General features: G+C 32.9%; 1 protein-coding gene and 2 non-coding genes across 4 annotated transcripts; 1 reads left to right on the plus strand and 2 right to left on the minus strand.

The window, feature by feature from the left end:
- Nucleotides 1–30209: 30209 nt before the first annotated feature.
- Nucleotides 30210–30281, minus strand: TRNAQ-CUG (transfer RNA glutamine (anticodon CUG)). Its single transcript has one exon. It is a non-coding gene; the product is annotated as a tRNA-Gln (tRNA).
- A 4-nt stretch (nt 30282–30285) lies between these two features.
- On the minus strand, nt 30286–30357 carry TRNAE-UUC (transfer RNA glutamic acid (anticodon UUC)). The gene has a single exon. It is a non-coding gene; the product is annotated as a tRNA-Glu (tRNA).
- A 20558-nt stretch (nt 30358–50915) lies between these two features.
- Nucleotides 50916–192385, plus strand: LOC118179772 (uncharacterized). Of its 2 annotated transcripts, XM_085821746.1 has the most exons (6): nt 50916–51231; nt 118643–119411; nt 160060–160324; nt 168380–168504; nt 178450–178517; nt 180383–192385. In XM_085821746.1, the coding sequence occupies exons 1-6, from the start codon at nt 50927–50929 to the stop codon at nt 180528–180530; spliced, it is 1680 nt and encodes a 559-aa protein (XP_085677872.1). In that variant the 5' UTR covers nt 50916–50926; the 3' UTR covers nt 180531–192385. The 2 variants fall into 2 exon arrangements, with proteins under 2 accessions (XP_085677872.1, XP_085677873.1); XM_085821747.1 differs by lacking the exons at nt 168380–168504; nt 178450–178517; nt 180383–192385 and adding an exon at nt 165109–165351.
- Nucleotides 192386–209057: the final 16672 nt, after the last annotated feature.

A 209057-nucleotide genomic window follows, 5' to 3' on the forward strand; every position in this document is an offset into this window, starting at 1 on the left:
GAAAAATGTGATACACTGACATGTCCGTAACATTCCTCCTGATATGCTAAGAGCTGCTGTTGAGAATGCAGTAACAGGATTTGATTTGCTTTCGGAAAATGCTGGACGCTACATTGAAAATGCTTTGTAACACGTTTCGGAAAATATTAAACATATTTTAAACAGATGTTTTCGTGTCTTATTTCATTTAAGTGTATTGTATACAGCGCCAGTTTTTCCCTGGTGGTGAGTTTTTGAACTCTTTTTTTTTTTTCGCGGAAAATAAATTCTCGTAACCTCCTTTACACGATTCCCAAGTTTGATAACATTTGGTCCGGTAGTTTTCCTTTTATGACCATTTCAAATTGAAACTTTAATTATAACCACCATGTAAATTAAACTTTAAAAGTTTGACAGTTTGGTTCAAGTCCCAGCTTTAAAAATATATATATATATATAATCTTTTATATTAATCCTCTTAGAAAGAAGGTTTTAAGAAGCTAAGTTTTTTCTCGCGTTATAGATTGTATAAAAAAACATGATCTTTAATATGATTTAGATTGTTTCAGCCGATATAAGAATCGGGTTACTCGGTGGTACAGAATAAACCCTGCTGGACTGTTTTTTTTCTTTGTCATTTAGCAAAAATATTTTCATTAAAATATTTATCCTTTGGACTTCGCTTTAAACTTTATTTATAGTTAAGATGACTAGAAAATGAAAAGCTGTCTTCAGCTGAAACGCAATTCATGTAATTGATATTTTAAAAAATTGACAAGAATGCAAAATTTATGGAAGTCTAGCAATCGAAAAATCTTAATTTTCTTGTGTGAGCACTGAAAATAACTGTAGAAGGAAAAAAGAAAATTAGGGAGAAAAGTAAGCAAACATTTGCAGGGAAATTTGGCTGTCAGAAATACCAAGATGTTTCAAAAAGTTGGACGCTTTTGAATATACTTTCAGGGTACTTCAAAGATTTTAGGCGTTCAAAGAGAAAACACTTGGACGTGTACACCAGCAAATACCATCAACTGAGCTTGTGTTAGCAGAAAAGAGAAAAATGATATCATTGCAGATTAAAGTGAAGAGCGGCCGGTTTTAAACTATATGGTTGTATAAATTTAAATTACGTTATAGAACATCATATCGTATCATAAATGGAGAATCCCATGATTTTCTCAGTCGAATTATTAGAAGATTAAGGAGTTTATACAGTATTGTATGTGGATGTCACCTAAAGGCGTTTTTTTTCCCTCCTGATGAAACAGCGGCCGAGCGGTAAAGTCGCTGAACACTGGTAGTTCGGTCCGAGGTTCGAATCCCGCAAACGGGCTGGCTGCATGGGATTTTTCGTGGTTTTCTCCATGTGTAACGTGTATGCGAGACAGTTTCCCTTAGAAAGTCCTCCACGAAGGCATCCCTCCCCTTAGGCAGATAGCCCTAGTGTGCTTTTTCAAAATTAAATAAAGCAAAACCTCTTGATGAAACCATTCTTTCCTTTCATCTCATACCTTCAAAATGTTTAGCCTCTAAAGACTGATAAAGGCTCTGACGAAATACTTCGTGAAGACTTTCTAAGGGAAACCAGCTGTCATACACGGTACACATGAGAAAATCCACGAAAACGCCCATGCAACCAGCCCATTTACCGGGATTCGAACCCCGGAGTGAACTACCAGTGTTCAGCGATGGTGAGCGCTCGGCCGTTTGTGGGTCCTTATGAAATGGAACGCGATAACTTTATTTAAAATGATTGTTAGAAATATCAAGATTATATATTTACTTTTTAATATACTTGCAGAATGCCTAAAGAAAAAGAGCAAGAATAAAGTAGAATGCCTGAAGAAAAAGAGAAGAAAAAATAAATTTTGGCGTAAAATTTAGTATTAGCATTTTTTTTACTTTAAAACCTTTTAATCTTATGATATTGGATTCTTGCGATTTCATAAATAAAATATTTGACTAAAATATGAATAACATTTTAAGAAACCAAATGTAGGATAAAATTGTGTAAAGCAATGGGCACAATGATAAAACTGTTTAAAGCAGTGTATGCAAGTCATCCTAAGTTAAAATGTCGGTTATACATCTCTCTTATTTATATATATCTTTTCTGACAGGAACATTGAAAGGCGTGTTAACTGTGCTATACTGTATTTTCTCTTTTAATATATGCAGTTTTCAAATGCATCGTAGTCTGGGTTACGACTACGATGCATTTGAAAACTGCATATATTAATCAGAAATTATGATTTAATAAATTATTTTAATCAGAAAGAAACGCAATTCAAATAAATAAAAGCAAATTCTGGAAAATTTATATTAATGAATATATTTAAAATGCTCAGTTCGAAGAAAGAAAATTTTAAAACAATTATCTAAAGAGACAATGCAACACAAACAATTAAAATAAAAGTATAAAAATTTAAAAATTACCTAAAATGACAAAAAATATATATAAAGGAAACTATTTGAAAAAAAATTTAATCGCTGCACCTTTATTTACGAAGTTCGAATAGATAAATAGAAATTTTTAAAACAGCTTTCGAAAAAAAAAATGCAACTTAAACAATTAAAATGAAATTCGAAAAAGAAAAAAATACTATATTATAGTTATAATAATTATAGTTATAATTAAAAATATAATATAAAGAATATTATTTGGAAAAAAAGGAACGATGGTGACTTTTTTTCCTCTCACGGGAAAGGAAACTAGGTTGCCATATATTAAGAAATTCGCCAAGTGAACTATTCTTGGCGCAAACTGACAAAAAAGGGCCAACATAAATTTGTGAATTTCTCCGTAAATTTCGCTCAAAATTTTACAAAATTTCATATTTAGGCGTCATTTGAGTCGTAGAATCGAAATATGTAAAAAAATTGGTATGTTATTTCAGAAAAAGTCCGATTTTGTGTCAAAATACCTATGTTAGAATAGTGCTATATATAAATCTAATATATATCCTAAGTAGCGCTTTCGAGACATGAAGAACGCAATTTGAATTTTGTCAATCGGCCCAGAAAATCGAGAAATATAGGACTGTCCTTTTTTTTTTTTTTTTTTTTTTTTTTTTTTGAGCATATAAAATGGATACTAATAAGCTCACATTACAATAAATTTTGCTCTTACAGTCCAGTAACTATTCTACGGGGCGATCTATTTTTCTAACGTTTATTTTCAGTTGTTTAGTACTAGGTAGGGCGTTACATGACTCAGTTTTCTGGTACCTTAGCTGTTTTGTTTAGAATAGTTGCAATTGCTATTATAGTAGTAGCACCTAAAAAGGAAGCATCTTTGTTACTATTCAATTACTTGCATATTACCGTAAGAGATAACTACACTAATCTGCTGCTCCGTTATCTGCGAGTTGTCAGTTCAAACACAGTTGGGCAAAGATACGTCTTTAAATTTCTGCGTGAGACGAAAGAAATGTGAATTCGAGACTTTTGAACCGTGATCTTTCGTACAGTTGGTGTTTTTTTTTTTTTTTTTTTTTTTTTTTTTTTTTTTTTTTCCTGTTTATTTATGATTTCAAATATAAAATAACAGTTCAATTTAAGAGAAAAGTATTGTTTTCGTTTCCATGTTCAAAGAAGGTTTTCTGAAGGTATCGTGAAATGTTTTCTGAAAAATCCAGCACTAAGTAAGCTCTAAAATAACAAAAAAAAAATGCATTAGAAAAGAAATTGTTTTTCTTTGTTTTGAAGATAATAAATAATTTTCGAAAATCCTACATTTTTAACTTTTCAAAGAATAAAAAATGTTGAAAGATGTCATAAAATGGGGGGAGAATGCAGTTATAGGGAAATCATTTGATTTTTTTTTTTTTTTTTTAAATCTAGGTATTACCCAGTATCGAATTCAGAAGAGCATACAAACGTGCACATTTAAAATTCAGTGTGTTAGTCTCGCTCGTTAAGTATAACCTAAATCAAATGATCTTAGTCTTTTTCTTGCATCCACCCCTTTTGAGAGGATGCTTTTCTTCATCGACCCCCTTACCTTTTTCTCTGTACATATAAAGCACACAACAAAATCATCATACAAACAATTGAGCATAGATAACAATTAGATTAAGAATATGAATAACAGCTTTGAAAGTAAGGGTATATTGGAGGAATCTTTTATTGTTATTTTACTTTAACTTGTTTATATTTAAAAAATATAAACAAGTTTTCAGAAACAAAATTAACATATTCTAATTGCACATTCAATTTTAATTAATGTGGTGGCTGCGCTTGATATACTGTAGCAATTTGTTTAATAGTTGGCATAAAACAGCTTAACATAATTCTCAAATTCAACCTCCTTGAATTTTAAATATAGTTTTCTGCTATATTTAAAATTCAATGTACATTAGCATATTCATTGCATGATAAATAACATTAGTAGGAAATAATGTTATTGAATTAAAAATGGAAAATTTTTGTAGCGACCCATTTTCCTCAGCAAGTTCCTAAGCACCTTTTTTGTGATGCTTTTCTCCTTCTAATCACATGCAAAGGTTAATGCGGCTGTAGAAAAACCTAGAAAACCAACTATTCAGCCAGCTCCTTCATCTGGAATCGAACCTGTGCCACGCTCCCAATATTTAGCGATCTTAACAACTCGGCCTCTGGTAAATTACTCGATAACAAAAATATACTTCAAAATATTTTAGAAGAAAAATCTCCGATTTCTGCCTTTCTATCAGAAGCTAAGCACAAAAGAAAAATTTTAGTGTAAAGCTAGATAAATGGTTATTGGCAGAACTTGAGAACTAACTCTTATTTTGGGTATATTCCACTAAAAGATAACAGAGTGAAAAGAATGACGGATCTCACCCAATACAGGATTCCCAGGAGGCTGTAAATAAAGAATACATAAGAGGCCTGTAGGACCCATCGGAAGTTCACTCCTGTGAATGTAAATATAAAAATTAATAATCAACCCCTAGCAATTGTTTCAAGTACCAAGTATCTAGCAGTGGTCTTCGACTCACAGCTATTATTCAAAGAACGCACGGAATATGCCTTGCGCAAATCCACCTCTGCCAAAATGTCTCTTTACCCTTTAATAAGAAGAAATAATAAATTAAATATCAGTTTCAAGAAGAAGATCTATACCAGCTTAATAAGACTCACCCTACTTTATGCAGTGCCTATCTGGGACACTGTGTACAAAACTTATAGACATAAACTACAGGTCTTTCAGAACAAAATACTCAGGCAAATTGTTGACTGCCCATGGTTCGTACGTAACCTGCAGATACACAAAGAACTAAAAATAAGACCCATAGCTCATCAAATTCTCACCACGAGCCATAATTTCTATGCTAAAATAGAACTTTCTCAATACGAACATATCCGTGATCTGATAAATTATGATGCTACAATAGAAAATGCAGCAAAGCGCCCAAGAGGCATCTTCCATAACAGCAAATGGTGAAATGTGTATATATTGTACATAGTACATAGTACATCTTTATTTAATCTTCATTGTGTCATTTTACCAGTGTCTTTGAAACTTTATAGACTTATGGACATGATCCGTGTACCTGGATCTTCAAAGCACTGATCTTATATTTGTCATTTTCGTATTTATCAGTTTCAATCTTCTTATTGTTATATCAGAGACTTTGTAATATTGTGGACTTATGAACATGATCCGTGTACCTGGATCTTCAAAGCTGTGGTTATTTATTGATATCTTAGTGTAAAGTGTTCTTCACCATTTGCTACTCCGCTCAAATACCCGCCGTCCCTATATGTACATAGCGTATAGTTTCAGTAACTCATGTGCCTCAGTGTTGTACAAGAACTTTAGTGTTTTTAATTTCTCAGACCAAGACTTCACTGAATTGTGATATCTACTATTTCAAGATGCATTGGCTGTGAACAGTTTACGGGAGGGTGACCCCCCACGTGACTACCGCTGTCCAATCTGTGTTTTACAGCAAGGATGAATTTGAATATTTTGTTTAGCTAATCTGTTGCAACCCCTCAGTTGTGCCATTTGTCTTCATTTAGATCGCAATATTAGTTTAATTATTCCAATCTGGATAACCTGTTTCAAAACTTGATAAATATTAATCTATCCAATATTTCTCATTGCAGGCGTTAGCTGCTTTGCTCGGAGTCTGAACTTGGGTGGGTGACCACCCACGTAACAGGCTCCTGCTAAAGATCTGCTCGTGTATACGAGCCAGTTCCCTTAGAAAGTCCTCCACGAAGGCATCCCTCCCCTTAGGCAGATAGCCCTAGTGTGCTTTGCCATAATTAAATACACCAACACCAACTAATGATCTGCCTCCGCTTAGCGAATACTGTCACAGCTCGAACGGCAATTCCAGATGCTACTCCACGTACATTTCACAAAAATTGACAAGTTTCGCCTAGTTGGCGCGGCGTAAATCGCCTTAATTAAAAACTTAAATACCAACGCCTTGGGGCAATTTACCAACAGAGACGGTTAAAGTAGCGGTTGGCTACTAATTGCCGCCTAGCCATTGACTCGATTTCAATTTCGATTTCCTGTAGGACCATCTAGAACAGTGGCTCTTAACCTCTGTTACCCCATGCACCTTTTTCACTAGTGCTGCAGAACATCCACCCTTTACCGAAATTCGATTTTTTTTTTTAATGGACAGGCGCTTTATTTAATAGCCTTGCGCCTCTACAAAGGACGAAAGTGGTGGCCATTTCATTATGAAAGCACCTAATAGGTGGTCACTGTTGCCTCCTATGAACGGACGGACAACTACAACCATGCCTTCTCCGGAATTCGAACCCGGGCCCATCGCTAACCAGGATCTCTAACCTCTATACCGGCTGAGTGGCTCAAATTCGAAAAAATACAGGTACACTGCTCAAAAAAAAAAAAATGGGACAGTGCTATATCTCCCGTTCTACTGGGCCGATTGACAAAATTCAAACTACGTTTTTCATGTCTCGAAAGCGCGACTTAGGATATATATTAGATTTATATATAGCACTATTCTAACATAGGTATTTTGACACAAAATCGGACTTTTTCTGAAATAACATACCAAATTTTTTCCATATTTCGATTTTACGGCTCAAATTATGCCAGAATACCAAGTTTTGTAAAAATCGTACGAGTAGTTTTTAAAATATTAGCTCTCAAAATTTTAGCTCCTCAATGTTAATTGAATTTGGAAAATATTTATTAATATCTCTTTTTTTACTAAACTTTTTTTATTTTTTCTCTCACATTTCGAAATTTAGGTTCATTCCAAATAAAATTTACCCATTTTATGTGTTTTATTTTTTAAATTTCTATTTTTAAATAATTTTTATAAATTTTTCGGAAACAATTTTGAATTATAACCTATAAAAATTTTACCATCATCATAAAGTAGGTGTATTTTTAAGCATATCTGCAAAAAATTAGACTTTTTTATTCAAAATTTTCTAAGATATACACGAATTTACATATTTTCGCGTTTTGAAATTTGGCATCTTTTTTTTGAGCGATAATAACGCCAAATGTGGAGTTTTGTTTGAATTGCCACAGCTATTTTTAACCTTAAATTTCAAGTAAAATTTTACGAAGAATTAATTATATGAAATTTTTTCCCACAATAAGGCGTAATAAATATTTATTAATACTATATGAAAATCTATTTTTTAAATTATAGATGATATTATTCAAATTTTTAACAATTTTTTTAAATTTCTCTCTTTCTTCCTTTTTTTAAAAAAATAAGAGTACGTTTTTCTAAGAGTAAATTTTTATCTTCGGCGTTTTATCGTCTGCTACTTTACTTCGTTTAAATCGAATTGTCTAAAACTGAGAATTTTCGTTTAAAGTTTATTTGAATTAATTGAAAATATTTTATGACATTAACTGCATAATTTATTTCTAAACAAACTGTTGCTTTTGAAGTGGCTGAAAGAGTGGCAGATACTATCATCCATATTTTTAAAGCATAGTATATTTTTATAGAAATATAAGATTTTGAATAATCATTTTTATAAAAGTCAAATTATGATATAAACATACAACCCTGTAGAGACTGAATTAATGGAAGTTCAATGGTTATGTAGAAATGATCTGCAGCTACTTAATGGCTGGATAAGTCAGCAGATTCTGTGGACAAGCAAGAATAATTATATAAACGACACCCAACATTCTGTATTTTTGCATTTAATGTCAATTTAATCTGTAAAAATGTATTTTTGTGCGTAGCTTATTTTCATTATATCCTTAAAATTCTAATTTAGAATGTAATTGTCAAGAACTGAATCCTAATCATCAGTAATATAATAAGTAATTATTACGGTTATTAATAAATCCTTCTTATAAAGTAATTGCAAATATTTCAAAAAACTTTCTGTCTGAATGCAAATATTTTTCTATGCAAGAATTTTAATTTATATTAATCAAGATTGCACACGATATTATTTATTTGCACTTAAGTTTTTACCGTTAACTCTAGTAGAAGTTACAAATCAATTATATTTAATTAAGGATTCGATTGGATTATTTAATTATGGCAAAGCACACGAGGGCTATCTGCCTTCGTGGAGGACTTTCTAAGGTAAACTGGCTCGTATACACGTTACACATGGGGAAAATCACTAAAACGCCCATGCAGCCAGCCCGTTCGCGGGATTCGAACTTCCGACCGAACTACCAGTGCTCAGCGTCTTTACCGCTCGGCCGCTAGTAGGCTATTTAATTAAGGAATGACCATCTAAATTTAGAAACAGCGTACCGTAACAGCAATTCAATTATTGGCGCCGTATCTTTCATGTTACTCCTGATTGGCAAGCTACATGATTTCTAATGTGTATTCGGGTTTTGCTAGTAACTTCATTTGGAAATCGCGCTTAAACTAGGTTAGTTGTTATTTGAACATAGAAAGAATATGGGAGCTATTTGGTTAAGATGCTTTCATAGAGAACCTTTGTAAAGAGAACCTAGAAAACTACGAAAACCAACCATGCAAAACCCTGGGTTAGACTTCGCAACAAACAGTTAGTATTTAACAATCTTCAAATGCTAGGCAACTGGTGAGGCTCCAATTAAATCTCCAATTTAATATTTTATTTGTAAATATTTAAAATATTGTTGTATACTTAGACACAAAAAGCAGAACTACCAAGCCGTAGTGCAAATGAATATTCATTTTCTTTTGCAATAATTGTATTCACTTAATATTCTTGGAATATGAGCTAAAGATGGAACGTTCTCGGGAGATTAAAGAAGTGTTTAAATCCAGTGATATAAGGTTTGTCTTAGAAGCTCAGGATCAAAACGATTCTGCAATTGCCCCATTAGTTGACTTGTAAATGGTTGTGAATTAAGCAGATGACTTTTAATCTTACGTTTTCAGTCAGACAACGTATTCCAAATGTTTTGTATTGCATGATAATGCATCTCTTCATTATTCAATAACCAGTCTGAGAACCGCTTGTGTTCCGAAAATAAGTATGTGTACTCAATCGTCCTGCATGTTTTTCAAATTTGTCTTCTTGTGATTTTTTTTTCTTTCCCAAAACTAAAGTTGCCTCTCAAAGGAAAGTTTTTTACCATTGAAGAGACGAAAGGAGTATGACATCTACTTTCAGAGGCATGTCAAAAACAGATCTCTACAAGCCTTCTCTTCCATTACATGTTGTGCAGTCAGACAAAAAGTTGCATCAGCGTAAATTCTATAATCTATTTTTATTACACTCTGATTACTTTACTAACATACAGTGAATATATATTAAATCTTTTACATCAGCTAAAGTAATTCGGAATTTTTGACTGAATTGTTGTCCTAACTAGGACTTAGAAGATAGGTCATATTGAATATTTCGATAATCCAATAAATTCAAGGTCGAAGCTTCAATATTTTATTTTCGGAGGGAGGGGAATTTTTTTCAGTTTTGTTCCATTATCCTAAGTATATTTGCTTCGATTCTTTATTTTTTCTATAAAAGCGGAAATCTTACGCATGGTATACATATAACGCATAGCTTCAATTAAAATTTAATAATATACAGGGTGTTTATAATTAAAGTTCCACATTGAAACGGTCATAAAACAAAAACTACTGGATCAAATGTTATCAAACCTGGTAATCGTGTAAAAGAGATCATAGGAATTTATTTTCCGCGAAAAACGGAAGTTCCAAACCTCACCACAAGGGGGAAAATGGCGCTGTATGCAATATTTTTAAACGAAATATGGGTCGGAATCTAACTTAACCTTTTGTTACACGGGTTTAATATGTTGCATACCCTTAAGGAATTTTGAAGTAAGAAAATTACCATTTAAAGGCGTTAAATTCGATAAACGTCGAGTGCGCCATCCGTGTAAGTGAGAAATTCGTCCGTGAAAACCACGAATTAGCGATTAGAAAATGTGAGATCGCAAATCACTCGCACAAGTGCGTACAATCTGGAAATCGTTTTCTTACAGATCGCTAATTTGTAATTTTTGAAGCCTGAATTCGGCCCTAAAACATGAAGATACTGATTCAAAACGCTTTTAATCGATTTGGGCCAAAAAAAATCCCTCATGTTATCTATCTAGTTCCATTGCATTCTCCTACTGCATTCGATTGCATAGCAGTCACTCCACACCGTTTGGTGTGGAATGACAGCTAGTTTTATAACTGAACCATTTTTCTATGAAGAACAGTCGACAGCTGGACTACTGTGATTGCAGCTCATTTAGAGTCAATGTTAAAATGTTTCGTGATACATGAACTGCAGTAACGTGGCATTTTAGATACTACGATTTTTATGCACGGCTGGGCCCCACCTCACGTGTGTCGCACAGTTACTTAGGCAACATTTCACGAATGAACGTCTTATACACCAACACTTCCCCTCTTCCCACCAGACCTCAACCTCTGTGACTTTTAGCTATGGGGTTTCCTCAAAAGCACTATTTATGGTGATAATCTAAACAATTTGGCAGAAATGAAAAATGTTAAACACTGACATGTCCGTAACATTCCTCTCGATATGCTAAGAGCTGCTGTTGAGAATGCAGTAACAGGATTTAACTTGCTTTCGGAAAATGCTAGCCGCTACATTAAACATGCTTTGTAACACATTTCGGAAAATATTAAACACATTTTAAGCAGATGTTTTCGTGTCTTATTTCATTTAAGAATCTTGTATACAGCGTCATTTTCCCCCTGCTGATGAGGTTTTTTAACTATTTTTTCCTCGCTGAAAATAAATTCTCATAACCTCCTTTACAGGATTCCCAAGTTTGATAACATTTGGTACGTTAGTTTTCCTTTTATGACCATTTCAAATTGGAACTTTAATTATAACCACCATGTAAATTAAACTTTAAAAATATTACAGTTTGGTTCAAATCCCAGCTTTAAAAAAATATATATAAATATAATCTTTTATATTAATCCTCTTAGAAAGAATGTTTTAAGAAGCTAATTTTTCTCTCGTGTTATAGACTGTATAAAAAAACATGATCTTTAATATGATTTAGATTGTTTCAGCCGATATAAGAATCGGGTCACTCAGTGGTACAGAATTAACCCTGCTGGACTGTTTTATTTATTTGTCATTTAGCAAAATTCTTTTAATTAAAATATTCATCCTTTGGACTTCGCTTTCTTTTATTTATAGTTAAAATGACTAGAAAATGAAAAGCTGTCTTCAGCTGAAACGCAATTCATGTAATTGATATTTTAAAAAATTGACAAGAAAGCAAAATTTATGGAAGTCTAGCAATCGAAAAATCTTAATTTTCTTGTGTGTGCACTGAAAATAACTGTAGAAGGAAAGAAGAAAATTAGGGAGAAAAGTAAGCAAAAATTTGCTGGAAATTTGGCTGTCAGACATACCAAGATGTTTCAAAAAGTTGGACGCTTTTGAAGATACTTTCAGGATACTTCAATGAATTTAGGTGTTCAAAGAAAAAACACTTGGACGTGTACACCAGCAAATACCATTAATTGAGCTTGTGGTTAACAGAAAAGACAATATGGTTTAGACTATATGGTTGTATAAATTTAAATTACGTTATAGAACATCATATCGTATCATAAATGGAGAATCCCATGATTTTCTCATTCGAATTATTTGAAGATTCAGGAGTTTATCCAGTGATGTATGTGGATGTCACCTAAAGATGTTTTTTTTTTCCTCCTGGTGAAACAGCGGCCAAGCGATAAAGTCACTGAACGCTGGTAGTTCTGTTCGAGGTCCGAATCCCGCGAATGGGCTGGCTGCTTGGGCATTTTCGTGGTTTTCCCCATGTGCAACGTGTATGCCAGCCAGTTCCCCTTAGAAAGTCCTCCACGAAGGCATCCCTCCCCTTAGGCAGATAGCCCTAGTGTGCTTTGTCATAATTAAATAAACCAAAACCTCTTGATGAAACCAGTCTTTCCTTTCATCTCATACCTTCAAAATGTTTAGCCTCTAAAGACTGATAAAGGCTCTGACCAAATATTGATGAAATGGATTGAATTGAATTATTAAGTTACGTCAAAGCAGGGCTATCTGCCTAAAAGGAAGGATGCCTTTGTGAAGAACTTTCTAAGGGAAATCAGCTGGCATGCACGGTACACATGAGAAAATCCACGAAAACGCCCATGCAACCAGCCGGTTTACCGGGATTCGAACCCCGGAGTGAACTATCAGTGTTCAGCGACTTTACCGCTCGGCCGTTTGTGGGCCTTTATGAAATGGAAGGCGATAACTTTATTTAAAATGATCGTCAGAAATATCAAGATATTTCGAAAATTTGGATACTTTTTAATATACTTGCGGAATGCCTAAAGAAAATGAGCAAGAATAAAGTAGAATTAAGAAAAAGAGCAAGAATAAAGTAGAATGCCTGAAGAAAAAGAGAAGAAAAAATACATTTTACGGTAAAATTTAGTATTTGTATCTTTTCTTAAATTTAAAACTTTTTAATCTTATGATATTTGATTTTTACGATTTCAAAAATAAAATATTTGACTAAAATATGAATAACATTTAAGAAGCCAAATGTAGGATAAAATTGTGTAAAGCAATGGGCACAATGATAAAACTGTTTCAAGCAGTGTATGCAAGTCATCCTAAGTTAAAATGTCGCAATCCTAAGTTAAATGTCTCTTTTATTTATATATATCTTTTCTGAACGGAACATTGAAAGGCGTGTTAACTGTGCTTTACTGTATTTTCTCTTTTAATATATGCAGTTTTCAAACGCATCGTAGTCTGGGTTACAAAGTATTCCTCCGAAAGAAACGCAATTTAAATAAATAAAATCAAATTCTGGAAAATTTACATTAATAAATATATTTAAAATGCTCAATTCGAAGGAATAAATAGAAAATTTTAAAACAATTATCTGAAGAGACAATGCAACACAAACAATTAAAATAAAAGTTAAGAATTTAAAAATTACCTAAAATAATAACTATGACAAAAAATATATATAAAGAAAACTATTTGAAAAAAAAAATAAATGCTGCACCTTTATTTACGCAGTTCGAATGGGTAAGTAGAAATTTTTAAAACAGTTATTCGAAAAAAAAACCATGCAACTTAAACAATTAAAATGAAATTCGAAAAAGAAAAAATTACTTAAAATAATAAGTTATAATTAAAAATATAATATAAAGAATATTATTTGGAAAAAAGGAACGATGGTGACTTTTTTTCCGCTCACGGGAAAGGAAACTAGGTTGCCATATATTAAGAAGTTCGCCAAGTGAACTATTCTTGGCGCAAATTGACAAAAATGTGCCAACATAAATTTGTGAATTTCTCCGTAAATTTCGCTCCAAATTTTACAAAATTTCATATTTAGGCGTAATTTGAGTCGTAGAATCGAAATATGTAAAAAAATTGGTATGTTATTTCAGAAAAAGTCCGATTTTGTGTCAAAATACTTATGTTAGAATAGTGCTATATATAAATCTAATATATATCCTAAGTCGCGCTTTCGAGACATGAAGAACGCAATTTGAATTTTGTCAATCGGCCCAGTAGATCTGGAGATATAGGACTGTCCCTTTTTTTTTTTTTTTTTTTTTTTTTTTTTTTTTTGAGCAGTGTACATTTAATTTAGAAATCAAACAACAAAAATCACAGTTATATTTTCAAATTTTCCCAGGACTAGTTCATTATGGAAGTTACATGTACATTTATTTAAATTCAGATTAATTTTTATTGTTTTTTAAATTAAATAAGAAATGTACAGGAAATGTTGCTAAATACCAAAACTTGAATGAAAGATATTTTTTTAATATATATTCATAAATTAAAACTAGATACTAAAAGCTAAATAAAAGGCCAACCGTATACCACTTCTGAAACTATGAAATCACCTCCCCCCTCCCAGCTGAGACCATTGATCTAGAAAAGAACAGAAGCCTGCTACCATTCGTTTTAATTGCTACTACAGATTCACTAAATGAAGACAACGTACTATATATCATATACACCACTCTAGTGTCTATGTCATTATACATATTCGCGATACTGGAAAAGAAATAATTCACTTCGTTGATTATTTTACTAAGTGGAATTATTTCTTATTCACTTTCCTTTATTCTTCAATCACATATTCATTCAAAGTAACAACTTTTGCGTTTAACAAAATGAAGTTACAAGAATGCATGAGTCTGCACGCGAACACTAGCTGAACTACACTACTGCAACTTACAGTGTCTCACAAAAGTGATGGGACACTTGTGCTTTACAAAAGGAAACTGTAGTAAAATAAATTAAAAAAACATGTAAACATTTTTTGTGGGTGTGTTTCATACTTAAATTTAGTAACAATTATTACATAACATACATTTTCTCAAAATATTAAAATATTAATTTAATAAAAACACAATTGTTTAGAACGGAGCAAAAAATGGCTCACATAAGTGATGGGACATTATTAGATACTACTACGTATTACAATAAAAATATTTTTGGGTTTTTTTATTTTTACTCAAAAGCAATTGGCAATAATTTATAAAATCGTCTGCAGTATTTCTCTCCAGTTTGTTTTGGAATTTTTGTGCTTTTTAGCTCTGTGCAGCCATGAATGCTAAACGAAAAGAAACTCTGCCTGAAGTTCGAAAATTAGTTATTAATTTGCATATTGAACGTGGAAAATGTATAAAAAAAAACTGCTGAAACAGTTAACTTGAGTCATTCAACAGTTTTCAAGATCATTAAACGATATAAAAAGAATCATATGATTCAGGATAAAAGAAGACCTGGCCGACCATCAAAGCTATCCAATGGAATAAAGCGAATTATCGTTCGAAATATTAAAAAAAAACTAAGAATGAATGCTCCTAAAGTTGCTGCTGATTTACAAGCATTATATAGAGTAATTGTTAATCCTGAGACTGTTAGAAGAGTAATTCGATCTGCTGGATATCACGGTAGAGCAGCCGGGAAAAAATTCTTCGTAAGTGAAAAGAATAGAAAACTCAGACTGGCTTTCGCAAAATCCAACATAAATAAGAATTCTGATTACTGGAATGAAGTTATATTTGGTGATGAGAGTAAATTTAATATATTTGGTTCTGACGGTAGAATCTTGGTGTGGAGAAAACCCAGGGAAGAATTTCGTAAACAGAACTTGGTGTCAACAGTAAAACATGGTGGAGGAGGAGTTATTGTATGGGAGTGTATGTCATCCGTTGGAGTTGGTAATCTTGTTTTTATTGACAGTATAATGAATCGGTACAAGTATACTGACATTTTAAATCAAAATTTGAAATCTTCAGCACGAAAATTGAACCTTTTTAAATTCTACCAGGACAATGAGCCCAAGCACATTGCTTTGAACGTTACACTCTGGCTGCTGTATAACTATCCTGAAATAATAAAAACACCACCACAACTCCAGACTTAAATCCCATAGAGAATATTTGGCAAGAATTGGAATCAAGAATTCGCAAACACACCATTTCTTCAAAACAACAATTAAAATCGATGCTTCAAGAAGAATGGGGTAAAATCATTCCAGAAATCAAAAAAAAAAAAAAAAAAAAAAAAAAATAGTCGAATCCATTCCAAGAAGATTAAATCATGTTTTAAAAGCAAAAGGAAATCCAACAAAATATTAAAACCTTTTAAAAAGTAAAATTTTTGGATAAATAATTGATGGAAAAGTAAGTGTCCCATCACTTATGTGAGCAATTTTTTGCTCTGTTCTAAACAATTATATTTTTATTAAATTAATAGTTTAATATTTTGAGAAAATGTATGTCATGTAAAAATTGTTACTAAATTTAAGTATGAAACATACCCACAAAAAATTTTTACATGTTTTCTTAATTCATTTTACTACAGTTTTCTTTTGTAAAGCACAAGTGTCCCATCACTTTTGTGAGACACTGTATATACAGCTACGGTTTTTCATACTACTACTAACTGATATACAGCTACGGTTACATATACACTATTAACTGATTTACAGCTACGGTTTCAGTTACACGTATACAGTTTCTTTGCAGTTAAAGTTACAGTCTTAGGTATATGAAGTAATGCAATTAAATAAACAATTAGAAAGTAAATAAGAGTTCAAAAATCCAGTTACGTTTAAACCACCGCAACAACTATCTTTTTTACCGTAGATGAATTGAATCATATTCTGGTCATTTCTCTAAAAGGAAAGAACTCCAGATATGAATAAGCTTATACTGAACTTTATCATAAGATTTGGAAGTAGCGAAATGATAAATTCTTTTTAAACATATAAAAACATACTCGGAAATGGGCTATTTCCCCAGTATTTGGAATGACGCCAGTTTCATTCTGATACGTAAAGAGGAAATCTGATGTGTACACCACATAACTTCCTTGTACGGAATATTAAATTATACGCATTTTTTCTTGCATTTCATTTAACTTATTAGATTGAATTAAACCTACTTCGCCGACAGCGCATAAACCACAATAGAATAAATGCATTCTTTAAAATTCACTTTGTTTATCATAGCGACACTCTGGCGCTAGGTTTACTCAACAGTATTAGATTTCGTTCATATTATAACTCAGAATGCACAAAATTCAATATCATTTAAAGAATTATCTAATCGTTGCCACATGTTCCATTCAAATACTATAACAAAGCTAGAACGATGTATAAAAGAAATTAAGCAAACAAAACGAAAAAGAAACAGTTTTTCACAGACGATTGAGTATTTCTCATTCAATTAATTCAGTTTTCACTTTGCGACAAGGCAAAAATACATAAAAACTCAAAATATCTGTACCAAAAATTACGAAGTAAATCTTAAATACTTATTTCCTCGAAAAAATTCCAGAAAGGATTAAGCATGATTTAATTCGCAATAATAAATGAAGGCGTTATTTTTGTGTTGCGAAGCTTAGTCTCTCTAGATTGGCAATCTACAATTCTGCTGTTTCAAATGTAAACAAATATGTCCGCCATGTTATTTAAAACTTAACCGCACTTAAACAGCTTTTAAATTGTTGATAATTGTACAAATATTGCTTCCAGAATTACGAAAGGCATAAAAACTTTAACCGGAAGATGAAAACAACATAATTCAATCATTTTTAAAGCAAAAAAATGTACAATTTACAAACATATAAGAGTAAAGAAACTGAGATCACTGAGCCGGGTAACAGAGTGGATATATTTATAAATATATTTATATACGTTTGGTGCGGCCGATTGCAACCAAATACGAGGTGCACATCTAACATGTTATAGCAGTCCTATATACAAAATTTCAAAGTTCTGAGGCTACTCGTTTTTGAGTTATGCGAGAAAAGAAGTTTTTTTGGAGGAAAAGAGTCTTTTATTCTGTCCTTACGTATAGCTATCACGCAAAAACATCGTTAAATTGCATTCGAAAGCAGTCAAAGTGGATACTTTCGTTGAAATATGCTGCCTGAAGCTTTTCGCGATTACAATACTTCCTTTTTTACTTCGTACAAGGAAGTAAAAAGGAGAAAGATCCGGAGACAAATCGCTCTTTTCGTCTTTCGTTTGCACGAAGCAAAATACTGAATAAACTCATTGCACGCAGATTCATGTTCTTCCTGCTTAGCGATAATGTTCTACAAGCACCGCATTACGAAAGAAAGGGGCCATAAATGCGATGGAATAACTTGATCGATATAATAAACGGAAACAAAAGAAAACGAAAATACACGCGCATGAATTAACTTGAAGCAGTTTCGACATTTAATAATTTAGTGGCTGGCCGTTCTGAAGCTTAGATGACTGAACTGTTTAATGAAAAGCTACATACAAGACAGAAAAGTAACAAATGCTTAACATTATTAAAGATTATTACAAAAAAAATAAATAAATAAATAAAAAACATCAGGAATCGCGTGTGGAGCCTATTTTTACTTCCTTATACGAAGTAAACGAAGTATTGTAAGCGCGAAAAATGTCGTATGTAATTTTTCAACGAAAACATACATTTTAACCGCTTCCAATCCACTTTAAAAAAAAAATTATTTTTTTAAAAATTTTTGCGTACCACCTTTACATATGGACAGAATAAAGGACTTTTTTCCGAAAACGGATTGAAAAATGGATTTGAAATGGTTTAGAAAAGATTTTTTTTCGTGGCCTCTGTACGTATGTATATGTCTCGCATAACACAAAAACGAGTAGCCTCAGAACATTGAAATTTTGAATATGGGACTGTTATAACGTTGTTGTGCCCGTTCCTTTTTGGTTGCAAGCGGCCTCAAAAAAAGTATATAAATATATACAGGGTGTACCATAAATGTTGGAACAAACTTCTAGGGCAGGTAGCGCACATCATGAGGATTAAGACTTGCATAGGAATCCATGTCCAGAAATGTCAGGGTAAGTGGTAGCAGGTGTAGAAAATGGGAAAAGAAACAAAAGCGATTAATATGAAACATTTATTGAACATGAATACATATGGGGTATGACAGCTTGAATCTTACAACAGATGCTCGAAGTTTGCCCCATCAGACGCCAAACATGCCTGACACTGACGGACCATCTATTGCCGACTTGTTCAAACACACTGGGAGTTTCTTTGTAGCAGCTGCGGGGGCGAGTCTTGCCACGAGATCCATTTTAGACACAACAGGATCGTGAAACACGATACTTTTGATGGCTCCCAACAAGAAGAAATCAAGGCTCGATAAATCCGGTGAGCGTGGGGCCAGGGAACGGATCCATTACGCCCAATCCATTGATGCGAGAAGGATCTGTTCAAATGGCTACGATTATCTAGTCCAAAATGAGCAGGGGCTCAATCATGTTGGAATCACATGTTGCGCCTCACATCTAGTGAAACATCGTCAAGCAAATCGGGAAGAACCTGCTCCAGGAAGATCAAATTAAAAAATATTACACAAATAAAGAAAAATATTATACAAACCTCGTTCCGTCAGTGCAAAAAAAGTTTCAGTAAGGAGTTAATGATTGTCACAGGATTATCTTATAGTAAGAAACTAAAAATAACAAGAGGAGGGGGAAATTTTAAAATCATCTCAATGTACTATCAAGAGAAAGTTTTACGTCCGATATTTGCAAACGAAATTTCAATTCATTATCCTAGTGACTTTCAAAAAGTGAAGATGTAATAACTTCGTCAAGATATAATAACAAGTCATACTTCGAAAAGTACCACTGCATTCCTTGAAACAATGAAAACTGGTACAGGTACTGCATATATACCTTTTCAACGTATTCCTGTGAAGTAGCCTGACGTTTCACCACGGACAAAATATGTCTTTGGTCTCTTGAAAAGAGCTCTTCCTAAGTGGAAATCCACCACGACTGGTGGATTCTGGAAAGTAGTAGAAAAAGAATGGAAATCAATGCCCTTGGAAATTTTTACGAAAAGTCATTCTGTCACGGAAATCACAACGCAGACTTCCAAAGAAAAGACTATATCGGATCAAACATTAAAAAATACTCTTTACATTTTAAGCATTAATTAAAGGGCTCCGAAATCATTCTAAAAATGCGTAAACATGCATTGTATCTCTTAACTTCAGTTTCATTCAACAGTAAAGATTTGATTTTTTATTTCCCTTTTGGTGATAGCCGATGTTACGATGTTATTTTTTATTTAAACGGAAATGGGAAATATTTGTGTACTTGGCTGTATTGGACTATAATCTGAAACTTTAGTATTTCAAATTTTTATTATTGTTAACCCAAAGGGGCGTTAGCCCAGAAGGTCTATTAGTCTTGAAACGACATTTTGCATCGAATCACTATAAACAGCTGTATCACTTTTCAAATTGTTGCCACCAAATACTATTGCCCTGTGTTTTAATATAAAGGAATTAAATAATGAAGAATCTGCATCAATGTATGTATGTTTCTCGCATTGTGAAAAATTAACGACAGCTAGAGTGATCAAATTTTGAATAAAATAGTCCTCCGCCTGAACATGGCTACCTGGAAACCCGAATCTTGAATTTCGAATTTGTTTTATAATCTATTTCATATCTTTTTAAACGTTATCGAATTTTTTATCAAGAAACCCAACGACTTCAAAGCGAGCACTGGCAACACACTGTACAGAATCAAATATTTTTAATCTCCCAATCTCAAGACTGTCTATTAGAAATTCTAAAGATATGCGTTTTTTAAATATTTTTTATTCCAAAAGGGGGTTAGCGCAAATGCTTTCGAAACATGTATGTAAGTGCAAATGAAAAAAAAAAAAAAAAACCCTTTGGGCATAATATAAAAATCTGAAAGCTTTCAGTTTTTCTTATGATGCTATTATACCAATTATTTTGCATTTAAAACAATATAACTTCTCTTGTTGAAGACCGGAAGCCTAATATCAGGTTCTGTGGAAGTACATTAGCATTTCTCGCAAATTAATTCCGAACTAAGGTTGAATTTTCTCTAATTTTACAGATGAACTTGCTATAACAAGTTAATAAAAATCTCCCAATATGATCACCAATAACGTTACTGCATTTATGTTCCTTCATACCTGATCCCTGTATAACAAAGAACACAAGGAAATGAAATATTTCTTTCAAGGACGCAAAAAGTTAAAAGTCGTTAGAAAGAAAAATAAATTCCATCCCCTTTTTCATTGGCCACAAACCGTCCAAATCAGAATGCACTGAACGAATGCTGTTAACCCCACGTCCCCAACAAAGTGCTTCGAGCACGCTCGACCCCAATTTTGGGGGCTTATTTTGAAGAGTTGACTGACCGCGGGAGGGTTCTTTTTATTCTGCTGCCTCCTCCCCTTAATAGTGGGGAGAGTGTCACGTGGCTGTAGGTCCTTGCAGTACGTGTTCTATAGGCGGAGGTGTTGGCATTTGTGAGTGAAACAAACTGAGCAATATAAATTTTCTTAAGTATGGGTAAAATGACAAAAAAATATGGATTAGAAATTGCGCATTGAATTAATACAATATATAAAGGAATTTTTATTCCTGAATTAAGGTAATATATAGCATTATATGATAAATATGATTAACGGTAATAATACAGAATGTTAGATAATTTAAAATAAAAATTGACTGCTTTCATTATTTCCTTAACGTAAAATATCTTTCGGAGTGATGGGAGGATGATGTAATTAATATTAACACAGTTCTTCAGTTTCATAACTCACAAAATAGAGCAGAATTATAAACATATTGTACTAAAATTGAGAAGCTTCTCAATTTAAAAGTCTGAAATATTAAGGCGAAGAGGAAAAAAATGTACGTGCCGGGACGCACTCAGCTGATCAAAGTTTACGTTTAGAGACTGTTAAGTGTTGCCCTATTTTTCTTTTATATTCGCTATACTATTTATATTTGGAATGCAAACTGATTAAAATATCCGAAAGATTTGTGCTAAACGTCTTCATCTGCAAAAGTTATTACTGCCTGGAATTGTAAAAAGGGTTCAAAACATTTTGTTCCCATTTTTGCTCTTCTGGCAGGTTTCACTAACTTGGAAAGACTTCCGAAAGATTTTCCGCCGTTAAGATTTTGCTTGCCTTTGACCACACAGCATCGGCGGAGTCGTCTGGAGTGGTGTCGCAACCGATCATCATGGCTGCCATCAGACTGACATCGTATAGTGTTCAGCGATAAATGCCGTTTCACTGAAGCAGATGACCACCGTGTTAGCGTCGCGAGAGGACGGAGCCAGCGGTCCCAATCAGCCTTGGCTTTACAAAGGAATACAGCCATAACACCTGGTGTGATGGTGTCGGGCGTTATTTCTTATGACAGCAGGTCATTTTTAGCCATCCTCCGTACATTTTTAAAAGCTCAACGATATTTTGATACCATTCTGCGGTCAGTTGCATTATCCTTCATGGAAAGTCATCCTGTGGCCATTTTCCAGCAAGATAATGCCAGGCTACATACCGCTCGCATATCTTTGGACTGCCTTCCTACGATTAATACTCTTCAAGTTCACCAGACCTTTCACCAGCAAGTTCACCAGACCTTTCACCAATCGAGCATGTCTGGGGCATGGTAGACCGCCAGATTGGGGTACCCCCAAAATTTCGCAGATCTGGAGCGACAACTGATGAATGTCTGGCAGAATGTGTTGCAGGATGACATTAGCAACCTCTATCACTCCTTGCCTCGACGAATTCAAGCATGCATTGCCGCCAGGGGCGTTGAATACTCAATGGGTGATTGTGAGCCATGAACAGGTACTATGACCTTGATTTTTTAATTATTTTATTATGTGTGTATGAGCTATACACATATTCAAATTCATCAAAAACAACCACTTCCTTCATGGTGCTTCGATTGTTTTGCAAAATAGTGTATATAAAACTAAAAAATTTCGTGTTCTTCGATCAACAAAACTGAACAAATCAAAAATAACAAACAAAACAGAAAAGTAGGAAAACACAATACGTATATTAAACAATATATAAATATAGTATGTCATGTGCCTGAAAAAAAAATTTCGCATTTTTCAAGTTCTCGCTTTACTAAATCTTAAAATTGCTCATTGAAAATAAAAATTAAGGTTCATTTTTTTAAAAAAAAGTTAATAATTTCCTTCTAATGCGAAATAATCGTTCCGCAACGTGCCGTTGCCATCGAAACGGCATTTCTGTAGCAATGCTTTAAGAACTCTCACTTTACGAATAACTCTTATTAACGAACTAGTTCATTATTGGGAAAAAAAAAAAGAAAAAGAAAGAAAAAGATAGTCTTCTGTACTCAAATCAAAACCGCATCATGTTATATATCTTACACATGTACGTGTGTTTCACTAAATCATTTTTAAAAAGCTCGAAACTGTTAGATTTGTTTAGTTTATGCTTTTTTTCCCTTATAAAATTTACATATGGTCTCTAATAATGGAAAATTTATGTAAAATTTATTATTTATGACAACATTAACATATTATTTCGACACTACATTATTTCAAAAAATAATCTTAATTTAACTATTTTATAAAAGTTCAAAATTCATTATGCCCAGTAAAATGCTTTGTTTTTAGGAAACAGAAAATACTTTTACATACTTACAACAGCTAAGTGTTCTGATTTAAGAATGAAGCTAATGTTTAGCATATGTTCCCCATAACTTATTCTCAGTACTATACTCTGTTGATGAAATTAGTAATCATTTTTCACATATTTGCTTATCAAGATGACTAATAACACATTCAATTTCGTCTTTAAGTTATTTTATGTTTACTTATTTTTATTTTTATTTGTTACTATTTCTTTTGCTTTAAAGTACTTTTATTTCTTTATGTTCAGAATCATAGGGACTTGCCACAACACTGTTATGCACAATAGCAATGTTTTTAACAAACCGATTGGATCGACAGTATGGTATTTTAATGTCTGCTGTCGAACCTGCGTCCTCAGATTTCTTTATCAATCTGCGATTTCTTATTTCATTAGGGGGCACTCTCACGTCATAAGATTGCACAAAGCTTCCTAATAGTTTGTGTATGACATTTGAATGAGGTTTTACAATCAAAATTCATTGCTTCTTTGTGTAGTGCTCCAAGTTGACTAAGCTACAATGAAGCTGAGATATGAACTGAAAGTGATAAAATGCCTGTCTTTCAGATTAAACCAACTTAAAGTCCTTAAACCGGAACATTTGCCGGTGGTAATATATAAAATTATTTTCCATTTTCTGAAAATAAAGTACTTTTGTGGGCATATTAAATCCTGCGCGTTTTGAACACCCTATACTTTTAGGAAGTTGCAAAATCGCTAAACAGTTTGCAAAATCGCTTCAACCCATGCTCAAATTCTGGCAAAGGGCTGCTGCATGACACTTTTAACGGTTTTCCTTACGCGTAATGTAAATACGAGCCAGTTTTCAAAGTCCTCTCGAAGGCCATGCCTCACCATATGTAGTTGCTTTGCCTTATCAATTAACCTTACTTAAACTAATCCCATGTATAAGGGGAATAAGAGCTAATTTCTGTTAGAAAGATCTCCACGAAAGCATTTATCTCTTAAGTATATAGCCCTAATGTGCATTGCGATAATCAAATAATTTAGTAGAACACAGAATGCTAATCGGCTACTGTCTAACCAGTAACAGAAAATTTGCCTCACCAAGAGAAAATTCGTTTTCAGGAACTTCATTTCAAAATTCTGCTAGTGCCTTTTACTTTTCTTTTCTTTCTTTCTTTTTTTTTTTTTTTTTTTTTTTTTTTTTAAATTTATCGGCAGGAAGTTGATAGTAATTTTTTGGGAGGAAGATGGTAGTAATTTATTGGTAGGAAATTTTTCTTGAAAGGAAAGTCTGTACAAAGAAGCAATAGATCCGATTTCGAAAAAGACTTGACTGCAACGGGTAAGGTGCAATCAAATCTTTTCCGAAATCGGATCTATTGCTTCTTTGTACAGTTGCACCGGGCGAAGAGTTTCGATCAGATAAACGAATTTTTATCGCCCCTTCGCACAATTTGCGAGTCGTCTAGTGTCTGAATGGGAAGAAAAGTGAAGCATTCATTAAGCAAACACTTAAGTTTCCATAGGCTCACCAGCGACCAAGCGGTAAAGTCGCTGAACACTGGTAGTTCGGTCTGAGGTTCGAATCCCACGAATGGGCTGGCTGCATGGGTGTTTTCGTGGTTTTCCCCATGTGTATACGAGCCAGTTTCCCTTAGAAAGTCCTCCACGAAGGCATCCCTCCCCTTAGGCAGATAGCCCTAGTGTGCTTTGCCATAATTAAATACACCAATACACCTTAAGTTTCCATAGTTTTTAATGTAGTTTATTAATGTCTGTTTCCTAAAATGAAATCTTAACATTTGCAGTTTTAATATAATTTCAGATATTTGGAAAAAGGTAATTAAAGAATGGTACGGATTTCCAATATTTGCTTTCTACAGAAGCAACTTAACTGTTTTCTGACAATTCGTACGCTTTTTTGCATGTTTCGTTATTTTAGGGACAACATACCATTCTTAACTTGGACGGAATGTAAATTTGTTACAGCGTTGCACTTAGTCTTTCATATTTGTTATCAGTAATTTGAAGCACATACGGAATGATAATTTTTTTAAATATAATAATACAAAAATGAAAAGGGAACACGGGTTCATTTATCGAGAGCCTCAAATAATCCTTCAAAGAGCCGCATGTGGCTCGCAAGCCGCAGGTTGGCCACCCCTACTACAAGGCCCACCAGCGGCCGAGCGATAAAGCCGCTGAACACTGGTAATTCGGTCCGAGGCTCGAATCCCGCAAACAGGCTGGCTACATGGGCGTGTTCGTGGTTTTCCCCAAGTGTGACGCGTATACGAGCGACTTTCCCTTAGAAAGTCCACCACGAAGGCATCGATCCCCTTAGGCAGATAGCCCTGGAGGTTTTGCAGTAATCTCATACCCCCCCCAAAAAAAGAAAAAACAACATTAACATGGAGATCATGTACTGGCCACATTACAGTTTTTAACTTCCAGTAAACAATTTCAATGCTGAACGAAAAATAATCGTTCAGCATTGAAATTGTTTACTCGCGCTGACAAGAAACTATGTGCGACATTGCATAGCACGAAAAATGAGGACAACTTTAGCAATAACTGAATACAGACCAATGTTGCTACCGAGAATACGAGAAATCTTTCGAGATGCCAGCGTCAGTGTCGCAACTTTTTCGTTTGTTATGGAAGATTTAAAAAATTATGAAACATTGATTATAGCTGTAGGATTCTTACAGCCCCAAACAATAAGTGCATAGGAAGAAAGAATTTTAAGGACATTCCAGAAAATAAAACGCGGGAAAAAAATGAAACACTAAAGGAAAACATATAAAACTAGTCATCTTAACACCATCGTCATTAGCTTGACGTAAATTCATAATTGTTGGATCTAATTCTGCTGCACTGCATAAAAACAAACAATTTTTATATTCCTTCACACGGACTACTTCATACCGATGCTCCGTCGTAAAGATGCTGAGTCTTTCAGGCAAATTCGCGACAGTTTACCAAAGCAGAGAACTTTATAACTTGACAAAAGCTGTTTTCTTCACGTTATAAATTGAACTTTATACGTACATCCCCATTCACATGTATAATAGTGTCAACAATCCTTTCCTGCCGTATGTGATATGACCAACTTAAATAAAGGTGCCGGCACCCTTGTGATGGGGTAACATTATGCATTCGCCGTTCGCCACCAACATCTGAACTGATGTGTTAGACAAGGCATTTAATTCAAAGGAGATTGAATGAAGTTCAAATATGGAGCATGTACTACTGGCCACCCAGAACGCAACATTGTAAATTAGCATTCAATAGGCTTTTAGTTTGTACGTGTACAGACTTTTCTCAATATGAGAGAGCGTTGATTTATTTAAATCCCTGATTTGGTAGCATCAGGGAGGTTTAGAAATTTCGACCTGAACTGGGTGCGTGATTCTGTGAAAGAAAATATTCGACATTTGATTTAGATAATTATATTCGATATTATGACAGTACGCCGTTAATTCGGACACCCATAATCCGTAATGATCTATAATCCGGACCTCAAAGCTGCAAACTTTCTGCGCATGCATCGCGTTGGCGCATGCGCATAGGCGTTTACCTGTGCGCGTAAGACCTTTACGGCTGCGAATATGCGTGTGCGCGTGCGCATAACACGTTTACGCATAACACGTTTACGTTTAATGTATAACGGACGGTATAAGCTAAGCTAAAATTATCTAAATCAGTTAATGTTGCAGATTGCGTTGTTCCTTAATCTTCTAATTGGATCCGGCTTATTATTTTTGGTGCTACTTTGGTAGACGGTTGCACGGATTTTTGGCGATTTACGTTGGCGCAATTGTTGGAGCGATTTTTACAAACGTCAGCCATCTTGAAAACGCTGTTTTTACGCATAGTAAAGTATTTGAAACTTTAAAAAAAATAAATAAATAAATATCGTTAAAAGTAATGGATTAATTTTTTGTTGAAAATGTCTTTTTTTAAGATGGCAGGCAAGTGTAAATAAATGCATTTACTATAAGTATAAAATACTATAGTAAAGTTATTATTACTTTCATATAGCAAAGAAGAGAATAAAAACACCGCTATAAAAACATTGTGCCAATGTTTAATTAGATTAAAATATTTCTGAAATTGAATATCGAATTAAAAACCATCATACCAACATTTAAAAGAATTAGAATATTATTAAATTCAAATACTTTAAAATACGTTATATAGAATATAATTAACATTAAAACATATGGACAATAATTATCTCAGCAATTTTTGAAAATAGTGTATTAATTTTTTTAACAAAAATTGAAGTATACAATTATAAAATAAAAGAAAAATATGTACTTAAATTTTTTGAGTCATTTAGCATGTTGCTTATTGATAAGTACCACAAAAAAATCGAAATCGTAATTTAGATAGCATCTTTGAAGGAATTCGAAGATATGAATTAAATTTTAAAACGGCGCGGAAATACACAAATTGTCAGTAACCAATCAGGGAGCTGATTACAGCTCGTTAATGCACAAATATTCTATAACCAATCAGAGAGCTTATTACATCACGCCTAGAATTAAAATTATTTAAAAATTCATACAATAAAATCTTTTTTTTTTTAAAAATGCAAAATTAAATTGTATTTTAATATTTAACAGCCATAAATAATGTTTAAAACATTAGATTAAATTCATACATATTAAAACCAATTACTTTTAAAGTAAGGTGACTCATTGATTACATCATCCACAACATAAAATTTCAAAAAATATTATAACAATAAAATTTTTATTTCAAATAAAAAGGCAAAATTAAATTGATTTTTAATATTTAGAAGCCATAAATAATATTTTAAACACGGAATTTATGCACAATAAAACGTATTTTTTTTTTTTTTTAAATAAAATGACAACAGAGTATCGGTTACCATAAATAACTTATCCAGCAATGGGTTTACCATAAGTTGTATTATTCGCCAAAAGAAAATCGCCAAAAAATAGCCAAAATCCGTGCAACCGTCTACCAAAGTAGCACCTTATTTTATTTGCAGACTGTTAGAGCAATTTTATAAAAGTAAGCTTGAACTTTCCATTATATCAAATAGAATTTCCGATATATATTTGCTAATATGTAAAGGATCTAAAGCGAAAGTATGTTTCGAAATCCGAAATCTCTTTATGAATTTCACACTGCACGGCGGGGGGAACGCCGCGTCGTGCAATGAATTGGAAGTTGATCTGTCAGCACTATCCTTATCTTCAGGGCAGATGTTTTTATTTTATTTGGCTTATAATTCCTTACTAAATGTAGTATTTCATCTCGATGTACTCCGTCTTTGATATGATTTAAAACAAGTTCCTCGTCATTATAATTCGCTTCCGATAGCGAAGAAAGTGACAGAGGTTATTGAAAACGAAAAAATTTCGATTGACAAATTAGTCGGTATTCTCGACACAGCAATTATAGGACTTGAACAGCGGAACTTTATAACTAAACAAGAAATTATCTCTGTTTAATAGAGTTAAAGAGAAAGTATTATCACATGAAACGAAGCAACTTAAACAACTTACATTAAAAGAAATGTTTAATAAAGTAAACAAATAAATATTAAGCTTTTTCTTTTTGTAAATTTTGATACACTTTAGATCATAATTGTTCTTTATTTCATAAATTACGGTTCATATTTTTAATTTTGTAATTTCTGCATGCCATCTTACCAGATTTAAACTGATGATCTATAATCCGGAATCGCCGAAGTCCCGACAAGTCCGGATTAATGACTTTTGACTGTATTTGTCGATAGTAATATACTGTTATTTATGTAATTATATGTGTGTCTGGTTCATTGAAAAGAAGTTTATGTCCAGTGTGTCTTTTCCTATCGAATTAGAACTAGGAAATTTAAAACTTACACTGAACAAGTATTTACATAATGTTTTCGAGAATTAGCATGTTCAATTTGCGATAGCACTATTATATTGAACCAGATAGAACCTACAGTTTTAGACTTTCAGCATCACAGCTCATAATGCAAATCAAGTGCTCCAGTAACGCTACCTAGAAACACTATAACAAAGAAGAAAGTTATTTTAAGTACTGGGATTGCGTAATTTTTCTCTCATTTCTTTATATAGGAGGCTTTGAGCAAAGTTTCTGAGTTTTAGAGAGAAAGAATTGTGGTTTATACAGACTGCAGATTATTCTTTCGAGAAATCGATGCGCATATTGAGCCAAATCAAATCAGCGGATTTTGAAATCTGTGGATGCAAGGAAAAGGAACCGACTGACAGAGAACTACAGACAAGCTTCATCACACTACCGAAAGCCATATTATGCACTTGACAGTGACGAGTCGTAGAACAACATCAAGAATCCTAGATAAAAAATTAGAGGCACACAATTAATCCTGTGTGAGCACGTACCATTCGAAGTTGTCTGTAAAGATGAGAAATCTCTGCCACGGCGTCCATTTACTGTTGATCCTACATCATATGCATATGTGACTACAACGGTTTCCGTGCGTTGAACGCCGAAATTGTGCAGTCGAATTGCTCATCATCTTTTCTAACGAATCTTGTTTCTACCTACAATATTAATATCATATTTGATCTTAATATTGTCATATTGATCTTAATATTGTCCCAATAGTTGGGATAGTGGTTTGGAATCCAATCAGAACAATTGGATTAGCGCGCTGTTACCAGCTCACTAAAGTCAGCCCAGTGGGCACCTGAGTTTCAAAGTGTCTGGGCAGATAAGGTGGGAGGTCCGAGGTGAGAGAAGAGGGAGTGACCATAAGTCACAAGGTCCGAGGAGGAGCTAAAGTAAAACAAATAGCGAACGGGGCGGAGCCTAGGAGCAGTTTGCTTTGGAGGGGAAAGGTATAGATTACACCGAGATTTGAACTCGGATCGCTGGATTCAGAGTCCAGAGTGATAACCGTTACACCATGGAACCTCCTTTCCCATGTCGGGAATCGAACACGGGCCACGTGGGTGAAAGCCACGTATCCTGACCACTAGACCACATGGGACTTAGGTTTGGAATGTCATTGTATTTAATATATATTGATGGTGCATTCAACAGCCACGACGTATCTCTGAGGTTTTGGAGTCTATTGTCCCTCTTATCTTCGAGGCTTGCTTGCAATAGAATTTCAACAAAGGGCACCACCCCATGTAGCACGTCACGTTCAACAATTCTTCATTACTCTCCAAACTGCAATATATTGCTTTGTCCCGCCCGTTCTTCTGATACGTGACTCATCGAACAAGATTGGTCGCAAAACAGGGGAAAATCTGTGGAATTCAGCACTTAGGAAACATTAAGAACTTTTTTTTTTTTTTTTTTTTCCCCCAATGTGACAATTTGCCCTGAAGGACTATTAATTTCGTTTTGGCCTTTTGCGTCTAAAACAAAGGTTGTTTCACTTTTCAAATTGTTGCCACCATATATTATCAACCTGTCTTATATTTAAAGAAATTAAATAATGAAGAATCTGCATAAATATACGTATGTTTCTCGCATTGTGATTAAACAACAGTATTTAGAACCATCAAAATTTGAATATTGTAATCTTCCACAGAATATGGGCATGTGAAAGCCTTAATTTGAATTTTGTTTTATTATCGATTTCATATTTTGTAACATTTAAACGAATTTTTGATTAAACAACTAAACGATTTCAAAGAGAGCAATCACCTTACTGTACAAAAAAAAAAAAAAAAAAAAAAAAAAAAAACACCTCCAGCGCCCGAAACTCTACTGGAAATTCTAAAGATATGCTCATTTTAAAATTAATTTGCGATATTGCTGTTGAACTGAATTTTATAGTTTGAGTACATACAACACGATATTTAACAAATAAAGGTAACAAACAAAACTTTAAAAAAACGCCCTTTAGGACGTAATTGAAAATCTGAAACCTTTATTTATTTATTTATTTATTTATTTTGTAGGGATCTGTTTTATCTCCATGATCATTGATTACTCTTGAAAGGAACATATGATGGACATTGGAATAAATTTGTATTGGAAGTCAGCTTCTACTACTCATAATAATGAATGAATTACAAGATACGGCTTGCTTTTGCAAAAGCTACGGAAATCTTTCTACAGAAATGTGTCATTTACATTATGGAAATTTCAATAGCTGATTTTTGTCTTTTTTTGAATTAAGTGTGTCCATTTTTTCCTTAAAAGCCTGTTAAAAAATGATTTATTATACTTCTTCGATTCTAAGAATCTCCAATTAATTTCGGTCTCATTAGCAGTGAAAAAGATTTTATTTCTTTATTGTTTTTTACTTTAGTATCTTTTCCGAAATGCTGTTTGAAGACTTTAATATTGCCTTAAAACAAAATCGAGATGCTTTCCTACTTCATCCCTTACTTGGCAATATAACTTTGCCATTTAGAGATTCTTTGCTCTATTTCGACGTTATCGGCCGATTTTATTTTTTAATTGGCGACATTATTTTAGTTTAAAAAATAAAAAAAATCTTTAAAAAATCTGTAATACTTTGATAACATCAACCGCACTCTTGAGTTGATTGCAATAAGCACTGTGTTTTCCATGTTTTTATATGGAAATGGGCCAGGCTTTGACAATTCGATATAATAGATCCGAATGATAGATAACATTTACCGCGATTACATTAAGTGGCGCCTGCTAGTAGTCAGGGTTGTTGTTATTGAATGAATAATAATAAATTAAATGAAAAAATAACGTCTGAATTTGGTCTACATTCTGCTTACAGTTATTATAAATGTCAAAATGATGACATCTTGTTTCCTGTTCTAATTACTATTTCGTAATTTTCTAATAATATTAATTTTCTTAAATAGGAGTACTTTCTCAGATATGGAAAATCAAATGGAGGAATCCAAACGAACATTTAAAAAAAATATCTGTTTTGCTTGTGTTATCTAAATAAATCATATCAAAAAAAGAACTAGATTCTTTTTCCCATTCAAACGCTATACAGTAGACATCGTTTTATGTGATGACACTTAATATAGTCACCGCTTAATGTGATCGTTGTTAATGTAATCATTCTGATTTTGTTATCGAATTACTGAAATCGCCCTCGTTTATATACGGAAACATGGAAAATACATCACTTATTGTGATCAACCATTCAGTTGATATTATCAACATATTAAAGAATAAGATTTTTGAAACGAAATTAAAGTCCCCAAGTAAGTTCAAAATTAATTATAAAAAAAGAAAAAAAAAGTTTAGCGTATATTTTCAGTAACCCTATCGATTTTGATGGCGATCAGACACAGATACCTCTACTTCAGGAGCACAAAAGTTTTTGCATACCTTTTCTTCTCCCTGAAAACAAAAATTCTCTTAAAAACATCTCCGCGAAACTAAGGTTGCTTTTTTACCTAATTTTAAATTTCACATTAATAAGTTCTCTTCCAATTGGCGACATTTTGGTCCGATCCTTATGTAATTGTAACTGTCCGCAATTTTGAGAAATCAAAATTATTGGAAATATCTCGACAGACGTGAGAAAAATACGTGAATTCGGAGAGAGCGTGAGTTTAGTTAGTTATGCGTTTGCAGGAACACCTACGCGATGTGTTATAATAGCATAATATTATTGAGCGGACACGTCCAGCTCTGAGCGATAGTCTCGGCGATGTTTGAATAGATAGATAGAAGTGAGTTTAGTCAGTTCAGAGTACCAAGATTTCAGAGTTCTGATCATTGATAGATCACCGTACTAGATTATGCAATTGAAGCTTTCTGCTTTGCTTTGTGTTCAACGTTCTGAGTAGTTTGAACTGGTTACTACTGATTTTGTTCTGTCATATTATGAAGAGTTATACGAGTACTTTTATGTGAAAAGTTCTAGAACTGTAAATTTTGGAAAAAATAAATTTCATCAAGCTATCATCGGCTTTGTGCATTCAATTTATTGCAAAGCCGTCATTACGCTATAACGTTGCGCGCCTCCAACTTTCACGCAACCAAGAGGTGACTGTGAAAGCTGTATAAAACACAGAGTCTTGTAAAGGGTTTAAGTCCCTTTTTATTCAACGTAATAAATTACAATTGCGTCCTCTTGACGCTTACAGACGGTGCCAACTCGGCAGTCAAATAAAAATAATAACCTGAAAAGAAACTAAAGACAAGATTCTAACTACGAGGCTCTCTAAAATAACTGACTCACCGCGTTTTACAATACCGCTGCTAATTCAGCAGACTTGAAGCTCACTGGAACGATTACCACTACTTCCCGCCAAGCACATAGGCCGCAACGCGGGATTCTTCAAACCTCGCTAACTACCTCCGCGCTCGTGCAGTAAGAACATCACACCGAACTCGTTTCCTTCTATTTAAATCATAATACTTCCGCTGATAATTTGAATCCTTGCGCGTTCTACTAAAATTTACATATTCTGGCATTGGCAGTTCCAGGGGAAAGTAAGGCTTGACAGGAAAGATAGTTTAAACTTAAAATAAATGTTAGTTAAAATAAATATAAACCCTACATTTGCCGCTGCCAGAATTTGGAAAACTTGGAAGCAGGTCCTACAAACGACCTGTTGTAAGTTTCTCTAATTCTGAACTAACTGGCGAGAACCTCGTTTACACAAAAAAAAAAATCTTATGTAACAAATTATATACTAAAATTCTGTTGATCGTTATAAAGCTCTCTTCTTACAGCAACTTTTCCTGGACTTCATTAATCAATCTTGGTCTTTCCTTCCAGCATCTGGAAGGAATAAGTATCAGTATCTTTCTACATACATTATAATTTACACTTTCTTGACACAATAAATTTTTGTTTTTAAACGATTCGTTTTTCTTATTTATTGCTTACTTCACATTCATTCAATTTTTCAAGCATTAATTTAACTTTACCCTGGCTCTCCACCGTGTGTGGTGTCAAACGGGAATATTCGTGTTTTAGTCTTACAACACTTCCCCTAACCACCATGATTTGTTAGAATTCAACGACCAAATAGACACACCTTACTCGACATTCTACAACTCAATGAGCTACTTTAATATTCTTAAAATTCAAATGTAGGTGGAGAACCCTACAAAACAGATTCATTCTAACTTCCCCCTCATTCATCTTTAAACATGTAGGCTTTCGCTCTACAGCATGACTTTATCTACAATTTAATACTTAAATTTTGACTTCATTGCTTTTAAGCATTCACTTTTAGCATCTACAATTTTATGCTTCTAGACTAAATTCTACTTTTACATAACATTCAAGTATTTACATACATTTACAAAATTTTAATACATATGTTTTTTACAATTTACCATAAAATGAATAAGAGAAAATAAATTTTTACTTTACTCATTCTTCGCCAAGCTGGCGGCACTGAAAGTAAAATTCTTATTAATACAAGAATACGAAGTTATTTTTATCTTCGGCCAAATTTTGGCTTTAACATAACAGAATTAGTCTTTCGACCAACAGAAAATGCTTGTTTTTAGGTTTTACACTTAAAGGAAATAATACTTTTGCCTTAGCTAAATAAAGTAAAACAAAACTAAGTCTCAACCGAGACATATTGACTTTCGTCAAAACATAGAACTTCGTACTTATGAATAACATTTCGGAACAAAAGAGAAAAAAAAAAATTATAGAAGGTTTTAACTTATCTTTGAGTTTTCGATGCTTGAAACTCCGTCATTCGTTTTTGGCAGAATTGATCCCAAGTTAGAGGTTTCATGGATGTTAATCTTCTCCTTACTGCCCTCCGAGTGTCGTCCACCTGACTTTTTCTTTTGCGTCCTCTACATGCTGGCCTCTTGACGGAGTAATCGTCTGGTTGTTGGCCTTTCCGTTTCTCCCTGGGACGGCTGGTCTTGACGTCCTCCGGTCTGGAGTCCTTCTTGAATTTCTTCTGTTCCTCGTATTTTTGTGCCTCCTGTTGGCGTTTCAGTTTCCGGAACGGCGGCCTTGCTGGCACCTGACTCTGTGGCCGTGTGCGCGTTCTCCTTGATGTGTAATTTCTCCTGCTATCCTTTGTAGGTGGTTTTTTTCTCTTTACCACGGTTTCTTTACCCGGTGCATCTGTATTTTTGTTTTTCTTAAACGCTGGAGTTTGAAAATTATTTTTTCTTTTTGATACCGACGTCCGGGTTGTAGAAGTGCTAGGTCTCTCTTCAATTCTCTGTTTCTTGGGTGGTGGAATAGTTGTTGTAGTCTCTGGACCTTCTATTTCGTTTAGACTTGAGTCCTGCAAGAAACTTTTAAGGATTTCAAAATCATTTGGATTATAGTATTTTTTCACCTGGTCGGGACTTGCTTTACAGATTTCCCCTCTCTCGTTCTTAAGATATAAGACTACTCCTTTGATTTCCTGAATTACATAGGGGCCTTCAAACTTTGGAGCTAGCTTTGCCATAAAATTGTCTGGGGCACTTGATAAAGAAAATTTCCGCTTCAATACTTTATCCCCAACTTTAAAATCTGCTTCACGGCGTTTTCTATCGTAATATAGTTTCTGCCTATTTCTTGCCGTATCCGAGCTTTTAAGTGTCTGATCAATTAGCTTTTGCACATCTTTTTGTTTAAACTCCTGCTCTCTTTGTTGCACAAAGAATAATTTATCTAAAGGCGTAATTAATTTTCGGCCTAAGAATAATTCTGCTGGAGTCTTTCCCGTAGTATCATGATGTGCCGTTCTTAAAGCATAAGTTAATTCATTTATGTAGCCATCCCAGCGCTTGTGATGTGTGCTCACGTAACTGCGAATTATTTTTACTATGTTTTTATTAACTCTTTCTGCTATGTTAGCTTGTGGTCTATACGGAACCATTTTGATATGGCGTATGCCAAGTCCATTGCATATGTTTTCAAATATTTGACTAATGAATTGTTTTCCGTTATCGCTAATGACTTTTATCGGTGCACCGTATTTTAAAATGTATCTGTGTAAGAATGCATCTGCGACTGTTTTGGCTGACGCGCGTTTAAGTGGAACAATTTCTATCCATTTTGAAAAATGATCTACTATTACTAAAAGAAAACGATTTTTAATTAACTCGCTCTGGGGGAAGGGACCAAGGAGATCTATGCCTAAAATTTCATTCGGAAATGTAGCGCGAATGCTATTTAAGTACCCGGCCGGGCTATAATTAATATCATTTATTAACTGACATTGATTGCAGGACCTGACATACGCCGTTACTATTTTGTATAATTGCGGGAAATATACCGCCTCGCGTACCCTTTTTATAGTCTTTCTGACCCCGAGGTGGGCCGCTGTTTTTTCTTCGTGCAACTCCTTCAAAATGCTTAATCGAAGCGAGGCTGGGATGACTGGCTTATACTCAAGATTTTCGTTTGTTGTTTTCGTATAGAATAATAAATTATCTATTATTTCATAGTTTTTTGCTCTATTTCTTATCGCATCGATATCTGTATGCTCGAAGCTTTCGGGGTCCTTCAAATACGCATAGATATTTCCAAATTCAGGATCAGCTTTCAGTTCAGTAATAACCGTATCTCTAGAATCTAAAATTTTTGAAGTCAACACAGCGCATTTAAGTTCATTTCCTTCATCGTCCAGTTTTATACGAGAAAGTGCGTCAGCTACATTGTTTTCCTTACCCGGTTTATATTTTATTGTGATATTATATTCTTGGAGTTTTAAAGCCCATCTTATTAACCTGGGCGTTAGGTTTTTTCCCGAGTAAAGTCTACCAACAGCCGCATGATCCGAAAAGACTGTTACTGGCGATTTGCCGAAATAAACTCGAAATTTGTGTACAGCCATTAATACGGCTAATGTTTCTCTTTCTGTAGCTGTATAATTCCTTTGTGTCTGATTCAATGTTTTACTAAAAAATGCCAGCGGATGGTTATTTTGCATAAGAACCGCACCCACCGCATAGTCTGACGCATCTGCTGCAATTTCCAGGTTTTCGTCCCCCTCAGGGAATTTTAAAACAGGGGCATTAATAAGCGCTTCTTTTAATCTTTCAAAAGCTGTGTTAGCTTCCGCTGTCCACGTAAATTTAGCCCTTTTTCTTTTGATTACTAAGAGTGGGTCAACAATATTAGCGAAATCTTTTATGAAAGATCGATAGTAAGAACATAATCCAAGGAAAGAAGAAAGTTTCTTGGCGGTGCTGGGCGGTGGGAAATTCTTAATAGCTTTTATTTTTGAATCTTGCATTTCTATACCCTTTTGCGAAATTTTATAACCGAGATATTTAAGTTCTTTAGTTGCGAACTTGCATTTTGAGGCGTTAATTGTAAGACCGGCCTCTTTTAATAATTTAAAGACTTGTTCGAGGTCATTAATGTGTTGTTCCAACGTACTACTCGTTATAATTATATCATCTAGATAAATTAAAGTATATTTTCCTAGGACAGGTTTTAGAACAATGTCCATAGCTCTCTGGAATGTTGATGGGGCCCCACACAACCCAAAGGGCATGCGTAAAAATGCATAAGTGCCCGATTTTGTTATAAACGCGGTTTTATGTATATCTTCGGGTCTCATAGCTATTTGATAGCAGCCAGACGTTAAGTCCAAAGTAGACATATATCTTGTCGATTTGATCTGTCTAATGATCTCGTCTATAACCGGCAAAGGGTAAACTGGAAATTTGGTAATACTATTTAGTTTTCTGTAATCAATAGCAAACCTCCAAGCCCTTTTATCCGAAGGAGGAAACTCGTTCTTTTTCCTACATAGTACGACTGGACTCGCGTACTCACTATTTATGGGCGTTATTATTTTATTCTTTAACATCTCCTGAATATGTTCTTCGATGATTAGGTCTTTTTGTTTATCATAACGATACGGTTTAGTCCTACAAGGTTTTTCGGCATTTAATTGAATCTTGTGAGTTACTATCTGGCAGTTTCCTGGTTTTTCTGAAAACAAATGAGAAAAATTACTCACCACTTGCTGTATTGCTTTACTTTCATGGTCATTCAGATGGCTAAGGTCCAATTGCGGTGTCTCCACAGGTTCCACCACCCTCTGGTCCATCTCCAACACCACGGAACTATCTTGAAAATTTAATTTGGCCCTCGCGGCCCTTAAAAAGTCCATACCTAAAATAAGAGAGTGTTGTAGATCTTTCACCACAAAAATTAATACTTTGAGACTTTCCTCTTTTACCTGTAAGTTTAATGATACTTTCCCGATGCAGTGACATGTTTTTCCTTGCGCCGCTATAATTTCCGTATTTTTGGTTTTAAACAATCGTATCCTATAAAAATTCTTTTTGAAGAAATTTTCACTCATAAAATTTCCTTCTGCTCCTGTATCGATGAGGGCTTCTACTGGTACATCGCCAACCAGGAATTGTATAATTGGTAGCTGTGAGTTTTTTACGATGACCGTGTTTAAATGTCTATTTGAGGGTTTTTTTAAAACTTCCGGGGTCTGGACCCTCCCTTTCACAGGCCCCTCTACTCGTTTAAAGCTTTCCTTTCAATCTGTGTCTTCTGGGTACGCGGATGTTTATTTTCAAATTTTCTTTTTGGGCCTTGACCTTCGAGTTTCGATGCGTTAGCTTGATAGTTCTTTCCGCCATAAGAGCGATTTCCATTTCTGGTTTCCTCCTTCCTTCGGGTACTTTGAGAATATGTTTTCCCTCTCGCTTTTTCCGCTATTCTGCGATTTTGAAACTTCACCGCCAATTCGAAAAGTTCCTGCAATGTGGTTGGGTTTCTAATTTCAAAGTAGTCTTGAACAGCGGGTAACAATCTTGGTAATATTATTTCAATGATCTCCGCATCGGGTTTCTTTCCATACAGCATATCCGTTAGCTTGATTTTTCGTAAAATAAAGTCCGTCAATTGTGCTGTATCCCGTTGATAGAAACTATATAGTTCGGCTTCCAGCCGTGCGCGGTCTTTCACTATGGGGAAGGCCTTTACTAACGATTTTTTGAAATTTTCAAATATATATGTCGGGCTTCCAAATTCCCCTAATAAAAATTTGCCTATGTTTTTCCACCATAGCGCGGCCTGTCCTCTTAGTGCTGATGTGGCGATGGCAACTTTTTGTCTTTCAGGCACAGGGTAGAGCTGAAAGTGGTTTTCTAGACCTTCGAGAAATACCGCCACCGAATTTTTTCCGTCGAAATAGACGTTTGGCTTGATTGATGCTCTCAAAGTCTGGACCAGGTATCCAAATCCTTCTAACTGAGTTGTCATTTCTTGGTGTTGTCCAGCGGCTTCCATCCAATTTTCGGCCATTTCAGTTCGATAATTGTTCGGGCGCCAATATAACGTTGCGCGCCTCCAACTTGCACGCAACCAAGAGGTGACTGTGAAAGCTGTATAAAACACAGAGTCTTGTAAAGGGTTTAAGTCCCTTTTTATTCAACGTAATAAATTACAATTGCGTCCTCTTGACGCTTACAGACGGTGCCAACTCGGCAGTCAAATAAAAATAATAACCTGAAAAGAAACTAAAGACAAGATTCTAACTACGAGGCTCTCTAAAATAACTGACTCACCGCGTTTTACAATACCGCTGCTAATTCAGCAGACTTGAAGCTCACTGGAACGATTACCACTACTTCCCGCCAAGCACATAGGCCGCAACGCGGGGTTCTTCAATCCTCGCTAACTACCTCCGCGCTCGTGCAGTAAGAATATCACACCGAACTCGTTTCCTTCTATTTAAATCATAATACTTCCGCTGATAATTTGAATCCTTGCGCGTTCTACTAAAATTTACATATTCTGGCATTGGCAGTTCCAGGGGAAAGTAAGGCTTGAGAGGAAAGATAGTTTAAACTTAAAATAAATGTTAGTTAAAATAAATATAAACCCTACAACGCACATAACAATATTTATAACAAATAAATTAAAATCCATTGCTATTTTGAAGGATATTTTTTCTCATCGTTTAATGTTGTCATTCGGTTAAAGTTATCAACACAGCCATAGACAAATGTGATCAAAAGCTGCACCTACTGCAAAACGAAATACTTTTTTGGAGGGGAATGCAAACGTAGAATAATATGCACATGTAGTTATTGTGAATATTACGCATCACGAGCAAAGCAGTTTTTACATAAGAAATATAAACTGCAGTTTTTACATACATTTTTAAAATACTGTAGTGTTTTACATAAGAAATATAACATATAATATAACAAAATTCTTATGTAAAAACTACAGTCGATGTCCGTTACAACAATCAATCATTATACAGACCATTTCCATTATAACGACAGAAGAAAGTCCCTGCTTGATTAAGAATACATGAACTCCACTTTTTTTTTGTAACGGCCATTGCTCTTTTTCTTTTTTAGAATGCTAGCTCGTTATAACGAGTGCCACCTATATTTACTGTTTTACCCATAATGAGCGGCTGTGTTCTGGTTGCGTTTCAACTTAGACTAGACCAGTAGCCGCCAAACTTGTGAAGTTTCTAAGCTACCGTATCATTTTAAAAGCCTACCGTGAGCTACCTAGCAAAAGAACTGAACTTGTTTCTGAAATCTTAAAAACGTTTGTTGAATTCAATTCTCAAATCTTAAGTAATTTTAACTATATTATTTGCTATTGGAAAAAGGCATTGAAGACCCTTGCTTGACAATGTTTTGTTTCAAACAGGCAAAGAGTTTGTATTCAGCTTAAATGATATTTTTCCCCACAGTTCCAGCCTTTTTTTTTTTTTTTTTTTTAGGATGAAGCAACATCTGAAATTGTTCGGCCAATCTTTGAAGCTGCCTGTAACGATATTTAACTTTTCGGTGATGTCTGCGAGAAAATCAAAATCCTACAGCCAAACTGGATCTTCTAGTTCAAGGAAGCATTCTCCTCGTACTTTCAAAAATCCTACGAAGGCAGAGAGTAACGCTTGAAAACATTGTAAAAACTCTGCCTCTACTTGAACTAACGAGCTTCCGTATGAAGCACTAGATCACCAAACGAGCAGTTCATCAGCCAGTGCTCTGAACAAACGTCTCTGAGTAGCATAAGCTCTAATTTTGTTCACTATTTTTATGACTGTTTTCACTACATTGTTTATACATAAAAACTTTCCACACAGTGACGTCTTGTGTATTACACAATGGTAGGACAGAAATTTTGGAAAAACCGTTGTTTTTAAGACACAAAGTTATAAATCCCTTCTCTCTGTCTATCATTGCAGGAGCTCCATTAGTTGTTAAGTCTAACACCTTATTTATAGGAATATTTTCAGAGCTGATAAGATCGTTAACTGCTAAAACTATGTCCTGTCCTGCAGTGCTTGCTGATAAGGACCACAACCTGCTAAGGACCGTATTATCAGCTCCTCTCTTATACCAAAATTACCAAAAGTCATTCTTGAGAAAATGGCCAATTGTGCGGTATCAACTCTATCAGTAGATTCGTCAAGTTGCAAAGAGAAATAACTGCAGCGATGAAGACCATCTTAGTTTTATTTTTGAAACTATCAAGTAATGCACCTGCAGCATTTAAATTTCAGTTTTGATTATTTCACCATTTTCGTATGGTTTCTTATTCTGCGAAATACTATTTGAAACTCGAAATGACGCCTCAGCTGTTGCGTTACTCTTGTTTAATGATTTTAAAAGAGTTTATTTTTGAGCATTAAGTTTAGATTTTAGCTGCCTTACCTTTTCTTTCCTAACAGCAGAATTCAGTGGGAAATCCTTTTTAATTCCTGCGTGGATGATTTTGAAGTGACGTTCTACGTTCTTTTCTTCTCAACTAATACATTTGCATAGCACAGTAAACACACGCATTTGTTCTGTACCTGGGTAAAGAAGTAATCGGTTTCCTATTAAGAATGGAAGTGATAAGTATTTTGCTTTTTACTTGAGCAAAACATCATTAGAACACACCTAGCTTAGTACTATAAGGTATTTTTCCCGCCTTCCTAGCATGCCTTCGTGGTGTGGTGGTCTGCACGCTGGGCGCTTATTCCAGAGGTCCGCGGTTCGATTCCCGGCGAAGGCATTGCTAATTTTTCAAGTCTCCTGCTTCCTAAAAATAACCTAATAGCTCTACAGTACCACTGCGTAAATCAAACTATTCAAGTTAGCAACTAATATAAACTAGAAAAACATAATGTGCACAACCTCCAATCATGCGTATCTTTACCACCACCAATCATGCGTATGCAATGAACTGTGAGATGAGGCTGACAATGGCAGTTGCCCGGGGAAACAAGCAGTTGTTGTCGGCAGTGCCCCCTGTCATCAGCGTCAAATCAGAGGAGGAATCAAGATTAACCAACCGGAGGGTTAATGCGATCTACCGAAAATGTCCCTGCGAGCTACTAGTAATTCGCAATCGACGGTTTAGCGATCACTGGACGAGATTATATTTGAGAGTTATCACAAGTACAGAAACAGAGAATATGGAAATTAGAAAAATGAATCACAGTGGAAAAAAATAATATTTATTAAAAGAAAGCTTGAAATTATTATATTTAAAACAGGATAGCTAGTTACAACACATAAAAGTTGATATCTTTAGAACACAGAATAATGAGTACCAAAATGTAAAAGGAAGTGTTTGAAATGCCGTAATGTAAAAAAATGCAATGCAAGATCTACTTTTGTATTATACAGTTATTTCAACGTCATTAAAATTTATTTCTTTAATAATAATCGTTTGTATTGCTAATAGAAATTATTCAGTTTTATACAACAACTTCATTATAAACCGAAACACAAAGTTTCAATTATAAATTCAAAACGCTCTAAGAAAAAAGTACAGATGAAGTACTTTCTTTCGACTGCAGCAGCGCAGGAAAGTGAGAGGAGACGAATGTTGCCAAGTAAGAATAAAACTCTGTTTCGCTCATAAACCAGACAGTAAAAAAAGAAATAAATATTGTAACCGAATCGTTTTATTGAAAGAAAAATGGCGTAACTCTTTCTTCTATAGAAAGAATATATTGAGTGAATAAATTATTATCTCCTAGGTCTCATGACAATAAAATATTTTCTCTGTTGGGTTATTTTAACGCGAATTTAATAAGGATTTGGGATATATTGTTATGGTGGTGAAGATGTTAAAATTTGTAATAAATTCGGCATTCTAAATTAATTACTAGAATTTCGTACATAAAACACATCGGTAAATTTGTTAACCTCTGATATCAGAAGCTATAATTTACACTAAACAAATTAATTAATTAAAATTCTTGATCTAACAGACTAAGAAGCTGTCAGTTGTCAACGAGATCATCTTTTTATTTGCTTTCCATCTTTACTATTTAATGAAGAATTTGTATATATGTAAGTTTGTATATGTTTCTCGCATTGTGGAAAAGCGACAGTACCTTTAGAATCACCAAAATTTAAATACGCGTAGTCCTCTACCAGAATATATGAATCTCGAAATCCGAATTCTGAATTCCGAATTTGCTGAATTTTTGATTAATAAACTCAGCAGTTTGAAAGCTAATATAGTCAAAAATCGTTAATTCGGACACCCATAATCCGGAATGATCTATAATCCGGATCTCAAAGCTAAAAACTTTCTGCGCATGCTCCGCGTTGACGCATGCGCACAGGCGTTTACGCGTGCGCGTAAGACCTTTACGACTGCGCATATGCGTGTGCACAAGCGCAGAATACGTTTTCGCGTGCGCGTTCAATGTATAACGGACGGTATAAGCTAAAATTATCTAATTATCTATTTCAGTTAATGTTGCAGATTGCGTTGTTCCTTAATCTTCGAATTGGATCCGGCTTATTATTTTTTGCAGACTGTAAGAGCAATTTTATAAAAGTAAGTTTGAACTTTCGATTATGTCAAAGAGCATTTCCGATGCTGGAGCTCCCAAAGGATCTACAAATCGAAAGTATGTTTCGATGTCCATCAAACAAAAAGTGGAATTGCTCCAAAAAATGGATAAAGGCATATCCTTTGTTTATCTAACCGTTCCGAAATTTGTTTATCAATTTCACGCTGCTCTGCGCGGGGGGAAGGGGGAACGTCGCGGCGCGCAATGAACTGGAAGTTGATCTGTCAGCACTATCGTTATCTTCAGGGCAGATGTTTTTATTTTATTCGGCTTATAATTCCTTATTAAATGTAGTATTTCATCTCGATGTACTCCGTCTTTGATATGATTTAAATCAAATTCCTCGTCATTATAAATATCACGAATACAAATCAAATAGTTTTCTGGTTGCAATTTTTCTAATTTCGGCTATGCATAATGTATGCTTTACGCATGCACGCGTTGAAAGAAATGTTTAATAAAGTAAACAAATAAATATTAAGCTCTTTTTTTTTTTTTTTTTTTTTTTTTTTTGTAAATTTTGATACTCTTTAGATCATAATTGCTCATTATTTTATAAATTACGGTTTCATATTTTTTATTTTATAATTTCTGCATGCCATCTTACCAGATTTAAACTGATGATCTATAATCCGGAAAATTCGATAATCCGGAATCACCGAAGTCCCGACGAGTCCGGATTAAAGACTTTTGACTGTAGTGGCAATGTTATTCAAAATAAAACGTTTTTATCTCCAGTGAGATGGCCATTGCCATTTGGCAAAATGTAAGACATTTATGCTTCAATTTCAATCAGCACATCTTCCATTTAAAAGCAATGTTTTGCCGCTGCCTGAAATAAAACACTTTTATCTTCCATGCGCCAGCGTGCTGTCATTCAGCAAAGCGTAGGCTATTTTACTTTTAGTTTTAATTTGTTTGTTATTGAGAAACCAACCATGCGATATTAATGCGATATTAAAGCAATAAATGTAGTCCTGAAGAATATTTTTTCTGCTTTTCAATCTCATTGATTTAAATAAAAGCGCATGTAAATCATTAGATACTTAAGCAGAAAGATTAAGTATTTTTGTGAACTTACCTCATTAAAATCATTACATATTTTTATGTTTGGTAATAATTATATCAAACTGCTGCCTGAGAAAGCGGCTACTTCATATAATTTTAAGATATTTTTAATGCCACATAACACGTTTGCTTAATTTATTAAAACAAACCACAGGAAAGCTATTTGCCTAAGGGTAAAGTTGCTTTCATCGAGGACCTTTCTAAGGAAAATTTCTCTTATTTATGTTGAAAAAAAAAAAAAGAAAAGAAAAAAAAGAAAAAAGAAAAAAAAGAAAAGAAAAAATTAAACGCAGACGCAGTTGTCTTGTACAATGATATACGAACTCAGTCTAACTACCAGTATGCAGCGCTGTCCACTCGGCCACTAGCAATTCCCCATGTGCGATGGAACCCTGACTTATCGTTATCAGTGAGATATGCTATAAGAACGAAAAAAATGAATGAGATCATTAAGCTTAAAAGCTATTATATTTTGTAATAAATACATTATGTTAAAAATTATTTTTTACAAAAAAGTGTGGCATGCGCGATGCTTATTATTATTATTATTGTTGATAAATTTATTTCATTCGCAAAGTTGAGACTTTTCCAGGTTCAAAATGTATTCATATTTCGCGTCGCTGCTCTTTCGAGAACCAAGAAACAGTTTTGTAAAAGTTTCTGTGAAGCTCGGCACTATTTTTTGTTCCATTTTTACTTCCTTGTACGAAATAAAAGAAATATTGTTATAACGAAAAATTTCGGGTATCATATTTCGACGAAAATATTCATTTTGACCGCTACCGAATGCAATTTAACGATGTTTTTGCGTGACATCTGTACGTACACAATAAAGGACTCTTTTTTTTTTTTTTCCCAAACGAATTTTAAAACTGATTTAAAATGGATTCAGAAGAGATTTTCATGTGACGTCTGTACTTACGTACGTATGTATGTATGTATGTATCTCGCATAAAAACGAGTAGCCAGACCGTTGAAATTTTGTGTATAGGACTGCTATAACATGTATTTGTGCACCTCTCTTTTTGGTTGCAATCGGCCGCTCCAAAAGTATATAAATATAAATATATATATATATACCTAATCTGTTACTCGGCTCCGTGAGCTCATTGTTTTTAATCTTATATATTGGTAAATTGTGCATTTTTTACTTTAAAAATGATCAAAATTATGTTGTGCTTATCTCTAATGAAATTATGCCTTTAGTTAACCTGCATGTTATAGTTGTAGAATTATCAAAAATTTAAGAGTTGTTTAAGTGCGGCTAAGCCTAACTTTTTTTAACCATAGCAGCCATATTTGTTTACATTTGAAGCTTAGCAGAACAGTGGACTTGTCACCAATCTAGAGAAAGTAAGTTTCGCAACAACAAAGTAACGTCTTCTTTTATTATTGTGAATTAAATCATTCTTAATCTATTCTGGAATTATCATTTAAGTTATTAAATTATCTCATATATTCACTCAGCATAGCGTCCACAACACGTCAGTTTCTACGCCTTCAGTGTCTTTTTGCCTAGTAAGAACAAAAGTAAACTTTTAGTTCTGTGCACCGAAATATCTGCCGTCTTGCCCACTGCCCGAATTGCTTGTTTTTGCGTAGAAACTCTAATTTTAATTGTAAAAACGGTTGTTTTTTTAAATTGTTTTAACTGTATTTGGTGTTTTATGTTTTTCTATATCTTTCAATTTTTAATACAGATATTCTGAGTTTTATGTATTTTTGCCTTGTCGCGAAGTGAGATCTGAATTATTTGAATGAGAAATATATCTCTAATGAAATTCGAGGGTATAAGTTTAAATGAAATGCAGGGAAAAATGCGTATAAATTAATATTCCGCACAATGAAGTCATGTGGTCTACACATAACTTCCTTGTGCGAAATTTTTTTCTTAAACTTCTTCCTCCATACTCAAACTTTAAACTAATCCTAAAACTACTAAAAACTAACAGAAATAGCGTAATTCCTCGGGTATTTTCCCCCCAGCTTTTTAACCCTAGGTTCTGAAAATTTCAAAAAATATTAGCATAATTTACCCCGTTTTTTATTGTACACAAAATCTTTTATTTTACTTTCTGTTTAATTATATTACTTCCTAAGTTTTCGCTCTGAAGGCTAGTTTATTGGTAAATTGTATCCCCTTGATTTTTTTAAAAAATTTTATTGGGTACATTCAATTTGTATTTGCACTTTTGCATTAGCATTTCATCCATCATATTTCTCTTGCATTTGCTATTTGAAACTTATTTTGTGCAGATTCCTGGGTAAGCTATCTGGAAGTCGCGGGTGTTCTCACACTTAAGAAACTTTTCAAAGATATGATTATCTTATTTCTGTTATTTATATAAAGTTCATTGTAGTCTTATCATCTACTGCTGATATGTTCATTCTTTCGAAATCCTGATCTTTTGTTCGCCTGTTCCTCTTTCGTTTCTAGGATCTTCCTCTTGGTTCCCCAAGAAGTGCGGTCAAGACTCATTCATGAGGTGCCCTTGGGGGGCTTTACAAGATAACTGAGCACGACATATCCGGCTCAATTACCGTCATATATCCTTCAGATTTCGGCTCAGTAGCCATCAGATATTATACTGTTAATATTAGTATGTAATCTTATTAGAATATAAGTTTATTTTGAAGAATTAAAATTGTGACAATTATCAATAGTTTATCCATTAATACTTTGTATTTGCAGTGCTCTTACTGTAACCGCGTTCTTCAGAAATTAAATTTATCCCATATTTTTTCCTTCTCAATTTTCAGACGATAAAATTAATTAAAGAAGGGCGAAAATACACGAAGGAATGCAGCAAAACTTCTGCAACTTGAAATACAATAAAATTCGGAAATGGTTAAAGCTTTAGAGACCAGTAGACGTATTTCTGAATTAGTGTATTGCCTTGTATTTACAATCCAAAGAGAAGGTGAAGTCAATACTAAATATGCACTCGAAATATATTTTTTTTTTGAAAGAACTACACCAAAAAGGCTGTCACATGAACACTATTTACAAACGGTTAGTGTGAAAACTATATTTTATGTAATAATGAATGCGGAAATGTCAATGGCATAGAATTTATTATGGAAGCAAAAATGGCGAACGATCGTTGGGGAAACCACAGTTGGAGGTTCTACTGTAATAATATCTTATAAGGTATTTCCCCCCCTTTTCTGCATGCCTTCATAGTGTAATTGGAAGCATGCTCTATGTGTATTTGAGAGGTCCAGGGTTCAAGATCCAGCGAGAGCACTGCACGTTTTTGACGTCTCCTACTTTAAAGACTACAAGTGGCCCCCGAAGTAAAAGATGGCGGACGATAATTCATCACGACCAAGATTTGGCGATCGGATCCCCTCATCCTCAGTCGCCTTTAAAAGTGTTTTCAAATGATTTAGCTGTAATGTTATTTATAGCAGAACATAGCATTCAACGAAAAGCGATTAAAAGTTAACAAAGGAATCCAAATTCCACCAAACTGTTTTTTCAAAAAGGAATAAAACATGATTGAAAGATTATGTTACTACTAATATCTATCCCTTTAAAAATAATTTTCTGTCACCTGTTATATTAATTTAAAATATATACTTTAAAATTCTCACGACACCTTCTCATTTTAACTTATGCCGTTTTCATATAAAATCTGCCTGTTATTTATTAAACCTCTAGACTGGATAAGTGCATCACGAAATGAAACATAAAAGAAAAAATTCAACATAAAGCTAACGGTTTTTAAAACGTAAATAAAATGTCACTAATCTTCTTGAAAAACATGTTCAAGTATTATAAGTGTAAAATATTGAATGCTATTTGATAAATTTTACAAAATTGATGTTATTGTCAGATTTGTTTTACAATTAATTTATTAAATTATGTTTAATATAATGCATCCAATTTACGGATCTGTTTTATTCTTAGGGTGGTATTACAAACGTGAAGATCAGGCATAGATAATATCTTTAATTGAATTAATTCAGTTCCATTTGCTGATAGGTCCTGAATTTTATTCATTAATGGTCCTTAAAAGTACTTAATTTCCATGTGCAAAAATGTGTACGAACCCTGTGTAATAAACTTTCTGAAGAACATATAGACGAAATCACAAAATCTCTGTAAATGCTGACATAAGGAACACCCTCTGAGTATTAAAATTAAGGATTAAAGTCATATCATACAACATCGGTCAAATACATCCGAGAAACATTAGACGATGTTCAGAAATAAGGTTTAGCATAAAACTATCAGACAACCCACCAATTATGACTTTTTTTTCCTAGTTGAAATGTGTAAAAATATGTATTTATATGTAATTAAATGCTGTGAAAATAACCATGGTCAAACGTAATCACACTAAGGGCCGCCTTATGTAGTAACCGAATTGTTGATCACAATAATCAATGTCTTTTCCGCGTTTTCGTACACAAACAGGAGGGACTTCCACAGTTCGATAATAATCTCTGAATAGCATTAACCACCGTCACATTAAGCAACGTCTGTTATACATTGTAATTATATATAACGTCTAACTCCTTAGCAGAGAAATGAAGAAGGGGGGACGTAATTGTATGTCTCACGAAAGCGTTTTTTTTTTTTTTTTTTTAATAAACACGTTAACTTATTCTTACATTTACAATATCTTTTCCAGGAATAAAGTATTCAGCTCGAAAATTGTATTTTGTTTTTAGCAGAGCTTAGAACTAAAGTGAAGTTACACTACTGAGCTTGCGAACAAATTAATTATAGTAAATTCAGTATACACTTTATGACATTTTTTTGCATCAAAATGCATTAGGTGGTAATTACTCTCTTTGAATTTTTCAATATAATTTGTGCAGAATTTATGTCGGTTTTACATTTATTGTTGTGGCTTCTTCAAGGAAGTATATTTTCTAAATTTTCAAATAGAAAAACGGAAAACTATTAGATAATTCCACGAAATGATAAATTTTAAGAATTCACCAGTTTCTGACAAGAGGAAATAAAGCAAAACAGAAATCAGAATGAAAGAAGTCTTCCAAGATTATTTAAAATTTCCAGTGCAATGCAATACAATATTGTCTAAAATACCCTCCCCCTCCATAATTTGATAGAACCGCTTTTGTAACATGACTTTCCCGTCCCTAAGAGAAACTATTAATTATAAAAGTTATTAAACATAAATAAATGTTTATAAGAATGAATTATTATTAAATATTAATAAATATAAATATTTTATTTTTTGAAAAATATTTAGTATTATTAGGAAACTAGGTAAATTTATACCTCAAATAAAACCACATTTTTTCTTTTACATAATTTTCAGAGATTATAAATGCCCTTTTATTTATTTAAGATACTAGTTCGAATAATAACAAAGCCATCACAGACAGTCAGAAAGTGGAGCTTTGTTTAGTATTTAAATATATAATAATAATTAAACCTTCCGTGTTAAAAATTTCTTAGTTCTTGTCTTAACTTTCTATGCTTCTGATTAAACGGAAAATGTTAAAATTTCGTTGTTTACTAATAAACGATATCACTAAAATAATGAAAAGAAATTTTTTCGCAAAAGACCACAAAAACTAAAATAAAAATTGTTTATGTAAAAAAAATTGTGCTTCAAGCAGAAACCTACGATTGAAAAAAAAAAAATTTTGCCGGACCCCTTATATTTCCTTTCAACTGCAGCTTCGCCCCATCACCAACCGGCTGGGTAGCAACGGCTTTCCCTCCGTAAAGGGAAAACCGTCCCTTTTCCGGGATGCATAGGGGGAAAAAAAGAAAGACTTCTCCGTTCGGATCGGAGTTGAGGGAGAAGCAGGATCAAGATGGCGGCTAGCGGCTTGGCTCAGCTAGTCGAAGCCGCTGCGGTTGAAATGGCTATGGATCGGAAAAACAACAATTGCGTGCGTTTACTTCAGGTGAATGCAATCTTTTCACCTTCCTTCGACAAAAATGGAATGCATAATGATTCGGATATTGTATCGAAATGCTTAGAACGTCTTAATGGCACTCTTCCATCTGCGACCATCGAACCTTTTCTAAAATCATCACTGTCGCAGAAATTTAATGGATTCAATTTTGAAAGAGAAACATTTGCTGCGCGGATTGGAAGATCACCTAGCACAGACAGGTAAGTACCGGACGCTTTCATTGTATGATTGTTTTAATAAAGCACCCCTTCTCTTGTTTATATATACCTTCCCCCTCCAATGGAGGCATTGGAATGGTCCGATACTTTGATGTATCCTATGCTATGCCCCAAGTGCAGAATATGTATATTAGGTAAATACCATGTGGAAGAAGAGCTTCATTTATGTATTACCGCTTTACCGTGACCACAAAGAGACACCGTAACTCTCCATTCATTTGTAAACAAATGAATAAATTTGATCAATGTTTTCTTAAAATGTTGCTTATTGCAGTGTTTAAAATACATTTATAAGTAATATTTTTGCTCATTGAAAATTTGTTCGTATTTCTTGCACCAAGTACTTTACATATTTTTTCTTCCCTGTATTAAAGAATATTTATTGGCTTATAATTGCAGTCCCCTCTCTTCTGATGATCTGTACTTCATATTATGTTAGTGCTGTAACTGTTAGGTAATTGCAAATATGTTTATATATATAAAACTTTAAAATACTCAGTTTGCAATTGTTTGCTTTTGTTGAAGATGATCATAACTAACAGAAAATATTCTCATTAATTTATTTAAATAAAAATGTTGACAACTCCTTAGTATAATGTTTGTGTGGTATTTGTATTATGTGAATTAATCGTTTTTACAACTTTAATAGCTAATTTTTTCTGCAAGATTAAGCTTTATTAATGGTTAAATTATGCTAAGTAAATTTGAAACTCATTTTAAAAATATGCTTTAATATCTGCCTCCCCCAATTAAATGTGGAATATCTGCAATGATTTCATATTTTTAATATTTAATTAAATTTTGTTTTAATATGTAACTGATTTGGTTACATATTAAAAGAAAAATAAATGGTTGATCTTTACATTATGGTAACTTGGCGTTTTTTTTGGCGACCAACTCTCCTACAGCAACCCTCTATTTTTTTTTCCCGCCGCCATTTTGTCTTCATGAAGTAAAGACATGTTTCTTTTCTTTTTATCTACTGAACACTTCTTCCAACAATCTACTAGCCGAATTACACTTATGCTAGAAATTTTATCTAACAAAACTGCTTAATCATGACAAATATTCACTGCAAAATTGGGAAAAAGTGCACAATACCATACTCCTTACGCGTTTTTCAAAATAACACATACACATAAACCATGTACACGCCGACTAATTTTTACTTAAAAAAACATTCCAGAATTGCACAAAAATGGCATTGCTCACACTCTTCACTATATCCATGTACACTGCTTTTTTCTCATAAATTAGAAAAATTTCACGAAAATACATGACAATTTTCTCAATCTTTAAACCCGGTAAAAAGAACATATATGAAATTACCTGATCGCGAAAAAGTATTTACCCTTTCCAAATATGAACATTTCCACATATAAAATAAATAAAATATCCAAAAACCTCTAAATCATCTATTACATTATACACGTCACCAACGAATTCATACCGCAAGCATTACAAATACTTAGTATCAAAAATTTAAATTATTTCCATGCACGTTTACTTCAACTAAAACGTATACCAAATTCCTACAAACATAAAATTCACAAAATAACTATCATTTAATTAAAATATAATTAAATTCAAAAACACTACTTAAAATATAAATGAGCACATACATTAAATTAATACATACATAAATACCCATTTCGAATTCACTTTAGTTACGGCCATGGGATCCAAAAATTCACGAACACTGTTTCACACAACACAGAATAAAGCCAAATACAAAACTTCCAGATTTTTTCCCGATTTCCCCCCTTTTCCGATTAAAGAACCGTAATTCGTCCATTAATATCACATGACATATCCCATGATCTCTCATTTCCCTCACACAAAATAATGCGTAATCGGAACTGAGTACTGCTAACATTATTACTAAAGTCCCAGGTAGTAACCTTTATCACCTCCAAAATGTCGCCAAACTACCAGTTACCATATTGTAAAGATCAACCAAATAAATATTTAAAATAAATAAATTAAGTAAAACAAACCAATAAAGTTATTGGTTTGTTTAAATTACATTCCACAATGTCCTAAATTCACAAAATACCATGAAATTTTAAAATGTGATAGTCTTCTTTAATATTATTTATAAATCTGTTATTTCTAATAAATTGATAAAATAAAATCAGTAAGTACGTACATAAAAGTTCTATCATTAAAAATTACTTTTTAGTTGAAAACCTTTTTCTTGTGTGCCATTTTCTATATTTTCAAATTTTGTAGAAGCCTTAAAAGAGCTCTTTTTTTTTTTTTTTTTTTACTTCTTTTAATGGTGTTCCTAGTTTTATACATGTGATGCATGTAAAATATAGATTGGAAATTGAGTGAAAAAGTGAAGGAAATAAAATTGCTATGAAATTTCTTAGGGTAGGGGAGATAGCTTCGAAACTGCCGAAACCACTGCCGAAATATCCGATTCATATTCACTTAAAGACCAAATGCAAAAAAATACTTATATTGTAAAAATGTAATATATTAAAACATTATTTACTTCACATAAAAACTATTTACTTCATATAATGAGACATTAGAAGAGGAAAGTAAAGAACTTGATAATGTTGCAAGTCTACTGTTACTTGATTGATGAAGACGTTATATTTTTAACCATAATAATTTATTTATTTGTTAGTTTGAGTGTTATATGTATCATGAAAATTTTCAACATTATAGATTTATTTATAGATTAAATGTAATAGTTTAATTTTAAAAGAAAATCATTTAAAAAAGTATAAAAAATCATCTTTTCTCATTTTGATATGTTCCAGTTTCTGTGTACACTGTTACAACTGCTTGAAAATGCCTATCATATAGTTCTTAAAAATTGAGTATTTGAGGTTTACTAATGACCTTAGAAGAAATGAAAGAATACAGTTGAATTTGATATGAAAAGAAACAAATATCCCAGATAATCTTTGAAAAGCAATGCTACACTTTCTAAAGTTATGAATGATTTTAGAAGCCAAGACCCATTAGTGCAGGGCTTCTGAAACTATACTGCTAATATGATACATTATTTTGTTTTAGGTGCCACCATTTTTACACAAGAAATTTAAATTAATGTAAAATGGTGACTCTTTGTATATGATTCTACATTTATTTTTGTTTTATTTATATGACATAAAATTTTAAAAGTTTGAGAATATCTACACTACAGACTGTGCGGTTGAAACTTGAAACACTAGTAATCTATCTTGGGCTCATTTTTCCATGTGTTGTATAAACTAACTGCATGGGATTTTTATAACTTTAAGCAATGTAAATGTAATCCAGATTCTTGTAGATAATCATCTAAATAACCACTTGTATGTTTAAGCAAGTAGTGCTTGGAATTTTTGCCATAACTAACTAACCAAAGAGACTGAATTATTTGTAAACATAAACTTTGGAACAGCTATCTGATATTCTGTTAAGAAAAATAATGCCTGTAAAAATAATAAACAAGCTTCCTTAGAGGCTACAAGATCTGTTAATTTGATTTTGAAATCTTATGAAGCTTTGAAAGCTTCTTTGAAATGTGCAAGATCACATTTCAAAGAAAAAAGGAGATATCATTATTACTATTATTAATGGGTTATCTGCATCTGACCAATGCTTTCCCTTTCTTTAAAAAATTAAATAGCTGTTTATTATCTGTGCTATAGTTTCTCCTATGTGTATAATTTCTTATTTTAAACCTTCAAGTTTACATTTAAATCATTATGTAACTCATGGATTATTAGTTTTAATTTAAAGAGAGAAATATAGGATGGGTAGCTTCCATTCTTTATGCAAACTGTAATTTATAAATTATTACTCCTGATGTAGGAGGGGAAATGCTCTTATAATACTATGTAATATTTTGCTGCAATGTGTGGGGAGGCTGCTCCAACTGAAAGGGGTTAAGTAATGCTTAATGAACTTAACAATATATATAGAAAAATCTTAACAGTGTTTGTAGGAAAATGCAGACCATGAAATTGACCCCTAATTTTTTTTTAATGTATAAAATAATGTACTATAATGAATGGAAATATCACACATGTACTAGTAACATTAATTATATTGTTTTCTGATACCCTGTGGAACGAAAATAGAAATAAATCTTAATTTTTTTAAAAATGCATTAAATTTTTAGATAAAATATTAATTTTTTCCCCTTACAAAGTAATAAAATCTATGAGTGACTACAAATTTAACTACAAATGATAAAATTACTATACTGCCAAATTTCAGAAACTTCAAAATATATATGTAGGCAGGGTATTATCTAATGGAATTCTTATGAAAATATGTATTAATATTACTGTTTGTTATAAGTGTTCTTCATATTCTTAATAGACATCACCTTTTTCCCTTGCAAATAGTATAGAAGTTTTCTCGCTGCTAATAAAGCCTTATTTTGTTAACAGAGCAGTATGTGAGACTTTATACACTTTAAAAAGACAGCAAATTATTACTGCTTACATTCTTAGAGCATCTGTGCTTATTACCTCCAGATTAGTAGTTTTAACCTTTTTTTGCCCCATACACCAGGTTCATCATGGCTAGATGATATCTGCCTCTGCTATCAAAAATTCAGAAAATGCACATACATTTATTTAAATTTAAATAATTTTTTAAAATGTTGTATAAGTTACGCAAGACAAAGTATAAAAAATGTTACTAAGTACAAAATTTAAAGTAGTTCTTAATGTCTATAAAACTAAATACCTAACAGGTAAATAAAAAGCTAATCACATCTCCCCCTACACTCCTGAAACTTGTTTGAGTTCCTGAAATTATTGTTTGAGTTTAACTCCTGAAACTATCCCCCCAGTTGAGAATCCGTACTACAGTATATTAGGTTTTCTTGAGCTATAATACTGAAATTTATGACAGCATACTGTTTATGGTAAAAATCTTCTATCAAACATATGAATAGGCAAAAGGAAAACCGAGTGAAAGAGCTTGGCAGGTATTAAAGCAAATTATGGCTTCAAATAAATAAAATAAAAGGAAAGCTTGAGACAAAATAACAACAGAACCCAAGCTACATATGCTGCTTTCAGTATTAACTGTTACAGTTAGAAAAGATTTCCATAAAAAAATTTATATTAAGTATCTATTTCTAAGCTATACAGTATAAAGTCTTTAATCCGGACGTCCATAATCTGGACCTCAAAGCTACAAACTTTCTACTATGCGTTTGCATAATACCTTTACGCATGCGCGTTTAATGTATAACGGACGGTATAAGCTAAGCTAAAATTGTCTAATTATCTATTTCAGTTAATGTTACAGATTGGGTTGTTCCTTAATCTTCTAATTGGATCTGGCTTATTATTTTTTGCAGACTGTTAGAGCGATTTTATAAAAAGTAAGCTTGAACTTTCGATTATGTCAAAAAGAGTTTCCAATTCTGGAGCTGCTAAAGGATTTACAAAGCGAAAGCATGTTTCGATGTCCATTAAAAAAAAGTGGAATTGCTGCAAAAAATGGATAAAGGCATGAAGAAAGTGAGAGAGAGGTGATTTGTTTCTCTTACCGTTCCGAAATCTATTTATAAATTTCACGCTGCTCTGCGGGGGTAGGGAAGCGTCGCGCCCCGCAATGAACTGGAAGTTGATCTGTCAGCACTATCCTCATCTTCAGGGCAGATGTTTTTATTTTATTCCGCTTATAATTCCTTACTAATCTCGATGTACTCCGATATGATTTAAATCAATTTCCTCGTCATTATAAGTCTCACGAATGCACATCAAATAGTTTTCTGGTTGCAATTTTCTAATTTCGACTATGCGTAATGTATGCTTTACGCATGCGCGCGTTGAAAGAAATGTTTAATAAAGTAAACAAATAAATATTAAGCTTTTTTTGTTATATATTTTTAATTTTATAATTTCTGCATGCCATCTTACCAGATTTAAATTGATGATCTGTAAACCGGAAAAACCCCTAATCCAGAATCACCGAAGTCCCAAAGAGTCTGGATTGAAGACTTTGTACTGTATATAACAGATATTGAAACAAAGCATCATCTACAGTGATGCCATGATTATAAATCCTGGTCATCTGATATGTGAAAAAATATCATTTGGTTAGATGAATTAGCTTTACATTGTTCCTCATAAACAAGGCATTTGAACATTTTTAACACTGTTAAAGATGCATGTTATATAGATTGTCTCGACTATTGGACATAGAAACCAATCTGTTTTGATTTTCTACAAGTCCTTACATAACTCCAAAAGAAAGAATGATTGCCAAGCATTATGTCAAAATTATAGTCAACCAAGTCGTTTATTCTCCCATCAATAAAATTCCGAGTTCCATACCCAAGGACCCCATTCTGGATATGAATTTCTGGGGTCTTTATAGGATTCCTTGCCAATGTGGTTTTACATTGGCCAAACTAAGAGAGCCTTAAAATTTCGCGTCAAGGAACATGAGGCATATGTTAAAAAAAAGGAAACACAGAAGTCTTCTGTTGCCCAACATTGTTGGTCCAAAAATCACACTTTCAATTTTTCTGCTGCCAAAATTATTCAAAAAACATCTTTCATTAGAGAACTGGATTTTCTAGAGGCATTTCACATTCAAAAAAATTTTTCTGTTCTAGTTAACGATCCTAATTGCAATCCATCTTTGCCTTCAGCTTTTAAAGAAATTATGTTTTAGTTCTGGTTTCATTAACAGATGACGCCACTAGCTTATTTTATGTGCAGGCTTTCTTATCTTATCTAATCATTGTCCCCTATCTTGTTCATTTTCGCTTTTGCAGCTGAGGATGGTGGTAAAAAGTTTCGGTAAAAAATTTAAAATATAATGCTGATTTTTGTTGTTTGACTTCTGAATTAGTAACCAAGTCTGTGTTGCAATGCAAGTAATATTTCTTGCAGGAAATTTCATTTGCCAGAATAATGGATGATCTTATCTGTATAATTAGATCTGACCATTAATGGTATGAGAAGCATGATACAGCTTTCTTAACCTCCAGATTACCCAGACCTCAATGACATTGAATTGCTTTGATCTGTCCTAGAGAAAAAAGGGATAATGTTAAAAATTTATATTATAATCAGCAGCTCGAGCAGTATTACCATGAAGAAACTTGCAATAATCAGTATTAATTTATATTACTATATACCTAGCTAAGTTCAGGCAGTACTACAAGCTAAAAACGATCTATGTGATATTAATAAATGATTTCGTCTTAATATTTGGTGTTTACATACTTTTTTTATAAAGATATATTTTTACATACTTTGATTTACTTGTATGTAATGGGTATTTTTTTTGGGGGGAAGGGGGAGAGATACATTGTATTGAACAAAAAGCAAGTATCCGATTATAAAAAGTAATATTATTGTTCTATTCTTATAGGGTTGTATTAAGTTAATTGAGGACTGAGAAGTTTTTAACAAATTATTTTTAAGAGTGTAAGTAATATACATGAAAAATTAAATATTGTACAAGCATGATATTATAAAGTATTTTATTTGTTAAGTGTGTGTGTGATTATGGCAGAGCCTCCAGAGCTATCTGCCTAACTGCCTAAGGGAAGGAATGCCTTCAGTCTTTCTAAGGGAAACTGGCTCGTATAAACGTTACACATGGGGAAAACCACGAAAGTGCCCATGTAGCCAGTCCGTTCGTGGGATTCGAACCTTGGACCAAACTACCAGTGTTCAGCGACTTTATGCTTGGCCACTGGTGGGCCCATTTTATTTGTTATAGTAGTTGAATATGTTTGTTCACTTTATTATTACAGAGAAACTGATTAACTGTTCTTAATAATTAGATTACATTGCAGAAATATATTCTCAATTAGAATAAACTGTTAACATATTAAAACTGCTCAAAACATATGGAAATTAATTCACAATATCTGTAGCATCATTACAAATTTCCAGGGATTTAAATCCTAGTCTAAAGGCCAACCAAAAATTTTCTTAAGATTGATGCTGTTTTTGAATCAGAGGTCAGACAGAATGTTACAAATTATGTAATCACCAGTATTTTGTGTGCTATACCTGAGCTGATATTATAAAGTGGCCTGATTATTAAAATTAAGAATCAAACTTGTAGCAGGAAGAAATTCACTTGTAGCAGATTGTTTGAAGTTACAAAGATCCAGTTTTATCTTAGGTTTGATTTCAGCAAGGAAGAGGCTGGCAGCTTAAGTGTTCGTGTGATTTTTGCTTTCCTATAATGCTAATTCATACCATTGGATTATTTGTGATACTGACCATAGCTTAAAGATTTTGTAAATAAAGACATATTAAGCTGTTCTCTTTTAAACTCTACCAGCAGCTAAGTGGATCATCATTTTATCCTGGAGCCAGCTTGCAATGGCTAAACCACTCTTAGAGAAGTTCATGATTGTTTTTCTATTTATATTGTGAATATGAGTCAATATCCCTTAGAAGCCTTGTATTAAGGTATCCTTCTTAAGGCACAGATATTGAATGCTTTGCACCAATGAATAACCTCCAAGAGCAAAAAGAAGAGTGTTCTTTAAATGATTTAATTATGAATGTTTGTGTTAGATAATGGGACATTTTTTTCCCTTACTTTCATTACCTCTCTTTTTTTCAACGCAAATGAGTTTTCTGTGGTAAAATCCTCCATGAAAGCATCCCTGTCCTGTATTGTCAAGCCACTTAACCAGGGGTTCCCAGCAGGATTAGTATTGACACCCTGAGGATCAATAAAATTTTTAGGAGTCAGTTGCTGATCTGGGGGCCAATAGCCAAATATGCACTAGCAGTTGATCGGTATCATCCAGTTCCTGTTGATTAAAAAATTATTAATGAAATTGTTTTTTTATATAAAACTATATTATGTAGTGAGGAAGAAGTCATAAAAAATATGGGGGGAAATACACTTAAATTAAAGCGTTTTTATAAAAAGTAAGCTTGAACTTTCGATTATGTTAAAAAGAGTTTCCAATTCTGGAGCTGCTAAAGGATCTACAAATTATCGTTATTAAATTTATATATTTTTTAAAATTTAATTAAACCAAATTTTTATTAATTATTTTTAAAATAACATATTTTCAAATATATAATTTTTTTTTCACAGTAAGTGCTGTACAACAAAGTGAAACTTTTTTGTATTGTTGTTATGTTAATTTATTAAAGCGAGGTGTGCGTAGTTCGTAGATTCCTTCGCTGCCTCGATTGTGCAATTCGTAGATTTTTTTTAAAGTTAAAACATGTCGCTGTGTACATGGATTCTTGTCAAATATTTTTGGTTAGAAACTTACGTTTTTGCTGTCTAAATTGTTTGTTTTTGTTTCGGATTTTTAGCTTAAATTGTGTGTTCAAAACGTGTTTTTTGCATGTGCGAAAACCGTGTTTTGGAGACATTTTAGGCTTAGTTCGAAATGTAGACAAAAAAAATTTAGATAGTAACCGTGGAGTCTCTCGCTAAACATTTTTGGTGAGAAATTTGGTGACCTGAGGGCGCATATAGGAGTAGTCCCAAAAATTGTTGTCTGAAGAGAGATTAACCGCATGGTTGCTAGAGTTTGGCACATTCTGAAAATTTGGCGATTTATATAAAGGTGGTTGCGCTGGGATAGTACTTAAATACCCTGGCAAGTAACGAATAACTTCTTTAATAAAACGAAATATTGATAAGTTTATTTCCAGATGCAATAGCGTCTTACATACGTTTGCTATCCCAATTAGTTTATTATTATAAGATAACGGCTGACAGTTATGAAAGAATACTTCAGAAATCGATCAGCTGATTAGCAGTTTCTGAGCGCCTTAGTTAGGTCTCAGATTAAAAATAAAATAAAATAAAATAAAGGGATAAAATTGGCTTGCAATAACTCATTTTCTAGCACTTTTTTTTCCTTTATGGAAAAATGCTTCGTTGTATTTTTCGACTAGGATAGAAAACAGCGCTTGGAATGAATTTCATAGAAATCCAACTAACCTGGAATCAAGTTAATCTAAGGAAGTCGAATCAACCTTTCTGTTCTCATTTTTCATTTACTAATTCGAGCTGAGAATTTCTTTTGGACTTAAATACTTATATTGAAAGATAAATCACCGTTGAGAAACATCCAATAACGGGAACACGTTTACACAAATTTTATTATATATAAAGACAAGTAGATGCTGACATACATACGACTACGTTCGAGGCGCAAATGAAATGAAATAAAAAAGCAATCCTATATGTTGCTACAAGATTTTAGACTAAAGTTTGTAAACTAAATACAGACACAAGAAAGGTGTTACCAAATTTGAGGTATAACAGCATTATATCATAAAAAAAACATTCCTTTCAGAAATTATATTCGAAACATTCAACACTCGGTATGTTTATTTTTGTGTTATGTAAATAATAAAATTAAAATGCTTCACCCTCAGGAGAAACAAAAAAGTGCAAAGCTCACTTGACTTACTTTTAAAGCAAATCTGAATAAAGAGCATTACCAGAGCTAACTGGAAATTTTAAAATTTTAAGTAGTAAAACATTTACAAATATCTGTCTCCAGCACAACAAGCCGATAATAATTCGTCAAGAATTCTGTTTCGAGAACACTGGAGCTCGTCCGTGTTTGGGGATGAAGCTGTTGGTGTTTGAGCATACTTCACGCTGAATTGCCATTCATGGGTCGGTAAAAGTACTTATAATTAAATGCATTGATAAATCCTATTCTGTTGTATTTGATATTTTAATGTTGGACTACATTCTTAAATGAGTCTCAGGGACAAAAACATTTTAACTACCCAGAACATTTATCAGAGAACGCTTATATCTTAGTAACCCCAAAAGCTATAGTTTTCGTTTATGGCTTATTTGATAGTTAGGGGAAACCATTTACAAAACGCTTTTTTTTTTTTTTTTTAATTGGAATTGTGGTTGGGCAAAATACTCAATATTTCGATGATGTCACAAGTGCACGCGCACGAGTGAGGTTGTGACACCGTTCAGTTCTATGTTGAAGTTGATAGCAATCGGTTGTGGGAGCAGCCTACTCGATTTTGTTTGTAAAAAACTAAATATAAAATGCCGGAAAATAAAGATGAACTAAGAATACAGCGCAAGAGACAAGCAGAAAAATTAAAGAAAGGTTTATTGAAAGAAGGTGTAAAAGAACGTTCAACTGTAAAACGGAAAGAACGCAACAAGCGATATTTTGAAAATACGAAAATAAAATAGACTGAAGTTGTTAGTTTTTAATTAAATCGAGGTACTTCAACTTCAATATGTTTCCAATAATAAATTGTCAAATTTAGGTGTACTTTTACCAGATTATAGTGTAGAGATTCTTTAACGGGGTCTCAAATAAAAAAATTAATCAGTTGTGTACTAAATAATCAGTTTAGTACATTTTGTCCTAACATAATGAATTTGGACATGTTTGCAATGCTTGTGACAGATTGTGCTTCATGAAAACCATAACACCAGCCAGTAAAAATGAAAATTTTTTATCTTTGTTGCGACCGTCGACAAGGATTATTATGGAAGATTTTTAATATCGATGTAAAAAGAAATGAGAAAGCATTCAGTTTATGAAACAGCACTTTAATCTTATGGTACCAGCCAATTATCCAAGGAATTTAGGTAATCCATGTATAGATCTTATTTTTATGAGAAACATCAGTGCTGAAGTATTAAATTACGTTTGTTACTTTTCATGTCATCGACCAGTTTTATGTAACGTTTTAACTACTGCAATTGGTATTTAGGAATAATGTCAAGAAATAAATATTTAATACATTACTGTAAATTTCATTTATTTTTCTCCAAACTTCCGTTAATAATCATTCTTTAAAGTAACAAAATAACGTAAATTAAACAAAAGGAGCACTTAATGAATAAAATAAAAATTAAGAAACATTAAAAGTCTTAGAACTGTGCATCTAAACGTAATAGATTTTGAATAAACGTCTATAATTTGAATAAAGGTCGAATGCGTCCCCCCCCCCGAAGATCGCAAATTTTTATTAATTCGTTACAGTGGAAGGAATTTAGAGCAATCGAACTGAGCTGGAAAGCATATTCAAGTAACAGTAAAACATTGGGCAAAGTTGTGATAGGCTTGCATGTCAGGTGCAAGTGTCGTCAATTTTGAGTCAATTAATGACACACTGGCCAACATGGGTGTTTGAATATTCTTAATGTTATGGGCGTAAAGCACCTATTTATGCAGCAACTTCTACTTCCAGCAGGGCAATGATCCCAAACATACGGCATATATTGTCCATCTGAAGGTTGCTCTATCACACCCCTCACATTCTCAGTTATCGAGCTCAGTCCCCTGATTTAAATCCCATCGAACATTTATGGAAAGAACTTGACAACAGGGTAAAAAAAACATGATGTACTGAATGTGGGCCAATGCTTCTCCCTGAAGAATGGGGACTAAGTTACTTCTGAAATTACAAAAACATTGGTGAATTCTATTCCAAATAAGCTCAAGGCTGTTATCAAAAACAGAGGATTCACCACAGAGTTATTGACTACATTTTATTTTGATATTTTCATCACGGTGCTTTCAATTTTTTCTTTTTCTTTCTTTCTTTCTTTCTTTTTTTTAAATTAATAGCGGGCACTAGCCATTTTAGGCTTTCGCTACTAATGAAGACAGAAGCGGTGATTATTTTATTATAGAGACACCTAATAAGCAACCACCGTTACCTCCTATTAAGAGACACAATTTACATCCATGCCTTCTCCGGAAATCGAACCCGTGCCCTTCGTGACGACAGTTGGAGTCGCTAACAACTTTCCCGCTGGCCGGCTATCCTCCTGTCAGATGCTCTATTTATTTTTTGAGGTTTAGTCATTTGAATTTAACATTTTCTAGTTATCTTTATGATATTCCAAAGATTATATAAATGATATAAATTTTGATAAAGATAATCAATTTTTTTCGCATTTTCTGAGAAAATGCAAAGTGTGCTTTCACTTATGTCTAACACTGTATATACATAGTCTAACATTTAAAAATGGATAATTTTATCTCTTACTCGGCCTGTTAGTCTCGAAACATGGTTCACCTGAAAAAGTCGTCGTCTGTAAATGCGTTGTTTCACTTTTCCTTCGAGTCTGTTTCCGTTCGACACAGTATAAGATCTTTCGAATTGATTAACAAACTGATCTATTTAAAAGCAATAAATGCAGTTCTTAAGAATATTATTATTATACTTTTAAATCTGATTGATTTAAATAAAAATGCTTTTAATTCATGATATATGTAATTAAAAATATTTAATATTTTTACAGATTTACGTTATATATTTTTTTCTTTTTGTAAATGTACAGAAGGTACAGAACGTTCCCATATTGGTGTAAATGTATATTAATCTGTGCGTTTTGCTATTCCATGTGCGCCATCTCTTTTGATAACCTCTGCTGGAAAACCATTCAGTGGTGTAACAAGAGGGGAGAGGGGTGTTTCGCCTCGGACGGTACATCTTTAGGTGTGGCATTTTTCGTGAGAGACATTATTATATAGGGTTCGTCATGTGAACCATCGAAAGCGGTGAAGATTTTAAAAACTGTAAATCATTACGCGGAGTTAAATAGAGAAGAAAAATAATTTTGAGGGTGGATAAAGTACTGAAAGAAAATCGCCACAAAATTTGAGCAACTACATATTCTTGTTACACCTTTTTCATTTCTTCGAAAATTTGAATGAAAATTACGAATATCAACTAGTTAATGATCACGGTAGCATTAATATTTTTGCGTTTTTCATTACGTTAATGTTTCAAGGATTTGGAATGAATAACGACGACACTTGATGAAGTATCGAAACACAATTTATTAGCCAGTATTGCTCAGGACAGCTCCAAAATTACGTTTACAGTCGTCAAAGAACTACTATAAACACTCTGAAACATTCAGCGACACAGCCTTTTGGCTTTCTGGCTATAACGATGCAGACAGTTCACGGCAAAGCACCAGAGTACAGCTCCTGACTCGGTTCGGTCGTTTTCGGAGCTCAACACACTCTTAAGATAAAACTCGACGATACACTTAAACCCTTATCACATACGATATTTGTTGCCGGAGCAACAGTTCTGAGAAACGCCCTTTGGCGAAATAGGGTTACCATTTTCACTTGGTAAACAGGCTGAAAGCCAAACAAGAATCAGTTATCGCTCAAATTGGCGAAAGTGACGTTTCCTTTCAAGTGACATTCGCTTCTTCGTGTTGTTTTGTATCGCTCACACGCTTTTCGTTTTAAACTTTATTGTTAGTAATGGAAGATAATAGAAAGGTGATTGCTATCAAGTTAATCACTTTGATCTCCACTCTGGCACTTCAAGTAACAGATAAACGCACTTCTGGTTATAGTAATCAATTACATCAGTAATAGCCAAATTCTATATACACTAAAAATAGTTTAAAACGTGTACTGGATAAGTCTATTAATCAGACATTATCTATGTGTATTTTCTGTTGTCTGCACTGCAATGAAAATTTGATGGCTCACTGGAAAATTTGTGACCTGGTGACAACCTTCTGACCTTGACTAACTTTATGGCTCATAATTACTGTTCTGTCCGTTCAAACAAACAGGCAAAAAAAAAAAAAAAAAAAAAAAAAGACCTTTTATGACAAAAGTCTATATGGCTGATATTTACATCCTCACAGCCAGCAGATACTATTCAGCAAAATGAAGATCAAATAAAGCATATGAATACATGAGCAATCAAACATGTGCGAGTTGTTTACTGTCCCATAGAACATTCGGTAATACACCTAAAACAGATTAATTATACCAACTCTAGAAATTAGGTGGTGCACATCATGAGTTTGTTTTATGTGATTACGGCAAGGCCTCGAGGGATATCTGCCTAACAGGAGGATTCCTTTGTTAAAGATTTTTTAAAACTGGCTCGTATACCAGTTACAAATGGGGCAAACCAAGGAAACGTCATGTAGCCAGCCCGTTCACAGCATCCTAACCTGAGACAGAACTACCCGTGTTCAAGGACGCTTCGGCCACTAGTAGGCCCGTGCACTTAATTGGAAAGTGCAATTCATTATGTAAACAGACATGAAGGTGATAATCAGTTGTGCACTGTTTTAAGTAATCAAATGTTATAAATGCACAGCTGTTACATTTCTTATTATTTATTAGTCATGTTTTTATTACGTAGATCATACATACGATATAATTACGAATTAACCCAATAACAAAATGTGTACACTCTTTAGTACTGAAATACTCATCAATTATTTTTCAACTGATTATTACATACCCATAATAATTTGCAAAGAACTGATAACTATAGTTGCTGCCAATTACATAATCGTTATCTGAATTAAAAGCAACTTCAAATAAACTTCTTGGCAATGTTCATTTTTGTATTCATACATACATATATACACACATCTAATAAGTCATATATTTACATACAGATAGAGAGATGCGATGGTTTAGAAGTTGTTAATATATATTTATTAGTATTAATGTAATGAATAAGATTTATATTAATGAATGTATATACAAACGTTTTTCATCATGCATAATAATAAATCCATAAATTTCCAATGTTTCAATATGTAGCATTTACAATAAAAGTATAGTTTCTAATCTATTTATAATCCAAAAAGTATTTCATTAATAACATGAAAATAATAGACAAATTTAATGAGTATTCTCATTATTACATAAGCTATGCTTTTCTTTTGTATGCATCTTTTATACTGTTTAAAATGTGTCACTGATTATGCAATTAACAATTTAAAAGATAAGTAATTAGGAGAAAAGCCGCGCATATACAAACGGATTTTAAAAAATTATTCAACTTAAATTTAAGAAATAAAATTCTATTATATAACAGTGATAATACACGACCAGCACGAAATACGACAAATTTGGTGAACTTTTGGCGACGAACAATTTGTAAACAAATCCGAACTGCAAGAACGTCCTAAAATATTGTCAACTCTGACATTTCCACGATTATATATTTAATAAATATATACACATTTAAAAAATGACTCAGGCCGTTGTATCACACCAAAATAGCAATAATTAAATCGGCTTCTATTTCCACCGTCCATCACTTCACAGTGAGAGCCATCGCCATATTGAAAGTTACCCGTGATCCTTCAGAAGCAGAACTTTCGTCTGATTGGTTGAACGTTCGAGGAACACGTCTCCAGCCGGAACATTTTCGGACAAATTTTAAAATGTTGCTCGTAGCCGGGACAGGTTCCTCCTAGCTAGACGAAACATTTCTCGGTAGCCTGCCGCTTAAAGCCGTGCTACTAGAATTTCGTTTCTCGGAATTGTCCCGGGTAAGCGCTCGCGTCCATTGAAGTGATAGGGCCATTAGGCCCATAATCACACGGCGTTTGTTTCACACGAACAACTGTTTCGGACAATTTTTCTGCCTGGTTTACTATTGAAAGAAAGACGTGCGACTTTTTCCTTCCTCCCCCCCCCCAAAATTGCAAGTTGTTTGTTTTCAACCAATCAGCTATCAGCTTCGAATGCTATCAAGCTTGTTTGTAATGGAAAACAGTTTCCCCTTTGTTTATACCAAAGCGATCTATGGTGATTAGCTGTTGTAACAAGCAGAAAAATTGTTTCAAACAGTTGTTCTTTCGAAACAAACCGACGTGTGATAGCAGCCTAAGAGACTCTCGACGACCAGCACGGCACTAGACTATGAGACACATGCTCACTGTCTAACTGGGCACTCACTTTCCGCGTACCAGCAAAGTTTATATAGCTTTTGGCTTGCGTTCGAGAACATTTTGGACCAAACCTGTATCGCCAATTTTGTCAGCAAATGTCACCAAACGGGCGATTTCTCGCCACATATGGCAACCCTAAACCTGCTTTGCGGGGAGGCTATCTTACCTCGACTGGACATTTCGTAACAATATACAGTCAAAAGTCGTTAATCCGGACTCGTCGGGACTTCGGCGATTCCGGATTATAGATCATCTGTTTAAATCTGGTAAGATGGCATGCAGAAATTATAAAATTAAAAATATGAAACAGTAATTTATGAAATAAAGAACACTTATGATCTAAAGGGTATCAAAATTTACAAAAAGAAAAGCTTAATATTTATTTGTTTACTTTATTAAACATTTCTTTCAATGTAAGTTGCTACGTTTCATGTGATAATACTTTCTCTTTAATTCTATTAAACAGACATAATTTCTTGTTTAGTTACAAAGTTCCGCTGTTCAAGTCCTATAATTGCTGTGTTGAGAATACCGACTAATTTGTCAATCGAAATGTTTTCGTTTTCAATAACCTCTGGGTCACTTTCTTCACTATCGGAAGCGAATTATAATGTCGAGGAACTTGATTTAAATCATATCAAAGACGGAGTACATCGAGATGAAATACTACACTTAGTAAGGAATTATAAGCAAAATAAAATAAAAACATCTGCCCTGAAGATAAGGATAGTGCTGACAGATCAACTTCCAATCCGCGGCGTGAAATTGATAAACAGATTTCGGATTTCAAAACATACTTTCGCTTTGTAGATACAAATTACATATTAGTGAATATATATCGGAAATTCTATTTGACATAATCGAAAGTTGAAGCTTACTTTTATAAAATTGCTCTAACAGTCTGCAAAAAATAATAGCCGGATCCAATTCGAACATTAAGGAACAACGCAATCTGCAACATTAACTGAATTAGATAATTTTAGCTTAGCTTATACCGTCCATTATACATTAAACGCGCATGCGTAAACGTATTATGCGCATGCGCACACGTATATTCGCAGCCGTAACGGTCTTACGCGCACGCGTAAACGCCTATGCGCATGCGTCAAGGCGACGCATGCGCAGAATGTTTGTAGCTTTGAGGTCCCGATTATAGATCATTACGGATTATGGGTGTCCGAATTAACGACTTTGGACTGTAATAAAGAAGAATTCCTCGCTATGACAAAAGTATTTCAAGGTTCTGAAAATTTGAAAAGTATTCGTATCATTTTCTGGTTATTCCCTTTATGTAGTTTTCCATCTGAGGGCTAATTTACTGGTAAATTGTATTACTTGATTGTTTTTATTTAGTACATTCATTTTGTATTTGTACTTTTGTATTAACATTTTCATCCATTTTATATTCCCTTGCATTTATTATTTGAAACGCATTTTGTGTAGATTCTTCGTGAAGCTACCCGGCAGATGTTCTTACACGTAAGAAGCTTTCCAAACCTGTGATTTCATCTTAACTTTGTTACTTACGTGACTGACTGACTGATATGGTATGGCCGGAATACCACATCAAGGGCGGTTTCTCCGGCTCGATGAATGTTTGCCTTAATGGCGCATCACATGAATCAGTCTTCACATGGCATCCCAGAAGGAACGGAGGAGGTTAGGTAGAAGGGGGACCGAGACATCGCGCGGTTAACAATCAAGAGCGATCATGGACAGAAAAGTCGAGGTGAAAGTATTGTCCTAAATGTGAAAGTACAATGACAAGTGCAATAATTTATATAAATATTCAGTACAAGAGAATACCAAAATAAATATAATACAAATGCTTAAACAGATAAAAATACAAGTTAGATACAATATGTACAAAATATTGCACATTGTGGGAATCAAGAAGGGAAATTTGAGTCATTTGTGAGGTGGGCCGCTAGAGGTCTTTTGTCACTATCTTCATCCAAAATAATATAATTTAAAGTATTGAGATTTGAGAAGTGGGAGCATTTAACTGCTTTGTCAAAGAAGTTTTTATTTAAACTGTGCAGGTGCTCCTCCAAAGTGGTGATCCTTAAGTCTTATGCAGCGTTGCGTTATTAACGTAAAAATGTGCATTAGTTATCCTTAGGACCCTATTCTGTACAAGCTGCATCGTATGTAATTCGTTCTTTTTAGTAGTACACCATGCTGGTGAGGCATAGTTGATGACTGGTGTAATGTTCATTATGTACACAAGTCTTCTCCTCCTGAGGTGTTATTTACGTCGCAGCTCATTGTAGCCTTATCTGTTGCTGATATGTTAGATCTTTCGAAGAAGTCCAGATCTTTTGTTTGCTTCCTTCTCCTTTGTTCCTATGATGTTCCGTTTCGAAACGACTCATTCCTGTGAGGTGCCTCTAGAGCCTTACAAGTTAAGTGAGCCGGTCCGGTGTTAACTTTAATATTTCTGTGTATCGTTATTGGAATGTAGGGTTTTTTTTACAGAAATAATATTGCGATTAGTTACCAGTAATTTAGACTTGACTACTTTTCATTTTTACTGATCATAGCATCAAAGATAGTAGAATATTTTGCTCCCAGGTTTTTGTTTTGATATTTCAAGTACTTTTACCATCTGTAAAATGATGAATATTTAAATTTATAACAGAACTTTTTAATTTTTAGCGTCTTGTCCTGTTGTCTTCAAATGTAGAACTTTAATGTGTTTTGCTAAATAAGTAGTAATTTTTAAGTGCAGACGATAATTCTTGTGGTTTATTTTCATTTAAAAAAAAAATTATGACAAGAAAGTAGATATGCCAAAACATCTAAACTTTCGAGTGCCCGAATTATTATTTGAATTACTGATTAACATATTTTCTTTAAATTATTTTATTGCGAGAAATATTTTGACGACATTTAATTTGCAGCTATCAAGAAGAAAAATTCTGAAAATATTGATAGAAAATTTGTTTCCAAATTTAGTACAAGATTTATGCAAATAATTTTCAAGAATGAGTATCCGAAAACGAATGAGAGCCACTGCAAAAATCAAGGTCGTCAAAATAAAACATTTACATTTTCCAAGTGTTCATTTTCTAAATAAACTCTAACCAAAATAACTCTTTTGTGTCCTTCAAAAAAAAAAAAAAAAAAAAAAAAAATCGCCTTTGGAAGCAAATTGGTATTCTGAGTATGAAAAGATTGCTTATAAAGCATAAGAATGTACCATCATCGTTACTTTGAGCAATTGTGCATTGAAAAGAATAACATGGATGTTTATTTAATCTTGTCGGAGTATTATTTTATTTACTTTAGCTGCTAAGATTCTTTGTGTATAAATATAGCAGCATTAAGTCTATTTTCATGCGGTGCCTGATAACAACCCTGTGTATTGACTTTGATTTTCCTATCGATTGCTGGTCGGAACTCACAAACGGGAAAAAAATTGTTTTCCTTTGCATTTTCACCCTTCTGTTTGATAACGATATTGCCAGATTTTCTGGGTATTTTTTTCCTCCTTTCTTTATGCTTTTATATATTAAAATATATGGAATCACTCGAAATATATGCTAGATGTGTAAAAGGCTTGAGGTGTATTTCTGTGTTTTTAATATGAATGCTGTGTGTAAATTTGTATCAATTTCGAAAACATATAATTTTTAAAAAATGGTCAAAATGTATTGCCTGGTTCCAAATAGATAATTCTAGCACAAGCGGAAGGATGAACTTTGTCATAATTTTGAAATCATGATATATTACGTCTTTTTGCATTTTATTCTCCTCAATGGCCTTTTTAAAGCTTCTTAAAAGTTATTTAATTTCTTTTCAAGTTAGCCTCATCAGTAGTTAAAATAGTGCAGCATCGTCATCCATTGGTAATTATTAATAAATGGAATTTTTTTATTTTAAAATTTTTTTTTCTATTTATTTGTGAGAAATTTTAAAAGTATGTTCAGAATAAAAATTACGTTGAAAGGTTGCTTGTTGTATAGGTCGCATAGTTGTATTCTGGAAAGATAATTCTTCAGAAAGGGTTTTAAATTTTCTGTGTGTAGTATTCTGAATTGGTTTTAACCTCTGACTAAATAAAACAATGTTTGGTTACCTCACTCACGAAAATATCATCCAAAAAATTATGGGCCGAGAGGTAAAGTTGCTGAACATTCTTAGTTCGACCTAGGTTGGAATCTAGGAGCTAAGTTGCATGGGCATTTTCGTGGGTTTCGCCATGTGTAATGTGCATGCTTAAAAAGTCCTCCTTGAAGCAGGCAAATAGCCGTCAAAGAATCTCTAAGGAAAAGAATGAAAGCTTCCATAGACGCAATGTAAACCTGTTTCGCCTCTGCGCCGCTATATCGAGGAGACACGGCTATGCAGTGAAACAGCAGCGCAGGGTGGAATTTAAATAGCGCAGTCCGAGGAGATAGTAAATTTTTTTACTTTGAAATTTCTCAAAATGTTTTATTTTCATACATTTCAGATAAATTATGTAGCTGATCTTTTATCTTCTAATCTTTAATCGTCTAGATGTTTCGCATAGAAAATCCTAAAATTCAATTGCAAAATAAATGAAAAAAAGATGAATAAATAAATAAATTTTATTATTTTTCTATTCCTTATTTTTTCCCCTTAACCCTTCTTTCTGTAAACTCACATAATTGTTATTCTTTTGATATAATATCAAGCATTAATTTATAACTAACATCAGAATTAATAGAAAAACAAATTAACTACTGTCGTGTTGTTAGATTTCTAACAAATCTGCAGTTAATTACATAAATAACGCTACTTTTAAAAAATATGCAATTAATTACATAAATAACGCTATTTTTTAAAAATAATAGCGCAGTCCTATTTTTTAAAAATAGCGTTATTTATGTAATTAATTGCATCAAAATGTAAATCTTTTCATATTTTTATGAAAATGTAAATCTTTTCATATCAAGCATATTATTAAATATTAAAACAAAGAATAACACATTTGAGTTAAAAAAATGATTTTTATTGACATTTCTCAAGTTTCAGAATATACATATGCAAAATAATTTTAAGCATCTTCACAAATACCAAGAAATTTTTTAGACAATTATTTGGAATGACCATTATGAAAACAATGAGCAAATTTTGCAGCCAAGAACCAAAAGCATTTCACTTAAATTAAGAAATACAAAATTACACTTAAAAGGCCTTTTGAAGAATTTCACATAAATTATTAAAATAAGTGATTTCATTATTTTTTCATAAAATATTCAGTACTTAAAAAATAATACTTAAATAATAGGATCCTTAGGAAATCTGAAGAATTTCCTGTCTGGTGTTTTTCGAGACATTGTCCCACAAACACAACAGCGATACCAAGATTTGGGTTGTTTGCTAAGTAAAAGATAGAGTGAATTAAGTCTGTTATTCACCACACCACATCAAATATTGAAAGAAATCAAAATTATATTTTTATAATAATGAATATAAATTTTTCAAAAATAATCATAAAATACGAAAAATTGTATATAACTATCAATATACTAAATTAAAAATAATCTTCAGTGGCCACTAATATTAAATAAGTTTATAAATTTGCTCAGATAAACTATTTGGTAATCTATAGCATAAATTTAAAGCTGGAGCATAATACAATTTATTAATAAAATTAATTTATGCAATCATACATGCCATTAGCTGCCGCATTATTATAAATGGCAAATTTATTCCTGATCGCTCGTTTTGTCGTAATATTATTATTAGTTGACTTTAAAGCTTAAAACTCATTTAAAAAATTTGGAAAGAAATATCAATATGCCTGCACAAGCTATACGTATTTGTTTGCCATATGATTAATTATATAAATTGAGATTCATATGCTAAAATGCAAAGTTAATATATTAAGAATGAAAATCTAGCTGTTGTGTTATACAATGAGACAAAATATTTTTGGAGCTTGGAAATAAAAATTAATGTACTATATAAAATCAATTTTTAAAATCTATGATAGGTTTTCGAATTAAAAAAGCAAGCTTACCTCACAGAAAGAGAATCGGGTGAATTCCGGTGATCGTCTTGCGAAACATCCATCTGATGAACTGCTTAAATAGCTAGATAAAAGAACTGAAAAAAACTTTCACAAAGAACCTCTTCGAACAACGCGGTAAAAGAGTGCTAATATGGCTGACGATCTTGCCTGCTATTTCGCACATGCGCAGAAAGGTACGGAGGGTGGATGGATTGCCCCTTTAAAATAAGTTTCAGGGACATACACAGAGCGTCTCTTCAGTCTGAGGGAGCCACATTTGCTTCGGGAAACCTTTACTTCTTCTCCTTAGAGATTCTTTGTAGCCGTCGCGTGCTTTGCTAGAATCAAATAAACCAAAACAAAGTATTAGGGTGAGCGACCGGAGTTGGTGGAATAATGTGTTGCCTGTTCAGCCATAACTAACGTACTGAACTTTTCATTTTTGGCTTTAACCGGAAAGGCATGTTTAAATCTATTGTTGCTAATTTAAGCCATCTGTTTTTTCGGAGACGCTTATAGAGAGGCCATGAGTGTTGCCTCCTAACTGTTGTGGATTAATTGATAAAATAAAGGCACTTAAATTTTTAAGGCATTTTTAGTTTATTTGTTACGATTTGTTGATTTTTTTAATATTTGAGCCATTCTATCCGATATGAAAGTATCTGATTTCGATAGTTCTAAACCACCACAGCAATGGTTTTTATTAATTTATATCTTTCCCATTCGGATGCCCATAGCTTTTCTTGAATTTGAATTTTGAATGCTAAATTCGATTGGTGTGATATAACCTTAATGGTAATGAACGAGCTCAGCTCGCATTCCAATAGACACAAAGGAACTCAAATTTACAACTGACAGATATTATGCGTATTGGAGAAGAAAGAACTGTTTAATCTCGCAACCGCCGGAGGGTTAAAATATTGCTGTTCCATTCTTTTTAAAGTGATTTTGAATCACCCGCAAGTTCTATCGAAGTTCTGAAAATGCTTAACTTCATGTTTCAGTCACTTCTTCATGTTTTGTCTAATCCCCCACCCACCCCAAAAAAGCGTGGTTCTGACTTAAAATCAAATCATTGTAAATGATTATTAATATAAATATTTTCCTTTCAATTAGTGTATTTATATATCAAAAGGAGTTTTAAAATTAAAGAAATAGATGTGTCGAAAATGGTCCCTAACGTTTTTGCCGCTCTGTATATTTAAACATCCGAAATTTATGTATTGGAAATGTGTGTATTATATATAATTCCAAATACACCTATAAAATGTTTGTAATGCTTAAATATTTTAAAGTTTTAATTTATATTTTCAAATAATTGTTTATCAACCTTAACTGTTCACATTACCTATAAAAATGAAATATTAAATTGTTAGCCATTTTGAAAATAGGACCGAACTTACCCGAAATATGAGTGTAACGCAAGAAATCGCTAGATATACCGTGAAAAATAGCAGTAAATAGATTAATCGAATATAAGCGTATTTTTGAGTAGTTTTTATTTTTAATTTAATAATTCTGATTTTATTTTGTAATGTTCTTAGACATCTCTTCTCTACTATTAAATAATGACGAATCTGTATAATGTATGTTTGCATGTTAACCGCATAGCGGGAAAACTGCGGCATCTACAGCTATCAAATTCTGAACATACGTCCACTCGAACATGTGCATCTCGAAGCCAGAATTTTGAATCTCGAATATTTTACTTATTTCATATTTTGTACGAATTTAATGATATTTTGATTAACAAACTCGATGATTTAAAATCGAAATTAAACATTTTTAATCTGCAACGAACCAGACTGTTGCCATTCGACAAAATGTTGTCTATATCATTAACTAATGAAAAATTTGTATGTCGCTTTGTGGAAAAACGGCGGCACTTCCAGTCGCCAGATTTTTGAATACTCGTAGTCCGCCATTCGAACATGTGTACCTCGAAGCCAGAATTTCGAATTTGTTTTTGATTTGTTTTGCATTTTGTATGAATTTTTAATTAACAAACTCAGCAATTTAAAAGCGAGTAGTGGCAACAGTGTTCGAAATGAATCGTTTCCAGCTATTCGGTGACATGAAAGATATAAATCTTTCAATTTTAATCAGTTTCAGTAGAATGGTGTAGTACCACGATACCCGTGCATAACGCACTTACCCTATCGAAAATTTCAGATTTTAGAAATAAATTCTGGTAGTAATGAATATAATTTCAAAAGTACCTCAAGGGGGTGATAATTGGTGATCTGGAAGTTTTCTTTCCAAAATAATGCATAAGTTTTCAGTGTGAAGTTGTTTTCATCCTTAAATGAGTTTTTTTTCCCTCCTTCGCTGATCGTTTGTCGTTATTTCAACCCATTTTTGTCCTTAACCTTGTCCCTCTGAGCTATTTTCCTCCAACTTTAGGGAAAGGGGTATGATGCTACCTGCATCTGTTTCCCTAAAGCCTTTCGCTCCACATCTGCCCTTTCGATTCATTCGCTGTGTGGGGAGGCGATCAGGGAAAGGAAAAAAAAAATATTTTCAATATTATTTGCGGTTACAGTTTAGAGGAGGGGAATTCTAGCGGATTTTAAACTTTCTAGTGAAATTTACCCTTTATTGACCTTCTGTAAATACGCTGTTCTAGGTATTATTTAAATTTTCAGATTTATCAGTGCCCCATTTTTTTCAAAGATCTTCTGTCATAAATGATGATGTGACCGTGATTAGCTGATTAAATCAGTATTGATTAATAAAATGTTAAGCATAACGATAGGCCTGGAAATCGGAGAGGTTGTGTATCTCGAATCCGATGCGGTTTTTTTTTTTTTGCCTTTAAATGAATAACACATCTGGCTAGTAATCCGAAAATCTGGTCTTCGAATCCTGGCGAGGGCATCACACACTTTACATGTGAATTGTCTTGGGCTGTTCACGCGTTCTCTGAACATCTATGCTAGCCAAAAGAATATTATTTATTGTTTATACTATTGCATACAGGATTGGATTTCGTCTGGGTGCCCGAATGCATGCGGATGCGTCGCTTACGCCAAAATGATAAACGTCTCATCTTTTCGTAAAATTTTTAGTGGCAGATCTCAGTCGTAGTCATTAAATAGAAAAGCTATATGCATTTCGAAGTAAATATGAGATGAATTCGTTTTCTACAGTTAGTCAAATATTCTGCGCCATTTCGCTGGAAATTACTGTTTTAAATACGCGAAATAAACATAAACAGTGAGTTAAAATGAAACAGCATTATTTAAAAAAAAAAAACACTTTTCTTTTTATTTCGTTCATTAATTCGAACGATAACTCGATCATTATATCATTATCTTTACGCCAAAATCACATAATTTTAATATCTGTGATAGATATTAAAATTCTGTGGTTTTGGCACGAAGATAATATGATATGATATTTTGGCGTGAAGATAATAGTTTCGAAGAAAAGTACTTGAAGTGCATGGTTTTAAAAAAATTGAATTCCCTCATAATAGTGTTTATATATTTAAAAATGAAGATCGCCACCGGCCGAGCGATGAAGTCGATTAACATTGGTAATTAGCCCCTTGTTCAGATCTCGACGAACGTGAGGCTTTCATGGCCGATTTCTTGCTTTTTACTCTAGTCTAACGTGGATACGCTCCAGTTTCCCATAGAAAGGCCCTCCCTGAAGGCACCTCTGCCCTTAGGCAGATAGCGCTTTCGTGATTTCTCGTAATTAAACAAACCATGCCAATATTTCATAAAAATATGCATTTTTTTCCTTTCTGAAATGGTGTGAAAAGCATTAGAAAATATGCAAGCATTGGCGGGGAGCCGGAGATATAATTGGATTAAAATATTGCTCTTCAAATTAACTGAAATTGATTGCACAAAAATCGTTACATGTCACTGTAAACTGAAAGGTTCAGGGTTGAACGAAACTGAAGAAAAAATAGAGTAGGAAGAGGAATAGATTCTTGTAAGGGCTTAATGTCGTTTCGTCCCTTTCCGTTTCATCCGCTGCCATCCCTCACCAACAGTTGTGGTGGGTTTGCGCTTAGGAAGAGCCCAAAGGGAAGGGACAATAGTCCATAGGTCTAACTTCAAGAGCCTTTGCAGAAATACATTGAAAAGCTATACATATATGCAACACTTGTATCAGTCTGCGTTTATTCAAGAAATGCATTGGTATTTCTCGAAGTATGACTTGTGACTTCGTCTTCATGAAGCTTCATTTTTTGAAAGCCTTTGCGATAAAGAGAATGGAATTTCTCCTGTAAATAACGGACGTAAAACTTTCTCTTTAAAATTTTAACATTTTCTCCGTTCTTTTTATTTTTAGTTTCTGTTGTAAAAGAAGCCTACAACAATCATAAACCAATTACTGAAACTTTCCTTGCATTGACGGAGCTAAATTTATACATTTTTTTTTTTTTACCATGTACAAAGTAAAGGAAGTATTTTAATCGCGAAAAATTTCGGATATCATATTTCAACGAAAATATACATTTTGACCGCTCTTGAATCCATTTGGATGATTTTTTTGCATAACATCTGTACGAACAGAAATATACATCTATACACGTATGGACTCTTGTCCAAAACGGATTGTTAAATTTCCAGAATGGATTCAGAAGGTATATTTTTCGTGTTAATTTGATTACAGCACCATTCTCTTTATAAAAGTTCTATCTTCTTTAAGCTGTGCAGGACCAGCCCGTACGTTGTTGTAATTTTTTGACTAATAGCAGACCGCTATTTATTTTAATTTTGATTTTAATTTTACATTGCTCGGAGTTGCAATTTCATTCTTAACACCTTAATGTGTCTTTCAGCGGACGCGTCGAGAAAAAGGAACAGAGCAGTGAAGCTCCAAAAAAGATTTATTCGGGACTATTCATGTTTTTATAAAAAAAAATTTTTCGCATCAAACAAGAGCTTCAATGGTCTGTTTCGGCGAAACGCGTAATGGTATTTAGCCTAGTTCGACACTCAGTCATTTTACCATTGAAAAGCCTGGCAGAAGGTACGAGTGGGTTAATTTACCATTTTCCGCTTCGTAATTATTGTATTTTTGTATTTTTGCAATTTATGTTTTCATTATAATTTTTGCATTTTATGTTTTGATATATTTTTTCCGTCAATCTATTTTTTTATGTGTATTACCTTTCCATATATTTTTTCTGTCAATCTATTTTTTTTATGTGTATTAACTTTTCATATATTTTTTTCCGTCAATCTATCTATTTTTTATGTGTATTAACTTTTCACATATCACAACGGTCAGATATATTTTTTCGTGCATTCGCATGTCTTCCAACTTTAATTTTGACGGTTTTTTTCCGCGTGTTTACAGTTTTTATCCAAAAAAATTCTTCTTAGTTCATATTTTAGTAATACAGCGTTGAACTATTTCGTGGAGCTACAGCTCCTGGTAACTTTCTAGCAAGATCGCTGCAATGTTTCTACCTACTATTATATATATATATATATATATATGTATATATTAATTAGAAAAAGGTTAAAAACCTAGTTAGCGCCGTAAAGAACATTTGAACATCCTATCTAATTCCTGATATTACATGCAAAACATCTGAATCAAAGTTAAATAAAAAAAATGTACGTGAAAAAAAAACCTATCCAGTTAACATATAAAAGAAAATTTGTACAATCAAATCAAAAAAAAAAAAAAAAAAAAAAAAAAAAAAGGATGCGAAGAAAACCTATCCAATTTACATTAAATAGAAAAATTGTACATATAAAAAAAACATGGTTAATCTTCTCTGTTTAAAGCTTCAAACAGAACTTATCAAGGGAAAAGTGCTTAAACCACAAAACCCACAAAAACATACAAACGTTTCATCAGGTCTCACGTTTTTGTGATTTACTACTTTCTTACTTATATAAATTTGCTTTTTACGAACGGAGAATGTTTGTTAAATTATATATATATAAAGATATATATAAAGAAATATATAAATAGGCTAAAAATTCGTATAAAACTTTTTTTAAAACCCGTCCTGCGCTATAGCTGCAGGATTGAAGAATAATAAACGTAAAGCATCTAAATTGATTAGCAAATTGGAATAAAAGCATGCCTGGCAATTCCTCTGTAATATAATAATTGTAACCGTGTATAAGAGTTTATGACATAATATCAGAACTAATGGAATTGAAGAGGGAATTCATAGTAGAACAATCTTGAAAAATAAATATGCGAAAGGGAAAATATACAAAATTATACAAATAAAAAATTAATCTCCTTTTATTGAAACTTCAATTCAGAGCTCATAAGGAGAAAAAGAATTAAAGCTTCATAAAAGTCAATTAATATGTTTCGTTCTCCTTGTCCATTTGAGATTAAAAATCGTAAAAAGATTTCATCAAATTTTTATGAAAGACTTTAAAATTCATATAAAAACGAAATTTCGAATCTCAAATGCACCAGAATTTTCTCTACACATTTTCGAAACAATTGAAAAAAAAAAAAAGAGCATAAACATACATAGTGCCAAAATGACAGTTAAAAACCGTAGAACGTTACATTAAATTATGTACATTAAAATTCAACAAAACTCTAAAAAAAATTGGTCTAAACCAATATATGCTAATCCGAAATTAAAATTCAAGTATAAATAAAGAGCAAAACTAATAGTCATTTAAACAAACTAAAAATTGGGAGGTCCTCGATTATGCTAAACAAATTTTTGATTATTTTTTTATTTGATTATTTTCAAGAAAACGAAAAACTGTACTTAAAAATTGCTATAAATAAAAAAGTTAAAACTGAGCTTTAAACAGCTAAAAACTGAAAGCCTATTTGAAACATTAATTGAAAAATTTGAAAAGCTTAAATTTACTGAAATCTGAGTGAATGCTAAAGATGATCAAACGGTGTTCTTGCTAAAAAAAAGGTAAAATTCAAACTGCTTTGGGGAAGCCGAAATTTTGTATTTCTTGGAAAACGTATGCGACAAGTTCAAACTGTCCAATAGCAGTTTTTATTTATTTTTGTATTTAAAAACATTATGTTTCAAGTATTAACAACTCAATTCAGAGTTGTCGAATTATACGTACTTGTAATCAAAAAATAATTCAAATACCATTATAATTTGAAGATAAAAACACGGACGATAAATTTCTGTTTGTAAAACGAAATGGATTTATGTAACTATGACGGGTCTTTTTTACCAGTAATTTGCGAGTCGAATAAAAAATCTTCAAGCACTATAAAAAATTTCGAGAATTGATTTACGGAACAATTTTGCACGTTTGTTAAATGCTTCTACGAATCTAAAAAACTATGGAAAGTTTTATTTTATTGATAATGTTCCGAGCTATCTAATGTATTTTTCAGCTCGCATTCCAGCAGAATAGCTTTCTTGCCGCCGGACACAACTTCATTAACGTCATTGCAACCAATGTGTCAAGGCATAATTTCAAATTTTAAAGTTTTTGACTTGCGGCGGATATTCCGATAACTGACCAATAAAATCGATGGAGAAAATAAACAATCCATACGAGATTTTTGGAAAAACTCAAGGATACTGTAGACCAGCGGTTCTTAACCTTTTGACTAACGCGTACCACCTAAAAAAAAATTGAAAATCTTTAGTACCACCACTACAAAGTACTACTACCACCACCACTCTTGAACAAAGCTCAGATCGCATAAATTTACGAATGTTAGAGAAAAAATTCAATCAGGATGTTGGGATTTTAATTTTTGAATTTAATAGTTAAAAATACTTTGCTTCTTTTTGTGTACGACTTATTTTTCTCTTTCGTACTACCAGTGGTCCGTGTACCGCCGGTTGAAAACCCCTGTTGTAGACATCAGTCTTTCCTGTAATGAGATAACCGAGGAATGTTTGAAAAGTGTGTGGAAGAATGTGTGGCAGAAGTTAAGCAAGGATGTTGACGAAATTGACAAAATAGCTAATGAAAGAGGGTTGAGTAATATAGATGCGCAGGATGTTAAATAATAATAGTAAGTTACAAGTGGTGAAAGTCTTCCCACCGACGATCTTAAAGAATTAATCGAACAGCAAATGCATGGAGATGAGGAAATTAGCGTGTCTTATGAAGGCAAAAGGAACATTCAGCGGAAATTACGGATCAGGTTTTACAAAATGATTTGAAATTTGATAGAAGTTCAAAGGCGGTGAATTATCTTACTATCAACAACTGATTGCTGAACGAAACAGGAAAACGCAAACAACGTTAGATGACTTTTTAATTTTAGAGGGGGGGAACAAATGAAAACTTTCAGGTTTTATATTACGCCCAAAGAGACATTTTCTAACCCTTTATTAAATATTAGATATTATTAAATATATTAAATAATATTCTTCGAACTTAAACCATAAAATTCAGTTCAACAGCAGTATCACAGAATATTTTAAAAGAGCAAATCTCAAGACTTTCCGATGCGATGCACAGTCTCAGCTGCTGGAGATAAAAAAAAAAATGTCCCTTCCCCCGCCCAGTGTTCCCTTTGCTCGCTTTGAAATCGTTGAGTTTGTTAACCAAAAATTATTTAATGTTTGAAAAATATGAAACAGATAACAAATTCCAAATTTGGGCTTCCAGATGCCCATATTCGAATGGAAGACTACGTTATTCAAAATTTAGTGTCTCTAGGTACTGTTGTTTTTTCACAGTGCGAGAAACATACGTACATTTATGCAGATTCTTCATTATTTAATTTCTTTAAATATAATGCTCTAATATGTGGTGGCAACAATACCGAAAAGTGAACCGACATTTATACTGAATCAAGACAAAATACCAAAACGAAATTAATAGCCCTTCTGTGTAAATTGCCCCCTTTGAGGGGGAAAAAAAACTTTCCGCATAGCAAACATAACTTCTTTAATTAAACTAATTTAATTAAATTTCTTTGCTCGAATTTTTCTTGATTTTCATGAATATCTTATGAATAAAAAATCAATATTTAGCAACAGATAATTAATGTAATAAAAGAGTATTTCACAATAAATGTTACAAAATTTTAAAAACTGATAAATTTTCTTGTTCTTTTCTGTAATCAACGTTAAAAAAAAGAGTATTTAAGAATAAATGTTACCAAATTTAAAAAAAAAAAAAAAGAAAAGAAAATTTCCGTTTCACTTATTCCTTATTTCTGTTTCACTTATTATTTACGTGTTAAAATAACTTCGTTTAACGCTGCTTCGTTTAGCGCTGGGCCTTAAGGAACGTATTCCCCGCGTTAAGCTGGGTCTTGGTGTATTTGCGCATATTTTATATTACTTTTTATTTAAAAAAATAAATAATGATGTCTTCTTATTTGAAGTGTTAAGCTGCAATTTGAAGTTTTCAGATTGGACTTTCAACCAGTGGTAGTCGTTTAAGAAAGTGACTGTCGTTGGCTATCCACTTATGTCCTCTTAGGTTTGTTTGGTTATGTATAATCTTTCATAATCTTACATATAATATAAATTAAAACTCTGTTGAAAATCATTGATTGCGCAGAATTAAATCACAAATTTTAAGAAAAATGTTGTATAAATTTCAGTAGCACTTGTTTAAAAAAGCTTATTTAATAAAATATTTTTATGGCTATTATCTGCTCTCTGTTGATATGCTTTCGTCAGATATTAGTTTATTTTTACAATGGCTGTAAGTCAAAGATAGAATTTTGTTTTCAGTTGTATAAAAGCAAAATTTTATTTGTATTTTTATTTTAAAACAATTGGTTTTCTGAGAATCTCTTTTATATTTCTCTGACATCTTGATTTTTTGAAAATTAGAATTTGTTTAAGTATTTTTAGCGTCAAAGGAAATTAGTGCTAAGCTTCAAACGCAAATGCTGCAAAACTGTTCGTGTGATTTTTAAAAAACTTAGTCATAAGGGATAATTTGAGGCGTTAAATCGAAATATGGGGGGAAGTCGGTATACTTCTAGAATATTGCCGATCGTGTGTAAGAAAAATTTATGTTAATAGAATGCTAAACAAAATGCACATCTTAAGTCGCGCTGTAGAGACCTGAAAAATGACCTTAAATTCCGCCAATCCACATATTAAGGACTATGTCTAGAGAAGTTTACTTCAAGTAATTTATATTATTCAAAAAATTTTATTCCATTATTCAGCTTTGTAGATTTGCATCCAGATAATATTTTGTATGAAATAGTAGGAAAAGAAATGTTCTTAGTGTTATATGCATTTAATAAATCATGTTGTGAAAAAAAAAATGAATCGCAAGTTTGGCATTAGTTTGTTCCCAAACAGCTGCCAATTTAATACAATGCCACGCCTTCCCCTAACATAATATGTTCATTCCTCATTTTTAATTGCCACTCTTTGTAGTCATTATCCTGGTGATAATATTACAAAGGTCAAGCGGATAGCTTGGAATCACGAGGAACGGGATGGGAAATGAAAGGAACTTTTTTTAGCAGCATACATTCTTTTTCTTTTCTAATTGCTATTCATTACGATTTGGTGTATCTTTTCCTGCTGTTATTTCTATCTATACATAGAATTTCCTAAATATGTAACAAATAGTCCGAGGGAGAAATATTGAAATTTTAATGTAGTCTTTTCTTCTTCCATTTTGATGTAAATGACTGAGGCTTCAAATCCCTGCAAACAGATTGCCAACATGGAGTTTTCGTGGTTTTCTCTAAGTGTGACGTAAATACGTGACAGTTTTCTGCAGCCCTCTAGTTAGTGAGCGAGCTGCAAGACTGGTGTAAAAAAAAATAATAATAATAACTTGGGTCAAACTGTGATGTCGAACACTTGTAGTTCGACTCGGGTTCAAAACTCCGTGGAAGGATTGGTTACAATGGCACCTTTCTTCATTTTCCCCATATGTGATGTAAATACGAGCCAGTTTCACTTAAAACGTCTTCCACGAAGGTATTCTTCACTTTACGCATGTATCCCTTGCGTGTTTTGCCGTGTCTGCTGTTAAATAATGAAGAATCTGATTGTATATTCCTCGCATTTTGGAAAAATGACGGATTTAAATTTTGAACACATGCTGTCCTCCACCCGAACATGTGCACCTCGAAGCCCGAATATTGAATTTGTTATTGATTTATTTCATATTTTGTACGAATTTAATGACTTTTCGAGTAATATAATCAGCGATCTAAAAGCGAGCAGTGGCATCACTATTTGAAATAAAACATTATTTCCAATGCGTCAGACTATTGCCATTCGGCGAAGCAAAATTCACGAGCCTTTCTCTCTAGATTCCTGCAGACTCGAAATTCCGTATATTTTTCATTTTGCATGTTTTTCTGTTTTCTTCAAAGATTTGTTGTAATACTCTGATTTGGAAATTTATCCGTTTCCTTGTATGGTTTATATTTATTTTAACTAACATTTATTTTAAGTTTAAACTATCTTTCCTGTCAAGCCTTACTTTCCCCTGGAATTGCCAATGCCAGAGTATGTAAATTTTAGTAGAACGCGCAAAGTATTCAAATTGTCAGCGGAAGTAATCTGAGTTAAATAGAAGGGAAACGAGTTCGATAGTGTGTTTTCTTGCTTCACGAGCGTGGAGGTGGCTAGGTAGGAATTGAAGAACCACGCGTTTCGGCCTGTGTGCTTGCCTCGGCAGGTAGTTGAATCTTTCAACTTAATATTCAGAAAGTTTGCTGTAATATCAGCTGTATCTCAAAACGCGGTTAGGTTAGTTAGTTTAGAGAGCCTCGTAGGTAGTAACTTGTTATTATTCATTTTTAGTTTCTTATTTTTATTTTACCGCCGGGTCGGCGTAGTTTGTGAGCGTCAAGAGCACGCATCTGTAATTTCTAAAGTTGAATAAAAAGGGATTTAAACCCTTCTCAAGACTTTGTGTACTTTCCAGTTCATAGCAGTCACCACTATAGTTGCGTGCAACATTACATTGCAACATTACGTGGGGCCGCGCAACATTGCATTGGCGCCCGAACACTTGTCGAACTGAAATGGCCGAAAACTGGATGGAAGCTTCTGGACAACAACAAGAAATGGCAAGCCAATTGGAAGGATTTGGATACCTGGTCCAGACGATGAGAGCGTCAATCAAGCCAAACGTCAATTTCGACGGAAAAAATTCGGTGGCGATATTTCTAGGCGGCCTCGAAAATCATTTCCAGCTCTACCCTGTGCCGGAAAGATAAAACGTTGCCATTGCCACATCTGCACTAAGAGGCCTTTTTATTAGGGGAATTCGGAGGCCAAACATATACATTTGAAAATTTCAAAAAATCGTTATTAAAGGCCTTCCCCATAGTGAAAGACCGAGCAAGGCTAGAAGCCGAACTATATAGTTTTTATCAACGGAATATAGAAGAGTTGACAGAATTTATTCTTCGAAAAATTAAGCTGACGGATATGCTGTATGGGAAGAAACCCGACGCGGAGATTATTGAAATAATCTTACCAAGATTGCTACCTGCTGTTCAAGATTACTTCGAAATTAGAAACCCAAGCACATTGCAGGAGCTCTTCGAATTGGCGGCCAAGTTCCAAAATCGCAGAATAGCGGAAAAAGCTAGAGGGGCATCGTATTCTCAAGGTCTCCGAAGGCAATCTTCAAATGAGCAGACCAGAAACGCAAATCGCTCTTATGGTCGAAAGAGCTATCAAGCTAACTCATCGAAGCTCGAAGGTCAAGGCCCAGAAAGGAAATTTGAAAACAACCGTCCGCGTACCCAGAAGGCTGAAGTTGAAAGGAAAGCTTTAAACGAGTAGAGGGGCCTGTAAAAGCGAGGGTCCAGACCCCGGAAGTTTCGAAAAAACCCTCAAGAAGATACTTAAATACGGTCGTCGTAAAAACCCATGGAGGTAGGAAGTAAGAAGGAGTCGCCCTAAACAAGTTTCTCCGTACCCTGCTCTGAAGCACCGGCGATCCCTACGTGGTGACCAAAACATTGGGTCATTTACCATTGAGTTCTATGGGATTTGACGCGTTCGGGTGTAAATATTTTGTAATTACGTCGCAAATATACATATAAATGTATATGTTTTCTTTTTCTACAATACTTCAGAGTCCTAAGTATGTGAAAACAACATATTTTTAAACAACATTTCATTCTGAACGGAATTAAATGCTATACTTTTCACAGGACAGTTTTCTCAGAATGGTTTAATTTGAATGAAATATTTTCACAAGTTTTCGTTAATTACATTAGAAAAAAAAATTAAGGTAATTCGGTTTTATTCGGTTAAGGTACAAAAATTAAGATCAAAGTTTATTGTATTATTAGTATTAAAATTATGCATTATTTCTTTTTTATTTATAGAGCTTCTTCCTAAAATACTTTCTTAAATATGACATGATTTTTTGGCTTCTTTTAAATCGAAAAATGAGTAGAGGTCATCGAAAAGTCAATTTATAATTAATGCTCTATTCGGTTCATTTTAAATTAGAGAATTATTAGGTGTTGGTTGGTGTATTTAATTATGGCAAAGCACACTAGGGCTATCTGCCTAAGGGGAGGGATGCCTTTCGTGGAGGACTTTCTAAGGGAAACTGGCTCGTATACACGTTACACATATGGAAAACCACGAAAACACCCATGCAGCCAGCCCGTTCGCGGGATTCGAACCTCGGACCGAACTACCAGTGTTCAGCGACATTACCGCTCGGCCGCTGGTGGGCGGAGAATTATTAGGAAAATAGTATTTGACTTTCTCTGAACATTTCTGAAAGGGAATAAAATAAGTTTTTTTTTTTTTTTTTTTTTTTTTTTAAAGTATTATTTAAAACTTGTAACTGAGTTATTATAAAATGTAAAGGGAATAATTCTTTTAATTATACTTATCAGATTTTTTTTTTACCCTTCATTTCAACAATACATATTCCAAAACTCTTTATTACGTTCTTAAGTGCGCATCTCATAGCATTTGTTTTACAATACCTTTTAACAGATTGCTTTCCAATACGAACAATTCTTGCTTAAATAGTTTTATAACGTATTTGTGAACAGGATTTCAATTTATGTTTACAATTCAATATTAAGGTTATTATATATTTAGATAACATTTATAATCATTATAAATTAGATACATTTAATCATTAGATTTCTTCACAGTACTATCACAGTTGTTTATAAGTGAATAAATTCTTCATTTCAAATACATTTATAAATAATTTAATGAATATTTAAGTATTTTGTCAAAGGCAGATACATGCTTTTTGCAAGCACATGCATAAATACCCATACATATTTCCTATTTATCATTTCCGGCATGTGCAAATCTTTAATTTCTGTGCATTCACTATATTTTTCGTGTAAAGTAATTTACACTAATTTAGCATACACCCGAAAGTTTTACATAAAAAATATATATGAATATAATTTGAATGAAAATTATAAGTATTATTTTTAATACCCACTCAAAGGTCAGTTTTTCTTCAAAATTCCCCCACAATGGCATCTCTCTCTTTAGGCAGATAGCCCTTGCATGCGTTACTCTATTTAATAAAAACTTAATCTGACCTATGTGCCTAATTACAAATATTTTAACATACATAATTTTATATTTACATTTAGCCATCAAGTTTCAAACTTTTCAAATCTTCTAGAAAATAAATTTTGGCAGATCTCTTTTAGCAATTTTCTTAAAATCTATATTTTTGTAGTGCAACAGCTTAGAATTTTATAAAACAAATTCAGTAAACTATACAAATTGCTATTATCCATCACACTATGAATGTTTCTTTCATGCGAGAGTGTCCCTTTTTCGATTTCTATGGAACTGTCGTGTGTCGAAATACTATCAAATTTTGTCAAGCGAGCTTCTGAATGTAAACAAAAAACACCCCGTCTGGTGACCCAAGCTTCAAAGCAGTGCTTCACTTCTAGCGCGGAATGGCCCCTCCTCCCTTTCCTACCTCCATGTAAAAAACTCACAATTGCCGATTATACAAGCCCTGGTTGGCGATGTACCAGTAGAAGCCCTCATCGATACAGGAGCAGAAGTTAATTTTATGAGTGATATTTTTTTTAAGAAGAATTTTAATAGGTTACGATTATTTAAAAATAAAAACACAGAAACCATAGCAGCGCAAGGACAAACTTGTCAATGTATTGGAAAATTATCTTTAAAAATACAGGTTCAAAACGAAAGCCTTAAAGTATTAATTTTTGTAGTAAAAAACTTGCAAAGGCCACTTATTTTAGGTATGGAGTTTTTAAAAGCCGCGAAGGCCAAACTGAATTTTCAGGAAAGTTCTATTGTGTTGGAGATGGATCGGAGGGTGGTGGAGCCAGTGGAACAACCGCAAGTCGACCTTAGCCATTTGAATGACCATGAAAGCCAAGCCATCCAGCAAGTGGTGAGTACTTTTTCAAACTTGTTTTCAGAACGGCCTGGTAGTTGTCAAATTGTTATGCATGATATACAATTAACTACCGACAAACCCTGTAGGACTAAACCTTATCGCTATGATAAACAGAAAGAACAAATCATCGAAGAACACATTCAGGAAATGTTAAAGAACCAGATAATAACGCCCATAAATAGTGAGTACGCGAGTCCAGTCGTACTACGTAGGAAAAAGAACGAGTTTCCTCCTTCGGATAAAAGGGCTTAAAGGTTTGCTATCGATTACAGAAAACTTAATAGTGTTACTAAATTCCCAGTTTACCCTTTGCCGGTTATAGAGGAAATTATTAGAAAGATTAAGTCTACGAGATACTACGTTGGACTTAACGTCTGGCTACTATCAAATAGCTATGAGACCCGAAGACATACATAAAACCGCGTTTATAACAAAATCGGGCACTTATGCATTTTTACGCATGCTCTTTGGGTTGTGTGAAGCACCGTCAACATTCCAGAGAGCTATGGACATTGTTCTAAAGCCTGTCCTAGGAAAATCGACTTTAATCTATCTTGATATAATTATAACGAGTAGTACGTTGGAACAACATATTAAAGACATAGAAGAAGAGGCCGGTCTTACAATTAACGCCTCAAAATGCAAGTTCGCAACTAAAGAACTTAAATATCTCGGTTATAAAATTTCGCAAAAGGGTTTAGAAACTCAAGATTCAAAAATAAAAGCCATCAAGAATTTCCCACCTCCCAACACCGCCAATAAACTTTCTTCTTTCCTTGGGTTATATTCTTATTATCGGTCATTCATGAAAGATTTTGCTAATATTGTTGAACCCTTGTTAGTAATTAAAAGAAAGAAAAGTAAATTCACGTGGACAGCAGAAGCAAATACTGCTTTTGAAAGGTCAAAAGAAGCGCTCATCAATGCCCCTGTTTTGAATTTCCCGGAGGGGGACGAAAACCTGGAAATTGCAGCAGATGCGTCGGACTATGCTGTAGGTGCTGTTCTCATGCAAAATGGCCATCCTTTGGCATTTTTTAGTAAAACTTTGAACCCTACACAAAGGAATTATACAGCTACAGAGAGAGAAACATTAGCCGTATTAATGGCTGTACACAAATTTCGAGTTTATTTCGGCAAAGCGCCAGTAGCAGTCTTTTCGGGTCATGCGGCTGTTGTTAGACTTTACTCGGGGAAAAACCTAACGCCCAGGTTAATAAGATGGGCTTAAACTCCAAGAATATAATATCAGAATAAAATATAAACCGGGTAAGGAAAACAATGTAGCTGACGCACTTTCTCGTATAAAACTGGACGATGAAGGCAATGAACTCAAATGCGCTGTGTTGACTTCAAAAATTTTAGATTCTAGAGGAACAATTATTGCTGAATTGAAAGCTGATCCTGAATTTGGAAGTATCTATGCATATTTGAAAGACCCCGAAAGCTTTGAGCACACAGATATCGATGCGATAAGAAATAGAGTAGAAAACTATGAAATAATAGATAATTTATTATTTTATACGAAAACAATAAACGAAAATCTCGAGTACAAACCAGACATCCCAGCCTCACTTCGATTAAGCATTTTGAAGAAATTACACGACGCGAAAACAGCGGGTCATTTACGGGTCAGAAAGACTTTAAAAAGGGTACGCGAGGCGGTATATTTCCCGCAATTATACAAAATAGTAACTGCGTATGTCAGGTCCTGCAATCAATGTCAGTTAATAAATGATATTAATTACAGCCCGGCCGGGTACTTAAATAGCATTCGCGCTACATTTCCGAATGAAATTCTAGGCATAGATCTTCTTGGTCCTTTCCCCCAGAGTGAGTTAAATAAAAATCGTTTTCTTTTAGTAATTGTAGATCATTTTTCAAAATGGATAGAAATTGTTCCACTTAAACACGCGTCAGCCAAAACAGTCGCAGATTTATTCTTACACAGATACATTTTAAAATACGGTGCACCGATAAAAGTCATTAGCGATAACGGTAAACAATTCGTTAGCCAAATATTTGAAAACATTTGCAATGGACTTGGCATACGCCATATCAAAATGGTTCCGTATAGACCACAGGCAAACATCGCAGAAAGAGTTAATAAAAATATTGTAAAAATAATTCGAAGTTATGTTAGCACACATCACAAGCGCTGGGATGACTAAATAAATGAGTTAGCTTATGCTTTAAGAACAGCAAATCACGATACTACGGGAAAAACTCCAGCAGAATTATTTTTAGGACGGAAGTTAATTACGCCATTAGATAAATTATTCTTTGTGCAACAAAGAGAGCAAGAATTTAAACAAAAAGATGTGCAAAAACTCATTGACTAGGCGGTTAAAAGCTCGGATACGGCAAGAAATAGACAAAAATTGTACTATGATAGAAAACGCCGTGAAGCAGATTTTAAAGTTGGAGATAAAGTGTTGAAGCGGAAATTTTCTTTATCAAGTGCTCCAGACAATTTTACTGCGAAGTTAGCTCCAAAATTTGAAGGCCCCTATGTAATTCAGGAAATCAAGGGAGTCGTATTGTACCTTAAGAACGAGAGAGGGGAAATCTGTAAAGCAAGTCCCGATCAGGTGAAAAAATATTATAATCAAAATGATTTTGAAATCCTTAAAAGTTTCTTGCAGGACTCAAGTCTAAAAGAAGTAGAAGGTCCAGAAATAACGGCAACTGTTCCACCACCCAAGAAGCAGAGAACTGAAGAGAGACCTAGCCCTTCTACAACCCAGACGACGGTACCAAAAAGAAAAAATGAAAACTTTTAAACTCCAGCATTTAAGAAAAACAAGAAAGCAACGCCGCCGTGTAAAGAATCTTTGGTAAAGAGGAAAAGACCAGTTACAACGTATCTCAGTAGAAATTCTGCATCGAGGAAAACACTTCCAGGGCCAGATAGTCAGGAGGAAACAAGGCCGCCGTTCCCGAGAACGAAAAGACAGCAGGAGGAACGAAAAGACCACACCAACAGAAGAAATTCAAGCACGATTCCAGACCGGAGGACGCCAAGACCAGCCGTCCAGGGACAAAACGGAAAAGACAGCAACCCGACGACTACCACTCCAAAAGGCCGGCATTCAGAGGGCGAAAAAGAAAAATCAACATGGACGACACTCGAAGGAAACAAAGGAGACGACTGACTTCGATGAAATCTATAACGTGCGAACAGTTCTGCCAGAAGAGGATGTCGGAGTTCCAATCATCGAAAACTCAAAGATAAGTTAAAATCTTTTATAAATTTTTCTTTTGATCCGAAATGTTATGCGTAAATACGAAGTTCTATATTTTGACAGAAGTCAGTTTGTCTCGGTTGAGACTTAGTTTTGTTTTACTTTATTTAGCTAAGGCAAAAGTATTATTTTCTTTAAGTATAAAATCTAAGAACAAGCAGTTTCTGTTGGTCGAAAGACTAATTCTGTTATGTTAAAACCAAAATTTGGCCGAAGATAAAATAACTTCGTATTCTTGTATTAATGAGAAATTTAGTTTCAGTGCCGCCAGCTTGGCGAAGAATGCGTGAAGTAAAAATTTTATTTTTCTCTTATTCATTTTATGGTAAATTGTAAAAATCATATGTATTAGAATTTTGTAAATATACGTAAATACTTGAAAGTTATATAAAAGTAGAATTTAGTTTAGAAGCATAAAATTTTAGATGCTAAAAGTGAATACTCGAAAGAAATTAATTAAAGTTTAAGTATTAAACAGCAGATAAAATCATGCTTTAGAACGAAAACCTGCATGTCTAAAGATGAATGAGGGGGAATTTAGAATGAATGTGTTTTGTAGGGTTCTCCACCTACACTTGAATTTTAAAAATGTTTAAAATAGCTCATCGAGTTTTAGAATGTCGAGTAAGGTGTGTCTATTTGGTCGCTGAATTCTAACAAATCATTGTGGTTAGGGGAAGTGTTGCAATACTAAAACACGAATATTCCCGTTTGACACCACACATGGTGGAGAGCCAGGGTAAAGTTAAATTCATGTTTGAATACTTGAATGAATGTGAATTAAGCAGTAATTAAGGAAAATAAATCGATCAAAAACAAAAACTTTATTCAGTGTCAAGAAAGCGTAAATTATAATGTATTTAGAAAGATACTGATACTTATTCCTTCCAGATGCTGGAAGGAAGAGGACAGATTGATTGCTGAAGTCCAGGAAAGGTTGCTGTAAGAAGAGAGGGCAAAATAATTGTCTACAGAAATTTATTCTAACTTTTGTGAGAAAACAGTTTTTTTTATGTAAACGAATCTCTTAAATTTTAGTTCAGAATATGGAAACTCTTCAACAGGTGGTTTCTAGGACCTGCTTCCAAGTTTACCAAATTCTGGCAGCGGCAAATGTAGGGTTTATATTTATTTTAACTAACATTTATTTTAAGTTTAAACTATCTTTTCTGTCAAGCCTTACTTTCCCCTGGAATTGCCAATGCCAGAGTATGTAAATTTTAGTAGAACGCGCAAAGTATTCAAATTGTCAGCGGAAGTAATCTGAGTTAAATAGAAGGGAAACGAGTTCGATAGTGTGCTTTTTTGCTTCACGAGCGTGGAGGTGGCTAGGTAGAAATTGAAGAACCACGCGTTTCGGCCTGTGTGCTTGCCTCGGCAGATAGTTGAATCTTTCAACTTAATATTCAGAAAGTTTGCTGTAATATCAGCTGTATCTCAGAACGCGGTTAGGTTAGTTACGTTTAGAGAGCCTCGTAGGTAGTAACTTGTTATTATTCATTTTTAGTTTCTTACTTTTATTTTACCGCCGGGTCAGCGTAGTTTGTGAGCGTCAAGAGCACGCATCTGTAATTTCTAAAGTTGAATAAAAAGGGATTTAAACCCTTCTCAAGACTTTGTGTACTTTCCAGTTCATAGCAGTCACCACTATTGTTGCGTGCAGGTTGGGGCCGCGCAACATTACATTCTTTTGGAACACTTTTCCTCGGAACCTGTGTAATGGATACATCGCTGACACTGGGAATTCTGTCCGGGGTTCGAATCCCGCCGAACGGGCTGTTTGCAAGGACGTTTTCATGGTTATTCCCATATATATGAGCCACGAAGGCATCCCTCCCATTAGTCAGATAGCCCTCGAGTGATTTGCCATAATCAGATAAACCAAAAATCTCTCAGTAACAAAGTTACCAAAGAAAGTCAGGTAGCCACTGTCCTTTCACCTTGGTCATTAGTAGGCTTGCTTAAAGGTTTTTATGCCCGTACTTTATTATATGCGAAACTTTCAGTTCCTTTTAGGTTGAATTTCTCAGATTATATTCAGGCTTCCGAAAGCTGTGTGTGTTATCTGTGCAAGTGCCGCCCTGAGCGGTATGGTGGTTAGTGCTCCTGTCTGCTGTATCATTGAGCTTGGATTTGAATCCAGTAGAAGGTATGGATATTTTTAAACGTATATTGTCTGTGCGGCAAAAGAGCAGTCAAAATATACGGGAGTCGAGTGGTTTTTTGGTAGAAAAGGAATGATTGAAGACTCCCGCCGCCCTTCGTGGTGTTTTCCAGCGCAAGATTCCAATGTATTTCCTTCAAGGGTTTTGTATGCCGATGTAACTGAACAACATCTGTTTCAATTATATCACTTACCCTTCCGGCCTTTGGCGAAGTACACAGATAGTAGACTTTCTCCTCCAAAGGACGCGCAGTAACATCTTAAGCGCAATACAAGGCATGTTGTGCTCTTGGGTATGCAGAGGCAGAGGGATGTTCTCCATCAAAATTATGGCGTAGCTTAATAGCTGGTGCGGCGGGACTACACATTTACTGAATAACTGGTCTCCCGTCTCACTTATACAGTACATGTGCTTATACAAATATACATTAGAAATGGCAAAGTGGAAAATAAAGTAATAAAATTGCCATGGATTTAGGTGTTGAACGAAATATTATAAGTTATGAATTTCCGTAAAATTTGACATTTTAGGTAACTCATGACTCTCTCAGTCCACGGTAGGTCTAGTTTGTGAGAGACTGCTAAATTTCGCCTTAAAGGGGTTGGGCTGTTTTTACAATTTAAAGTTGCTGGATTCACGATCATAAGATCTACGATTCTTTACAAGAAATAAGCACTTCTATATAAGACACGTGGTCATACGTTTATTGCACAAAAATAAATCCTTGAAGTATTTACCTTAAAGGTGAAAGCTAAGCAAGTACGTAAAACAATACATAATATCACTACATTTCACAGAAACAATGCTATCAAAAGGATTAAAATATTTACAGAAATTTGTAACATCATTAAATGAACCGTAAATTTTATGTAAAGAAAAATTTTAATTCCTGTGTTTTACGTTAGCGTATCCTATTTAAAGCATATAATGATCCTTCTTACTGAATACTCTCTGTATAAAGCTCATATGTTGAAAATCTCATATAACTAAGTCTTTTCCCCACGTCAAACCGTTCAAAAAATCCAATATTGGCTTATAGTACGTCTCATATTCGGATAATTATGATAAATAAAAGTAAAATGCTTGAAAGTAAAGAATGTATTCGAGTATATTTTCAATCGCCCTGAAATTGGTTCGTTAAACCTCTCTATTTTAGAAGAGGCAGTCGTATCGATCGTCGAAAAGATTTATTGATCTCTCTGTTTTGCCCTTTTCAGTAAATGACCTTGAAATTTTGGTCTTAAAGGACACCGGATAGAAATGAGATCCTTTTTATTAGGGTACTTACTCTTAGACAACCTTCAAACATTTTGATATCTGTATCTTGGGATTCGTTGAGGGAATTATTCGATTTAGTTGCTGGTTATCGAAGGTGCTAAGGCAACAAGAATCAGCGTAATTTCGTTTAAGTGACATTTTCCGGGGAATGGCTGGGATTAAAACACCGTTCAGTTTTGAAGCCCTTTTCTCAACTATCAATAAAATTCATGGTTCGATTCTTAAAAATTCCATTTCTGACTTTAATTCTTGGGAATTTAAAACATGGCTTGTCATTGTTGTTTGATATATATCGGCCAAATTTAAAAAGTTCTAAACTTTCGCATCAGTTAATACGAATCTTATGTTCGAAAAGAAAAAATAAGCAACTCTTCGATAGCTAATCACAGCTGAAAATTTAATCACAAATTTGACTTTGGATCTGCAAAAATTATCCAAAAACCTTCTTCAGTTGGTGAACTGGATTTCCTTGAAGCTTTTCACATTCACTGAAATTTATCTTGTCTAGTTAGTAACTAAACATTATTTCTTTTAATTCCAATCTGGTCTTCCCTAGCGCTTTTGAATTTCTATAAATTAATTTTTCATTTGATTACTATTTCTATTGACAAATGGTCTAGCTTTTTGGTATAAGTACAGCTGTGGCTCCTCTTTTCATTACAGAATTTCTTTGCTTCTGATAAAGAGGGACCTGTACTTGTTCGCCTTCGAAATCGATCGAGTCTTGATAAAAATCTACGACAAACGCAAAATTGTTCTTTTACCTAATGGAACATATCTTCATTTTGATAGCGATATTTGATGAAAAAAATTCTTGCATTTGATTGAGTCGATTCTTCTGATATCACTTCTCGTTCGATTCATTTTGCACTTCGGTCCAGCCTCGCTAATAGATTCCGATCCCACTGCTAGTTCGATTATTTTCAGTGCACACTTCATCCTCAATAACCGCTTTTGATTCACCGCTCGTTTCGGATTTTTTTCTTCAAGGTTATTGCTAGTGAGCGGTGAGTCATCAAAAAGAACCAATTCATTTCAGTGAGCCAACTGAGCTGATCGAATCCCATAAAAGCTGTTTTGCCCATCTGTACTTCAGATCCCAGTGAACTGGCTGGCTGCACGACAGCCGTCGTGGTTTTTCACGTGTAACGTGAATATGAGTCAGTTTACCTTAAAAAGCCTTCTACGAAGACATTCCTTTCTTCATGAAGATAGCCCTAGAGTGCTTTTCCCTAATTTAAGTAATCCGATTTTGAAATTTTTATTTAATTATCTAATTGGGTGGCTGCTTACTCTTAGATTATAGAAAACGGCATTGCATCAGAGCAAAAGCAGATGTATTAATACCGTATTTCCCTCCTCTTACCTTTCTAGAGCCAGCTTCTGAACATTTTAAAAATAGTCGCTTAATTTTAAGGATTCGTCAATGTAGTAATTGTTTTCGTCTTACTAACAGAGATAAACGCTTTGGAACTTGCAGCGAAGGCCACGCCCAACATTTTCTTTCTAACTGTTGATTTTTATGAGAGACTCGTGCAAAAACCGACACAGCTAAGCCAGCACGAACTGGCGTTTGGTCTTCGATTTCGATGACTCAGCTACATATTCACCTTTTCGAATTATTCATGGATAATTTGAGGCCTAAAGAGTAGCAGGGACAACGGTAAGAAAAGGCAGGATTCGAATTACAGGGTAGAACAAATGAAAATATCTTATTTGATATTTTAATGTTAATATTACTATATAATCTTAGTGGAATGTTTCTTAAAATGAAATGATATCGTTATAGTTATCTATAGTTTATTCGGCCCACCAGCGGCTGAGCGGTAAAGACGCTGAACACTGGTAGTTCGGTCCGAGGGTCGAATCCTGCGAACGGGCTGGCTGCATGGGCGTTTTCGTGGTTTTCCCCATGTGTAACGTATATACGAGCTAGTTTCCCTTAGAAAGTCCTCCACGAAGGCATCCCTCCCTTTAGGCAGATAGCCCTTGTGTGCTTTGCCATAATTAAATAATCCAATCCAATCCATCTATAGTTTATTCATGAATATTTTTCATTTGCGATGTTCTTACTGTACCCTCGTTCTTAGGAAATTAAATTACTCGCATAATTTTCCTCTCTCGATTTTCGAACGATAAAATGAGTCAGGAAAAAGGGGAAAGTACGCGAGGATAGACGGCAAACCAAATCAAAATCTTTAATTAAATTTGAATGTAGCATTTGAAGCCTTTTTTTAAAAAAAAAATATTTTATTCGTTTATAAAAATATGTAAACATACATAAAATAAATTTTCTTTCATTATGAAAATATTTATACAAAATTATGCCATGTATTAGACGCTGATATCAATTAGATTTTATTCTTCATCATTTTTTGATTACTTCTATTGTTTCACCGTGTCATTTTATCATATTTTCCTCATTCATGTTAAGTTAAAGTTATTCTAAACCTCTTAAACCAGCTGTTTAAAGTAAACTTTTAATAAATATAATAATGAACTTTTCTTCATTGTAATAGAATAGAGAAAATATGCAACATGATTTTATCAAATGTCTAAATTTTTAAATGTGCACAAAAATTCTAAAAATTTTGTAGTAAAAATATTTTTAAGAATTAAATTTATTTTCAAACTTTTAAAAATGCATATTTGAACCGCTCTGGATCAAAATAAAATGAAAAAAAAGGGGTGGGAAATGCGGCACGTGTGTTACCGGGCGATGAAAGAATGCCTAGGCATTGTACATAATGCCGGACGATTTTAGGCAATTTATGAAATATGAGAATTATTACATACTTTCCCAAGGCATTGTATGTAATACCTAGGCATTCTGTAGAATGACAAATGCTGTTTAGGCAAAGCATGGAAAAAATGTTATGATAAGGCTGTTATTTAAAAGACGTTCATTCCTCAAAAGTACACATGAGTATTTTGAAAAATTATTATTATTTAAAATATTTTGAAAAATTAATGAAAGAGTGCCATTGAAAAACTGTTATTCGAAATATGTTTAAAAAAGATGATAGTGAGGTGATCTTGATACAACATAATAAATTTGTATTTTTTATCTGGCTGATACTGAGAAAGGGACGAGGAAAAGAAAATTCAGAAATACTCGTAAGTTACCCACAATGCCCTTTTTAATACCTTTTTGTTTTTTCTGACAAGGTTCACAAAGGTAGTTGTACGGTTCAATATCATTACGTATAACGTTTTTGTATTTGTATTTGGTTGAAAGTTCTTTCAACATTCTGTTACGTCATCTGTGTCCAGTACTCAAATGAATTTTCATGAAGTACGGGAAGTAGCTCAATGTCCGTGACATAATACTGTATAGTACTAACGCTTTCTTTAACAGGCTAAAATGAATGTAATTTTGTTTTTCATAAACATCACATCCTAGCAATTCAACAGCCAGCAGTCCCGTGGTTCCTTCTTAGTATAGTCATTTCGGCTTTTTTACATCATTTATTTCAACTTCTAGTAAGTAGTTTGCTTCTTCGAAACGAATCGGAAATGTATTTCATACTTTGCCGCTTCGTCTAGGAAATGTGTGAAATATCAATCATTTCATATATTGCCGGCTAGTTTTAGGCATTATATACAGTGCCGGATTTCAGACTTTGCCGGTAGCATAAGTATTAATATAAAGCTTCAATATATATATATATTTAAAAAAAAAAAAAATTACAGTATTCCAAAGGAGGCACGGGCTCTATTTGCCAATCCTCCTGCGATATGTGCACAGTATGTAATTTAGTGTAAAATTCAAGTTTGAATGAGATTAATTTATTTATTTATATGTATCAGTATTAAGGTGATAAATGCATATTATCACCTTATTAACATTTATTTTATATCGTTATTGACATTTGCATTATTCTGCTATTCGATAATTCAGAATGAAAATGTTACTGGGGGTATTAACAGATGCATGTTGTCATAGCAATGCCAGCTGTGTTTGCAAGGTCACTTCACCCTTTACCCCCAATTTTATCGTTCGCACCAGTTTTTGGCAGTGTTTTTGGTATAAACACAAAAACTCTATTCCTTCTTCCCTCTTTTTTATTTAAATCCTAGGTAAAGGAAAATGTTGGTTCGTTTTTTCATTAGTTGTATTTCAGGCATCCATATGAGCTGGAGGAAGTGGGGGGGGATGTATTTTTTGTTTCCTTCTTTTCTTTGCTTTATGCAGATGAGTAGAAATCGATTGAAAAATACATCCGTGAAATGAATGACTCTTTGTATAAATAAATACTGATTAAGATACGTGCTTATTTTACGATTTTGAGTTCTAAATCAAAAGCGTTATTTTTCCTTTTTTTTTTGAGGGCTCTCTACAAGTTCCTTTTTCACATTTTCCCGTTCATTTTAAGAACGAAACGTTGACAGTAACTCAGATCTCCATTCTTTGATACAATTTACATTATTTTTTACCTCATTTTAAAAAATTTCATAACTCTAAAATATTTTTTACATTAAGTAATTCTAGTTTCAATTTATGAAATTCAATAAGTTTGTGACAAAATGCGCGACTGCTACCGACCGTGTTTCCTTGCGTAATTTTCCCTCCAGCTTTAAGTTCCGAAATTTTTTTTAAATATTCGTCTAGTTTTCTCTTTCCTCAGTGCATTCAGAAAACGGTCTTCCCTTAAATTTTAAAATGGATTCCTCCATGTAGCGGTTGTTTTCTGCTTACTAACCAAGACAAATCCTCGCAAACTGTTTGCGAAGGTGACACCGAACCTTTCCGTTCTAATAGTTGAACTTTGTGCAAGCCTTATACAAAAACCGATTCATCACAGCAAAGCAAACTCAAGTTGACATCCAGTCTACGATTTCCCTGAGTCAACTGCACTTTCACCTCCTCTAATTATTTATGGATGGTTCGAGGCCTAAAGTCAACAATAAAAATGGACGAGATTCAAGTTACAGAGAAGTAGAAATGAAGAATCCTTATTAGAATATTGTAATCATAACTATGATTCTTATTGGAGTGACGGTTTCTTTTAAATAATTGATACTGAGGTTTCATTCGTTATGTTGTTACTGTAGCAGCATCCTTCGGAAATTAGATTATTCTCATAATTTCCCCCTCTCGATATTTGAAAAGTAAAATTAGTAATTTTTTTTTTTTTTTTTTTTGATAATCGAATAAGCCATAAACGAAAACTAGAGCTTAGCAGTCCTACGTTTAAAAAAAAAAAAAAGGTATATACATAGAATAAATGATTTTAGTGTAATTATATGAGACATTGCTGTATTTTTTCTGTATAATATAACATGAACATCTGAGAGAATTGATGCTGTGCCAGAAAAACGAATACGAAGGCAAGTCTATTTAATTTGGACAAAGGCTATCTCGCTAATTTGGCGACATATCGCCAAGCTAGCAACGTTTTTGGCGACTGGCGACATTTTGGTCCGATCCCTGTATCACCGTAATAGATATTATAATTGAATAACTGTAGTTAATTTCATATGTAACTAACTGTAATCGGTCCCCATATGCCTTCCAGTAATTTCAGAAACAGAAAGCACTAGAAATATGTCTTCTGGAAGACACTAGAAATAAGGAAAGCTGTCTTCCTAACCAGAGATATGCCGTCATTTTACATGTGGGAAACTACTAAAACTACCATCAATCGTGTATATATATAGATATGAGCTCAGTTTTTTAAACTGCAAAAAGAGAAAACTGCAAATTATTTTTATGCAACTAAAGTAAGTTGCTGACAAACAACAATTAGCTGAAATGAGTATCAATCACTGCTGTCTGTGCCTTTTCATTGTCTTTTAATTTAAAGAGAAGAATGCGTACTCTATACTTACACCTGGAAATACAAATTCATGAAATGTACGAACAAGAGATTACGTTATAAAGTGGTTGGACGGAGTACGCGAGAATATGGGTACGGAAAATATTTCGCTGTATGCGGAATTGGATGTTTCGATAAAAAAAATCTAGTCTGTACATGTGTTTGTTAAATAGTTGTGTCTAAGTTTTAGTTTTGTCAAAAGTTTAATTATACGATTTGTACAATTTTCAAAATGGCGACGACGAAAAGAGGATTGTAGGGCTTGCAGCAAGAAGGGATCAGCTCCACATTTTTAAATTTTCGGAAAATTAAAATAAATAAATAAATAAAAAATAAAAAAATTAGTTTTGAATTTATGTTCTAAACGTTTGTTCTCATTAAAAATGCTAGTGAAAATGACTGTTTACTGCTACTCCAGTGGCTTTTTACTCCAATGAAAAGAGCGATATTTTTTCAACAATAAAACCCCTTGAATACAAAATCGACCTTAGTAGAGCTGGGCCCTTCTTTCTGCAAGCCCTTCAATTTTTACCAAAATTATTCATTGCAAGTATGAGTGTTTGTTGTCGGAATAGCTAAAATTTAAAATTTAGTTATTTGAATAATGAGCACTTTAAAATTGCTCCGTGGGTATTGTCGATTCGCATTCTAGATCAGTGATCCCAAAGTGGCTGACCGAATGCGACGTCTAAAGTAATTTTGTGCCGCCTGTGGAAACTTTTCAATTATGTATTTGTTTCAAGTACGGTATTGCCAAGATTTTAAGATTTCAGTTATTTGAAGTCTGAGTTTAGAATATTTTTATTTCCATTCAGAACGAACACGAATAATGCATCATAATATATAAATGGAGCTAATTAATTTACAGTGCGATATAAAATTTACTCAAAGATTTGAAGATACAGATTTTATTAACTTTTACTTCTGTAAAAAATTTGTAGGTTCAGTTACGAATTTTTACGCTAGGGATAATGACATTGCTTAGAAACATATTTGGAAAATAAATTTGTTTGGAAACAGGAGGGGGGGGGAAATCTGACCCATCAACTGTTTTGAAATCATCATTCGGCCTGCATGCAATTTGAGACCACTGCTCTAGATCATACTCTTGAAAATGACTATATCTGATTGTAGTTCTTTTAAATCACTATTTTTTCCCCCGTCACTTAGAAGTAGCGCACCACTCCCATACCAGCGTCTTTTGTTATCCAAAATCCTGGACGTTTGCACTATTACTTAAAAGTGTTAACTATAATAAAAACGTTTCCCTCATATTAAAAAATTTATCAACTATTGAATTATAATGAATATTATATTATGATCGATAATAAATATTCGATTATATATGTGGACTTTAAGCATATTTTTGTGCGCCTCTATAGTTTCTGGCACATCTTTGTTGGGCTATGTAGTTCAGAAACTCTGAAAGGTTGAACATCTCTGCTTCGAAATCGAGTAGTGTGTGACCTTGGTGTTAGGGGTTCGCGGAGGAGAATGAATACCAGTAAGTAAAGCTGCGAATCCTTATTCCCAAAGTAATGTTGGAAAATGAGTAGTACGCTAATAAAAAACAGTTATTCTAAACAAGAAACAGTGTATGAAACATTCTTCTAAATTAATTAAAACGAAATTTCTGTTCGACAGCAGCTTATGGCATTGTTGCGAAAAATTTCTTCATAAGCAAGAAGTGCTAAATAATTCTAAAGAGCGTGAAAAAAAGTGGTCTAGTCGCGTGGCGGGGAGAAAATTAAAAATAAAAGCGGGAAGACCTCCTTGAACTCATGTGCTCTCCTGCTATACTAAAACAACATCAATGCCCCTTACGCGCGCCACGATTCGGAGCCGACGGTAAGCATTTTTTTAGCCATATCTCAATTGAAGGTGATCAATCATAATTAAATAAATCGCACCACTTGCTTAGAAAGGTAATTGCTTAACCTTTCTGTTTCGTTATTCCCAAGGTGTAATAGCTTGAAAGGAAACGTATTTTAGCTTTTTATTCTTAGAGAATTGATCACACAAAATCATATTGTCATGCTTTGACAGAACTTGTTTTTAAATGCTATGCACTGAGTTTGTTTTGCTGAAGATATCTTTTTTTTTTTAAAAAAAATCGTCAGAAACACTCTTGTTACAATTATGTTACGTTGTTATGTTACGATTTTATTTTAATTATTGACTTAAAGGAAAAGTGAGCAAGAAGAATGTTTATATTTTAAGCGAAGTTTATTATTCATTTCTACATATACTTTTTATAATTTGAAAGTTATATATTGGAAAGAAAAAAAAAATCTTTTATTGATAACTTAGTGACTGCCATTTAATGTCTTATTTGCAAGACTCATTTTAATTGCTTTACATTCTCCCCACCTTTGTAGAATACATCTTTTAAAGGCCGAATTCTTGTGCTTTTATTATTGTTATTATTAACGCTGTAAATTATACTGAGGAATTAATGTTATATATTTGAAACTGTCTGCATTTTTCGACTGCAGAAGAAAATTGTCATTCTATTAGTCCTTTATCATCCTTTGCGTAACTGAATATGGAATATGGCAAAAAAATAGCGTTAAAATTTTTAAATTCTGAATTTTCATGTTGTTTATGTTTTATATTGATAAAGCAGAATATTTACTTTTTAATAAAAATTCTTCAAAAAATCAATATTCTTTATAAATCGATTTTTTATATTTCATAATAATATCTTAATTAGGACACGTTAGAAGTGTCTTTCCATTCGTATATTTACACACACAAAAAAAAAAAAAAAAGTAGAGATAGGGAGAGAGAGAGAGGAGGAGGAAGGGTGTGCTAAATGAGAAATCTTAATGCAATTTTCTTAAAAGAAAGTCTGTTGAACACTTTCTTAAAAGAAACTCTAGATTCATCAGGGAAAAGTACAACTGAATTTGCTCATTCAGGAAGAATGGTATCAATAAAAATAGCTGCTAAATACCTGTAGATTAAGTGAAACGTTTTTGATCGCCTTCAGACAGAATTTGGTGATTAGTTTAATGTTTCCGGAAGTCACCAAAAACAGCGCTAAATTGCCGCTTACGGTTATATATACATGCGTAATCATAGGCAAAAGTGCCTGTCCATTTCAAGTTTCATGTTATTCAAGCTGTTTGTTTTGTAACCTAATTTATTTTTTAAATGAAGAAGTTTAATTATTTTAAATATGAACTATTAGTGTGTTAATTCCTGATAAAAATTAATTACAAAAGTTTTTTTCTTTAACAAATCAATAGAAAAATAATTTGCCTTCCACTTCATGTCAAGCTTGTTACCTCTGGATTATTTTACCCAAATCTGTGTAGGAAGGAGTATCAAAAGGAGGAGTATATATTCATTGACATAAACTAGTCAAGCTAAGTTTGATTACTTTGAATATGTACTGCCGCCCTTTAAGCAGATTTACAAACCAATTGGGGATAAAATAATCTCAAGGTAACGAACGCCATTGACATGAAGTGGAAGACAAATGATTTTTATTGATCTGCTAAATTTTTATCTAAAAACTTTCAATTGATTTTGTATATTTTAAATCGTAGAAATATATTTGTAGTTATTTTATGCAATGCACTGTTCAAATTAAACTTTAAATATTAATTTATCTTGAATTTTCTTTCTTTTTTTCTGGGATAGTAAATGTAAGCAAAATTTTAAAATGGGCCAAATAATATCACAGCTTTATCGAACTTGCTTCTTGAATGTTTAACATATTCTTCATGCACTGATCAGTTACCTTAGTCCTGTTTAAGCTCTGAATTATCAATGGGAATTACTGAAGAGTTTACGCTCGAAAATATTTAAAGTAGTGAATAATGCTTAAAATAAAATTTTAAAAAACTTATGCTTTAAATTTTGTGTAATAACTTCAAAAGCAGTTACTGCCTATAACAATATTCATCCAAAGAAAGTACATTTGATTTTAGCTTTCTGCTTCCCTTTCTAAAACAATTTGAGAGGTCTTAAGAAAATGATACATTTCAATATTTTCCAGATTATAATTTAAATGTTTTAACTTGTTTACAGAGTTTTTCCTTCAGCATTATTTTTTTTTTTTTTTTTTTTTTTAATCATCTTAGAAATAAAGATATCGGCAGGTATTTCAATAGTCACTGTTTTTCAAGTCACTTTTCAATAGGCTTTCTTATGCTAAACTAATACACCAGAAATTGAAATAAATTTAAAAAAGAGGGCGGGGATGTCTTTGGCGCTACTTGAACATTTATTTATATGTTAATAAATTAGAAATTTAGTCTGTAAAAAATATAATGAATCATTTAAAAAATGCTGTATATAATGTTAAAATCAACTCTGCATGATAAATTATAGTATTCTGAAAAACATACATATAATAATTGGAAATGTAGCATCTCGATTTGTTTAGAAGTTGATTTCTTTACATAAAATATTTTAGTTCGATTGTGAAATTAGGTATTTTGATAATCATTTTAATCTTATAAATATTGGTCTTTCAGATGTGATCACATTACGAAGATAGTTACAATTAAAAGGTTTCACTATATTTCAATTTTTATAAATAAAAAAGTAATTTATAAAATACTTTGCAGTTTTTGTGTGAATATAATAATATTGAAACCATTGTATTCGTTGCAGTTATTAAAACTTTTTGAAAGGTCCTCCACGAAGGCATCCCTCCCCTTAGGCAGATAGCCCTAGTGTGCTTTGCCATAATTAAATACACACCACTAAAACTTTTTGATAAAATACTTGTATCGATCACGAGGTAGTTAGTATGTTCGCTCATGTCGTGTAGCAACGCAGGAGTTTCGCTTGCCTTTGAAATGATAATGACCTTGGAATTCGATCCTGAGTCTGTTTCATGAGAGTAGAGTTCTCTGCCACTAGTGCAGAAGTCTCCTATGGGGCACTAGGTTCAAGAATTCCAACGCTTTAAAATTTGCGAGCGTTGAGTGGCTCTCAACATCGCTGCAGACTCATTTAGTGAAATATCACAAAATCTCTAAGCAAGAACTATCAGTTTAAAACAAAAATTAAAGCACAAAAAAATAAAATAAATAAATAAATAAAATTAGAATTAAATCGTGAATAACGTCCTTATGTTATGTTATTCAAGAGTTTTAAAATTAGAAATTCTTCAGCTGTTTTTAAGTACAGTACAAAGTCTTTAATCCGGACGTCCATAATCCGGAATGATCTATAATCCGGACCTCAAAGATGCGTTTACGCCTGCGCATAATACGTTTACGCATGCGCGTTTAATGTATAACGGACGGTATAAGCTAGGCTAAAATTATCTAATTATCTATTTCAGTTAATGTTGCAGATTGCGTTGTTCCTTAATCTTCTAATTGAATCCGGCTTATTATTTTTTGCAGACTGTTAGAGCAATTTTATAAAAAGTAAACTTGAACTTTCGATTATGTCAAAAAGAGTTTCCGATTCCGGAGCTGGCAAAGGATCTACAAAGCGAAAGCATGTTTCGATGCCTATCAAACAAAAAGTGGAATTGCTCCAAAAAATGGATAAAGGCATATCCTTTGTTTCTCTAACCATTCCGAAATCTGTTTATGAGTTTGACGCTGCTAGGGGGGGACGTCGGAACTGGAAGTTGATCTGTCAGCACTATCCTCATCTTCAGGGCAGATGTTTTTATTTTATTCGGCTTGTAATTCCTTACTAAATGTAGTATTTCATCTCGATGTACTTTACCCGTCTTTGATATGATTTAAATCAAATTCCATGTCATTATAAATATCACGAATACACATCAAATAGTTTTCTAGTTGCAATTTTCTAATTTCGACTATGCGTAATGTATGCTTTACGCATGCGCGCGTTGAAAGAAATGCTTAATAAAGTAAACAAATAAATATTAAGCTTTTTTTTTTTTTTTTTTTTTTTTGGTAAATTTTGATACCCTTTAGATCATAATTGCTCTTTATTTCATAAATTACGGTTTCATATTTTTAATTATATAATTTCTGCATGCCATCTTACCAGATTTAAATTGATGATCTATAATCCGGAAATCCCCTAATCCGGAATCGAGGAAGTCCCGACGAGTTCGGATTAAAGACTTTGTACTGTATTGCATAATAATGAATCATGTAAGCTCTGTGTAACCTGTAATGAGTGTATTTTTTTTTTAAATTTAAAGATAAAAATTAGTTTGCCAAAGAAAGTTAATTCATATTTTAAATTTTTGGTACTTTTCCGTTTTGCCGGCGCAAGCGATAAAGTCGCCAATAATGGTACAACTGATTCCAAACGGAATATTCTCGCTGGTAAACTTTTACGCCTCATTTTCAAAACAAGTCGCAGCTTTTTCTTATCAGATTGATTGTTTCTTTCAATAATGGCATATAATTACATAGAATTTTTATCAGATAGTTCAGTTTTATGTCTAAGGCCATTTTAGGTAATTAAGTCAATCAGGACGCAATACCCGAAGCCGAAAATATAGAAAAGGTAAAGTCAAGGGTTAAATTCATCAATTTTAATGAGAATGCATTAGCGAAGTAAAGCACTGCAGTTTTACATAATTTCTGAGTAAGCTATTCGTACGAATTGAAATATTTCTTGCATTTAAACTTGTGTTCCAAATTAAGATTTAACTTGAAATTAATGTAGATAATTACTGAGAGCATTAGACTTTTGTAGAGTAGTTTACTTGAGATGAGATCGCTTGGGGTCACGTGATATGAACCGGCAAATCAGGATGTTGAACCATGAAAGCATAGTAAATTCTTAAATTAATGTCTTTTTACAAATTTATTGCCTTAATTTATTGGCTTTTTATAAAATTTTGAGCAATATTAAAATGTTTATGCCTTTAAAAAAAGAACTCTTAGAACTAACATTTTTTAAAATATTTTTTATGTGTATACTGTATGTTGTCGCCAATAAAGTCTGCTTGGCGAGATTTGCGCCGGCCAAACGGAAAAGTACCAAATTTTTTTACTATCTTTAAAGAGAAAACAATTCTTATAAAATTTATTGAATAGAGGTTAAAATTCCATAATCGGGGTGAACGCCAAGCTTGGCGAGAGTTTTTTATTTGGCGCGATTTTAATTTGGTTTTGGTTTCCGGCTGTATGTTTTCTTGTGGCAAACCTAGAGCTTTATTTCGGTAACTGTAAGAGCGCGAATGTAGTGTAGTCAGATTTTTTTTTAAAATTTAATTTTGAAATACTGTGTTTGTTTTTAAAAGTTTTACTATTTAATATTATTCTTATATATATGTTTAATATTATATTTATATAAATATTTGCAGAAGGTTAAGCTTGTAACTTCTTGTGTAGTTTGTTGAATTTAATTACATCTGTACTTTAAAAGAAGACTCAACTAATGAGTATATCTCAAGAATTCAAAACTTTTATTATTACAATTTTTAAACAGTTCACATGACATTCAGCTAGCACAGTAACACGTGCATCACAACAACGGAATCGCATAGCATGAGCGCCATTAAAGTTAAAGTTATTTTAAATATACATCACATCCCTTCCTCCAGTTTATAAACAATAATAAAAATACCAAATAATATCAATACAAGTATATTTACAATATGACATACAATAACAAAAAAGTTACATAAAAATGATATATGCAATACGTTACATTATTTTATTCCATGACAAAGTCTCTATATCTTGAAGGTTGTCTAATCAACCGTCCACTTCTTGTTATTGTACTATTGGATAGATTATTCTGTTGATTTCCTATATTAACAGGCACAGAAACATTCTCAGGGCTTCCATTTGAATTTCCCTCTTTATCTAATGCTATATCATCATAATCTTTATTAACTTTGTAAGGTGATTTTGAAAATTTTATATGGCGTCTGTTTCTTCGCAATTTTCCCCATTTGAATTTCTTACAATATATGATTAGGAGCTTTATGTTTTGAAATTATTTCACCTTTATCCCATTGCCCAGTTCTAAAGTTGAACAAGGTTATACTATCTCCAGGTTTTAACTCAGGCAGTTTCTGTGCGGTTCTATCATAATAATATTTTTGCCTAGCTTGAAGTGCACGAAATTTAGAATAAGGTTTGTTTATTTTAGTATTTAACAATTTATTACTGATAGGTAATTTTGTCTTTAATCTTCTATTAAGTAACAGTTGTGCAGGAGACAAATTTATTCCACTAATTGGGGTATTTCGATATTCCATTAAGCCTACACTTATATCTTGCCCTTTTCTCATGATATTTTTCACTATTCCTACAGCTTTTTCAGCCAGCCCATTACTTTGTGGATATCTGGGGCTACTAAATTTAAGTTCGAAATCCCAATCTTCAGCAAATTTCTTAAATAAGTAGCTATTACAGGGATTATTGTCGCAAACGACTTCATTTGCAATACCATACCTGGCAAAAATGCACTTTTATCATAATTTCATTATTTGGTATTCCAACTTCATAAATGTTCTTGGGACACCTCGCGGCAAAATGGTTCTTTACATTGCATTTCGCACACGTCTTTCCGAAAGCTGGACAGTCGCGATATTTGTGCCTTCTTCCGTACTTCTTACAGTCATATTCTAGTGCTGATTGCTTCTGCTGCGACGATAATTTCGGTGACACTGACTGTTTTGAGTGATGGTGCTGTTTTCTATATTTCTTCACGCTGTTCACAGTCGCTGGATCATCTTTCATGTTCCGGAGTTGCTCTTTGCTTGTTTCAGCGGCACGGACTATTTCTATAACTTTTTCTAATCCTAGGTTAGATTCTCGAAGCAAACGTTCGGTCAGACTCCTATCCCGAATGCCTAGTACAATACGGTCGCGAATCAATCCATTTTGTTGTTCAGCAAACTCACAAGTTGACGCTAAAGTCTTTAACTGAGTGACATAACATTCAATTGTTTGTCCTTCTTGCTGGCTACACGAAAAGAATTTGTAACGTCATATACGACATTCTGCCGTGGTGAACAATAATCTTCAAAAGACTTCAAGACCTCTTCGTATTTCTCCTTATTCTCAGGTGGTTCAAATCGAAACGTGTTATAAATTTCGAGTCCTTCAGTACCGAGTAAATTCAAAAGGATTGCAATTTTAGTCTTATCTGGCTTGGCATCTTTTTCCGTTGCAAGTAAATAGTTTTCTAGCTCTTGCTTCCATTTTTTCCATTTTTCTTTAACATTTCCGACGGAGAATGTTAGCGGAGCAGGTGGTCTGAAATCCATTTTGCTCCTGACACCATGTAACTTCTTGTTAGTCCAAAGGGACTTGAGTCCCGAAGGACTATTACTTTCGTTTTGGCATTTTGCGTCGGACGGATAAATGTCGGTTCACTTTTCAAACTGTTGCCATAAAATGTTAGAGTCCTGCATTATATTTGAAGAAATTAAATAATGAAAATCTGCGTAAATGTATGTATATTTCTCACATTGTCATAAAATAACGGTACATAGAGTCATCGAATTTTGAATAACGTAATCCTCCAACGAATATGAGCATGTGGAAGACCAAATTTGAAATTTGTTTTATGATCGATTTCCTATTTTTTAAAACTTTGACGAATTTTTGATTAACAAACTCAAGGATTTCAAAGCGAGCAATGGCAACGTTGTGCAGAAAAAACATTTTTATCTCCAGCGCGTGAGTCTCTGTATCGGAAATTCTAAAGATATGCTCGTTTTAAAACTGTTTTGCGATATTGCTGTTGCACTGGATCTTATGGTTTAAGTGCGAGGAACATGATATTTAATAAAGAAAGGTAACACACAAAATGTTAAAAACGCCCCTTTGGACGTAATTTAAAATCTGAAACATTTCAGATTTTTTTTTTTTTTTTTTTTTTTTTTTTTTTAGTTTGTTGAATTTAATTACTTCTGTACTTTAAAAGAAGACTGAACGGTACTTTTCCGTTTTGCCGGCGCAAACGATAAAGTCGCCAATAATGGAACAGCTGACGCCAAACGGAATACCTTCGCTGGTAAACTTTTACGCCTCATTTTCAAAACAAGTCGTAGTCATTTCTTACCAGATTGTTTCCTTCAATACTGGCATATAATTACATAGAATATTTACAAAAATAATTAAATTGTATGCGTTGAGACCATTCGCGGTAATTAAGTCAATTAGGATGCAATCACGCCACTCGCCCGAAGGCGAAAATATAGAAAAAGCAAAACCAATGGTTAAATTCATCAGTTCTAATGAGAATGCACTAGCGAAGTAAAGCACTGCGGTTTGACATAATTTCTGAGTAAGCTATTCGTACGAATTGAAATAATTCTTGCATTTAAACTTGTATTTCAAATTAAGTTTTAACTTAAAATTAATGTAAATAATTACTGAGAGAATTAGATTTTTGTAGCATAGTTTACGGGAGATGAGATCTCTTGGGGTCACGTGATACGAACAGGCGAATTACCATGTTGAACCATGATAGCACAGGAAATTCTTAAATTAATGTCCTTTTTACAAGTTTATTGTCTTTATTTATTGGTTTTTTATACAATTTTAAACCATATTAAAATGTTTATGTCTTCAAAATGAAAAATTCTTAGAACTAACATTTGTTAACATTTTATTTATGTGTATACTGTATGTTGTAGCCAAAAAAGTCTGCTTAGCGAGATTTGCGCCGGCGAAACGGAAAAGTACCATTAATAGTTTAAATAAAATTATGATTTTACAAATAATATGCTATTAAAGTAATATTGTGGGGAATTCGGTTTGACCTTCTACAGGTCATTTAAATTGGGAATTCCTCGATGGCTTTGGACCGCCTGTGCCTGTTCCGAAAATTTATGTGAATGAATGTTTCTTGAGAGTTTCCGCCACTGTGTTTGCCCGTGGGGTTTTTAATTGTTTTTGGATTTTGAATGTTTCGTGCTGTGCTTCGTTGTTTGTTGTATGTCTCTTCCTTATTTTTAGTTCGTTAATTAACCTCCAATTATTTTTAGTTAATTAGCTTCTTTTTCTCTCTTCTTTCCGTTTGTGGTCTTGAGGGGGGTCGACCCTTTATGGTCATATGGTCCAGTGGGACTAGGAGGATTGGGTCTTCCCTGTATTATGACTATTATGACTCGGTATCCATGTGCACATCGACCTATTTTCACTTAAAAAAAATCCTAGAATTGCACAAAAATGGCACTGCGCACAAAAATGGCTATATCTATGGCTATACCCTTGACTATATCTATGTACACATCGACCTATTGTCACTTAAAAAGTAAAAGAAAATTGACACAATTCCAATTGTTTTTACCCTTGTAAAAAGCGGCAAAGAAATAAGCGGGCGATTCAGCACTTTACCGAAAATTTTTTCAAAGAAAAGGCATTTATTATAGAAAATTATGTTTGAACAACCAACGAGATGACATTATGCTTTAGCGATAACTCGGTAGCGAAATATTATATGAAATTAACCTTTAAATTAAAACATCAATATTTTAGATAGTTATTTACTATTATACTTCCTTTCTTGCGTTAGGGTTGCCGCAATTACTTTTAGCAGCACTGGCATCAACAATAGTTTGGCGATTTTTTACGGCGCCGAAACCGAATAGTACCATTTCTTGCATGTGGCATTGCAAGATGTGGAATATTTAAAGCTTTGAACGAAAGTTGTTTATTGTTAGTGTGTTGAATTCTACGGCGAGAGCAACTTGAATATTTTAGTTAGTTTTATGATGCTGAATAAGCATAATTTGCTATTCTGTTTACGTTTAAAACTGACTTCGCAGTGCTCTGATCTGTGATTTATTTACTCAATAATTATTTACAAGAATTGTTCATGCTACTATTTTATGATGAATTACATATAGGACTATGCTTTTACTTGCAAAGCTGTTGGACTTTGTTTTACTCATCTGGTATTTTATCGTCTCATTTTACTATTCTGTTTAGTTATCTTTGGATTATGGTAACTTGGCGATTTTATGGCGAAAATTTGGCGACCAACCCTGCTACAGCAACCTGCTAGTTTTTGTTTGGACGCCATTTTGTTTTCACAAACTAAAGGCATGTTTTTTTTTTCTTTCCCCCCTTCAAAATTTTTTCTCGACAATCTGCTAGCCGAATTACGCATATGCTCGAACTTTTATGGAACAAAAGTGCTTAATCATGATGAAGATTAGGTGCGAAATTGGGAGGAAGTGCAGAATCGCAAACTGCTTACCGCGTTTTTAAGAATTGCACATACATGGTAACCATGTACACGTCGACCTATTTTCACTTAAATAAAACATCCCAGAATTGCACAAAAATGGCATTACGCACACTCTTGACTTTATCCATGTACACTGCTAAAGTTCTAGCTAGTAACCTTTATCCCCTTACCATAATGTCGCCAAACTACCTGTTACCATATTCCAGAGATTAGCCTTCTGTTTACATAAAATAACGGCGTTTCACTACTGCAAAACCTAAAAGTTACTATTCTGTTTACGTTTAAAAATCACATTTCAATGCTTTCATTTAGTGCGCCTAAAAATTCGCCAAATTTTGAAGGCCAAAATAGTTTGGCGCCAACTTACCTCGCTTATGGAATTTTAGCCGAAATTTAAACTCAGAAAAGAAAAGTGAAAATAGGGTTTATTTATTAAAATATTCTAAATATGTGCTTCTAGTTCTAGGATTTCTAAAAAAAGATAGAGAATTTTATGAAAAGAGCTTGTGCACTGAGGATAGAACAGTTTTATAAATGCAGAACTTCTTTTGTATTTCCCATAAAGTAAAAAAAAAAAAAAAAAAGAAAATCTGAATGTTTTCAGATTTTATATTATACCCAAAGGGACCCTTTTTTTAACATTTTGTGTGTTGCCTTTATTTATTAAATATCATATTGGCATATCATCATCATATCATGTACTTAAACCATAAAATTTAATTCAACAGCAATATTGCAAAATAATTTTGAAATAAGCATGAATTTTCGATGCAGGTCGCCCTTGCTTGCTTTGAAATTGTTGATTTTCTTAATCAAAAATTCATTAAAGTGTTATAAAATATGAAATTGATAATAAAACAATTCAATTTCCAAATTAGGGCTTCCAGATGCCCATATTTGGTGCAAGATTACGTTATTCAAAATTTGATGGCTCTAGGTACCGTTGTTTTATCACAATGAGAGAAACATGTGTACATTTATGCAGATTCTTCATTATTTAATTTCTTTAAATATAACCAGGGTTGCCACGCTACCTGGAAAACCGGGAGAACCGGGAAAAGTCAGGGAATTCGAAAATTGACCAAAATATTCAGAGAAAAGTCAGGGAATTTAAGTATTTTTGTCAAAATCTGGAAAAGCCAGGGAAGTTCATACAACGATCCCGCCAAAAAAAAGCGATTTTTGCGCCGACGTCGGAAGAGGTAACTTTTTTGGCGAATTATGTATCACGTGAGTGTCATTCGGGTAGCTGGCATAGAGCCAATTTTCGCAGCTCCAATTTGATTGTCTTTTAGAAAGGCAAAGCAACTTTCCCGCAACTTTTGGTTTCCAATATTCTCGAGAATTGCATGTGCAGTGCATGAACTAAAGAAAGTACCTGTTCTCGTATAAAACAAAATGGGTTTAATCCTAGTATACGGTACCATGGAGGTTAGAATCAAAGAATATGTATTGTAAAGAAGGAAAACCTCTCTGCAACAGACGTGGCTGTGGCTCCGTTCCATCATAGAGGGAAAACAGCTGTGCATGTCTGATATATCTGTCGCCAAAGCTCGAAACTGGTGTCGAAGTTCGAGGGTCACGTTATCAAGAGTTCATAAAATGAATATCGTTTAAAATTTCTTTAACCACTTGAGCTAAAAAGACGTGCCACGCATGTCAAGATGCTTTTGTCTCAAACCGCGAGCGACGTGAACACCACGTCGATAAGCATTTATCGCAAAAATGAAAATAACGTGGTGCAAACGTCGCCTAACAACGAGATTGTTTATTTCTCGAGTTACAGCTCTGGATTGCACTCGCAGATGCGGAGCGGCGTAAATGAGACACTTTACGACGTGTTATATTGTAGCGCACGGCACCACAACTGTGAAGTTTAGTCTTAGCGCAAGTGGTTAAACTCTAAAGGAAAAGAAAATATTTTTTGGCGCAAGTAAATTAATTCATGGATTAGTTATTTTCAGGGGAAAAAAAAAAAAAAAAACTACGAAAATCCGTTTTTAAAATTATTGCGAAAAATCCAAGAAGAAACGTCCTTTGATAAAACGTTTCTTCTTGGATTTTTCGCATAGATTTCTTTCTTTCATTTAGCTGCAGAATGTCTGCAAAAAAAGCCTTATTTTATTCCAGATTGGGAAGATTCTAATCTCAATCTTCAGTGGAGAAAACAACAACTATTATAATTATATTTGTGTTTTCAAGTGTTAAGGTGCCTTTTAAGAACATACCTCACGCAAATTAAATTTACCTAAAATCTAACCTAACTATTTAGCGTTGTGATTTATAAGGACCGGATTAGCCTCATGTTGAACTGGTGATGATCATGAGTAATAATTAAATAAAACATACATTTGTTATCCAATATATATATCTTAAATTTTATTAAGTTTCTTAAGTGGAAAACTAAACAAAATTATCAAACAAAGTATACCAAGAATAATTAAGAATAAATGTCCTCTGGGACTTATTGAATATTAAGTGAATTTGCTACACAATACAAGTAATACCATAATTAATTTACCTCTTAGCACAGCCAATGTACATTACGCGGATAGACTGGAATTTTCTTGAAACACACCTGGAAAACCTGGAAAAGTCAGGGAATTTCATTCTTCTGTTTGAGTGGCAACCCTGTATAACACAGGGCGATAATATTTGGGGCAACAATTTGAAAAGTAAACCAACATGTATAGTGAATCAATGCAAAATGCCAAAACAAAATTAGTTCCCATTCTATACTAATGCCCTTTGGCCTAAAAAGACTTGCGTAAAATGTTCAGTATGTTTTCATAACTTAAATGATGAAATTCATGAAGATATTTCTAATTAATATATTCATGGTATTTATAACAAAGATGTTGCTAATATGGAATCGTTAATCATCAAAATACGTAGCTTTTGTCTTCTAATTTATTCCTAAGTTTGAAGTATGTAGAATATCTCAGTAATACATGTTGAAATGTGATTTGTGTCTATAAATACAGTCATCTGCAAATAATGCATTTAACTTATAAATGCATAGTAAACATTTTACTAACTAGACCTTATTTTTCTACTAGGACTACAAAAAAAGTTATGTTTGGTATTAAAAAAATTCTCCTGAAACTTATGAAGATATTGTTAGTTGAACTTTTTAAGGGGTTATACGAAAAATTACATTTTGCATTTAAAACTTCTTTTCTAGTGTCAAAATTGCTTTCTTAAAATTCTCTACTTTATTTTGAGAAACACAGCAATTAAATTTACATGTGTAGGATCAATGCTTAAGAAACTTGTTATAAAATTAACAGAATGATGGCTAATTGAATTTTGGACTGTATTAACAAAAAAGGTAAAGAGAACTTACGTACGTCTCTTTGTTTACATGACAATTTTTAGAATGATGAAAATAACAGTGATTCCAGATGCATAAAACATAGTAAAACAAAAAACAATGATGCCACTGAAACTGCACATAATATTATGCTCGATTCTCAACAGCCTCCTTCAAGCATGAAAATAGTCATTGTTCATATAGATTAACCTTTACTTATTTGACAGTTTTTACACCAATCAACTTCTGGAAATGAAACTGAGGTGCTGGAAGCGCCTTCGTCAAAATGTCTGCTCGTTGTTCATTACTTCTGATATAGCCTAATTGAAAACGTCCCTTCGAGAACTCATCTTGCACAAACTTGTACCTTTGCTCAATGTGCTTTGTGCATGCATGGAACATTGGATTTTTGATGTACTTGATAGTACTCTGATTATCAATTTGTAGGATAGGCAATGAGACATTATTAGCTATCTCGTTGAACAAGCTCTTCAACCATATCGGATCTTTCGTAGCATCAGCTGCTGCCATGAACTCTGCCTGTGTCGTCGAATTGGATATGGCCTCCTGTAGCTTGCTTTGCCATGTAATTGCACCTCCACCATAGAAAGAAATAACACCTGTTCGAGACCTGCGTGTTTTTGCACAGCTGTTGTTATCTGCATCACTAAACAACATCAAACTTCTATCATCTTCATTACTGTACACAATGCCATGTCCTATGGTATTGCAAAGGTACCTTAATGTTGTCTGTATGATTTCCCAATCAATCTCTGTAGGATTGTTCAGCTTTCGAGACATCAAACTCACTGCGTAAGCAATATCCAGTCGTGTCCCCATCGCCAAGTACAGCAAACTGCCAACTACTGATCGGTATGGAATTTCACTGCTGAGTGAATATTTTTCAGTTTGTTTCATTTCCCCCTTTTTAATTACAATAATATTTTACAATATATATTGCACATACTTTCTTAATTTAAACTATATACCTAAGTCGTTTTTTCCATAGAAGGTTAACTTTGTGAAATATTTTTTTGCCATATGCACAATGTGTTAATGACGTAACCCCCAGTGTCCAACAAATTTTACTGTAATGCTCTTGTTATATTTCAGTGAGAATTTTTTTTTAATATTATAACTTGATTTTAAATTTAAAAAATATTATTTTCCATTAAAAGCTTGACACTAGGTTATGTATTTATTGCCTGCAGTTACCTTAATTGTGGCAGGAAGTGCAGAACTAGCCAAACATATAAAATTTTAACATGCATAAATTCAAGATAGATTTCTGCTAAATACTAAATTACACTTCAATTAGATGTTCACATGCACTGAATTGCATATAAAAACCTTGAGAGTTGTCTAAAATCTTTTATTGATTCTTTTTAGAAACATAAATTATCTGATCTGTTTCTGACAAATCTCATGTTACTGTTAAGATTATAGAGTATTTATAATTGTTGTATGTGTCACTTTTTTTTTTACTATATGATATAAATTTCAGTAATATTTAAAAATGGTTCTTGTTTTTTTCAGCATTGGTGGAAGCAACTTCAGCAGTGATCAAGGAAGTGTAGACTCTTGTAATTACAGCAGCCATGGCAGTGACAGTAACAGTGGATCAGCACCTTGCTCGCCTGAGGAGCCCGACAGATTTTCCAGAGCTGGCACACCTCAGCCCATGCCGCCCATACCTCCATCTTTGCAGGACGATAGTCAAAGTGAGGAAGATCAACCTTGCCAGATTGGACATCATAAACTGGATGTTAAGGATAATATGTGCACAGAATCAAGGACAGCAGTTGACGACTTTTGTGGTGGAAATGAAAGAGTGCATTTCTCTCAGCAAAAGTGTTCTGATAAAACAAAAAACAGGACTGATCCTGTTACAAGTCCCAAAGAAATGAAACATTTCTACCTCGAACAAAGTAGTTGCTCAGTGCCAAATTCCAAATATGAGCCATTCCAAAGAGCTAAATCTCTGAGTTATGTTCCTTCTCATGAGCAAACCAGTGATGGATCTTCCTCCAATAGTTCAAATAAAACTCTTGGACACAACAAAATGAGTGTGCATTCCGAACTTGCGTTCCCTTTTGTTAAGCAAAATAGCAGACAGCTTAATTTTCCTTCATGCAATAGTGCAAACCAGTCAAATTGTTCCTCCACTGAAATTCAACAGTGTAACTGGGTGGACTGCAAAATATGTGTGGAGGGAAATGCAGAACTAGTCGAACATATAAGATCTCAGCATGTCCAGACTCAAATGAATAAAGAAAGTTTTGTATGCCTTTGGGCTGGATGCAAGGTAATTAATTGAACATCCTTCATTAATAATTTAAATGTTATGAAAATATTTTTTTCAAAAATTTTGGTAATAAGTATAAAACAAAGCCGATGATTATTTCCCATTTTGAGTGCCAGATATGCCCGTTTAATTGTTAATATTTTTACGAAGTGTTTGGTTGCTATTGAGAATGTACTTAGCAACTTTTTTGCATGTTATTTGAAATGTTGTAGTTGTTTATTAGCTGGGTGCAAAGTGATTTTGTGATGGTGTAATCAAGGAATGTGCTAAATCGTCAAATATAGTGGTTTTATTAAACTAAGAGAGAAAGCAGAATAACATATTTGATCAGTGAACATTATCTGCCCCTCCAGTAAACAGGATTTTGTTGACTAATTTAGAACTATCTTAATCCTCTGACCGGCAAGGCTATATATACACGGTCAAAAGTCGTTAATTCGGACACCCATAATCCGGACCTCAAAGCTACAAACTTTCTGCGCATGCGTCAAAGCATAATGCGTTCATGCAGGCACATAGGCGTTTACGCATGAGCATATGCGTGTGCACATATGTTTACGCATGAGCATATGCGTGTGCACATATGTTTACGCATGCGCATTTAATGTATGACGGACGGTATAAGCTAAGCTAAAATTATCTAATTATCTATTTCAGTCAATGTTGCAGATTGTGTTGTTCCTTAATCTTCTAATTAGATCCAGCTTATTATTTTTTGCAGACTGTTAGAGCAATTTTATAAATAAAAATAAGCTTGACCTTTCGATTATGTCAAAAAGAATTTCCGATTCTGGAGCAGCCAAAGGATGTACAAAGCGAAAGCATGTTTCGATGTCCATCAAACAAAAAGTGGAATTGCTGCAAAAAATGGATAAAGGCATATCCTTTGTTTCTCTAACCATTCCAAAATCTGTTTATCAATTTCACGCTGCTCTGCGACGGAGGGGGGGGACGCGGCGCGCAATGTACTGGAAGTTGATCTGTCAGCACTATCCTTATCTTCAGAGCGTTAACGCATGTGCAGAAAGTTTGTGATGCAAAAGCAAAGTTTAAAGTTTATAAAATTAAACATTTAGCAGCAGTAGCAATAGAAGCTCCCTAAGATTATATGTTGTGCAGACATTGAAGACAATAAAAGGTTTCAAACTTAACCAATTTATTAACAATATATATATAAAAAAAATAAAAACACAATGAATAAATTTAAACAATATCAGAAACTTAAAAATTATAATATAACCATCATTATCAAAATTTCATATATTAAATAATATTTTTACCTGATCTCCAAAATACTGGCATTCAATACGCGAAAAACGTATCCTAAACAGAAATTATGCGGTTTTAAATGAAATTATCTACACTGTCAATAGATCCACGATTAATGATCAAAAAGCACCTGAAAATTAAATTAAGTCCTTGAGGGCGCTTAAATCCGGCCTAACTCTGCTTACTGTAGTTGAACAAAAGGAATCATAGCCCAGTAAAACATCGCTGCTAACTTATGTTAAATGCCGCCTTCATGAAGAACATGGATGTCGCCCATGGCAGTCACTCATCTTGTAGACAGTAACCAAGGAACTTATTCCGGAAAAGTCAACTTGTAGATGTTTTTATTTTATTCGGCTTGTAATTCCTTACTAAATGTAGTATTTCATCTCGATGTACTCCGTCTTTGATATGATTTAAATCAAATTCCATGTCATTATAAATATCACGAATACACATCAAATAGTTTTCTAGTTGCAATTTTCTAATTTCGACTATGCGTAATGTATGCTTTACGCATGCGCACGTTGAAAGAAATGTTTAATAAAGTAAACAAATAAATATTAAGCTTTTTTGGTAAATTTTGATACCCTTTAGATCATAATTGCTCTTTATTGCATAAATTACGGTTTTATATTTTTAATTTTATAATTTCTGCATGCCATCTTACCGGATTTAAACTGATGATCTGTAATCCGGAATTGCCGAAGTCCCGACGAGTCCTGATTAACGACTTTTAACTGTTATGTTATATATGTTACAGTAAAAATGATAAATCGGTGATTATATAAAATTACCGATGATTGTACATAATCACCACTGAATATGATAAATTATTTCATATTTATCAAATTTACCGGTTAGTTTATAAAAGCCCCAACTCGTAATGGGAAAAGTAATAAATTCGAATTATTTTGTGGAAATAAACCAAACCCATATTCTATGGGGGGGAATCATTTATTTGCGTTTAATAGAGTGCTGTTTTTTTTTTTTTTTGGAGTAGTTACTATTTAGAAAGATATTTTTTGGTTGGACAATATGACGTAAGAGACCACAAATTACATTTTTTTTTTTTTTTTTTTTTACAGTTAAAAAGTCAATAAATGGTTATTTTAGGTCACATATATTTATTTAGCCTGAACGAAATTTGAATAAGGGCCTGACGGGTGTTGTGAAATGAAAAAAAATGCAATTTACATGAGCTTGTACAAAACAGTTGCAGATAAAAAAAAGAAAAAAAAACTAAGCACATATTCTAGAGGGGGAGGAAAACATTTTTTCAAATAATATTAAATGCTATTACTACGAATTACTAAATATTTTAAGTTTACTTATTTAAGCATATTAGACTATTATGACATTTAGAATTAAAAAGTTTGCCAGATTTTTTACGTTTGCACTTATCACACTCGCATTATTCCTTACAAACACATCGCTGATATCCCTGACCTCCTGATAGAGATGTCTTTCTAACGCATTCTAGAAGTGGTATTGCTCAATCTGTAACATCGTCAAACAAAATAATTTTTTCTTCACAAATTGTGAATTGATTTCTGGTATACAACTGTGAAAGTCTTCCTTGTGTCGTTCCTAACTGATAAAACTCTTCATTTTGAACTTCTAATATCACTGCTAATAAATATCGGGGATCACTTCTTCCTCTGTCAACGTTTGGTATTCGTAGTTTCACTGTGTCACCAACTTTACCAGCAGGAAATTTAAGATTTTAAACTTTCAACATTTTCTTTGCATGTAATTCTAAACCTTCTTTAGCACTCATTCTATGTTTTCTTACTTGCTCTTGCCTGCATAAAATATCTGTCTGGATTAGAGCGATTGCTACTTCATTCTCTTTCTGAGTCTTAAAATTAACTTCAGATGGAGAGTCATTTTAAGATAGATCGTTATTGTCCATCTTAGAAACATTTTCTATTTTGCTATTGGTGTTTTCAGAAGCATTATTAACTGTCTTGATTAATACCTGAAGCTCTTCTTCAGTTCCAAGATGTTCGATAGGGTCATTCAGGAATGAAAACGTTTTCAAGCCAAATTTTACAGACGTCCCAAACATTGCTTTATAAGGAGAACACTTGATGCCTTCATGAAATGCTCTATTTTTCATAAGTTGCACAAAACGTAACCCTTTGGACCATTTACTGATGTGATTGCTTTCCAAGCAAGAACTTAGCATATTTTCGATATCCTGCACAATTTTCAGATCCGGCCACATTGCACAAGCTTCTTCTACGATTTTGTTACTAAACTCACGACCATTTGTCACTTTGCAATATGCTAAGAGCTCCAAATATAGTAAAAATATCAATTAGATGACATGCAACCTCTTCTGCACATTTGCTTTTTAGGGCACGCAACTGTACGAACTTCGTCAAGTGGTCTTGATAGATAAATGTAAACTTAAAGTATTTATCTGGTTGCGACTGCATGTCAGTTAGGTCCACCTGGTATCTTGAGTTCATCTCTTGAAAGACCATTGGCCTAACAATAAGTCCTTTCTTAGGAACTCGTTTTTTTTTTTTTTTTTAACAACTTTCACACAAATTTAAGTAACTCATGACTTCTTCGGTAGTAATGTTTTTGTACTTTTTTTGAAGATCTTTTAACATCCTGTTCCTACCACCATGGCCTATTGATAAGTGTACCTCATGAATTATGGTAAAAATTTCTTCAAAGTACACATAAAATCTAACATTGGAGATTCACGGGAAAGATAAGTTTTTCAACATTTCCTACTTTCATTACATCATATCTTTTTAGTCTCTGATAATCGGGGTTTTTTCCCACTACTTTTGTTTTTACTATTATTCACGTTTTTTAACAAATCATCATATCTTTCTTTCGTCAGAAAACCACTGTTTGTTTCCTTAGTATCCATAATATTAATTTGGAATTAAAACGCTCAAGCATACTAGCCATTATTCAATGTTTTATTTTTTACGAGAGGGTAGTGAAAAAATGAGAAACATGCAACGAAATGAGAACTACTTCTGAAATCACATGTTGATAGAAGCCAAGCAGTTGCGCAAACTGAATGAATTTTCGTAAAGTTAGTTACTTTTATCACATTCCTCATTATGAGTTGGAGATTTTATAAACTAACCAGTAATTTTGATAAATATGAAATAGAATTTTCCTAAACTTAGGGACTTTTGTCACATTCTTTATTGTGAGTTGGGGATTTTATAAACTAACCGGTAAATTTGATAAATATGAAATAATTTATCATATTTACCAAATTTAGTGGTGATTATCTATAATCACCGGTAATTTTATATAATCACTGAATTTATTACTTTTACCATAACCTATATATATATATATATATATATATACACAGTCTAGAGCATGTTTCATGATGTTTGTAAGAATGTGTATATATGTGCATATATATACATCTTGAAATATGTCCAAGAAATTAAGGTCAGTATACACTGACAGAAAAACAAAAATCCCAACACCAAGAAAAAATTATTGTAGAGTAATGAAATTTTGGCAATACATCTGTCTAGATAATGTATTTAATTGATGAAATTTTCAATATCGCAGGTTAATGGAAGTGCGAGAAGAGGCCATTTTAAATGTACAATGCTGGTACATTAATATCTGGTGTAAATGCTAGGATTTTGAATCCATGCATTGTGTAGTACTGAATGTCAGTTTGTGGGAGGGAGTTCCTTGTCTCTTGCACTTGGTCAGTCAATACAAGGACATTTAATGCTGGAGTTATCATCCAGTGTTGTCCCACATGTGCTTGATTGGAGAAAGATCTGGTGATCTAGCAGGCCAAGGCAATATGTCGATATTCTGTTGAGCATGTTGGGTTACAACAGTGGTATGAGGGTGAGTGCTATTCTCTTTGAAAATAGTCACTTGAATGCTGTTAATGAATGCTAGCAGAACAGGTTGAATCACTAGACTGATGTACACTGCTCAATAAACAAAATGGAACTGTTTTATATCTCCTGTTCTACTAGGCCGATTCACGAAATTCAAATTGCGTTCTTTACGTCTCGAAAGAGCGCCTTAGGATATATATTAGATTTATACATAACACTATTCTAACATGGGTATTTTGACACAAAATCGAACTTTTACTGAAATAACATACCATTTTTTTACATATTTTGATTCTATGACTCAAATTATGCCTAGATACTAAATTTTGTAAAATTTGGTGCGAAATTTACACAGAAATTCAACAGTTTATGTTGCCACTTTTTTTTTTTTTTTCAGTTGCGCCAAGAATAGTTCATTTGGCGAACTTCTTAATATATGACAACCTATTTTCATTTTCCTTTCTACCTCCTGCGTGAAAGGGGAAAAGTCATGATCCTTCCTTTTTTTCAGATAATGGTCTTTATATTATATTTTTAATTATAATTGTTATTATTTTAAGTATTTTTTCTTTTTCAAATTTCATTTTAATTGTTTAAGTTGCATGGTTTCTTTTGAATAACTGTTTTAAAAATTTCTATTTACTCATGCGAACTGTGTAGTTTAAATCAAAGGTGCATCATTTATTTATTTTTTTTTTCAAACAGTTTTCTTTATACTATATTTTTAGTCATAGTTACTATTTTAAATAATATTTATTTTTAGGTAATTTTTAAATTTTTAGACTTTTATTTTAATTGTTAGTGTTGCATTGTCTCTTCAGATAATTATTTTAAAATTTTATATTTATTCATTCAAACTGATCATTTTAAATATATTTATTAATATAAATTTTCCAGAATTTGATTTTATTTATTTGAATTGCTTTTCTTTCGGAAGAATACTTTGTAACCCAGATTACGATGCATTTGAAAACTGCATATATTAAAAGAGAAAATACAGTAAAGCACACTTAACACGCCTTTCAATGTTCTGTTCAGAAAAGATATATATAAATAAGAGAGATGTATAACTGAAATTTTAACTTAGGATGACTTGCATACACTGCTTTAAACAGTTTTATCATTGTGCCCATTGCTTTACACAATTTTATCCTTCCTTTGGTTTCTTAAAATGTTATTCATGTTTTAGTTAAATATTTTATTTTTGAAATCACAGGAATCAAATATCATAAGATTAAAAAGTTTTAAATTAAAAAAAATACAAATACTAAATTTTATGCAAAAATTTATTTTTTCTTCTCTTTTTCTTCAGATATTCTGCTTTATTCTTGCTCTTTTTCTTTAGGCATTCTACAAGTATGTTAAAAAGCATCCAACTTTTCAAAACATCTTGGTATTTCTGACAATCATTTTAAATAAAGTTATCGCCTTCCATTTCATAAAGGCCCACAAACGGCCAAGCAGTAAAGTCACTGAACACTGGTAGTTCACTCCGGGGTTCAAATCCCAGTAACCGGGCTGGTCGCATGGGTGTTTTCGTAGATTTTCTCATGTGTAATGTGTATGCCAGCTGGTTTCCCTTAAAAAGTTCTTCACGAAGGCATCCTTCCTTTTAGGCAGATAGCCCTGCTTTGTCATAACTTAATAGTCCAATTCAATCCATTTCATCAGTATTTTGTCGGAGCCTTCATCAGTCTTTAGAGGCTAAGCATTTGATGGTATGAGATGAAAGGAAAGATTGGTTTCATCAAGAGGTTTTGGTTTATTTAACTATGACAAAGCACACTAGGGCTCTCTGCATAAGGGGAAGGATGCCTTCATGGAGGACTTTCTAAGGAAAACTGGCTCATATACATGTTACACATGGGAAAAACCATGAAAACGCCCATGCAGCCAGCCCGTTCGCGGGATTCAAACCTTGGACCGACTTACCAGTGTTCACCGACTTTACCGCTCGGCCGCTGTTTCATTAGGAGGGGGAAAAAAATGTCTTTAGCTGACATCCACTTATACCACTGGATATACTCCTGAATCTTCAAATAATTCGACTGAGAAATCATGGGATTCTCTGTTTATGATACAATATGATGTTCTATAGTGTAATTTAAATTTATACAACCATATAGTCTAAAACCAGTCACTCTTCACTTTAATCTGCAATAATATCATTTTTGACTTTTCTGTTAACCACAAGCTCAATTGATGGTATTTGCGGGTTTGCACATCCAAGTGTTTTCTCTTTGAACAAACACCTAAATTCTTTGAAGTATCCTGAAAGTATATTCAAAAGCGTCCAACTTTTTTAAAACATCTTGGTATGTCTGACAGCCCTAATTTTCTTCTCCCTAATTTTCTTCTTTCCTCCTACAGATATTTTCAGTGCTCATACAAGAAAATTTAAGATTTTTCGATTGCTAGACTTCCATAAATTTTGCATTCTTGTCAGTTTTTTTAAAATATCAATTACATGAATTGTGTTTCAGCTGAAGACATGTTTTCATTTTCTAGTCATTTTAACTACATATAAAGTTTAAAGCGAAGTCCAAAGGATAAATATTTTATTTAAAAGATTTTTTGCTAAATGGCAGAGAAATAAAACAGTCCAGCAGTGTTTATTCTGTACCAACCGAGTGACCCGATTTTTATATCAGCTAAAATAGTCTAAATCATATTAAAGATCATGTTTTTTTATACAATCTATAATGCAAAAAAAAATTAGCTTCGTAAAACATTCTTTCTAAGAAGATTAATGTAAAATTTTATATTTATAATATACTTTTAAAGCTGGGACTTGAACCAAACTGTCAAACTTTTAATGTTTACTTTACATGGTGGTTATAATTTAAGTTCCACTTTGAAATGGTCATAAAAGGAAAACTACCAGACCAAATGTTATCAAACTTGGGAATTGTGTAAAGGAGGTTATGGGAATTTATTTTCCGGGGGGGGGGGGAAGAGTTAAAAAACTCACCACCAGGGAAAAAATGGCGCTGTGTGCAGTATTGTTAAATGAAATGAGACAAGAAAACATCAGTTTAAAATGTGTTTAATCGTTTCCGAAACGTGTTACAAAGTATGTTCGATGTAGTGTCCAGCATTTTCCGAAAGCAAGTTAGATTCTGTTACTGCATTCTCAACAGCAGCTCTTAGCATATCGGGAGTAATGTTACGGACATGTCAGTGTATCACATTTTTCATTTTTGCCAAATTGTTTAGATTATTATCATAAACAGTGCTTTTGAGATAACCCCATAGCCAAAAGTCACAGAGGTTGAGGTCTGGTGGGAAAAGAGGAAGTGTCGGCCTGTAAGACGTTCATTCGTGAAATGTTGCCTAAGTAACTGTGCGACACATATGAGGTGGGGCCCAGCCCTGCATAAAAATCATAGTATCTAAAATGCCACGTTACTGCAGTTCATGTATCACGAAACATTTTAACATTGACTCTTAAGCGAGCTGCAATCACAGTGGTCCAGCTGTCGACTGCTCTTCAGAGAAAAATGCTTCAGTTATGACACTAGCTGTCATTCAACACTAAACGGTGTGGAATGACTGCTATGCAATCGAATGCAGTAGGAGAATGCAATGGAACTAGATAGATAACATGAGGGATTTCTTTGGCCCAAATCAATTAAAAGCATTTCGAATCAGTATCTTCATGTTTTAGGGCCGAATTCACGCTTCAAAAATTACAAATTAGCGATCTGTAAGAAAACTATTTCCAGACTATAAGCACTTGTGCAAGTGATTTGTGATCTCACATTTTCTAATCACTAATTCATGGTTTTCACGGATGAATTTCTCCCTTACACGTATTGCGCACTCGACTTTTATCGAATTTAACACCTTTAAATAATAATTTGCTTACTTCAAAGTTTCTTAAGGGTATACAACATATTAAACCCGTGTAACAAAAGGTTAAGTTAGATACCAACCCATATTTCGTTTAACAATATTGCATACAGTGCCATTTCCCCCTGGTGGTAAGGTTTCAAACTTTCTTTTTTTCGCGGAAAATAAATTCCCATTGCCTCCTTTACACGGTTACCAAGTTTGATAGCATTTGATCCAGTAGTTTTCCTTTTATGACTGTTTCAAAGTGGAACTTTAATTTTAACCACCCTGTGTATTATTAAATTTTAATTTGAAGCTATGTGTTATATGTATACCATGCGTAAGTTTTTGGCTTTTATGGAAAAAATAAAGAATCAAAGCAAATATACTTAGGATAATGGACCAAAACTGAAAAAATTTCACTTCCCTCCAAAAATAAAATATTGAAAATTCGACCTTGAATTTATTGGATTACTCGAAATATTCAATTTGACTTATCGGTTGATCTTTACATTATGGTAACTTGGCGTTTTTTTGGCGAAAATTTGGCGACCAACTCTCCTACAGCAATCCTCTATTTTTTTTCCCCGCCGCCATTTTGTCCTCACGAAGTAAAGACATGTTTCTTTTCTTTTTATCTACTGAATACTTCTTCCAACAATCTACTAGCTGAATTACACTTATACTAGAAATTTTCTCTAACAAAACTGCTTAATCATGACAAATATTCACTGCAAAATTGGGAAAAAGTGCACAATACCATACTCCTTACGCGTTTTTCAAAATAACACATACGCATAAACCATGTACACGCCGACTTATTTTTACTTAAAAAAACATCCCAGAATTACACAAAAATGGCATTGCGCACACTCTTCACTATATCCATGTACACTGCTTTTTTCTCATAAATTAGAAAAATTTCACGAAAATACATGACAATTTTCTGAATCTTTAAACCCGGTAAAAAGAACATAAATGAAATTACCTGATCGCGAAAAAGTATTTACCCTTTCCAAATATGAACATTTCCACATATAAAATAAATAAAATATCCAAAAACCTCTAAATCATCTATTACATTATACACGTCACCAACGAATTCATACCGCAAGCATTACAAATACTTAGTATCAAAAATTTAAATTATTTCCATGCACGTTTACTTCAACTAAAACGTATACCAAATTCCTACAAACATAAAATTCACAAAATAACTATCATTTAATTAAAATATCACTAAACCATGTACACGTCGACTTATTTTTACTTAAAAAAACATCCCAGCATTGCACAAAAATGGCATTGCGCACACTCTTCACTATATCCATGTACACTGCTTTTTTCTCATAAATTAGAAAAATTTCACGAAAATACATGACAATTTTCTCAATCTTTAAACCCGGTAAAAAGAACATATATGAAATTACCTGATCACGAAAAAGTTTATACCCTTTCCAAATATGAACATTTCCACATATAAAATAAATAAAATATCCAAAAACTTTTACCTCTAAATCATCTATTATATTATACACGTCACCAATGAATTCATACCGCAAGAATTACAAATACTTAGTGTCAAATATTTAAATTATTTCCATGCACGTTTACCCAAATTACTTTACTTCCACCTTACATTTAGAACAATGCATAAAAATAATATCCTCAAATAATTAAAAATACTAACTTACCTATTCTTCTTCATAATCTTGATTACGTGTCCGATAAACTTTTCTTATTTCTGTTTCAGGATATTTAAAATCATACTTATAGTTCACACCAAGGTACCAAGTAAAATAAATAACTTAATAAAACATCTTTACTTCTGTCTCGCACAACCTTAAAGAAACACTTATTACCCCTTTCAGTCCCACTAAATACCCATTTTGAATTCACTTTAGTTAGGGCCATGGGATCCAAAAATTAACGAACACTGTTTCACACAACACAGAATAAAGGCAAATACAAAATTTCCAGATTTTTTCCCGATTTCCCCCCTTTTCCGATTAAAGAACCGTAATTCGTCTATTAATATCACATGACATATCACATGATCTCTCATTTCCCTCACACAAAATAATGCGTAATCGGAACTGAGTACTGCTCACATTATTACTAAAGTCCCAGGTAGTAACTTTATCACCTCTAAAATGTTGCCAAAGTACCAGTTACCATATTGTAAAGATCAGCCGACTTATCTTCTAAGTCCTAGTTCCGATAACAATTCCGTCAAAAATTCCAAATTACTGAAGCTGAAGTAAAAGGTTTCATATATATTCACTGTATGTTAATAAAGTAATCAGAGTGTAATAAAAATAGATTATAGAAGTTACGCTGATGCAACTTTTTGTCTGAATGCACAACATGTAATGGAAGAGAAGGTTTGTAGAGATCTGTTTTTGACATACCTCTAAAAGTAGATGTCGTACTCCTTTCGTCTCTTCAATGTCAAAAATCTTTCCTTTGAGAGGCAACTTTAGTTTTGGGGAAAGAAAAAAATCACAAGAAGAATGTGAAGAACATGTAGGAAGATTGAGCACACATACTTATTTTCGAAACACAAGCGGTTCTCTGATTGGTTATTGAATAATGAAAAGATGCATTGTCATGCAATACAAAACATTTGGAATACGTTCTGCTTAATTCACAGCCATTTACAAGTCAACTACTCGGGCAATTGTAGAATAGTTTTGATCCTGAGCTTGTGAGACAAACCTAATATCACTGGATTTAAACACTTCTTTAATCTTCTGAGAACATTCCTTCTTTAGCTCATGTTCCAAGAATACTGAAGTGAAGACGATTATTGCAAAAGAAATTGAATATTCGTTTGCACTACGGCTTGGTAGTTTACTGACGAGTTAACAAAACTTAAATTCTGCTTTTTTTTGCCTAAAAATGCAACAATATTTTAAATATTTACAAATAAAATATTTAATTGGAGCCTCATCAGTTGCCTAGCATTTGAAGATTGTTAAATACTAATTGTTTGTTGCAAAGTCTAACCCAGGCTGCATGGTTGGTTTTCGTTGTTTTCTAGGTTCTCTTTACAAAGGTTTTTTATGAAAGCATCTTAACCAAATAGCTCCCATGTTCTTTCTATGTTCAAATAACCAACTAACCTAGTTTAAGTACGATTTCCAAGTGAAGTTACTAGGAAAACCCGAATACTTATTAAAAATCATGTAGCTTGCCAATCGGGAGTAACATGAAAGATACAGTGTCAATAATTGAATTGCTGTTACGGTACACTGTTTCTAAACTTAGATAGTCATTCCTTAATTAAATATAATTGATTTGTAACTTCTACTAGAGCTGATGGTAAGAATTGAAGGGCGAATAAATAATATCTTTTGCAAGCTTGGTTAATATAAAATTAGAAATATTTGCATTCAGACAGAAAGTTTTTTCAAATATTTGCAATTTCTTTATAAGAAGGATTTATTAATAACTGTAATAATTACTTATTACATTGCTGATGATTAGAATTCAGTTCTTGACAATTACATTCTAAATTAGAATTTTAAGAATGTAATGAAAATACTGTACACAGAAAAATACATTTTAGGATAAAAAAAATTAGTCGATTTTTTATGTTTAAAACTTCTTAAATTAATGTAATAAACATCGTACACTCGTTGTTAATTGAATCCAGAATGTTGGGTGTCATTTATATAATTATTCTTACTTGTCCACAGAACCTGCTGACTTATCCAGTCTTTAAGTAGCTGCAGGTCATTTCTACATAACCATTGAACTTTCATTAATTTGGTCTGTAGAGGGTTGTATGTTTATATCATAATTTGACTTTTATAAAAATTATTACAGTCAAAAGTCGTTAATCCGGACTCGTCAGGACTTCGGCGATTCCGGATTATTGATTTTTCCGGATTATAGATCATCAGTTTAAATCTGGTAAGATGGCATGCAGAAATTATAAAATTAAAAATATGAAACCGTAATTTATGAAATAAAAAAAAATTATTATCTAAAGGGTATCAAAATTTACAAAAAAAAAGCTTAATATTTATTTGTTTACTTTATTAAACATTTCTTTCAATGGAAGTTGTTTAGTTGCTTCGTTTTTTATGTGATAATACATTCTCTTTAATTCTATAAACAGACATAATTTCTTGTTCAGTTACAAAGTTCCGCTGTTCAAGTCCTATAATTGCTGTGTCTAGCGACTAATTTGTCAATCGAAATTTTTTCATTTTCAATAACTTCTGTCACTTTCTTCGCTATCAGAAGCGAATTATAATGACGAGGAATTTGATTTAAATCATATCAAAGACAGAGTACATAGAGATGAAATACTACATTTAGTAAGGAATTCTAAGCCAAATAAAATAAAAAGATCTGCTCTAAAGATAAGGTTAGTGCTGACAGATCAACTTCCAATTCATTGCGCGCTGCTGCGTTAAAAATAAACAAAGTTTAGATAAACAAATGTTAAAGTTTAGATAAACAAAGGATATGCCTTTATCCATTTTTTGTAGCAATTCCACTTTTTGTTTAATGAACTTCGAAACATACTTTCGCTTTGTAGATCCTTTACATATTAATAAATATATATCAGAAATTCTATTTGACATAATCGAAAGTTCAAGCTTACTTTTATAAAATTGCTCTAATAGTCTGCAAAAAATAATAAGCCGGATCCAATTCGAAGACTGAGGAACAACACAATCTGCAACATTAACTGAAATAGATAATTAGATAATTTTAGCTTAGCTTATACTGTCCGTTATACATTAAACGCGCACTCGTAAACGTATTTTGCGCACGCGCACAAGCATATTCGCAGCCAAGCTTTGAGGTCCGAATTAACGACTTTTGACTGTGATGCTAAAGCAAAGTTTAAAGTTTAAAGAAATTAAACATTTAGCAGTAGTAGCAATGAAAGCTCCCTGAGATATGTTGTGCAGACATTGAAGACAATAAAAGATTTTGAACTTAACCAATTTATTAACAATATAATAAAGAATAAAAACACAAAAATAAATGTCAACAATATTAGAGTATTAGGAAAAATATAATATAATCATCATTCATCAAATATTTTTACCTGGTCTCCAAAACACTGGCATTCTATACAAACAAAAAATGTCCTAAACAGTGACTATGCGGCCTAAAAATAAAGCTGGCTACCCATTCAATAAGTCCATAATCAATGGTCAAGAGAAACACCTGAAAATTTAAATGAAGTTCTTGAAAACACTTAAAACCGGCCTAACTCCGTTTGCACAAGGAATCGCCATTCACGTATTTTTAATTCCGCCTTCATTGAAGAACATGGATGCCACCCACGGCAGTCACTCGAATGGTAGCCTCTGAAACCAAAGAACTTTATTCTGGAACCATCATCTCGCAAACCGGAATCAAGGCATTTTTATTCACTGGACTGCATGCATCCTTTTGAAGGGGCTGGAAACCGCTCATTCACTTGCCAGGAAACCAGGAACTAGAAGGGTTGAGCCAGAGCGACGCGAGATACTTATAGCAGAAGTAGGAATGACGTCATCTCACGGCAACCAATCAGCTATCGGCACGAATCGGCTTTTCAGATGACGTAACATCATGTTTCGTTTTTGCATCTCAATTAGGTTGAAACAGTCCGTTCTCAATGCAAACAGTGGCAGCAAGAAAAAGAAGTAGAAGTAACTACTATATTACATTAAAATAAGGACTAAACTAAATAAGCATTTCAAGGAGGAGAGATGATGCAGTAAAAGGTTTAAAAATAAGCTATATTTTCCAACAAATGCCCCCCACATCATCATCTCCGACCTGAAATAAAACCGAATACCAGTATCTTTACAAAATTCAAAACAAGAATAAATAAATATCACAATTTCATTCAGAAATTTTTTAAGAAAATTTTTCTTTGGGAAAATCTTATCCCATTATTGAAAAACTTTACCGTAGCAAGAAAGTCCAACATGTTACAGAACAATACAAAGACATATATATGATCACACGCTCAATACATTTACCCAGGGCCCTGGTCACTCATACAACATTCTACACTATACAATTTTACATTTACCTAATATCCATCATAATATGACTTATAACATATTTTCAAATTAAACAAAACTCTTAATTTAAATACACACAAAAACAAATTTCATAAGAAAATTGTTCCACAAAATCTTATCAGATTATGCTTAGTCAGCGGTTTTGTCATGGGATCAGCCAGATTATCTTTACTTGGGACATATTTTAAATCAAAAATTTCCCTGTTCAATAGATCACGAATGAAAAATAGTTTCACATCTATATGTTTTGTCCTTGAGTTTTCAATGGGTGATTTTGTAAAACATATAGCAGCCATGTTATCAGCAAACAATATTGGCCTCGAAACATAGTTACTTGCAATCTTAAACTGAATGCATTCATCCAAAACGTTTTTAAACCAAACTAATTCTTTTGCTGATTCAGTCATGGAGATAAATTCAGCCTCCATAGTAGATAAACTCACTCCCCTTTCTTTAAATGTACGCCAAGATACAGGTGATTCTCCCAACAAAGCTATTTGTCCACCAATAGACACCATATCATCCCTACTTGAAGCAAAATCCGAATCTGAATATATATTGAGCTTCAGTTCCTTGCATACTAGTTTGAGTTTGTGCTGTCTGGTATTGGAAACGTACCCTAAAAGTTTAAGTAATCCTTCCCAGTGAAACTTACCAGGATTGCTTTGGAACTGAGAAAATATATTAACAGCATAAGCTATATCCGGACGAGTACGATTGCAAAGAAACGAGAGACATCCCAAAACATTTCTATAAGGATAATTCATCATTTCAGTCGTTTCTTCTTGTGTACTGGGACTTTGAGACTTTGAGTATTTCACACCTTTAACTATTGGAAGGGAAGTAATTTGTATTTTAAAAGACTTAAATCGATCAACTATGTCTTTTATATATAATTGCTGATGAATTAAAACACTATTGTTCTCATATTCAAACTCCACACCCAGAAGCTTTCTTGTTTTACCTAAAATTTTCAAATCAAAATGTGAACTCAGGACTTTTAATATCCTTTTGGCTTGAACTTCACTTTTCCCAAACACAACTATATCATCAACATAAACCAACAGAATGACAAAATCTTTAAAATGATAGACACAATTACACCACTCAAACTTGATAAACCCTAGGTTACATAGTGTTCTATCCAACTCGTAGTACCATAATCGCCCACTCTGATGCAAACCATACAAGGCTCTATCTAAACGACACATAAAAGTTTCTTTATCTTGCTCCACAAAACCCTGAGGTTGGGACATGTAAATTTCCTCTGATAAAGGAGCATAGAGATAGGCACTTTTCACGTCACATTGTATATTTGCCCATCCAAGCTGTGCAACTAAAAGGGAGAAAAAGAGCCTTTTTACTGAAAAGTTGACTACAGGAGAGTAGGTTTCATCATAGGTATCGTATTTAATTTGCCGATAACCCTGAGCCACTAAACGAGCTTTAAAACGAACGATGTTTCCGAATTCATCACGTTTAATGTTAAAAATCCACCTGCAACCTAGTGGAGTCTTGTCTTTAGGAAGTGGAACAAGATGCCATACCTTATGCTTTCGCATGTTGGCCATTTCCTCTTCCATTGCCTCTATCCATTTAAGCTTTTCTGCAGATTTCATTGCCTGGTTATAAGTGTTTGGAATTGAAACATCTAGTCAGCTATCTCGGGTATACGACGTTGAAGGAGTACCAGTTGGGTCGATTTCACCACTATAAGTATTGCTTCCCTTGAAATCAAACAAGGTAGGATCATACTGAATATTATGTTCAGTGCAATACCTTTCTACATCATTTGGTGATCGTAGTCTTTGATTAGACCCCTTCTGAAAATAATACACATCCGTACGAGTGCCGTCTGGCCTTGGAACAGGTTTACGAAGCCAAGTTACTTGTCTCAATGTAGATTGAGTGTCAGTGCCAATAATAGAAGAAGGTACATTGGTGTCGGTTCTTTCCTCTATTTCAGGAAAATAGCCAACTGGAGTGTCAGTAGATTGGAACTCTACCCTTTCTTCAGATTCCAAATCAGGAAGGGTGCCCAGTGCAGCTCCACTGCCACTTTTCTGCATTCCAATCGACTCTTTAAAAGTAGCATTTAGGGTTTCTACTACCTTTTGCTCATTTTCCAACCAAATCTTGTACCCTTTTGTTCGTACGCTGTACCCAATCAATCGGCCCTTTGTTGCCTTTGGATCAAGTTTAGAATTTCTTTTAGCCTTTGGAATTCCCATATAGGCAATCGTTCCAAATGCCTTAAGATGACGTACTGATGGTTTCCGCTTAGTGTATAATTCGAATGGGGTTCTGTCTTGGCCCTTATGACAGATTCTATTAAATGAATATGCAAAATACATTACTGACCAAAATTCGGAACTCATTCCACTATCGTGTAAGATTGCACATACATTATTTAGAGCTGTCTGATTAAATCTCTCACAAACTCCATTCTGTTCTGGAGTATAGACATCTGCAAATTCGTGCTTTACACCATTTTTATTACAATATGACCTGAATTGATCATTATCATATTCTCGCCCATTGTCAGTCCTAAAGTATTTCAATCTAAGGTTCAAAGATCTTTCCGCACATGCTATATGCCTTTCAAATACTTCAAACACCTGACTTTTCTCCACAAAGGGGTACACTACCACGTAACGAGAATATTCGTCAATAAAGGAAACGAAATAACGTTCACCATTCCTACCTGGAATGTTAATAGGTCCCCATACATCAGAGAAAACCCTTTCAAGTGGTCTCTTTACTTGAATACCTTCTAAAGGTCTATAGGAGATTCGTCTTTGCTTATTGATTTGGCAATGTTCACAAAACAAATTAGGTGAGTGCTTTAACACAGGAAGACCTCGAACTGAATGTCTCTTACTAGTCCTGACAATAGTGTCATAATTTATATGACCAAACCGACCATGCCATAATTCACTATTATTATGCTGAACTATGGATGCCTCAAATTTTACAGATTTGCGCCCTTTTTGATTATTTTCGGGAACACATGATAATTACTTCCTATCAACTTAGCTTTGTACAAAGTTGAATACTCATCATCAGTAACTTTAATTTGCCCATTTTTACCATAAAATCTTGCTCCGTTGATATCCACCCTAGGTCCAGATATTAAATTTCATCTCAGTTCAGGTGAATATAACACATCTTTAAGCAAAATAACCGTAACCCCAAATTTCATTTTAACAGTACCCTTCCCATGAATTGGAAAAGTTACCCCATCAATAGCTACTAGCATATTCTCATTTTTCACAGGAGAAAAAGTATCAAACAATTCTCGATTTTTACAAAAATGATGAGATGCAGCCGTATCAAAAATCCAACTACAGTCAAAAGTCGTTAATCCGGACTCGTCGGGACTTCGGCGATTCCGGATTATAGATCATCAGTTTAAATCTCGTAAGATGGCATGCAGAAATTCTAAAATTAAAAATATGAAACCGTAATTTATGAAATAAAGAACAATTATGATCTAAAGGGTATCAAAATTTACACAAAAAAAAAGCTTAATATTTATTTGTTTACTTTATTAAACATTTCTTTCAATGTAAGTTGTTTAAGTTGCTTCATTTTATGTGATAGTACTTTCTCTTTAATTCTATAAACAGACATAATTTCTTGTTCAGTTACAAAGTTCCGCTGTTCAAGTCCCGTTAATTGCTGTGACGAGAATACCGACTAACTTGTCAATCGAAATTTTTTCGTTTTCACTAACCTCTCTGTCACATTCTTCATGTCTTTATCCATTTTTTGCAGCAATTCCACTTTTTGTTTGTTGGACATCAAAGCATACTTTCGTTTTGTAGATCCTTTGAAAGTTCCAGCATCGGAAATTCTATTTCACATAATCGAAAGTTCAAGTTTACTTTTATAAAATTGCTCTTACAGTCTGCAAAAAATAATAAGCGGGATCCAATTCGAAGATTAAGGAACAACGCAATCATTAACATTAAGTGAAATAGATAATTAGATAATTTTAGCTTACACCGTCCGTTATACATTAAACGCGCAGGCTAAAACGTATTCTGCACTTGCGCACACGCATATGCGCAGTAGTCAAGGCCTTACGCGCACGCATAAAACGCCTGTGCGCATGTGCCAACGTGGCGCATGCGCAGGAAGTTTTTAGCTTTGAGGTCCGGATTATGGGTGTCCGAATTAACGACTTTTGACTGTATCATCATTTTCTTCCAAATTGTTAACATTGGCTTGAGCTATAAAATGGGACTGTGCATGGGAATTATTTTTACTGTTGGGTTTATTCTTACACTTAGAAGATGTTTTATTACTACTAGATACAGCTGAGGAAACAGAAGAAGCAGGTGAGGGTGATCTGGAAAAGTTACCTCTCATTCTACAGTATTTTTGAATATGACCTGGACGGCCACATTTATAACACTTGAGCCCTTTAATCTGCTTAAATTTGGGTTCACAGTGAGTACTTTGAACTTCTATAGTCTTATTGGAGTTTTCCCTATCTATCTCTCTTAAATTAAGACGCGTTTCCTCTGCTAGAATTTCAAGTTCAACATTTTTAAAAATGAACTTTTCATCTGGCCACCTCAAAATATTCTGAACTACTTGATCAAATTTATCTGGAAGGAACCTAAGAAACTTAAAACGTATATATATATATACGTCTCTTACAGCCTGATTAATATCAGCTAACTCTTCAGTTACGCGTTTTAATCTAGAAGAAAAGAAACATACTTTCATTTGGCTTAATTTTGCAATTTAAGAACTCTGAAAACAGGGACATATGTCTTGACCGATAATCTGGCTGGAAATATTTGGCAAGCGTGTTCCATGCCACTACCGGGTCATCAATTTCACATATCAAATTTCTATATTCAGGGCTTACATTCATATAAATTAACGATAATGCCAATTGACTTCTATTTTGATAGTCGGCAATAATTTCTTTTGTAATACCCTTAACATCATCTAAATCAGGACATTTTTCAATACCTTTGACCAAAAGCCATGCATTTTTTTCATTCAAGACAAACTTCATATCTTTGGACCATGTAAAATAATTACATGCATCAAGTTTAGCAATATTGTGCATGACACTAACAGTAGCCATATTTGAATTTTAACAAAAATCGCCCCCCAATCTCTTAAGTCCTAAATTAACTTTAAACCTCAAAAGTCTGCACTAAAAATAACTCAGGAGCTGGTGGCCCATAACCAAAATGATGCTAAAGCAAAGTTTAAAGTTTAAAGAAATTAAACATTTAGCAGTAGTAGCAATGAAAGCTCCATGAGATATGTTGTGCAGACATTGAAGACAATAAAAGATTTTGAACTTAACCAATTTATTAACAATATAATAAAGAATAAAAACACAAAAATAAATGTCAACAATATTAGAGTATTAGGAAAAATATAATATAATCATCATTCATCAAATATTTTTACCTGGTCTCCAAAACACTGGCATTCTATACAAACAAAAAATGTCCTAAACAGTAACTATGCGGCCTAAAAATAAAGCTGGCTACCCATTCAATAAGTCCATAATCAATGGTCAGGAAAAACACCTGAAAATTTAAATGAAGTTCTTGAAAACACTTAAAACCGGCCGAACTCCGTTTGCACAAGGAATCGTCGTTCACGTATTTTTAATTCCGCCTTCATTGAAGAACATGGATGCCACCCACGGCAGTCACTCGAATGGTAACCTCTGAAACCAAAGAACTTTATTCTGGAACCATCATCTCGCAAACCGGAATCAAGGCATTTTTATTCACCGGACTGCATGCATCCTTTTGAAGGGGCTGGAAACCGCTCATTCACTTGCCGGGAAACCAGGAACTAGAAGGGTTGAGCCTTTGGAACTTTGCGGTTATACTGGCTTTCAGCAGGAAATTAAAGTCCTGCTCTTGCCAGTTCCTGATGTGATCCCATGTGGGGCCTGACAGAGTAGAAACCTGAAAGAAATTTTCTCTCGTGGAGGTAAAAGTGTGCTGGAGAGAGAAAAAGAGAAAAAGCACTTTGCTCCTGTACTGCTACATCTTGGATGGAATCCGCCAAGCAGGGGCCGGAGAAAGAAACTTCGGATGACCTGTGTAGGATAGCCCGAATACTAACTGTTCATTCGTCGGAGCCAGTCACGTGGGAGGTCACCCTCCTAGAAACTGACCCCGATTGATGCTGCTTGAAAACCAGAAAAACTGGAACTTAGAATTCTGAACTCAAGAGGTGGGCGGCAAATGGGCGGAGGTTTTTGTCTTCAGCCAGGATTTCGTAGATAAGAATGTCCGTGAAATTAGCGGGATTCACATTGATAATATTATTAAAAACGTTGTTGTTTATTCTGCTGAGGTAGTCCTGAATAGTATCTATTTTCAAGTCGGAGTGGAGAGTCCTATTCCGAACATAGTAAGGAGCTTTTGTGATGATTCTTAGCACCTTATTTTGAAGCACTTGGAGTTTGCTAATTTCGTTTGCTTTGTAGTTTGCCCAGGCTGGGGAAGCATACGTGAGAATGGGTCGGATGACAGTTTCATAAATCCTCTTTTTCAGTCTGAGGGTGAGGTTTTCATTCTTTAGGAGAGGAAAAAGCCTGAAAATGATCCCGTGTGCTTTTCCGCTTACTCTAAGCATATGATCCTTCCAATTGTAGTTCTTGTTAAGGGTAACTCCCAGGTAATTAGCTTTATCAACTGTAGGGATGATTTTGCCAAAGAGTTTAACCTCAGTTCTGACCCGTTTCCTCTGTCTGCGATTTCGAATGAGTAGAATCTTGGACTTTTCTGGCTGAATGCACGTTTTCCAGCGACTGCACCACCCCTCAATAGCAGGGATTTTCGCCTGAATTCTTGACAAGGCATACTCTGGGTTTAGAGACTTGGTGGCTATCGCTGTATCATCAGCGTAGCTGGCTGCGAGAACATTTGTATCCTCGGAAAAGCAAGGGAAATCGTTGGTATAGATGATGTAAAAAAGCGGGCCTAAATTTGACACTTGAGGAATACCTGCGTAAATATTTTTGATACATGAAGTTGCATTTCCAACTCCAACGGTGCAAGTTCTATTTTCAAGGAAGGACTTGATAATGAGTATCAGATTTCTGGGGAAACCGAGATGAATTAGCTTATAGATTAGCCCTGGATGCCAGACGCGGTCAAAAGCCTTTGCCACGTCTAGCATCAGGATAGCAACACTCATTCTGTTGTGCATAGCCGCGCCGATGAACTCCGTGAGCCTGACTAACTGCGTTGTGGTCGAAAGTCCTTTCCGGAAACCTTGCTGGTGATCAACGAGAAAGTCCAAGTTTTCTTGCATTCTGAGATAAATAATGCGTTCCAGAATCTTGCTTATGGAGGACAGCAGGCTGATGGGTCTAAAGTTTGCCGGGTAATCCTGTGTTTTCCCTGGCTTAGGAATCATCAGAATGCTTGCTTGCTTCCAGAAAAGTGGGAAATAATTTTGATACAAACATGCATTGAGAATGCCTGTTAATTTGCATACGGTCTTAAAAGGCATGTTTTTCAGCATCTGGTTCGTGATCTTGTCCTTTCCTGGAGCTTTCTTTAATTTAAGTCCCTTAATAATGTTCTGCACTTCGTGCGGCGTGGTTAGTTTGATAGAAGGTTCCGTAGAAGGGGAGTGCAGCCATTGATCGTTAAGGTAATGAACTTGAATGTCCGAACTATGATCTGAGGGGAAGGAATTTGGAATGAACTGTTTAGAAAGGTGTTCCGCAAAAAGTTCCGCTTTGTCTTGATCGGAATAAGCAAATCCGTTATCGCATTTAAGCGGTTTTCTGGCAGAGCAGGGGCGTTTTAGTGTCCTTGTATGACGCCAGATGGCGCCAGGTTCGTTGTTGATCTTTTCCATCTTATCCTGCCATAAGCTAGAACGATGGTCCTGAATCTTTTGCTTGATTTTCCTATTAAGCCTCTTAATTTGAGTTTTGATAGCAGGATCCCAGGTGAGATTAAATTCCTTTCGGAGATGATTTCGAAAGCAGATTATTTCGCGAATATTGGCAGGAAGCGTGTGCTCATGTCTGACACGGTCAACCTCAGTCGTAGCTAGGGACTTAGCAGAATGCAGGTACGAAGTAAAGTCTGTTATAGCACGTTCAATATCCGAAGTGCTTTGTAACGAGTCACAATTAAAATCAGTGGTCATCAAAGTATTATGATAAAGATTCCAATCAGTATGCTTAATTGGCGGTAGGTTCTTAGCATTTTCCACTCCAAGGTAAGCAAGCACAGGTACATGATCAGAAGACATGTCTCATGTTACCGTAATAGCCATAGGAATATTGAACGTCGTAATAAAAATATCCAGAATGTCAGGCCGATGGTTGAGTATATTTGGCCTATAGGTAGGCTCATCCGGCACATGCAGAAAGACAGGGTAATTACACACAAAATCATGCACTATGCGTCCATTATAATTCGAGTTGCGGCATCCCCAGTCGAGATGCTTGGCGTTTAAATCGCCACCTAGAAAGGTGGGGGAGTCTGAGTTAATAAGTCTATCCAGAATTTCAGCACTGAGCTTGTTCCCAGGGCGGTTATACACCGCACAGAAAGTGACATCCCCAATGTTGGGTAGATTCACCATCACTTTAACACTTTCCATTCCATCACAATTTTCTGCACTTTTCAGATATGAATCAAATGTCTTTTTAACATAAATGAGCACTCCGCCACCACGGTGGTGGAGTCTGTCACTACGGTAGCTGAAATAATTGGCTATCCTTAAGGAGTGCGAAGGGTTAGCATGGGTTTCTGTAATTAAGCAGATGTCTACGTCATTTTGCTGGATAAATTCATGAAGTTCCGGTATCTTGGAGGTAACGTTCTGCGCGTTCCAGAGCAGGATCTTAACAGGAGAACTTTGCCGGGAGGTGGGATTATCCATGGTTGGGGGAAGCTGGCCTGACTGTGTCCTCTATCATAGAGGCGGTAGGAATTGCCTTCGCTACATCAGCAAACATAGAGATGGCTGTTGTGAGCTTTTGAATTACCGCATTAGCTTCGTCGAGCTTTGCTTGAAGCTCACTGAGTTGTGAGAAGGTTGCTTGTGGCGCCATCTGTGGAGGAGTAGCATTACTATTGTTGACTACTCTATCTGCATATGATATGCCTTTTTGCACAAAGGATGAGCGAGGCTTGGGGTAAAACGAACAACCTTTAAAACTGGCAGTATGAGGAAGTCCGCAATGACAGCACTTTGGTGGCACATCCTTGGGCTTGGTGCAGTCACGAGACTCATGCCCCTGACCACATTTGACACACCGTGGTGCGTGACGGCATTGACTTTGAGCGTGATAAAAGTTTTGGCATCGGAAGCACTGCGTGATACCGCGCCTACCTCTGTATCTTTCAACTGTTATCTTTAGCCTCATAAAATACTTTAGATTATTAAAAATGTCTTTGGTTTTCTCATTCCTTTCTAGCAAGATCAGGAATAGAGGCATGGGGGCAATTTCAGGACCTTTTCGGCGAGACATTTGTACAACCTTTTTAACAGCGTATCCTTCTGCAATGAGAGCATCTTGGATATCCGTAACTGGGGTGTCAATCGGAAGGCTACGAATGACGACTTTGATGTTTTTGTCTTCAGCAAGCTGATATGAATGAAATTTAATCTTTTTGTCGTCAAGGAGGTCCGTGATGTTACGATAAGTCTCACTGGAATTGACTTTGATTTCAAATTCATCTACGGCTTTCATCTTTGCATTAAATTCACTGTAGCCGGAGTTATCCAATAGATCAGTAATATCCTTCCATTTCCATGAATCCTTAATGACAATCGGCGGAAGCTTCGAACTTCTTTTCGGAAACTTAAATTCTTCAGATACATGAGCATCACTTATTTGCCCAGTCGGGCACGTGACCTCATCTGTATTTCCGATAGGCCGCACCATACTTTCCGTCAGGGACGTACTTGCAGCCGGCTTCTCGGAGGATTCACTAGATGGCTCCACTTTAGCGTGGCTACTGGCCGCTACTTTAGATGGGTTTGTGGAGGAGATTTCATTCGGCTTCTTGGATGAATCATCAGCTTTTGCAGCCCTCGGTTTCATCCTGCGTTTTACTGCAACATCGCCTTGGGTAGTTGAGTGAGTACTCCGTTCAGTACCATGGGTATGAGCTTTTTCGGGAGGAAGCTGAGTTAGCACATGGTATTTGTTTTTCAAATCCAATTCGGCTGACTTTTCAGGCCGTTTAACCACTGTGGCTGGGGGTAATCCATTCCATGCTTGAATCCACATCGTTAGAATGGTTAGACTCAGATTGAGAGGCCAAATCTCTCTCCGTGTTTTGTATTATATCCATAAATCTGTTCAGGAATGCCAATTCAACTTGCTCATAGGGGGGTCAGGCTATCATTCCTGGAAGTCAGTGCATGAAAGCGATCCACAATTTGCTGAATAATTGACATTTTCCAGATCAAGTCCAAGTCAAGAAAATTAGAACTAGGCAAGAAATAGGGCACGCAAGGACCTTTTACAGTCCCCAGAACACAAGGTTCAACGGGAACAAACCTTCTGTATGTGCCAACAAGTGCAGAAATATGCGAGCAGTTAGCAGAGTAACAGCAATCAAGAGCGAGGAAAAACTCACCACCGCGAGCAAGCAGCAAATCACCTCGACCAGAAGCAACCGGATCCAATTCGCAACCACCACCACCACTCAGGGTTGAGCCTATTCTATTCTATTCTATTCTTTTCACAAAAATGGCCTTGGCTACTAAGAGCCTTAATCCATTCAGTTTGCGTCATGCTATTCAGCCGGTTAGTAGAAGAAATAGTGGTGTATGAACACCCGCACAGATGCGAAAAATTTACAGGATTCAATCCTGCAATTTTAGATGAAAAGGAGATAAGCAATTGGCATTAGAAGCAATTTAAAACAACAATGATCTCAGATCTCGTGTAGTCAGGCGGCATAACGGTCAGGTCAGAAAAAGCAGTCCTACTACATCGGCATCCACTCCCTGAATGAGGGAGGAGCACTCAGAATTGTTAGCAGCAAGTGGAAAACCACGTGATGTGGATCAGCAAATCAGAGAAGTTCATTTTTTACAAAATTCTAAATTGACCAGAGTGATCACATGATATGTACAATTAAATGAAATTTTAAATAACAAAAAGTAAACTTGAATAAATGAATTCTTGGATAAATGGAAAAATATTTACACTATTTACATATTTACAATCACCATCTTGGATTGTGATGTATTGTACGCGGTCGTTTGACCGTGTGTTCAATAGTAGGGTCATAATCAATGATGTTCTGAATAGCCTGGTATTCGCTATTCCTAACTTTCTCAAAGAAATTGTGGGATATAGTGAGAATGTGATCCATAAGATCAGGAATTTTAAGATCTTTTTGAATATCTTTATTCCTGACAAACCAGGGCGCGTTTGTAATTGATCGTAATATTTTGTTTTGCAAAATCCCGATCTTTTTCCTTTCATTTTTATTTCCGATGGCCCAAGCAGGGGCGGCATATGTTAGAATCGGTCGGATGAGAGAGGTATATAATACTTTTTTAGTGTTCAAATTAAGTTTAGAGTTGCGTCCAATAAGTGGATAAATAGCCATGTATGCAGAATTCCCCTTATTTGCAATGTATTGGAGGTGGTTTTTGAAGTTTAGTTGTTTATCAATATAGACACCCAGATATTTATATGCGTCACTATGCGGGATAGGAATGCTATTGATTTTAATTTCAGTATTGACATTTTGCAGTTTCTTGTATCTTCTATAGAGGACAGTATTATATTTATGAGCGTTGAGATTAATTTTCCAGATAGAACACCAGTGTGCAATATTATTAACGTACATTTGAAGATTATTTATGGCCAGTTGGGGTTTAATTGATTCTGAGAGGACTACTGCGTCATCGGCATATTTGAGCACTTTGGAATTAGGTGGTTGTGGAAGATCATTAATATAGATATTGAAAAGTTTTGGGCTCAAGACACTACCTTGAGCGACGCCGCAAAACATCCTTTTCTTTTTTGAGAGGGTATTACCGATTCGGACTTGGAATGTTCTGTTTCGTATAAAAGAGAAGATAATTTTGATTAAGTTTTTGGGAATTTCTAGATCAATGAGCTTAAGAATTAGCCCAGCATGCCACACTCGATCAAAAGCTTTCTCAAAATCGAGGTAGCATGCGGCAAGTGACTTATGACTTGGGAAGTACCAACACCCGTGGGCGAAGAAAATTCAGCTGCGTGAGCAGGCATATCTTAATACTTACGAAAGTAGGCGTTTATCATAAAAATTGTGCAGTGGTAAGCAATGGCATTAAATTGAAGCATGTAGGCAGGTTCAGTGAGTTGTATGGCAAATGCAGGTGGTGAGCTCTATATAGCTAGTAAGAGTGCAGGATAAGCAATAGTGAGACATCATGAAAATGGCGCGAAGACAGTTTGAAGCTGTGAATGGCATAAGAGTTCAAAGTCCTTCAGAAGTATGCAGTAGTTAGATAGGCCGTAAAAAGTTCAAAAGTTCGTAGAATCATACGATAAAACAAAATAATTTTAAAAAATGAAATAGTAACATAAAAATCTTGAATAAAAAATTTTCTTGATTAACATTAGTATAAGATGCAACACAAATAAAAGGATAGAGTCCAATTAGAGTTCAAGTAAATTTTAAAATTAAATTTTACAAGTTACCACCATAACGAATTGTGATGAATTGTCCTTGGGCGTTTGACAGTATATTCAATTGTTGGATCATAATCCAACATTTGTTTGCGTTATACTGACTATGCTTCATCTTCTCGAAGAAGTTGTGAGCTGTCATGAGTATAAAGTTATGCACAGATGGAATATCCAGGTCGTTATGAATTATAGAGTTTCTCACGTACCAAGGTGCATTCACAATGCTACGTAGAATTTTATTTTGAAGTATATCCAATTTTTTGCGCTCAGTTTTATTGGCGATTGCCCATGCCGGCACTGCATATAGCATGATCGGTCGAATTAGAGATATGTAAAGCATTTTCTTTATTTTTAGACTGAGCTTCGATTTTTTGCCGATAATAGGATAAATTGCCATGTAGGCTGCATTTGCTTTGTTTAAGATATAAGAAATATGATCTTTGAAGTTGAGAGATTTATCTATGTAAACACCTAAATATTTATAGGAATTAGCTACAGGGATTAGAGTTCTATCTAAGTAGATATCAGTATTAACTCTTAATCTTGTTTTGTATCTCCGATAGAGCACAATACAACATTTAGAGGCGTTGAGCTTAATTTTCCAAGTCTTGCACCAGTGATTGATCATATTGAGATGCATTTGTAAATTACTTAGAGCGAGCTGGGGACTTCTGGATTCAGTCAGTACTACAGTGTCGTCAGCATATTTGAGTATTTTCGTGTTGAATGGGTGCGGGAAATCATTGATATAAACATTATAGAGCCGGGGGGAAAGAACAGATCCTTGCGGCACCCCGCTATGAATTCTTTTTCTGACAGATAAGGCGTCACCGCAGCGAACTTGAAAAGTCCTGTTTTTCAGATAGGAACTAATGAGTTTTACGAAACTGTTTGGAAGCATAAAATTATTCAATTTATGCAGGAGGCCTGCATGCCACACTCTATCAAAGGCCTTTTCGAAATCGAGATAGCATGCAGCCACCCCGTTTTTCTTAGTAAAGGCTTGCGAAACAAATTCCACCAAATTGAGAATTTGATGAGTCGTGCAGTGTCCACTGCGGAAGCCGAATTGCAGATCATCTATTAAATTGAGTCTTTCGAGATGGTTAGTGAGCCTTGAGCAGAGGATTTTCTCAAATACTTTTCCTAATGAAGGTAAAAGACTGATAGGTCTGTAGGAAGTGACGAGTTTAGGATCTTTCTTTGGTTTTAAGATATTGACTATTATGGAGTGTTTCCATTGCTGAGGGAAATAATTATTTCGGATGCAGGCATTAAAAATATTGACTATGTTAGTAATACAACGTCTAGGAAGAGCTTTAAGTGCTTCATTGCTAATCTGATCATAGCCTTTGGCTTTCCTTGGCTTGAGTTTGTGAATAATTTCTCTTACTTCTTTTGGTGAAGTAAAGGGAATGAAATTTGTTATAGGATAATTGTTAATACTGTCAATAATAAAATTAACTTCTTCTTCTTGGGAGTTATTCTCAGGCGGGTGAGGTTGAAATATTTTCTCTAATTCATTAGCCATTATATTAGCAATCTCGTCCTCAGATTGATAGGAGATTCCCATGTGATGAATTGCATGAGTTTGATTTGGTCTGCTATTTCTTAGAGATTTAGCAATTTTCCATACTGCTTGATCTTGAGGATCCAGGTTTGATAGGAGAAAGTCCCATTTTTTGTTTCTGAATTCCATAATTTCCTGCTTGATTTTCCTGTTTAAAAAGTTGATGTGCCTTTTGGCATGAGGGTCTGCGGACCGCTGCCATTCCTTATGTTTTCTATTCTTCTCTGTAATAATATCTTTTATATATTTAGGAAGGGAGAGAAAATTAGTGCTTTTGCAGGGATAAGTCGCATTATTGATTGAATCTTTCATTTTAGTGGTGAATTTATAAATTTCATCTTCGATATCACCGCAATGATTATAATTATTTCTGCAATTATAGTCTTTCATAGTATCAGAGAATTGGGTCCAATTTATCTTAGTTCTGTGTTTCTTTAACGGGGGATAAAAGCCATAAAAGTCGAAGTTCACTGGAAGATGATCAGAATTTAAGTCCGTTATTACTTCTAAGAGAGGGGTATGAGGAATATTTTTAAGAAGTACAATGTCCAAAACTTCGCCGTTTCCGTTAGCACCAAATCTTGTTGGAGAAGTGGGAGCAGCAAAATTGAGGTCGTTGCTAATTAAATAGTTATGTAAAATGTTTCCATTGCTATTAGATCCTCTAGAATTCCAAGCATTATGCTTTGCATTCAAGTCCCCTGCGATGATAGTCGGGAAGTTGGTGGAGGTTAAGATATCCAGGTCATTATTAGTCATCAGATTATTAGGAGGATTGTAAATAGAAATAAATAGGTAGGCTTCATTTAAAGCAGTATAAATGATAGCTGAAGTAAATTCGAGCAGACTACTGTGAGGAAGATCATATTCAGTATGCTTCAAGTGATTTTTAATGATAATTGCAGTACCACCCCATCTACTTCGGGTTCTGTCTTTCCTTATAATATTGTAGCCGTTTATTTTAAATTTATCGCAAGCTTTAAGGTGAGTTTCACCTATCATCATGACATCAATGTTGTACTTATCCAAGTAATCTTTAATTTCTTGATATTGTTTTATGACACCGTTCGCATTGAAATAGGAAATTTTTAAGAAGCTATTGGTAGCTGAAATCATCGCGTTTATATTGCTATGAGGTCTAAAAGTCATAGTCTAAAGAAGTGAAATATTCAATTGCGGCCATTCCGACCTCGAGTTTACCCATGATGTTTTTTGCTTTTTTAAATTCTGTAAAGAATTCTTTCGCTTTTAGGAGTTGTGTTTTTATCCACTCAAAAAATGAAACTTCTTTAGCTTCGCTTTCTTGTTTATTTTTGTTTTCCTTTTGAGTTGTCCAGCTTGGTTGATTTTTAGTATTTTCGTTTTCCGTAGCTCCAGGGAGAGAAGGAAAATCTTCTTTATTTAATTGAAATTGTTTCTGTTCATGCTTTCTCTCGTTTTGATTGCTCTTATTGAAGACTCTTTTGGGTAGGTTATCCGGATGGTATTTACATTCCTTCGAGTTGCTCGGGTGGAAATCGCCGCACAGAACGCAGAGCGCTGGTAGTTTGTCCTTGTTCTTCTTACAGGTGTAAGTTTCGTGCGGTTCGGCGCATTTAAGACACCTAGGTTTGTAATGACATAGATCTCGAGTGTGTCCGTATCTCTGGCACCTGTGGCATTGCACAGGGCCAGGTCTGGATTTGTAAGCACGGACTATGACGTCTAATCCACGAAGTTGCTTTATTTGGTAGATTTGTTTACCCTTTTCGTTTCTTTTGACCTCGACTAAGAATATAGGTAGTTTAACAATTTTTCCTTCTCGGAATCTTTCGAGCTGACGTATCTTTTCTACAGGAATTCCGTGTTCAGTGAGTTCTTTGTGAATTATTTCCACGTTTGAGTTTCTAGGCAGTTTCTTAATTACTACTTTGATTGGTTTTTCGGAATTAATTTTGTATGTGTGGAATTGCACACCTCGTTTGGCCAGAAACTCCGTGATTGCGCGATAGTCATCTTTATCCCAGACTTTGATGTTGATTGTATCTCCTGTGAGATTGCCTTTGACTTTTTTTTACTCCTAAATTTTCGATTTCCTCTTTTAACGTATCCCAGTTGGCTGTAAAATCTGAGAGAACAATTGGGGGAATATGTCCAGTGCTTTTTTTGGCGAGAGTAAATCCTGCGGACTCTGAGTTCGATTCCTGCTCCATGCGGTCATTGAACTTATTTTTCTGTACGGGTAGTTCAGCTTCCGATGAATTTGAATGCGTTCGTTTATGCGTGATGCGGGGGGTTTTAAACCCGTCGCTGTCAGTAGTAATTTTCTTTTTCTTATTCTTAGATATAGTCGAACGCTCTATATTTTTTGCATCGCTTTTTTGTGTTTTATTAGATGCTTTTGCCTTTAACATAGCATCGCTTTCGTTGTTATTTTCCATAATGGAATTGTTTGTTTGATTTTTATGCATGACGGCCAGATTTAAGAATGCGTCGTAATCTTGAATGATGCGTTCAAGTTCCGCTATACGTTTGAGATCATCGCTAGTTTTGTTTTCAACTGAGTTGAATTTAAGGAGATCAGCAATAGCTTGCTTTTTTAGGGTTGTGTAAGAGCTAACATTGGGTGGGAGATTAGCTCTCTCTAAGTGTATATTAATTCTACCGAAGGCTTGTTCGGCGGCTGAGATTTCATTATCTAAATTTGCGGATGGCTGACACTCACTCATATTTCACCGAGGTAAAGCATAGCGAGGGAATCAAAAAGCAAAAATATCTTACCTAAATCCAGAGCAGCAGCTTCGGTGAAATACCGGAAGGCTTACTCCAAAGAAAAGCGATGCGGCAACTGCACAGCGACGCGAGATACTTATAGCAGAAGTAGGAATGACGTCATCTCACGGCAACCAATCAGCTATCGGCACGAATCGGCTTTTCAGATGACGTAACATCATGTTTGGTTTTTGGTTGAAACAGTCCGTTCTCAATGCAAACAGTGGCAGCAAGAAAAAGAAGTAGAAGTAACTACTATATTACATTAAAATAAGGACTAAACTAAATAAACATTTCAAGGAGGAGAGATGATGCAATAAAAGGTTTAAAAATAAGCTATATTTTCCAACAGACTGTATTCTAAATCTTATGTTTCTATAAAAATATACCAGGCTTTAAAAATATGGATGATAGTTTCAGTGGCTCTTTCAGCCACTTCATAAGCAAGAGCTTGTTTAGAAATAAATTATGCGGTTAATGTCATAAAATATTTTCATAAAATTCAAATAAACATCAAAAGAAAGTTCTCAATTTTAGATAATCCGATTTAAACGAAGTTAAACTTAGTAGCAGACGATAAAGTAGCAGGCGATAAAACGCCAAAGATAAAAATTTACTCTTGCAAATATTAAAAAAAAAAAAAGAAGAAGAAAGGAGAAATTTAAAAAAGTAGTTAAAAATTTGAATAATATCTATAATTTAAAAAATAATAATTTTTCACATAGTATTAAATATTTATTACGTATCATTGAGGGAAAAAATTTAATATTATTGATTCTCCGTAAAAATTTCTTTGAATTTTAAGGTTAAAAATAGCTGTGGCAATTCACTATAACAAAAATCCATAAACCACATTTGGCGCTATTATCGCTCAAAAAAAAGATGTTAAATTTCAAAACACGAAAATATGTAAATTCGTGTAGATCTTAGAAAATTTTGAATAAAAAAGTTAAATTTTTTGCAGGTATGCTTAGAAATACACCTACTTTAAGATGATGGTAAAAATTTTATAGGTTATATTTCAAATTTTTTTTCAAAAAACTTATAAAAAATTATTTAAAAACTAAAACACAAAAAAATGGGTAAATTTTATTTGGAATGAATCTAAATTTCAAAATGTGAAAGGAAAAATAATAAAAAGAGATATTAATAAATATTTGCCAAATTCAATTAACATTGAGGAGCTAATATTTTAAAAACTACTCATACGTTTTTTACAAAACTAGGCATTCTGGCATAATTTGAGTTGTAGAGTCAAAATATGGAAAGAAATTTGTATGTTATTTCAGAAAAAGTCTGATTTTGTGTCAAAATACCTATGTTAGAATAGTGCTATATATAAATCTAATATATTTCCTAAGTCGCGCTTTCGGGACATGAAAACCGCAGTTTGAATTTTGTCAATCGGCCCAGTAGAATGGAAGATATAGCACTGTTCCTTTTTGGGGGAGGGAGCAGTGTACATATTTGCAGTCAGGTGCATGGGATAACCATAAGAGTGCTCCTGCTGTCATACAAAATTGCTCCCTGGAACATAACTCCAGGTGTAGGCCCTAAAGAAGTATCTAAGCTGCAGACAGTTTGATTTCAGGTGCTCACCTGGCTTCCTTCTAACCAATACATGGCCGTCACTGGCACTAAGGAAGAAGCGACTTTCATCAGAAAACAGAACATATTTCCTCTCTGTCCTCCAATGAGCTGTAGCTTTGACTGTACTGACGTCGCAAAGGACAGTGGTTTGGAGTCGGTTGAATGCACGATATAGGGCCTCTGGCTCAGAGTTTTACTTAAAGTAACCAATTTGTAACAGTTCGTTATGTCACTATGGTGTCAACTGCAGATCTTTCTGCTGCAGATGCAGCATGATGCTCCACAGCCATATGCCATGCATTCCTGCCAAATCTTTCTTGAATATCGTGGAAAGAAAATCCACCTTCTCATAGCCCTATAACATGCTTTTATTCAAATTCTGTTGATAATGGCTTCTTCTTAAAGGCATTCTTGACTAACATCAACTCACAACATCAAATCTCAACTATAAGTAATGTTTACAAACTTTACAGCGCGTATTTAAAGCAAATCCAATTTGTATGTTCATAGTGATGCTTTTAGTGCCTAGCATAAAATTTGAATACAAATCATCTTTCAGATGTATAAACACACCTTCTAAATTTAATTTTTCTAGCACAGTTGCTCCGTGATGTTGGGATTTTTTTCCCATCAGTGTACTAAAGTACTAGGGGCCTTTTAAAATTAAAATCAAGAAAATATCTCCTTCTCCTGGCGATTTTTGGAAATTTTGGATTTCTCAGTGAAACCTTGTGCCTGTCAAAAGGTTAAAAGGAAGTGTTGTTATTTTCAGTAAGCATGCGATTTGTGCCCTAGAAGAATAGAAATTATTACCAATTTGCTTTGGGGAGGGGATATTTATTGCAAACTCTGTGTACAAGTGATCCCATGGGGGACAACTAGATACACAACTAGATCTTGAAGAATTCTTTTCTTTGCTAATAAGTAAAGAAATCATGTTGAATTAATTAATGAAGGAATAATAACATTGTAAATCCTCCCCATATCATTTAGCATTGTTATTTTGAAAGCTTCTTTTAAATACAGTAGAATTCTAATTATCTGCATATGCTGGGACCAAAATTTATGCAGATTTGCAGGTCATAGCTTCTTGAATTTTGTTTGCATTTTACCTTTGTTTTGCATCAGTTTTTGCATCAGATTTGGATTTCCTGTGCATCAGGTTTGATTGAATACACAACTGTATGTTTTTAATATTGTTATGTACAAGGAAAATAATGAAATGTAGCAGTGAGTAAAAGGTATAAATGATAAAGAATTTTTTCAGAAAGTAAACTCTTTTATAAGAACACATAAAATATTTTATGTAAACAAGATAGGCATGTACGTACAATATTTTTGCACTCATATTTTGCATTTTAATTAGGTATTTATCTTGAAACTAATCAATAAACTTATAGATCTTGGCAATTGTCTTGAAGTTAAGCAGGTTTTAGTTTCTTTTGTTCTAATGGAAATTTTGTGCCAATACTATAAGAATAGATTTTAGTGATTCTGCTGCAAAAAAACTGGAATCTCCCCAAAATTTTGAAATTGGAATTGCTTTTATTGCAGGCAAGTCCCATAACTGCATATTCTGAAATTCAGTTGAAAACAAAAAATATTATGATCTGTTTCTAGGAACTGTTGGAATTTGGAGTATAACAGATAGAATGTGTGTGAAAATGGTAACATTGCTTCTTAAAACTGAAGAACTGTTATGTCCATGGTTGCCAGAGTTTGGTATTTTCTGAAAATCTGGAAAGTCTGGTTGCACTAGTATGTAAATACAACACATTGTGCATCCATTACGGAAAGTATTTTCAAAGTAATTTTTATACTGTTAAATAAAAAATAAATAATGACACATTATACTGTAAGTATATTTTCCAACAGTATATTTTCTTAAAAACTGAATCCCTGCTGTAATTTTACTATTATGTTGTTATTAATGTAATACATATGTAATTAGATCAACAATATTTTTAAAAAGGTGCTAAAATTGAAATTTTAGATTATTAAAAGATTTTTATGGTTATTTAATTTTTTGGTACTTTTCCATTTTGCCGGTGCAGGCGATAAAGTCATCAATAATGGTACAACTGATGCCAAACGGAATATCCTTGATGGTAACCTTTTACGCCTCATTTTCAAAACAAGTCGCAGCCATTTCTTATCAGATTGATTGTTTCTTTCAATACTGGCATACAATTACATAGAATTTTTACCAGATAGTGCAATTTTATGTCCTAAGTCCATTCATGGTAATTAAGTCAAGGATGCAATCACCCTGCTTACCCGAAGCCGAAAATATAGAAAAGGCAAAGTAAAGGGTTAAATTCATCAATTCTAATCAGAATGCACTAGCCAAGTAAAGCACTGCAGTTAACTTAATTTCTGAGTATCATCAATTCTAATCAGAATGCACTAGCCAAGTAAAGCACTGCAGTTAACATAATTTCTGAGTAAGCTATTCGAACGAATTGAAATAATTCTTTCATTTAAACTTGTATTCCAAATTAAGATTTAACTTGAAATTAATGTAGATAATTACCGAGAGAATTAGATTTATGTAGCATAGTTTACGGGAGATGAGATCACTTGGGGTCATGTAATATGAACCGGCGAATCAGGATGTTGAACCATGATAGCATAGTGAATTCTTAAATTAATGTCTTTTTACAAATTTATTGTCTTTATTTATTGGTTTTTTTACAAAGTTTTAAACAATATTAAAAAGGTTATGCCTTCAAAATAAAAAAATCTTAGAACTAACATTTTGTAATATTTTTTATATGTATACTATATGTTGTTGCCAATAAAAATCCAATAAAAAAAAATCTGTTTGGCGAGATTTGTGCCAGTGAAACGGAAAAGTACCAATTTTTTTCATTTTCAACACCAAAAAAATCTCTATAAGGATTATTTTAAGGAATCTTACTATTCACCACCAGTGTTAGGTCTTGCCCTTTGTTCTGCAGAATGAAAACAAACCAGCTACTATAAGGTGCATTTAAGTTGGAACTCGACATATGAAAAAGTGACAGTTAATTCTTTACATATGTTACATGAATTTAGTGTTAATTTTAAAAGACAGTGAAATATACTTCCAAATGTAATAATTAATCTGAAATGAAAAATTTGCAGTTCTGTGATCTGAAGAGTGCTGTAAAAAGAGGGCATTGATGCCTGTACTGAAAATGCTAAATAATTTTGATAATAAACTAAATTGGCTTCTTCAATCAAAATGTTTTTGTTAAAATGTTTATTTCCATATTTATTTAAGAAAAAGGAACATCAAATTTATCTTGCCAGTTATTTTAAAAATGAAAATTAGTTTTCTTATATCCAAAAAGGAATGTGAATTGCAGGCATTTATGGATAAAGCAGTTTTTATTTGTCAAAATTCTGTTGCTTATGATTTTCTGTTCTGCAGCTTGGCTTTCTGGGCATTAATTTTTGAATTAGTAGGTTCTATCATAAGTATTCAGCTGAAAACTCTTTCACAAGTGTTAAACTGGAGTCTGGATATAAAGCTTAAGTTTGTATTAAAAATTAAATGTAAGATTTTAATTTTTTAATGAAGTTTAATATTTTGAAATTTTTATTGTTAACTTCTTTGAAATATTAAACTGATCTAAAATTTTCAAGCTGTTTTTTTAGGAAGTAAACATTTCTATAATGATGCTGCACAGTCTTCATGTATACAATTATTCCATACTACTTTGGTGCAATTTAATGTATCAAATTGTTTTTCCTGTTACAGTGTATTTTCGATTATCTGGATGCAGATTATCTAAGTGTAGCAATGTCCACACACTCATACTCAATGCTATATGTTAGACTGTGTAGAACACAAACCCATGCAAGTCTGAGCACGCTAGAGCATTCCATAGCTTTTAGAAAAACCACTGAATTGTATTTTTAGGTTTAGTTTAAATAATTACCTCACACAGTTCTACATGTACATATTTGAAGGCACAATTTTGTTTGATCACTGGATTGATTTTTTATCATGGGGTTCATTTTGGTTAACTATTGTTTAATGGTTATTTTTGCTTATATTTTCTTCTTGGTCTTTTAAAAATTGATTTAATATTTTAGAATTCAGAAATAAATAAACAGAAATCAGAGATTTATGTAATTCTTAAGAGGTTGTATGCCAGTAAAACTTCATTGTGTTGATCAAGAACAACCTTGATTTTATGGTGATGGTGATTTAACTGAGCCAAGCTTTTAGTACTTGAGTTATGCAGATATCAATTCTAATATCACGAGAAAAGAAGAGGGAGAGTGATGCTGAAAATACATGAGAAGAAGATACTAACAAATTACATTAGTCCCAAAACAGTAATGACTACTCTTGAATACTTTGCTGAGCAAAGAGGATTTGAATACAGTGATAAAATAGCACATTAAAAAATATACAATGTAATTCAACTAATAGTTAAACATTCTCAAAAACAAAGTAAATGTTTTTCAATTGTCCATGACCTGCTTCCTCAGCATTAGCTTGGATAATTGAGTGCATTTATTGATGTAGCTTGGATAATCAAAAACACTTATGTTTTTGTGAGAGTTGTAAAAAACATACACTGATTTTATAGAATTACTGTTGAAAGCATACTAAATTTTTATGCTTTCCAGTTTAGCATAATCATTTTGCTGTGTTCGGAGCAAAATGATTATGCTAAACTGGCTCAAGTTTACTTTGGAAAAAGAAAAAAATGGGATAGTTCTTTATCTCCCGTTCTACTGGACCGATTGTCGAAATTTAACTTGTGTTTTCCATGTCTCAAAAGTGCAACTTGCGATATACATTAGATTTATATACAGCATTGTTCTAACATAGGTATTTTGGACACAAAATCGGACTTTTTCTGAAACAACATACCAATTTTTCTTCATGTTTCGATTCTATGACTCAAATTATGCCAGAGTGCCAAGTTCTGTAAAAATCACACAAGTAATTTTTAAAACATTGGCTGTAAAAAGTTTAGCTCCTCATTGTTAATTGAATTTGTATATATTTATTAATATTTTTTATTAAACTTATTTGATTCTTTTTTTCACATTTCGAAATTTAGGTTCATTCCAAATAAAATTCCCCCATTTTTTATGATTTATTTTTAAATAATTTTTCTTAAAATTTTGAATTACTACATACAAAAAAAAAAAAAAAAAAAAAAAAAAGGTAGATGGATTTCTAAGCATACCTGTAAAAATTAGAGTTTTTTTATTCAAAATTTCCTAAAATATACGTGAATTTACATATTGGCATGTTTTGAAATTTAGCGTATTTGTTGTAAGCGATAATAACTCCAAATGTGGTTTATGCACTTTGTTAAAATTATGTGAAAGTATGAACGATGACCTTTTTTCTGTTAAAATTGTGTGAAAGTATGAATAAAGACCTTTTTCCCGTTCATGTACAATGAAAAGAAGAGAAGCAAAATAGGTTGCTATAAATTAAGTAGTTCGTCAAGTGAATTATTCTTGGAGCAAACTGAAAAAAAAAAGTGTGCCAAGATAAGTTTTAAAATTTCTCCATATATTTCTCACAAAAAAACTACAAAATTTAATATCTAGGCTTAATTTGAGTCATAGAATCAAAATATGGAAAAACATTGCTATGTTATTTCAGAAAAAGTCCGATTTTATGTCAAAATACGTATGCTAGAATAATGCTGTATATAAATCTAATGAATATCCCAATCTGCGCTTTCGAGTTATGGAAAGCACTTAATCATTTTGGTGCATGTGTGTGTGTGTGTGCAAGGTGTACCTAAGATTTTTTGTATTTATCTGCATTTTTAATCGTCATTCATAAAAAAATGTTAAATCATGTTTGAAATTTTTATTAGAGCCTCGATGATGGTAATATATATTAACTTAAAGTAGTTAGAAGTCGTTCAGTGAATACATATGTTAGAAGTCGTTATTACATAAAACTATAATTGGTGCTGAGAAACCTCATGTATGCTTTGGAATCTGACATGTATTCAGAATCCAAAAAGAGTTCCAACAGAATGCTTAAATGATAGTTACAGAATTTAATGCATCCTTATGTTTTTGGTTGTTATCATTTTCTGAATCAAATTTCTAACACTGTGTTCTTTATCCATTTTATTTTTTCATAATTTTTGCACTTTTGTTATGTGAGTGTTGGAATTGTATAAAGGGTGTTTATAAAAGATAGCACATCTAAATATCTCTTAATGGTTGATCACAAAGTCAAGGTTCTTATTTAAGATGCAGGTCAAACAAGGTAGATTTTCAGACTGTAGCAACTTTGGTCAGACTGTGGCAACATTTTTTCAGTTTGCTCAAAGAATAATTCACTTGGCGAACTACTTAATTTATAGCAACCTATTTTGCTTCTCTTCTTTTCATTGTACATGAATGGATATTTCAGTAGTACATTTATTATGCAAATTGCTGATAAGCATTTAAAGACTATTTCTTTCTTATATATATAAGGTACATTTGTATAATTTTAGTTACTCTTATATCGTAATCTGAAAATTCTAATATCTAGCTCCCATTGAAGCAAAAGCTTTTGAATTATGAAGTTAAAAATGATTGTTTTGCAGAAATTTTTCTAATTTTTAATAAACTTTACAATATGCATTTTAGGGATGATTCTTGTAGTCTGGTATGGGGTCATTGGATTATCTTTGTCTGCTTTGTAAGTGTTTCTGCTGATATTTTGAAACTTTTATAATCCTCAATGGAGATTTTAAGTTACATTTGGCAATGTTTTACAAATAAAGCTCTGACACCTATTGCTAGAATTATAGTACACTACATATCCACTACATGTATGGCCATGGATAAAATACAGAAGTAGATATTGTAACTTATGACGTCTCTAAGCATTTATACGGTTTGTGTAAGAAAATTTTGAAAACATTGTGAGAAAATTTTTTAAAAAAATATCAGGTTTAATGTTGAAAGTAATTTAAATAATGAGAATCATAGACTGCAAGTTTTCTTTAATGCCTTACTTTTATGTACGACTCCTAAATTTAAAGAACTTGCTCTCCATTGTCTTAATGCATGATATTTATTTGCTTTTCTATGAAAGGTATATAACCGAGCTTCATGTTCCTTGAGTTGGTTGGAACGTCACATTTTGAGTCATGGTGGAAACAAACCTTTCAAGTGCATTGTGGACAACTGTAGTCAGCGTTTCCCTACACAGGCAGCATTACAGCGACATGTGAACTCCCATTTTGATAACCAACAAAGTAATAATCACGGAAGCAAGACAAGCAAGTGTCGAGATGAGGTAGTCATCAAGAGCTTTAGAAGGAAAAAACACCATAAGTACAAAAAAAGGAATGTTGTTGGTAAGATTTACTTTTTGAATTTTGTTTGTATAAAATTAAATCAGATAGGTTTAGATTTATGATACATTACATTATTTACTTAATGTAGTTAATGTAATTCATATATAAAAAGTGTTTATTCCTAAAGGGCATGAGGTAAGTGGTAATTTTAACTGCAGATCTTCATCTTTTAATGCCTAATTTACTCAATATTTATTCCCCATTTTTACTTCCTTGTACGAAGTAAAGGAAGTATTGTAATCATGAAAATTCCGTGCATCATATGTTGTATCCTGTTCCATGAAGATATCCATTTTGACCACTATCGAATACAATTTAACAATGTTTTGGTGTGACATTTGTACATAAGGACAGTAAAGGACTCTTTATCCCCAAACGAATTCTAAAACTGATTTAAAATGGATTCAGAAGAGAGTTTTTTTGTGGCCTCTGTACATGCATACGTATGTATCTCGCATAACTCAAAAACGAGTAGCCACAGAATGCTGAAATTTTGTATATAGGACTGCTATAATATGTAGTTGTGCACCTCCCTTTTTGGTTGCAAACAGCTGCACCAAAAGTATATAAATAAATATATATATATATATATTGAAGGATCTAAAATTGATTGAATTCGAAAACAAGTTTTTCTAATACTTTCACAATAGCTGCAAAGTAAGATAATAATAATTTATTTACTAAAGGAATATTAATTATATTATCTTCTGATATAAATTTAAAATGATTGAATTATGTTGTTATCTTCTGATTAAGGTTTTTATGCTTTTAGTTAATCTGCATGCAATAGTTGTAGAATTATAAACAAATTAAAAGTTGTTTAAGTGTGGCTAAAGCATTAAGCTAATTTAATTAGGCTAAAGCCTAATTTTTTTTTTAAATCATAGCAGCCACATTTGCTTACATTTGAAACTTAGCAGAATAATGAATTCAGTTTCTGCACCTTCAGTGTCGTGCCGAGTGAGACCAAAAGTAAACTTTCTTTTTTGTGCACCGAAAAGTCTGCCTTGTTGCCTGCTGGCCAAATTGCTTGTTTTTGCATAGAAACTCTAATTGTAATTGTACGAAATATAGGGAATTATATTTTTATTATTGTTTTAACTCTAGAGTTTTTTTCCCTATATTTTTCAATTTTTAATGAAGATATTTTGAGATTTTATGTATTTTTGCCTTGCCACAAACTAAGAACAGAATTAATTGAATGAGAAATATATCTCTAATGAAATTCAAGGAAATAAATTTAGATGAAATGCAGCAAAAAGTGCGTATAATTTAATATTCCGTACAAGGAAGTTATGTGGTATACACATTAGATTTTTTCAATCTGTTAATACAAATGACACTTAAGAAACATGTTTTTGGTTTTAATGTTCTGTATACTTTATTTTACTACATTTCTTAAAATTTATTTATTCAGAACTGTAGTCTGAAATTTATAGCATAAATTTCAGAGTACAGTTCTGAATCAATTAATTCACTTTCATATTTTATGCATGGTGATTTAAGGAGAATGAAATTAATTTGCACATTTGGTATAAAGTGCCTGTTCATGATCAAAAACCTCAAAGGTACCTATGGATGAGGGGAAACATTTAAGTTTTGCTAACATCGCTAAGGTCTGCAAAGTTCCTGTGTCCTAAATGCCTAACATGCTGTGTCTGTCTAAATCAGGGGCTCTCATTAGGTCAATACCCCTTGGGGATCTATGAAATATTAAGGGGATGGATATGCAAATATGCCACAGCAATTAATCGATATTTTAAAAAATATGTAAATTTTTTATGCACCAAGTGCAGTTTAAAAAATAAAGCACAGGAACAAAAAATAATAATAATTTTAAAAAATGCAAACAATAAGAATTTTTAAAAAAAATATGAAGAATGCAAAACTACATGGAAGAAAAAGAAAAAGGACTGATTAATTTTGAATGAGGTGATTTAAAAACTCAGTTAAGCAACTTCATGCCCAATATTAAAAAATTCTATTAATACATCAAGCACGTTAATTAATATCAAACTTTTGTGCAATAAGAATTTGCGACTTTGTTCCTGAAACTTGTTTATATGTGTAAAATAAAAAAATAATAGCAGGAAAAAAAAATAAACATGAATCTAATAAACTATTGTTCATGGAGGTAAAAAGGTTGATGATTCATTTAAAAGGAGGTCATTGCATGGAAAAGTTTTGGAATCCATGATTTAAATGATCAAGCTTTTATTATCTTAATTCTGGCAGGTTTGACGATATCTTATGTGTACATCTATTCAATAAAGTCACAGTGTTATATTAGGTAATCTTAAATGGCCGTTTGTTAAATGCTGAGTTGCTGGCATTACCATAGTCAGTGAGTGCAATGCTAAGAATTTTTCTTCATTTGGGTGGTGCTGAACTTTAGTGTGATAATGGAGTTGCATACTATCCTACTGACTAAAATAGTATCTGGAGTCCTTATCTAGTTATGGTACTAACCGTACTTTTGCTTACTATTGCTAGGTAAGTAGATTTCCAAAAAGAAAAAACAGACATTCTTTTCTTCTATGTGGTATAAAAGACATTCACCCTAAATGAATGAAAGGCATGCTCAGTAATAGAAAGAAACTTATTCACAGTTTATTATGATTGATGTTGCCATTTGGATGCAATATTCTTCCTTCTAAGAAGATTTAGCTGCTTCTTCCTGCTTATCTGTTTGCATCTTGGTACAGAAGTAGTCATGCATCATCTAATCATTTTGTTTCAAAATTTGTATCATATGCAGTATATGAATTGATGATGAGTCATTTGTGAATGAATACTGGGGGGTTGTCTGGCAATTATGGCTGACAGTTTGCTTAGTACGCCAATTTTGGTAGACTGAGATGTATTTACTGAATGATTCTCTTATTCTTCTGATGACTGCTGGTTCTAATAATGGATTGACTGTTGTTAGATGCTGTGTGCTTTTGCACACAAAAACAATGTTATTGAACTAATAGTACTGCCAGTAGATATTTTTCATTGCAGCAAATTTTTACAGAAATGTGTACAGAATAATCCTTAAAGTGTTGTGATGGAATTTATTACCACTATTATTAAAACAGCTATTTGAAATTGCTACAAAATCAAGTTTTTATTCAAAGAGAAGTATTTCAGAATATGTAGAAAGTGGATCAAGACAGTTTAGATTTTGTTCTTGATTAATTTAAATTTTAAAATTCTATTGTAATAAGACTAAGATACGATTAACAAAAAATTTGTTCATGATGCATAACTGCTTTTAAAATTTGGAGAAAATAAAATGTAAATGGTTGAAGAAATTAGATACTTGAATGTTGATTACAAATTTCAAAGGGAAAAAAAAACATTTCATGTCTATCTGAAAAGGTTTTATAAAATTTGTAGAGACAGTATGCCATTCACAGTGCCATTGTAAAACTTACTTACGAACATATGTGTCAGTCTGAGGTGAAAGTTTAAGGATTAAATTCAATTCTAGTTATCTGAAGAAGATACATAATAGGCTTTGGATAACTTTAAGGATGTGAGTTATAAAATGTTTTTTGTCCTTGTACGTTATCCATCTGTCAGAACTAAATTGACTTAAAAGATTCATCTCAATGACTATTTTTTTTTTTTTTTTTTTTTTTTTTTTTTAACCTAGTTTGTTATTAGACAAGATAATTTTAACAGGTATTGAAAGAAATTCAACCTTGTTGATAGTAGTGATTTCTTTATAAATTTGGTGATCGTAAAGACTCAGAATATTTGTTGTGCCAAGATCTTTTACTTTAAGATGCTTACTGCAGCATCTCTCCATCTAATGGCTAGCAATTTCTTTAAATTTTATTTTATATTAGAGATTTTATTTCTGCTACAAACATTTTTGAACAGTGGTAGTACTTTTCCATTCTCTTTTCTGTCCTACTACGCTTCTTTTATTAATTTTACTCGATTTTTTTATATAAATTTTAATCAATCTTTTACAGATTATGCTTTTCAGATCTTATGTTGTACTTTGAGATACATTCCCCCCTTAAAGTAAATTAAAAAATAAATAAAACATTAAACACCTTATCTTTTACAGTTATTGTTTTATAATAATTGCACTGTTGCAGAGTGATGGAATTTTGAACTTCTTTTCTATATGTCTTCTCTTATAAGAAGGCAGTTAAACATGCATTTAGGTGTATTTTGTAAACAAAAATTAACAGATTTGGTTAATTGCCTACTCTTTTGTTAATGCTGATACCACAATGTTTTATGTATATAAAACCATTGTAATACTGTCCTTGGAATAAGTGTAGATAAGACTATGGACTTCTAATGGTCAATTTCTTGAAACTCTACTACTATTCTTCAAAGCAAAAATGGATAGTAAAAATATAAAAAGTGACTTTTTTGAAGTGCTGTCCAGTCTTCTAACATAAAAACAGTAACATTATACCAAATGCGTAGAATAGTTTCATTCTTTTTAGTTTCCTTCTATGTAGTTAATTTTTAATAACACATTTCTTCTATATAGGCAATGTAAAATATACTGTGTTATACGTGTAACATTCAAATTAACATGTTCATTTAACATCTTATTCATTAATGGAAGGTTTTTATAGTAAATATATTATTAATAAGACTATTTCTGAATTAACACATTGAGGAAAATTATTGGCATCATATTTATGTGTATAATAATTGAAATTTTTCAAATATAACAATTTTTTATTATTTGGCCATTCTTTCTGTCTTTTTTCCCTATTCTCTTGTAAAATATAGTGCTATAAAGTAAAATTATACTTTTTTTCTTACAGTTTCTTGTTATAATCCGGACTGACTCATGTTGAAAGATGTATATACGTCTGTGCCTGAGTCAGAATTGCCTTTATTCTATTAAATCTAAATGTATCGTCGCAAGGAGTAAAGTCGATATCTTTCGAGGGCTTCTAGCATCAGTGGAAATACAATATAGTTCATTATAACATATTCGCTTCATAACATAATAATTTAAATGAGTCTTAGTTTTATTTAACTTGCTAATAAATAAACTATATCTATTTTCTTAGTATTTTTAGATTTTTTTAAAAATTAATCTACAAAATATTTGTAACTTTCATTTATAATTCTCACTCTTATCATACCACAATACCGTAAAAGATAAAATTTTTTGTCATTTTGCCCAAGTTCATAACACATTACTGTTTATGCTATTGTGGTTTAAATGTTTGCTGTTCTTTCTATTAAATACATCTAAAACAGTTTTTTATCAGATTCTGAAAAAAGTCAAATTTAGCTGTATTCTGGAGTGTGTTAAATTAAGTTTTACAATAGATTTCTTGAAACTTAGTCCACATAGTTTTGGACTATGTGTTTCATAAATTAGAGAATTTAGCAGATTATTGTTCATACCTTTATAATAGTTAATAGTTTCCCTTTTCTAATTTAAACTTTTTTATAACTAACTTAACTGTATTAAAAATTAAATTTAATTGTATTCATCAATGGAAATTCAGAATTAAGTAATTATGAGTGCATAAACTTCCTTACACATTAGAATTAATAAACACTGAATTACTGCATTTTTTCAGTACAGTTATTCCATGAGTACAAAAGGCAAATAGTAGACAGAAAGGGATGCTAAATTACTTCAACAATGAAATAATTTTTCTTTTCCAACTGAAATGCATTGTATTTTTCTGAAAAAGTTTTTTTTGCATAAATATTTTAGAAAAAGTTACTGAAAAATTTTGTGTATTTACATCCAAAAATCAACACAGATTACAGGTATTCATGATTAGAGGTATTCACCTTTTTAACCATACCCTAAAGAAATTGAATGTTTCCTAAATCACAAAGTAATAAGAGCTAATCATTGGACAACACTTTCTCATGCAGAGTTCATCATTTTTCATGAATTAAACCATTTTAACTATAGAGGGGAAAGATGGTAGAATGTTTGAAGGTTTAATTATTTTAACTATGTATTTATGTTATGAAGGTTGGATATAGTTCCAAACTTTTTTAATCCTACTACATGATACACAACAAAAATTTAAATCATAAAAATGCTCTTTTCTGGGAATAACAAGCAGAAAAATCACAAAATAGTAGTTTTAATATAAGTAAGAGGATTTTAAATGCCTCTTTTTTTAAGAAAAAATTATTTTATGTTACATATGTATATGTAGTTATTCATTTTTGAACAGTCAGCTAAACTGTGTTATTATTGCAGTGAACAGAACTTCCATTTTTCATGTATTTATACGTGTATGTCTGATAAGAAACTTTACTTGATCTTAGCAGAGAAATATTTTGGAAGCTATAATACTGAATGAATTACTCCAGTATGTGGTTTTTATCAGACCAGAGAACTTGGGAAAACTTACATACTCCTTACAAATGCCCATGCCTTCTCCGGGATTTGAACCAGGGCCTACTGGCCTGGCAGCATTAAAAGTAGTAAGAGATTCAAACTTGTACAAAACTGTAGCTTCATATTGTCACTTATAGAGTGCTCAAGGCTTAGGCCAGGACAGGCACAATTTTTGCCTTTTGATCACAATAAAGTTTGTGGACCTTATCTGGCTATGGGTTCAGATTATGTGGATTAGAAACAAAGCAGCAATTTTTTAGTGAAATTTGGATAGATATATTGTTTTTGCATACTTTAACAAATAATGATTGTTGCATTGTGCTATCAGTTGTATATCCAATTGGATGGCCAGCACATTTATGTGCTGCATAGGCATCGTGTAATCATAATACTTTAGCTGACTGCTATATAAAGGTTTCAATTGCTTCATTATATTTAATAATAATAAATGAAATATTATCATTAAATAAAGAATGTTGTAGAGGACAGAGTTAATATATAATGCCAAGAGCTTCATGTTGCTAGAAAATTATGAAAATCACAAGTAGCATTTGTTATGCATATGCATAATAATTGTGTTGTTAATTTTATATGTATTCTGATGTTCAAAATTAAGGTAACAAACATATTCTCCAACATTCCTCTCAAATAAAATAAAAAAAAAAATAGTATTATAAACAAATAAATAATATAAAAATTAGAAGATATACAATTTTGAATGATAAATGTAATTTGCATACATATTTGATATGAAGGTCAAAACTGGTAGCTTTCAGCAAATAGAAAAATTATGTTTTTGTGAGTTCAGTTTTCATATGTAAAGTTATTATTATAATCCATTAAATATTGATAGAATGAGTTCTTATAGTTGTGTAGAAAGATAGATTGAGATGGACTTTTTCAATGAAAGTAGAAATGGCTGATAGTTGAAAGTAGTTAGAATTAAATGTACATTTTATAGAAATATTACCAAGGAACTTCCCCCCCCCCCTTGTGTAACATGAATACAAGCCAGCTTTGCTCAGAGAGCTTCCCATAAATGCATGCTTGTGCAGTAAGCCCCATGGCTTTGTCCGCATTGAATAACCTAAACCTAAATTTTGTTCTATCAGAAGATAGTCTTTCATAAAACTGGAAAAGTCATTTCTGCTTACAACTATAGTCCTGTTATGTAATGAATTGGAATATTCTACGCAAATTAATTCTCAGGCCCGTTTTCACTTGGTTAGGGTATGTGACATGTTATGGTCCCTCTAATATATGGGAAAGTGATCATTATGGTAAAGGATGCTATTATGTTGAATGGTTTGCAATCTATTGCAAATGTCTTCAGAAGCAGGGATGTTATTCATGTTGCTCTAGGGTAAACTTTGCATCCTGTCTGAAACTCTGTTGTTTAACGCCAGCTTGTTTTCATGTACGGCATTGCTCCAGCATCCAAAGCTCTGCTGCTACAAAATTACCTTGAAGGGGAGAATAGTCTGCTAGGTCTCTGGACTTTGATTCAGTACAGCATGTGTAGGATGCAGTAAGAAAGCCATTAGATATATCATTCTTCTTTTTATTTTGAACTGCTATGTTGATTCCTCGTGAAATATTTGTGCACTAATATTAAAATTGCCGCTGAACTTTTTGAGATAATATGGAATTTGTGTTTGTTACCTTTATTTTGGGCATCCTAGTATATTTTTACTAATGGATTTGTTTTGCAGGTAAAACAGAAGATTTTTTTGATGCTAACATTATGGAGCAAATCAGGTACAAATTGGTGGAAGTTAATTCCAGCCCCTCCTTAGGCAGCACAAATAATCCAGGAACAGTTACATTTTACAGCAGGGTAAGAAATATGTAATTTCTTAAGTAAATTGTAGTTTAGAAGCTTTGAAGTTAATCACAATTTTTTATTTTAATCAATACTTTATTTTTCTACTGCCTTTTATAAACTATGAGGCTCCAACTGTAATTAAATGATAATGTTTAATTACCCCTAAATATAAACTATAATTTTTTTATTCAGGAAATATAATATGTATGTTAGTAAGAGCTTTCATGCATTACAGATCATCACTAAATCTAATGAAAGTACCATTTTTTTTTTTTTTTTTTTTTTTTTTTTTTTTTTAAATGTAGAAGCCTTTAATAACAGCTTGAGGCCCTCCAGTGCCCCAACTAGGGTCGATTTTTTTTTTTTTTTTTTTTTTTTCATTACTTTAAACTGGGCTGTAAATTAAAAAGTAGTATTTCATATCAGTAGCTGAATACTGTTACTGTAGTCTATTTTATTTATCTGTTATATGGATTAAAATAAGAAATGTATACTTTTCTGAGGGTGTTCTATGTTTGTTTTCTGTATTTTTCATTAAATCTTAAATCTAAAAGAACTTAAAGTAAAAGTAAGTAAAGTGTATGGATACTTTGGTCTCTTAGTAGAAATGACTTAGAGAAGAAATTTTGAATTCTAATAAAACTTTTCAAAATTATTTTTGCATATTGTAGGATGGAAGATAAATCGTGCAGAATAATATGATTTTGATTTTTAACAAGAAACATACTACATGAGCTAGTTGAGGGTGTAATTTTTGTTTCTTTTAATAAATCCAAAAATATAAAGTAATCCATGCAAAAAATATAGAAAATAAAAGCTATGCATTTAACAAAGCACTTAATTTGGAAACATACAAATACTATTGCTTGCATAAGGGTTCGTAATAGATTGAATGTGCACAGGTCCGATGATAGGTCAGTAAAAATTTATTTTATCAAAATAAACACTTCAATGTTTTGGAATTTTCCACAGAAATACTCGTGCAAGAGTTCACATTATCACAGCGTACAACCAGTAGTTACACATCAAATTAATGTTAAACATTAAGAACGTTAAACGCAATGCAAATGCAAAGCACATCTAAAGGGCTCAGCTATCTCATTTCATGCGGAACTAAGAACTCGCAATAACAGTAACTAAGCAACTGAGAACAAATGCTCTCTCTTCAGCCTAAAATAGTTTTCAACCAGCTGCCGAGATATTTTAGTGCTTTCTGCTTCTCAAAATTACTGGAAAGCAATATGAGAGTGGAATTACGGTTACAGCTAACATAGTGGTCATTACAATGACTTTTGGCGATTTTTCACCAAACCCATTGTCAGCTTGGCAATATCTTGCCCAAATACCGAGACACCCAATTACTCAATGTTAAATGCATTTGCCTCAATATTCTTACTTTTCTCGTATAGCATCTCTTTAGATTTTTCATGTTACAAAAGAAATGCAACAGCTTTACGTGTAATCCTGTTAAAATTACCGATCTAAGTACAATATTCTTAACAATATGCATTAACAGAGATCAATTTTAAGCCATTATCAGTATTTTCATAAATGTTCTGAACAGAGTAAAATATTAAATAGATAATTTGGAGTTTTTACGTGTCTGGGCACGTAATGGATCTTACAAAATAAAATTATGCATTTTTAGATGCTTAATTCTTTTTATAAATTTGTACAGTACTTAGTCTGAGATCCGGACTCATTGGGACCACAGCGATTCTGGATTTGTGATTTTTCCAGATATTAGATCATCAATTTAAATCTAGTAAGATGGCATGCAGAAAATATACAATTAAAAATATGAAATCGTAATTTCTGAAATAAAGAGCATTTATGATCTAAAGCAGCGTTTCTCAACCTTTTGACTAACATGTACCATCTAAACAAAAATTGAAAACCTTTAGTACCACCACTACAAAGTATTACTACCACCACCACTCTTAAATAAAGCTCAGATTGCATAAATTTATAAGTGTTAGAAAAAAAATTCTTAATCAAGATGTCGGGATTTTAATTTTTGAATTTAATAGTTAAAAATATCTTGCTTCTTTGCGTACCACTGGTGGTGCGCATGCCACCGATTCAGAACCCCTGATCTAATGGGTATCAAAATTTACCAAAGGAAAAAGCTTAATATTTTAACATTTCTTTCAATGTAAATTGTTTAAGTTGCTTCATTTTTTGTGCTAATACTTTCTCTTTAATTCTATAAATAGACAGAATTTCTAGTTCATTTACGAAGTTCCACTGTTCAAGTCCTGTAATTGTTGTGTCAAGAATTCTGGCTGACTTGTCAATCGAAATTTTTTCATTTTCACCAACCTCTCTACCACTTTCTTCACTATCAGTAGTGGTATTTTCTGGATCTGGAACCATAATTACAGATTTTGCCGTCTGTTGATGTTAGGACACTTGAAATTTTTAATTGCCGCCATATACCATGACAATTTTTAAATTTGGTTAACAAAACTGTCGAATATGCACACTTAGCTTTTAAGTTTATTTCTCCATAAAATATTTTAACTTGAGGCATTAGCATTAGACCTGTCAGTGGCATGCCCTCACTGTGACGCCTATTCAATCATCATTTTGTCATGATCGTCACTTAGCGTAACGAACAATTCTTCTGTTAATCATTGCAAGTGGGATGTTGGAATCCACAAAAAATACAAAAAGCTCCTTTTCCTTTTTATGTCATATACAGTTGACTTTCCAGTGCCATACTCCTCGCATAATTTTGAGACGGATATGCCTTTATCGATTTTTTGCAGCAATTCCACTTTTTGCCTAATGGACATCGAAATGCTTTGCAGATCCTTTGGAAGCTCCAAAATTAGAAACTCTTTTTGACATAATCAAAAGTTCAAGCTTTAATTTTTATAAAATTGCTGTGATATTAACAGTCTGCAAAAAATAATAAGTTAGATCCAATTAGAAGATTAAGGAGCAGTGCAGTCTGTTACATTAACTAAAATTCCTTAGAATCAGTAAAAATAATTTTAGTCTAGCTTAATAGCGTCCGCTATACATTATTGGCTGTGTATCATAAGATTGGTGATAAAAGACAAGTTGTTCTGCTAAATTTTGTCTTGTTTCTATTGCGTACTGAATTAAGCATGAATTCTCTTAGTTTATTTATTATACCTACGTATATTTCTTTCACATGCTTAAGGCTAATCTGAGTTCTGAATAAATAAACTCCCACATATACTTAAGGCTTATCTAAGGCCGGCGCTAGCTACCATTTGATGCAGTCTCTGCGGGTCCTACATTCTGCTACAAAACAGTTTCCTAAGTTCTAAATTTTACCACCTCTAAACTTTGGGTCCCAGTGCTTTCCTTAAATTGTAAAAATGTGTCATCCCTTAATTTTGCCACTTGGTGCTTCTCCAAATTCCAAAAATTTTGTTTTCCCTTAATTCTACTGTCTGGTGTGGCCGTAAGAGCAAAGAGACTGGTTCTGCGTTTGTGTGAATAACATATTAATTGTTTTTAATTCAAATAGCCCTAAGTGTAATCTTTGGCCTTTGAATTTCATTAATAAAATCAATTTTTAGCGTATGAGAAGAAATTTTTGTTAAATTTTTCCTTGTCAACATTTCTTAGCACATTTAACTTAAATCTGTAATCATTGCCAAGCGTAATGTCAGTGTAAAAGGTTGCCATATTTCTGTTATCCATTTACTAATTAAAAAAAAATGTTTAGACATCGCTGCATGAGTCATTACTGAAGTTGTCATGCATTGATAGACATTTGGGGATGAAAGCAAAATGTAATAAATAACAGATTTGCCAGATTGGCATCAGGGATATAAAGTATTAGTAGGGGTAAAATCAATGCTGTTCCTATGTATAATGTTTCAGTTTGAGATGTATACCAAGCAGACACGCAGCTACGGAGCCAAATTATTAACCTCACAAATTTATGCTTACATAATTGTTTCTTCAATAACAAGGTATTTTATTTAGTGCCTAAGTGAAATTAAGAATTGGAACTCACTATGTGTTTTATTATGGAAGGAAAAATCAAATGTGCATGCATAAAGCATGCAAAAAAAGAAGGTTGTGGCTTTTGAGGTCCGGATATTGGATGTCCGGATCTCGGACTTTGTACTGTATTAAAATGTGCTTATATTCTAATAATTTTTCTGATTCTAAATGCCATTACTAAAGTGTGATCATTGAATGAGTATCATGTATTTAATAGTAAAACACACAAATACTTAGGCATTGAATCTGATGTGGAGCACCTTCAGAATAACTTTATCCAAAAGAATAGCCATTCTTCTGCTGCCATGCAAAAAAGTTTGCCAGCTAGTAGCTTCTGTAACTGGTTACTGAATAGCTTTTGAGGTTCTACAATTATAGCAGCACTGTCAAGTCTGATACATAATGAAGCAGTCAGCTGTTTTCTAAGAGAATGGATAAACTTGTAAATAATAAAATGTGTATTTGTTTATTTTGCTCTGTTTGTAGCATAATTGGTTATTTTTAATTGTTTGAATACTTTTCTTTTAAATTATGTTTTATTCCCTCTAATTGTATTAACAACTGCTGCATTCCATGTTATTATAATATTGCTCTAAGGAATATGTATTAATTGTCATGTTATTATCTTATGTCTTTCCTGAGTTTTTAAACTAGTAATTGATTAATGGGAGTGATATTAGCTCTGATACAGACATCAATTTTCAGCCAGATGTCATTTTTAACGTGTGTTCTGAAATAAAACATTTTAAAAGTATGTATACAGTACAAAGTCCGAGATCCAGATTTCTCAGGACTTTGGCAATTCCAGAGTTGGGATTTTTCCAGATATTAAATTATCAGTCAAGCTTTAATTTTTATAAAATTGCTGTAATGATAACAGTCTGCAAAAAATAATAAGTTAGATCAAATTAGAAGATTAAGGAGCAGCGCAGTTTGCTACATAAACTGAAATTCCTTAGAATCAGTAAAAATAATTTTAGCCTAGCTTAATAACATCCGCTATACATTATTGGCTGTGTACCATTTTTACTTTATTAAACATTTTGTTCAATGTAAGTTGTTTGAGTTGATTCATGCTTTTATCCTAATACTTTCTCTGTAATTCTATAGAGAAACATAATTTCTTGTTCAGTTACAAAGTTCCATTGTTCAAATCCTATAATTGCTGTGTCAAGAATTTCAACTAACTTTTCAATTGAATTTTTTTCATTTTTAATAACCTCTCTGTCACTTTCTTTGCTTTCAGTAGTGGTATTTTCTGGATTTAGAACCATAATACAGATTTCACTGTCTGTTGATTGATGACTGAGGCATTGTCATTACAATGAAAAACTTTTGGTATATCAACTTCATTTATTACCACTTCTCCATATTTCTTTACAAAATCCATTAACTGGAAAATTCATCTTCAGTTGCAATATCTGAAAACCGTCAAATTCGCAACTATCATCTTCATCATCCTCACCAGGAAATATGGTACCTGGCCATAAATTATGCCAAGAATTTTTTAAAGTATCTGGAAACACATCCTGCCATGTCTTGCCATGCTCCACTCAGCAGATTTTATGCTAAATTATTTCAAAAGATTCTTGAGTAGTCTTGCCATTATTCAAGAAATTTAACATAGATTTTAAAAATGCTACTTTATATTTGCATTTCAGCATGTGCACTTTTCCAATATCCGTAGGCTAAGCAGATAACAGATGAGTTATCTTTCACTAAAACTTGACTTTCACTTTCGGCTCATACTTTCACTAAGTGAAATATGAGCCGAACAATTGTCTACAATCAGGACAATTTTTGCATCATCAGGTTAACCAACCAAATTCAAATGTTGCCAAGCCTTGTGTATGAAATGATTTTCAAACCAGTCATTCATTAATGCTTGTGTCATCCATGCTCTTTTGTCTGCACGATATATAACGGGGAAAATCTTTACTCCTTTAAATGCTCCAGGTTGCATATTTTTTCCAATTATAAAAAGTTTACACTTGTACATTCCTCTATTTGCACTTGCTAAAATTGTTAGTCTCACTTTGGAATCTTTGACACCAATCGGAACCTTTTCTGTAGAGGTTGCCAAGGTATTTTGCAGTACATATTGCCAGAAAAGACTATCTTCATCAGTGCTGTAAATTTGTTCTGGAGATAAATTTTCATTATTGATGAGTTCAATGAATTCATCTGCAAATATTTGAGCAGCTTCAGTATTAGCTGAAGCTTTTTCACCAGAAATTTTCAATTGCCTTATAGAATGGTGATTTTTAAATTTGGTTAACCAACCTGTCGAATATGTGTGCTCAGTTTTTGAGTTCATTTCTTCATGATTTTGGCTTGAGCCATTAGCATTGGACGCATCAATGGCATGCCCTTGCTGCGACACTGTCTGACCCATTCAATCACCACTTTGTCATGATTGTCACTTTTAGCCTAATGAATACTTTTTCTGTTATTCTTTGCGAGTGGGATGTTTTAAAGAATAACGGAATAATAGATTCCACTTTTGGTCTAATGGACATCAAAAAGTGCTTTCGTTCTGTAGATCGTGTTATCTCCAGAATCAGAAACTGTTTTCGACATAATCGAAAATTTAAGACTTTAATTTTTGTAAAATTGCTGTAATAATAACAGCCTGCAAAAAATAATAACCGGGATCAAATCAGAAAGTTGAGGAATGTCACAGTCTGCTATATTAAATGAAATTCCTTCAAATCAGTAAAGTATAATTTTAACCTCGCTTAACTCTACCTTGTTCTACTTTATTGGCTATGTATCATGAGATTGGCGATAAAAAGTGCACGCATAAAACATACCAGAAAGAAAGAAAATTCCTAAAAAAAGGGGGTGAAAGGCTATTGGTGTTTTTGTGGTCTGGATCTCGAACTTTGTACTGTATATAAATTAAATTAAAATTTGACTTAATTTTCAAAACAAAATTTTGGTACTTTTTCTGTTATGCATCTACCACACTTTTGGGCCCCTGTGAAAGAGAGGCCAAACTCATCCAAGACCAATTGATAACACTATCTGGGGACTATGTGTGTGTTTGTGTGCGTGCGTAAACAAGAATAATTAAACCAACACTCGTATGTTATTACAATAGTACCACCAAAATGCATGCCAGATGCATAACGGAAAACTACCAATTTTTTCCATTTTGTATGAAGTATTTATGTAATGTTTTCAATAAGAACATGTTGAATTCATGTACTTATTTGTGAGATATATCAAGAATCAAAAGATGGATTTGTTTGAACCTAAGGCCTTCTTCATATACTTTTAATCTTATTTTCCAGGGCACAACCATACAAAATATATCAATACAGTATTGCCTTTTGAAGTTCTTTATTTAAAATTCTTTCAAAGAGGGATTAAATTAAAATGAAAATTAAAGGAGTCTTCATATATGTTTATGCACCTACAACAAAAATGTTTTCTAATATTTAATTTCAAAATTTCTGCCTAGAGAGCAATTAATAGTATATTAGGTATTTAAAATAGTGAAATTTTCATGAAAAAAAATTATTCATTGGAAGGGTGGAATTATTCAGAACCATATGTGTTTGTGTAAAAAGTTAAATTCATTTAGCAAGCAGAGGGAAAGTAATAAAGTTTCCTCATTTTAAATAGCATTTCACATATCTATAGTGAAATAAATACAAATTAAATAAGTACAAATACAGAAATATGTACAAATATTTCTGCGTACGTGTAGAAATAAATACAAATTAAAATTAGCATGGCTTCTTGTACAAGATTTTTTTTGTACAGAATTTGACTTCTTGTACAAGATTCTTGTATTCATGATCACATTATAAAAAAAAAAACTAAACTGGCTGGTACAGCAGCTCTTAGTAAGCCATGGCCTGCAGTGCCCTGATATCTGCATTCTTGACCAAGGGCCCCGGGATGCATGAGCATATACTCTGGACAGGTGGTCAGCTTGTTGCATGACCCCCAAGTGATCGCATTATATCCATGTTTAATATTAAAAAGTTCAACTCTGTATGTGCGTAATGTAAAAAGCAATACACACATATATATATATATATATATATACACACACTGTATCCACAAAAGCTTTTAACTGGCCTTTATTTTCACAACCATTCAGTTTGAACATATATTTCCAATTACAAAAATGTTTTAAATGCTGCAAAGATTCGTGTTTTGGCATTTTTAAACTTGAAGAAATTAGTTTTGTAAAAATTGCAAACTAACTTTATGCATTCCTGTGATCCATATGTATAAAAATTTTGTACTTGTCATAAGAAATAAAACATGAAAATTTTAACTTCTGTATGCAAAAATTAATCAATATATTTATTTTCAAAATTTGTGATTTTTGATGTTGTTTCCAATTTGCATTGAGTGATCAGTAGTAAATACATTAGAATAATTTGAGGTTGATTTTTTTTTTTTTTTTTAACTTTTAAATGTTATTTAATGATTTTCTTGTGTGATTTACTAATGTTAACTTAAATTTATAATATTGTTACATTTGGTATGTTGAAAGAATTTTTACACAAGTAATTTATAGTTAAAAATACATTATTAAAATTCTTAAAATTATTTTACTTGAGAATCATAATCCAGTACACATGCAGAAATTCATAAAAATATTAGTATTTTTCGTTTTTAATTAATGCAAACTAAACCTTGCCAGTGTTTTCTCTGTAAAAAAGATCTCTGTTTTGAAGACGATGCGATCAGTACTTTTCATAATAATCTCTCTGCGGCTCATCGCTTATCCCTCAACTTCAGAATCTTTTCCCTAGAATGATAATATAGTTTTAGTTATCTACGTTTGTAAATATTTCACTTTTCATTATGTGTATGACCCCTGAATATGATTTTAATATCAAATATCTTGGTAAGTTTTTGTGAGTTGGGAGGGAAAAATTTGTGTTTTATTATTTATAACAAGTATAAAATTTTCAAAAATGTAAGCATAAGAACCAGAGGAAACTGTAAAAGTTATAATTATTGCAAAATTAATTTGTTTAAATTTATAAAGGCAAAAACATAAATATTTGTATCACATAAAACATTTTTATTACTGAAAGTATATGTATATGACAAACAATTGTTAAAATAATGGCCAGTTATTGACTGTTGTTGACTCAGTGTATACATATCATATACGCATTTTAAATTTAACTTTTGTAGTTCAGATTAATGTATAAACTACAACTTTTTGTTTTATTTTTTTCACATGTACTTTGGAATTTTATTTGCATTGCTATTAATTTGATATTTTTTATTAATATAATAGTAATGAATGAAATATTTTGCACTTTGTAATAAATGGGTATTTTGCATGTTACATATCATAACTATTTTCATAACATTTCTTTTGGAGAGAAAATGCATTTTCTCTATTGTCTTTATTATTCTGTTACTAAGATTGTTTCTCTTCACAGGGCAATCATAACTGAATAATATTACGAATCACAAGGAAACTTTTCTTAAGCACAGGAAGATTATTTTACACTTTTTCCTTCACTCTGTTCTTTCTAACTCTTTTCTTAATACAGGTAATTTACGGCAAAAAATGTTGGAAACATTTTTCAAATGGAAGTTAACGGTATGCAAAGTTATTGCATTGACTATCTTTGAAGCATTTTGTTTTACATTAAACAAACTTAATACATCCTCCTTTACTTTTATTCAGTCTCACTTTTAACTTTCAGCTTTAGTTACTAATTATTTTACAGGAAATATAGTTGTATTTATCTGTCTTCAGAGTGTGGAGATTTTTTATTTATTTTCAATAATTTAAAAAATTTACTAGAAAGAATAAGTGTGTGTACACTTGTATTTTCTAGTAAGTGAAAAGTTATTTAAGGATTTTTAAATTTTTCAGAATAAACTATTTTTAATTTAAGAGTTAAATATATTTATCTATATGTATATTTCCCTCCATATATTTAAACTGATTATTTTCTTACAATTATGTTATTTTAGATTAAAGCGAGGAGAACAGAGAAATCTGGAAAAGTCAATGTTTTATTGCAGTGGATACCTGAAAATGTGTATGTTTTTATTCTTATTTGTTTCATGTTACACTTTACTTGCCTTACAGATATAAAACCAGTAATCTGAATTGGATTTTTTAATTCCATTTTATAATTTTTTTAACTGAAAGGACATGATTCAGATTTAATTATTAAAATTAATGTAATTATGGTATTTGAGAGAAGAAATTTAGTATTTTTTAGCAATCTATTTAATAGTAAATGTCTTTTTTCTTAAAAATATATTGAATTAACAATTTTTTTTTTTAATTTCATGTTTAATTTTTACTGTATATTACCTTAAAATTTTTTGTTTCCTTAATGCTTGCACTGTATGCATTAAAAGAAAGATATAAAATTATGATTAAAAGAAATGACTATGATTAAAAGAAATGACTAATGATTAAAAGAAAGATATAAAATTTAAGTGAGTATATTAAGATATGCTTCTGAAAGTATTCATTGTACAGTGTGAATCTGGAAACTGTAAATGTATGTCCGTTACCAATGCTTATTCGTATACATTACTAATGGTTCCAAACAGTTTTTATATTCTTCAGAGGTGACTGCTTTAGAGAGCAAGACTGTTAATGATGTTTATAATTATTGTATAATTATGTTCATAAAAAATAATGTTCAGTTTCAGTAATGGTTGTCTATGACAATATTCTATTCATTGTATTTTATGAGCAGGAAATAAATGTGGTTGGAATTTTTACCTGTAAACGTAATAAATATTAGATAATACATTTACATAGGTGATTTTTCTTATCACTGTTCCATTCTCATAAATATTACAACTGAGCATAAAGAAGTGTAATACATTATAATGTAATTCATTTCCATCTCCTTTACTTGCAGAGAAAATTCCTGATAATGCAGAAAATTGCTTCATCTGTTTCTTATACCTTTCAGCATTTAGTCTCTGTATATTTATAGTGAAACCCACTGCATTAGCGTCGCCACTTATTTCCATTATATTAGTATCACCACTTAGTTCCACTGTAGTTTAGTGTAATCTTAGTTACTCTTATAATTAGTATTCAATATGATTGTAATATTATTCAAAATTCACTGGAAAGGTACTTGCTAATTCATGGCCTAAATTTTACAAAATATTAAATGCATGAAATATTAAAGTTATATGTAATGTGAATAAATAGGATATATATATGATTTGTAATTTGATACAAAAGATGTCAACAATAATAAATGTTTTTCAAATTATTGATGTTAAAAAGCTTTCATGTAATATGTGTAAAATGCTATGAAACTGAAATCTAGGCTAAAAGCTGTTTGTAATTCTCAACTGAAATTTAAATTTTCCTCAGTTATATTATGTAATTAGATCAAAGTTCATGCATGTTTATATTAAATAACTAGTTGATTATTAAAGTAAGTAATACCATTTTGATAAAAAGTAAAGTTGTTGTGATTTGTACTTATGTTTAAAACAAACAAGTAATAAGTATTGATAGAAATACAATTTTATGTATATTTTTTGGTAACTTAGAATTGAGTATAGAAATTTAGTGTATCATAATGTTATGACTAATTGCTCATGTACATCAGCATAAAATTCTTCTTCCAGATAAAATATAATTTACATTTAATTATCTCAGTAATAGACTTATATAATACTAAAGATAAATTTCAAATAATTCATACTAGTTGTAAATGTAAAATTTAATTTTTAGCATTTCGTTGAGTAGTTGTACAAATTGTATGCAGTTTCCGGAGCTGCTAAAAACTAATTTCAGTTTTACTTGAAGCCCATTTTTCTTCTGATTATGACTTTACACTATTAGTTTTCAATCTGTTTAACTTTTCATCTTAAAGCAACTTTTTTTGGCATTGATTTGAACTTTTTTTTTTCTTTTTAGTTTACCTGATAGTTGGGTACCAGAAGAATCAGTGATTAAATGTAAGAGAGTTCCTTATTCATCACTGCCATTGGAATCTCTTGCATTACTTGACCCTCAGCTGAAGGAAGAATGTGATGTCCCACGAGTCAAGCATCGCCGAAAATAAAATGTTCTTTTATAAAGAGAGAAATGTGTTCCTGCAAGTGCCATGCTTTAAAAAAATATTTATGAGTCACAACAAATGAGATTGTTCTAGTAGTGGATTTTCTATTTGAAACATGTAGCTTGATCTTATGCAAAATGCAATTGCAATTTGTATGAAAGGAGAAATTTGTTGTTAATGTATTTATTGCAAAGTGTAATTAGCAATTAATGGAGTGGGCACAAAGAAGGCAACAAAAAGTATGTGAAAAAATTGATAAAAACATTTTGCCAGTGCCTTTGTACCCTTTCATTGAGATGTCTATTTTCAGGAGTGGAAAATGCTTCTGATTGTAGCAAAATAATGTTATACATAGTTAATTAAGTTATATAAAATTGCTCTGAGAGCTCCTCACATCTTTATTTGTATCACATCAGCAAATCCGTAGGTTCTTTACAATATTAGATCCTGCGGTTTCAGTCGGACCAATTAATTTTCTGAACACTGGGAACCACCTTATTTAAAGTCCAGATATAAGGAGCAATATCACATTTACAATCCTTATACAGCAATGATTATATGTATAGATTAAATGTCTTGCCTAGTTCAAGATGTCAAGGTTAGTTCCTAATGTCTATGGCATGAAGTAACTTCAGTAAATTTCTAATGCAAAAACAGATTACCAAAAAGCTGTATACCTGAATGAACCTAATATCAGCATTCATTTAAACCAGGGACCAAAATCAGAATTTTTTTTATTGTCTTGTTTGCATGTGTAAAATAAAGCAGTTTGTTTTATTTTCGTTCATTCTGTCCTAAAATAAATTACCTAATTTTCATATTTTTGTTGTTATTGTGACTAATCTCACTTGTATTATCTAATCAGAGCAGGCCCACATTACACAAGTTTTATTGTGTCAAGGTGTAAAAGATTGTGTCTCTCATTGGCAAGAGTCTTGAGCATCAGTGACATGACAGTCCGACTTTCTTCAGTTTCCATTTTTATTATTCTTCCAAAGGAGTATTTATATATTTTATTTGAAATGAGTTAAAATCAGAATTGTTTTTTAATTAAGTAAAAGCTTTCTGTATATTCATTCCAAGGGTTTAATTTTTGCACTTGAACAAAATATTTCTTCAAATATGTGAAATATATGATTATCTTTTAAACAAACTGAGTATTAATTGTAAAGATTATTCTTCAGATACCATTTTATTAGATATTAATATGTATTAAAATATTGTTTTATTAGGCGTAAAGCCTTTTAGGTTTGTAGTGAATCTATATTATTATATATATGTATTTCCCCTCATTTAAATTTATATTAACATTTTGGTTCAGAATTTTATTTAAAAAACATTATTTTTAAGTAACATTCAGCTTATTTATAATTTTACTTTTTCTGTTGTCTGACCATTTTCAAAAATCCTAAATTTTGTGTACGTCTATTGATATAACAATTTTGCATTATTGCAGTTTTTCTTCTCATACAGTTTTATGTTATTTAAAAGTTTGTAAAAAAATCCCCCTTTTCTTCTCTCTTCTCTTTTTATTTGCTCAGAGTAAGGCCATTTTCTGGTTACAATGTTCAAAATGCAAAAAATTTCCTGTTTCATCAATATTATGGTATGAATATGTTAGAATGCAATCTAAGTTTAAATATTGCAATATAATACTAAACTCACAACTTTAAAATATTTTAATATTTTTCTGAAAGGAAAGTGTGTATTTCCTTTATTTCATTTTCTTAAAAAGTTTATGCCCCTCCCCCCTTTTTTGGTCCCTGGTTTTTGATTATTTGTTCAGTCCTCCTGTAATGATCATCTCATTATCATATAAGTTTCTATTTGTTATTAAAAATTTAAATCTTGTGAGCTTGTAACTGTTTTGCATTACTCAAACCTGCTGCTTATTGCTCTGCATACATGCACTCATGGGATAATAATTATGTCTGCTGCTTTAGTTTCAGTTTTTAACTGTTTTAAATTTTATCTGTTGGTGTCACTTTCATGTTTACTACACTTAAGTAATGTGTACAGTAAGAAATTTTCTTTTTTCATATTTTAGATGTCTTAAATAAGAATGGCCTATTGCTGCTGTGCATTATAAAACTATATGGTTTTAAGTTTCCATTAAAGTAACTGGAAAATCAAAATTGATTTTAAAGGGGCATTCTTATAAAAATATATAAATATATGGTTAAATATCAAAAATATATTCATGTGAAATATAATAGCCCAAATTATAAAAATTATATTGTAAAATATGCAAAAAAAAGGGGTTGTTTCCAAGAAGAATTTTAAAGCTTATCCCAAAATTACTGCATGTTGCAGTCTTGCGATTTTGAAATTATGGCACATTATATGAAAACTTATAACCTTTTTTTATGTAAATATCGAGAAGGAATGTTGACTTGCATTGTTGATGTTTAAAGTGCACATGTGCTTGAGAATGAGCTTCATGTGCAGGCTTTGCATGTATAAAATTAATATCTTTATGCATTGAATGCACGATGGAATAAAGCTTCAGTTCAGGTTAAAAGTATAAACTACTTGCTAACAAATTCATGACACTTTTTAAATATAAAGTAACTGGTATTGTGTTAAGACTAAAAATCCCTCCTTCCCTTCCAATTACTTCATTTCAGTATTTTAAACCAATGCCAGAAAACCTGTAGCTTTTCTCATGTTCATATTATATCATATATTTCTTTTAGATAAAAAAAAATTCAGTTATATTTCTTGACCTAACATCAGATTATTTTTTCAGGGTATATTTCATCTTTTCATATATTTTCTTTATGTATAATTTTAAGTATTTAAGTTTTCCCACCTTGCTGTGTAGTTATTTTAATTCTCTATATGCAATCTAGTAATATCTTGATTAAAAAAATAAGTTTTAAGTTTTCTGCATAAAATGCACAAAGTTTTAATACATAAAACTTGTTTTAGTATAAAAATAATTAATATACATCATGTTTTCTGAAGGTAAAACCAGAATATATTTTTGGAGGAAGAGTGCACTCAATAGATAACATAAATATTCTTCTGTTTACAGAATAATGTATACTGTATAGATTTCACACTAATATTGAAATATATTGTGAAGAACTAAAAATTTGATATAACTTTTTGTGGATAAAATTTATAGATGGAAGGCAATGCACTTTGTATATAGGCTTAAAAGTGTTTTTCCTTCTCCTGACTAAAATTCTTTTCCCATATTGTATGAAATCAATACAGTAGTGCCTCCTATGTTCACAGGCAGTGCATTCCAACATTTACTGTAATAATATGGAACTATAGATTGTACACACTATATAAAATTATATATTTCAAAAGCACATATAAATAAGATAAATAAATATATAAGTTTAATTGAGAAGTTTGACACCTTTTTTTTTATTAAGATATTACCAGCTTTAATAATAAAGTTTATTATATGATATATTGTATATTTACAATTAATTTATTTCTTTTCCTTTCTCTCGCTTTCTCATTAATGTTAAAGTTTTTCATTTATATGTAAATATTAAGGAATTCTGCTATTTTAACTTGATACAGCGCAGAAAATTCCTACTTTCCTTCTACGCATTGAGCAATGGAACATTAGCCAAAATTGTGCATCTGTGGTCAGAATTATTGTCTGATGACAGAAGTAAATAAATTTGGGTTACTGTATTTCCACACATAATTGGAATTATGTTCTCATTTAACTAGTAAAGTATATATTTCTTTCATATTAAATAAAAAAATAAAGGGCACGTTAAATTATGGATAATGAATCAATGGCTAGACGGGGCACAGATGTAGTTACTGCTTTTCATTTGGAAAAATTGGAACTGTGTGCAGGTTAAATAGGTTATGCAATGAGTGTGCCAAAATTTGCTTTGTCTTGCCGCTCCGTCCTTTTCTGGTGGTTCCCTTCGTGCTTAAAGTAGTGGTGATAGACGGCTGTTAACCGCAGAATCTCACTTGTCATTCCTAAGAAATATCGTGATTCATATCTGTGATAAATAGTACAAACACCTAAGCACTGCTTTAATTCACTACAGAAAGTTTGCCTAGAGCCATGGATAAGGCCAGTAACTGTTTTTATCATTATATGCCAGTCATTTCTCAGATTATTGTTTAATTTTTAAGTGTCATTAAAAATGCAGATTAAAAAAAAGGATTCTATATTGAATCCAAGTAAATAAATATTAATATGTTAAAAACTATTGCATGCCTTGTATTTAAAATTGCACATCTGAATATTTTGAAAATTCAAGCTTTTAAGAATATGGGTGAAGTAAAAAATATTTGATTATGATTATATTTATTTTTAAAAAATTGCTTATTTGATTAGGTTTGTAGTATAAATATATCACAAGCAAAGCACTTCTGGTTATATTCAGTAGCTTATTTTTAAAAAGCTAGTTTCAGATCAAGATCTTTGAAACCTACAATTGATTATGAATTTTTTTTAATAAAAAAATCTTGAGTTTTATTACAACTCATTTTCAAAATAAAAAATAATTTTTTGTTATAATTTGTTCATTTAATTCATGGAAGCATTACTTCTATTACTAAGAAGAAAATAATTAACATATGATAGTTTTATTAATGATATTTGTGTGAATTTTAAATTTATGGTAAATTAAATTTATTGTTATTTGTAGTCAGTGTAACAAAGTGCTTATGTAGAGAATAGCTGTTATTTAATCATAATTAGTGGAAAATATTCAGGGAAATTACCAGTGGTTTACATGTAAATAAAACTTTTGATTTTTCAAACTAGTTTAAAGTCCAACTTCATACTTAATCAGAAACTTGCTTGCAAATCCTCATAATGTTTTGAAATTATAACTTGAAGTTTGACTATGTCAACTCAAGTATATATTTACTTCATGAGTGCTAAATAAATTTGTTTGATTGAAGGGATAGTTCATCCAATCAGTTTATAAACAAATGCTAATGTAGCTTGTTATATTTTATTGTGTATATTAGATTTTATTAATATGTGAACTTAAAATGTAGCTATAACAAATAGGTATGTCATTAATAAATATAGTCCTTCTTACATTTTTTGTGTGCATTTATGTGTAATCTAAGTCAAAATGCTCTATATAGTGGCTTAATTATTAATCATATTCAATCTCATTATGTTTTAGTCATTTTAGGAATAAAAAATGTAGTTTATGGTAAATATGTTATATAGATAAAATGCTTTTATTTTAAGTATTTCTAGATGCACTAAAATATATGTGTATATAACATTATGCTTTATTATGTCCCTCATATTTAGTTATATCAATAGCACATTTTGTCATATTTAAGAACATAAAACTTTCCTATTTTTTGTTTACAAAGTGCTTTATATTAAATAATACCAACAAAAATTTAAGGTATTGTGTAATCAATAATAATATTTAGTATATATATATATATATATATATATTTTTTAATTAAACATCTGCTTAAATTTTCAGAGGCAAGAAGATTGCATCTCTAAAATAGAACATTCTAGTAGTAGTCTGATCTAAATGAACCGTTTGTATAGTAATATACGCTGTATTTTAAATATGCGAGTCACCAATGCTTTTTAAACACACAGATTTATATGGTTAAAATTATTTTACAGTCTCATAAAGTTACTTCGTATTCTTGGTTTCTGATTTTTGAAAGTTTTTCCCAAAAATTGTAATATGTTTTTAATATATATTTTGCTGCAGAAACCTTTAATTAATTATTTTTTATGTGAAAGTAAGAGAACAAAGATGAAATTAAAGGGGATTATGTTGTTCATTAAAGGAATATGTGACTAGTGGTACATTTAAAGATGTTCATACATTCACTAAGTTGTTCATTTTTGGTTATGTATGCTGTTTTACTATTTGTATTGTAATTTACTTATTTGTCTCATTTTGCACTCAAAACAATGAATTCTTGTGTATTTTATAGTGAATTAAGTTGTAATTTATTTTTAAATACAAAAGATATGGAAGTTATGAATCATGCAACTGAAAATGAACAAAACAGTAACAAGTTCAAATGAAAACTAGCTACTAAACTGATTTTGAGGATAAATGGGACAAGAAAATACTAGAATTAAAAAATTGTCCAACAGAGTATTTCATCTGATTTTGCTATGGCAGTCAATGTGTTAAAGGTAAAAAGAGTTAAAAAATATGAAATTGATTATCAGGATTAATATGAGATATGAAATTAATATTCATCAAGTATGCTGGAGTATTTGGCTAATCACTTTGTGTTTTTATTTTGCCTATAATTTTTGTGTGTCCATACGCAAGCACACAATAAACTGCTAAATTAAAATAAAACTAATGTAGAAAAACTTGTAACAAAAAATAAAATATGAAAAAGAAAAGGTGTTGAAATCCACACATACTTTTAGTGTCACATGCTTTATAAGTAAATAATTAAATAATTTTTTGGGGGGGAGTGAAGAGAATAATTTAACTTTTTTTGGTGAAGTTTATCTAGGGCAGATTTTATCAACTGGGGAGCAACTTTTGACTTCAGGGTTAGATTCTTTCTGTCTTAAGTCCCATCAACACAAGGAGACATATCTTCAAACAGCTATCTACATTTTTGCTGGAGATATTTTTTGCAACAGTCAGTGAAATTGCATATTAAAATCATTTGTCAGAAAAGCAGTGGTGGTTTTTCTCAGCATTAAGCTTACTGAATGATGTGGCATGAATCATTTGGAGATCTTTTTATTATTTTAACAAATTTAATTTATGATGTTTTATTTCTTTTGGATCTTATTTCCAGTTGATTTCTTTAGAAATAAAATATTTTTTCATATTGATACAAGAGATTTGCTTTTGTGAGCTATAGAGTGATATATTTTTTACTTCATTTGTTGGCTTATATAACTAAATATGGTAGAATATTTCCAATTTAAAGGAATTTAAATTGAGAAGTCTGGCAAACGAGGAAAACTTAATTTATTGTCTATTTGTATTTGATTAAATTTCTGAATATCTACTATTAATGATTTTTTCAACTTTTGAAATAGGTCTAATTATATCAATTGCTTGGCACATTTACCAAAGTGTGTAAGTTTTCCATGAGCCAGCTGAGTTATTTTCAGATTTGTTTCCTCTGAATATAAATGTTTTATTACTTCTGTAATTAACAGAGTTATGTTAATATAAAAATTATTAAAGTTTGTATTTGTAACACGTAATAATTTTGAATTATTTTATTATTATACATAAAATTTTATATCAGTTTTAATTACTTATATACTAATTTTATATAATTAATATAGAATAAGATTTATATTTTATATTTATTATATAAATACCATTTTATATTATATATATATATATTCATGCAAATTCTTCATGATTTAATTTAATACAGGGTAATAATATTTGATGGCAACAATTTAAAAAGTGATACTCTGTTTTTTTGTGATCCAGTGCAAAATGTCACCTCGAGACTAAATAAACTTATTTAAAAACAAGTTCAAAGGCATTAAACTTTGCGAATTACTATGTTTTTTGTGACATCAATGGAGGTCAATTATTAGATACAAATAACGTCATCTGCTTTGGCTTAGTAGCTTAGGTGAACTTATAAATGAAATCTCCCGGTGTAGATGAAATGCTGTCAGGCAATATATCTGCAAGTGAACCTTCTTCAGAGGTACGTCTCCTGATGTACAGCGAAAGGCAGAAATGATAATGAAAAGGTTGCAGCTAAGGCATGGTTAAAATCATGTGACCCGAAAGAGCTGAAAAAGTTAAATCCCCTAAATATGCAAGCCTAAAAAAGCTACAAAAATGTCTTAGTTAATACTTACTAAACAAAAACATTTTCAGTTTTATGTTTCATTTGAAATATGTCACTTGAATCAAAAAGTTTGTATAGGGAATAATACAACATTCTGACATATGATGAGAGGAGGGCATTGATTCATAAAGATTGAAAATTATTTATTTATTTTGTGCGCATAATTTGCCCATATTGCTAATATATAGTTTTTATCTGGAATATTTCATTTTAAGTGTAATGCACGACTGCTACTAGTAGATTCTGTTTTAGATCTGATGAGTTATTTTTTAATTAAGCTGTTTCCTTTGATAATTAATTTAAGAGGTAAACTGCAGTTCTAATGTAACAGTCATTTAATAATTTAGAAAGTATCTGTTCTAGTCAGTCAATATTAATGTTCTTTTATATATTTTTAATTAGTTAAGTACACAGTTAAGTTTTTAATTCTTAAAAACACAGCTAAATAATTTATTGATATTTATATTTATCTGTGTTATTGGTAACCTTGTGTGTATTAAAAAAATGCTGAAATTTTCTTTCATTATCAATATTTTGCCTTTCTTGATTAGTTTTTAATTTAAATTTTTAACTTTCATGCATATATTTTATGAACTTATATTTTAATTTTTACTTAGAATATGAAAAAGTTTGTGTTAATGTAAAATAATTTTTTTTTTTTTAATACATGTCTATTTTTATATCATTTCTTGATTTACAGATTCACGGGTAGGAGAAATACGAAATTATTCTTGGCAAAAGATGATTCCGATTTCGATATGATTTGCTAGTATCAAATAAAATAAATGTTGTAGGTTATTTTTCTATGGTCAGTGCCTCCCCTCCCAGGTTATTGTATTTTTAAATATTTTATTTTTACCAAGTTGATTTTTCAGTGTGTTCTGAAGTATTCATGGGCAGCTTTTTAGTTTTGCTTGTCTGTGCTTGCATTAAAATGAGCATCCAGAACAAGAATTACTTGAACTGCCCTTAAGCATTCTTTCTTATCATTTAAAGAAAACAAGGTATATTTTACTGTAACATTTTGGGAGTGGGAACAAGTTAGTAACCAAATTCTACTAAGCAGAAATTATACATGACCTCTTTTTTTTTTTTTAAGCCAAAATATTTTTTCCCCCTAAAATTGGTTTCTTATTCAGTCTTAAATTTCTTCAAGGCTAATTCTTTTTTATTTGGAAACAAAAATGTTTTCTGTAAAATTTATTTAAGCCTGTACATTTATGTTCTCAAATATTAAAATTTTATTCTTTTTATCTTGTTAATGTTTTGTAGCTGGCACTCATTTTAATCATTTATCTGGAAAATGTTGTAAATTCAAATATATTTAACAATTCTCAATTGAGATTTGTAGCTTTCTTCTGTTTCCGACCTTGTACGAATTTAAAAAGCATTTATCCCTCAATGAAACTCTCTTATTGAAATATTGTTTATTTTTGGTTATTCATAACATTGCAAAGTATGTTGTGTTGTACTAATGTAAATAATTAAGTCATCAAAAACTTTTAATGAAGTGGATCTCAGTTACTTTTACCCATAAAATAAAAATGTCTTACATGGTTGCAGTTATTGGAATCACCTTTTGCTTAGAAAAAATTCGAGATGATATGCAGTATTATTTTGCATGAAATATCTAAGATTTTTTTTCTTACAATGGCATGCTTAGTTAACTATTATAATATTCTTTTCAGTGTCATGAATTAAACATGTAATGAAGTAAAATTATGCATGGAAAGTTAAGGAAAAAAAAGATTTCTCTGAGAAATTCTGGCTGTACTTACCCACCGTTAAACATCAATCATCTTTACAAAAATGATAAAATCTCAGACAAAAAACTGATATTTAACACTTTCAGTACAATAAGAACCAGGGAGCAATGATTAAATGAGAGTTTGAGATTGCTCTTTCAAACAGAAAAGGAATTCGTTTGGTGTAACTATCTGTCCTCAATGCCTTTAATGAAGACAAAAAATGTTGTAGAAGCATTCAAATACTTGTAATAGCTGAAAACATTCTTGAACTCTCATTCAATATGATTTTAAAATTTCATTTCATAATTTTGAATTCTTAACTTAGTTCTGCATGAATACATATTGTGGTGAATATATCAACATTGAGTGTTATTTTATCGTAGTTTGTATTTCTTTTTTTAAAGTAGTTGATTTCACAAAAATTAAGCACTTTTTTGGCCATGTTATAATTAATTAAAATTTTATTGTATGATATTTACAGTGTCTAGGAGGAAAATTAATGATAGATTTGGATATTCTTGTATTTTTATGAAGAGTAATGCAAGTCAATAAATAATTATTAGGTTGAAGTGAATTACTTTTTCTTGCTGTTCTATTGACATTTGTGATCAATAAATTCTGAAAGGTTTCCGAATCTCTGAAATCCTTCATATAAGAACATTAATGATGAAAAAAAATATTAAGTTAATATAAAGAATGTTTAATTATACAAAAAAATTGAAATATGCATTTAAGGAAAAATAAATTCACATTAAAATTTTAAGAACAATTTGTAATATACTTCATATATTAAAAATATGCAAAAAAATTAGTAAGTAAAATACATAATTAAAACTCTTGAATTGTAAAGTTAATTTTTAAGATATAATTTGGGGAAAAATAAGTGCCAATTCAGATTTTTTTCTAGAGTTTTTCTAAGCAAAGTCTGTATAAAGGGGAAAGAACTTTTTGTAATAAATGTTAATAATGTAAAAAGACTTAATGTAAATAAATGTTAAATTCTTTGCAGAAAATTGAAAAAAGTTTAAAGAAGAAAAGAACTTGTTTATAAAAGCACATCTGCAGTTTAATACTCAACCACCATAAAATGTAAATTAATGTTCCAGGTTCCACTAAAATTGCAATAATTTTCATAAAGTTTTGAGGTAAAATATTCAATGATTTTTAGGTAATGATTTAAAGGATACATATTTTAAAAACTGCAATATTTCAAACCTTGAGTCTTTGTCAAAATTTGTCAGATTCAAAGGCTCAAAGTTTTGAGTGACTCATCCCTAATTATATGTATTAATGTCTTAGAATTTTACTTATTTATTTTATGCGAATTATGGTCTTTTATTTTAATTTTAAAAATTGTATCAAATGTTATGATTGTCTAATAATTTAAATAAAAATATGTACTTTTAATTCATGACTTCCCCCCCCATGATTGTTGATATAATCACCACGTTCTATCATATCAATCTCAGTTAATTCATATATTAGATATATATTCTTAGAATTTTTACAAATAAAAATTATTCATTTATGTGAAATAAATTCAAAATTCCAAGAACTATGTAATTCACTAATGAATTTTAAGTTTCATTCTCAGACATCTTATCAGAGTATTCTGGACCATTTTTGAAAAGTCCTGTTGGTTGAAACTATGACAAATTCAAGACAGCTTAAGTCAAGTTCTAACACTGCCATTATTTCTTTATTATAGATTGCTTTCTGTGTCTTCAGAATTATGGCAAACATATAAGAAACTAGTTAATCTTCAACACTGCCATATCAACTTTATTGTTTTTATGTACATGACCAAAAAATTTTGTGGATATCCTGTTGGTCAAAATTATCACTGAATCTAATCATTTTTACTCCTATTTTAGTCTCATAGCTACATGTGTTAACAGCTGTGTAGATATTTATTTTGTCTTTATTTATTTGAGTTATGTAAATATCATTTGTATTTAATTATATTTTTTTTATTTATTTGATGTACAGTAAAATGCTACTGTGGGATAAATAATTTTGTGTGTATTTTATTTATTGTATTTTTTAAGCCATTTTTATGTGAATAGTCTTAAAGTCATTAAGGAATCCTTGCACAATTGTATGCAATGAGAAAATTATACAACAAATTTTACTGTCAATGCTACATATATGTGCTACTTAAACTGTCATTTCCATTTGTTTGTTTATGTTACTATATAAATAAAGAACACACTTTGCAATATCTTTTTTTTAAGGGGGCCATAGATATGTATCACCTTTTTATATGAAAACTTTAAAAAAACCATATTATGATTAAATTATAATTATTATTATGGAAAGTTATTCAATTTGTTGGTTGTTCTTTTATACATTAAATTTCTTATCATGAATATAATGCTTCTCATCTTCAAATTACACATTTGGTAACTGTGAATTATTATTTTATCTATAAAAATATAAAAACACTAAAAATGAACAATTGACTTGGATCTTTTCCATGACTGAAAAAAGTCCATGTCACATTCTGAAAATAATGAAATGACACTTCCCCCCCCCCCCCGTTTATTTACTTAGTGATAGCCAAATTTTCATTTTAATCTTTTTCTTAGACACCTTTTGCTAGACTAGTATGCTGAAAATAATTTCAGATGGATAAGTCACCATGACTTTTCTAGTGTCACTTCATCACGAAGTAAACTTTATGTGACTTTCATACTTCTCCAACATGCTTAAAATAAGTTGCTTCGAGTAATGACACTTCAAGCTTCTGATATTTCTTGAGCCGTTTGTTCCAGTTTTCAAGCTATATTTGTAAACAGCAAAACAGACTTAATCCATTCTAAGGTTCTGACATCTCTGTGCGTACTACAGTTAACATTCAAGAGTAGAATCTTTCACTTTTTGGCATAGTTCTTCATCCCAGTTGTTTAACCCTTCATTAAACAGCTTTGATGTCATCCATGCACTTCATTTATATTTATAAGAAGAATTAAATTTTTTTAAGGATCTTAGCTTTCGAGATTTCCCAATTACCCAGCACTCGATTCTATTCATATTGGCAACGACAAGAACTACGAGTTGCACTTTTTGACAATTTTCCACGATTTAGTTTGACATCATGTAGAATAGCTTCATTGATGCTGAAAGTGTCATTTTCTTGGTCTGCAAAAGATATTATCCCAAGCATTTTTCTTTTTTCCTTCATTTCTGAACGTCAAATTTGGAAACACTGCCCAATTTTCTGATAATGTTTCCTTAAGAAATTTTTCGTTTCTCAAGGCAGTCTCTCCAAACTTCTGGCAAATTCATGAGACTTTGTTTGAGGCTTTTCTCCAGATATCGGCAAATGATGGCATCTTTGAATGGTGAACCACTTCAGCAATGTTTCTTTAAAATCCTTATGTTCGACTTGTCTCAATCTTTCTCTCATATTTAATTTTTTTCCTGGAATACAAATTATCAAGTCTGTATATTATTCTGAATATGTAAATAATTTTAGTGAACTTATATATGAAATTGTAGTATTTTTTGAACATGAAATGCTTGAAAGGGATAAAGCTGTGCTGGCAAGTTATTTAATATTGAGACGAATGGCTATCTGAAACAGTAGATGATGGAATAAGATAAATGGCCCTCTATAACAAACTGCATTCTGCCTCTGAGAACATAATCCTTTCCAAAATGTTTTTAAAAAAAGGAGTTAAATCCGTCCACCAAATCATAGTTCAAGACGATGTCACAATAACAACGAGAGCAGAATTTTTACAACCTGGATCCATAACTGAAAATAGAAATTTCTGGTGCAGCATCCTAATAACTGTAACAGTCCCAAAATAGTACTAATTGCCCCGACATTCTTTGATTTATTGAAAACCGTCATTGTGGTGAGAGTTGCCAATGTAATAAAGCAAAAGTTATTAGGAAAGGCAAAGTGGGTACAGCATGTACTCGAGTTACCTGCCTCAAAACAAACCAATAGTCTACCAATCATCATATCTTTGGAGAGCCTAACATCAGAGTTATTTTAAGCCCCTATCACAAGAGCAGATTCGACCGGCAGGGAAAACCGGTTTTTCCAATGTGTCCCATTCACATAACAAACAAGCATTAACTGCTTCTCTGAATTGGATGTAGAATTTGCTAGAATGCTTCTACCTCTCGGGGGCAGGGCAAATGAGGAAGTTTCCCATACTACACTGCACGATTCACTTAATATTAGTTACTGCTCGCTGGACTGTCAGCAAAACAATCGCGCTGATAGATGTCTGGGGATATGATAGCATCCCCCCCCCAAAAAAAATTAGATAGAACTGTACAAGATACAGAAATTATAGACAAATACAGACAACATTATCTGATGCTGGGTATTCCAGAAATTTCGTTCAACTAAAGTTAGACAAGTGCATATTGGCTTCAACGCGACAAGGGACTGGGTACCTTTTGAACGATTTTTTTTTTTTATTTAAGCATTTTCATCTTTTTTTTATGAATATTATTAAATGCTTTTGTAAGACAAAATAATTTTAAGCTGAGAAAAAGTTTTTGCTAGTAATTTTTTTTTAATTTAAATTTTTGAAGAAAAATTTTACAATTAAAATGTCTTTCTTCTCCTACAATTTTCAATGTCTTTCCCCAGTTTTTTATTGTATTTATTGTTCTTAATAACTTCAAGAAATGATTTTGCAATTAATGAATTAGTTTCTGAGAAAAAATAAAAATGCACTTTTATCTAAAATCTTTAAAACAAATATGATCTCAGTCACATTTTCATTTCAAATAGTTTTTCTTTTCAGTATTTTGTAAAACCCATCAAATCAGTAAAAATAATAAATAATTTAGTTCATACCTGTATATGCTTTAGGACTTTAAGTAAAAGGATTTATCGAAAAAATGCGAAAGGTTTCTCAGTTTGCATTTGCAGTTTAAAGAATACAAACTCTCTAAATAGACATTCAACCATTTCAAATTTCTTTTAAAATTTTATTACTGAATTTCAATACACACACACACACACACATATATATATATATATATAAATCAAATTTAGTGCTATTTATTCATTTGGTAAATATAAACATAAATTACAAACCTTATCTGGCCAGAAATATTGAAAAAAAAGTCATAAAACGCAAGCAGAATTTTTCTTTACCTGTTTTTGTTTTGTAAAACACGTTCAAAACAATTTTAATACATTAATTAATTATAATATTGTTGCGTGCGTACATGTTCGTAATAGATTGATGATAGTTCATAAATGATTGTCATTGCACTCAAATCCGATGATAGCTTAATTAAATTTATTTTATCAACAGAAACACTTCAAAGTTCTGGAATTTTCCACAGAAATACTCTTACAAGCAGTGGTGACTCGTGGCTAAAATTAGTGGGGGTGCTGTTCCAAAAAAATTTAACCTTTGTTTTAAAATTATCTAAAAGGAAACAAACATGTATCAAAAGAAAATTTATTTTGAAACATCAGGAAATCTTAAAATAAAAAAATTAAGCATTTCTTAATTACTTTAACCAAAATTTTTACAGTTCACTCTTTTTCTATTCATTTAAAAATGAAATCCATTCTTCTTGTTTTACTTTGCGCGAAACAATCAATAATTTTCTCCTTGATCTCTGGATGACAACTGAGGAAATTTTTCTTTATTGAATCAATGCAAGCGCATTTAGTCTTTCCGAATTCTAGTGCTTCTTAGAACAGTTTTCATTCTTTTTAATGTTGAAAAGCAGCGTTCTGCCTCTGATGTAGTCATGGGAACGCTCAAGAGAATTTTTATCAGTTTCGTAATTCCACTAAGAACATCATCTAGATTATTTTCGAAGATCAATTTCAAGCTTTTCTTTGTCAATCATTGGATATGCTTCAGCAGTCAGTACTATTTCTTTTGTAGAATATTCATTCTTAAAACTAGTGAAGCATTTCTTGTTTAACAATTTAGAAGCTGCTAAGTGTTTAGTGGAAGAATATCTCTGCATTATATTAATACATAGTATAAAGTCACATATTTCCTTATTCTATTCTTCTGCCATTGGTGTCTTTGGAAAATTCTCACAGTACTTTGAGTTTCTTAATTCTAAGATAGCAGTTTTGGAATTTGTTATATATTCATTAACTTTAAACACACTAATTTCTCTGAATTGCGTTTGATTGTATATTATTTCAACATGAGGCATCTGATTAAAAAGCTCTAACCAAAACTTCAAATTATCTTCGTATTTTTTTTTTTTTTTTTTTTTTTTTTTTTTTTAAATTCCTGTTGCTTTTGCAATAGTTTGATCTGCATTTGATGTTGACTGAATTTCAGTAAGGCAATTTTTTAAAGGTTGCAAATTTTCATGAACTCTGTTTATGGTCGGTATGATGAACCTCCACAATACCACATGCGCGGAGTAAAAAGAAATCTCGTTTCCAACAACATGCCAGAATTTCGGCACTGCAAGAGCAACAGTGCTACTCTGTTTATGGTCCGTATGATGAACCACACGCGCAGAGTAAAAAGAAATCACGTTTCCAACAACATGCCAGAATTTTGGCACTGCAAGAGCGAGAGTGCTCTTTTTGCTACCCAGCTCACGCGCTGCTTTCTGTGCGCGCATGCGCAGAACAGCCAAACACCACATCACTGGAACTGTGAAGCATGCAGTTCCAAACAAAGAATTTCGTACCTTTTTCACCAAGTAGGGGATGGCAACTGACATTAAGCTTAAGGATTATGTATTGTAAAAGTATAAAGAAAGAATTGAAGACTAAAGGGCACACTATATTAAATATTAAAAATAATAATAAGTGGAAATAGGGGGTGCTGCACTTCCACAGTGCTTATTATGAGCCGCCACTGCTTACAAGCGTTTAGAATATCACTAAGTATAATCAGTAGTTATGCTTTAATCTATAAGAACATTAAACACAACAAAATGCAAAACTCATCTTAAGAGAAATTTAACTCGGCAATATCTCCGATCTCACGCTGAACTAACAACTGGCAATAATATCAACTTATATAGTATAAGTAATGTCATAAAAATTGTGTGGTATAATGAGATTATTACTTTGAAACCGATGTTTCGAATTGATGCCCAAGAGGAACCAATATTTCCCATTCTGCTTCATTGCATATCTATTAAAAAAGTAAAAAAATCATCCATTTAATTTCCTTTATAATTTTTTTAAATGCAAAATGTTTGTTTTATAAACTGTGAAAGTGTCGGAAGTTTGCAACCGATGTATTTTTAGATATGAAATTTTAAAATTAATGGGCGTCAAAAAGTCTAAAAATATGAACGATTTTCAAAAATTCTCCCAAAGTATTTTTAAAAAAAATACGCTAAAAATTTCATTTAATTTTTTTTCCTCCACTGTGTTTTATGGTGCAAACTATAATATTCTGAGATTCTCAGTTTATTTGTTAATATTTGCAAAAAATCGTTTCAACTTTAAATTTGAAAAAACTCTAATCCTCTAAAAATCAAAAGCGTAACTCCACAAGCAGTGTATGTACAAAGTTTGAGTTCTATATCTTATCGGGAAGCAGTTTAAGAATCCATGACCATCTTTTAACCATAGCGACAAGCACGAAGATTGAACTAATTATCAGCTTTTAAAATAATAATAATAATAATTAAAAAGCATATGTTTTTCAGGAACCATTACGAAAGTTCAGGTACCAGTTGCGAAAGTACAGATTACAAAATTAACAACAGTAAACAACGTTAAAAATGTGTAAACAGTATTAGAAATCAGCCAATTCGAAGACATGATTGTTCACAGAGGCTCAGGTGTAAAGGGAACGAAGACGAAACTCTTTCATGTCTCCTTTTTCTCCTCTTGCTAACGGCAGCTGTGGGAAGGAGCGTTGCATGTGAATGGGGCTTTAGAATGCACAACTAAATGCTGAAGAGAGGAGTGTTGCCAAATGTTTCATTCAAGATGTTTTCTCCGCACATCTTCTGATGCAGGTCGAACCAATTTGGCTCATTATACAACTGCTACGGGAGATTATCCATCAATCAAGTAACATCTAAGACATCTACCGATTGCTAAACAGGCAGAGATAGGAAAACTTGTAAAGGGCATGCAAGAAGGCAATGGCATCGGCCCTTTAACAAGTCCATGTGCATCTCCCATCGTCCTGGTTCGTAAGAAAGATGGTTCGACTAGATTTTGAGTTGACCATGCCTTGTTGAACGACATCATGAAGACAGATAACCTGATCCTAGACGATTTCTAGCCACCCTTTCTGGAGGCAATTGCTTTTTGGCGCTTGATTTAAAGAGTGGTTATACAGAAGACAGGAGACCACTGGGTGAGCAGCTGTGCCGCCATGAAGACTTTCAGCTTTATTGCTTACTCAGTGGGACCATGTTTATTTAAAATTTTATATTACAATAAAAATTTTGATTTTGATGTACACATAATTTTGACATACACTGACAGAATTCATATAAATATTAACAGAAATTTTAATGGTACATACATAGAATATAGAATGCATGATGTAGAATACAAATAAAGATTTAGATACAAAATTTTGGTTGTATACATAATAAATAAAATAGATTTTGATGGTTTATTGAAATGCAATAATAGTTCACAGTTGATAAGTAGTTAATAATTCATAAATAGTTCACTGTTCATAATTGTTCACAATTCATAAGTCTTTTAAAGTTTATTTATCTGTTGAAGTTAATAGTTAGTCTGAAGTAAGTTCTGATAAAGCTCTGAGAAATTTTATAGTTAGTGTGAAGTAAGTTTCATATTTGTTGATTGAAGTTGTGATGCTAATTATGTCAAAAAATGCTGATGTGGAACTGTGATGCCTTAATTTATGCTGCCTTTAGATTATCACAATTTTCTATGAGATATTCTGTTAAATTATGAAGTTTTTTGCAGAGAGATTTACTTCTGAGTAGTTGTTTGAACCATCCTTGGGCATTTTCACTTGTGAAAGGACGAAAGTGCAGGTCTTTAGTGATTGCACATTTAAACAGGTAATGATCTATTGTTCCTGTTGATCCACATAAGCAGTTGTCTGTATGATACAAGCTAAAACGAAAAAGATATGAAGTGAAGGGTCTATGCACTGTTAGAAGATATGTTATTGCATTATTTGTTGTAACTAAATTTCGTGTTGGTTTTGGTAAAAACATAAAAGTTCGTCTGCCCGTATTATCTTGTGACCACATGAGTTTCCATTGTAAAATCAAGTCTTGTTCAAGTCTTTATTTTAAAAGTGATATTGGATATTGGATTTGGTAAATATGTTATTGCTGTTTGCTGCTTCTTTTGCCAAGCTATCGACCATTTCGTTGCCCAATGTTCCTACATGGACACATGTCCAGTGTAGTTTAGGTTTTTGTCCAGTTGTAAAATATGCGAGTAAATATTGTATATCTTGAACCAAAGGAGAGCGATTATGACCAGCTATTGCTTGAATACTTGATGCACTGTCAGAAATTATAGCACTGGTTATTAAGAATTGCTTTGCATATGTTATTGCTTCTCTTATAGCCAATAGTTCTGCTTGAAATAATGAATTTGTATGATTCAATTTTGTTTTCTGTAAAAATTTGAATTTGAAAATGATCTATGTTTGAATTTACTATTGAATTTTCTGAATATAATTGATTTGGATGTAAGTTTACATTTTGTTTGAGTTCTTCATATTCTGTTGGATGATATATATTAGAATTATAGGTGCTTGTTTGTCGCAGGCATGCAACTTTTGTTTTAATGGCTTCTTTCTGTAAAGTCAGAGTAATTGGTGGAATACCTGAAGATTTGTAAAGAACTGGTAGGTGTTGTTCTATATGCTTTTGTTATTGATAGCAGAAAAAACTGTTGTATTGAAGTTAGTTATCTTTTTGCATGTTGATTTAGATCTGTGCCCCAAGCAAAAGCGCCATGTAGAAGAATCTTTTCTATTATTGTTGTATACCAAATTTTCTGATATTGAGAAGAAATTCCCCAGTTTCTTGCTGTGGTTATTTTTATTGAGTTTGAAAATATTAGAAGTTTATTTTTGATATGTTGATGCCATGAAAGTCTATTATCAAGCATGATACCTAAGTATAGTAGTGAATTTACTGTTGCTATTTTATCTTGTGCTATTTTGGGTTTCGAAGGTTCCTTATCTTAGTGCCCTGTTTTGGTATATAAAGAGCTTTACTCTTGAGAATTGATATTTTTAACTGAAGTTTATTTGCCCATTGTTTAAAGATTTGTAGGGATTGTTTGGAATTATCTTCTATATCCTTGCGATTATTGCCTTGGACTATTAGTAGGAAATCACCTGCATATGCTTTATACATATAGAGTGGATATCTGTACTGCATATAGAGTGGATATACACCCTGATGACCAAAAAGAGACGGTATTTACTACCAGTCAAGGACTTCAAGAGTTGAATGTGATGCCGTTTCAATCATGTAATGCGCCAGCCACATTTGAACACCTCATGGAGACTGTGCTGAGAGGTCTTTCTTACGAAGCCTGTCTGATATACCTGGATGACCATCATCATTGGAAAGAGTTTGATGAACATTTAGAAAATATTAGGAATGGAGCTTCAGAACCTACGAGAAGCCAATCTAAAGTTGAGTCCCGCGAAATGCAAAGTATTCAGACAGAATGTGACTTACCTTGGACATGTCATCTCTGCCGATGGTGTCTGTACAGATCCAGAAAAAATTTTTTACAGTTAAAGACTGAAGATGAACCAAAAATGCCCATCAGCTGAGAAATTTCATGGTGCTTTGCACATACTATAGGAGATTTGTAAAGTGATTTTTCTTCCATCGTAAGTCCCCTATACAAACTGACGGAGAGCAAGCAAAAGTTCTTGTGGATCAAAGGATGTGAGGATGCATATTAGAACTGAAAGAAGCTTTAGCATCTGCGACAATCCTGGTGTATCTTCAGCATGACAAACCATTAATTCTCGACACGAATGTGAGCAATAAGAGTGTCGATGCTTTTTTGTCTTAATAAATAAACGCTCAAGAATGTGTTGTGGCATACTGGAGCAAGTGTCCATATAAACCAGAGAGGAATTACTGTGTCACCGGTATGAGTTCCTCATCATACTTAAAGTGATAGAACATTAATAGGCGGATAAAGTCACTCCAGGAATATATAACATAACTATCCGTCATAGGAAAGGATCATCACACAGAAACCTCGACTCCCTGTATTGAAGAAAGCTGCCGATATTGTTGTAGGGTCCAAGCGAAGTACAAGCTTCCTAATCTGGTCACACGTCAAATTACTATCGGCTGATAGAGACCCATAGGGTGAAGAAAATTTCAGGAAAGACCAGTTGGAAGACGGCGGCATTAAATCCATAATATATTTAAACTAGGAAACCTAGCCGGCTGGACATTTTTGTCTATAATTCTTACAACAAAACAATATTGGGCACTCTGGGACTCATACCATATTCAAAACAGTGTCCTGTAACCGTAAGTTCAAATCGAATGATGGAAAGGCATTCCGATGGCAGCTGATACTTTCAAGATTGCGGACATCGTTAAAGAACTGCATAGCATTCCAACAGGAAGCCATTTCGGAGTATTGATGACTTTCCGTAGAGTTCGAGAGCGCTTCTACTGGAGGTAAAGCAAGAGCTGACGTGCAAAGTGGTGTAAACATGAGATCCCTGTGCGGGTCGGAAAATGCGGGCATGAGAAGTTGTACTGTGCATTTTAAATGCATCGCCTTCGATATCCTAGGTCCTCTGCCACAATCTCTTTATGGCAACATGTGTATACTTGTTGTCATTACTTTATAAAAGGGCCTAATCGTATCCTATCATTTTTATTACAAATTGATTCACAGGCTTTCACGGTAGCAGTGGTAATGGATACAGCATTGGATTTGCAGGAGGGGGGGAATGTCTTCGATCAAAGAAGGAATTTCATCTCGAAGTAATTAAAGAACTTCGAAATGAAATTCCTTCTTTGAAATTAAAGAAGTAATTAAAGAAGAAGGATCTCAAGTAATTAAAGAACTCTGTTATCAAGTAGCAACATAGAACCATATTGTTAAACGCATGTTATTAAGTAGCGATGATAGACACGAATTTGATTTTTATTCCTAATTTCAATTTAAATTGTTATATGTACATGGATCAGATTTTCACTGTAAACTAATTTAATTTTTTTTTGCAATAAAAATGAATTTTGTTTTATAAATATGTAATATAGATTTCATTATTACTTTGTTTTACAGTTTTTTGAAAAATACTTTAGAGTTTTTTCATCTTACACAATTTATTTAAAGTTGTGGAACATATCCCCAAATTTACCATATGTCTAATCATTTTTTGGACGTCTTTCTAAGGAACGTATTTACCGTGTAAAAAAAAAAAAAAAAAAAAAAAGAGTTGGGTGTATGTAAATGATTTTAGTGATATTATATGTGAAATTGTAGTTTTTTTTTTTTTTTTTTTTTTTTTTTTTTTTTTTTTTTTTAATTGTAACATGAAATGCTTGAAAGAGGCGAAGCTGTTCCGAAAAAATAAGATTACAGGGGCAAATCTGTTTCATTGAGGTAACTGAGTATCTCACTAAATTGGCGAGATACCACTAAGCTTACGATTGTTTTAGCTACTGATTTTGTCGTTAAATTTGGTGAGAAATCGTCAAAAGTCGCTAAACTTGGCAGACATTTGGCTCTGGTCCCTGTATCACCATAATAGGTATTGTAATTGAATAACTGTACTTGATCCTCTATGTAGATGTAACTGTAGTTCGGCCCTCTTATGCCCTCTGGTGATTTCTAGAAACAAAAAGTACTAGAAAAGATCGAGGAGAACATCAGTTTGGGAGTTTTAAGTTTGCAGTGTTGAGATATCTCCGAGTTAGCTCTGCTCTTTAGATGGGCGTTCTGATTAATGTTCTTAGTAGTTTGAAGTGTAAGTACTGATTGTACTCTGTCATACTGAAGAGCTGTACGAGTTTTGTGTGTGTGTGTGAAATTCCAGAACATAAAATGTTTCCTTTGGAAAAATAAGTCACGCTATTATGAATTCTGTGTGCATTCAATCCATTATGAACCCGTACGCACGCAAGAATATGGTATCAACTGTTGATTTGGATAAAGTGAATTCCTGGCAAATACTGATTTGGCTGCAACCATTTTATACTTTTCAAATTTTGTTCATTTGGATAAAGTGAGTTCCTGGCAAATACTGATTTGGCTGCAACCATTTTATGCTTTTCAAATAAAGTTCACTTCATCCTTAAAGTTGAGCACTTACATTTGCAGCTTGCTATGTGGATAATTTTTTTTACTCAGGAACACAAAGCAGAGAATTTCGCTCTTTTGGATTAAAAAATTGAAGATAATTTCATTAGCAATATATGTGTGCAAAACAAAGATTCAATAATCTTTAAAAAGAATATCTTATATCTCGCAAAAGATTTGGAAAAATTGTAGAGTTGTTGGGTTATATTGGTGCAGGAACATGAAAACATCTGCAGCTCCCTCGCCGGGATTCGAATTCCAGACTTTTCAAATAAGCCTCGAGTTTGCTTCCACGAAGGCGTGCGGAAAGGAGGAAGAAAATACCTTATAGAATGCAAAATCTCCATTCAGAGGACAGAATTTGGAGAGTTTTTACTGTCAAACAAAGCAAACCAATAAGAATATTTGCTATTTCCACTGTCCCAATAACAAAAATTTCCATTATAGCATCAGCTTTGAATAGAGTTCTGTCTGACAAAAATGAAGTAATCAGACAGCCCGTTGATATTTTTTAGTTCAATACTATATGGTGTCTTAAGATATGTTTATTGTGTACTCCTACTTATAGAACTGGATTTCTCAGCTGTCTTTCAGAGCCTTTACTTTTTAACATAGAGAAAAGCAAGGGTGAAGAGATGGAATGTGGGTTATGAATGTGAATAATTTTAAGGGTTAAAATTTTTTCTTTAAAACTTGCAGAAATTATGGAAAAAATACGAAAACGTTCCAGTTGGAGATATCTATACAGTTCCGGTTTTTCATACATTTACAGGTTTGCTATAGCAGTATAAAACATATTAAGTGTATAGGAAATTAGACAGGACTAAAAGTTTTGTCCGTTATATTCCAGGGCTCATTGTAACAGAGTTCCACTGTGTTTTACTTTTTAAATGTATTTATATGTGTTAAGTGTGTTTATAACATACAAGAAAAAATGTAACAAAAAAATTATTATGCAGTATTTAATAAGCATGCAGTAACATGCATAATTCAGAAGTTCAGTATTATGAAAATTCTATGTGTTTAAAAGAAGGGTCATGTCTTTTAATAATTCAAAATAAATGTAAATATAAAATTGACGTATTACTACTGCAGTTATAGTTTAAAACTGCATGGAGTATGAAATGCAAATAATGGTATAATGTTACTATAGACATGGCAAGTGTTTCTCCCTTAGTACAAGGGCGAGTCAAATGAAAGTGAGCCAATGCGAATATATGACAAACAGAGTACTTTATTTAAAGGTAGTCTCCATGAACATTGAGACATTTATCCCAGTGACAAATGAGCCGCGTGATCCGCGTCTCATAAAACTCCTTGGGCTGTCGATTCAAAAAGTCTGTAACCGACTCCTTCACGGCGTCGTCCGACACGAATCTGGTACCCTTGAGATGTTTTTTCAGTTTCCCGAAAATGTGAAAGTCGCATGGCGACAAATCTGGGTTGTATAAAGGATGTTGCAGCGTGTCCCACTTGAACTTTGCCAGTTGTGTCTTAACCACATCAGCGACGTGGGGACGAGCATTTTCATGTAGCAAGATCACACCATTCGTCAATCTTCCGGGTCGTTTGTTCTTGATTGCAACACGCAGCCGATCCAGCGTTGCACAATATCGCGAACTATTGATAGTCTCTCCCCGTTTAGCAAATTCAATCAGTAATGGCCCCTGACGATCGAAAAAAAAAGTCAATAGCACCTTTCCCGAGGAAATGACAGCCTTTGCTTTCTTTGGGGGTGGTGAATTCAAATGTTTCCACTGTAAGCTTTGCCGGTGTGTTTCAGGTTCGTAGTGGTGGCACCATGATTCGTCTCCGGTCACAATGGCAGACAAGATACCGGATGAGATGTGTCAATTAATGATACCGGATGAGATGAGTCAAAGCAGCGCCGAACCTCTCCGTCTTCTGGCGGTCGTTCAAAATCTTGGGCATCCATTGAGCACACAAAAGCCGATAACCGAGATGATCATGAATTATGGTGTGAACCGAACCGTGACTGATGTTCACACGCTCTGCCAGTTCATCGATGCTTATCCTCCGTTCTAGTCTAATCAGCTCATCAACCTGTGCAATTGTGTCGGGGGTGATTGCAAGGTGGCTTTGGCCCGGTCTTGGATCGTCTTTGCAACTTTCACGTCCTTCTCTGAACCGTTTGCTCCAACGCTTCACAGTGGCCAATGCGATGCAATGTTCACCGTACACAGCAGTCATATGGCGACTAATTTCATGTTGGGAAACACCTACAGCTGTCAAAAACCTGACTACACCATGCTGTTCCTCTTTTGGAGCGTCCATTATGTCACGCTACCATCTTCAACCCAGTGTAAGAGCGCCTTATAGAACTTTAACCTCACACTTTCGCGCCACTTTCGTAAATGAAGGCTGTCTCTGTGCTACGCGCATGCGCCGCAGATGATGGACCGAACCATTCTTGCTGAGGAGGGGTTGGCTCACTTTCATTTGACTCGGCCTTATATATTTGCTTACAGATTTCTGGAACTCTGGATATAATCTCAGTGTTTGTCAAAACAAAACTGTTTTTATGGCAATACAGCTAGCAACTCTTTAAAAGGAGTGCAGAAAAAAATGAAAATGAGAAGAGGCTAGCTGTTTCAAGAAAAATTATCTGCTGAAACTAAATAAAAAAAGATTCCGAAGCTAGTACTAAAAAGTGACAGAAGGTTACCATATTTCTTCGCGTATTTTCTCCCTAAATTTTTAGCACCAAATATTGAAAATTTTTTAAATAATCGTCTTAATTTTTTTTTCCTTTCTCAGTGCTTAAAGAGAATAAGGTCCTCTTAGATTAAAAAAAAAGTGGATTCATCCATGTAGTGATTGTTTTCGTCTTACTAACGAACACAAATCCTCTCAAACCATCAGCAAAGTCAAGCTGAATGATTTTCGTACTAACTGCTGAACTCTATGCTAATCCTAATACAAGCACTGACCTATTACAGTGAAGCATTAACATTCTTTAATTACACTCTTTTGCGAAAAAAGCGAAACACCATGAAGGAAGTGGTTATTTTTGATGAAACTGAATATGTTTATAGCTCATACACAGATAATAAAATGATTAAAAAATCAAGGCCATAAGTACCTATTCACGGCTCATAATCACCCATTGAGTGTTCAAATTAGTAGTTGGTCGAACCGCCCCTGGCGGCAATGCATGCTTGAATTCGTCGAGGCAAGGAGTGGTAGAAGTTCCTAATGTTATCCTGCGACACATTCTGCTAGGCATTCATCAGTTGTCGCTTCAGATCTGCGATATTTTGTGGTGCCCGAATCTGGTGGCCTACCATATCCCAAAGATGTTCGAACGGTATGTGGCCTGGCATCATCTTGTTGGAAAATGGCCCCAGGATGACGTCCCATGAAGGGTAATGCAACCGGCCGCAGGATCAAGGAGGTTAGAATAGAAGGAGGGAAGGTTCAACTCAAACGGTGAAACTTGGCGGCCATCTTCCTGTTATCACCGTGACTTGTGCAAGGAAGTCTGTCATTGCAACATTTTTTTCTTTTCTTTTTGAAGCATGTCAGCTTGTATTGCATATGGATGCACAAATAGATTCTCGAAAAAAATTCCGGGCATTATTTTTCACACGTAAGTATTAATTTTCTTTTTTTATGTAATATGACAACTATGTCAAAAAATATCACAATGTCATGTGGTTTTCTTTCCAGATGTGAAAAAAAGGGACTTAAAATAGGTTCTTTAATATAACTATAATAAAAATATATTAAATACATTTTAATGTTTCTGTTTATAGCTGGTATCTTCGTTCCTTAAGATACAATGCTATATGGTAGGATTTAAATTGTATAATTTGAATGTTTTAGTTAATTCGTTTTATAACTTTCATGAAAAGTGAGAAATCAATTGTTACTATTTTTATTAATTGTAAAGGTGTTAAATAAAGCAATGCTTTTCTTTATATATTAATTATTATTCATTTTTTTAAGATAAACTGTTCTGTTGTTAAAAATTTTTGCATAAACTTACAAATTTCTGGGAAGTATAGTGATAAAATTAAGTAAAATATTTACACAATTGAACATGTGGAAAGATGTATCCAAAAACTTATATAGGTGTATTTCTGTAATTCAACTTAATTAAAGGCAGTTTCTTTGAGATTAATAAATATGAAATGCGCATAAACTGAAATCAATGAATTCACATAAATCTGTTTTATTTTATTAAGATTTATTTTCTAACCTAAGCAAGTTCGTGAAATATGCAGAAACATCATTTTTTAAAGGCTTTAATGTTATGCGCATGCATTTAGATTTCGAACTATTTCTTAATAATTTGCTGTACATAGTAAATTATGGATATCATCTTTATAACTTTAAAACAAAAATTCAACAATAGCGAGGGATTTCATTATAAATTTAACATATTTTTACTGGAAAATGAATGCACGGAACAGGTTAGAAACACGTACATGTCACTGCCGTAATGCAATGTTTTGAAGTCACAAACATGGACGCCGCTTGTTCTGCGGAGTTTCATTCCCCGATAGTGGAGGAAACCGCGAACCCTCCCTCCTTCTATTCTAACCTCCTTGCGCAGGATGGTATCAACACATCGTTGAGCTGTTAAAGATGTACGGAGAATGACTAAAGATGACCTGCTGTCATAAGAAATAGCAGCGCCCCCTACCATTACACCAGGGGTTATGGCTCTATGTCTTTGTAAAACAAAGGCTGAATGAGACCGCTGGCCCCGTCCTCTCCAAACACGAACACGGTGGTCATCTGCTTTAAGAGTGAAGCGGGATTCGTTGATGAACACTATACGATGCCAGTCTGATTGCAGCCATGATGATCGGCTGCGACACCACTCCAGACGACTCCGCCGATGTTGTGGGGTCAAAGGCAAATGTCTTAAAGGCCTCTGAGAGCGTAACCCCGCCTCAGACAAGCGACGTGAGATGGTGGACGGTACCACAGGAGGTATAGACAGGCTGGTAGTGCGTTGAGTAGTCAACAAAGCTACCGTTGGGGCGGTTCGGGCCTGGCGAAGAATCATCCTATTTGTCTCGCATTTGTGATCCTTGCCCTTCCAGAACCTTCATTTTGTCAGCAATTTCCTTGCAGCAACCATTGCTGCCAACATCTTTGCACAGCAGTGTCTGTACGCTGCAGGTGGCGGCCTATTGCTCGGTATGACCATCCAGCTTCACGCAACCCTACATTGCGACCACGTTCGAAGTCGTTTAGTTGTCTGTAAGGTCTTCGATATCATCGTAATGGCATCTTTAGTTGCTTCTTTACGGAATTACAATGGCAGCAACAAAAAAAGATAAATTTTCTACCCCTGTTACTGGTTTTATACTTTGCGAGTTGCGCGCTATGATCGCAATTCCTGTCCATTTGCCTTGAAACTTGGATCATTTGCTCATTTGCATGTTCGATCAAGATGTTTTTGCATACCAACTTTCGTCACGATCGCAAAATTCCTTGGTGCTTCGATTTTCTTGCAACAGAACGTATTTATGGATGATTTGAGGCCTAACGAGTAGGGTAGACATCAATAAAATCGGGCGAGATTCAAATTAGAGGGAAGAAGAAATAAAGACATATCTTACTAGATAATGTAATGTTAATATTGCTATTAATTCTTTTTGGAATGCAGATATCTTTTAAAGAGGTAATATTGTGATATTTACCTGTAGTTTATGCATAACAACTTTTCATTTGTTATGTTCTTACTACAACTGTGTCCTTCGGAAATTGAATTATTCGTATAAATTT

The sequence above is a fragment of the Stegodyphus dumicola genome, chromosome 8, assembly GCF_044657685.1.
Source record: "Stegodyphus dumicola isolate Sdum_Otavi_A_Nest chromosome 8, ASM4465768v1".
NCBI lineage: Eukaryota > Metazoa > Arthropoda > Arachnida > Araneae > Eresidae > Stegodyphus > Stegodyphus dumicola.

What these genes read in the sequence shown, in the direction of transcription:
- LOC118179772 (XM_085821746.1), top strand. Translation starts at nt 50,927, where the DNA reads ATGGCGGCTAGCGGCTTGGCTCAGCTAGTCGAAGCCGCTGCGGTTGAA. An exon ending in AGATCACCTAGCACAGACAG is followed by an intron (nt 51,232 to 118,642) that starts GTAAGTACCGGA and finishes TGTTTTTTTCAG; the next exon opens with CATTGGTGGAAGCAACTTCA. An exon ending in CAAAAAAAGGAATGTTGTTG is followed by an intron (nt 160,325 to 168,379) that starts GTAAGATTTACT and finishes TTTGTTTTGCAG; the next exon opens with GTAAAACAGAAGATTTTTTT.